Raw genomic sequence first — 216250 nt, 5'->3', positions numbered from 1 at the left:
AAGTATAGGTATATAACACCCCTGCTTCAAACACTTTTTTGGGGGGCAACTGGTATATCACACCAGTAGAAATTATTTGTTCCAATGTCGTTTGTCACTATCTGTAGCTGCGGTAACGCAGCTTAACCGCAAACAAATGCTGCACTACCCAAATGCACTATATAGAAAGTATATTATTGGTATATAACACCCCTGCTTTAATAATTGTTTTTGGGGGGCAACTGGTATATCGCACCAGTAGAAATTATTTGTTCCAATAGAGTTTGGCACTCTGTGTAGCTGCAGTATCACAGCAGAAACACACACAACTGCTGCACAATACAAATGCACTATAATATACTTTCTATGCTAGAAAGTATATTATAAGTATATTACATCCTTTATCAATAGCACACCTATACCAGTCCTTAAAAGGACTTTTGTAGCCCATTTAGCTAGCATTTGGTGTCCCTAACAGTCTGTCTTTGCTCCACACAGCAACCTGTCCCTACACTGGCAAAAGGCTGAATGTAAAATGGCGGCCAGATCAGGTTTATTTATAAGGTAGGGGGTATGTCCATGTGCTGAAACGTCTCAATTGGTTGTCCTGTACCACCTGATGGATGTGTCATGGGTCAAAGTTCTTCACAATGTAAAAGAATATGGCGTCGGCGGACATCGCCATATGTTCGCCCGTTCGGCGAATCGCGAACGAGCAAAGTTTGCCGTGAAACGACCACTGGGCGAACCACAAGGCCATCTCTAGTGCCCATATTCAAAAAAGGATCAAGGTCCTCCACAGGTAATTATAGACCAGTTAGTTTAACTTCTGTTGTGGGAAAAAAAAATGTAAGGACTCTTAAGGGACTATATGCAAGAGTATGTGACTATAAATAATATTATAAGTGATAACCAGCATGGGTTTACCAAGGACAGAAGTTGTCAGACTAACCTGATTTGTTTTTAATGAGGAGGTGAGCAGTAGCTTGGACATAGGGGCGTCTGTGGATGTAGTGTTTCTGGATTTTGCAAAGGCTTTTGATAGTGTCCCTCATAGACGCTTAATAGGTAAAGTAAGGTCTATAGGCTTGGAAAGTAAAGTTTGTAATTGGATTGAAAACTGGCTGAAGGACCGTGTCCAGAGAGTTGTGGTCAATGATTCCTATTCAGAATGGTCCCAGGTTATAAGTGGTGTACCCCAAGGTTCAGTGCTGGGCCCTTTATTATTTAATTTATTTATTAATGATATTGAGGACAGGATTAATAGCACCATTTCTATTTTTGCAGATGCCACTAAGCTATGTTGTACTGTACAGTCTATGGAAGATGTCCATAAACTAGCTTGAACACTCTGAGTGATTGGGCATCAACTTGGCAAATGAGGTTCAATGTGGATAAATGTAAAGTTATGCATCTTGATAGTAATAATCTCCGTGCTTCATATGTGCTAGGTGATGTATCACTGGGAGAGTCACTTATAGAGAAGGATTTGGGTTTCCTTGTGGATGGTAGATTAAATTACAGCATACAATGTCAATCAGCTGCTTCTAAGGCCACCAGGATATTGTCATGCATTAAACGAGACATGGACTCGCGTGGCAAGGATGTAATATTACCACTTTACAAAGTGTTGGTGCGGCCTCATCTGGAATATGCAGTTCAGTTCTGGGAACCAGTCCATAGAAAGGATGCTCTTCAGCTAGAAAAACTACAGAGGAGAGCGACTAAACTGATAAGGGGAATGGAGGGTCTTAGTTATGAAGAAAGATTAAAATAATTGAAATTATTTAGTCTTGAGAAGAGATGTCTAATGGGGGACATGATTAACCTATACAAATATATACATGGTCCATACAAAAAAAATATGGTGAAAAGCTGTTCCATGTAAAATGCGCTCAAAAGACAAGGGGGCACTGCCTCCGACTGGAGAAGAAAAAGTTCAGTCTCCGAAAGCGTCAAAGCTCCTTTACTGTAAGAACTGTGAATCTGTGGAATAGACTTCCTCAGGACGTGGTCACAGCAGGAACAGTGGACAGTTTAAAAAAAGGGTTTAGACGAATTCTTAAAAGTAAAAAACATTAATGTTTATAAAAACGTGTAGAAATCTGAGTCTCAATTCCTTTTGGGATTCGCATCCCCACCTATCCCTTGGTTGAACTTGATGGACGTATGTCTTTTTTCAACCGTATTAACTATGTAACTATGCATTGAATCAGGTTTTCCTAAAATGACAGCTGCACGTGTTACAAAGCAAAAGTGTAGAAGAGACATGCCTGGGAATGGAAGATCGCGCACAATGCTGTGCAGCCAGCCATCCCTTTGATATCACAGCCCTATAAAACCCTCATCCCACACGATCTCCGCCATTGTCCTGTAAGCTGAGCATAGGCAGAGACGTAGCAAGCGCTCATGCGCTAGGGACAGTGTTGCTGAAAATGATTAATAGAACAATTCAATACCAATAAGATGGAAGCCTTTATTATTCGAGTGCCAGCGTGACAATCAATACCATCCAGTCTGCACTCCTTAGGGGGGGCGAGGTCTTAATGATGATTATCCTCATCTTTTACTGGCTTTACTTCCCAGAAAAGTCAGCTAGATGCATAGAGAGAGGGGGAGCTGGTTGTTTCTGATGACATATTTGCATCGATATTAGATGATGTGGAAAAAGGAGGAAAACCAGATGGCAGAAGAAGGGCTCCCACCTGTAGGGCAGGAGAGCGCTGGGGTTGGATAAGTGTGAATGCCGGCATATTGTGCCCCCACCTAACCAGCCAAACCCCATACCAGCAACAGCCCCTATTTAAAGTTTCGCTAAAGGTGCCGTGCGGCCATTAACAATGAAGACTGACTACACAATGCGGTCTTCATTATTAAATGAAAGGCAGTTGCAAGCTAATTGGCCGTGCGGTTCTTCACCGCAGCATGGCCGCATCCCGCCCGCAGCATGGCCGCTCTGTGTGGCCATACCCAAAGGCAGAGTGGCCTGGGTATATTTGATTTATAGCGATTTGTGACAAATTAATTCGTAACAAATCAAATTTCTTGGGGAACTTCAGCAAAGCTGATGAATCAAATTTTTCAAAACTTCGCTCATCTTTACCTTAAAGGGTTTCTACCACCACATTTTGACCTAATTAGCTGTCAGACACTAGCGATCTGCTAGTGTCTGCTCTACCTAACCATGCTATTGTAATTCCTTTCTCTGCAGCGGTTACCCTAAAAAACGAACTTTTATTGCTATGCAAATGAGCCTCTAGGTGCTATGGGGGCGTCTTTTCAGCACCTAGAGGCTACGTCTACTCACCATGTCTACCGCCCAGCTCGTCCCTCCAGCCCGCCCATCTCCTCTAGATTGACAGCCTACATCGCGGCCGAATTCTCGCGCCTGCGCCGTGTGCGTCTGTATTCGGCGCAGGCGCAGTGACTGTCGGACCGCTCCCTGCGCCGACATCTCCACTGCGCCTGTGCCGATGACGTCAGTGCTCCCAGGAACAGACGACGCTCGGCCTCAAGCAGTGGAGATGCGCAGGTGCAGTGGAGATGCGCAGGCGCAGTGGAGATGCCGGCGCAGGGAGTGGTCTGACAGTCACTGTGCCGAATACAGACGCACACGGCGCAGGCGCGAGAATTCGGCCGCGATGGAGGCTGTCAATCTAGAGGAGAGGGGCGGGCTGGAGGGACGAGCTGGGCGGCAGACGTGAGTAGACGGAGCCTCTAGGTGCTGAAAAGACGCCCCCATAGCACCTAGAGGCTCATTTGCATAGCAATAAAAGTTTGTTTTTTAGGGTAACCACTGCAGAGAAAGGGATTACAATAGCATGGTTAGGTAGAGCAGACACTAGCAGATCGCTAGTGTCTGACATCTAATTAGGTCAAAATGTGGTGGTAGAAACCCTTTAAGCATAACATTCACTTGCATCAGGGAATATTACAGGGCTCCAGTTTATCTCATGGAGCAGGTAATACATTGAAAAGATCACCCTTATCATAGTCTGAGGTAATGTTCCTATACTCCAGTCATCAAGTACCCTGTACAGGTTATTGAAGATTCCATTAATGACTGCATCGGTGATTACTGTCCGTACATATCATGACTACATCAATGTCACTCCCTATGATTATTCCTGAGGCCTCATGAACACAGCAAAGTCATGTACACAGCCTCTACAGAGACACTTATGCCTGTGAGTCTGTATTCTGTAGCTGTATGCACTTTAAGGGTTTATTCACACATCCGTGGTGTGTTGCCGCCCCCCATATTGCGGATGCGCAACACACCCGGCCGGCTGCGGACAAGAATAGGACTTGTTCTATCTTTTGCGGAGCTGCGGACCGGAAGTTCGGGGCCGCGCTCCGCAAACGCGGAAGCGGAGAGCATATAGTGTGCTCTCTGCTTCACATCCGGGCCCATAGAGAATGAATGGGTCCGCACCCGTTCCGCAAAATTGCGGAACAGGTGCGGACCCTTTTGCGGACGTGTGAATGGGGCCTAACAATTGGCCAAAATTACACGATTAGGGTAGCGCATATTTACTCTTAGATTATGCTGACATATGTTCTGTGAATGTGCACTGAACTATGTATTTTCTTTTTTTATGCATTTCATTTACTTTAACAAAAAGCAACATACAATTACATAGAGAGGACTTTATATACATCATACATTGTGCCTTCGTTAAAAAAGAAATAAAGAAATAGAATGTTTTGCAACAGTTGTGTTCCAAAGGAATGAAGTGCATGGCGCAATGTGTCAGCAGGCTGAAACACCAGTGCTATGAAACATTGTCAAGTGAAAGCTGCATTCATACAAATGAATGAAAATTAATACTGCATTTGAATTTCTGAGGTATACTTTGTGCAACGTATACATTGACATCTATGAGGAGTAGAAAGTTATGTGACTAAAATTGCACAAAAGAGTAAGGCTACCTTCACACTCGCGTTTTGGGCAGATCCGTCCTAGATCGGCAAAAACGGATCCGTTACAATAATACAACCGCATGCATCCGTCATGAACGGATCCGTTTGTATTATCGGTAACATAGCCAAGACGGATCTGTCATGAACTCCATTGAAAGTCAATGGGAGACGGATCTGTTTTCTGTTGTGCCAGATTGTGTCAGTGAAAACGGATCCGTCCCCATTGACTTACATTATGTGCCAGGACGGTTTGGTTCAGTTTCGTCAAGCGGACAGCTGCAGGCAGCGTTTTGGTGCCTCCAGAGCGGAATGGTGACCGATCGGAGTTAAACTGATGCATTCTGAGCGTATCCTTTTTCATTCAGAATGCATTAGGGCAAAACTGATCCCTTTTGGAGAGCCCATGACGGATCTCACAAACGGAAAGCCAAAACGCGAGTGTGAAAGTAGCCTAAGTAATATTTGCTAGGTAGCTGCCCGATCTCTGCCAGACACCATTATAGTCAAAAGTGTCTGGTGGGCAGGCGGCACTATCTGTAAATGCTAGATCCAGAAAACATTGTGCCGGAACAGCCTGCCAAAGAGGCATTCTCAGGTGTGAAACTAGCCTAAAGTCTGACACTGAGCATCCAGCTTTACCCTTACCACATATCTTCTATTTCCCTTAAATCACATAAACATTAAAAAAATAGATATACTGTATATAAAAAATATGTAAAAAAAATGATATAAAAACAAATAGAAAAAAAAACTTTACACAAAGGAAAAAATAAATAATATGCAATTGTGTGATGCACCATGGATCAGTGGTCTGTAAATAGGGCCTCATGACAAGCACGTTTTTCCCCATGTTTAATCTTATTTATTGAAGGGTCAGACAGGCAAACCTGTGAACAAAGACTTAAAGGGAACCTGTCATCAACTTTGTACTGATGGGGGCATACAGTAATGACTGACATGCTGATTTCAGCGGTGTGTCACTCATGAGCTAAAAGTAAGTGGTTGCTGAGAACCAGCTTTATCATCACAGCCCGGACCTGGAATGGAGTCACAGATGCCTGAGAAGAGTCCTGGCTATTCATGATCTCCTGCTGTCCCCACCCACCTGCTGATGATTGGCAGCTTTCTCCATAAGAGACAATTGGCCATCCTCAGTAGGTGGGCAAGGAGAGCAGGAGCTCATGAATCACTGACCTTTTCCAGACAATAATTATGATGCTGATTCTTGGCAACCACTTACTTTTATCTCATGAGTGACACACCAATGAAATAGGCGTGTCTGTCACTACTAGTTACCTCATTGAGGACAGCATAAAGTTAATGACAGGTTCCCTGTAAGGTGATCATACATATTAGACTAAAGTTGGCCAATTCCAACCATAACAAACAGTCCTTGGGTAAAGATTAAGAATGAACAATTGTTTTAGCCGACTAATGACAATTTGAAAGGAAAGATGTCAACCACATTTGAATTTTTTCGTTTGACAGTTGGATCTTTTGTTCTTAAGAAAAAAATGTTCATCCCCAAACAATCTTTCCTTGAAAGAATGATCCCAGGAAGAGTTTTCATCCTTTGCCTGGTGTCATTGAACATGTATGGCCAGACTGAATGACTGTGATGGCCAATGGCTAAAATATATATGGCCGTGTTTGCAAAGCAATTCTTTACTAGGTAAACATTCATTCAATGGTTACTGAACCATTCACCTACTTCTATCTTCTGTGTCTGGCCACATGGGTGTAGCTATAGGGGGTACACTGGTAGCAGTGGCACCAAGAGCCTGTTGTCTGACAGCTGCTTAGCTCCGAGCACAACAATCTGGTATGTAACCACAATGCTAATATGGACTATGGAAACTAGAGCACCATCTAAGGTTAACGCCATCCCATAGCACCATGATCTTCAACAATCCCCTGCTATACCAGTTATAAAACATTGGCAAACAAGGGTAAGCACAATCCAAGTGTGACACCACCATACTTTAGAAGCCATGAAAAGAATGAGGATGTGGGTACTACTCCCCGTCCATAAATGGAGGGTATGATGGAGTGAATCAGCACTAGGAGGGGTTGTCCATTTTAATTTTGTCTTTGAAGCCAGATTTTTTTTTCTTTGTACAATCCCACTGTGAACTGTATTCAAGTTCCCCACTAATTATAGAAAAACATGCATTTTGAACTACCAAGTCACTACTGCTTTAGACATAAACTCAGATAAACCGCGGGGCGTCCTAGAAGTGCTGTAATGATTAGTTCTACAGAAAAAAAGAATTTGATGTCGCTGGTATGAATGACAGTTCTTAAGAAGATGATCTTCAGTGTCTCCTTCTCCCTGACTTGTCATTGTCCTACTTGGCTCTGTGCTGCTCTGCCAAGATAATCTTCTAATCTTTCTCATCAGACGCACAAGATAAGACTATTAAATGGTCCAATTGGGACCCCGCCTCATCCTTAAATATAAGTCTGTTTGAGATAGGAGCAGCACTGCAAATTCACACCTACAGCACCCCTCTATATGTACCCCATTTTATTGCCCTGTAAAGGAGTCCTTCAGTGTGTATGTGGAGGTTACTCAGGAACTAAAGGTCTATACAATGGAGCCTCGTACGGCGCTTATAACTGGATGTTCCTCCGGGATTGGGCTGGCCCTGGCGGTAAAACTGGCGCAAGATGAGCAGCAAAGATTTAAAGGTGAGTCCATTGAATTGTCAGATGTCATAATTGTACTTCTCATCATACATATCTCTGCAAAGGATTCTCTAAGTGAACAGCAGAACAAACAAAAAACCACGGAATAACATATGAACAACCTTTGTGCTGCTGTCCAATATAACATCAGTCATAGACACAATAAGACTATGTGCTATAGTTCATACATACTCCTATCTGGCCCCTGTTCATCCCAACTAGCCTGGTCCATGAATAAAATACCACATTCAGTGAAGACTGACACACAGCAGAGGAAAGAAAGCAGAGATAATGTATAACTCTGTATAGTAATGCAGGTTTCTATACAACTTATTTGTGTATTAAAATGCCAAGTAATAGATCCCACCTATCAACTGCTGGCCATGTAGAAGGGTGCAAAAATAAATGAGGGTAAATAATCTGGGTGGTTTTTGCCTTGCTATCATGTACACCCCAAAGAACTGCAACTATCATTGCCTACCTTAAACAGGCTTTATTGTTCTTGGCCAAATAATGCACATGCAATGCTGCAGTCAGTTTCATAGACAAAATATGCTCTTATACACATGAATATCTTTTATATACTCTTATATACATGAATATCACATCTAAAAGACAATGCGGCTTCATGCACCAGGTTATCTGTTGCGTTCGTATCCTAAATCACTCTTCGAGTTATAAAACATGACTGACCTATTAGCTGGATTAAATTATCAGAAACTGATAATATTTCCAAGCTCAAGGAAGTCATATTTACAACTGCAAAGCAACAGAGACATTTTATGGAGCTCTTGGTGGAATGCTGCTGACCCCTAGTGGTCATTTTAGAAAGTGTCTCAAACACTGCATCGCCAGATCACGAATACAGTACCATACAGTATCATACATAGTGCCTGTGTAGTATGCAGCTTGTACTATAGTCCAGGTCACCAATTTTTTTTTCTCTGAAAAACTCTTCTAAAAATTATGGACCACCAACATTTTTATAGACACGTATATCTACACATATATATAAGGTGGCACAGTGGTTAGCGCTGGGGTCCTAGGTTTGAATCTGACCAAGGACAACATCTGCATGGAGTTTGTATGTTCTCCCCGTGTTTGCGTGGCTTTCCTCCCACACTCCAAAGACATACTGATAGGGACATTAGATTGTGAGCTCCATTGGAGGCAGCTTGATGCTAATGTCTGTAAAGCGCTGCGAAATACAGTATAAAAAAATCAAGGATGGATGACATTTTTTCTACAGATACTGGCAAAAGGTTCCTTATTTTTGTAGGCTGTCCATACATTTACATATGCCTTAGAACATGGTTTATAAGAACGCAGCCTATCAAGTAACTAGGGTGTCCTTTTGCACATCAGTAATCCCCGATACAGATCCTACTGGGTTCACACTGGTTTCATGGGAGATAACTGAATGCAAGAATCTGTATACCACAGTAAAATCCCCTGTGCCCATTACTATGTAATCAGTTCCTGTCCTCATAGGCTAAGGCAGTGCTTCTCAAATAGTGGGGAGCGCCCCCCAGGCGGGGCGCCAGGCTCCGTAAAGGGGGGCTCGTTCAGGGCCGGCCTTTGGGGTGTGCGAATTTCTTCTGTATAATGCCGGCAGGCAGGCCGGGCGGCCGGCGCGTCCCTCAGTGATGTCACGTGCCTGCGCCGCCTGCTTTATGAATGAAGCAGGCGGCGCAGACAAGTGACGTCACTGAGGGACGCGCCGGCCGCCCTGCCCGCCTGCCGGCATTATACAGAAGAAATTTGGATATACGGTACTATTAGGAGTGAGGGGGGCATGTTTAATAACTTTAAACGGCGGCGGCGGGCACACGGAATCTGTGGATGGCACAGTTAAGGGGTGGGGGTCTGTGGATGGCACTGTTATGGGGTGGGGGGTCTGTGGATGGCACATATATAACAGTGCCAGCCACAGATCCCCCCCCATAAGTGTCCGTCATCCACAGATCCCACCATAAGTGTCCGTCATCCACAGATCCCCCCATAAGTGTCCGTCATCCACAGATCCCCCCATAAGTGTCCGTCATCCACAGAACCCCCCCATAAGTGTCCGTCATCCACAGATCCCCCCATAAGTGTCCGTCATCCACAGATCCCCCCATAAGTGTCCGTCATCCACAGATCCCCCCATAAGTGTGTGTCCGATCCACATTTCTTTCTTTTTTTATTCTCTTATACGTTAATAAGGATACAGTGTTATGCAGAGGTGTACTTATAACAATTTTATAGACAAATGATACTATTTACAGTCGTGCGGGGGGCGCGAAATGTTTTCTTCTTCCTAGGGGGGGGCATGACAGAAAATAATTGAGAAGCACTGGGCTAAGGGTACATGACTAAACATTCCCTTATCTCCTGTAAGGAAAGGGGGAAGGATGAGAAGGGGGAAACAAGCTCATGCCCTTCTATAATATATAATTCTATAAGACAATGTAATAGAGCAGCACGAAATGCCAGCAGAATGCTTGGATGTATAGGGGGAGGTATAAGCAGTAGAAAGAGTGAAGTGCTTATGCCGCTGTACAGAACACTGGTGAGACCTCACTTGGAGTATTGTGCGCAGTACTGGAGGCCATATCTCCAGAAGGATATAGATACTCTAGAGAGAGTTCAGAGAAGAGCTACTAAACTAGTACATGGATTGCAGGATAAAACTTACCAGGAAAGGTTAAAGGACCTTAATATGTATAGCTTGGAAGAAAGAAGAGACAGAGGGGATATGATAGAAACTTTTAAATACATAAAGGGAATCAACTCGGTAAAGGAAGAGAGCATATTTAAAAGAAGAAAAACTACCACAAGAGGACACAGTTTTAAATTAGAGGGGCAAAGGTTTAAAAGTAATATAAGGAAGTATTACTTTACTGAGAGAGTAGTGGATGCATGGAATAGCCTTCCTGCAGAAGTGGTAGCTGCAAATACAGTGAAGGGGTTTAAGCATGCATGGGATAGGCATAAGGCCATTCTTCATATAAGATAAGGGCCGGGGGCTATCCATAGTATTCAGTATATTGGGCAGACTAGATGGGCCAAATGGTTCTTATCTGCCGACACATTCTATGTTTCTATGTTTCTATAAGAGATATTTTTAGCAAAATCATTATGTCTATGGACCACTTATAGGGTTGTCTCATGAAGACAACTCTTTTGACAAACAAAATTGGCCTGGTGATCAGCTGAATGCCTTGGGTCCAGTTTCAGGAGATGTGGCCACAGATGAATGGACAACAGGGTCTGCGTAGCAACAGTCACTCTTTGTTAGTTGGTCTCTGTTGTGGGAAAAAGTTGGGCACTCCTCCTATGAGTATATAAAAAAGGGCTGTCTGAGTGAAACAACCCACTTACATATCTTTGATGGCTCATCTTCATTTTTACCACTGGGTTCCTTCTCATCTCCATACATATCTGGTGTCATGTGTGCAGAGTGCCTGTATGACGGAATAAAGATATTAACCAATACATGTTCATCATACTGAATAAATGTACTGATGCACCAACATGAAAACTACACAAGTTTATGAACTAAAATCCCAAAGGACACGTGGCCCACAGGCTCTTGAGGACCATTACACTGCAGAATTATGCACAGCTTTACTAAGCAACATGCCAGGTTCTCATTATGCATGTTAGGTGGTGTACCACAAAACTTAGCAGCTCAATGTGGCTTTTACACTACAGGATGGGCAACCATAGGAAGGCTTAACATCCCTAGCTCATGTAAAATGACCACATTGGTAAATCTGGTGGTAATTCTTCTCCAAGGTCTTCCCAAAAGCCACCAGTAGATTTGATCTGTATTGTACTTCTGAGAATCATATAGGAAACAGACGATTGTAGAGGTTTTCTGGGTTAACTATAGTTACTTCCATTTCACTTTGCACAATTATTATGAAGTGAAGAGAGATCTGGGAAATTGTGAACTATAAGGCGAAAATCCACCTTTATTTTATTTTAAACCAGAGGTTTAATGTGTCTCAATGAAGAGATATAGCCATGTCTAGAGATTTATTTTTCAGGCAATGTTCTACTGATGAGGGGCAAGAAGCCATGAACAGTACAGTCTATTTGTAATGACCTTTCGATAAAAAGCTGTGCAGTTCATTTTTTTAATGACCACTTTTTTCCTGATCATCAGCCTCCATTCTTTTCCTCTTCTTGTACCGTGTGATTGCACTGACAACCTCTATGCATGCCTATGAGATACAGTTTGAGAATTCCTATTTTACTACCACATGGTCAGAGCAAAAGATAAAAAATGTTTATGATTCTTTTTTTAACTCCCCAATATATATTTAGCAGAACAAATCCAAAGACGCTCTCCCCAAAGTGAAGATGTCGGGACTTGGTAAGTATGTTTTGGGTGGCATCTTTATTTTGCAGTGCGTTTCAAGGGCACATCGCCCTTTTCATCGGGAACATGTCTGATGAATAGGGCGATGTGCCCTTGAAACATGCTGCAAAATAAAGATACCACCCGAAACATACTCACCAAGTTCCAAGATCTTCACTTTGGGGAGAGCACCATTGGATGGGTCCTGTTTTTTCCTTCAATTTGTTCTGCTGCACACATGGCCACCAGTTTCACCACAGAGCTGAGGCTGCCCCCCCCCCAATTAACACCGCTTGCTGCTCAGTATGTAAAATACAGCCTACCCAGCCATTTGTTGTGTTTATCACAACAGTAATAGGTAAGCATAAAATCGGCTTTATCTATTACTATAATAATAATTGGTCTTGCACATGAGGTGCTGCCATATTTTTTGTATTGCAATATACACTCACCTAAAGAATTATTAGGAACACCATACTAATACGGTGTTGGACCACCTTTTGCCTTCAGAACTGCCTTAATTCTACGTGGCATTGATTCAACAAGGTGCTGATAGCATTCTTTAGAAATGTTGGCCCATTTTAATAGGATAGCATCTTGCAGTTGATGGAGATTTGAGGGATGCACATCCAGGGCACGAAGCTCCCGTTCCACCACATCCCAAAGATGCTCTATTGGGTTGAGATCTGGTGACTGTGGGGGCCATTTTAGTACAGTGAACTCATTGTCATGTTCAAGAAACCAATTTGAAATGATTCGAGCTTTGTGACATGGTGCATTATCCTGCTGGAAGTAGCCATCAGAGGATGGGTACATGGTGGTCATGAAGGGATGGACATGGTCAGAAACAATGCTCAGGTAGCCCGTGGCATTTAAATGATGCCCAATTGGGACTAAGGTGCCTAAAGTGTGCCCAGAAAACATCCCCCACACCATTACACCACCACCACCAGCCTGCACAGTGGTAACAAGGCATGATGGATACATGTTCTCATTCTGTTTACGCCAAATTCGGACTCTACCATTTGAATCTCTCAACAGAAATCAAGACTCATCAGACCAGGCAACATTTTTCCAGTCTTCAACAGTCCAATTTTGGTGAGCTCGTGCAAATTGTAGCCTCTTTTTCCTATTTGTAGTGGAGATGAGTGGTACCCGGTGGGGTCTTCTGAAGTTGTAGCCCATCCGCCTCAAGGTTAGGCGTGTTGTGGCTTCACAAATGCTTTGCTGCATACCTCGGTTGTAACGAGTGGTTATTTCAGTCAACGTTGCTCTTCTATCAGCTTGAATCAGTCGGCCCATTTATCTCTGACCTCTAACATCCACAAGGCATTTTTGCCCACAGGACTGCCGCATACTGGATGTTTTTCCCTTTTCACACCATTCTTTGTAAACCCTAGAAATGGTTGTGCGTGAAAATCCCAGTAACTGAGCAGATTGTGAAATACTCAGACCGGCCCGTCTGGCACCAACAACCATGCCACGCTCAAAATTGCTTAAATCACCTTTCTTTCCCATTTTGACATTCAGTTTGGAGTTCAGGAGATTGTCTTGACCAGGACAACACCTCTAAATGCATTGAAGCAACTGCCATGTGATTGGTTGACTAGATAATTGCATTAATGAGAAATAGAACAGGTGTTCCTAATAATTCTTTAGGTGAGTGTATATGTAGAGCAATGGAAGCTTCAGTTCTCAGATAAAGAGTAAGAGAACTAGAGAGAGAGCTTAGGAGCCTTCTGCATACTGTTCATACCCTGAACTTGATAGCACAGTTGGCAATAATATTATAAGCTCTCTCTAGTGGCGATTGCAGCCAGCCTGCTATTATCATTTAAAGGGATTGTCCCAGAATAACCACTCCACAGAATAGGTGATAAGTGTCTGATCGCCAGGGCACACATCAAACATGAGAATGGGGTCCAATGTCCCTTCTGTTTGAATGGTGATAGATGAGCATATACTCCCCAACTCCTAAGCCCATGTTCCCTCCCTCCTTGAATAATAGACAAAACACATACTAATTTTGTTGGACAGGGGTCGGTCACAGCTTTAATTTGAATAATACATTTCCAACAAGTAACATATGAATGATAAAACATGCCAATTAGTAGTCTGAAGTGGTATGCCAACCACCAGACTCCCAGTGGGTATGTCCACCTTTAGTTCCATATGTTATCTCCACCACTTTAACTGCCTGCCAGCTGTGACTCGATTTTAGCAGGAAGGAACTAAAATAAAGCAGACAAAGCATGTAACCATCAAAAAAACAACAACTGGAAACTAAAATAGGTAAGGCAGGCTTTCTGACAGGTCTCCGGTCAAACAGGCCTGCTCCTAAAGGCCTTCACTATAAATTGGCAGCCCCTGTGGGCCAGGCTGCCCCTTTAAAAGAGCCAACCAGAGGCAAAAGGGGGAGGCAGGTAAAAACATAAAGGAGTGGGAGGAGGAGACAGACTGAGCAAGAACAAGGAAGGGAAGGGTAAATTAACCCTTCATGCACCCCTATGTTCTGCCAGTCACTGGCACCTTCCTTATGCGGATCGGTGTCTTACTGACTACCAAGAACATACTCCCCCCAGCTCCTAAGCCCATGTTCCCTCCTCCATGAACAGACAAGACACAGTAATTTTGTTGGACGGGAGTTGATCACAGCTTTAATTTGAATAATACATTTCCAACAAGTAGCATATGAATGACATGCCAATTAGTGATCTCTCCATATGTCATCTCTAATACTTTAATCAATCATCACGGAGGAGGATGTTTACACCTAAACTACGCTCTGACCCCCCCCCCCCAGCAAAAACAGTACCGTGTTACCAAAATGTCAAAGTCGATGTCATTGAGGTGAACACCATCAGGCGCCGATTATCCCCCTCAAGTTGATGGTGTCTCACAACCACCCAAGCTCATGACCTAACAAAATGGTAGATTCTAGCACTGACAGATCGGTGAGCCTTCTCCACTGCATCCCCATGCCTCGCACCCTGCCAATTAACCCAAGGAACAATTTCGGACCACACCAAGACCATCTCAGGAAAGAAATCTGAAATACGTTCTAAATCTGCCTTGGTGAGGGTAATAAGCTCAGCCATTTTTAGAAAAAAAGATAATTTATCCCAGTATGAATGACTAAAATTAAGGGCGAACACACAGTTCTGCTGAGCTAAACCATTTTTGGAAGAACTTGGGTCCAACACGGTCCACGAATTCCTATCCACACCACATTGATGTTGTGGAACCCCAGACTACAACCTCCAGGTCTATAATTGGCCCTCTGGGCAGCCCAAAATACAAGAGGGAGAAGATCTAAAAAGGAAACTACTATTAGGTTAAAAGGTCAGGACGAACAAACTTGGAAAGCAAGAAGAACACCAGTGACTTATGCGCTGAACCTCAGCATTAGAAAGGCCAGCCCAAGCTGTCTCAGTAGCCACACCAATGTGAAAAGAGTGCGTCCCATACGCACCAGGATCGATGCCCAACCGAGAGAGACAATGGTGAAAAATGGACCAAAACTGAAATCGGGTCATAGGAAGACAATCTTTATGGGATAAAAAACCATCACCCTCAGGCGATTGAGACAAAAATACAGTAAACCAGTAAACAGGAAAAGACCCCCCCCCCCCCCTCTTAAAACCCAAAATAGGAACCCAAACGCCCCTACCAAAACAATTGGTCTTGGATCTGCGGATATGAATCTGGAATGTGATGGTGGAACCAGCTCATTAACCCGTAGTGCACCAAAAAAGGCTAGGCAAAAACCTGCCTTAAAGGGTTTCTGTCACCCCGCAAAACTCTTTTTTTTTTTTTTGGATAGTTAGATTCCTCATAGCGCGATATAGGAGAATATAATAGTCTTACTTACTTTCATGCGGCCGATTCTTTATAAAACGAACTTTTATAATATGTAAATGAGGGCTCTACCAGCAAGTAGGGCGTCTACTTGCTGGTAGCTGCTGCAGAAATCCGCCCCCTCGCCGTGTTGATTGACAGGGCCAGCCGTGATCTCCTCCGCCGGCCGGCCCTGTCAGTAATTCAAAAATCGCGCGCCTCTGGTCATTCGGCGCAGGCGCTCTGAGATGAGGAGGCTCGTATCCTCAGCACTCCCTCAGTGCGCCTGCGCCGATGACATCACCGAAAGAGAAGACGTCATCGGCGCAGGCGCACTGAGGGAGTGCTGAGGAGACGAGCCTCCTCATCTCAGAGCGCCTGCGCCGAATGACCAGAGGCGCGCGATTTTTGAATTACTGACAGGGCCGGCCGGAGGAGGAGATCACGGCTGGCCCTGTCAATCAACACGGCGAGGGGGCGGATTTCTGCAGCAGCTACCAGCTAGTAGACGCCCTACTTGCTGGTAGAGCCCTCATTTACATATTATAAAACTTCGTTTTATAAAGAATCGGCCGCATGAAAGTAAGTAAGACTATTATATTCTCCTATATCGCACTATGAGGAATCTAACTATCCAAAAAAAAAATAATGAGTTTTGCGGGGTGACAGAAACCCTGGGGTTGTCTCACTTCAGCAAATGTCATTTATCATGTAGAGAAAGCTAATACAAGGCACTTACTAATGTATTGTGATTATCCATATTGCTTCCTTTGCTAGCAGGAGTCATTTTTACATTACATTACACACTGCTCGTTTGCATGGTTACAACCACCCTGTAATTCCACAGTGGTGGTCGTGCTTGCACAATATTGGAAGAAGTGCCGACTTCTCTGGTGGCTGAGAAGGTGCGAGTGCGCATAGTCCATCACTTCATTCTATAGTATGCAAGCAAGACCACCACTGCTGGATTACAGGGTGGTCATAACCATGGAAATGAGCAGTGTATAATGTGATGGAAAAATTAACATAGCCAGCAAAGGAGGCAATATGGACAATCACAATACATTAGTAAGTGTGTATTAACTTTGTCTACTGTACATGATAAATGCCACTTGCTGAAATGAGACAACCCTTTAAGCAAGCTTGCCTCAAAAAGAGACACCCAAACCGAAATCCAAAATGTGGAGGAGACAAATCAAAAGGGAGTGATAAACATGGTGTCTGCACTTTGTCCAGGAGTATTCCTGTTTCCAACCCTATAAGGCCTGCTGGATAAGGCCGAATGCACCAGGCCGTGTTCCGTGGCCGAGAGCGGTCCGTGGTATGCCGGGCTAGATTCCTGTTCAGAGCAGGAGCGCACGGCGTCATTGGTTGCTATGATGCTGTGCGCCTCATGTCGCCGCTGCACTACAGTAATACACTATACGAGTGTATTACTGTAGTGCAGCGGCGGCATGAAGCGCATGGCGTCATAGCAACCAATGACGCCGTGCGCTCCTGCTCTGAACAGGAATCCAGCTCGGCATACCACGGACCGCTCTCGGCCACGGAACACGGCCTGGTGCATTCGGCCTTATCCAGCAGGCCTTATAGGGTTGGAAACGGGAATACTCCTGGACAGAGTGCAGACACCATGTTTCGGCGTAACAAAATGTTTATAAACATCAAACCACCCTGACAGCAGAAAAAAGAAACTAAGACTACTTTCACACCAGCAATTTTGATGGATCCGGCAAGGTTCAGCAAAAACTCTTCTGTTACTGATAATACAATCATATGCATCCGTTATGAACAGATCCGGTTGTATTATCTGTAACATAGCCAAGACGGATCCGTTTTCTATTGTGTCAGAGAAAATGGATCCGTCCCCATTGACTTGCATTGTGGGTCATGACATTGTGGGCAGCCCAGGATGGAAAGCAAACTGGAGCATGCTGCGGTTTGCTCTCCGGTATGAGAACGGAACGGAGTGCATTTTGGAGCATTCCGTTCTATTCAGTTAAGTTTTGTCACCATTGACAATGAATGGGCACAAAAAGGAAGTGTTTCTTTCCGGTATTGAGACCCTATGACGGATCTCAATACCGGAAAATATTAACTCTAGTATGAAAGTAGCCTAAGCCCTGTCAACTGGCGCTGTGCAACAACTGCAGACACCTTGAGAACTCAAAAAACTCAAATAAGAAAAAGTCACCTCGAGATGAGACTGATCAATCAATGCAACCAGATTATCTCCTGTCAAAGCACACCATTCTGCCCATGCCTGAGTTCATGTAGCTGGAATGACAGATGCTTGGATCAAGGGCATTAGACTGGCAACACCAGATCGCAGAGGTGGGCTTAGCATGGACGACTGTCCAGCAATGCCCCCAGCAACAACTCCCAAAACTCCTGCCAATGAAAGGGAGAGAGTGAGTCAGAAATAGTATTGTGCAAACATGGGATAGGGCGAGAACGGAACCAGATTTGAATTCAAGACAGCGCAATACCAAATGACACAACAGGGCCAATACTGGAAGGGTAGATGAAGACAAGCGATTGATGCAATGACCAACAGACGGGTTATCAGACCAAAAACACACCTGGCTATCTTGCAATGCACCACTCCACAGCTCAACAGCCACTTCAAAGGGGAACAATTCAAGTGAATTCAAATTCTGACACCGGCCCTGCAAACAGCATGATTCTGGCCAAGGAGCTAATCACTGCTGCAAATCCCGTCGATCCCACTGCATCAGTAAATGTGAAATCTCACGACTGTACCCGCTTGGTAACAGGTATAATCATTATTGCAGCTCAAGAATTTGCACCAAATTAAATCAGCTTTTAGAGAACTAATAAGGTGAATATGGCCTTCCAGGTGCCGATCTATTTTAGTTGACAAAGAGGCGGCATGAAAAGACCTGCCCCATAGACATGATGCAGCATTCAAAAACGAGGAGGCCAAGCAAGGATTGTGTCTGACTGAACATTACCTTACCGATACAACAAAAAATGTGAAGCAGGTTATGCGATTTACTTAACCTCCTCAGGACCGCCGTACGCAGGATTGCGTCTTTGCGGCGGTCCTGTTCTGGGTGGACGCGCCGGTGCGTCCTCTCGCGAGACGCGAGATTTCGTGCATTGCCGGCCCGCGCATGCGCATCGCGGGCCGGCAAAAGTTAAAGAAGTATTTCGTCACCAGCCTGCCAGCAACGATCATTGGCTGGCAGGCAGGCGATTTTCAAAAAATCAAATCAGAAGCCAGATAACAGATCATATTAGTAAATATGATCTGTTATATGGCTTCTCTGCTCCTCTGCTGGTCCTTTTCGTCGGTTGGATCCAGCAGAGGAGCAGACTTCACTGTGAGTACCCACCAACACTACACCTTAGCCCCAGATCACCCTCCATCACCCCCATCACCCGAATTAACCCCTTGATCGCCCCCTGTCAATCACTTAGTGAAAGACAAAAAGTGATCAGTGTAAACTAGTATTGGCTGTTAGGTTTTAGGGATAGTTTAGGCCCCTTGGTTAGGTAGTTAGCGTCAGTTAGCGCCCAGCCCACCGCACCGCAGTCACTTTTATTCGCTGATTAGCGTATCGCTAATCAGCATTTGTACTTTTATAGTATCTGTAAGTGATCAAAACTGATCACGGTCAGATCTATAATAGTATTAGTGTCACTTTAGTTCGCCCTCCACCCAAAACACAGTGTTTGCCCGATCAGGCCTGATCGGTCGCCCACACGTGCGTTCACCCACGCCCGCCCCACCGCAGTGACAAAAAAAATTTTGTTTTTTGATCACTGCACATTCACTTTACACGCACTGCGGCGATAAAAAAATCAGTTTTGATATTTTTTATCAACCGCAGCAGCCTCCGGTACTTCGCTAGCCTCCCCTTTGTAAGACAGGTTTGCTTTTTTTCTTGGGTAGTCTCAGGGAATACCCCTAAATTTAGTAGTCCAAATGGCAAACAGGGGGTATTCTTCTGAAGAGGCCTACAGGATTCTGACCCAGTCGGATGAGGAGTGGGAACCCTCATCTGACGAATCTAGCGGGTCAGAATATGAACCTGTGGAAAGCAGTGGCTCTCTGACCCAGGTTCGGTTGAGGAGGTGGAGGTCCCTGGCAGCACCAGGCGTACCCAGGCCCCGTGTCGCTAGACCACAGGTTACGCAGGATCCGTTTCAAGAGCAGCAGAGTGGGGCTGTCGCTGCCGGATCACGTGGTGAGGCATACACCAGCAGCGCAGCCCTTCCTGGACCTAGTACCAGCACTGCCGTACAACATGGTGACGTGGCGAGCACCAGAAGGGCAGTTGAAGCTGGTACGGTGGCACGTGCACTAGTTACCCCGTCGCAGCCACCGCGCAGACAGGCCCGTAGAGCCCCTAGAATCCCTGAGGTGCTGGCAAACCCTGATTGGCAGTCACCAACTTCAGCCGCACCATTAGTTCCCCCTTTCACCGCCCAGTCTGGAGTTCGGGTTGAGACGGCTCAAATCGGTTCGGCCCTGGGATTTTTTGAGCTGTTCTTGACTGCGGAACTCTTGGACTTAGTCGTGGCAGAAACAAATCGGTATGCCACACAATTTATATCCGCCAACCCGGGAAGCTCTTATGCCCAGTCTTTCCGGTGGAAACCAGTCCAAGTTTCCGAACTTAAAATTTTTTTGGGCCTTCTCCTCAACATGGGTCTAACTAAAAAGCATGAATTGCGGTCATATTGGTCCACGAACCCAATTCATCACATGCCTATGTTCTCTGCTGCTATGTCCAGGACACTATTTGAGACCATCCTACGTTTTCTGCATTTTAGCGACAACACCACCTCCCGTCCCAGAGGCCACCCAGCTTTTGACCGGCTCCACAAAATTCGGCCCCTCATAGACCATTTCAACCAGAAATTTGCAGATTTGTATACCCCCGAGCAAAACATCTGCGTAGACGAGTCCCTAATACATTTTACCGGGCGCCTTGGCTTCAAACAATACATCCCAAGCAAGCGTGCCCGGTATGGGGTCAAATTGTATAAGCTCTGTGAAAGGGCCACAGGCTATACCCACAAATTTCGGATCTATGAGGGAAAAGATCAGACCCTGGAGCCGGTCGGTTGCCCTGACTACCTGGGGAGCAGTGGGAAGACAGTCTGGGACTTGGTGTCACCCTTATTCGGCAAGGGGTACCATCTTTATGTGGACAATTTCTACACAAGTGTGGCCCTCTTTAGGCATTTGTTTCTAGAACGGATTTGCGCCTGTGGCACCGCGCGAACTAGTCGCGTGGGCTTCCCCCAACGGCTTGTAACCACCCGTCTTGCAAGGGGGGAGAGGGCTGCCTTGTGTAATGAAGAACTGCTCGCGGTGAAATGGAGAGACAAGCGTGACGTTTACATGCTCTCCTCCATTCACGCAGACACGACAATCCAAATTGAAAGGGCAACCCGTGTCATTGAAAAGCCCCTCTCAGTCCACGACTATAATGCGCTCATGGGAGGGGTGGACTTCAATGACCAGATGTTGGCTCCCTATTTAGTTTCCCGCAGAACCAGACGCTGGTATAAGAAGGTGTCTGTATATTTAATTCAATTGGCTGCATATAATAGTTTTCTTCTCTACAGTAAGGCTGGGAGAACAGGATCCTTCCTCAAATTCCAGGAAGAGATCATCGAGAACCTCCTTTACCCAGGAGGTTCCGTGGCCCCATCCACCAGTGTAGTTAGCCGTCTACACGAGCGACATTTCCCCAGTGTCGTTGCTGGTACCTCAACCCAACCGCCACCCCGAAAAAAATGTCGTGTCTGTAGCAGGAGTGGAATAAGGCGTGACACCCGCTATTTCTGTCCTGACTGTCCTGACCACCCTGCCCTATGCTTTGGTGAGTGTTTCCGGAAGTACCACACACAGGTACACCTAGCATAGGGATTGCATCTCACAGGACAGGCACACAGGGCTATTAGGGCCCTTTTACTCACAGCTGCTGCAAACCTCTCCTTTCACCTGGGATAAAGTGCATAACGTACTTCGCCACATCTTTGGGCGATTTGCGCTTTGCACATTGTCCCATGGGGAAGGAGAGGTTTGTTCTATAAAGGTAAAAAAAACGAAACAAAAAAAAAATTACCGGTAAGTAAAAAAGTTAAACGTTCAGTTAAAAAAGTTAAAAAAAAGTTTCTATGTTCTGTTCAACAGTTAATAAATTTATTGCGTTGCGGCCTGGTTTTTTCTTTTTTGTTTTGTTTTTTTTACCTTTCAGGTGGACCAACCGATCGACTAGCTGCAGCACTGATGTGCATTCTGACAGAAGCATTGCGCTGCTGTCAGATTACACGCAAGTCAGTGTATGCGGCGCTGCAAGACGAGATTTCTCCTCTGCAGTAAAAGATACGTTTGCCGAGGCATATGAGCCGAGGAGGTGGCGGTGTTCATATACTTTGGCAAACACTTTGTATATATATAAAATAAAAAAAATCCCGGCAATGATTTATTCATCCACATCGATTGATGTGAATGGAGAAATCGGGTTTGCCAGGGCATACGAGCTAAGTGGGTATGGATGTTGGGCGGAGCTCCTATGTCCTGGCAGACGCCTTTCCCCTCCTTTTTCTTTTTTGGCAGAGATTTTTTCATCCACATTGATCGATGCGAATGAAGAAATCTGTGCCGTTCATTTTTTTCTTTCAGCCCAGAGGCTGAACGGAAAAAAAAAATCTCATTACCCGTATGCTCAATATAAGGAGAATAGCAGAAACTCCTAATGCTGGGCATACATGTAATGATTGTGGAGACCCTCAAATGCCAGGGCAGTACAAACACCCCACAAATAACACCATTTTGGAAAGAAGACACCCCAAGGTATTCGCTGAGGGGCATATTGAGTCCATGAAAGATTTAAATTTTTGTCCCAAGTTAGCGGAAAGGGAGACTTTGTGAGAACAAAATCAAAAAAATCAATTTCGGCTAACTTGTGCCCAAAATTTTTTTTTTATATGAACTCGCCATGCCCCTCATTGAATACCTTGGGGTGTCTTCTTTCCAAAATGGGGTCACATGTGGGGTATTTATACTGCCCTGGCATTTTAGGGGCCCCAAAGCGTGAGAAGAAGTCTGGTATCCAAATGTCTAAAAATGCCCTCCTAAAAGGAATTTGGGCACCTTTGCCCACCTAGGCTGCAAAAAAGTGTCACACATCTGGTATCTCTGTATTCAGGAGAAGTTGAGGAATGTGTTTTGGGGTGTCTTTTTACATATACCCATGCTGGGTGAGATAAATATCTTGGTCAAATGCCAACTTTGTATAAAAAAATGGAAAAAGTTGTCTTTTGCCAAGATATTTCTCTCACCCAGCATGGGTATATGTAAAATGACACCACAAAACACATTCCCCACCTTCTCCTGAGTACGGAGATACCAGATGTGTGATACTTTTTTGCAGCCTAGGTGGGGAAAAAGGGGCCCACATTCCAAAGAGCACCTTTCGGATTTCACAGGTCATTTACCTACTTACCACACATTAGGGCCCCTGGAAAATGCCAGGGCAGTATAACTACCCCACAAGTGACCCCATTTTGGAAAGAAGACACCCCAAGGTATTCCGTGAGGGGCATGGCAAGTTCCTAGAATTTTTTATTTTTTGTCACAAGTTAGTGGAAAATGATGATTTTTTTTTTTTTTTTTCATACAAAGTCTCATATTCCACTAACTTGTGACAAAAAATAAAAACTTCCATGAACTCACTATGCCCATCAGCGAATACCTTGGGGTCTCTTCTTTCCAAAATGGGGTCACTTGTGGGGTAGTTATACTGCCCTGGCATTCTAGGGGCCCAAATGTGTGGTAAGGAGTTTGAAATCAAATTCTGTAAAAAATGACCTGTGAAATCCTAAAGGTGCTCTTTGGAATATGGGCCCCTTTGCCCACCTAGGCTGCAAAAAAGTGTCACACATCTGGTATCTCAGTACTCAGGAGAAGGTGGGGAATGTGTTTTGGGGTGTCATTTTACATATACCCATGCTGGGTGAGAGAAATATCTTGGCAAAAGACAACTTTTCCCATTTTTTTATACAAAGTTGGCATTTGACCAAGATATTTATCTCACCCAGCATGGGTATATGTAAAAAGACACCCCAAAACACATTCCTCAACTTCTCCTGAATACAGAGATACCAGATGTGTGACACTTTTTTGCAGCCTAGGTGGGCAAAGGGGCCCATATTCCAAAGAGCACCTTTCGGATTTCACAGGTCATTTTTTACAGAATTTGATTTCAAACTCCTTACCACACATTTGGGCCCCTAGAATGCCAGGGCAGTATAACTACCCCACAAGTGACCCCATTTTGGAAAGAAGAGACCCCAAGGTATTCGCTGATGGGCATAGTGAGTTCATGGAAGTTTTTATTTTTTGTCACAAGTTAGTGAAATATGAGACTTTGTAAGAAAAAAAAAAAAAATCATCATTTTCCGCTAACTTGTGACAAAAAATAAAAAGTTCTATGAACTCACTATGCCCATCAGCGAATACCTTAGGGTGTGTACTTTCCGAAATGGGGTCATTTGTGGGGTGTTTGTACTGTCTGGGCATTGTAGAACCTCAGGAAACATGACAGGTGCTCAGAAAGTCAGAGCTGCTTCAAAAAGCGGAAATTCACATTTTTGTACCATAGTTTGTAAACGCTATAACTTTTACCCAAACCATTTTTTTTTTACCCAAACATTTTTTTTTTATCAAAGACATGTAGAACAATAAATTTAGAGCAAAATTTCTATATGGATCTCGTTTTTTTTGCAAAATTTTACAACTGAAAGTGAAAAATGTCATTTTTTTTGCAAGCAATGAAATACCACCAAATGAAAGCTCTATTAGTGAGAAGAAAAGGAGGTAAAATTCATTTGGGTGGTAAGTTGCATGACCGAGCAATAAACGGTGAAAGTAGTGTAGGTCAGAAGTGTAAAAAGTGGCCTGGTCTTTAAGGGTGTTTAAGCACTGGGGGCTGAGGTGGTTAACTTATCTGCAGGAACTTGGATGACCATAGAAAAAAGCAAAACAGAATAAAAAGTCTCAAGTCACATATTCCTACTCTGAGAGCTGCAGGTTCCTAGTGAAGTGGGTCCCGTTGACACCAAGCTAAATATAAAAAATTGAACTGGGCTGCTCTCTCTTTCTTAGAACAGACAAAGAAGTCAGGTGGGACTTGTTGGTAGCCCTCAATCTTCATCAACTGTATTCAATCACTGCTTGATAGGTTCCTTGCTGTATATCCTTAAAAAAAACCTTGCTCCTACTTTCCTTGTGGTGTTTAGAAAAAGGGGGGAAAATATAGTGATGTACCGCCAACTTCAATAAAAATCAAGAGATTTACTATACTCACAAGGATAGTAAAATCACAAGCATATCATGTATTAAAAGTCCAGTTTCCTTTATTTGCGCAAACTAGGTTCATCAGGGGCGTGTCTTTCTTTTTTGCATAGACTTCTTTTTATATTGGCCTGGAAGGGTAACCCTTTCCGTTCTCATCAACATAAAAACATTCAATAAAAAAAAAAAAAAAATGCAAAATACCAATGCAATAGCACTCTGCAACCAGCACTCTGCCCTGCCTCTATGCTGGATGTTGAATGAGGCATGCATGCTGTACCTGCACTCCCTGGACTTTGTGTGGCTATCATGGCCCATAACAGGTAGGTACTAGTGTTAGGGACCACTCATAGAGGCAACCTTGACGTGGTGAGTGGCTTATTACGCTTTGGCCAAAATGTACACCAATGCCTCATTCAACATCCAGCATAGAGGCAGGGCAGAGTGCTGGTTGCAGAGTGCTATTGCATTTGTATTTTGCGTTTGTATATGTATTTCACCACAGCGATGTGCACCTGCATACAAGGTTGTGCTGACTGAATCCCCCACATTTTTTCTTTGAAAAATAAAAAAATGGAGTCATTTCAGGTGTATTCTTTTTCATCTATTTCCCTTTATATATTAAGTATTCCTTCCTTATTATTATTTAAAGCTATACTTGTACAGGAACAGACATACTTCCTACATAAATTATATTTAGAACTGCGCATGCTCCGGCGAACGGCTGGTTTTGTGCCGTTCTCCGGAGCATGCGCAGTAGTTAAAGTGATGTCGTGCAAACAATGGGCATCGCAGTGCGCATGCTCCGGCCCGGCGAGGCAGTGCACAGTCGCGGGATCTCGGCCGGACCTTAGGATGACGCACGGGAATAGGAGGGAGGACAATGGCAGAGGCTGGGGAACAATGAAAAAAGGCAGGGCAGCCTGGGCACCAACACAGGGAACGCCGCCCCTGGGCACTTGCGAGTGCTCATTTGTATATCAATCAAAGTTCGTTTTTCCAGCTTCTGCAAGTCTAAAGACAAAGGTACCATCACATTCATGCATAGGTGTGCTATAGGGAAATGTAAGCACTGTATATGGCCATATGGCCAAGATGTTTCCTTGCTGAAATCCCCCATGAGGCTAAATGATACAAGGTTTTAGATAAATTTCTATGTTTAGTCCATATATATAAAAAGCTCTGAACAACGTTCAGGGTGCTTTTGAACACAACCTAAGAGAGTAAACGCTTGCAACCAATTACTCATTGTCTTAGCAGCCTGTGGACTATGATCCATAGGTTTATCAGCATTTGGATGGTGCTTCTTATCCACCTTATGCTGATCCACAGACACCATTATCTTCATCCAGGTGAGAACCTAGGGGGCTAATATTTCTAAAGAAAGCCTTCTTATGAATACTCATCCTAGGCGTAAGCGCATCAGTGGTAGTAGACTGAGCCCCTGACTAGCATCTGATTCGAGCTGAACTAACAGGGACTTAAGGTCCAGGACTAAGGTTTTACCAACCCGCTCCAGTACCCCAAGCCCCAGCGACGTCAACTCACCAACACTAGAAGGAGGAATCACAGGAGGAATAGATGAAACCACTGAAACCGAGCTGGCCTGGCTGACCTCACAGGATAACTGTCCGGTCAATCGAGAAGGCTTCCTCCTCCTGCTGAAACAACTTCTAGAGGATTTCCCAGCACTGGCAGAACTGAAGGCCTATGACGAGATTCCCTGCGCCGTCTCTGCTGGACTGAACCTCTGGAAAGAGAATGGGAACAGGACTTCATGGGTGCAGGAACAAACTGAGCCTACGGAGGATCAGGGGGCATAGATCCACAGAATGGCTCTGGCACCTGGGAGTCATGCACATACCCAGGAAGGTAGGGGTAGGTGTAGGGGAAAACACATGTGGGGGATAGCTGTATCAGAGGTCTGAGCCCCCTCAGATGCAGAGGACCTGAATACCTGGTTGCCCATGATTGAAGGAAGCATCACAGGGAAAACAGCAAGCACAGCCGATGGAAGGGCGGGAAAGACGTGCGGCTGGCTTGAGGCAGCAAGGGATGGGGCCAGTGCAGTCTCCCATTTCTTGTTGTCATCTTATGCCATTGTATTTTTTATGTATTAAGCTGCAAATTCCCTACAACAGGCTGGTAGTTGCATTACATCCATTCACCCCTAGGTGGTGCTTACACCACATATACTGTATATATCTTAGGGTGTGTCAAGTCAGAGGTAGAAGGAAGTTAGCTGAGAAGTAAAGAGAGAGGTAGTGATGTGCGAGGAGCAGGAGAAGCAAAGTCCAATATGTAGCTGCCATTTTTGCCCCTTGGCCCTGGCCAAGCTGAGGCAGTGTGGAGAACATCCTTATAGCTACCTAGCCCAGACCAGAATAAACCGTGGATATAGAGAAAGTCTAGTGGAGATATAAGCAGCATTAGCTTATGGACTCCACAGCACCAGTGACCATGAAAAGCCTAAAAGCACCTGGACACAGCCGGACGACAAGGCGCAAGGTTGTCCATTACCACATACCTCTATGGACATTGTGGACCAGTGTTTTAGAAAGCAACCAGTGCAAACAATGGAGCAGAGGATTCATGCCTGCCGTTAGGGAGACCGTCCTGTGGGTTGCCAAACACAAGTAAGAGTAATTATTCTATCCAGTATCTGGCGGCTAGAGTGTGGACATAGTGAGGACAGTTAGAAAGGAACTCTCTCCTACCAGCCAAAGGAAAATCTCAATGCACCTATTGTCAAGCCTGTTACTAGGATTGCAGCTAATCCAGTAGTGTATGCATCATATGGGTTGTCACCCTTTGCCATGTACTACACTAACTACCTCAAGGCAATTGATTAAGTAAAAGTTCAGTTGTTTACAAGCATTGACTCCTCATCCTTTTTACCACCTTCCTTTGTACCTAACGGTGCTGGCGTCACGAACACCAGGGGCCCTGCCTCCACAGCACCTCAAAAAACCACACCACCAAGGGCACCTCAACCACCATCTGGTGGGAGTCCCTGGACAATAGAGTGTGCCCCGAAGGAACTAGTGCTGTCCTTCCCTACACTGCACGCCGGCCCAGGGAGCGCTACAGAACTGTGAGTAAACAACTACTACTATCCCCATCAGCCCACCGTAGCTCACATACGGCTCCTGCGGCCCAGCCGCTGCACCCACAGCTCCACAGCAGAAAGCAGTGAAGGAGCAGCCACAAAAAAGTAAGGAACAGCTCCATCCTGATGCCAACGTCCGCTGCTTCCAGCAGGAGGAGATGAGAAACTGGGGCTTAAATGGGTTAACCCATGACTACTGTAAAAAATGGAAATCAGACATCACATAGTACATGACAATCTTTTTCTAATAAAGCTAGAACCAACCTTGTACCTCACACGGGTCCAGAGATCTCCCCATTCATTTCTGTGCTAGATTTATATCAAGCTGACAGCTCAAGGGGAGTGTCTTTTCTACTGCAGCTCAGGGGGTGTGTCTCAGCTCTACCTATCACAGCTCAGGAGGCAGTTGAAAGATGAAACTGAGCATGTGCGGCCTTCTCAGTCAGCAGGTCAAAGAAATGAGAAAAAGAACATACAGCAGGTTGTGCTATACAGATACATTTTATTGAATAACTCAGGGGCTATATTAAATTGTTAATTACATGCAATTACAAAATAATAGAGATCCAGGTGCTGGTTTGAAAACTAGAATATATTTCGTGGGACAACCCCATTAAAAGAGCAGAGGGGTGTGTGCCCCATGCAGTGCGCCGACAGAGGCAGCTGGTGGGGAAACAAAACCCAAGTCAGAAGGTTCCCTGATCCCAGCCACCAGATGGGAAAGAAAACTTTCCCCCTCAGCATGAAAAGCTGAGCGAGCGCAGCACTGCAAGGAAGCTCTCCTCAGCCATACCCGTGGGAACAGGACCTCTGTTCTGGCAGGTTGCTGTTCAAAGAGGCCTCCTCCTACAGGCCTTTGCAGCCCTTGTTGGCCAGGCTGCCCCTTCATAAGAGCCAAACAAAGGCAACAAGAAGGAAAAAGGAGGAGGGACGGCAAATTAACCCTTCCTGAAGCCCCTTATTGTACCTTACGTGTGTCAGGAAAGGGAGAGGCGCTCATAGGGCACTATGAAATTAAAAGGGTATTTAGAAACAAAAGGTGCCAAGTATTGTGCTCACCTTTTAATGTTGTGCATCAAAAAGGCACAATACCCGTGATAGTGGTAGGTCGGTGCTGCCGGTACCTCTCAATCCTTGTAAGTGGAGTGGCCGGTTCTCCGGAGGAGTGATGCGAGATTCAGTGGGGGGATATGTACCAGAAACAGTACAAAAATAGGATACCTTCTTCGCGCAAGCATGACTTTAATGGATGTTTATAAAAACATTTTATTAAGTAATAAGCCACAACGCGTTTCGGAGTAAATATACCCCTTTCTCAAGTCTGTTGGGTCAGTGCTGATGCAGAGAGGGTAGCTTCTCACATGTGGATAATCCAAACTGTGGGATCCAAACAGCTGCAGGCAGCGTGGCCGTGCTGTAGAAGTTTGGATTAACCACACGTGAGAAGCTACCCTCTTCTGCATCAGCACAGACCCCACAGACTTGAGAAAGGTGTATATTTACTCCGAAACGCATTGTCGCTTAATACCTAATTAAAAAAAAGAGTTTTATAAACATCCATTGAAGTCGTGTTTGCGCCAAGAAGGTATCCTATTTTTGTACTGTTTCTGGTACATATCCCCCCACTGGAGCCCCTTATTGTGATTGGTGGGGGTCCCAGCAGTCAGTGATGGTCTGCAGCTGTGACATGCAGGTAATCGCAATGCCAAGCCCATCACTGCAGGACAGCAACATAGAGCACCAGAGAAATGGTGCGGGAGCAGAAGGGTATTTTCGGAGTCAGAAGTACTTATTATTTTACTGTATCCCCTTTCTTCTTCCAGGTTTTTAAATGTTCGGGTAACCCTTGAACCTAAAATGTAGGCTAAATGTATATTTCTAAATGGAACATATAATTATCATTATTGTTTGCTCTTTTATTGGGTGATTAGCGGCACCTTTAAACTGGGCAATTATTATGAAGAACGCTCCTTCCTGATAATTGTCCCGATCATTGGCCAGTGTAAAAGAATGTATAGGTAACCTTGTAAACATATAATATTATTATTACATTATTATTATTATTATTACATATATACTTGTACTGATCCCATTACAGCCTGTATTTCTTATATTAAAATTTTAAAAACATAACAAATAAATAAATACAGAAATCACACCAAAAGATAACACAAAACCCAAACCAAATATACAGACATAATGCTCCTCAGCACGGTACAGACAACACCGGTCCAGCCCAACACTCACTCCCCCATAGAACACCCACTATATACAGTATTTACAATTTAAATATCAATTTCAATATCAATGTGCTAACCTTCCTGATCCGGTTGCACCTACCTACACACAGAAAAATACAACAAAATACAGAAATCTTGCAAAACAAACTTCCAAAAATCCCACAAACCAACACACCAATACAACACACAATTATTATTTTTTGGGGCCCTGAGTTGGTCCCGCATCCCATGCCCCCAGCACATGATAACAGATGTCCATGAACCAGCCCAGGATTTTCTCATATATTCCAAAAGTCCCCAATGTCCCATGGAATCCTAGAACCCTCCCGCCATTTACCCACCACCCAACCTAACACTACACCCAACAACTCAAATTATAAAAGATATACATCACTATACAACATTCACATACCAATATATACAAATATACATATAGATATACCCTCACCTAAAGAATTATTAGGAACACCATACTAATACAGTGTTGGTCCCCCTTTTGCCTTCAGAACTGCCTTAATTCTACGTGGCATTGATTCAACAAGGTGCTGATAGCATTCTTTAGAAATGTTGGCCCATATTGATAGGATAGCATCTTGCAGTTGATGGAGATTTAAGGGATGCACATCCAGGGCACGAAGCTCCCGTTCCACCACATCCCAAAGATGCTCTGTTGGGTTGAGATCTGGTGACTGTGGGGGCCATTTTAGTACAGTGAACTCATTGTCATGTTCAAGAAACCTATTTGAAATGATTCGAGCTTTGTGACATGGTGCATTATCCTGCTGGAAGTAGCCATCAGAGGATGGATACATGTTCTCATTCTGTTTACGCCAAATTCGGACTCTACCATTTGAATGTCTCAACAGAAATCGAGACTCATCAGACCAGGCAACATTTTTCCAGTCTTCAACAGTCCAATTTTGGTGAGCTCGTGCAAATTGTAGCCTCTTTTTCCTATTTGTAGTGGAGATGAGTGGTACCCGGTGGGGTCTTCTGCTGTTGTAGCCCATCCGCCTCAAGGTTGTGCGTGTTGTGGCTTCACAAATGCTTTGCTGCATACCTCGGTTGTAACGAGTGGTTATTTCAGTCAACGTTGCTCTTCTATCAGCTTGAATCAGTCAGCCCATTCTCCTCTGACCTCTAGCATCCACAAGGCATTTTTGCCCACAGGACTGCCGCATACTGGATGTTTTTCCCTTTTCACACCATTCTTTGTAAACCCTAGATATGGTTGTCCGTGAAAATCCCAGTAACTGAGCAGATTGTGAAATACTCAGACCGGCCCGTCTGGCACCAACAACCATGCCACGCTCAAAATTGCTTAAATCACCTTTCTTTCCCATTCTGACATTCAGTTTGGAGTTCAGGAGATTGTCTTGACCAGGACCACCCCCCTAAATGCATTGAAGCAACTGCCATGTGATTGGTTGACTAGATAATTGCATTAATGAGAAATAGAACAGGTGTTCCTAATAATTCTTTAGGTGAGTGTATAAACTAAAATACATGGCAGACCACCCATACCACCCACAGTGAGGTTTTTCAGCCACACACAACCATTAAAGCCCAAGTTCGGCGCTTGCAAGCCCTATGTCCTCATACAGCCACCAAAACAAGGCAAAAAATCTAGAGTTTTAGCATCAGCCAACCACCAGGAAAGGGAGACAACAGGCTAGGGTACCCTAAAGGCAAAACCCCTCCAGAGGAGAGATGCTCTCCCCAACCCCAACCTCTCATACTCCAGAGAGCGCACCTTCACCAGGTCTCCAAGAATGTTCCTAACCACCTCATCCACAGGGAGGATTTTGCGCTGCGTCGAGACTAAACATAGTGCATGCCACGTGTAGTACCTGACCACTGAGCTGACTAGGAATAAAGTGCAGTGGTCCCTACCACCCAGGTGTCTGAATGCTCCATAGGCCCATTCTGCATAGGAAAGAGTGACCAGCCTAGGCCAGCCGATGGAGGTCCCCACCCTGGTGTAAACCTCTGTGTTAAAGGGACAATGAAGCAGGAAGTGGTCCATGCTCTCCAGCACACCACCGCACTCCTCTTGGGGACACCACCTGTCCTCAGAGCTCCTACACTTCAGATTGTCCCTCACACACAGTTTCCCATGGAAGCGTCGCCAAGTCAAGTAAAAAAAACTTCAAACAGATCCTAATGGAATTCAAAAGCCATAACCCAACCCCCAGATCTCAACTTGGGTAGTCCCTGAGGGCCAGAGGTTTCTGGAAATGGGCCAACAGAACCCTCTGGTCAAGGAGTTTCCTTGACTGAGACCTGATTTCCCACATCCCCAGACCCCACCTACGTAATACCTTCAGAACCAGGGCAGCATAAGCCGGGAGATGCCCATGTGGTGTGCGGAGATCTTTCACTTGCCCCCCTGTCTCCCATTCCTGGAAAAAAGGCCAAAACCATCCCCCGACAGGAGACTACCCAAGGAGGAGCCCTCTCTTTCCAGAGGCTTGCGAGATTAATCTTAATAAAGGTGTTCACCAGGAACACCACAGGGTTGACCATACCCAACCCTTCTAGTGTCCTCGTACGGTAAGTAACCTCCCTCCTGACAAGGTTCAGTCTATTTCCCCATAACATCTGGAAGAACAGACTGTAGACCCGAGTCCAGAAAGGTTCTGGCAAGACGCACACACTGCCCAGATATAACAGCAAAGGGATTAGGTAGGTTTTGATAATGTTCACCCTTTCCCTGGTCCACCCTCTGAGCGACAATCTTAAGCCTGATGTCCCAATTTTGATGGGAGTAATCCCCCTGGCCAAATTCAATGCCGAGGACTTTTGTAGAGTCCTGAGGCTCTAGAAGGGTGTCCGGGAGATCAAAACCAGGATCTCCACCTCCCAGCCAGAGACTTTCACACTTATCCCGGTTGATCTTGGACCCAGATGACTGAGTAGCGTTCTACCTCTGACAGCACCCACTCTGCCTCCCCTCGCATGCGCCACCACCCTCAGTGTGGTCTGCGGAGCTGCCTGGTCCATCCCGACACCCGCCAACAGCCCACGATCAACCCTTCTAAGGACAGCCCTGGCGAACCCCAGATCCCACATCAAAAGGGCGGCCAATCCAACCGTTCACAGCCTGTATTATACTCCAGAGCTCCAAATGTAATTCCGCAAACTTCAGAGCTGATTCCTTTCCTAAGCATCTACACAGGACTTGCTCTGTTTTTTTGCATTCTGGGAAGTGTTCTATTTACACCAGACATGGTATAGTAATATGATGTAGTAGAAAACACTTGCTTGCCCCTGCATTACAGAAGCTCCACTGTAGGGATATGTCTAATGACAAGCTTGCTGACAGTTTCCAATGACAAATAGCTCAATCGTAAACCTAACTGTAGAATATAATATGGGATGAAACTCTGGATCAGTATAAGATACGGTATGTATTTGTGACAGCAAGAGATCATAGGGGAGGTATCTGTCATCACATATTTTTTACGATCATATGGTTTGACATGTGCATTGTGCTTTATACTGACACTAGTATGCATTTTACTTTATGGTATTATACTAAAATAGATAAAAGTTATATTATACAATGACCTTAGTGTATATGTTCATTTTTACAGTTAATGTTGTATGCACATTATTGAAATAAGGTTTACCATTAAAGTGATCCTGTAAGGTGATTTCTGCTGCTCTATCTGATGGCAGGATATGATATAGGGAGAAGAGATTAACTTTTTGATATTTTTATGATTTGGAGCAGGAATTCTGGGTTAAAAGCTGAGTAAATAATGGCAGAAGAACAGTTCAAATTCCCCTGCCCACAAGCAGTGATTGATAGCTCTCCCTGTATCAAGCTGTGTATAAAGAAGACTTTCAATCACTCTGTGTGGGCAGGGTAATCAGGACTCTTGCTGTCTCTCCTATGAGTCCTGTCAGGATTTATTGTTTTTAAATCAGAAATCCTGCTCCAAATCACTTATATAGCGTAAAACCGCTAACCACTGATCCACCGTGCTGCCATAGCTTCTCTCTATCATATCTTGCTCATAGATAAGGCAGTATAATGCACCTTCCAGGTTCTCATAAAAATGAAAGTCATTTTGCAAATATTCTTAATTAAAAAAATACCATTTTGGAGGGAACGTATCATTGTTTTACACAAGTTTTGTAAGGCAAAAAAGTTGCAATTTTGGGCGTGTCTAGGTTTGCACTGAAATATTCCCCCTTTTCCAACACATAAATATAGGTGGGGCGTGTGCAGAAGTTGGCGTTGCACCGACAGGACCTCCACACTCAACACATTTAACAAAAAAACTGCTACACATTAAACGTGAAATCTACTCCAGCTGCTTGTTTTCATAGATTTCACGTTCTGGTGTATAGACCTTCCAATTATGTGCCACAATGATTAATATTGGCGCATTATACGCCAGTAGGTTTTGTTAATAAGGCTGGCATCAAAAGCGCCAATGTTAAGAAAATTCTCTCCTTTGTGTTTACAGTCCTTATACATATGTATTCATAGTTACAGAATACAAACCATATGTAGTCCAATCCTGCAGTCAGCTGTTACCTCCTTCTATGTCTATCCTTCTTACTAACCTTTTCGATGTAAGGTAAGCTATTTTTTACTGCAAAAGTAACTGCAGTGACTAACTAACTAATTGCTCTCTGACCAACTATTTTTCTATAGTCATCGCCACAATGCGTAACCTAGAAAAGAGGGAAGCTCTAGAAAAAGCAGCAGGAGATACTCTCAACAAAACACTGGAGATAAAAGAGTTGGATGTTCGGAGTGAACGTTCCATCCGAGATTGTGTGGACAGCATCCCTGAACGACGTATAGACATTCTCAGTGAGTGGTGCGTTGCTTGCTTAATAATTAGAGGGTGATATATAAGTACTATTGGTGCACTACATTTGGCATCATGTATCAAAATCATACCTCCCAATGGCCCCACTTCTGTGTGATTTTTTCATGAAACCAACCTCAAAACAGTGTAGGCTTATGTAAATGTGCTCAAAAGTGAAGGCAGACTTAAAGAGGACCTTTCACCACTCCTGACATGTCTGTTTTAATAGCTTCATGCATTCCCCATGTCATAACAATTCTGCAGCATCTAGTAGAACTTCTAGTAGAAATAATAGAGGAATGGCACAACATAGAGCTATAAAAATATATGCTGCAGAATTGTTAGTACGTGGGGAATGCATATAGCTATTAAAATAGGCATGTCAGGAGTGGTTAAAGGTCCTCTTTAAGCCAGTGTTGTAAGATCTTGTTCATCTGTCATTTTTGCTGCAGTTAATAATGCAGGAGTTGGACTTATCGGACCCATAGAATGCCAGTCTATGGAAGACATGCAAGGAGTTTTTGAGACTAACTTCTATGGGGTTGTAAGGATGATTAAAGAAGTTCTGCCTGATATGAAGAAAAGAAGGAGTGGGCACATTTTGGTGATGAGCAGTGTGATGGGTCTACAAGGTAAGCATATAAATAATAAATGATAGGATACAACTGATGTGTCATACTCAGATGCCGCAGAGCTGAATTTCTGAATTTCTCATTTATCTATTTCGGCTTTCACAATGGGGGCCTTTTTTTTAAATTCTGCACTGACTTAGCTGTGCTAGACTAGAGCTTACTTTTTTCAATGCCACCATATCTTTTATTACATATCACACATATCTTTTATTGATTAACCTTTATTCATTTTTTGGGAAGGTGGGAAAAACTATAAATCTGAAACAGTGTCTCATCTTTTTAATGATAAGTACTGTGTAGAATAAATAACTATATAACTGGTGGCAATACCAAATATGTCTAATTTGTTTCATATTTTACAAATTGACAGCTTGTTGATTTGTGGAACAAGTTATAGTTCTTTTTAGCATTCTTTGGGGATATATATACAAAATGATTTTTTTAGTTTTATTACTTTTATTAGTCAGAATAGGAAAAGCAGTAAAACAACTATTATTTTTACATTTTTTTCCTGCCATGCAATAAATGTTATATTATCTGTGTTATCTGATGGTGCCATGATCACTATTGTCTGTGGCAGGGATGGTCAACATGTGGCCCTTCAGATGTAGGCTGTCCAGGCATGCTGGGAGTTGTAGTTTTGCAACAGCTGGAGGGTCACAGGTTGGGCATCCCTGGTCTGTGGAATCAGAGGGGTTAAACAGCCAGAATCAAATAACTCATAACTGTCCTGGATCTGACAGGATAGTCCTGGATTTTAGTGGCTGTACCATGGTCACAGAATGGCTGAGGTATATCCAGCTCTCAACTGTCTCTGCGTCCTTAGGTCTGCTCAATGCTTCACCATTTAACTCGACTGCCGCCCCTTTCCAGCAGGCACAATGTGGTCACACATACATAGCGCTGATGGGCTGTGTAGGAGGAGTGGTGCAGACCAGCAATCATTCTGTGCTCATACAAAGGACAGCAGTAAAATGTATGTGTGACAGCATCGTGCCTCCCGGGGAGCGCAGTAGCTACTCTGATCATAAGGGAATGCTTAGGTGAGTATGTAGTGTGTTTTTTTAAAACAGTAAAGGGTAGGGGGCACTGCTGAGAGGCATAACTATTGTGAGGGGGCACAGTATGGGCATAATTACTTTGTGGGTGCCTCCATTACTTGCTTTACACATCCCAGCTCCAGGATGTGGGCAGGCAGTTAGCAGGGAAAGCAGTCCAGCAGAGAGAAGCTGCAAGCTAACAGGATGGGAGGCATGGTCAGTTCAGCCAGGTCAGTGGAGCCCATGACTGGAGAAGATGTGCCTTATTGCTGCAACTACACAGGATGCAAGTGGCAAGTTGTAATGTCATCCTGCCACTTGCTTTCCCTGACACGGTAATTGAGATTGTATACCACACTGCTGATACTTATGGGAACTCAAGCAAGAGGGGGCGGGGCAGGGGAATACAGTGGCAGCGCTTCCTTGCGCAGAGATAAGCTCTCATAAAGACTCCTTTACTGAATAGATCAGGGGCCCTCTGAGGGATTCACCAGCTCCCCGGTGGGCCAGTCCAAGCCTGTCCTCGGGATTTACTTGCCCACCAGAGGATTATTTGGGTCCATTTACTAATGCAATAATGGGGTCCAATCTCATCAGGACCCATGAGGTCCATTAGAAAACACTTTTAAAGAAGTTCCCTTAAAATGAATAAAAAAATCAACAAGTCCAGATGGCATACACCCCTATCCCAGGGGCATAGATAAGGGAAGGGGAGGGGGGGGGGATAGGGGTGCATGCCATCTGGACTTGTGTCTGTCCTCCTAACTAGTATTGTCCGGTTCATGAACGAATCGTTCATTTGAATCTATTCAGTTCACTGAACCGGAGGACTGGAGTCGATTCACCTGACTGAGCTGATCCGTGTGAATCCGCTCAGTCACATAGCGCACAGACAATAGCAGAGACGCCGTCGCTGGCAGCAGGGAGGGACTCGGGAGGAGCGTAATATCATCCTAGAGTGGAAGCTGCTTCTGCCAGCCCCTCCCCGCCCACCAACCAATCAGAGCTGAGGCAAGGCAAGCACTAGCAGCTCTGAGTTGTCTGAGTCACACAAGTACAGGGAGTCTAAGAATAGAAATGAATCAAATGAGTCACAGGTTAAAGAATCTAAAGATCCGACTTAGTTAGTGACTCATTCGATTCTTTGAGTTAAAAGAACCGTGAGTCAGAGTCACCAGAACAGTTTACACTGAGGCTGTCCTGTCAGACTGTTGTCACTGTGGGTAACAATGCACACCACAGTGACAGCTCCCGAGTCCTCCTGTCCGGCCTCCGCTTCCCTTGAATCCCTTCACTATCACTATAATCACTCTTCCTGACTCACTCAGTCAGAGAGCTCAGAAATAGAATGTACCAAGAGCCGACTGAGTCAGCAAGTGAATCGAATAGATAGCATCCGCGCATGCGCACCACCTAGACTCTTCGGTTCACTTGCGAGTCAGCTCAGCAGTCAGTAGACTCAGCAAGTGAACCGCCTCCGTGACTCCGTCTCCCGGCGGCCGGCCACGTAACGTCACTCACTCCGACGTCACGCGCCTGCTCCGCCTTCATTAATAAAGTGGGACCAGCATGCGCCTGCAGCATGACGTAGTGAGTGACGTCACGTTACGCTGCCGCCGGCCGCCTAGTTTTAGTGTTTGAAGAGCAGGAGCCAGCCTGGAGCCTATCTGGAGTCCTGACAGTCCCAGTCCCAGTAAGTTAGTAGTGATAGATTATTAGATAGTAGTAGTACATGTACTTTGCACAAGTAGCTCACTTAGTCACTTACATAAGGAACGGCGGGTCCGTCTTACAATAGGGACACTGTCAGGGACACTGTTATGGGGGGGGGGGGGGGGGGGGGAGATATCTGTGGATGTGGATGATGACTCTTATAATTTGAGAAAGCTGAACCCCCCCAGGAAAAAAAATTATCTACGGCCCTGCCCTATCCTAAGGGAACTATGTAATGGGATGGGCAGACCCTTATTTCTAATATTTAAGGATTCTATAATAACAGGATTGGCACATAGCAAATATGATGCCAATATTCAGAAGGGGCCAAAAACTAAGCCCGGAAACTATAGGCCAGTAATTTTAAAGGGGTTGTGCGAGCAATATATTGATGACCTATCCTTATCTGATGGGTGGGGGTCCGACACCCGGGACCCCTGCTAATCAGCTGTTTGAAGAGAAGGCAGCGCTCCATGTGAGCGCTGCTTTCCTCTTTATTACACTGTGCATCATCTCCCTTGCGGCGTAGTGTAACTACAAGTACTCACTCCAGTCATGCACAACCCCTTTAACCTTGGTCGTGGGTTAAATGTTTATAGGTCAGTGTTAGCATCAGGTATAAAGAACCGTGCAGTGGCCCAATATTGTACTATAGAGTGAAAGAGTGCACTACTTTTACACTGTTGTGAGTTATTCCACATACATTTCTACAGAACCTGTTCTGTTACACGCTGATACAAGTAGTTTCCCCATGACAGAGTGGACAGGGTGTCAGCAGTAAGTTTGTGTTGCCGTCACAGTTTATTTGGCCCTTCTTATGATCTGTCATAAGAACAAACCCCAAAAAATTGATCCTGTCTTTTGAGCATCCGCCTTCACATGGTCAGCATTTGCTCGGTAATCCATCAGTACTGCTAAGGCCAAAAACAAAACAAAACACAGGAGTGGATTCAAAAGATAGATGACATGTGATTGGAAAGTTTGCATGTCTTCGGTGTTTTGTACCTACTCCTGCTTTTGGCTTCCAAATCAGGAGCATATCCTGATGCAAAATATGGACCGTGTGATACAGGCCTTACGGATGCTCCAAAGACAGGATCCGTCATAGAATGGGGAGGGAGGCAATAACATGAGGAGTCAACACAGTGGCCCAGTTACATTATGGGGAGGGTGGCAACCGCATGAGGAGTCAACATAGTGGTCAGTCACATGGTGGTGAGGGTGGAAAATGCATGAGGAGTCAACACAGTGGCCCAGTCACAGAGTGGTGAGGTGGCAATTGCATGAAGAGTCAACACAATGGCCCAGTCACAGAGTGGTGAGGGTGGCAAATGCATGAGGAGTCAACACAATGGCCCAGTCACAGAATGGTGAGGGTGGCAAATGCATGAGGAGTCAACAGAGTGGCCCAGTCACAGAGTGGTAAGGGTGGCAACCATATGAGGAGTCAATATAGTGGTCAGTCACAGAGTGGTGAGGGTGGCAAAGGCATGAGGTTTCAACACAGTGGCCCAGTCACAGAGTGGTGAGGGTGGCAAATGCATGAGGAGTCAACATAGTGGGCCAGTCACAGAATGGTAAGGGTGGCAAACGCATGAGGAAACAACTTAGTGGTCAGTAAAAGAGTGGTGAGGGTGGCAAATGCATAAGGAGTCAACACAGTGGCCCAGTCACAGAGTGGTGAGGGTGGCAAAGCGGTTCCTGAAGTCTTCAACCCAACTGCAAGACATCCTGAAAATGGCTAGGAAACTGTGCATGCACTTCAGCCACTTTTGCACTGCAGTGCACGCCTTCCTTAAGCTGAAAAAGGCAGAATAGCGTTCCCCAACATCGCCTCATATGCAATGTTTCGACCCGTTAGAACACCACCTCCACATGTTGGACCGACTATATGAGCAGAGGAAGGCAGTAAACAGTTTTTTGATGATGCAGGTGGACAGGAGCACTCCGCTGTGTAACTTCGACATTAGTCAGTGGCAGCTCATGCTTGACACCTGCCATTTGCTCAGGCCCTTTGAGGAGGCCACTTTATTTGTCACTTGCCAGGACTACAGGATGAACAACTTCATTCCACTCCTTCACGTCCTGTAGCAGATACTGATAAATCTGGCTGGCCAGGGGACAGGCGCCTACATCTCACGGCCTCCAGAGCCCTGTGGAAACTAAAATGGAGGAGTTCAAGAGGGGTCTGGTTGTGTAATTATATAACAAGTTATAGTTATTAGAACTCTAGAGAAGGGTTGTTGATCTCATGAATTATTCTGATTGCCGGATCAGGAATATATTTTTCCCTAAAATGATCAAAACTGGCTTCTACCTCATGAGGATTTTTTGCATTCCTCTGGATTATCTTTACAGGATAACAGGCTGAACTGGATGGACATACAGTATGTCTTTATTCACAAACTAAGTTATATGAAGTTTTCTGCTTTAGGCAATCCTGTTCTGTTTGAATGGCACCTAAGCTAATCACAGTTTGTCTCTCAGCAAACAGCCTTAAAGGGGTTATCCGAGTTTTTTTTTGTTCTTTCTATGTTCCTAACTGGGCAAATGTAACAGCTTTCCAATTCACTCACTTTATCTCCAGTGGCTGGTTTCTCAGATTTCACTGAGGGTCACATGACCTGTGATGTCAGCTTCTCTCCCTGCTCTGATAAAGGTCGTTTACAAGCCTATAAACAAAACATCACTGTGCTGGCCACGCCCCCGTCACTGTGCTGGCCACGCCCCCTTCACTGCCTGCTGTGTGCTCTATCCATCCTAGGAATCTTAACCCCTTCAGCTGCACAGACTCAGGGCTGAAGTGTTTACTGTGTAGCTGCAGGCAGTGAGGAGACAAATCCTGGGACCAGGATCTGAAAGAGAAGTTCTGAAAAGCATTACAGGTAGGGGGAAGATCCTGTGTGTATTAGCAGTGTCATTATATAAGTGGAACTTGTAGTTCTACACTTACAAGTTGCTGTTTTCTCCCAGCACTCAGGGCAGCTCTTGTACCCACTCCCTTAGCAGTGTCATTATACAGCTGGGACTTGTAGTCCTACACATACAACATGCTGCAGAGTCTCCCAGCAGGCAGACATGTCACTCAGGGCAGCTCTTGTATTTACTCCCTTAGCAGAGCAGGGGGAGGGGCAGAGATTGTTTTTATTGCATGTAAACAAAGGGCCAGAAAAGAACCAGGGAAATGAGGAAACTTGCTTAGCTCAGTTATATATCAGATATTCAGTGCTATATATTTTTTTTTTCATAACTCGGATAACCCCTTTAATATACTGGGGAACAATGGTCATTGTTAAGCGTCTATTCTTATGACTCTTTGTTGTGCCATTCATCTATTGTTCCTACTAGAAGTTTATAAATTAAAGAGGTTCTCTGAGAAATTTTTTATTTTTTTTTGCAAGTGCCCTCAGCCTGCCTCCATAAACAGAAGACTCATACTTATCTACTCCTCGCCACTCCAGTCCTCCATGCTGCCTCCCGCATGTCCATGTTCTGGTCCCTGCGCAGTGTTTACATCAGCCGCAGCATGGGCATGGTAACATGCTTCTCTGCAGCCAATGTCTGGCTTCAGTGGTGAGATGGCCACAAGCAGCATGTCACCACTGAATATGAATAATAGAGAAATGGCACAACATACAGTTATGTGAAATGCAATGAGATTGCAAGTAGTTACTAAAACATACATATCAGGAGAGGTGACAGATCCTCTTTAATTTTTATGGCACATGAAATATAGGAAAGAAATCATTTTACTTAACAAAATCAGCATATTTTTTTTGCCCACAGGGATTGTATTTAATGACATCTATGCAGCCTCCAAGTTTGCAGTTGAAGGATTCTGTGAAAGCCTGATCTTCCAAACTCTGAAGTTTAACATTCAGTAAGTGGTACATGAATCCTCCTTTGATCAAGACCATTAAAACTCTGTGACTAGATTCTGTCAAGTTACTTGCAATAAACAGGATGAGGAATGAGGGTTTAAGTTATTCTTGTTGGACAAGTTTTTGGCTATTATTGCGTGACAGTCACGTTGAAATCATAAACCTACATATTATATTTCCGTAAAAAGGAGTATTATTCGTTACAAGGAGATTCCATCATCTTAGGCTACTCTAACACTTGCGTTCAGAGTGGATCCGTCTGGGGTCTGCCCAGACGGATCCGCTCATATAATGCAGACTTGGGATCCGTTCAGAACGGATCCGTCTGCATTATATTGTAGAAAAAATTCTAAGTGTGAAAGTAGCTTCAGACGGATCCGTCCAGACTTTACATTGAAAGTCAATGGGGGACGGATCCGTTTGAAAATTGAGCCATATAGTGTCAAATTCAAACGGATCCGTCCCCATTGACTTAGGCTACTTTCACACTAGCGTCGGGGCTCCGCTTGTGAGCTCCGTTTGAAGAGTCTCACAAGCGGCCCGGAACGCATCCGTCCAGCTACTAATGCATACTGAGTGGATGCGGATCCGCTCAGAATGCATCAGTCTGGCAGCGTTCAGCCTCCGCTTTGCTCAGCAGGCGGACACCTAGACGCTGCTTGCAGCGTTCGGGTGTCCGCCTGGCCGTGCGGAGGCAAACGGATCCGTCCAGACTTACAATGTAAGTCAATGGGGACGGATCCGTTTGAATTTGACACTATATGGCTCAATTTTCAAACGGATCCGTCCCCCATTGACTTTCAATGTAAAGTCTGGACGGATCCGTCTGAAGCTACTTTCACACTTAGAATTTTTTCTACAATATAATGCAGACGGATCCGTTCTGAACGGATGCAAACGTCTGCATTATAGGAGCGGATCCGTCTGTGCAGACACCAGACGGATCCTCTCTGAACGCAAATGTGAAAGTAGCCTTACATTGTAAGTCTGAACGGATCCCAAGTCTGCATTATATGAGCGGATCCGTCTGGGCAGACCCCAGACGGATCCGCTCTGAACGCAAGTGTGAAAGTAGCCTTACATTGTAAGTCTGGACGGATCCGTTTGCCTCCGCACGGCCAGGCGGACACCCGAACGCTGCAAGCAGCGTTCAGGTGTCCGCTTGCTGAGCGGAGGCTGAACGCTGCCAGACTGATGCATTCTGAGCGGATCCGCATCCACTCAGAATGCATTAGTAGCTGGACGGATGCGTTCGGGGCCGCTTGTGAGACTCTTCAAACGGAGCTCACAAGCGGAGCCCCGACGCTAGTGTGAAAGTAACCTTACTCTATCACATAAGTCTCTGTTCTCTCCAGTATTTTTGACAATTTTCAGACATATTTTTGGCAAAGCAAGAGTCATTCTTGCAGAAAGATTTAGGGAGAGATATTGTCAATACACTCAACACGATAATAAAAACGGTGTTGTGATTTTGTTTGCAATTATTAGAAAAGTGTTATATCTGCCAGTAAATATTTTACTATGGCACTATACCTTAAAGGACAAATAAGCTTAAAATACAAGTTGGCTTAAAGTAGTATTCCCAATTTACAATGCATATTACTAGAGTATAATGATTGGTGAGGCTTGTTGTAGTTCCCTGCACTGTGGAAGGCTGGCGGAGTCGCTGTGCAGATAGACACTGTAATGGAGCAAACGCCCTTAACTAACAATATGACTTTCATTTTGAGGATCATGGTGGCTGCCGCAGTCAGACTAACAGGATCAGTAAGTGATGGTGTCATGCACTAGGGAGTGGAGAAGAGGAAGTGCACCCACTAGCTGCCACCCACGCCTCTGTCCCTGCCTACCTACACTACCCGTCCTAGGCGACGGGGCGTAACTGGGCGACGGTCCCTAACCCAGACATCCCAACCTGCAAAAACTCATTTCAGGGAGGTGCACTTCTCATTTCAGGGAGGTGCACTTCTCATTTCAGGGAGGTGCACTTCTCATTTCAGGGAGGTTTTCTTTTTTTTTTTTCACGAACTTTTTGTTACATTTTCCAAACATATGCAGTATCTGCACACTTTGCTCTATGGTGTGAAGGACTGGGCTCATTACCCTGCCCCAAATTATCATATTTATGTATATGATTAAAGCATCCAGGGGGGGTGAATTTAACACTGGGGTAAATTATATAATTAAAATGGAGGGTTAAATGTGTAAATGTATTTAAAAAAAAATACATCTCTCTCAATAGTTATATAGCTACTGAATGAGACAGAAGGAGGGATGCCTTTAACATATTTATCTCCTTGAGAAGCCAATTTGACACTAAAGGGTTAATTCAACCTGTAATCTAAACTCTGTCCTGTCACTTCTCTTATCTCTCTGCTCTGCTATCTGACTGAGATAAACCTTTCCGGGAGATATTGTTTCACATGCGGGTGTCAGGGAGCTGTTATCTAATAGCGGGAGACTCCCTGAACCTCCGGGAGAGTTGAGATCCCTGCTAACCTCTATAAGTGCAGAGAGGCAGAGCGGACAGAGACAGAATATAGCCAGGCAGAGGCAGTAGGAGGGAACCCTGCAGATGGATCCGAAGTCACATAAAGTGTCAGGAGCAATACTGAAATGCCAGAGATCAACACTAACGTAGGCGAGCAGGGGTAACAAGGACGGTAAACAAACACGCCTATGGTCAAACCAGGATATCACGTCAGTACACAAGGAACAGCAAGGACGGGTCAGAGTACAAGCCGAGGGTCAAACCTGGAGGTCACGTCAGTACACAAGGGCAGGCGAGGTCGGGTCAGGAACAAAAGCCAAGGGTCAAAATCCAGAGTAGCAGAAGCACAGAGTAATAGCAGTTAGGCACAGGACCAAAATCGTAAATAGTGAAAGGCTAAGGTTATGTGGCGTGGCCAGCGTCACATGACCCGCTCAGACACAGAAGCCGAGTGGCCAGCTCGGTGCTCAGCCTGATACTGTTGCCAGGGAAACGGAGGACGCTGACAGCACAGACAGCAGGAGTGCAGTCGGGTCCGCTCCGCCCCCTGTTACCTGAGAGACGGGGACGCAACATGCGTCGCTGCTCAGGGAGAGAGGCAGGACACCGGCCGCGAAGCGCAGGAAGATTGCGTCGCCGGCGCCCTGTGACAGATGGTAAATCCTAGAGACCTGCTGTTTACTTGCTTATTCGTTTTGAGATTCCTGAGCTTTTTGCTCAAGTAGAAGCTTAGGAAGCTGGAATCATGTATGCAGTTCTACCTGCATTTCTAATAAATCATGGGTTTATGAAGACACAAGATGCTGATATTCATACCTTATACCAGACTGCTAAAACTAATTCAGACATCAGACTAGACCGTAAAACTTAACCAAACCCCAGATATACCCCAAAAATTATTTGGGGACTTACATATTGATGACTTATCCTCAGGACCGGTCATCAATATCAGATTGGTAGGGGTCTCACACACAGCATGATCAGCTGTTCAGGGCAGCCGTCGGAAACTGCCACCCGTCCCAGAAACTATACAGTGAATGGAGCCGGAAGCAGAAGGCTCCGTCCACTCTGCAGTGGTCTTTCTGGGATACTGCAGCTCAGTTCACATTCAAGTGAATTGATGCTGAGCTGCAGTATGCTGGTGGCAGAAATGACTTGTGGATGGAGCCTTCTGTTTCTGGCCCCAGCGGCTGCCTGAAACAGCTGGTCACTGGGGGTGCTGGGTGTCAGACCACCAAGATCTGATATTATGACCTATCCTGAGGACAAGTCATCCATATCTAAGTCCCAGAAAAACCCTTTGATATGATTGGATCTTTTTCACTTCCAGCCTTTGCTGCCATTGTCAGGACCCTGTGTGCACTGGGCCCTGGTGAACGTGCCTCTCTTGATGTAGAAATGCCATCATAGATGCATTGGAAGAGACACGGGTTTCTCCAGTACATCTAGAAAGACAGGTCTGTGGGATCCAAACAGCAGGAATATCCATGGTGGAATCAGGCCGCAGCCAACCACCTGAAAACGCTGACCTAGGGATTAGCTGTATTCTGAAAGCAGCAGGGGGTTCAATGTCTCTGCAGCATGACCAGTAAAGCAATACACACTTCTCACTAAAATTACTTGGTTATCCATGTAATCTGCAGACACGTTGAGTTCTCCAGAGCTGCTCTCCACTTTGGTTATGATTGAAGATTCTGAACCGGGGACCCTACCTACTACTTCAGAATAACATAATAAAAATCTATGCTATTATCTACAGTATAAGTAATTAACCTTTATGAATGATTTATGAAAGACTGCACAATATCTTCTTCACTGCAGGGTCATAACCGAGAAACATATCTCAGTCTAGATCATACAATAGATAGTCTGTCTGCTTTTAGTAACAGGAAGGATCTCTTTGTGTTGTGTCTGATTCCTACGGTTAAGAAATACTGACAATAACTACTATAACTAGTATAACATTTGCAAGAGATGATTAAGAACTTAAATTTGGTGCCATAATGTTCTCTCTTATCTGGATTTCAGCCTTACATTAATAGAACCTGGGCCTGTGGTGACAAAGTTTGAGCTGAAGGTCTATGAAGATGCTGTGCGGGGGGATTACTCCAATGCAGACCCTGAAACCTCAGACATGTTCACTAATTATTATTTAAAGAACTCTAAAACAATCTTCTCTAGTCTTGGGCAGACCCCTGAGGAAATTGCTGAGGTAAGGTCTAGGAAGAACAATGGGCATTTTTTATGTTTGTGGGACTTCAGAAATTTACCATGTGACAGAAGCTACAGTGCAAGGTCAAACAAAGGGTGGTCAGAGTAGGAGGCAGTATACAATTGTGCTCAAAATAATAGCAGTCAGACATCACTAACCTGATCAATCACTGTTTTTGGTAGAAATAATATTTCTACATGGCAAATAATTTACTAGCAGGTGTAGTAGAGAAATCCAACAGTCATGACATGCATGCTGCTGATTCTGTGTAATTGAATCACTAATTGAAAGGGACATGTTAAAAATAATAGCAGTGTGGAGTTCAATTAGTAAGGTCATTTATTCTTTGAAAAACAGGTGGCAATTATTGCTCTTATTTAAGGAAGGAAGGCAGAAAATGTTGTACATGCTGGTTACAGTGCATTTCTCTCAGGAATTCTGAGGAAAAAGGGTAGTTCCAGACATTGTTCAGAAGAACAGCTGTAACGGTCACGTCCACACACACACAGGGGGAAGGGTAGTGACCACTGCGCTCCACTCTCACCCTTGGCTCTGCCTACTTGCCTCATGAGTCCTGATGACAGGGGGCAACTGGACGGCAGTCCCTAACTTAGGATATGTGCAGGGAAGACAGACAAGACAAAATACGGAACATGAACGGACCGGGTCAGAACCAAGAGAACTACGCAGTACAACGGATTAAGCAAAGAATGGTCAGGAGAAGCCGGGGTCAAATACCAGGAGAGTAGCGAAGTACAAGAGGAGTCCTAAGAGAGTAGTCAGGTGGGAGCCGAGGTCACAATACCAGGATGGATGCGCAGTACAGGAGGAGCAGGCAGAGGATCATCAGGGAACAGGATCAGGTAAGTATTCAGTAGTCCAACAAATAGCCAGGAACCTAGAAATTAACAGGCAACCTGTGGCCAGCAGGCTGCCTGTATTTATAGTGGGGAGTGAGGGTCATGTGACGTGGCCAGCGTCACATGACTGACAGGCCAACCAGTCGAGCACCGAGTGATCAGCTCGGCGCTCAAGGCAGACTAGGAGCAGGGAGCCACCCAGCCAGCAAAGCCGCCCTGGGAATGATGTCAAGCACAAATTCTCATTCCCAAAGCTAAGCAACAGGTCTGCGGGAAATGGGGGACCGAGTGCACCTTCGGAACCCCGTGACAACAGTGTACCTTGATTAAAAAGTTGATTGGAGAGGGGAAAACATATAAAAAAGTGCAGAAAATGATAGATTGCTCAGCTAAAATGATTGCAAATGCTTTAAAATGGCAACCAATACCTGAAAGACGTGGAAGAAAGTGAAAAACTGCCATTCGAATGGATAGAAGAATAGCCAAAATGGCAAGGACTAACAACCAGCTCTAGAAAGATCAAAGAAGGTCTAAAGTTACCTGTAAGTACTGTTACAATTAATCTTCAAGAAGCCCCCGCAAAGTCCCAGTGTTGAAAAAAAGACATGTGGTGAAGAGGTTACAATTTGCCAAAGAGCACATTGACTGGCCTAAAGAGAAATGGCACATTTTTTGGACTGATGAAAGAAAGATTGTTCTTTTTGGGTCTAGTGTCCGGAGACAGTTTGTCAGACGACCCCCAAACACTGAATTCAAGCCACAGTACACTGTGAAGACAGTGAAGCATGGTGGCGCAAGCATCATGATATAGGGATGTTTCTCATACTACAGTGTTAGGCCTATTTATCGCATACCAGGGATCATGGATCAGTTTGAATACATTAGAATACTTGAAGAGGTCATGCTGCCTTATGCTAAAGAGGAAAGGCCCTTAAAATGGGTGTTCCAACAAGACAACGACCCCAAACACCAGTAAAGGTGCAACATCTTGGTTCCAGACCAACAAGATTGACGTTATGGAGTGGTCAGCCCAATCCCCGGAGACTTAATCCATTAGAAAACTTGTGGGGTGACACCAAAAATGCAGTTTCTGAGGCAAAACCAAGAAATAGAGAATAACTGTAGAATGTAGGCCAATCATCCTGGGCCGGAATACCTGTTCAAAGGTGCCAGAAGTTTTTCAGTTTATATAGTGAATGTTTGAGTTTGTAAAGAAGAATACAAACACTGCTATTTTTTTGAACAGTCTAATATTCACTTTTCTTATATTTTTTTTTTTTAGAGGAACAAGACAAATTTGATATATTTTTCTTCATGTTTTGATTTCGAATAGAATGTGTAGTGTTCCCAATGCATTTGTGTGTATGGAAATAAAAGCTATTAGAAGAATTTTGAGCTTTATTAATTTTTTTAAACACACTCCATTATTAGGGGAACAGATAGGGCAATCTGTCACAAAGACCGTGATCGCCGAACAGTGTGCTGTCTTCCTGGCGCTAGAGTTCGACACATCGCGGATCGGTTTGACAGATTACTGGGAGGGGCTGGAGAAGATCCAGCGGTCATGGTCCATATTGGAACCAATGACAAAGTTAGGGGTAGGTGGAGAGTCCTTAAAAATGATTTCAGGGATTTAGGTCAAAAGCTTAGGGCAAGGACCTCAAAGGTAGTATTTTCCGAAATACTACCTGTACCACGGGCCACACAAGAAAGGCAGCGGGAGATTAGGGAGATTAACAAGTGACTCAAGAACTGGTGTAGGAAGGAGGGGTTTGGGTTCCTGGAGAACTGGGCCGACTTCTCTATCGGCTACAGGCTCTATCGTAGGGACGGGCTACACCACAATGGGGAAGGGGCAGCTGTGTTGGGGAAGAAGATGGCTAGAAGGTTGGAGGAGTGTTTAAACTAGGGACTGGAGGGAGGGAAATTACATTATAGGAGGGGAAGATAGTGCAGATAGAGACCAGGGGCAAGGTAGTGGGACTGGAGGAGGAATGGAAGGAGGGACTAGAACAGTTCAGACGGAAAGGTGTAGGGTAAAAAATATACATAAACCTCTCAAATGTATGTATACTAATGCCAGAAGCCTGACAAATAAAACTGGGGAACTGGAATTGGTGATGTGTGAGGAGGACTATGACATAGTGGGAATAACTGAGACACCACTGAAGAAGGGGTCATTGTCATAAATCCCCGAAACGCGTCTGGTACTAATCCCCCCACTAAGAAAAAGGATATTGCCAGACTGAGGAGGCATGGACACCATCATCCGAAAAGCGAATTGCCAAAGTGAGAAATTATTATTACACGAAAGGCACCAGGACCACGTGTATCTAACAATCTCATTGGCGCCAAATTCAAGTTTGAACAAACAGCCCTTGAGACCGGAATTCTAAAGGAAAGCACGCCGAGTCGAGGGCTTACTGTCCAGAGAAAAAAAGACCTCCTGGTAAGATTGCGCATTTCCTACTTCAAATTAAGCGATCGCTTTCTAAACAAATACAGCGGGACGCCGCTGTGCGTATGAGAAGTTGAAACATTGTTTTCACAAACCACATAAGGCTGCATACGCTTGGAACTTCGGTTAATGTGTGTTAAAGGACTGGCCACAAGTCGATTATCTTATTCGGCAGAAAGCAACTATTTATATCCTTAAATATTTCGCATTGGAAAAACGCATTGAACTACTACCAGAGAATAATATTCCTATGACCACCCTATCTCAATTATTATCGAATATTTTAACTTATTGCTTTCCAATTATTCGTATATTGGGATCTATATTTATGTTGATTTTATTGTCTTAGGTTTTAATCCACTGTTGAATTTTTCACCACTACTATTAACCATTTACCCTCTGCTGATTTTTACATTATTGCTGACTATTTATACTGTGATACTTATTGCCAATTTTACTGTTAATCGTGTTGTGTTCAATAAAAGATCCCTTTACTTATAGAGAGTGCCCCACTTCTATTTCTTATTATATATTTATTTCTATCAGACTGGGTGCTGTCTGTTAGTGGGAGCACCTCTGCTGGATCTCCACCCCATTCTAGTGCGACATTACCTTATACTTATCAATAACTGAGACATGGCTGGATGATAGCTATGACTGGGCAGTTAATGTACAAGGTTACAGTCTGTTTAGAAAGAATCATCAAAACCGGAGAGGGGGAGGGGTCTGCCTTTATGTAAAGTCATGTCTAAAGCCCACACTCCGGGAATATATAAGTGAGGGACATGAACATGTGGAGTCACTGTGGGTAGAGATACATGGAGCTAAAAACAATAATAAATTACTAATAAGAGTTTACTATAAACCACCTAACCACAGAAAATCTACTACTAAATGAGATAGACGAGGCGGCAAATCATAATGAGGTGGTTATTATGGGGGACTTCAACTACCCAGATATAGACTGGGAAACTGAAACTTGTATATCTCATAAAGGAAACTTCTTGGCAATAACCAAGGACAATTACCTCTCCCAACTGGTTCAGGACCCGACTAGAGGGACGGCCATACTGGACTTAGTATTAACCAATAGGCCTGACAGAACAACAGACGTGCAGGTTGGGGGACCCCTGGGAAATAGTGACCATAAAGTAATAACCTTCCAATTATCATTCAAAAGAGCGTTTATACGGGGAGGAACAAAAATACCAAACTTCAAAAAAGCTAAATTTAGCCAACTAAGAGAGGCCATTGGCCTAACTAACTGGGATAATAAAAATACAGCCACAAAATGGGATATCTTTAAAGGGAATCTGTCACTAGCAATTTACCCAAATTTTTTTTTCATGAATCCATGTTTAACAGAGTACCTTTTTTCCATCTGTCTTATTCTTTTGATTGTCAGTCATTTCTTCAAAAAATCGATTCTTATGATATGTAAATGACGCTGTAAGGAGCCCAGAGGGGCGTTCTTCTTTCTCCACGGTGCCCAGGAACGCCCCAAATCCCGCGCAGCCGCAGTGCCGATAGTCATCTTATCATAGCGCAGGCAATCGCCGGCACTGCGCCTGCGCGGGATTTGGGATGCCGGCGAGAGGAGGATCGGGGTGTTTGCCGCAGAGCGCGGCGCTGAGGAGGGGGGGTGTTGAGCACTTAGCCGCGCCTCTGGGAGGGGATTTAGATGAACTTGGAGGCGTTATTAGATTTCAAATTTAGCCGGGCACGGCACTTCAGAGGGGCGTTCCTGGGCACCGTGGAGAAAGAAGAACGCCCCTCTGGGCTCCTTACAGCGTCATTTACATATCATAAGAATCGATTTTTTGAAGAAATGACAAGACTGACAATCAAAAGAACAAGACAGATGGAAAAAAGGTACTCTGTTAAACATGGATTCATGAAAAAAAAAAATTGGTAAATTGCTAGTGACAGATTCCCTTTAAAAGAATCCTAAAATCTCATTGTGAGAGGTACATACCGTTTGGGAATAAAAAGTTAAGGAACAAAAAGAAACCAATGTGGATAAACAGAACTGTAAAGAAAGCAATAAATGACAAAAAGAAAGCATATAAAACACTAAAACAGGAGGGTAGCACGGAAGCACTGAAAAACTATAAGGAAAAAAATAGACATGTAAAAAACAAATAAAAGCGGTCAAACTAGAGACCGAGCGATTAATTGCCAAAGAGAGTAAAACTAACCCTAAAATGTTCTTCAATTATATAAATGTTAAAAAGTATAAATCTGAAGGTGTCGGCCATTTAAAGAGTAATGAGGGGGGAGTCGCAGAGAGCGACGAGGAGAAAGCAAAGCTGTTAAATATTTTTTTCTCCAGTGTATTTACTGAGGAAAATAAACTGTCAGATGAAATGCTAAATGTAAAAATAAATTCCCCATTAAAAGTGTCCTGTCTGACCCAGGAAGAAGTACAACAGCGACTTAAAAAGATTAAAATAGACAAATCGCCAGGACCGGATGGCATACACCCCTGTATCCTAAGGGAATTAAGTAATGTCATAGCCAGACCCTTATTTCTGATATTTGCAGATTCTATACTGACAGGGAATGTCCCACAGGATTGGCGCATAGCAAATGTGGTGCCAATATTCAAAAAGGGTCCAAAAACAGAGCCTGGAAACTATAGGCCGGTAAGTTTAACATCTGTTGTGGGTAAACTGTTTGAAGGTTTTCTGAGAGATGCTATCTTAGAGCATCTCAACGGAAATAAGCAAATTACGCCATATCAGCATGGCTTCATGAGGGATCAGTCATGCCAAACTAATTTAATCAGTTTCTATGAGGAGGTAAGTTCTAGACTTGAGAGCGGCGAATCAATGGATGTCGTATATCTGGACTTCTCCAAAGCATTTGACACTGTACCACATAAAAGGTTAGTATATAAAATGAGAATGCTCGGACTGGGAGAAAACGTCTGTATGTGGGTAAGTAACTGGCTGAGGGATAGAAAACAGAGGGTGGTTATTAGTGGTACACACTCAGATTGGGTCACTGTCACTAGTGGAGTACCTCAGGGGACAGTATTGGGCCGTATTCTCTTCAATATATATTTATTAATGATCTTGTAGAAGGCTTGCATAGTAAAATATCAATTTTCGCAGATGACACTAAACTGTGTAAAGTAATTAACACTGAAGAGGACAGTATACTACTACAGAGCGATCTGGATAGACTGGAGGCTTGGGCAGATAAGTGGCAGATGAGGTTTAACACTGACAAATGTAAAGTTATGCACATGGGAAGGAATAATGCAAGTCACCCGTACATACTAAATGGTAAAACACTCGGTAACACTGACATGGATAAGAATCTAGGAATTTTAATAAACAGCAAACTAAGCTGCAAAAACCAGCGTCAGGCAGCTGCTGCGAAGGCCAATAAGATAATGGGTTGCATCAAGAGGGGCATAGATGCCCGTGATGAGAACATAGTCCTACCACTTTACAAATCATTAGTCAGACCACACATGGAGTACTGTGTACAGTTCTAGGCTCCTGTGAACAAGGCAGACATAGCAGAGCTGGAGAGGGTCCAGAGGAGGGTAACTAAAGTAATAACTGGAATGGGGCAACTTCAGTACCCTGAAAGATTATCAAAATTAGGGTTATTCATTTTAGAAAAAAGACAACTGAGGGGAGATCTAATTACTATGTATAAATATATCAGGGGTCAGTACAGAGATCTATCCCATCATCTATTTATCCCCAGGACTGTAACTGTGACGAGGGGACATCCTCTGCGTCTGGAGGAAAGAAGGTTTGTACACAAACATAGAAGAGGATTCTTTACGGTAAGAGCAGTGAGACTATGGAACTCTCTGCCTGAGGAGGTGGTGATGGTGAGTACAATAAAGGAATTCAAGAGGGTCCTGGATGTATTTCTGGAGTGTAATAATATCACAGGCTATAGCTACTAGAGATGGGTCGTTGATCCAGGGAGTTAGTCTGATTGCCTGATTGGAGTGGGGAAGAAATTTGGTATTCCCCTAAAGTGAGGAAAATTGGCTTCTACCTCACAGTTTTTTTTTTTTGCCTTCCTCTGGATCAACTTGCAGGATGACAGGCCGAACTGGATGGACAAATGTCTTTTTTTCGTCCTTATGTACTATGTTACGGCTATTATTTTGAGCACAACTGTATATATATATATATATATATATATATATATATATAATTATTTATAAGCTGTTGGAGCCTGTGCAAGTGGAAATGAATTGAAAACTATACTTGTGTGTCAGGCATGAAGGTGGAGAGACAAGAGGAGTATTATAAATAAGAGCGCTAGGGATTGGTGTTGAATTGAGGAATGCATTGCTACTGTGACTCATGGATTGCTGATAATGTCTGAATGGTTTGATTTCAGCATACTCTACGTGTCCTCACCATGGAGATGCCTCCTTTTCGACATCAGACTAACCAAGTTTATACTCCCCTGACTGCGCTGAAATATGCAGATCCCTCTGGAGAACTAGTGAACGATGTATTTTACAAGATAGTTTTCCAACATGACACGCTGATGCAGGCCAGCCTTCGTGCTATCAAACTCCTCCGCTGGAAAGCACAGAAGGTACAACAGGGAGCAAGAATTTTGGGATTTCTCTGAAATATTAATATTAGAAAGAAAATGGAAAATTACGAATGCTACATTCATAAACCAGTTAATACAGGAAGCTGTTTCTGACAAGTACTGAATTATCAAGTCTTAGAAAAATACAAGGTATGAAAGCAAGTGAGCAACATACTCTACAAGTACCTTTCAATTCCTCATAGTTGAACACAAGCTATTTGGTAGTGGAGGTGTTTTTTTTCTGTACGGTGTGTTAGGAAATTGTGTAGACCACCTGTGAGACAAGATATGCAATGGCTGACAGCCTTGTCCATTGGAGAACGGAGAGAAGAACTTACTGACGCATAGTCTGTGACGGTAACTGAGCCGTGAGTTTCACTTCCCACTTCCCAATACAAAAATACCTCCCGTGGGTCCCAAGAGAGATCATTCTACCAGTTCATCCACCTCTGAGATGCTGGAGACAAGTGGTGCCACAACATTTATCTAGTAGCAATCATTCCAATACTCCACAACTGGTACTTTCAACATTGCTACTGTTAACAGGGACTTTGTTAGACTCTGTGCACATCTGCTTTTGTATTTCTGCTTTTCTGTTCCTTAATAGGAACAGTATAATGGTAGTGCCAGATCTGCATTACACCATTTGGGCCCCACTGACTATACTGGTGTCCAATGGGTTTTTAACATTATGTCCAAAAAATAGTGCATGCTGCACTACTTTTTCCAGCATGTTTGATGGAATATGCAATTTAGACCCCTAACTGAGCTGCAGAGTGATCCGACAAGCAGTTCCGTCGCCGGCAAACCATATGCCAATTAATGGCATTAGTAAGACTGATCAGGATCCTGATCAGTCTTAAAAATGCCTGATTAATCAAAAAAATGCATTGAAATGCCGGATCCATCTTTCCGCAGTGATCCGGCATTTGTTTTTTTCAGCTTTTTTTTTTAGGTCTGCGCATTCCGGTATTTTGAATACTGGATCCGGCACTAATACATTCCTATGGAAAAAAATGCCGGATCCGGCATTCAGGCAAGTCCAGTTTTTTTCGCCTGAGATAAAACCGTGGCATGCTACGGTTTTTTCTTTTGCCTGATCAGTCAAAATGACTGAACGGAAGACATCCTGATGCATCCTGAACGGATTACTCTCCATTCAGAATGCATGGGGATAAAACTGATCAGTTCTTTTCCGGCATTGAGCCCTTTTGACGGAACTCAGTGCCGGAAAATAAAAACGCTAGTGTGAAAGTACCTTTAGCTTTTACATTCTTGAAATTAGTCACGCCATTGATGTGGAGCAATGACCTATATAGAGCCTAACTAATATTAAGAAATAAAGTCAAGCAAGTAAACATATCCATAAGTAGAATAGAACACTTCAGTTTTACTTGTGAGTGGTCTGCAGGAAGATAAGTAGCTGCTTCTACCAAAACTGAAAAGCCAGGAGTAGGCTTCTGAAGAGGGAAGTGGCTGCGAAGCAGCTCAATGCAGAGAACGCTTCATAGCGAAGCTCTGCCTCAAGGCAATTTGCAGGAGCAGTTTCTGGCAGAATGAAAGTTCATATTCACACTACTCCTGATAATAAAAGCTCCTAAAAAAGGTATGTTTGCCCTGCTCTCCCCAGCCTTTACCTAGCACTGTCAGCAATTGTAAATGGTCAAAACCGCTTACAGACTCCCATTAAAATTGAGTGGAGATAGATGGATAAGTCGCCTCCTAAAATTATTTAGTGGTTGACTGAGATTTGTAAAATTAACAGTTATGAGAAGCTGAGATAGTCTAGAGAGGGAAAACATGATAAATACTTAAAAATTTGGGATAAATGGAATACATTTCAAGGTTCTGATTATATCTATTATTTCTCATGATTCTTGATGCCTATTTTCCTCTAATGAGACTTCTGTTCTTACTCCCTACCCTACTTTCCTTTATTTGTCCTTGTTTAATATAGATAAAATTTTCTTTCTATTAATCTTTAATGTTTTGTATTCACCATACAATGTATACCATTCCGAGACTTTACAATTTACTGTGTGGTTTATTTGCTTTTTCTGTTAAACTGCAAAAATACAGTGAAATACTTAATTGGGTCTACAGAGGGAATGTTATACTATACAGTAAGGAAAGGGTAATATTTGGTCAAATCTCCAGCCCCAACTGAGATTTATATTTTTGGCAGTAGATAGACTTTAATAATTGATAATATTCAACCTAATATCTTACTCAGCAGAGAAGAGTCAAACAAATTATTGTCTTCAATCATGGTAATGTTCAGAACAACAGAAAATAACTAGATGGTTTACCAAATGGGTAACATTATATCAAAACACATATAAAATAGTAACACCCGACATTATAAAAAAGGAAGTATCAAAAAACAGTATCTCCAGTGCTTCTCACTCAACATTTGACAACTTTGTACAAGTATAATTTACAAGAAAAGACCTACAAAGTAAAACATATTTTAATTTAAGGCTTTAAAAGGAATCTGTCACAATGATCTTGGATTATTATCTGCAGTAATACATAAGAAGTACTGCAGATAAGGAGTCCAGATAATTTTCTCCCACAGACAGTTCAAAAATAGGTGTCTAGATTTGTGTCATTGCTATTACTGAAGCACTAAGGTAAGTCTCCACTCCTCTCTCTATAAGGTTATAGTTTAGCCAGAAACTGTATATTCAGAGAGCAGTCAGAGCCCCTAGTGTTCTGTAATTGGGGAACAGTGCTTAGAAGAGGAGACTCTGCCAGTATATTCAGTGATCAGGAGCAGACGCTGAGATGGAATACTCTGCCACAGAACCTGGATCACCAGCCTTTGGCCAGTGTACCAGCCTTCTGACAGAGATAGGGACAGCTAGCTCAGGCCTTTCCTCAACATCAAACCCTTCTTCTCACAGGGAGAAAACTAGAGAAGCCAGCCCTATGCCTCACCTGTATTGTTTTACATCTGACTTCCTCCAGTAAAAAAGCACAATGGTTTACTACAGACCCTGATTCTCTGGACTTATTTCCCATTGGGGTGCACCACACCTTACCATCCCTTCTGCCCTTCTGGAGAGCAGCAACACATGGTGAAATCTAAATGGTGTCCTGGGGACCCAGCGGAGCATTGGGGCTACCCAAAACCCGGCCACTGCATAGAAACAGAATCATAGCAAACAGATTCGACGTTTCGGCCTATTGGCCTTTATTAAACAGGCCTTTATCAAGGTTTAAATCTGCACTGAAATAAATTTATAGGACTGATATGCATGTGGATGAGTCCTCTACATTATGTTAGCACAGCACATACTCCCTATGTGCACTACTACTCATGTATTACTGCAGATAATAGTCCAGAATTGTGATAACAGATTCCCTTTAAGACTGCAATAGATTGAAATAGTCAAGATATCTGCATTGAGTACCAATAAAGCTTTTAAGGATGAACACAAACACACTGCAGCCTTTATCATCTTATACTCTTGCTGCCATTTGTCTGATGTTGTATACGTAACATGACTTGGCAACTGATTTATCCTCAACATAGAATCAGTTGGTAAGTCTGCTAATTCATACAAAGGCGGTGTTCACCACGTGCAATATGGGATGAGAACTCATATCGGTCCTGGCTTCTATGTCCACACATATTGCACTCAAAGGGGTCTCGAAATCCATGGCATCCCATGTGGATGGTAAACATGACATAATCCAGAAAAAAAACGCAACAATGGTCACAGCGATACACCCCAATCGGGAACCCATCTTTACTCAACAGCTGCAGAAGATCATGCTGAGATAACCCCGGATGTTTCAAGGGCTCAAAGACCCTAACATGCTCCTTGGGGGGTTGAAGTGCACTGTTTGTCCGAACTGCAGTAGTATTTAGGTTGGGTGGATAGGATGCTCTTTCTTCATGACTGCTGTCTGTATCAGTTGAGTCTTGAGCATTGGCACAAGGGGACCGGCCCTGTTCTGGAACTGGCTTCTTTTCTCTGAGCGGCTGCGAGGGAAGATGGCCATTGGAAATATCAACATGCGTGAGCTGTACTGGGTAAAGGCTGCTAATAACAGGTACCATTTCTGCAGTTGGAGTGGGTGGAGTGTGAATTACAGGACGTAAAACCCCTGGACCAAGGTAGGCCATTGGATTTCCTATATTCTGCTCCAGCATCCTTTGAGGAATCACATTATGATCTTTATCATACAAGAAGCTGTTGTAGGGAACTTCAAAACATTGTCTCTTCTCTCCTGGTGATTAAAAAACAGAGAACTAGACATTAGTATATAGTAAAAAACAAAAACTAGGAAATGGATGCCTCCGTGTCTGCTTATAATTTAGAACCACATAGTTTTCAATAAAAATACAGCTAAACTCCTAATCCCTTTATCTGTTTTGAAGAACAGACAATCTCATTTTCTCAGGTTTGCTCTTTGCTTTTATGAATAATCAGTTTTTACTGAAAATTTTATAATAAAAACAGAAGAATTCTACAAAATAGAAGTACAATTTTCAATTATTCCTCCCCACAGCTGCCAAAAAAAGGATTTCTGTGAAAATGGGAAACAAATAAAAGATTGTCCTTGCAGGTAGCTGCTTTTGAGATTTGCAATAGCTGTAGTTCTGCTAGGAGGCACAGTAGCTAAAGCTCCTCACTCCTTCTTCCCTGGCCGACAGCTTCCCTGCTTTTCCCTACTCTAAAAATTTCACAGTTCTGACAGATATAGACATCAGATGTCAGGTAGTTACTAGAGTAACTAAATTATAATGTAATCACAGAGTACCTTCACCAGCGTAAAACGTAACCTTTACTGATGATCATAAAAAAATCACCCAATTTGTGCCCTTAAAAAGCAATTAACAATGAGGCTGGGCAGGACAAGGAAAGGAAAAGTGACTAACCCTTATCAAGCTATAGGCCCTGCCTAGCAAAACCGAATGGGCGCCCCGATAGGGGAGATCCCGTGTCAGGAACCTCCTGATAGGCCTTATATGTCCCTGACAAGCGATAGATACCACCACCCGAGAAGAGACCTAATATGACTACAGTCCAATAGTAATGTCATAAGTCAATGCATGTATCAGAAAATAATAAAGTTACAACAAAAATAATCGCACATAATACATGTATGCTCCCAAATAAACCAGAGGCGTCCAGGTTTTGATCACCAGTGGAAAAAAAAGGAGCACATACCATACAGTTGCAAGAGAAAGTATGTGAACCCTTTGGAATGATATGGATTTCTGCACAAATTGGTCATAAAATGTGATCTGATCTTCATCTAAGTCACAACAATAGACAATCACAGTCTGCTTAAACTAATAACACACAAAGAATTAAATGTTACCATGTTTTTATTGAACACACCATGTAAACATTCACAGTGCAGGTGGAAAAAGTATGTGAACCCTTGGATTTAATAACTGGCTGAACCTCTTTTGGCAGCAATAACTTCAACCAAACGTTTAGTATAGTTGCAGATCAGACGTGCACAACGGTCAGGAGTAATTCTTGACCATTCCTCCTTACATAACTGTTTCAGTTCAGCAATATTCTTGGGATGTCTGGTGTGAATCGCTTTCTTGAGGTCATGCCACAGCATCTCAATCGGGTTGAGGTCCGGACTCTGACTGGGCCACTCCAGAAGGCGTATTTTCTTCTGTTTAAGCCATTCTGTTGTTGATTTACTTCTATGCTTTGGGTCGTTGTCCTGTTGCAACAGCCATCTTCTGTTGAGCTTCAGCTGGTGGACAGATGGCCTTAGGTTCTCCTGCAAAATGTCTTGATAAACTTGGGAATAAATTTTTCCTTCGATGATAGCAATCCGTCCAGGCCGTGACGCAGCAAAGCAGCCCCAACCATGATGCCCCCACCACACTTCACAGTTGGGATGAGGTTTTGATGTTGGTGTGCTGAGCCTCTTTTTCTCCACACATAGTGTTGTGTGTTTCTTCCAAACAACTCAACTTTGGTTTCATCTGTCCACAGAATATTTTGCCAGTAATGCTGTGGAACATCCAGGTGCTCTTGTGCAAACTGTAAACGTGCAGCAATGTTTTTTTTGGACAGCAGTGGCTTCCTCTGTGGTATCCTCCCATGAAATCCATTCTTGTTTAGTGTTTTACGTATCGTAGATTGGCTAACAGGGATGTTAGCATATGCCAGAGACTTTTGTAACTCTTTAGCTGACACTCTAGGATTCTTCTTCACCTCATTGAGCAGTCTGCACTGTGCTCTTGCAGTCATCTTTACAGGACGGCCACTCCTAGGGAGAGTAGCAGCAGTGCTGAACTTTCTCCATTTATAGACAATTTGTCTTACCGTGGACTGATGAACAGCAAGGCTTTTGGAGATACTTTTATAACCCTTTCCTGCTTTATGCAAGTCAACAATTCTTAATCGTAGGTCTTCTGAGAGCTCTTTTGTGCGAGGCATCATTCACATCAGGCAATGCTTCTTGTGAAAAGCAAACCCAGAACTGGAGTGTGTTTTTTATAGGGCAGGGCAGCTGTAACCAACACCTCCAATCTCATCTCATTGATTGAACTCCAGTTGCCTGACACCTCACTCCAATTAGCTCTTGGAGATGTCATTAGTCTAGGGGTTCACATACTTTTTCCACCTGCTCTGTGAATGTTTACATGCTGTGTTCAATAAAAACATGGTAACATTAAATTCTTTGTGTGTTATTAGTTTAGGCAGACTGTGATTGTCTATTGTTGTGACTTAGATGAAGATCAGATCACATTTTATGACCAATTTGTGCAGAAATCCATATCATTCCAAAGGGTTCACATACTTTTTCTTGCAACTGTATGTTCCAAGAATGCAAACTTTGTACCAACGCGTTTCTCTGAACCGTTCTCTGGGGTCAGTTCATCATATAACAAAAAAACTCCAAAAAACAAACGATACAGGAATGGAGGCAATAATATGTGTGCGAATCAGATTATATTCTTGTAGTAATACTCAAATGATAATGGTAAATCTCATGGCCATAAAGAAAGACAATTCCCACATATTTGGGACCAAATATAATGCATCTGCATCACATACCAAATGTCTACAGTGCTGCTACTACTGAAACCCTTTTAAAAATCTACCACACATCATTTAAAGACTGATAATCAAAGTATAGCTTCCAATAAAATCAAAATAACAGCAGGATAGGCCAATAAACATAACAATCGCTATGACAGAAAGGGGAGGATATGATTATACTTCCCTACGGCGGGTTCAGACCTGAGCGTACACTCTGTACGCGCGATTGTACGGGCGTTAACAATCGCGCAACGGACAGAAGCGAACGCCCATTGTCGCGCGTTCCCGGAAGTCTATGTACGGGAACGCGCGACACTACGCCCCAAAGAAGCTCCTGAACTTCTTGGGGCGTCGGGCGTTTTACAGCGCGATCGTACGCGCTGTAAAACGCCCAGGTGAGAACCATGCCAATAGGGAGGCATTGGTTTCTCCCTGTTGAGCGTTTTACAGCGCGTAGGAACGCGCTGTAAAACGCTCAGGTCTGAACCGGCTGTAAATCCCAGATGAGATGCCAAGCTTGGAGAGGGTACGATAAGGGATCAGTCTGGGTCAGCACAGGAGCATTGGTGGTGCAGTGGTGGCCATTTTGATGGAAAGTCTGGTCTCTGTCCATGTCAGCATGCAATCAGCATCGCTCTAAATACCCACGCGTATAAAAATAATTGTACAGATGAGCAGCTACTATACCCTTTTACTACAAGATTATTTGACTATTAAAGATAGTATTTTGCCATATATCATTGTCACTTCATATCAGCTTAGTGGACAGGGGATAAGGCGGTAAAATGAGAGGGAGGTTACTATCCCTCATATTATAAGAGGAATATTAGGTGCAAAATTAAAATGATAAATAGCACCCTACCTCACCCATAGATACAAATAATAACAACAATGGTACCAGGCAGGGGTGCCCACTCTCCCCCTTATTATACATTATGGTCATGGAATTTCTGGCTAGAGCTCTCACAGATAATGAGTCTATTAGAGGAGTCAAACTGGGGGAAATGGAGTCCAAAATAGCTATCTATGCAGATGATCTTCTCGTCAGCTTCCCAAATATTCTGAAGGAGTTCTCGACCTTTGGAGACCTTAGCAACTTTAAAGTAAACCTCCGCTAGTCTGAGATACTTAAAGGGGTTCTGCAGTTTGTTTAAACTGATGATCTATCCTCTGGATAGATCATCATCATCTGACCGGCGGGGGTCCGACACCTGGGACCCCCGCCGATCAGCTGTTTGAGAAGGCAGCGGCGCTCCAGCAGCGCCGTGGCCTTCTCACTGTTTACCGCTGGCCCAGTGATGTCACGACTAGTATCAACTGCCCTGGGCGGGGTTAAGCTCCATTCAAGTGAACGGAGCTTAGCCGCGCCCAGGCCAGTTGATACTAGTCGTGACGTCACTGGGCCAGCAGTAAACAGTAAGAAGGCCGCAGCGCTGCTGGAGCGCCGCTGCCTTCTCAAACATCTGATCAGTGGGGGTTCTGGGTATCGGACCCCCGCCTGTCAGATGCTGATGATCTAGCCAGAGGATAGATCATCAGTTTAAACAAACTGCAGAACACCTTTAATGTAACTATACCTCCTAGCACTGTACACATGCTACAGACATCGTTTCCCTTCCATTGGGCGCAGGGACATATCAATTATCTGGGCACGGCTATCCCCTCAAAATTAACTAATCTCTACTCCACCAATTTTTCCCCCCTTTTGGAGGAAATCAGGAAAGATCTACAGACTTGGAAGAAAACACCTTTATCTTGGTTTGGGAGGATCCACACACTAAAAATGAGTGTCCTGCCAAGGTTATTATATTTCTTTAGAACTATTCCTATCCCCTTACCATATAAATTCTTTAAGGCCTTTAGATCAATGTTCTTAGATTTTATATGGGCAGGATCCTCCCCGAGAAGGAACGCCCAGCAGAGAAGCTGATGTCTCCTCCCCATCGCTTCGATAGTAGTAATTAGCATACGGAGCAGGAGACTGTAACTGGGGCACAGCGGGCGAATGGAGCGGCGCCCAGGAATAATAGTAGGTGCAGGGAGATCCCTGGGCGCCGCTCTACATGTCCTGCTAACTTAACTAAGTTCGAACCCACGAAAGGTAGTCTTTAACTTTTAATACAGGAGGCGGGTGCCGGCTGCAGAATCACATTGCCGACACCCTGCCTCTGACAGGGAGCTGCGATCAGCGGCAGTTAACCCCTCAGGTGCCGCACCTAACTGCCGCTGATTTGCTGCCAGTACCCGCCTCCTGTATTAAAGCTTAATTATCATTAGTGGCGCAGTGCGCCCGCCCCTTCCCCCAAGTATTAGAATCATTGGTGGCGCAGCGCCCCCTCCCCCCCTCAACCCCCCCAGTATTAAAATCATTGGTGGCAGTGGCCACAGAGTCCCCTCACCTCCTCTCATTGGTAGTGCAGTGGCAGCTTCTGATCTGAGCCCCAGCAGTGTAATCCTGGGGCTCCGATCGGTTACCATGGCAGCCAGGATACTACTGAAGCCCTGGCTGCCATAGTCGGCTCCCTGCTACTGTGTGCACAGAGCACAGAGCAGCAGGGAGAGTGTAAAGTCCTATTCACCCTGATAGAGCTCTATCAGGGTGAATAGGACAAGGGATGACAAAATCCCAGGTTCTAGCCCCTAAGGGGGGAAATATTAAATAAAAAGTAAAAAAAAAAAAAAAAAGTATAAAAACCCCACCAAAATATTAAGTATAAATTACATATAAAATATATAAACAATAAATAAATAAACATATCACATATCGCCACGTCCGAAAAGTCTAAACTATTAAAATAGAAAAAAATCTATGCGGTAAACGCTGGAACAGAAAAAAAATAAATAAGGCTACTTTAACACTTGCGGCAGTGTGATCCAGCGGGCAGTTTCATCGTCGGAACTGCCCGCCGGATCCGCCAATCTGCATGTGACTGAAAGAATTTGTGAGACGCATCCGGATGCGGATCCGTCTCACAAATGCATTGCAAGAACGGATCCGTCTCTCCGCTTGTCATGTGGACAGACGGATTTTGAATGCCGGATCCGGCACTAATACATTCCTATGGGCATTCCAGCAAGTCTTCAGTTTTTTTCGCCAGAGATAAAACCGTAGCATGCTACGGTTTAATCTTTTGCCTGATCAGTGAAAATGACTGAACTGAAGACATCCTGATGCATCCTGAACGGATTACTCTCCATTCAGAATGCATGGGGATATGCCGGATCAGTTCTTTTCTGGTATAGAGCCCCTGTGACGGAACTCTATCACGGAAAAGAAAAATGCTAGTGTGAAAGTACCCTAAAAACTGCGCGAATCGCCATTTTTTTTAAATGCGGACTGCACGTGGCTTTTTTGGTTTATTTTTTTCGCGTGGTATCGCATGGTTTCGAGTATCGCAATACTTTTTTATGGTATCGAAATCGAATAAAAAATTTGGTATCGCAACAACTCTACTAGCCTTTCCCTTCACTGTCCCTGGCAGTAGAATACAAGCTTGATTGATTTCTGACTGTCCCTGATTGTTTATTCCACTCTCCCTGACTCCCTAAGATCGTTTTTCTGTCAGACATTGCAAAACTCAACCACCCTGGCATTCTGCTCTTTCTGCTAGGGCACCTCCCTGCCTGCTGCAGCACTGATTGGCTCATTCAGGCTGTCTGTCAGCCTGGACGCCAATCAGGGCAAGCTTTCCCTCTCCCACTTCCTCTCAGAGGCATGTGAGAACCCTTCTACCTCCCTAGTGTTTTTTCCCGCTGTCATGTGCACTAAAATATCGGTAAGTGCCATTTTACTGGATTCATCCGAAAGAAACCTGAAAATATTCGGGTTCGCCTGCCTTCCGAAAAATAGCAAAGTTTGGACCGAACTCGGTTCGGGCCAAACTGGTTCCCTCATCCTTCTCCAACAAGTCAAATATTTAATGGGTGACTATCAGAATGAGTTAAATGAGTTAAAATGTAATAATGCTGCACAGAGTTTATTTAAAAGGCTTCAAACCACACTGGGATCAAGTAAAGAAGGTTAATCGCAAAGTAAGGATGTGATATAAGTAAAAACAAATTACAAGAATTTATTTCAGGAAGCTTACTAATGCAACATTACACTTATGATTCACGGAATGCAAAAACCCCCTTCTCAGGTTAATTTGGTAAGTGCTCCTGACCCTACAACACGTTTTTATGTTACACAACTACATTCTCACTTATCAATACATGAGCATCCCCTGACAGACAAGCTGCTATGAATCAGTGTGTGAACAAGGAACTTATGAAAGATCGCTCAAGGTAAGAAAATGATGAGATTCTGGCTGTCAGACTGACCTGAATACACAATATGAGAAAGTGTCAAGCCAGTGATCCCCTGCACAATAGGCAGGGTTACAGGAATGACAGCAGAGGGCTGCCTGTCACAGTGCTATATACTGTATATAAAGCTGGCATCTATTCATTACACCTGAGGTATCACCTGTTTTCTGAGGGCAGCTGCATGCAGCCTATGTGCATGTTTGTGGGTAGAATGTCACAGCAGAATGAGCAAATCTGGTTCTTCTTTTAATAAGTATTAGGTTCTATGGATTTTTCAAATCTCACAATAGTACAATTCTCATGAGAAAATATCTTCAATCCTACTGTGCCAAAATAACTAAATTATTTGCAGTGTTCACATCTTCCTAATACACTTGTAAATACACTTGTTCCTGGGGAACGTATTATGAGCCAAAAGTGAATAAAAACTGTATAAAAATATATATTAAAAACATATTAATAAAAAGCCCAAAATGTCATGTAAAAATTATTTTGGTAGTCCAACAAATAAAAGTTACAACTGTTAAACCACCACGTGTCCAAAAAAAAGTGTGTACATTGATTTGAATGAGAAAACCAACAAAGAAAAGCCAATCTATAAAGCCATAAAAAATACATAAAGTCATAAAGTAGTAACAACTGGAAAATGTGTATCTGTAGAAAAGTGCATTGTAAAGAGGGTCAGCAGTAATTTTAGGTTTCAGTTTGTTATTACGCTACACTCAGGAATGACACTGGCAATCACCCCAACAATAAATTTATGAGATTGCCAATATCTGCATTAGGACAGTCCAGAATACCGCCCTTGTGTCTCAGTCATTATTGTCACACATGCTGTTTTTGATTATGATAGCAGAAGTCTTGCCGATATTACTCCCCCCAAGAAGGGAAATAAAAACACAAATAGCAGAATTATACTTGGTCCAGAAGCAATGAAGACTGGAGTGTACGATACACTTTAATGACTGTGACCATAAAATATTTATGACACAATAATCTTTAACCATTGGGCTCTGCTGAGTGGTGATAAAATGGCTAATTAACATGGTTTCCCTCCATCCCCCTTCTCATGGTCTTTTACACCTCCACAAGTATTGGTGTTTATTCATCGTAACACTAAAGGCAGACACAGCAGGCAAATATATCGGGAATGAACTACTGCCTGTTCATTAAAGGAGGGTAAAGCGTGTAGCAGCAATGCAGCAATCACCTCTGCTGTATGGGGATGAATGATCTCTAGAGTGATCACACCTACCCATACACATTCATTGTTTCTGGGAAGCAGATTCCAGTTTAGACAGCACAGTCTGCTGCCTAGAAATGATGATTCTGATGTCCACCGGATGAATGAGAGTTTGCTGGTTCATCAGTGGATCTGCAGCACATTTACACAGGGCAATTATTGGGAAGGAGCAATCATTGGTCCAGGTAAAGGAGCCTTTGTAGCAAGTCTCCTGTACTGAGAGTGTTCAATAATAAAAAGAAGGCTTTCTCTTCAGCAAATGCCCCCATAATAAACAAAGCATTACTGCACAGAAAAGGATATGCTACACAAATACAAACAGTTTTAGACACCGGATTCATCCGTAATGGGGCAATAATTCCCTGTACTTCCTCTACTGGCCTGTTCGCATATATACCAGCAAATCTAAAAATACAATTTGCCAAATGTGACCAAGATTCTATATATAAAATCCCCATACTTTAACAGGAATTTCCAATTTCACATCGCATAACTATTTGCAGCTTAAACACTTGAGAACAATGCCAGTTTGGGCCTTGAAGGCCAGAACATTTTATTTTTCTTCTTTGCATTTCAACGGTCATATCTTTTTACATTTTTTGCTCAATGTAGATTTCTTTTTTTCAGGCCCAGTTGTATTTTGTTGTATGTGCTATTTTTTGTTACATACAATGGTTCCTCAAAACCCTGCAATATTAGGATTGATATTGGTTCTTGGATCTATTTCTATTATGGGGAAACTAGGGATTGGTTTCAAAGTCCCAAAATAAGAACATTTAAAAAAAAAAAAAGCAGATAACATACAAATAAAACAAGTCCTTATATATAAAAAAAAAAGTCAGGATTAACTGCTGGATAATGCAGAATCACTTCATATATTGAGTTGAGGGGCTTCTTTGGGGGTTATATACAGTACACATAGCATAACAGAAAAATAAAAATGGAGCTGCCCTCATCCGGTGTCCAAAAGAGGAGCTCATACTGGTATAGGTAAAGAGCAGTACATCATACTACTGTAGAGAGGCGCTACTAGACAGACAATCAATGCATACACTTCAGTAATACAGGTGCTTTACCGGGGCAATGTCCATGATGATTGACTAGACCTTCCAGCCAATCACACATACTTCCAATTGGCAATGTCTGTGGCACTACATGTTGAATCTGACTTTAAGTTACAATAGCCCAGGGAAGACCACTGTATTGTTGAAAATATGTAATCAGAGGACATTGTAACTTGATGTGTAGTGTTTACTTTATGTAGATTTTTTTATTTTGGCAAAAATGCAGTTAAAAAAAAAAAACAATTCTGCCAGTTTTCAATTTGTTCATTTTATATACAGCATTTATGATCAACATACATTATGCTAAAATTTACTGTACATGTCACACTCATGATAATATCAAATGTGTATATATTCAATGTTTCTGTACTTACAGTTTACTGTAAAAAAAAAATGTGTGCTTGTAAAAAATTTTCTTTACTGATTATTTTTTAAACATTGATGAGGTCATTTTTCAAACTGGTGTAAAGTAGAACTGGCTTAGTTGCCCATAGCAACCAGAAAAATGGTGGAATCTGATTGGTTGCTATGGGCAACTAAGCCAGTTCTACTTTACACCAGTTTGATAAATAACCCTACAAGTTGTTTATTCTTTTTACTGTTTCAGGTCCATGACGGTTTTCTAATGATTTTTAATGTACCTGCATATATCTATTATTATATATGCCAGTAGGATGACCTGTATAGTAATAGTACACAGGCAGTTGTCAGACAGAAAATATAGTCAGACACTCCGGGGGGTTTTCAGTGGACCCTGTGTTCTCTGCCTATGCAATGTATGGCCCTTGATCACATCACAAAAACTCCTTGTGATGCAATCAGGTCCCTCCTAAGTCTTTCCCTATGAATGTTTCCCTAGCTACCGAGGTGTAATTCGAAGCTCCACTAAGCTCAGGAACTGATACCTAAATATCTGTGACTGTTAATATTGTTGCATCTTAAATGGATTATCTCATTATTAACGTAAAAAATGAAATTAAAATTAGTCATCATATAGAACATAACAAGCTCTTTCTAACAAAGCTAGAACTAGACCTGTACCTCACGTCAATCCAGAGATTTCCTCATTCAGTGCTCCAATTGCTCTGCTAGATTTATATCAAGCTGGCAGCTCAGGGGTGTGTCCTTTCTTCTGTGCTCTCCCTATCACAGCTCTGGAGGCAGTTGAAGGATGAAACTGAGCATGTGCGGCCTTCTCAGTAAGCAGGTGCCGCCATACAGATACAGTTTATTGAATGACTCAGTGGCTATACAAAAATTTCAATTATATTACCTTCTTGTCCTACCTCAGGGGTGGGGAACCTCCGGCCCGAGGGCCGTATGCGGCCCACGGTATCATTTCATGTGGCCCCCGGCCCCCTGCCAGAACATAATGTGAAAATGCTTATGACCCCTTCCATTATGGAAGCGGTCATTAGCATACGGGAGGCACAGGAAGGTGAGAACAGCACTGCACTGGCTGTCCTCACCTTCCCTGGTCTTCTTTCAGCCCCACACTGTGTCCTGACACATCCAGCGTCAGGACGCAGTGCACGTAGACGTGCACTATGACCTGACGCTGTGCGGTGTGAGGTGACAATATAGTGCGGCAGGAAGAAGAACAGGGAGGGTAAGTGAATCTGCCAAGAGGCAGCGCCGTACGGAGCTGGAGAGGTAAGTTTATTTGTTTATCTTAAATACAGTATCTGATCTGATGTCTGATTGGGGCTGATCTGAGGCTAAAGGAGGGTGGGGAGGGTCTGATGGGGGTCTGATCTGAGGCTTGGGAGGGTCTGATCTGAGGCTGGGGGTGTCTGATCTGAGGCTGGGGTTTGATAGGGGTCTGATCTGAGACTAGGGGGGCTGATGGGGGCTGATCTGAGGCTGGGGAGGGTCTGATGGGGGCTGATCTGAGGCTAGGGAGGGTATTATGAAGGTCTGATCTGAGGCTGGGGGGTCTTATAGGGGCTGATCTGACCCTAGGGGGTCTGATGGGGGCTGATCTGAGGCTGGGCGTCTGATCCGGGTCTGGTCTGAGGCTGGGGGTCTGATGGGAGTCTGATCTGAAGCTAGGAAGGGTCTGATTGGGGTCTAATCTGAGGCTTAGAGGTCTGATGGGAGTCTGATCTGAGGCTGATGTAGGCCTGGGGGGTCTGATAGGAGGCTGATTTCAGGCTGATGGAGGTGGGGGCAGATATTTTGCTGAGAAAGGGACAAAGGCAGGGACAGTTGCGAAGAAAGAGGCAGGGAGAGTGAAAGCTGGGTGAACCCCTCTCTGGACCCCCTGGGTTTAGCTTCCTGCCATTAATGTCAAATAAGTAACATTCTGAACTTAAAAATTAGACTGCTATGTGTGGTCAATATGGCGCCTGTATTGTATGTAATATACTGTATATATATAGTGCAGGCGCTATTTTGTGCTGCAAAAATACAGCCCTCTAGATTATTTTAATTGAAGTGCAATTTCTGTAACTTATCCCTAAGTCAATTATATGTTTGACCAAATACAGCAGTAAAAATTTTTTATTGAGAATTTTGTATGGCCCCCGAATGATGTTACAAATATCCAAATGGCCCTTGGCAGCAAAATGGTTCCCCACCGCTGTCCTACCTGAACAGCTCCTCTAATGAAAACCACCCCCAGTGATCGGATTCTATCACCATAAGTCTGACAATAGAATGCTAACCATTTCATCTGCAGTGGTCAAATGTAGTATTACATGGCATCCATTTAATTACATGGTTTAGAAACTACCGCCTATGAATAGAGTTGGTAAACTTTCATTCAGAACCTTTAATAGCTAGATTGAACAGAAACTAGGTACAAAGAGGCTTGCTTTCTCTGGAGGACCTGCCTCTTCCATGTACAGTCCATTGATTCTAGGGCACACAATGCAATGCTTTACGTCTCCTGTATTGGCGCTGCAGGAAAACTATACACTTGGAGCCAAGTAGTCAGGATATGATGACAATGTAGCAAGCCCACTCAGGGATAGTGATGCCCTAAAACTCCCAGACCCACTATCCCTGCCTACTTGCACAGTCACCCTACACGGGGACCCCACAACTGGTCGACAGTCACTATACTACATATGAGAGCGAGCAACACACAAACAGGGAACAAACAGACACAATAAGAGTAGTCGTACAGTACCAGGGTCAAAAGCCAGATGGTCAACAAAATGCCAAAAGCAAAAGAGAGAGCCAGACACACCAGAAGTCAAAAACCAGGAAAGCAATACAAGACTGAATCACCAGAAGCCAGAAAATGTAGTCACAATACCAGATCTAGAAATCCACAGCCAAAGTAAACGCAATACCACAAAGGAACAGCAGGAGGAGCCAGAGGAACAGAAATTCATCGGCATCTACTCACTGCAGATGCCATCCTTATATTATGCAGGGACACGCTCATGCCGGCGTCCCTGCATGCCAAGTAGTGCTGCCGCCTGTGCGCCTTGACGTGCTTACTCATTGGACTGGAGCTCTGATGTCAGAGAGGCCCAGGCTGCGTTCCTGTGTCCCCTGGCAACCGGACGCTGCTGCCATATGGAGGCAGCGGCAGCAGGGTTACCATGTAATTGTTTAAACTCCTATGGACACAGGGCGTACAGCTACACCCTGATGTCCAAATCCTTAAGGACACAGGGCGTACATGTACGCCCTGTGTATTTCCGATCACCGCCGCACGGCGGGCAGTGATCGGAACAGGGTGCTTGCTGAAATCATTCAGCAGGCACACTGTGACAATGCCGAGGGAGGGTCCTGTGACCCCCGTATCGGCGATCGCTGCAAACCGCAGGTCAATTCAGACCTGCGGTTTGCAGCGTTTCCGGGTCATTCGGGTCTCCGGTGACCCGGAATAGAAGGGTGATCGGTGGTGTAATATACACCACCAATCGCCCTCCATAGATCCTGTGAGGTGGCGGTGATGGATCGCCTGTAATTGGCTGGATGGACAGGTGGACGGAGCGCCACTCTCCTCGCCCGCAAACTTCTGTGTGAGCAAGGAGAGAGGAGCCACGTGTCGGTCCCTCTGCCTCCCACGCGATCCGCCGCCATCCGTGGCCCCTGAGCCACCATAAAGTGCCATCTTGCAAATAAAGATTTAGGGAGAGCTTAAGGTTAGGCAGGGAGAGTGAAAAAAAAGGTTTTTTTTGTGTGCAGCACCCGGATCTGAGGGTGTCTGGGGTCCACAGCACAGCAGGGGTGCTGCAGCTTGCTTTTTTTTTTTGTGGGTGCGCTGACTGTGGCCGGCACTCTTAGCTGTAAAAGAGCGTCCGGCCACTGTTTAGCGCATCGCTCAACCCACCGCAAGGTATACGTAAAAACACACCGTCCCCCCACAAACACTAAATAAAGTTTTACACACACACACACACTCCCCTTTAGCGTTAGAAGATGGCCCGCCGGATGTTCTCGGCCAAGGAGGCATATGCCCAGCTGCTCTCCGACTCCGAGAGCCCCAGTGAGGACGAGGATGACCCCACTTTCCTGTTGTCATCCTCGTTTTCCTCATCATCTAGTGATGATGATGAGCCCCCAAGGTGGCCCCCACTAATATGAGCAGCCCTGGGGCTCGTACTAGTTGCCCACCAGGCAAGTCCACCTGAGCCCCCTACTTGCCTGGTGTACCCCAGAGGATTTTGAGCCCGTGATTCCTGACTTTGTTGGCCAACCAAGAATCCAGATTCGCACAGTGGGCTTCACTGAATATGACTTTTTTAGTTTGTTTTTTTCGGTGACCACTTTGTAAATCTGATGGTGGAGCAAACAAACTTGTTCGCCCAACAGTTTATTGCTCAACACCCAGGCTCCTTTTTGGCTAGGTCCGGTGGCTGGACTCCAGTCAATGCAGCCGAGATGAGGACGATTTGGAGCCTTGTGTTGCACATGGGCCTAGTCAAAAAAACCTGTGTCAGGCAGTACTGGAGTGGGGACGTTCTCTACCAGACCCCACTTTACTGTATGGCCATGACACATAGCCGTTTTGAGGCCATTCGGAAATGCCTGCATTATGCAGATAATGCAGCATGTCCCCCCGGAGGTGTACAAAATCAGGCCGGTCATCGATCACTTCAGGGCCAAATTTTTGGAGGCCTATGTACCTGGAAGGGAGGTCGCTGTTGACGAGTCTCTCCTTGCTATCAAGGGGATACTCAGTTTCCGCCAGTACATTCCCAATAAGCGGGCAAGGTATGGCGTGAAGCTATACAAACTTTGTGAGAGTACACTTACAAGTTTCAGGGTACACTTACAAGTTTTGTGTGTATGAGGGGTGAGATTCCCTTATTGAACCCCCAGAGAGTACCCCCACTCTGGGTGTTAGCGGGAAACTTGTGTGGGACCTTATGCACGCACTGCTAGATAAGGGTTACCACCTGTACGTGGATAACTTTTATACTAGTATCCTCTTGTTCCAGTCCCTCGCTGCCAGATCCACGTCAGCTTGTGGGTCAACGAGGCCTCCCTACCCACCCCCTCCAGGTACCTATCCCCAGGGGTGAGACCCGTGCCCTTACCAGTGGAAACCTGTTGCTGGTCAGATATAAGGACAAGAGGGATGTCCTTATACTGTCCACAATTCACAGTAACGGCATTACCCCTGTCACTGTGCGAGGTACCGCGGCACCGGTCCTTAAAGGGCTTCTGTCACCCCACTAAAGTCATATATTTTTTTTGGATACTTAAATTCCTTATACTGCGATATATCAATATACACTCACCTAAATAATTATTAGGAACACCTGTTCTATTTCTCATTAATGCAATTATCTAGTCAACCAATCACATGGCAGTTGCTTCAATGCATTTAGGGGTGTGGTCCTGGTCAAGACAATCTCCAGAATTCCAAACTGAATGTCAGAATGGGAAAGAAAGGTGATCTAAGCAATTTTGAGCGTGGCATGGTTGTTGGTGCCAGACGGGCCGGTCTAAGTATTTCACAATCTGCTCAGTTACTGGGATTTTCACGCACAACCATTTCTAGGGTTTACAAAGAATGGTGTGAAAAGGGAAAAACATCTAGTATGCGGCAATCCTGTGGGCGAAAATGCCTTGTTGATGCTAGAGGTCAGAGGAGAATGGGCCGACTGATTCAAGCTGATAGAAGAGCAACGTTGACTGAAATTACAACCGAGGTATGCAGCAAAGCATTTGTGAAGCCACAACACGCACAACCTTGAGGCGGATGGGCTACAACAGCAGAAGACCCCACCGGGTACCACTCATCTCCACTACAAATAGGAAAAAGAGGCTACAATTTGCACGAGCTCACCAAAATTGGACTGTTGAAGACTGGAAAAATGTTGCCTGGTCTAATGAGTCTCGATTTCTGTTGAGACATTCAAATGGTAGAGTCCGAATTTGGCGTAAACAGAATGAGAACATGTATCCATCATGCCTTGTTACCACTGTGCAGGCTGGTGGTGGTGGTGTAATGGTGTTGGGGATGTTTTCTGGGCACACTTTAGGCCCCTTAGTGTTTCTGACCATGTCCATCCCTTCATGACCACCAGTACCCATCCTCTGATGGCTACTTCCAGCAGGATAATGCACCATGTCACAAAGCTCGAATCATTTCAAATTGGTTTCTTGAATATGACAATGAGTTCACTGTACTAAAATGGCCCCCACAGTCACTAGATCTCAACCCAATAGAGCATCTTTGGGATGTGGTGGAACGGGAGCTTCGTGCCCTGGATGTGCATCCCTCAAATCTCCATCAACTGCAAGATGCTATCCTATCAATATGGGCCAACATTTCTAAAGAATGCTATCAGCACCTTGTTGAATCAATGCCACGTAGAATTAAGGCAGTTCTGAAGGCAAAAGGGGGTCCAACATCGTATTAGTATGGTGTTCCTAATAATTCTTTAGGTGAGTGTATAATGCTCTTACTGATTTTCGTTCTGTAGTTTCTTAAAAAAACAGACTTTTATAATATGTAAATTACCACTCTACCAGCACGTAGGGCGGCTACTTGCTGGTAGCAGCCGCATCCTCCTTTCATAATGACGCCCCCTCCTCATGTTGATTGACAGGGCCAGCGAACGCGCTCGTCCTCTGACTGGCCCTGTCTGCGTTCAAAAATTCGCGCCTGCGCCGTACCGGTCTTCAGTCGGCGAAGGCGCACTGAGAGGAGGACGCTCGCTCGGCCGATCCATCCTCAATGTGCCTGCGCCGATGACGTCACATCTACACCCGGCGCAGGCGCACTGAGGAAGGAGCGGCCGAGCGAGCATCCTCCTATCAGTGCGCCTGCGCCGACTGAAGACCGGTACGGCGATGGCGCGAGATTTAAAACGCAGACAGGGCCAGCCAGAGGACGAGCGCGTTCGCTGGCCCTGTCAATCAACATGAGGAGGGGGCGTCATTATGAAAGGAGGATGCGGCTGCTACCAGCAAGTAGCCGCCCTACTTGCTGGTAGAGGGGTAATTTACATATTATAAAAGTCCGTTTTTTGAAGAAACTACAGAACGAAAATCAGTAAGAGCATTATATATTGATATATCGCAGTATAAGGAATTTAAGTAGAAAAAAATAATAAAATTACTTTAGTGGGGTGACAGAAGCCCTTTAAGCCCGATTGTATCGAGGACTACAGTCGGTATATGGGAGGAGTTGATCTCTCTGATTAAGTCCTCAAGCCATATATAACGCCATGCGCAAAACCCGGGCATGGTACAAAAAAGTTGCGGTCTAATTGGTACAGGTTGCCTTGTACAACTCTTTTTTGCTGTCCCGGAGCGCTGGCAACACAGGGAAATTCCTCCAGTTCTATGAGGCAGTCCGCAAGGCCCTGATCTTTTCTGACCGGGAAAGAGCAGGCCGGAGTACCTCGGGAACTGAAGGCGCCTGGATCGTCCCTGGCCAACACTTTCCAGGTGTGGTCCCCCATACTGGAAAGAAGGGACGGTCCCAAAAAAAAGTGTAGAGTGTGTAACAGGAGGGGGATACGGAAGGACACCACCACTCAGTGTGACACGTGCCCCGATTATCCGGGCCTCTGCATTAACGGTTGCTTCAGGGAGTATCACACTTCCATGGAGTACTAAATTTATAATCCCCTTCCCCCATTTTAATTTATTTGTCCACAGTCTTCCAAATTTTTGGGGGGGCATGTCACATTTAGGAAGCCCCCATGGTGCCAGAACAGCAAGAAACCCCCACATGGCACACATTTAGGAAACTAGACTCCTTGTTATGTACCTTGAGGGGTCTAATTTCCTAAATGGTGTGCCATGTGTTGTTTTTTTTTTTGCTGTTCTGGCACCATGGGGGCTTCCTAAATGTGACATGCCCCCCAAAAAACATTTCAGCTAAATTTTCTGTCCAAAATCCCAATGGCGCTCCTTCTCTTCTGAGCCGTATAGTTCACCCTCAGATCACTCTACATCCACATATGAGGTGTTTTTTTCTCCTTTTAACACTTGTAAAAATGAAATAAAAGGGGCTACAAGAACATGTTAGTGTAAAAAAAGGAGATTTTGAATTTTCTCCTCCACTTTGCAGCTATTCCTGTAAAACACTTAAAGGGTTAACAAACGTTCTGAATGTCATTTTGAATACTTTGAGGGGTGCAGTTTTCATAATGGGGTCATTTATGGGGGATTTCTAACATAAAGACCCTCAAATTCACTTCAAAACTGAACTGGTCCCAGAAAAAATTCAGATTTTGAAATTTTCATGAAAAATTGGGAAATTGCTGCTCAACTTTAAAGCCCTCTAACTTCTTCAAAAAGTAAGAAACATGTCAACCTTATGATGCCAACATAAAGTAGACATATTGAATATGCGAATCAATATATAATTTATTTGGCATGTCCATTTTTCTTACAAGCTGAGAGTTTCAAATTTAGAAAAATGCAAAATTTTCAAATTTTTCATGAAATTTTCAACTTTTTCACAAAGAAATGAGGTATGTATCAGAGAAAATTTACCACTAACATAAAAAACAATTTCTGAATCAGTATGATAGATAAAAGCATCCCAGAGTTATTAATGCATAAAGTGACACTGGTCAGATTTGCAAAAAATGGCCTGGTCCTTAAAGGGAGTCTGTCATCAAAGTCTCACCTTTTTAACCCTTCCCATAGCTTTCTAGCAGCCTTACAGTTAATAAAACCGGCAAAAAACAACTTAGTAGCATATGCAAATGAGGGCTCGCAAGTGCCCAGGGGCGGCGTTACCCTCGTAGGTGCCCAGCTAGCTCAGCCTTATTGTCGCTTCCCCCCGCCCATTCTTTCCCTCTGACCGCCCATCTACTTACTTCTTGTTTCGCCGAGATCTCGCCCTGCGCACTCAGTCCGTCGGCCGGCGCATGCGCACTGCGATGTCCATTCCTTGTACGGCATCACAGTAATTAATGCTCATGCGCCAGCTAACGGCGCGAAACCGGCGCATGCGCATTAATTACTGATCACTGAACTATGGCTTGTATTTGGTCCGATAAACTGTAAATAGTAATTTACAGAGAGCCACATCAAATATACTATGTGTATACGTAGTATACATAACAGTATAATGAAGGCCTATGGGTCCATTTGCACTTTCCTGACACATACAGTAACTGTACACTACAGACATTGTGTGAAAAGACCCTAAGACATGACATAAAATCAGACGTTCTGTGTGTGTCTCTGCTGTGTTCTCAAGATACATGTATACACGGCCTCCTCATCTTTACGCTGCTCTCACAATAAAAACATTACACTTGCACATAATCCAAACAGATTTTCCCACTGTGTAAATGTGAAACAGAAACAATTCATTTCTCAAACCTCACACCTAGAAACCTGTCAGTTCAAAAGAGGATTATGGCAGCCCCGTACAAACAGAATGAAAACAATCATTTTAGTTTTGAGGTGACATTCATTTTAATACTTTGCCATTTTCAAATATCATTGCCCTTCATCTTATTTATTTTATGACCTAGAGGTAAAATGTTTCTATGCACATAGTTTTCTACATAATTTCTGTATAATTGTATATTGGGTATTTTTGTATCTCTCTAAAATATGATATGCTTGAACTGAACATGAAAAACATGGAAGTCTATTTATGCAGTGGCGAATATGGATGAGCAAGAAAGGCAGTCTGGTGCGTTATGTTATTGTGTTACTGTCCAAAAATTATTTAAGCTAGTATTTTCTACATATAGCATATTTTATATATATATATATATATATATATATATATATTTTTATATATATATATATATATATATATATATATATATATATATATATCAGCACTCATTTCCCTGCAGGCAACTCTACAAAGAATCACTGGATTTCAGATAAGCTATAGCTATAAGGCTCTATTAACATCACTGCACTGTAAAAACTCCATAAAGAACATATCCATAGGCACCCAGCATATTCCAAAACAGTGTCTTGGGTCCTTTTATCATAAACTGGATCAGTATGTACTGTACAAAGCGTTGTCAACGTGGTAAATGTTACAATGGGAGTCAATGGCTGCCATATGCCACTATATGCCTAAACAATGTTATACGTCCTACTGAGGTACTGTATATGTCAAGGAGTAGTTGACAGTAGAAAAAAAAGTCATAGGCACAGAACCTAAAAGGAGTAATATATTTATCAAAACAGACCAATAAAACAACCCTAGTATACGACATGCAGCTTGTTCTGAACACAACTAAACAGTCCTAGAAAGAAAACATTATATTTGAGATTCCCTAATAAATAACATTCCATCCATCCTGGTGGTAACGGTGTTCGCACTAACAACACTGAATCATTTGGTGATTTCTTATTGTCACTCCCATAGAATAGGATGGCTGGTGGTATCAAAGAGCTTGTGTACCAGAGCAGTATGTTAAAGGGGGTCAGTCAATTGGAGATTTGCTGTTAAATCAGACACAAGCTCTTGTAGAACTTTCATTTAACAATCCATTGTTCTGGAGAAAATGAGCAGTTAAGGGTACTTTCACACTAGCGTCATTCTTTTCCGGTGTTGAGGGTCTCAATACCGGAAAAAAACGCTTCAGTTTCGTCCCAATGCATTCTTAATGGAAAGCAATCCGTTCAGTATGCATCAGGATGTCTCACATTCCGTTCCTTGTACGGTATTTGACCGGACAAAATACTGCAGCTTGCTGAAGTATTTTTTCCGGCCAAAATTCTGGAACACTACCGCACTTGCCGGATCCGGCATTAATTTCCATTGAAATGTATTAATGCCGGATCCGGTACCAAGTGTTCCGGAAATTTCCACATCACCAGACCCGGTTTTCCGGTCTGCGCATGCCTGTTCTTTCTAGCTTTGAAAAAGTTTAAATACCGTATCCGTTATTCTGGATGATACCGGAAAGACAGATCCGGTATTTCAATGAATAAGTCTAACGGATCTGGAAAAAAAAAGATATACGTTTGCATACGGATTTCCGGATCTGGCAGCCCAAGCCACTTTGTGCACCTTTGCTCCTCCTGTTTCCTCTGACAGCCATTCCCTCTCCTTCCTAAATAATAGGAAGATAGGACAGCTGAGATAACTATACAGGAAACTGACTTGGTCAATCAAGAAAGAGAAGGAAGGGCTGACAGAGGAAGCAGAAGGAGAAAATGTGCGCATGGTGGCAGGGGTGTAGCTAAAGGCTCATGGGCTCTGGTGCAAGAGTTCAGCTTGGGCCCCCCTTCCCTCAGTGCTTTGTGGCTAGGGTCAGGGAGGCACATTGCTTTCATGCTGCCTGAGACAAGAATTTAAACAGCCCATGCCAAGTTCTTGACCTAACCACTTCCCTCCAGACAGAGGTGTAACTTGACCAGCATGCACTTTCTATAATACCAGTGTCTTCTTATGTGGCACAAGGGTCTTTGGGCCCTCTCAGGCTCCTGGGCCCGGTAGAGACTGCTACCTCTGCACCCCCCATAGCTACGCCCCTGCACTGTGGCTTGGGACCACCCTTAACTACTTATTTGCATATACTGTAGATTAAAAGTGTTTTTTCTCCAGAATAAAGCAACAGGTCTATAAGTGAAAGGTATTATTACATTCAGCTGAGCTAGCTCTACAAAGTAGCGTGTCTGGTTTTACAGAACATCAGCATTGTACTGCTTTTAGTTGGACCCAGCTTTTACAAATTTGAGTATACACTTTGTGAAATGACACTTTACTAAATGACTAAACATGTGTATCCCTCAGGGTTAATTCACTGTAGACATTTTCAATGTCAAATATATTTAAATGTTGATGAGATTGTGGTTGATCTTTTTTTTAAGTACCTGAAATTTGCAGCTGTCCTGGTGAATCCTTCCCCTTTTTCAGGCTATACGTCAATACTTGTAAGTCTCCCCTTTCCCACTCAAAATAAACAGACATTAGTATGAACTGCATGAGTGAATGTTCTTATAATGACTGGAAAGAGGTTGTGAAACCAAGGAACCCATAAACACCGGGGAGATTCTGGAGAAAGCCCGAGGTAATGACACTCCATGTCTACATATGTAGATAATCAGAGTAAAGGGCGGGCATTGTCTAAACTTAGAAATTAGAACCTTGAGGATGGTGACCCATGAAGCAGTCACCCCAAATCTACACAGTCTGCAGATTTTGTTAACATTTTGCTAATCTCCAATGGTCACGTGGTTTGCCTAATCAGTTAACACTTGCTTAATTTGCAAACTGAGCTGACTTGGGGCTTTTTGCAAATCTTGTCCATGGCTCACTGTGCAGCAGCTGCAATGTGGGACAACCGCCTGAAGAAACCAACTTACTGAAGATGTCACCTACCAATAAATTTTTGTGGCATAGAGCTTTTCCTTTTTGCAACATTGCTGGCTAATCGGTCCAGTACCAGCGCCCGATTACTCCCCATTTCCGGTTTCATCTGCTTGGGTTCCTCAATAGCTATAACAGGAAAATGAACAAAATAATGAAATAGGCAAAGTGACATTTTACAAATACTGTATACAATTTACACAGCTGGTTGAGTAACTCTGTACAGCGTCTAAAGAAGGAGTACAAAGAATCTCTTAATGATCGTGGATATACGACACACATTCACGATCTGACGCAAGTGACCCTTAATGTATGTTGTCAGTAGTGATTGTAGGACTGGCTACCTAGTTGCTCTCTGCCAATGTTACCAGTTAACTAATGGTTACTAATATTTGATGAACATAAACGTATTTTGAGCCTGAAATTTTCTTGGCTAAGCAAATCCGCAAACTATAAAGAGTTGCTAAGGATACAGAGTGTAATGGACAAAGCTGGTGACAGTTCACAAGGTACACCATTGATATATCTTGCATGAAGGAACTGATACATAGCAAGCAATAAGAAGAATCTATTTTTACAAAGTCGGAGAAAGCCAGAGACCTAACAATTGCGGTCACAGGGGGTGCTCCCACCACAAGAGAAGAGAGCCAGATTCCCAGGCAGGCATTGGCTGCATTCCTCAGGATACAATAAGGCTACATGCACATGACCGTGCCATGACCGTGCCGTTTTTTACTAGCAATGCCACAAGGTCATGCACATATGGAAAATTTGAGGGGGGGGGGGGTCTAGTGTTAGCTCTTATGCACACGACCGTAGTTTGGGTCCGCATCCGAGCCGCAGTTTTGTTGGCTCGGATGCGGACCCATTCACTTTATTGGGGCCAAAAAAGATGCGGACAGAACTCAGTGTGCTGTCCGCATCCGTTGCACCGTTCCGTGGCCCCGCAAAAAAAAATATAGCATGTCCTATTCTTGTCAGTTTTGCGGACAAGAATAGGCATTTCTACAATAGGCCGCCCGTTCCGTTCCGCAAATTGCGGAAGGCACACAGACGGCTTCCGTTTTTTTGCAGATCCGCGATTTGTGGACCGCAAAAAACGGCACGGTCATGTGCATGTAGCCTTATTGTACAAAACACATAGCACACAAGCACTGTCTTATAATCCCCTCTGAGATGGGTGCACAGGTCATCTGCAAGCTGCCTTGTTTCTGACCACTTTTTGTGTCTTGTCAGTGTTTCCACTGAGCTGGTTTGAGGTTTTGTCTTCTGTCTCAATACAAGGCGAGAATACAGGTATCCACGCTGTATAATAGCAGGCATTGCTTCCTGTCCCTTCACATTTGTGGTCAGTGAAGGAAGGAGAGTGGAGAAAAGGGGGAGGAAAGCGCCTGTGCATATGACAAGGTTTGAGCATGCAAGATGGTTATCAAAGGCTGAGTCACGTTTTCTAGCAATATTACATAAAATGTTTTACATTTTTACTGTTTTCAAGACATGCTGTACCTGCAGAAATGTGCTATCTACCACTCGATCTCTGAATAACATTTGTTGTAATCTGATGAACTGTGAAAACTGTTCTGCTTTCATGGGAGGTGTCTTAAAGGGAACCAGTCACCTTAGAAATACGGTAGAGAGCAGGAGGAGCTGAACAGATTGATATATACTTTTGTGACTTTCTGACAGCTGTCAATCACTAAGTAGACTGCCCATTAGAGTAGACTGCCCCTTGGAATCTTAAACCCATGAAGATCATGGATTTAAATATACAAAAACTATTTATCAAACTGGTGTAAAGTAGAACTGGCTTAGTTGCCCATAGCAACCAATCAGATTCCACCTTTCATTTTTGACAGCTCCTTTGGAAAATGAAAGGTGGAATCTTGAGTGGTTCTACTTTACACCAGTTGGATAAATGACCCCATATATATCAATCTGCTCAGGTCCTATTGCTGGCAGACCATGCTCAGATGCACAAATTAGATAAAAGCTAACCTAATCCGCCAATAGCCATCTATAATGTATGGTCAAAATCAGTCAGAAACCGATTTTTCTGCAGTGAATTTTAATGTTTCTAACACAATATTCTCTGCTATCCCAAGGTAGTTTGCCTAGGCACAAAAAAAAAACGCTCCACCTGTGGTAACTCAAGATCAGAAAATGTGGAAGTAAAGGAGATTGGTTAAAACATGCCTCCCAGAAAACATATCCAACAGATATTATAGATGCAGCCTTCAATAAAGCTAAAACATTCACACAATCAGAATGTCTGGTAGGAACCAAAAAACAAAAGGACACGAAACGCAGTAACACTAATTTTTTAACCACCTATAATAACAAGCATACGGATATCCGGAGAGTCCTGTCCAGACACTGGTATATACTGAAAAAGGACCCCTTTCTGAATAAAGAATTAACTAAACAACCGTCTTTAGTTTTTAGAAGAGCAAGATCACTGAAAAATATGTTAGCCCCAAGTAAATTGAAAAATAGACGGGAACAAGTAGCCAGACCAGTCAGCTCCAAGACACCGGGGAGCTATAGGTGCAATAAATCGAGATGCCTTTGCTGCAGATCCCTAAACATCACCACATCTTTTTTGGGCCGAAATGATGAATCTTTTATAATTAAGGATGAATTGAATTGTGGATCATCAAACATCATTTATCTCATCACATGCCCATGTAACCTCCGCTATGTGGGGCACACTATACAAACCTTGCGCAATCGGCTCAATAAGCATAGATCTAATGTTAAGGCCTCATGCACACGACCATATTTTTTCACGGTCCGCAAAACGGGGTTCCGTAGGTCCGTGATCCGTGACCGTTTTTTCGTCCGTTGGTCTTCCTTGATTTTTGGAGGATTCACGGACATGAAAAAAAAGTCGTTTTGGTGTCCGCCTGGCTGTGCGGAGCCAAACAGATCCGTCCTGAATTACAATGCAAGTCAATGGGGACGGATCCGTTTGACGTTGACACAATATGGTGCAATTTCAAATGGATCCGTCCCCCATTGACTTTCAATGTAAAGTCAGGAGTTAATATACCATAGGATCTGAGTTTTCTCCAATCCGATGGTATATTTTAACTTGAAGCGTCCCCATCACCATGGGAACGCCTCTATGTTAGAATATACCATCGGATTTGAGTTACATCTGAAACTCAGATCCGACAGTATATTCTAACACAGAGGCGTTCCCATAGTGATGGGGACGCTTTTAGTTAGAATATACTACGAACTGTGTACATGACTGCCCCCTGCTGCCTGGCAGCCCCCGATCTTTTACAGGGGGCTGTGATCAGCACAATTAACCCTTCAGGTGCCGCACCTGAAGGGGTTAATTGTGCGTATCATAGCCCCCTGTAAGAGATCAGGGGCTGCCAGGCAGCAGGGGGCAGACCCCCCTCCCTCCCCAGTTTGAATATCATTGGCGGCCAGTGTGCGCCCCCCCCCGCCCCCCTCTATTGTAATATCATTGGTGGCCAGTGTGCGCCCCCCCTCCCTCTATTGTAATATCATTGGTGGCCAGTGTGCGGCTCCCCCGCCACCCCCCTCTGTTGTAATATCATTGGTGGCCAGTGTGCGACCTCCGTTGCCCCCCTCCCCCCCTCTATTGTAATTTCATTGGTGGCCAGTGTGCAGCCTCCGTCGGCCCCCCTCCCCCTCTCTATTGTAATTTCATTGGTGGCCAGTGTGCGGCCTCCGTCGGCCCCCCTCCCCCCCTCTATTGTAATTTCATTGGTGGCCAGTGTGCGGCCTCCCCTTCCCCCCCCTCCCTCCCTGCCCGATCATTGGTGGCAGCGAAGAGTTCCGATCGGAGTCCCAGTTTAATCGCTCTGGGGCTCCAATCGGTAACCATGGCAACCAGGACGCTACTGCAGGCCTGGTTGCCATGGTTACTTAGCAATATTACAATATTAGAAGCATCATACTTACCTGCTGCGCTGCCTGTGACCGGCTGGGAGCTCCTCCTACTGGTAAGTGACAGATCATTAAGCAATGCGCCGCATAGACCTGTCACTTACCGGTAGGAGGAGCTCCCGGCCGGACACAGACAGCACAGCAGGTAAGTATGATGCTTCTAATATTGCTAAGTAACCATGGTAACCAGGCCTGCAGTAGCGTCCTGGTTGCCATGGTTACCGTTCGGAGCCCCAGAGCGATTAAACTGGGACTCCGATCGGAACTCTCCGCTGCCACCAATGATGGGGGGGGGGGGGGGGGGAGAGGGGAGGCCGCACACTGGCCACCAATGATATTAATACAATAGAGGGGGGGGGGGGCGGGGGGGCGCACGCTGGCCACCAATGATATTACAATAGAGGGAGGGGGGGTGGCCGCACACTGGCCACCAATGATATTACAATAGAGGGGGGGGGGTGGCCGGGGGAGGCCGCACACTGGCCACTAATGATATTACAATAGAGGGAGGGGGGGTGGCCGGGGGAGGCCGCACACTGGCCACCAATGATATTACAATAGAGGGAGGGGGGGCGGGGGAGGCCGCACACTGGCCACCAATGATATTACAATAGGGGGAGGGTGCTGCCAGGCAGCAGGGGGCAGTCATGTACACAGTTCGTAGTATATTCTAACTAGAAGCGTCCCCATCACTATGGGAACGCCTCTGTGTTAGAATATACTGTCGGATATGAGTTTTCACGAAGTGAAAACTCATCTCTGAAAAAGCTTTTATGCAGACGGATCTTCGGACTATATATTTTACTCACGCTTTTATGCAGACGGATTACACTATATATTTTACCCACGTTTTATAGTCATAACGCACTATACCTACTTATTTATACCCTCCATTTTTTATAAGGATTACTACACTGCTCAAAAAAATAAAGGGAACACAAAAATAACACATCCTAGATCTGAATTAATTAAATATTCTTCTGAAATAATTTGTTCTTTACATAGTTGAATGTGCTGACAACAAAATCACACAAAAATGAAAAAATGGAAATCAAATTTTTCAACCCATGGAGGTCTGGATTTGGAGTCACCCTCATAATTAAAGTGGAAAAACACACTACAGGCTGATCCAACTTTGATGTAATGTCCTTAAAACAAGTCAAAATGAGGCTCAGTAGTGTGTGTGGCCTCCACGTGCCTGTATGACCTCCCTACAACGCCTGTGCATGCTCCTGATGAGGTGGTGGACGGTCTCCTGAGGGATCTCTTCCCAGACCTGGACTAAAGCATCTGCCAACTCCTGGACAGTCTGTGGTGCAAGACAGTTGGTGGATAGAGCGAGACATGATGTCTCAGATGTGCTCAATTGGATTCAGGTCTGGGGAACGGGTGGGCCAGTCCATAGCATCAATGCCTTCGTCTTGCAGGAATTGCTGACACACTCCAGCCACATGAGGTCTAGCATTGTCTTGCATTAGGAGGAACCCAGGGCCAACCGCACCAGCATATGGTCTCACAAGGGGTCTGAGGATCTCATCTCGGTACCTAATGGCAGTCAGGCTACCTCTGGCGAGCACATGGAGGGCTGTGCGGCCCTCCAAAGAAATGCCACCTCACACCATTACTGACCCAATGCCAAACCGGTCATGCTGGAGGATGTTGCAGGCAGCAGAACGTTCTCCACAGCGTCTCCAGACTCTGTCACGTCTGTCACATGTGCTCAGTGTGAACCTGCTTTCATCTGTGAAGAGCACAGGGCGCCAGTGGCGAATTTGCCAATCTTGGTGTTCTCTGGCAAATGCCAAACGTCCTGCACGGTGTTGGGCTGTAAGCACAACCCCCACCTGTGGATGTCGGGCCCTCATATCACCCTCATGGAGTCTGTTTCTGACCGTTTGCGCAGACACATGCACATTTGTGGCCTGCTGGAGGTCATTTTGCAGGACTCTGGCAGTGCTCCTCCTGTTCCTCCTTGCACAAAGGCGGAGGTAGCGGTCCTGCTGCTGGGTTGTTGCCCTCCTACGGCCTCCTCCACATCTCCTGATGTACTGGCCTGTCTCCTGGTAGCGCCTCCATGCTCTGGACACTACGCTGACAGACACAGCAAACCTTCTTGCCACAGCTCGCATTGATGTGCCATCCTGGATAAGCTGCACTACCTGAGCCACTTGTGTGGGTTGTAGACTCCGTCTCATGCTACCACTAGAGTGAAAGCACTGCCAGCATTCAAAAGTGACCAAAACATCAGCCAGGAAGCATAGGAACTGAGAAGTGATCTGTGGTCACCACCTGCAGAACCACTCCTTTATTGGGGGTGTCTTGCTAATTGCCTATAATTTCCAACTGTTGTCTATCCCATTTGCACAACAGCATGTGAAATTGATTGTCACTCAGTGTTGCTTCCTAAGTGGACAGTTTGATTTCACAGAAGTGTGATTGACTTGGAGTTACATTGTGTTGTTTAAGTGTTCCCTTTATTTTTTTGAGCAGTGTATATTATTCTTAACAGTTATATGCAAATATTACATTCTGCTTTCAAGTATTACATCTGACTTACCTGTACCCAAAACATTCTTTATTTTAACAAAGATCACTGTATTTCTTAAAGAAGTGTAACACAAGTATCGTTTGTATTTCACTTTATTTTATAGCACCATCATGGTTATTGCAGTATAAAATGAGTTTATTTGAGCTAGCTCTCTCTTGTTAGGAACGGACGTAACTCGCTCCTCCCAGCCAATCTCACACTCCCCCTCTCTGACGTGGCATCAGCTTCTGGTTGCCGAGAGACAGGGTGTGACGTACGCAGCCGCTGGACCACGTGACCGGCCGCTGGACCATGTGACCGGCCGTCCCCTGATACGGCCACACTTCCCTTGTTGCCGCCTCCAGCTGACGGAGGTCATGTGCTGCGCAACGGGTCACATGATCTCATCACATGACTCTCCAAGGTCCTGCGCCCACATAGACTTCCCGGAATTGTTAGCCTCATGTTTAACTTAGAATTAGAGATCGCACCACTGTGATGGTCGATCCTATGAGTAAGGACTCAGAGTGAACTGAATAAAAGTTCGTTTTTAAGTCTGTACACAATTTTTCCCCTGCCCTTTGCTGAGCTTTGAGAGCTCTCCCAGCACTGCCCACTGACCCGCCCCCTCCCGCCCTCTTTGTTTTTGGCGTTTTTTTACAATGTATTTAAATGTATGCAATTTTGCTTTTATGTATGCAAGTCAATTGTACCTGAAGAAGGGGTATATCCCCGAAACGCGTTGTGCCTCCATTTATTGGAGATACTACTTTTTACCCATTTAAGATGTTATTACCCTATGGTGCGCCATTTTTTGGTTCTACAGTGGAAGGAAGCCTGCTTTTATTATCCCAGAAAACATGACTTTTCAGCTACACAGTTTACACTCACCAGACTCGCTAACATTTTGCAAAAAAACACGACATCGCTCCTTGTGTTCCTCCAGAGAGCTGCGCTGCTTATAGCTACGTCCACAGAATTCACATTTGAAAGGTTTCTCCACTACAGTCAGAAAAGAAACTTGCTGTCATATCTTTATAACTCAGAAAAATGTTTATGCATGGGTATAAACCCACCTTGTGCTAACAACACATATTAAATTGACACTTGCACTTTCAACAAACTGCATAAATTAGTATTACAGATGAATATAAGAATTCAGTCTCCTTTTATCACCCTCTTCCCATTCTAAACTGTTCACTCACTCTGGACTCCCTGCTAAGGGCTCATGCACACTACCGTAGCTTGTTTTGCGGTCCGCAAATCACGGATACCAGCAGTGTGAGTTCCGCATTTTGCAGAATGGAACATCTGTCCCATAATAGAACAGTCCTATCCGTATCCGTAAATGGACAAGACTAGGACATGTTCTATTTTTTGCAGGTGCAACAGAATGGACATACAGATGCATACAGCACACTGAAGTGAATGGGTCCGCATTTGACCTGCAACAAATGCAGATCGGATGTGGACAAAAACAACGTTCGTGCGCATGACCCTTAAGGCCCCAAGCTGGGTAACAAATTGAATTGGTAAGAGGTCTTCACACGTGGCAGATTTGTTGCACAAATTTTACACTACTGAAAATCTGTTTCATTCAAGTGAATGAGGCTATTTTGTCGGGACGCACATGGATTTCTGCAAGTCCCATTCAGATGAATGGAACCGATTTTCAGTTGCGGAAAATTCCTGTAGCAAATCTGCCATGTGTGAAGGCACTATTACAGGTTCATATAATTTTTTACCCAGCTGAATGACAAATCTGTCTGTGGATAGGGGATAACTTGCCACAACCTGAATACCCTGCTAATTTTGCATAATCAAAGTGGTAAGCATGTTGTGTAAAACAAAAAGGTACAACCCCCCCAAAAAAAATCCACTTTAGTTTCAGGCTTTAATGAAACAAAACAGGAAAAATGTAAACGGGGGGAAGTGTGAATTCTTTGGCACATACTTTACTCCTAAGTACTTTATTCACATCAATACTGTTCAGTAGTTCTCTATAATGTCTGTTGGTGCTTCTGAGTGAGAGAGTTGGGAGAAGGATCCTCTGTTCTCCATGTGCAGTGTATAGGGGACATGAAAGCAGCTAGTCTCCACCCAATAGCTCAGGGAAAATTGACAATTAGAGATGGAGCCTGCAGAGGTGAATTATAGTGGCCACAAATAGTGATATTTCTCAAGTACATATGACATTTTATTCTGAAAAGTCACCTGTAAATGTAGGCAGAATTTAAATTACTGAGGGAAATGACAAGGACTGGTATGCTCACCCGAATGTGTGCGGAGATGTCCAGACAAGGCATCTCTCCTTTGGCAGGCATAGCTGCACAAGTGACACTTAAAAGGCTTCTCTCCAGTGTGTAGCTTGCCATGTCGGAGCAAGTTCCCCTTCTGGGTGAATGAAGCTCCACATTGATTGCACTGGAAAGGACGTTCCCCTGAAATAGGAAAACATAGGTTGTGAGAAAGAGGAGCAAGTCTAACCTGAAATAGCAGAGGCAATAAATTCTAACTGCAAGGCACTGACCATCAACATTATAAGGAACATCACCTTAAATTGGACCTTCACTTTGGAGGCCCCTGGGCTCATATACTAGGGAACTGCATCATGTGAAACTACTCATACTTTCATAGACAGAATTATGTCTGCTATTAGCATGTGTGAAGCTATAGTGGAAACCTGCTGAAATCAAACAAAACATATTTGATAACAGCTCATGTAATTATACTCAATGACATTGGGGAAATATACCTGTATGGCTTCTTTTGTGCACTAGTAAAACGTTGAGGCTGTTGCATGCTAGTCCACAAATGTCACAGTACAGCTTCCCCAGGTTGGGTCTGTTGAGATCATATGATGTGTCATGTCGATCCAGCTGGATGCTGTTGTAGGGTGCACACTCTGCTCCATATCCATAGGATAAATCAATACCTTCTGACTGCTTGGCTGCTCCTGCCTCTGCAGATTCATTTTTTATCTTTATTATATTCTCTGCTAATGCAAAGATATACATAGATCTCAGTAAATTTAACATATAGTTGAATTCAATCATCTATATCTACCATAATTTCATTTACAATCATATATCTTTATAACGTTTGGTGCTCTATTTTAATTATATAGAAACAGAATTAGAAGATTAGATGCTGGTGGTGGTGGGAGTTTAGGGACTCAACAAAACTGTGTTATTATGGAATTCAATGTATGAACGGTATGCAGAAGCTCTTAAGCTCCCTCTAGTGGTTACTGCAGGTAGCCATCATGTTATCTTCCAAAACTAATTCTGTAGTAACATAGTTTATAAGGCTGAAAAAGATATCTGTCCATCCAGTTCAGCCTGTTATCATGCAAGTTGATCCAGAAGAAGGCAAAAAGACTCCTGTGAGGTAGAAGGGTTTTTATTATTTTTTTCTGTTACGGCGCTCACCACATAGGAAATTTTTTTGATAGTTTAATAGTTTGGACTTTTCAGACGTGGCGATATGTAATATGTTTATTTATTTATTGCTATATGTAAAATTGGGAAAAGGGGTGATTTATAATTAATATTTTGGTGTTTTTTTTAAACTTTTTTTTAAAAAACTTTTTATTTAACCTGTTCCGGACATAGGGCGAGCAGGCACCTTGGCTAAATGCGAGGGGGGGGTCCTGTGACCTCCCCGTGTAGGCGATCGCAGCAAACCGCAGGTAAATTCAGACCTGCGGTTTGCTGCATTTCCGGGTTATTCGGGTCTCTGGGGACCCGATAACCCGGAACAGGATGGTGATCGGTGGTGTGATAATACACCACCAATCACCATTCTGCGATCCTGAGAGGTGATGGTGACATCACCTCTCAGGATCGCTCTCATTGGTCGGCTGCAGGGGCGGGAGGTTCAAATCATCGCAGCGCTCCTCTCTTCCTCCTTTTGTGTCCGAGAGCCTGAAGAGAGAGGAGCGCTGCGTCGTGTCTCAGAGCCAGCACCCCCCATCTGTGCAGAGATCAGGATCCAGCCAGCACCCCATCTGTTCCCCAGCACCACCAGATATTTAGGGAAAGGCTAGGGGCAAGTTAGATTAGGCAGGGATATTTAGGGAAAGTTAGTTGAAGAAAAAAAAAGTTACTGATTGCATCACCCTAAATCGGGTGTCTGGGGTCCACAGCACAGCTGTGTGACCCTAGACCCCCCAGGGGTGCTGCAGCTTGCCCCCTCTCCCCCCCACAACTTTTTGGGGGTGCAGTCAGTTTTTTGTGTGCGTACGCTGACTGTGGCCGGCACTCTAAGGCCTCATGCACACGACCGTTGTGCCGTTTTCCCTTTTTTTTTTCGCGGACACATTGACTTTCAATGGGTCCGTGGAAAAATCGGAAAATGCACCGTTTTGCAGCCGCATCCGTGATCCTTGTTTCCTGTCCGTCAAAAAAATAGGACCTGTCCTATTTTTTTGACGGACAAAAGTTCACGGACCCATTCAAGTCAATGGATCCGTGAAAGAACACGGATGCACACAAGATTGGCATCCGCGTCCGTGATCCGTGGCCCATAGGTTACTTTCAAGACGGATCCGAAGATCCGTCTGCATAAAAGCTTTTTCAGAGCTGAGTTTTCACTTTGTGAAAACTGAAATCCGACAGTATATTCTAACACAGAGGCGTTCCCATAGTGATGGGGACGCTTCTAGTTAGAATATACTACGAACTGTGTACATGACTGCCCCCTGCTGCCTGGCAGCACCCGATCTCTTACAGGGGGCTGTGATCCGCACAATTAACCCCTCAGGTGCAGGTTAATTGTGCATATCATAGCCCCCTGTAAGAGATCAGGGGCTGCCAGGCAGCAGGGGGCAGACCCCCCTCCCTCCCCAGTTTAAATTTCATTGGTGGCCAGTGCGGCCCCCCCGCCTCCATTGTATTATTTTCATTGGTGGCACAGTGTGCGCCCCCCCCCGGCCCCCCCTCTATTGTATTATTTTCATTGGTGGCACCGTGTGCGGCCCCCCCCCCCCGAAACCCCCTTCCCTCCCTCTATTGTATTATTTTCATTGGTGGCACCGTGTGCGGCCCCCCCTCCTCCCTCTATTGTATTATTTTCATTGGTGGCACAGTGTGCGGCCCCACCCCCCCGGCCCACCCTCCCTCCTTCTATTGTATTATTTTCATTGGTGGCACAGTGTGCAGCCTCCCCTCTCCCCCCCCCCCCCCCGATCATTGGTGGCAGCGGAGAGTTCCGATCGGAGTCCCAGTTTAATCGCTGGGGCTCCGATCGGTAACCATGGCAACCAGGACGCTACTGCAGTCCTGGTTGCCATGGTTACTTAGCAATATTAGAAGCATCATACTTACCTGCTGCGCTGTCTGTGACCGGCCGGGAGCTCCTCCTACTGGTAAGTGACAGATCATTAAGCAATGCGCTGCACAGACCTGTCACTTACCAGTAGGAGGAACTCCCGGCCGGTCACAGACAGCGCAGCAGGTAAGTATGATGCTTCTAATATTGCTAAGTAACCATGGCAACCAGGACTGCAGTAGCGTCCTGGTTGCCATGGTTAACGATCGGAGCCCCAGCGATTAAACTGGGACTCCGATCGGAACTCTCCACTGCCACCAATGATCGGGGGGGGGGGGGGAAGAGGGGAGGCCGCACTGTGCCACCAATGAAAATAATACAATAGAGGGAGGGGGGGCCGGGGCCGCACACTGGCCACCAATGAAAATAATACAATAGAGGGAGGGAGGAGGGGTCGGGGGGGGGGGGGGGGGGGCGCACACTGGCCACCAATGAAAATAATACAATAGAGGGAGGGAGGGGGGGCCGGACACTGTGCCACCAATGAAAATAATACAATAGAGGGAGGGAGGGAGGCCGCACACTGGCCAACAATGAAAATAATACAAAAGAGGGAGGGAGGGGGGGCCGGGGGGTTGCCCGCACACTGGTCACCAATGAAAATAATACAATAGAGGGAGGGAGGGGCCGCACACTGTGCCACCAATGAAAATAATACAATAGAGGGAGGGAGGGGGGGCCGAGGTTTTTTTTTTTCATGTCCGTGGCTCCTCCAAAAATCAAGGAAGACCCACGGACGAAAAAACGGTCACGGATCACGGACCAACGGAACCCCGTTTTGCGGACCGTGAAAAAATACTGTCCTGTGCATGAGGCCTTAGCATCCGGCCACTGTGCGCGAATCGTACACCCCACCGCTGATCAACTTCGGACGGTTGATCAGCGATTTAGATTTTTTTTTTTTTAAAAGTCACATTATTTTAGTTAGTCTCTTTTTTTTGTCTGTTAGGTTTAGGCCTCATGCACACGACCGTATTTTGTTTCCGTGTCCGATCCGTTTTTTTTGCGGATAGGATACGGACCCATTCATTTCAATGGGTCCGCAAAAAAACACCGTGTGCTGTCCGCATCAGTATGTTCGTTCCGTTGCTCTGCAAAAAAAAATAGTGCATGTCCTATTTTTTTCTAGTTTGCGGACAAGGATAGGCATTATTACAATGGATCCGCAAAAAAAATGGATCCGCCCAAAAAAACGGATGCCATATGGAACGTCATCCGTTTTTTTTTGCGGACCGCAAAACATATACGGTCGTGTGCATGTAGCCTTAGGGTGAGTTCGCGAACAACCGTGCCCCCATACACACGCACACCAAATAAAGTTTAACACGCACGCACACACACACGCAGACACACACTCCCCTATGGCCCGCCGGATGTTCTTGGCCGAGGAGGCATACGGCCAGCTTGCCTCCGAGTCTGAGAGTCCCAGTGAGGACGAGGATGACCCCACTTTCCTTTTGTCATCCGCGTCCTCCTCATCATCTAGCGATGATGATAAGCCCCCAAGGCGGCGGAGACACCGCCAGGCGGAGCAAGGTGACCGCCATGCTAGGAACCCTGTGACCCACCCTAGTACGAGCAGCTCTGGGGCTCGTACTAGTTTTCCGGCCCACCAGTTAAATCCACCGGAGCCCCCTGCTGGTGAACTTGTCTGGTATACCGCAGAGCGTTATGAGCCCGTGATTCCTGATTTTGTAGGCCAATCAGGAATCCAGATTTCCACAGTGGTCTTCACTGAATACGACTTTTTTAGTCTTTTTTTCAGTGACCACTTTGTAAATCTAATGGTGGAGCAAACAAACCTGTACGCCCAACAGTTTGTTGCTCAACACCCGGGCTCCTTTTTGGCTAGGTCCGGTGGCTGGACTCCGGTCAGTGCAGCCAAGATGAGGACATTTTGGGGCCTCGTGCTGCATATGGGCCTAGTCAAGAAACCTAGTGTCAGGCATTACTGGAGTGGCGACGTCCTCTACCAGGCCCCACTTTACAGTACGGCCATGACACGCTCCCAGTTGGAGGCCATCCGGAAATGCCTGCATTATTCAGATAATGCAGCATGGTCCCCCCCCAAGGTGATCCTGCCTATGACCGCCTGTACAAAAACAGGCCGGTCATCGATCACTTTGGGGCCAAATTTGTACAGGCCTATGTACCTGGAAGGGAGGTCGCGGTTGATGAATCTCTCATTGCGTTCAAGGGGAGACTCCATTTCCGCCAGTATGTTCCCTCTAAGCGGGCGAGGTATGGCGTGAAGCTGTACAAACTTTGTGAGAGTACCTCAGGGTACACTTACAAGTTTCGTGTGTACGAGGGGCGAGATTCCCGTATTCAATCCCAAGAATGTCCCCCCACTCTGGGTGTTAGCGGGAAACTTGTGTGGAACCTTATACACCCACTGCTAGATAAGGGTTACCACCTGTACGTGGATAACTTTTATACTAGTATCCTCTTGTTCCAGTCCCTCGCTGCCAAATCCACGTCCGCTTGTGGGACCGTGCAGAAAAATCAACGCGGCCTCCTTACCTACCCCCTCCAGGTACCTATCCCCAGGGGTGAGACCCATGCCCTTACCACTGGAAACCTGTTGCTGGTCAGATATGAGGACAAGAGGGATGTCCTTGTACTGTCCACAATTCATGGTAACGGCATCACCCCTGTCCCTGTGCGAGGTACCGCGGCAACGGTCCTCAAGCCCGATTGTATCGTCGACTACAATCGGTATATGGGAGGAGTTGATCTCTCTGATCAAGTCCTCAAGCCATATAATTCCATGCGCAAAACCCGGGCATGGTACAAAAAAGTTGCGGTCTACTTGGTACAGGTTACCTTGTACAACTCTTTTGTGCTGTCCCGGAGTGCTGGCAACACAGGGACATTCCTCCAGTTCTATGAGGCAGTCCTCAAGGACCTGATCTTTTCTGACCGGGAAAGAGCAGGCCGGAGTACCTCGGGAACTGGAGGCGCCCGGATCGTCCCTGGCCAACACTTTCCAGGTGTGGTCCCCCATACTGGAAAGAAGGGACGGACCCCAAAAAAGTGCAGAGTATGGCACAGGAGGGGGATACGGAAGGACACCACTACTCAGTGTGACACGTGCCCTGATCATCCGGGCCTCTGCATTATTGGATGCTTCAGGGAGTACCACACTTCCATGGAGTACTAAATTTACACTCACCTAAAGAATTATTAGGAACACCTGTTCTATTTCTCATTAATGCAATTATCTAGTCAACCAATCACATGGCAGTTGCTTCAATGCATTTAGGGGTGTGGTCCTGGTCAAGACAATCTCCTGAACTCCAAACTGAATGTCAGAATGGGAAAGAAAGGTGATTTAAGCAATTTTGAGCGTGGCATGGTTGTTGGTGCCAGACGGGCCGGTCTGAGTATTTCACAATCTGCTCAGTTACTGGGATTTTCACGCACAACCATTTCTAGGGTTTACAAAGAATGGTGTGAAAAGGGAAAAACATCCAGTATGCGGCAGTCCTGTGGGCAAAAATGCCTTGTTGATGCTAGAGGTCAGAGGAGAATGGGCCGAATGATTCATGCTGATAGAAGAGCAACGTTAACTGAAATAACCACTCGTTACAACCGAGGTATGCAGCAAAGCATTTGTGAAGCCACAACACGCACAACCTTGAGGCGGATGGGCTACAACAGCAGAAGACCCCACCGGGTACCACTCCTCTCCACTACAAATAGGAAAATGAGGCTACAATTTGCACAAGCTCACCAAAATTGGACTGTTGAAGACTGGAAAAATGTTGTCTGGTCTGATGAGTCTCGATTTCTGTTGAGACATTCAAATGGTAGAGTCCGAATTTGGCGTAAACAGAATGAGAACATGTATCCATCCTCTGATGGCTACTTCCAGCAGGATAATTCACCATGTCACAAAGCTCAAATCATTTCAAATTGATTTCTTGAACATGACAATGAGTTCACTGTACTAAAATGGCCCACAGTCACCAGATCTCAACCCAATAGAGCATCTTTGGGATGTGGTGGAACGGGAGCTTCGTGCCCTGGATGTGCATCCCTCAAATCTCCATCAACTGCAAGATGCTATCCTATCAATATGGGCCAACATTTCTAAAGAATGCTATCAGCACCTTGTTGAATCAATGCCACGTAGAATTAAGGCAGTTCTGAAGGCAAAAGGGGGTCCAACACCGTATTAGTATGGTGTTCCTAATAATTCTTTAGGTGAGTGTATATCCCAATTTAGCCACTGACAATCGGAAAAAAAAAAGTTCTCAGACTTGAGACACAAACTAAAAAATTTTTTTCCCAAAAATATTATTTTGTAAAACTAAAATAAAAAAAATAGACATATTAGGTATCGGCGCGTCTGTAATAATCTGCTCTATAAAAATACCCCCCCTAACCCCTCAGATGAACACGGTCAAAAAAATAAATAAAAACGGTGCAAAAAAAAGTTTTTTTTTGTCAACTTACATCACAAAAGTTGTAATAGCAAGCGATCAAAAAGTCATATGCCCCCCAAAATAGTGCCAATAAAACTGTCCTCTCATCCCGCAAAAAATGAGCCCCTACCTAAGATAATTGGCTAAAAACAAAAAAAAAAAGACTCTTAGACTATAGAGATACTAAAATATTTTTTTGGTTTGTTTATAAAAAGATAATATAGTGTAAAACATTAAAAAAAAGTAGACATATTAGGTATCGCCGCGTCCGAAAGAATCTGCTCTATAAAAATACCCCCCTAACCCCTCAGATAAACACGGTAAAAAAATAAAAACAATGCGAAAAAAGCAATTTTTTGGCAAATTTTTCATTTTAATCCGTTTTTTTCCAATAACAAAACTTAAAGGGCTTCTGTCACCCCACTAAACTGTTTGTTTGTTTTTTGGTTACTTTTAATCCCTATACTGCGATTTATGCATACATACTGTAATTAATCATTTTGGTTCAGCAGTACTTTTAAAAGTTCGTACTTTTAAAATATGCAAATTACCTTGCTACCAGCAAGTAGGGCGGCTACTTGCTGGTAGCAGCCGCATCCTCCTATCCTAAAGACGCCCCCTCCGCATGTTGATTGACAGGGCCAGCGGACGGGATCTCTCTCTGCTGGCCCTGTTTGCATTCAAAATCTGGCGCCTGCCCCGTACCTGTCTTCAGTCGGCGCAGGCGCACTGAGAGGCGGACGCTCGCTCGGCCGCTCCATCCTCAATGCGCCTGCGCCGATGACTTCACATCTACACCTGGTGCAGGCACATTGAGAAGGGGGGCGCTCGCTCGGCGCTCCTTCCTCAATGCGCCTGCGCCGGGTGTAGATGTGACGTCATCGGCGCAGGCGCATTGAGGATGGAGCGGCCGCCTCTCAGTGCGCCTGCGCCGACTGAAGACAGGTACGGGGCAGGCGCCAGATTTTGAATGCAAACAGGGCCAGCAGAGAGAGATCCCGTCCGCTGGCCCTGTCAATCAACATGCGGAGGGGGTGTCTTTAGGATAGGAGGATGCGGCGGCTACCAGCAAGTAGCCGTCCTACTTGCTGGTAGCAAGGTAATTTGCATATTTTAAAAGTAAGTTTTTAACATAATCTGCTGAACCAAAATGATTAATTACAGTATGTATGCATAAATCGCAGTATAGGGATTAAAAGTAACCAAAAAAAAAAACTGTTTAGTGGGGTGACAGAAGCCCTTTAATATTTATTACCCTCATACTGCAGTTTATAGAAACTCCCCATATGTGGTCGTAAACTGCTGTATGACCAAACGGCAGGGCGCAGAAGGAAAGGAACGCCGTATGGTTTCGGGAAGGCAGATTTTGATGGCCTTTTTTGTTTGGCACCATGTCCCATTTGAAGCCCCCCTGATGCACCCCTAGAGTAAAAACTCCATAAAAGCAACCCATCGAAGAAACTACACCCCTCAAGGTATTAAAAACAGATTTTACAAACGTTAACCCTTCTAGTGTTCCACAAGAGTTATTGGCAAATGGAGATGAAATTTCAGAATTTCTATTTCTGGTAACCTTGCCTCACAAAAATGTAATATAGATAAACCAAAAATCATATGTACCCTAAAAATAGTCCCAACAAAACTGCCACCTTATCCCGTAGTTTCCAAAATGGGGTCACTTTTATGGAGTTTCTACTCTAGGGGTGCATCAGGGGGGCTTCAAATGGGACATGGTGTAAATAAACCCGTCCAGCAAAATCTGCCTTCCAAAAACCATACGGCGCACCTTTCCCTCTACGCCCTACTGTGTGCCCGTACACTAGTTTTTTTGGCCACATATGGGGTGTTTCTGCAAACTACAGAATCGGGGCAATAAATATAGCATTTTGTTTGGCTGTTAACCCTTGCTTTGTTACTGGAAAAATGGATTAAAATGGAAAATCTGGCAAAAAATCTAAATTCTGAAATTTTATTTCTATTTGCCATTAACTCTTGTGGAACACCTAAAGTGTTATCGACGTTTGTAAAATCAGTTTTGAATACCTTGAGGGGTGTAGTTTCTAGAATGGGGTCATTTTTGGTGGTTTCTATTATGTAAGCCTCACAAAGTGACTTCAGACCTGAACTGGTCCCTAAAAATTGGGTTTTTGAAAATTTCAAGATTTGCTTCTAAACTTCTAACCGTTGTAACGTCCCCAAAAACTAAAATATTCCCAAAATGATCCAAACATGAAGTAGACATACTACGTTTTAAAGTTATCACCACTTAAAGTGACACTGGTCAGATTTGCAAAAAAAGTAGCGTCCTGGCTGCCATGGTAACTGATCGAAGCCCCAGGATTACACTGCTGGGGCTCCAATCAGAAGCTGCCACTGCACCACCACTGAGGAGGAGGGGAGGGGAACCTGTGGCCATTGCCACGAATGACTTTAATACTGGGGGGGGGGGGGGGTGCACTGCGCCACCAATGTTTTTAATTAACTTTTAATACAGATACAGGAGGTGGGTGCGGCAGAATCACATAGCCGGCACCTGACCTCTGATAGCGAGCTGGGATCACCGGCAGTTAACCCTTCAGGTGCCGCACCCACCTCCTGTATCTGAAAGAGGACCTTTTATGGGTCCGGACTTTATTAACTAAGTAGGAGGACATGTAGAGCGGTGCCCAGCTGTCCAATCGCAGCGCAGAGTGTCACAGCTAGGGAGAAGGTGTTTTTTTTTTTCTCCCTGGCTGTGACGCTCTGCGCAGTGATTGGACAGCGCTACAGCCAGGGAGAAGGAACACCCTGGGAGAAAAGCTGATGTCTCCTCCCTGGTGTTCCGATAGTAGTAATTAGCATACAGCGCGGGAGACGGTAACAGGGGCCAGAGCGGGCAAATGGAGCGGCGCCCAGGAATAATAGTAAGTGCAGGGAGATCCCTGGACGCGGCTCTACATGTCCTGCTACTTAGTTAATAAAGTCCGGACCCATGAAAGGTCCTCTGGTTAATTATCATTGGTAGCAGGAACGCTCTCCTTCCTTCCCGCTGTACGGCCGCCCGCTGTGTGTGATGTGCGCGTCGGGCGCGAATGCGACTGGCGTCTCCGCTCCTCTGTATTGCCCCGGCCCAGCAATCAATCTTCCAGGGCCCAGTCCTGGGCCGCGGCCCCGCAGTTGGGGACTGCTGTCCTAATGCATGGCATCCCATTCTTCTTGAAGGGTGGCCCTTAGGTCATTGAGGTTCTGGGGTACAGAGTTACGAGCCTCTACACGGCCACTCAGCTGATCCCATAGGTTTTCAATGGGACTCAGGTGTGGAGAATGTGCAGGCCACTCCATTTGAGGTACCCCATTCTCCAGCAGCCATTCCCTCATGAAGTGACCTCGATGAGCTGGCGCATTGTTGTCCATGAAGATTAAATTAGGCCTATGTGGTTCATACAGAGACACAATGGCTAGATTAATGATGTTATTCAAGTAGTATGGGCTTGTCACTGTACCATTCACAAAGTTTAGGGCAGTACTGTATTGACTTAGACACACCTGCCCAAACTGTAACACCACCGCCACCATAGGCTCGTCTGGTGACAACTGTAGGTGATGCATAGCGCTCTCCTTGACATCTCAAACATCGTTGGTGGCCATCATTTCTGCTCAGCGTGAATCAACTTTTATCAGGCACACTGGTCCCTCGTCCACCGTAGATGCTGCCTGGCACATGCAAGAAGATGACTCCTTTGGTCAGGTACTCTTGCAGGTCATCTAGCACACAGACCATGCTGATGTAATTGATTTCGAATGGTATGACGTGACACTTGGGTACTTCTCACCTCCCTTAAATATGCCTGGAGTTGTGCGGCATTCATCATCCGGTTCTGCAGGGCATTGTTCACAATGAAGCAGTCATCAGTGTGAGATATGGCCAAAGGACGTCCACTTCTATGCCTTTCTGTGACTCTTGCAGTCTCTTCATATCTCTGTTGCAACCTGCTGATGACATTCTGTGACACTCTAATATCAGTGGTCACTTCCGTCTGAGAACATCATGCTTGAAGCCTCTCAATGGGGAGGTACTTTTGATCAATTGTTAGGTGTCGTCTTGGACTTATGATGTCAAAATGTGAACAGCATGATGAGGAGTGACCCGTAAATCCCGCGCCTGCACCGTCCCATTTAATATTCGTCGCAGGCGCAGTGAGTGAAGGACGCGCTCCTGCTGCCAGCTTCCTCACTGCGTCTGCGCCGAAGGAAGCCGGCAGCAGGAGCGCGTCCTTCACTTCTAGATAACCTGGACCTGGGCGTGCCGAGTGGTGCTTAGACCGAGCATCTAGGTGCTGAAACAACGCCCTAATAGCACCTAGAGTCTCATTATCATATTTTAAAAGTCTTTATTTTAATAGAACGGTGGCAGGCAGGGAGTTATAAAGCATACTGTTATGTACTGCTGACATTAGCACATCGCTAATGTCAGTCAGCTACATAACGGTATTTCTCATAACAGAAACCCTTTAAGTTCACCTACAAAGGTAAGAGCGCATTTTAGGTTCATCATGAAATTTTACCCACAAGCCAAATATCCCTAAGTTTTTGTGAGTAGTGTATATCTGAGGCCTATACATTATATGTCTGATCCTGACATACAGCAACTAGTATGTTCATGCAGAACTATATAAAAGGGAGACTTGGAAACTGGGCTAATGCATCTGCTTTTTTCTATTCTTGATGTTTCAAAAACTGGAATACTGTGTTTGCTAGAGCTTTTCAGCTCCATCTGTTTTTCTTTTCTTTTTTTTCTTTTTATTATATCTCTTTTGTCTGGAATATCAGAGTATAAATCTCACAGATTTGACAATAACCCATGGTCCCTGAAAAGGGTGTTTTATTGGGCGTCTGTGAGCAAAACCGAATGCTTGGTAGAGAAGACGTAGATTTTCAATTACATTTCTTTATTTAGGGAGTGAACATGCCAAAAGTTGTACTATATAGCAGCTATATACAGTCAGGTCCATAAATATTGGGACATCGACACAATTCTAACATGTTTGCCTCTATACACCACCACAATGGATTTGAAATGAAACGAACAAGATGTGCTTTAACTGCAGACTGTCAGCTTTAATTTGAGGGTATTTACATCCAAATGAGGTGAACGGTGTAGGAATTACAACAGTTTGCATATGTGCCTCCCACTTGTTAAGGAACCAAAAGTAATAGGACAGAATCATAATCATAAATCAAACTTTCACTTTTTAATACTTGTTTGCAAATCCTTTGCAGTCAATTACAGCCTGAGGTCTGGAACGCATAGACATCCCCAGACGCTGGGTTTCATCCCTGGTGATGCTCTGCCAGGCCTCTAATGCAACTGTCTTCAGTTCCTGCTTGTTCTTGGGGCATTTTCCCTTCAGTTTTGTCTTCAGCAAGTGAAATGCATGCTCAATCGGATTCAGGTCAGGTGATCGACTTGACCATTGCATAACCTTCCACTTCTTTTCCTTAAAGAACTCTTTGGTTGCTTTTTCAGTATGCTTTGGGTCATTGCCCATCTGCACTGTGAAGTGCCGTCCAATGAGTTCTGAAGCATTTGACTGAATATGAGCAGATAATATTACCCGAAACACTTCAGAATTCATCCTGCTGCTTTTGTCAACAGTCACATCATCAATAAATACAAGAGAACCAGTTCCATTGGCAGCCATACATGCCCACGCCATGACACTACCACCACCATGCTTCACTGATGAGATGGTATGCTTAGGATCATGAGCAGTTCCTTTCCTTCTTTATATAACCAAAACTCAGCATCTAAATTGGTTGACTTGGATGCGATAAAGGCATACCTGAGAGGCCTTCTGATTACATGCCCATAATTGGCAAGATGTCCAAAAACATAGCCACCTTAAAGGGAACCTGTCACCTCCCAATACCATCCCAAGCCGCCAGCAGTACCTGCATGTAGCCAGCAGCGTGTTTCTGATGATGCCTTTCTTCCTGAAGGCAGATGCAGCAAAAGTACTGAAAACGTTGTTTTATCCCCTGCCGGCGCGCTTCTCCACACATGCTTGAAGTCAAGGAGACAGTGGCCTCTTTTCTTCAAGTCAAGGTAACCACGCCCCTTTCCCTGCCCCTTTGCTGTGATTGACAGCGCTTATGCACGAGAGTTCGGCTGCCTTTGCCAAACAGCCGGCTGTCAGTCACAGCGAAGGGGCAGGGAAGGGGGCGTGGTTACCGTGACTTGAAGCAAGGAGGCCGCTGCCTCTTTGACTTCAAGCATGTGTGGAGAAGCTCGCCGGCAGGGGATATAACGACGTTTTCTGTACTTTTGATTAAAGCTCCTGCAATCTAACAGGAGCAAGCCGGGTCCCCGCTGTCAGATACAGATGTCTGACAGCGGGGAGCCTGAGGAGAAGACAAGAGCGGTTTATTACCGCTTCTGCTTTGTCCAGTGCCGGCAGCAGAGCAGTACCTGAGAGCAGGGGGAGAGCTGCCGAGCCACTTTCTCTGTTAGTCCCGGCGGTCTGTCTGGGGTATGAGCAGAGCTGCAGGGTCTAAGGAGACCCTGATCAGCTCTGCCTGTGTGTAATGCCCCCACAGGGGGCTGTTTTTACCTGTAACTGGACTTCTGTGGGGACATATTATGTTCCCAAAATAAAGAAAAATGTTTAAAAAAAAGTAAAAAAAAAATATATAAATATATATATATATATATATATAAAAAAATGTAAACATTTTTTTTTAAATGCAGTCGCGAACAGAAACTGCCACCATATTCACCCCGTTCACTCAAACCTATACATGTTATATATCAGAATGATTGTCACAAAATAGGGAATCCATTGCAATAATACATTTTTAGTTTTAAGATTTAACAAATAAAAAGCTATAATTAAAAAATATACTTTTTAATAAGAATTAGTGGTTTTCCTCCAAATTAAACCAAAAAAAAGAAAAAAGAATCTCTAAAAAAAACTATTCTAATAAAAAGTCCTAAGTGTCAAGTAAAAATAAATGAATAAATAAATAAATCGCTAAAATTATTTTGGTAGTCAAACAAATAAAAGTTAGGGTCACTAAGCCACCACATGCACAAAAAGTTGCCTGGACGTTTAGGCCTTTATTAGGCCGGTCATGAAAGGGTTAATGAACACCTATTAACTAGAGATGAGCAAATTTTTCAAAAATTTGATTCGCCGGTTCACCTTATTTTTCGGGAAACATTCGGTTCGATCCGAATATATTCACGGCAAATTACGTAAAAAAACTGCTATTTCCTGGCTGCCGAGAGCCTTCATTGTGGTGTAGAACAATGTGCCTTGTAGTAACACGCATAGAAAGTCTGCTGTGGTAGTGAAATAATACTGTGAGTTCGTATGACATGCAGATGACAGGGTCGCTCTTAGAATCACTGCACACTTTACTTATTAGGGCAGTCACGAGACCAAAACTGACCAAATAACTCAAGTATGAACTCAGCCTTACAGGTCAGATAAGATAAGATAAGATGCCTTTATTGTCACTGTACAATACAATGTAATACAATGTACAATACAATGAAATGTTGTTTGGAGCAATGTACAATAACCCCGTTTTTTTTGGGTTATGTGAATGGAATATTTGCATGTCTTCTGTGTTTTGTACCCACTCCTGCTTTTGGCTACCAAATCATAAGCCAATTCTGATGGGACTATACAGGCCTTACAGCTGCTACAGGATCCGTTGTGCGGCTCATTTTTCCTTCCTTATGACAGATCATAAGAAAGGTCAAATAAATCACGATGTCAGCCAGGCCAAAAGGCAAAATAGTGGCCCAGTCATAAAGTATGGAGGGTGGGAACAGCATGAGAAGTCCACAGAGTGGACCTATGACATATTGATGAGGTGGAAGCAGAATCAGGATACCACAGAGTGGCAAGGTGAAATAGTGTGGATATGGCAGCAGCATCAGGAGACCACAGAGTGGCAAGGTGACATAGTGTGGATATGGCAGCAGCAGGAGGATATCACAGAGTGGCAAGGTGACATAGTGAGGATATGGCAGTAGCAGCATCAGGATACTACAGAGTGGCAAGGTGACATATTGTGGAGATGGTAGCAGCAGCAGGAGGATACCACAGAGTGGCAAGGTAACATAGTGTGGAGATGGCAGCAGCATCAGGATACCACAGAGTGGCAAGGTGACATAGTGGGAGGTGGCAGCAGCAGGAGGATACCACAGAGTGGCAAGGTGACATAGTGTGGAGATGGCAGTAGCAGCATCAGGATACCACAGAGTGGTAAGGTGACATAGTGTGGAGATGGCAGCAGCAGGAGGATACCACAGAGTGGTAAGGTGACATAGAGTGGAGATGACAGTAGCAGCAGCATCAAGATACCACAGAGTGGTAAGGTGACATAGTGTGAAGATGGAAGCAGCATCAGGATACCACAGAGTGGCAAGGTGACATAGTGTGGAGATGGCAGTAGCAGCAGCAGCATCAGGTTACTACAGAGTGGCAAGGTGACATAGTGTGGAGATGGCAGCAGCAGGATACCACAGAGTGGCAAGGTGACATAGTGTGGAGATAGCAGCAGCAGCTAAATCAGGAAACCACAAAGTAACCCGGTGACCCAGTGGGGCGGTGGGTGGCAATACCAGTACCCGCTGATGAAGGTGGCTAAAAGAAGGAGCACTTGGCATCAGGCAGGGGGCAGCAACAGAGTAATAGCTGAGGCAGGCAGTCAGAAGAAACCGATCTCTTTTATAAAATAGTTGGTGTGGCACCATGGATCATCTAGTCTGATGCATCAGGAATTGGTCGTTGGAATTCCTGGCTGATCCACACCTGATTAATCTTGACAAAGGACAGTCTCTCCACATTTTGGGTGGACAGGCGAGTTCTCCTTGGGGTTACTATGGCCCCCGCCACACTTAACTCCCTCTCTGATGCCACACTACTGGCCGGGCAGGACAACTTTTCCAGGGCAAACTCTGCTAGTTGCGGCGACACATCCAGTTTGGCTGCCCAGTAGTCCAGCGGATCTTCAATGTGGGTTGGTAGGGTGCTGTTCAACTATGCCACCACCTGCTGGTTCAGGTCCTGCTCCAGGTCTACCTGCTGCTGGTGAGTAGTTTCTTCACTATGCGGCTGAAGAAAGCTACTCATCAGCGACTGTAGACTCAGGCTGCTGCTGATGGAGCTGGTACTGCTCCTGCCACCTCACCCCTCCCCAGCAGCCATGGCAGTGGAACGTGAGCGCAGAGGGCCCCCCTGGTCAGACCTGCGAGAGGATGGACGATGGCGCAGATAGGCAGCGGCCAACTGACTACATAGGATGTCTCTGTAGTAGTTCAGTTTGTCCTCCCTCTCAGTGGGTGTAAAAAAGGCCCCCATTCTGGACCGGTAGCGAGGGTCCAGAAGTTATCCCTCTGTCGAATGGTGACAAAGCGACTGTCACTACGCAAGCAAGTGAGCATGGATCGGGCTATTTGCGCAAATGTGACTCGGAGGGAATCCCTGCCTCCATCTTTACTGCATACTCCCACGGTGTGTCTGGGTCCTCTATCTCATCTCCCTGGAGCTCCTCTGGCTGCTCCTGCTCCTCCTCTCCTGTCACCTGAGTAAATAAACCACCCATGTAGCCACATTGCCTGTGCTCCAATGTCCTCCTTCCCCTCCTCCTCCTCTTCCAATTCAGCCCCCACAGGGCTCATATGGCCATGAGATCTAGGCGTCACGTCTCCAGTCCCCTGACCAGCCATTGTTACCAGCATCTGTTCCAGGACATAAATCAGTGGAATGACGTTGTCCAGCCCGTAGTCCTGGCGACTGACAAATAACGTGCGTCCTCAAAGGGCCTGAGCAAACGACAGGTGTCACGCATGAGCTGCCACTGGCTGAAATCGAAGTTACACAGGAGAGTACTCCTATCCGCTTGCATCATCAAGAAAACGTTGATGGCCTATTTCTGTTCGTATAGTCGGTCCAACTTATGGAGGGTGCAATTCCAACGGGTGGAAACATCGCATATCAGCCTATGTTGTGGGATACCGTTCTGCCACTGCAGCTCAAAAAGGGTGTGCTTTGCGGTGTACGAGTGGCTGAAGTGCATGCAAAGTTTCCTGGCCATTTTTAGGATGTCTTGCAGATGAGTGGAAGACTTCAGAAACCGCTTGACAACCAGATTGAACACTGCGCATTTTGAGTTGTCGGGGGGACTCCGAGGTGCAGAACAGCGTGACACCGCCGTCCCCTGCACATGTGGTATGCTGGAGGGGCACTGTGACTTGTCCCTGCAGTGGAGGCTGAGGACATGGTGGAGGATGAGGAGGCAGAGGCGGACACTGTCGCAGGACCAACGGAATGAGAACGTGGAGGCGGAAGCGGCGTGACCTGGCCAAGTTGCTGGTGTGGCTGTGCAGGAACCACATTCATCCAGTGGGCCGTAAAGGACATGTATTGTCCCTGACCGTAGTTACAGATCCACACGTCGGCGCTGCCGTGCACTTTGGCAGACACCCACAGGCTCAAGGACTGGCCAACCTTCTGTTCTACATATTTGTGCAGGGCTGGTACTGCCTTTTTCACAAAGAAATGATGGTTTGGGACTCTCCACTTTGGCTCGGCAGAAGCTATCAATTCTCTGAAAGGTGCTGAGTCGAACACTTGGAAAGAGAGGGACTGCAGCACCAGCAACTTGGACAGGAGCACGTTCAGCTTCTGCGCCGTTGGATGCGTGCACGCATACTGCTGTCTCTTGGCAATCGCTTCGGTGATCGATTGCTGATGGAATGACTGATGAGGAGTAGGATCAGGAGCATCTGGACCAGCAGAAGATGGGTATGACAGACAGCTCGGCTGAAGTGGTGGAGCCTTGACTGGCTGAAACAGGGTGCATGCCACTGGGTGATGCAACAGTAGCTGCAGCAGGCTGGTCCACATCGGAGCCACGGTTCTCCCAGGCCACTGCATGGCGATGCTGCATATGTTGACGCAGGGCCGTAGTGCCAACATTGGCACCCTGGCCACACTTCATCTTCTGCCCACATATTCTACATATGGCCACGTTAACCTCCTCTGGCAGCTTAATAACAAACTGCCCCACTGCCGAGTAGGTGATTTTCCCTTCAACAGTTCGCACTGACTGACTGCTACTGCCGCTGCCTCCGTGAACCCCTGCACCACTAGTCCCGGGCAGGTAGGCTGCTGTGAAGCAGGTGGCCTACCACTGGCACGTTTGGCTCCCGACCTCCCACTGCTGCGACCCTGCTGACTCCCAGCCATGCTACTACCTTGCTGGCTCTGCTGCTGCCTCACGGGCAAGCTGCCACCCTCTTCTGATGATGATGATGATGAAGCCCCTCCTTCACCCGGATCCCAAGTGTAATCGGCTTCATCATCATCAAGTAGTGTCTGCACATCACTGATGTCCTCCTCAACGGTCTCTGGGTTAGGAGCCTGACCGCTCGCAACACCACCTCCCACGCCACTCTCCTCATCACTACTTGCCCGCCTAGTGGAGGAAGCGGCGGATGTCTCCTCCAGATCTTGGCTGGGCAGTAACTGAGCCCACAGCATACATAACTGAAATGCGCTAGTTATAAAAATGTTATGTAAACCGTCTTGGCATGTGTAATACACTATAGTAATTTATCGCTGCTATCTTAAATGAGGATTGGGGATTGGGAGGGGAGGGTGACAATTGTTTCATATGTTATTGTTTAATTAAATAACTTTCAATAAAAACATATTAAAAAATAGGTGAAATCCGCAGTGGAATCTCAACTGTGGAAACACAGCAGAATCCGCAGGAAAAATTCCATTGTAGTAATTTTGCCCTATGATGCTGTACCCTCATATCGTTTTCATCCTTAGAACAGTGAGTCATAACTAGGCCTTCCTTTATCTGTGGTGATAATATTTTGCTGCCCCAGCCTTGTATGTATATATTTTGCGCCCTGTTCCCCCTAACTAAACCTCTGGTCAAGGTGTTTTGCTACTGCCACTTCCATGTGTGTCTACAGTGATCAGCAGAGGTTACACACTAACTGGATTCCAATAGATCAGGTAATTGGCGACATACCATAGTGATATATCATCAACATATTAAGCTAGAAACACAAGATATTTTTTTTTAAATAAAACTTAAAATCGTGCGCACGTATTAATAGTAGTTATATCTAATTGATCTGTAAGAAGATGGTCTCATCTGAGGTACCCATTTATTAAACACAATCTGTAGGGGTAAGGCCATGCAGTCAGGTTTCCGGATTAAGTTTTGGAAGCCAAAACCAGGAGTGCACTCTAAAAACAGAAGTTGTAAGGGCTCTTTCACACGAGCGGATGCCGTGCGTGGAATCCGCTGCGTGAAAGAGAGCCAAGCCCCTCTCCGGACAGCAGAGACACGGAGCATTAACACGACTGATAATGCTCCGTGCCTCTCTGTGATCTTTTTACTACAAAATCACAGTGAGATTAAGTTGTCACCGTGATTTTGTAGTAAAAAAAGATCACAGAGAGGCACAGAGCATTATCAATCATGTTAATGCTCTGTCTCTCTGCTGTCCGGAGAGGGGCTTGGCTGTCTTTCACGCAGCGGATTCCACGCACAGCATCCGCTCGTGTGAAAGAGCCCTATCTGTCCTTTATAGTTACTCTCCTTTTATCATCCACTCCTGATTTTGGCTTCCAAAACTGCATCAAGAAAGCTGACTGCGTGGCTGTACCATCAATCAGTTTAGAGAGTAACAAAACTACTGCAAAAAGTTAAGAAACACTGGCAGTAGCATAAAGGAGCACTAACGTGTTCAATGCTAACACTCAGCATATAGACAGAAATGAAGCAATCTGAAACTTCTCTCACTACAGTCACTCATTGTAATTACCTTTCTGAGCACTTGCTGTTAAAAGTGTCTTCTGGTTTACATGCTTGGCATATGCAAAAATAACACCACCATCCCAAAATACACACTGGTTAACCATCTCTATTCACATGAAAGAAAGAACATGAATCTTTATGCTGAGAAAGATATACCTTTCATTTGCAAACCATAACACTCTGTAAATCCAACCAGGGTTCAACATTTAGCAGAAACCCACAAGCATTTAGCGCCTTAACCGTTTGCCGCTCCCTGGACACAATAGAAATACGAGCAGCCTGCTGAGAACTCATTGCTGCCACACCAAGGCAATTACCACATCCTGAGCATAGGCTGCAGTCTGTGAGTCAAACAGTACAACCCGCTGATAGCACTTCCACACAGGTCTGCTGCGGAAGGAGCTCTGGTTTATGGTGGAAGAAAAGCCAAAAATTACTTTAAATTATGCAAGTAGGTCTGATCGGTGAGGGTCAATCCAATCACGAGAACAGGGTTTTGCGTCTCCCTATATTAATGGAGGGGAGATCCAGCATGCACGTTTCTTCTCCATCAATCTCTGGGACTGCTGGAGATTGCAGAGCATTAGGCTCCATTCACACGTCCGCAAATGGGTCCGCATTCGTTCCTCAATTTTGCGGAACGGGTGCGGACCCATTCATTTTCTATGGGGACGGAATGGATGCGGACAGCACACAGTGTGCTGTCAGCATCCGCATTTGCGGAGCGCGGCCCCGATCTTCAGGTCCGCAGCTCCGCAAAAGATAGAACATGTGCTATTCTTGTCCGCAGCTTGCGGACAAGAATAGGCATTTCTATAGGGGTGCCGGGCGGGTGTGTTGCGGATCCACAATTTGCGGGTCTGCAACACACCACGGACGTGTGAATGGAGCCTTATACTTGACTTCTCTTAAAAGTCAACAAGTGTGTCACTGTTGCACTGGAAACCCTGCTTGCTATCTCGGTTAGCCCCACTCCCCCAGCTACGAGTGACATGGTCAGGCAGGGGAGATGTAATCTCCCCTTTGGGAACTGGCGCAGTATAGCCCTGATGCTTGCCAGGGCTGTGCAGTAAAGACAACTTATGAATCAGGGCTGTACTGGGAACGCATCAATTTCCGAAGCGTCGGCGCACGAGCAAGAAGACACGGCCAGGGGAGATTTAATTTCACTCAAAGCTAGGGCGGGACTGGCCAAGATAAGAAAAGAAGCTTTCAGTGCAACGGTGATGCCCTCCCTGCACCTACCAGCTATGATGCAAGGAACGCGAGCAACAATTGGGATGTGGGAAACAGCATTTGAATCAGGAGAGCTGCACACATCTCACACTGCATTTGGATTACTATGGAGGTATGTGGTGACAGATTCCCTTTAAGGAATCCCATACAGATAGAGATTGTACAGGGAATAAGAATAAAACTTGGCACAGTCTCTTTAGTATTCAAAAGAAATAATAACATCATCATATAATAACATTAAATGAAGTACATCCTTTAACCCCTTCCCAACATCCACTGTACATGTACAGTGGATGTAGGGTCTTTAAAGATGGCACCTGCTCAGGAGCTTTACACAGCAGACACTCGGTGGCAGAATCTGTGATTGTAGACAACACAGAACACAAACCTTTAACCCCTGATTTTTTCCATATGATTAACTGTGTAAAGTAAAAAAAGTCATACACACCCAAAAATAGTATCAATAAAAACAATGGATCTCCCCGCAAAAATGATCCCACACATAGCTTTGTTCATTTAAATACAAAAAAGTTATGGGGGTCAGAATACAAAAATGCGAAGTTTTAATTTGTATTAAAACACTATATAAAACTATAAAAATGTTGTATTGCTGTAATCGTACTTGTCCGCAGAATGAAGTTAACATGTCAGTTTTACCACACAAGGAATGCTGTAAAAACAAAATCCATAAAACTATGTCAGAATTGTGTTTTTTTCCAATTCCACCCCATTTAGATTTTTTTTCCAAGTTCCCTCTTGTCAGACTAGCTACTGAAAGCCTAGATACATTTGCTATATTCTGGCACAATTTACTCCACAATCTAGATGCAATGCACTCACGTTAGTAAAAGTGAGCCAACGTTATTACCAGAGAAGCAACAGTGTCCTAATTTCTAAAGTGCCACCCCCTCATTGAGTACACTTCGGCAGACTCTTTTCTGCTGTAAATGTAATCGGCCACGCTAGAAAATGTCAGCCAAAACTGCATACTTATGGCATTACCAGCCAAATTCGGCTGATCATTTGCCATTGTGCTCCAGGATCAGGGCATCAGATTTATTTTTTAAAACTGACTCCCTGATCGGACAGTTTACTCTGGCATGCTGTGGGTGGGATTGTTTGTACAAGAAATGCAGCCAATCATAGTCTCAAGTGTATGAGACACTTTACTAGTGGGATTTTATGTACAGTATATAGCAGTGGTGGCGAACCTGTGGCACAGGTGCCAGAGGGGGCACTCAAAGCCCTGGAAAAAGTCTAATGCCCCTTTCACACGAGCAAGTTTTCTGCGCGAGTGCAATGCGTGGCGTGAACGCATAGCACCTGCACTGAACCCTGACCCAATCCGGTACATAAGCGTTTTTTTTCACGCATCAGTTCTGCGTTGCGTGAAAAACGCAGCATGTTCTAGATTCAGCGTTTTTCACGCAACACTGGCCCCATAAAAGTGAATGGGGCTTCAGTGAAAAACGCATTGCATCCAGAAGCAAGTCCGGATGCAATGCGTTTATCAGTGATGGTTTCTAGGAGACGTTGTTTGTAAACCTTCAGTTTTTTTATCACGCATCAAAACGCATTGCACCCGTGTGGAAAAATCTGAACAACTGAATGCAATCGTGGGAAAAAAATGACTGAACTTGCTTGCAAAATGGTGCGAATTTCACTGAACGCACCCTGAACGCATCCGGACCTAATCCGCCACGCTCATGTGAAAGAGGCCTAAGGCATAACAGTATGCCTTAGGCTACATGCACACAACCGTTGTGTGTTTTGCGGTCCGCAAATCGCGGATCCGCAAAACACGGATGGCGTCCGTGTGCGTTTCGCAATTTGCGGAACAGCATGGACAGCCTTTAATATAACTGCCTATTCTTGTCCGCAAAGCGCGGACAAGAATAGGACAGGTTATATTTTTTTGGCGGACCACGGAACGGAGCAACGGATGCGGACAGCACACGGAGTGCTGTCCGCATCTTTTGCGGACCCATTGAAGTGAATGGGTCCGCATCTGAACCGCCAAAACTGCGGCTCGGATGCGGACCAAAACAACAGCCGCGTGCATGAGGCCCTAGACTTTTCCTGCCATTCAACAGCGCAGGGCGCACTATGAACAGCACAGGCAGCGCACTGAATGTAGGCAGGATATTATAGCTAAATGATAAAGTATATGGAAGATACTATATTGGACTGTAGTATTCAGGTTAAATTGCCATGTTGACACTTTGCAATAAATAAGTGGGTTATGGGTTGCAGTTTGGGCACTCGGTCTCTAAAAGGTTCGCCAGTCGCCACCACTGGTATATAGCCACTGCTGATTCAGCTACTGGGTTGAAACGATTGTTTTACTGCTGTTTTTTTAATGCACATGCACATATTCTAGGTTGTGCCATTTTCCATATATTCTTTTTGGCTAAACACATTTGGGTGTTACTTACAGTACAGACCAAAAGTTTGGACACACCTTCTCATTTAAAGAGTTTTCTTTATTTTCATGACTATGAAGGCATCAAAACTATGAATTAACACATGTGGAATTATATACATAACAAACAAGTGTGAAACAACTGAAAATATGTCATATTCTAGGTTCTTCAAAGTAGCCACCTTTTGCTTTGATTACTGCTTTGCACACTCTTGTCATTCTCTTGATGAGCTTCAAGAGGTAGTCCCCTGAAATGGTTTTTACTTCACAGGTGTGCCCTGTCAGGTTTAATAAGTGGGATTTCTTGCCTTATAAATGGGGTTGGGACCATCAGTTGCGTTGAGGAGAAGTCAGGTGGATACACAGCTGATAGTCCTACTGAATAGACTGTTAGAATTTGTATTATGGCAAGAAAAAAGCAGCTAAGTAAAGAAAAACGAGTGGCCATCATTACTTTAAGAAATGAAGGTCAGTCAGTCAGCCGAAAAATTGGGAAAACTTTGAAAGTAAGGGCTATTTGACCATGAAGGAGAGTGATGGGGTGCTGCGCCAGATGACCTGGCCTCCACAGTCAACAAGTGCCAACAAGTGCTAAGCATCTCTGGGAACTCCTTCAAGACTGTTGGAAGACCATTTCAGGGGACTACCTCTTGAAGCTCATCAAGAGAATGCCAAGAGTGTGCAAAGCAGTAATCAAAGCAAAAGGTGGCTACTTTGAAGAACCTAGAATATGACATATTTTCAGTTGTTTCACACTTGTTTGTTATGTATATAATTCCACATGTGTTAATTCATAGTTTTGATGCCTTCATAGTCATGAAAATAAAGAAAACTCTTTGAATGAGAAAGTGTGTCCAAACTTTTGGTCTGTACTGTATACACTGCATAATAGTAAATGCAACTAAACAGGAAGTGGAGGGCATACATTCGGTCTGGACCCAAGTGGAAGAGCCCATAGCCTGTGTAAGTACAGAGGAGACGGTCTTTCTTAGGGCTCATGCACACGACCGTTGTTGTTTTGCCGTCCGTTTTTCACTGATCCGTTGTTCTGTATCTGAGTTTTTTTTTCTCTGATTTAAGTCCTTTTCCGTTCCGTTATTCCACAAAACATATCCGTATGGTTTCCGTATGCGATCCATTTTTTTAAGGATCGGAAAGAGTACCTTATTAATCACCAAACACATGAGCAATATGGGCTGGGCACAGCATTTCTACAGTATGGATACGCAAAATACGGATGAAATACGGATGTCTTCCGTGTGCGTTCCGTATTTTTTGTAGACCCATTCACTTGAATGGGGCCTCGGACCGTGATTTGCGGACAATAGGACATGCACTACTTTTTTGCGGAACGGAAATACGGAAACAGAATGCACACGGAGTACCTTCCGTTGATTTTACGTACCCATTGAAGTGAATGATTCCGCATACAGTCCGCAATAAAAACGGAAGCGGAAAGAAAATACGTTCATGTGCATGAGCCCTTAGGCCCCTTGCAGATGAGCGTATCTGGATGCGTTGCGAATGCGTTCAGTGAAAAATGCACGATTTCACAAGCAAAGTCATTCAGTTTTGCTTGCAATCGCGTTCAGTTTTTATAGCGCGGGTGCAATGCTTTTTGCATGCGCGTGATAAAAAAATGAATGTATACAAACAACATCTCTTAGCAACCATCCGTGAAAAACGCATCGCATCTGCACTTGCTTGCGGATGCAATTTTCACGCAGCTACATTCACTTCTATGGGGCCAGCGTTGCGTGAAAATCACAGAATATAGAACATGCTGCGATTTTCACGCAACACACAAGTGATGAGTGAAAACCAACGCACATGTACACAGCCCCATTGAAATGAATGGGTCTGGATTCCGGGCGGGCGCAATGCATTCGCATCACGCATTGCACCCGTGCGGAATACTCGCTCGTGTGAAAGGGGCCTTACACAGGACAGAACAAAGGGCTGATTTACACCATTAGATTCGTAGTTATTATGTGTATATCTTGGTGACATGCACTGCACTAATACTGTGAACTAATACTAGGGGTATATATGCTTTTCTGTTTGCCATATCAGTTATTTCAACACTTTAGAGACAAGGAAATCTGTGCTGCTCTGATAATAACATGTTATTGGTAAGTGGAATAAATGAATTTTCTGCACATTTAAAATATAATTAGAAAGTGCGAATCCCCTTTAAAACTGTCCTAAATTTAGACAGGTTAAAAGTAGATGATACATGCAGAAACTGCGCCAAATTTATTACAAGGTGCATGACTTTTCATACATCACGTCTTGGCTGGTTTACTTTACATCAGTATTTTGCACAAAAATGGAGCATGGTGTTAATAAGTAGTTTAACAAATGTCTCAAGCCCCCAATGAAAGGTAAAGGGATATTTTCATATAAAACATTTATGGCATATTGAGCCTTTATGTCATGAGGTGGGGGTTAGACTTTTCGGATTCACCATTATTGATAGAACACACAAGCAGACAATGCTTGACTATAGGGACACAGGCATGAGTGTTTGTTTTCTGGGCTGAACAGAATAGCAATGTCTACAGCGTTTTGTAAACCCCTAAAAGGAATATACAATACTAACTTCAGCAACTGAAAACCCTCTTTTTAAAAAAAAAAATTCAGGGAGCAAACTATGTTAATCAGTCAGTGATCAGCACAGGTGAAGGAGCAGAAGTTCTCCTGTTTCCACAAAAGAGATGGGGGTGGGGGGAAATGTATTACCGTACCTCCCTGCGCCTGAAAAGTGACATTAAAAAGTCACAAACTAAAAAATTGTTGCATGTCTTAGATTTTATGCCGCTCTCGCCACTTTTCTAAGGGCTCATGCACACGACTGTATGTACTTTAGGCTCCGCAAAACACGAATCCACAAAAAATACGGATGATGTCCATGTGCATTCCGTATTTTGCGGAACAGAACAGCTGGCCCCTAATAGAACAGTGCTATCCTTGTCCGTTAAGCAGACAATAATACGACACGTTCTATTTTTTGGCGGAACGGACATGCGGACATACGGAAATGGAATGCACACGGAGCAACTTCCTTTTTTTGCGGGCCCATTGAAATGAATGGTTCCGCATACGGTCCGCAAAAAAATTGAATGGACATGGAAAGAAAATATGTTTAGGCACAGGGACTGCAGGAGGATACATAAATTAGGAGCATCCTAAAATTAGGCGCATCCTCCGGCGGTGCAGAAAGCGCCGGTCTTGATAAATCTCCCCCATAATGTCTATGTGCAAGAAAATTAAGTAGGTTGTGCCCTGAAAGGGTTAACTAATATGTCTGTTTTAAGAACAGTAAGACACCCTCACAATGAAACCATTATGCGGCATTTCTTTAATACCAACCTGCCAGATATTATAGTAAAAAAGATACCCGACATGAGATGAATAAATAAGAAACCGGTGGCTGTTCTCGCAGAACTGGCCAGTTTGACGTTTTTTCTTTTAGACAGAAGTTATATCTATGTGGTTTTGTGGTCACACAATATACTTTTTGTAAAGGTTCCTTTTTAGTAGTCAGAAGGCACTGCAAGCACAGGAGTGAGAAAACCCCTCTAATCTAGGACACCCAAGATGGAGAATGGTGTGGTGGCAGTCTGCAAAGAGTGGCTGGTAATGTATGAAAAATGAACAACATACCCGCAGCAGATGAGGATGAGGAGCTGAGTGGTTTGTGGCAGGAAGAGCAGATGCTGCAAGAACAGGACAAGCTAATCATTTATGCTAATAGAGTTAGGCTACTTTCACACTCGCGTTTGGTGCGGATCCGTCATGGATCTGCACAGACGGATCCGTTCAGATAATACAAACGTCTGCATCCGTTCAGAACGGATCAGTTTGTATTATCTTTAGCATAGCCAAAACGGATCCGTCTTGAACACCATTGAAAGTCAATGGGGAACGGATCCGTTTTCTATTGTGTCAGTAAAAACTGATCCGTCCCCATTGACTTCCATTGTGTGTCAGGACGGATCCGTTTGGCTCAGTTTCGTCAAAGCGGAATGGAGGCGGAACGGAGCCAAACTGATGCATTCTGATCGGATCCTTATCCATTCAGAATGCATTAGGCTAGGTCTACACGACGACATTCGTCGCACCAATGTCGCGCGACAATTTTTATAATGGCGGTCTATGGTGTCGCACTGCAACATGCAACATGCTGCGACAGTCGCAGAAAATCCATTCGAGATGGATTTTTCTGCGACTGTCGTGTCGCAGTATGTCGCATGTTGCAACAAAATGTTGCGCGACAAATGTTGCGCCCTATCTGTCGCGCGACAATAAATGTCGTCGTGTAGACCTAGCCTTAGGGGCAAAACTGATCCATTTTGGACCGCTTGTGAGAGCCCTGAACGGATCTCAATAACGGAAACCAAAACGCCAGTGTGAAAGTAGCCTCAGGGAAAGTATGCACTCCTGGTCAGTCTTCTGAAGTTACAATACTCAATGAAAGCTAGGAATTAAAACTTAACTTTTATCACCACATTAATATGAAATCACTTCATATACCTCTAAAGTGTAAAAAACATTGATCATGATGGACCAAAAGAACACAGATATATAGAAATGTATATTAATCACAAAAATGGTCCAAAGCACTTCACTAAGGGAAGTACACCAGTGCACTCCTCAGCATACTGACAAACCACTATAAGAATTGGAGTGCTAAAACACCAAAATCATTTAAAAATATAATTTTATTGAGTACAATGTAAAAAAGTAATCATCATGACATGATAATAATAAGACTTATTAGCAGGGGACAACAGCCGCACAACACCTCTGTAAAGAGGGATATATAGGCCGATCCGTGAACTGCATAAAATCAGAGCATATCCCCATCTATTTAAATAGAGCTGACAGCACTTACAAATTTACTGAGTGCTCATCTAGTGCCGCACAGATGAGCGGCCAAAACTCATGCCTAATATCCCACAATATATGGTACACATACCTAGTTAAAGTATAGCGGCTACAGAGGTGGTGGCGCTCCTCGACGTGCGTTTTGCGTGTAATCGCTTCCTCAGGAGTCAATGATTGATCATGATGGACCAAAAGAATACAGACATATATAAATGTATGCAGAGGGGAAGGTGGGTAATGTGCGCTAGGGGGGGAAAAAATCCCTAATATGTCCCTAACTAATGCATCAACCCACAGGAACACCCTGATGGTGAGTGGCCTGTGGTCCCGTGCCTGCCCTATCTCACCCTCGCAATGCCCTAAATATTCCCAACACAGACATATATAAATGTATGCAGAAGGGAGGGCGGGTAATGTGCGCTAGGGGGGGAAGGAAATCCCTAATATGTCCCTAACTAATGCATCAACCCACAGGAACACCCTGATGGTGAGTGGCCTGTGGTCCCGTGCCTGCCCTATCTCACCCTCGCAATGCCCTAAATATTCCCAACACAGACATATATAAATGTATGCAGAGGGGAGGGCGGGTAATGTGCGCTAGGGGGGGGGGGGGGGAAATCCCTAATATGTCCCTAACTAATGCCTCAACCCACAGGAACACAGGAGCTGAGATATATACCAGGCTTTCAGGCTACACCTTTTTATTTGTCCTGAGCTATGAATCAAATATATGTACCCAGCTTAATTGTGTACCGGGCTTAATTGATTGAGGCTTTCTTGACCATACCTCAGGTAATCTGGCATTGTATACATATATACCTGAGGGTTTCTCTATTTGTCTTGGGCCAGCTATCAATTTTATGTGTATAGTTTTGAGTATTGATGTCTGAAACTATCAATTGATTGTCTCACGGATGCGTATTAACTGCCTATGGATTAACATCTACACGGTCTACTGGGTTATTCCACAATTTTCTATCAGATTGGGAACTGTTACAATCAACGTTTCTTGAGTTTTAGGCCTGATCACGTGTATTGATTGATGTATGTGCAAATAGATGCTTCGGATATTTAAAGGGCTTCTGTCACCCCCAAAACACATATTTTTTTTTTTGTTAAAATCCTTATTTAACGACTATTCCCTATATGCGCAGGCGCACTGAGGGAGTGCTGAGGAGGCGAGCGTCCTCCTCTCAGAGCGCCTGCGCCGAATGAAGACAGGCGCGGGATTTGAAATGCTGACAGGGCCAGTCGGAGGAGGAGAGCGCTCCCTGGCCCTGTCAATCAACTGGAGGAGGGGGCGTTTTTTTGCGGCAGCTACCAGCAAGCATACGCCCTACTTGCTGGTAGTGAAGTGATTTGCATATTTTAAAAGATCGATTTTTAAGGAAAAGAAGCCACAGACAAAAGGTAAGAGCCCTATATAGGGAATAGTCGTTAAATAAGGATTTTAACAAGCCCCCCAAAAAAATATTTGTTTTGGGGGTGACAGAAGCCCTTTAATGTATTAACAACCAGATTTAACTGTATTGTTAGCTTTTATGGTTTGATTATCAGTTTGTTACTGTGTAGTTTTTTCTGGACCAATTTGTTTAGTACTTTTCACTTTTTGCCCCATTTTTTCCCCTGATGAACCAGTTACTGGGGAAACGCATCGGGAATATTTAGGGCATTGCGAGGGTGAGATAGGGTAGGCACGGGACCACAGGCCACCCACCATCAGGGTGTTCCTGTGGGTTGAGGCATTAGTTAGGGACATATTAGGGATTTTTCCCCCCTTAGCGCACATTACCCGCCTTCCCCTCTGCATACATTTATATATGTCTGTGTTATTTTGGTCCATCATGATCAATGTTTGTTACACTTTAGAGGCATATGAAGTGATTTAATATTAATGTGGTGATTAAAAGTTAAATTTTTATTCCTAGCTATCTGTGACTTTGATATATAGCAGGAATTTTCTACATGAGTATCTAATCAGTATTGAACATTCTAGTTTGGTTTACTATATTTAATGCTCTGTAATGCCGCTATTAGACATCCTGTACTGCCAACATATCTTTTACCTGGATAGTCTGCACTGAAATCTGTTTGAAGGGGCACCAGTTCATAACTTATGGAACTACATTACAGGCAGTTTTATAGGCATTATCTCATCTAGACAATACCTTCTCTATAAACAATCGCCCAAGCAATCTGGAAATCTAGTATTGCCATCAAAGGGCTACCATGTAAGGCTGGAAATGTTTCTGTCAGTTTTCCGTCAGAAGAACAGAAAAATAAAGAAAAAAATGGATCCTGTGCATCAGTTATGCACATCTGGCATCCGTTTGAGCCATTTCCATTTGATGTCCATTTCTTTTAGACGGGAAGAAAAAGTCTTGCATGCAGCACTTTTTTTCCACCTAAAAAATGGATCTCAGACGGAAATGGCTCAAACGGATGCCCAATATGCCTAACTGATGCACATGATCTATTTTTTTTACAGGATCCAATTTTTTTTCTTTATTTTTCTGTTCTTCTGGACTCCATCTTCTGCTTCCTGACATAAATCCACAGCATTTTCCTGCAGCTGCCACTATGGGGAGCTCAGTGCTGAGAGATATTTACAGCTTCCATTGCTTTAAATGGTAACTGTATAAATTGTTATGCACTGAGCTCCTATCGAGTTGGATATAGGCAGCCAGTTTTACAGCATACGGACACATATTTACTAATTTGAGTGCACCCAAACGGTATTGTAAATTATTGCAAAATATGGTGCAAATTGGAGTAATCTGGTGCAACTAGCTTTAGAAAAATCTACTGCTCCTAGCTTGCAAAAGGGGCATGGCCTAAGATGCAACATTTTGTACCAAAATTGTGCCACAATTCTGCTATAAAATTCTCTTGCAAAGGAAGTCAACTAATAGTTGGTATAAAGTTAAACAAAACAGTCTAGCTATGCAACAAATTAATTATCAACCATGAGCCACTGTGATAAATCTGCTACAGGTGTAGACAGTTTATCTAAGTCTATGTCATCTATAGGATTAGTAAATCTGCCCCACTATGTGAAGGGAAGCATTGGGGAGATTTATTAATGTACATCGTGTGTTAGGGTGTTTCATTTTTCCAAAGATTTTCATATGACTTACGCCCCGAGTCTCAGTGATGTAAAATATACAGTTGCAAGAAAAAGTATGTGAACCCTGCACAAATTGGTCATAAAATGTGATCTGATCTTCATCTAAGTCACAACAATAGACAATCACAGTCTGCTTAAACTAATAACACACAAAGAATTAAATGTTACCATGTTTTTATTGAACACACCATGTAAAGGGTTCACATACTTTTTCTTGCTACTGTAAATATGCCAAATTTCTAGAAGATTGGATAATATTTAGGGGTTGCACACATTGATCACTTTTATTACTACTCTCACTCCTGTACCTAGGAGGTTGGTCTAAAAACAACTTCAGTTTCAGGATTCCAGGGGCTCTGCATCAAGCAAGGTGAATGGCAAAGGCAATATATGCACTTAAAATTGTCCTCTTCACTAAACAGTTGAATATTCCTCAATGAGAATTGAAAGGAATGAAACGGGTTGCACATTTTGTCAGCCTCAAATATGTTTGCTTTTTGCACGAGGCAATTGTAAGTCGATAGGCTCCAAAGAATGAGTTGGATATGCTACAGCTTCTGAGCACTTACCCAGATGCAGATGTCAAAAAAGTGCTCTCATAGTTGCTAAGAGACACCTTTGGTATCTGTCAGAAACAAACGTAGGATTGGCTTTTTTGGACGAACGTATTACTCAGGCTGTTAAGGAAAATATGACAAAAAATTTAGAAACCAAACCTGCAAAGAAAAAGGAAATGAAACGATTAGAGGGTAAAAACCTAGTTTTTGAAGGAAAAGACCTGAGCCATTTCGTTACTAATAAAACAAAGACGTTCTTTGAATTGTTTGGGATCTACGACGTGACAGAATACTGCAGTGATTCTCTAAGAAGCCATGTGAACGCTCTTAAGGTGGTCAATGATACTGCAGAAAGAGGAATTGCTCTGATAAAAAGGTTTAACAAATCGGTCAGGGATGAACAACAAAAAGAATTCTTGTCGAGGGTAGTCGAGCATCACAGAAAAGTCGTCACCAATCTAACAAAAGAAGGGATTGCATCGTTCAAAGTTGATTAACATCACACATGTTTTGCCTATCATACTACCTATTAATCTTAGTGTCTAGTTTTAATATTATTTTAAGTTGGTGATTTCTAGTTTTCCCAATTAAAGTAATTAACATTTAAAAAAACTTTTTTTGCCTACTTTTAGATAACTGATCAAAGTGTGCAACCTCTAAATATTATCAAATCTTCTTGAAATTTGGCATATATATTTTTTACATCACTGCAATTCGGGGCCTAAGTAAAGTTTGCAAAAATTTTACATTTTTTTTTTTCCATTACAAAATGAAACACCCTAGTGTCGGTATTTCAATCTGCAAACCACGCATCCGCTAAATACAAATAACTTCTGTGTGTACGCTGCATTTTGCTCACTTCCAACAATAGAAGTGACTATTCTTGTTCACAGTGCAATCCAGAATAAGATACTGTATGTTCAATGATTTGTGCACCGGCCAGGCGATCCTCAAAAAATAGAGGTGTGCAATAAGTCAGTGCAATAAGTCAGTGTGCTAAAAAATGCAGACAGCAGATGAATGAAAAATACAAGGGAGGCACGGATAGATGTCAGGAACCAAGCGCCAAATGCAAAAAATCAAACAGGAGAAAAATCCAGCTTCCCAAGAAAAGTGATAATCTTTAATACATACGTGCCTTAAAAGCCGACATACAATACATACATGTCTACGCGTTTCAGATCACAAAAATGTGGACCCTTATGACCAATGAGTAAGGGTCCACATTTTTGTGATACGAAACGCGTAGACATGTATGTATTGTATGTCGGCTTTTAAGGCACGTATGTATTAAAGATTATCACTTTTCTTAGGAAGCTGGATTTTTCTTCTGTTTGATTTCTATGAATGAAAAATTTGGTCGTGTGCATGAAGCCTTAGAAGGAGCGCCATATTTAAAAAGTACCAGTTCCACTTTGCATTGCAAAGGCTGTAAGCCATGGGTAAAACACAGAGCACTAATTGGCATGTTGCGGATAGAAAACTCACTGTTCTACTCAGTATACACTGGAGGTTTTCTCCACTATGTGTGGATGAGATTTCTAAAATTAAATTCATTATACTAGTACTGTAGATATTCCACAAGCAATTCTGCTGCAAAGAATCTGCAGCATTTAAACCACATGTGGCTGTACCCTTAAAGGGGTTGTATCACTTCAGTAACTGGCATTTATTATGTAGAGAAAGTTAATACAAACCACTTACTAATGTATTGTAATTGTCCGTATTGCTTGCTTCGCTTGCTGGATTCATTTTGCCATCACATTATACACTGCTCGTTTCCATGGTTACGACCACCCTGCAATCCAGCAGCAGTGGCCATGCTTGCACACTATAGGAAAAAGCACCAGCCCACGTGTGCTCCCACGGTCTCAACTACCAAAGAGGCCGGAATTTTTTCCTATAGTGTGTGAGGACGGCCACCGCTGCTGGATTGCAGGGTGGTCATAACCATGGAAACGAGCAGCTTATAATGTGATTGAAAAATAAATCAAGCCAGCAAGGGAGGCAATATGGACAATCACAATACATTAGTAAGTGCCTTGTATTAACTTTCTGAACATAATAAATGCCACTTGCTTAAGTGAAACAACCCTTTAAGCCACTTTCCTCTTGTGAGACATGTGTAACAACCAAGCTTGCTGCCCTATGTGAGTTCAGTAAAGACCTTAGAACCTTAAATGATAAATGTCAGCTCCTATCAGGTGAACTCCAGCACAGGATGGTTCGAAACCAGAAAATAGAGAGGGAAGTTGAGTCTGAGCCAAAGGATAAAATTCTTTGATCATTATTGGAGCCTCATAAACATTCATAGTAATTCACGGCACACAGACAGGAACCACACTGACACATTGCAGGTGTCTCACGCACGCTTTTGCAGTAAAGTCCTTAGTTACATGTCACACCTGAGTCTGCCTGTTTCCATCTGGCATCCGTAGGGAGCCTCATACACCATTCTTGAGCACAAAAGATCCTTAGTAACGCTTGAAACTAACAAATTAGGAAGCCAGTATTTGATATGTTGAATAAATTATATCTATTGTCCTCTTTGTTTGTCTCTGTTTTATGCGCAGATACAGGGAAAATGTAGCATTGAATGGTGACAGTTTAAAAGAATGGATGATCATACTTCTTAATAGGGTGAAAGCAGCACGGACGCAGATGCAAAAATCATTGGGGGTTACAAAGACCAGCATTTTACTAGTTATAAATTAGGCACACCTCTGGAAGTCTGTGCACCTAGTGTAAAAAGCCCCTGACTGGACTAGTTTTTTTGTCAACAGTCATGTCTGTTTCCAGCCACTCCCAAGTATCAAATGAGGTACATAAAAGACTGTGTGTCAAAGTATTGTCGCATGGACATTTAAAAAGTCACAAAAAGGGGTCTTGCGGCTATTTTTACACTAAAAACTGGAAACAAATATTAGTAAAAGACTCTCAATATTTCTTATAAACAGGAACCTGCTGGCCAAAATCAATCAATGATTCTCAATGGGATGAGTGTTTACAGCATTTTCCCCTTCTTGTCTTCTGCCGTACATGTACGGCAGATGTTGGCACTTTAAAGATGGTGTTTGCTCCTGAGTGGAGTGGGTGCCACACAGCCGCTGGGTTTCTGCTGTTCCACCCGGGACTCATGTCTGCAATTGTCAATGACCCCGATTGTGGACGTTTAACCCCTCAGATGACGTGGTCAATTGTGTCGATGGCATATGAAGTAGCTGTCCCTGGGAGCACTCCACTCCTAGGGCCTGAACGGCTTTCTATTGCAGAGATTGGGGAAGCTGTTCGTTGGTGGTAAAAGGCTGGAGACTGCTGGAGGCTACCAGGCCTATCACAGGTAAATTCTTAGGGATGCCTGCAGGTGGCAGTGCTCCATAGGAATATACAGAATTTTCCATACATTACTGTATTAAATCACTATGGGAGAAGTAATCTAAAGATCTCATGTTCAGGTCCCCCAGGGGAATTTTAAAAAAGTAAAATAAAAAGTTTATTTTAAAGAAACTCCCAAACTATTAAAATATATTAGTGTGGGCATCCCAAAACGCCCAAACTTTTAAAATATAAATGTATTAAAACACAAGAAAAACTCTATAAATGTGGTATCATTGTAAACATACTGACCCAGAAAATGAAAGGCACTGGTCAGTTTTGCTACATAGGGAACACCATAAAAACGAAATCCATAAAAGTATGGCAGAATTGCTTTTTTTTTCAATTCAATCTCATTTGGATTTTTTTTCCAAGCAAGCAATGTTTAGTGCCATTAGAAAGTACAACTTGTCCCACAAAAAAAACAAGACCTCATACGGCTATGTGAATAGAAAAATAAAAAAAAGTTATGAATCCAGGAAGACATGGAGTGCAAAATGAAAACACAAAAATGGAAAATCACAGCATCATAAAGAGGTTAGTCGCTAGTTCCCATAAAGAAAAGATGATTGCTGCATGTAATTATTGTAGGAAATGATCAGAAACAGTGTGTTCCCAATAATTGCCGGCACAGTCGGTCCATGTAAAGATGTCTTAACACATACTAATACCTTAGCCACTTTGTCCCTGATGTCCCTATGCGCAATAGGGCAACTAAATGGTTCAGTCATCATATACGTAGAAATAAAACTGTCTCACTTGAGACATGTGAACTTGACAGTTGAACATCATGGTCTTGGTCCCCTCTTCCTAGGTCCCCGCATACTTGAAAAAATAGATGTTTTATAATATGGGAATGGGCCCTTAGGGGCAACATGGGAGGTGCTGTTGCACCAAGGTGCTTCCAGAGGCTCTGCTCACTGCCCTTCATGCCGTGACCCCACCAATGACTGACAGGGCCATGCAGTGGTGAAGACAAACTAATGCCTTGCCCTGAAGTCTTGAGGGAGCTCGTTCAGTGCACATGCTATATCAGGATCGAGGCGCTCCTAGGGGCTCATTTGCATCTGATGACAGAAGCCCTTTAAACATGCACAGAAACAATCTCCTTCCAAGACTGTTGCAGAATTGTACTACAGCATTTTCCATTCATTTCTATTAGGGTAGGACACAAGAAAGGGATAGCTAAGGGACTTACATACTGTATTGGTTACATCAGGCTGTCTGAGTTGTATCCCCACCCCCCACTTCAGACTGGGATTGTATAAATAAAGTCACTGTCTAGCCCAGGCATAACACAAATGCACAAGACTTTTAAAAACGTCATAATCAAAAAGTATAATGACTCCTTACCATTGTTGTCCTCCTGTTGGAGATCGGTCTGATCAATACCTTCTGACTGTGGTCCCTCCTCTTCCTTACAATGCTGATATTTGGCAGCACAAGAGTCAGGCTCTGGGACTCTTTTTGAAGAGCATACACTAAGATCTGAAATACAAACCAGTTCATTGTACAGTGTTTTAGAAAACTGTACTAAACTTAGCTTACTAGTTAAAATGACCATAAAGCGGTATTCTGGTTGAGTTCTTCCACTGGGGTCCCCAACGCTCACAAGAATTGGTACCCTCCATGGGAATACCCCCAAATGGACGGAGTGACAGGTCAGGCATGTAAATTGCCGCTTCATTCATCTCTATTGAACTTCCAGAGACAGCCAGAGTACAGTGCTCATATATTTCCAGAACTCCCATAGAGATAGGAGATGCTCCGTTTGTTTCAGGGCAATCCGAGGGGTTGGGGATACCCGTTCTTGTGATCACTGTTCCTAGCAGTAGGACTCCCACTGATCTAATAGTTATGCTCTAGCCCGTGAATATGGGATAACCTTTAACAACCGAAATAACCCTATAAGTAAGGGAAGGAAAGAATATTCTGTCCCACTTCTGATGAGACAGATTAGCATAGGTGCTGAAATGGAATTCCCATAGCCGCGAATAGCCTATAAAAGAAGAAAAAAACTCACATTATCTTGCCCAAGAGAGATAGTCGCTCCTCACTGAACACAGCAGGACCTGTGCTCCCAGCGTGATAAGATCATGCTGGGAGGGAAGGTTCTGCTGCATTCAATGAGGAGCCAGTGTTCTGCACATGCAAGTGAGTGAGGTATTTTTGTAACCCCTGAAAGACCTATTTCTGCCTAGTTCACCCGTTTTTAACAGCCATTAGACGGGTGTACTCCTGTCTGTCTAAACGGCCACGAAAACAGCCAAGAGACAGGACGTGTTCTATTTTTTTTATGGAGGCTATTCGCGGTCATGTGATTAGTTTCACTGACTTCAATTGGTTGTAAAACTGGCCCTATGAAAGACGTTACTTAAACGGCAACCACACGTCCATTTTTCCCGTTCGTGTGAATGTAACCTTAAAGGGGTTGTTTCACTTCAAAAAGTGCCATTTATCATGTACAGAAAGTTAATACAAGCCATTTACTAGTATATTGTTATTATCCATATGGCTTCCTTTGCTGGCTGGATTAATTTTTCCGTCACATTATACACTGCTTGTTTCCATAGTTACAGACCACCCTGCAATACATCAGTGGTGGTCGTGCTTGCACAATATAGGAAAAAGCACTAGCCTACGTGCACTCTCATGGTCCCGGCCATCAGAGGCTGACGCGTTTAAGAGAAAAGATGCTCCAGAAGATGTCAGAGCTGTTAAAATAAAAAAAGGAAAAAAAGAATGGAAACAGAAATGTAAAAGTAAACCTAAAAATGTGCATAAAGCTAATTTATGGTCCAAAAACATATTGTGAAGGCGCAACACGGCAAGTGATTTTACCTGCTGGTTGTGGCTGCTCCGGATAGCTCACAGAATCCATACTTGTATCCACATCTGAAAAGAAAGGGATTAATAAAACACTACTTTGCTTTCATAGAATAGTTGAAACAATTCACAGGTTCTAGGGTGTTGACATAAAAAAAGTTGCTGCTGCCAGTTGGTGCCACTTATGAGCTGTCCAATATCCGCAGGTGTTGCAGAAATGTTAATCCTGGCCACTTTTCTCTCCTTGGTACCAGATACTGGTCCAACATCATATGGGTCAATATATAAATAAAACTGAAAGCAGCTCTGGAAGTGGCTGCAAATCATTTTGTGAACAGAAGATAAAGAAGAATAATGCCTTATTCACACGTCAGTCTTTTCCATCAGAGGTTGTGAGCCAAAACCAGGACTGGAGCCTCCACAGACATAAGGTATAAGGTAAAGATCTGTACCTGTTTTGTATTTAGATGCGCACCTAGTTTTGGCTCACAATCACTGATGGAAATTACTGACCAAACACTGATGTGTGAATGAGGCATAAGATAGTGAGGTTTCCCTTGCAGCATTCATCTCCTATAGCACTGACCATGTGGCTCTCTAATGTGGGATCTATTCCTCTATGATCCTATTTCAGTCAACGTTCAATTGCTTATAATTTTTTTTCATTTACATTTTCCGGTTGTACAGTACGTGACCACACCTGCTGTTTTGCATAACTAAGCCAATGTAAAAGAAAATTGCATTCACATTAATGATTAAGTACAAGAGATCATAGAAACCTGCTAAGAGTTTCCCAATATTAGCGCCTCTCAATCAGTGTAAGGCCTCCTACACACGACTGTAGTTTTGCGTCATGTCGGATCCCCATGCAGACCCATTCATTTCTATGGGTACACAAAAAACGCTGACAGTACACGGATGTTATCCGTGTAGCCGTTCCGCAAATTATATAACATCTCCTATTTTTGTCAGTTGTGCTGACAAGAATGGATATGGTTGTGTGCATGAGGCGTAGGCTGTAGCTACATTAGATAACACTGTCATGCATCGCTCCAAACCAATACAAGTGTTTTCCTTTAAACAGCAAATCTATGATTTTACTGTTACCAACTGTGGCCGCCAGGCTTTTCGAAATGTAGTATTTTATGGTGGCCATATATGAACTTGTGATAAAAGGACAGCTTGAGTCCCCCAGAATGAGAAGCGCTGATTCTGGCTCCTAGAGTAGGGTCCCTAAGGGTGCTCTCAATGATATCCATATGCCCTTTAATATTTTTAAACAAGTCGAAATGTTGTTTGGCTGCGCTCACCTGAATAGACAGCACTCTGGAAGGCACGGACTGGAGATGGAAACAGTAAACTCCATGAAGACAGAAGAAATATCAGTGGTGAAGTCCAGCTTATCCAAAAGTGGTTTGCTTTATTGAATAACAAATGTACAAATAAAATCCATACTCTCCATGAAGCGTCTACGCTTTTCGGACCTCCATAGCTGGGTCCTTATTCATGACCCAGGGTTCCCTCGATGATATCCATATGCCCTAATATGTTCTTTAATATTTTTAGCACCAAAAACAGTACTGCTGGCCACCAGTGAATGGACATTTCCTCATGGGGACTGAGAATCTGATTTAAACCCAGTGGTCTAAAGCCTGTGACATCCTTTGACAGCTGTCAAAATTACAGAAACTATGGCAGACCCCACTATAAGTCAATGGGGTCTGTTGGCACCACACTGTGGTTTCGTTTATATATGGAAGCCATGATGCCAGTGTGAATTTTGCAGAACGGATGCAGACCCTTTAATTTCAATGACATTAAGTAAATAGTTTAAGGCACTATGGATTTTATTATCAAACTCTAAATGGTGTAAATTTATCTTTTTAGCACCTTGAGAGAAACAAGCCAAGTGAAATTTAATTGGCAAGCAATATACCGTATTTTCGCTTTATAAGACGCACCTGATGATAAGACGCTGATTAACTACTCCTTGATAGAAAATAGACGTACTACTAATATAAACTGTTAACTGCCTGAATAAGGTACGTTAAAAACATTTATTTAATGTATTATTAAAAATCGGTTCTCCACCAAATCTGACAATCAGGCTAGTGGTGTGAGCCAGAGCATAGAGAATCTGTATAAATGCTATCTCCTCAACTGACACCACCAAAAAGCGTCTCCCTATTAGGTTGTGGGAGCTAGGGGTGGGCGATATGGCCTAAAATCTATATTGCGATATAATATGAAGCATGTGCGATATGCGATATATATATTGCGATATATTATTTCCTTCTGTATGTATACAAAAAATACAAATTACAAAACTTTTCAAGTTGCCATCATCTGCCATCAGACATGTCCCCCAGAGCCAGTGCCATCAGCCCCAAGCCCCATGGCATTTGCCATCATCTGCCATCAGACATGTCCCCCAGAGCCAGTGCCATCAGCCCCAAGCCCCATGGCATTTGCCATCATCTGCCATCAGACATGTCCCCCAGAGCTAGTTCCATCAGCCCCAAGCCCCATGGCATTTGCCATCATCTGCCATCAGACATGTCCCCCAGAGCCAGTGCCATCAGCCCCATGGCATTTGCCATCATCTGCCATCAGACATGTCCCCCAGAGCCAGTGCCATCAGCCCCAAGCCCCATGGCATTTGCCATCTGCCATCAGACATGTCCCCCAGAGCCAGTGCCATCATCTGCCATCAGACATGTCCCCCAGAGGCAGTGCCATCAGATCAGCCCCATGGCCATCCTTTGCAAATAGACCCCCCCCCCGATCCTCCAGAGATCCTCCAGCCCCCCCTCCCCCAGAAGAATCGCTATACTTACCTTTCCTGCAGGGTGCTCGGCAGTCCGCAGGTGTCGCGTCTTCTTCCCAGCATGCATTGGGCGGGACTTGACATCACACACAGCGTCAGCCAGCGGGCTGACGCTGTGTGCACACCAGGCCCTGGCCACTCCAGTACAGCGCGGTGTGGACTGCAGAGTCGGGAGCCGGAGCCAAGGTGCGGTGAGAAGCTTCTTTAATTCACTACCGCTCCGTGGTCATATAGCAGTCCGGCGATATATGCGATATGGACAAAATCTGTATCGTTGCACAGATTCATATCATGCATATCGCATATATCGCCCACCCCTAGCGGAAGCTACATAAAGCCCATAGGATTAGTGATGTGATTAAGTCCTAAATCAGTAACTTTGTATGGTCTGTCCCTTATCATCTATTAACACCGCTAAACACACTGTAGCAAAGGACACGACCCCTGGTAATTTCTGAATGGATTGTCCCTCAACTAGAGCAGCGGCTCTGCATTGAAACTGAACATAAGTAGGTGCACTGTGTTGCTCGACGCGTTTCCCTGCCGATATTGATCGGTATTTCCTCAGGAGCAAAGAGTACCATACAAGGTATAGTTCAGATGTATTACTACAACACTCTAGTGGTGAATGTGTAGCGATAACACCAGCCTATCTGTACTGTTCTTAGGTAGGACTGACTCAGATGTATTACTACAGTGATGGCCAGTTCGCCGTGTTCGCCCGCGAATACATGCGGGCTGCCATCTTAACTCACAAGTCCGACGATGCACAGGTAAGTAAGCCCTTACCTGTGCCTGTGCCACGAGGCGGTCTGAAACAAATGCGGTCACAGCCCGATGAAGGCCCCCGGCGGCTGTTCTCGAAACTGCCTGCTCCCGGTGACCGCATTTGTTTTAGACCAGCTCGCGGCACAGGCACAGGTAAGGGCTTACACGGCGAACTGGCCATCACTGAATACTACAACACTCTAGTGGTGAGTGTGTAGCGATAACGCCAGCCTATCTGTACTGTTCTTAGGGCTGACTTAGTACATTCAGTAACACAAACGCTGCATGCCTCTGATGGCGTGCGTGCAGCACATTAGAGCCTCCGGCACTATGAGGGCCATAGCGCGGGAGCACTATTATGCAATATATGGTACACATTAATCATCCAAGAGCTATTAAAGTCATCATGCAGAAAGGACACGTCAATATTTAATTAGAAGCGTTCAGCCTGCACTTTAAAGGTATCTATCCAAGGACAGGGGGACCCCAGACCCATACCTATCCAAAATTAGTAGTTGAGAAGTATGGAGTATCCATACAATTGACAGAGGATGGACACACAAGTCAAGTAAATCCATATTATTCGATAAATCACGCAAATGAAATAGAGTCATTCAGACCCTTAGGTTTTATCGTATCCAGAGTAAATATCCATTGGGCCTCCTTTCTCAGGAGTAGAGTGTCAATATCGCCCCCTCTAGGTGGTAATCTCACATGCTCCACACCCTGGAACATCACACAGTTCATCATTGTGGGGTGGTTAGTCGCAACATGTTGTGCAATAGGGGTATCACCTCGATTGTTTATTTTTAGTAGGTGTTCCCCTATGCATCTTCTAAACTCACACTTGGTTTTTTCCACTTACTGTAAACCACACATACATGTTGCCAAGTACACCACTCCCACTGTTCTGCAGTTAATGAAGTACTTAATGTCAAAACTGCGTCCCGTGACAGAGCTTGTAAATTTCCCGCCTTTCTGGATGGCCTTACAGAACACAACTGCCACATTTGTATGTGCCATTTGGTTTTCTCGAGGCTAACCAGGTCTCACTGGTGGGGGAACTGAATGCACTATGGACCAATTTGTCCCTTAAGTTACCACCACGGCGATACGTGACCCGAGGGATGATAAGACGCACCTAGGTTTTTGAGGAGGAAAATAAGAATAAAAGATTTTTTTTAACCACAAGGTGTGCTTTTGAACTGATGGTGGTCTGTGGATGACACTATTATGGGGATCTGTGGATGACACTGTTATGGAGGGGATCTGTGGATGATGCACTGTTATGGGGGCATCTATGGATAATGCATTTTTATGGGGGATCTGTTGATGACACTTATGGGGGATTTGTGGATCACACACTGATATGGGGGGAGCTGTGGATAACACTGTTATGAGGGATCTGTGGATGATACTGTTATGGGGGATCTATGGATGACGCACTGTTATGGGGGCATCTGTGGATGATGCATTGTTACGGAGGATCTGTGGATGATGCATTGTTATGGAGGATTTTTGGATGACACTGTTATAGGGGATCTGTGGATGACACTGATATGGGGGGAGCTGTGGATGACACTGTTATGGGGGATCTGTGGATGACACTGTTATGGGGTATCTGTGGATGACACTGTTATGGGGGATCTGTGGATGATACACTGCTATGGGGATATCTGTGGATGACACTGTTATGCGGGGGATCTGTGGATGACACAGATATAGCATCTTATGCTAGTCCCCACTGTGTCTTCTCATGTCCCTGTGTGAATAGTGACCCCATTACACCAGGCTCCACTCACAGCAGTCTTTACATGTAAAGTCTGTTTATTTAATGCTAAAGCAGGGGCTCTGGTTTGTTAAACTAGCGTAATCGTCTTTAGTAGTATTGTAGTACTCACTATCAAAGCGGCGGGCAGGCCGGCAGTGTAACGTCACTTACTCATTCACGCTCTTGCTCTAGCTTCATTAATGAAGTGGGAAGATCATGACGCAGTGAATGAGTGAGTGACGTTACCCTGCTGGCCTGCCAGTCGCTTTGATAGCGAGTACTACTAAAGACGATTACGCTAGTTTAACAAACCAGAGCCACTGGTTGAGGATTACATAAATAGACTTTACATATGAAGACTGCTGTGAGCAGGGCCCGGTGTAATGGAGTACAGTCACTGCACCGGGCCCAGCCGCGAGTGCAACAGCAGTTGCCGACCTCCAGCCACTCCTCCCACCCTGGGTGATAGAGGTAAACTGTAACTGATACATCGCAGGCCGCGCTGTGCAGCATAGCGGCCGGCGATGTATCAGTGTCAGCAATGTACAAATTGCACCATTCGCTTTATAAGACGCACTGCCATTTCCCCCCACTTTTGGGGGAAATAAAGTGCATCTTATAAAGCGAAAAATACAGGAAGTTGCAAAAAAATAATAAAAAAATAGCACTTCTGAAACTTCAAAATCTCTCTTTTCAGATGTCTTTCATGACCAATGTTGATATTAAGATCTAAAAGTAAAAGCTAATGCAAATTGAATGTGACGTGATGGAATTATATCCCATCAAGTTGGACACTACAATGGGTTACCATTGAATATTTGTGTTCTCAAACCTCCCCTCTCTTTTCTTCCATGGGCAGTAACCCCGATCCCTCACGCGCTTACCTCCCGCCATACCATGGGCCCTACTCTACTGCTCTTTCGAAAAATCTCCAATCAGGCTCTGATTTTGCCAGCCCTTTCTCTGCTGTTCCCAATTTTAAGACATCCAGACTTCGCTGTCAGTTGCTCACCAGGCCCGTGTACATTTTGGGTCTGAGGAGAAAATGCTGTGTCCCCTATTTCAGGACATCAGGACAATGGTTCACTTACTTGGAATTGCTTAATCTCACTGACCATTGTAAGTTGGGGCCCTGGAGAGCCATGCAACTCTCCCATTTCCTTTCTACTATTCACGAGGCTCAAGTATATGACAGATCCCTCACCCTATTTGAAAAAGATTGCATTGGCACAGGTGTCCACCAACACTCCCTCCATGACTTCTGTAAGTTATTGATCTCTCCACTGTCGTATTTCCATCCTCCGTATATCGATCACTGGGCTTCTGATCTGGGAGTGGACATCCACTCTGACCAAAGGCCGAGATTGTTCCGACTTACTCATAAATCCTCTATTGCTAGTAAATTTCAGGAGGCAGGCTACAAACTGTTAACTGTTACTAGATGTACGAACTCACCTTCACAAAATGTTCTCTTCCCAGAAGGTTTACTCTGGCATAGCTTTTGGCATGGTAGTAAGCTCAGTTTTGGGAGGCCATCCATCTCACTAAAATCTTCCCATTCTCCATACCCAACACCCCAGTGTTTTTCCTGTTGCACCTGTCAGATTTAAAGATTCTTCTCCTCCGTACGTCGATCATACGGCATTTAGTGAAGGCCGCTCGGGAATGTATACCAGCTCTGTGGAAGTCTCCCTTCCCATCATTTTTTTGCTTTATTTATTAGTTGCCATCCCTTCCTCCCTCGTCTCCTTCCATTTTATGTTCGTATACACTTCCTTGTCTTTATTCGTCTGTCTGTTTTTCATGTACAGTACAGACCAAAAGTTTGGACACACCTTCTCATTCAAAGAGTTTTCTTTATTTTCAGGACTATGAAAATTGTAGATTCACACTGAAGGCATCAAAACTATGAATTAACACATGTGGAATTATATACATAACAAACAAGTGTGAAACAACTGAAAATATGTCATATTCTAGGTTCTTCATAGTAGCCACCTTTTGCTTTGATTACTGCTTTGCACACTCTTGGCATTCTCTTGATGAGCTTCAAGAGTTAGTCCCCTGAAATGGTTTTCATTTCACATGTGTGCCCTGTAAGGTTTAATAAGTGGGATTTCTTGCCTTATAAATGGGGTTGGGACCATCAGTTGTGTTGAGGAGAAGTCAGGTGGATACACAGCTGATAGTCCTACTGAATAGACTGTTAGAATTTGTATTATGGCAAGAAAAAAGCAGCTAAGTAAAGAAAACCGAGTGGCCATCTTTACTTTAAGAAATGAAGGTCAGTTAGTCAGCCGAAAAATTGGGAAAACTTTGAAAGTAAGGGCTATTTGACCATGAAGGAGAGTGATGGGGTGCTGCGCCAGATGACCTGGCCTCCACAGTCACCGGACCTGAACCCAATCGAGATGGTTTGGGGTGAGCTGGACCGCAGAGTGAAGGCAAAAGGGCCAACAAGTGCTAAGCATCTCTGGGAACTCCTTCAAGACTGTTGGAAGACCATTTCAGGGGACTACCTCTTGAAGCTCATCAAGAGAATGCCAAGAGTGTGCAAAGCAGTAATCAAAGCAAAAGGTGGCTACTTTGAAGAACCTAGAATATGACATATTTCCAGTTGTTTCACACTTGTTTGTTATGTATATAATTCCACATGTGTTAATTCATAGTTTTGATGCCTTCATAGTCATGAAAATAAAGAAAACTCTTTGAATGAGAAGGTGTGTCCAAACTTTTGGTCTGTACTGTATATTGGCAGCATTTTGCCTCAAATTATTACGTTCTCAATGGTTGCTCTTCATCTATGGCTTTCAGGGTACTTTATTTGTTTACTTAACATATTTTCCATTTATTCTTGCCTACTTTAACTACGTGATAAATAATGCACAATGTTTCTCTGATATCCTTATAGCGATTTCTCCATGATTCTGTATTCCATCTATTACTACCATCCAGTTACTGGATACCTGTATACACTATGCTTTCTCAACCCCTTCCCGACCAGCGCTGTAATAGTACGGCGCTGTGGGAACTGAGTTTCCGACCAGCGCTGTAGTACTACGGCAAGCTGATTGGGCGGGTGCAGTAGCTGCGCCCGCCCAATCAGCTGCAGATGACCGTCTGTTTCGTTAGCTGGACCCCTGCTGTATGCGCTGGCATCGGTGAAAACACAGATGCCGGTGCATTAACCCTCACTATGCCGCGGTCAGCTTACCGCGGGGTGTGTGGAGGGAGCTCCCTCCCCTTCCCCATCGGGTCCCCGCGCTGCTGTGACGGGGCTGCCTTCCATGTAAGCCTGTGAGATCCAGCCCCCTGGATCTCACAGGCAGGAAGGCTGTAAGCCAATGCATTACAATACAGAAGTATTGTAATGCATTGTACAGGGGATCAGCCCCAAAAGTTGTGGGGAAAAAAAAAGGAAAAAAATTTATATAAAGTTTTGCATAATAAAAAAATAATAATAATTAAAGTAAAAAAAAATAAATGCGTTCTTTTCCCATAATAAAAAAATTTTAAAAAAAGAAAAGTACACATATTAGGTATTGCCGTGTCTGTATCGACCGGCTCTATAAAAATATCACATGATCCACCCTGTCAGGTGAATGTAGTAAAAAAATAAAATAAAAGTGTAATACCAAGCGATCAAAAAGGCGTATTTAGCCCAAAATGGTACCAATCAAACCGTCATCTCATCCCGCAAAAAATAAGAGCCTACCTAAGACAATCTCACAAAAAATAAATAAATACGGCTCTCAGAAAGTGGCAACACAAAAACAAGATTTAATTCTGTTAAAAAATGCATTTACTGTGTAAAACTTAACAAAAATAAAAATAATATACATATTAGGTATTGTCACGTCTGTAACAACCTGCTCTATAAAAATATCACATGAGATGCTCCCTCAGGTGAATGCTATAAAAAAAAAAAAAAAAATTAAAACAGCCATTTTTTGTCACCTTGCCTCACAAAAAGTGTAATACCAAGCGATCAAAAAGTCTTATGTACCCCAAAATGATACCAATCAAACCGGCATCTTATCCCACAAAAAATAAGACCATACCTAAGACAATCGCCCTAAATATAAAAAAAATATGGCTCTCAGAAAATGGCAGCACAAAAACAAGATTTCATTCTGTTCAAAGATGCATTTACTGTGTAAAACGTAACAAAAATATAAATAATAGACATATTGGGTATTGCCACGTCCGTAACAATCTGCTCTATAAAAATATCACATTATATGCTCCCTCAGGTGAATACTGTAAAAAAAACTTTAAAAAAAAACTACGCCAAAACAGCCTTTTTTTCACCTTGCCTCACAAAAAGTGTAATACCAAGCGATCAAAAAGTCTTATGTACCCTAAAACGGTACCAATGAAAAGGTCACCTCATCCCACAAAAAATTAGCCCCCACATAAGACAATCACTCAAAATATAAAAACCAATGGCGCCCATAAACCAATCTATCAAAATCTGCGCTGCTAAAGCCATATGGCGCTCCTTCCGTTCCGAGTCCTGCCATGTGCCCCCACAGTAGTTTACCACTACATATGGGGTGTAGCCGTATTCAGAAGAAAATGGGTAACAATTTTTGGGTGCTTTTTCTCCTGTTACCCCTTGTGAAAATGAAAAATTTGGGGCTAAAGCAACATTTTATTGGAAGAAATTTTCCTTTTCACAGCCAAGTGTTTTCAAATTCTGTAAAACGCTTACGGGTTCAAAGTGCTCAGAACAACCCTTAATATATTCTTTGAAGGGTGTAGTTTCCAAAATGGGGTCACTGTAGGGGTACGTCAGGGTCTCTTCAAATACAAAATGGCCCTTGCTGTGTTGCAAGAAAAAAATGAATAACATGAAAAATCTGCATAAAATGAAATTTTGAAATTTCGCCTCCATTTTCCTTTAATTCTTGTGGAACACCTAAAGGGTTAACAAAGTTTGTAACGTCAGTTTTGAATAATTTGAGGGATGAAGTTTCTAAAATGGCGTAATTTATGGGTGGTTTCCATTATGTAAGCCCCTCAAAATCACTTTATAACTAAATTGGTGCTTAAAAAATGGTTTTGGAAATTTTGTTGAAAATTTGAAAAATGGATTCTAAACTTCTAAGCCTTCTAACGTCCTAAGAAAATAAAATGACATTTACAAAATGATGCCAGGATAAAGCAGACATATGGGAAATGATGACTGAAAACTGTTTTATGAGGCATTGCTATCTGTCTTAAAAGTAGAGAAAATCTAATTTAGAAAATTGTAAATTTTTCAAAATTTTTGGTAAATTTGGGATTTTATTTATAAATAAAAGAAAAATATATTGACTCAAATTTATTTATTTAGTCGTGAAGTACAATGTGTCACGAGAAAACAGTCTCAGAATGGCTTGGATAAGTAAAAGTGCTCCAAAGCTATTACCACATAAAGTGACACGTCGGATTTGCAAAAAATGGCATGGACAGGAAGATGAAAACTGGCCCGGGGTAGAAAGGGTTAAATAAAGATTTAATAATTTTTTTTAAGTTGGTCACTGTGGTTCCAGCTTCAACAAACCTCAGCACAATACTGTGACGTGTCTGAAAGTGGCACGTGACCCAGCAGTGACATGCTGCTTGTGACACATCACTGCTGAGGCCCACCATTGGCAGCAACAGTGCATGTGACACCGTTCATGAAGGAAGTTGACAGACAATGACAGAAATTCGGTAACAACAGTAGTGGGGAATAGTTAAGTACAGATTTCTTCACATGTCCCATTGGCTGAGGGAGGGGGTATGATTTAAAAAATAATCTTGGACAACCCCTCTCCTTTTAGTAGATGTCTAATAAAATATACCCAGAAATTTTTGAGGTTCTGAGCTGCTGAAAAGACAGCTGTAAGAGAATTCTTCCATTTACAGAATAACTCACACCTTGTTCCTTTTATCCTTATGTGGGAAATGTGTTTATATTTTTTCACAAGTACATGCATATGGAATATGGTCTGTAGCTAAGATGTGTTTATTATAGGAAATGTGCTGGTCACACCTCATACTGGCACTATCTGAGCTGTTACATTTAGCTGTTGGGTCGTAGACAACAGATAAAGACAATGAATAAACTTTTTTTATTACAGTTTTTTTTCAAGAGTCTGTAATTTTGTTCATTAATTAGTTCACCTTTAAGTGAATTTTTATCACTTTTTATGTAATCACCTTGCAGCACACTCAACTTTTTCACATTTAATAAGTATATATTTATACCAAATTTATATGGGTAAATTAAACACATGCTTTTAGTATTAAAGGGGTTGTGTCACATCTGGAAGTGGCATTTATTATATAGAGAAATTTAATACAAGCCATTTACTAATGTATTGTTATTATCCATATTGCTTCCTTTGTTGGGTGGATTCATTTTTCCATCACATTATACAGTACACTGCTCGTTTCCATGGTTATGACCACCCTGCAATCTATCAGTGGTGTCTGTCTGGCGGCCGGGACTGTGAAGGCTCACATAAACTGGTGCTTTTTTTCTATAGTGTGTAAGCACGGCCACCACTTATGGATTGCAGGGTGGTCGGAACCATAGAAATTAGGAGTGTATAATGTGATGCAAAAATGAATCCAGCCAGCAAAGGAAGCAATATGGACAATCACAATACATTAGTAAGTGCCTTGTATTAACTTTCTCTACATTATAAATGCCATTTGCTGAAGTGACAGAACCCCTTTAAGTGCATGTTCACTTGTGGTGGATACACAATGGATTTGCTGTTGCAGATATTAATGCGGCCTATCCACAGCATGATATAGTACCAGAAAAGTGTATGAGATTTTATTTATTCTTACCCCCACACTGCGGGAAAAAAAAAACTTCCACATAAAATTGCCTGCAGTGGAGATTTGAAATCTTTAGCGTTTTAATTTATGCTTTGGATCTCCACCGCAGATTTCACTCTTTGCAATGAGGATGAAATCCACACCAATTTCTGGCTGTGGATTTTCCACTGTATTTTGCGTCTCATGTGGATGTACCCTAATAGAGCCAAAGTCACAAACCTTCACCCAGTCACCTCCATTAGTACGTCTTGCAGTTGTTATGCAGCAATTATATTTTAGGTCAAGAGGAAATGAAGTGCCTTCACTCCACAATTCTGGCTTGAAAAAGTTCCAAAATGGGCATAAATGTGCATAAATTTTGAGACTTTTCGCATTTTTAAACCACTTACTCAACTTTTGAAATATGGGTGGAAACGTTGGTGTGGTTAGTTATGTTAATGAGTTTCTCTACAGATTTATTACTGTAATAAATGTCACAAAAAAGTCACAATCTCACTCCACTAGGAGGGTAGATGAGGAAAACTGGAGTAGATTTCTAGAAAAAACAGTGTTAGGTATAAGGCTGGGACATTTAATAAATGTTGCAAAAAGTATGCCAACATAGACACAAGCAAAACTGACTACAAATATTCCCCTCATGATAAATTACCTCCTAAGTATACTTTCCGCCACCACTGCCAAACAATAAAACCTCATCTGACTATGGTACAGTTCACTTTTGTCCATTTGATGTGAAACACAATGCCATATTCTTCTGTACTTTATCCCCACAGAAAACTGTCCACATGCCTTAACATCTCACAAGTGAGAAGTTGAAGTAGAATAACTCATGTCTATATAATGTCCTATATTTCATTTGTGTTGTGGTGGTGGCAGGTGCCATACAGCACTGCACCTAATACAGCAAGGAACAACTTAAAAGGAGGTCACGTAAAGTGGAAAGAAGTTATAAAATTTGACCAATGTGTACTAAGAACCTCATGTTTATTTTTAAAAAAATTGCATATCAATGTATAAAGGCCAGAGCTGCACACAAACTTTTTGTGGAGGGGTTTTCTGTTTTTTGCTGTCGGGCTACAGGTATCCTAGGGTGGAGAACACATTTGCCTGCATGTTTCATGCAGCTTGGTGTGCTCCTGTGGGCTATGGCTGTTGATTGCGGTTGAGAGGGGTCTGTGTGGGGCCCTAGCCTAAAAAGTGGATGTGTGGTCCAGGTTGACTGCATTCTTGTGGGTCTACTTTGTAGTCTGTTGAAAATTTTAACCCCTTCACGCCCGATGACATACATGTACGTCATAGGGCGTGTGTTTAAAGATGGTGCTGATTCTTCCCGCTGCGGGCACCATAGCTGCGGGTGTCCGTCTGCTTATTTTAGCAGACACCCGCGGCTCATGTCCACAACCGGCAGAAATGCAGATCGCGGACATTTAAGCCCTCAGATGCTGTGGTCAATCCTGACCACGGCATCTGATCGCGCTGAAAACCGAAAGCTTTTGCGATCGGAGGAGCCGGAGCGTGTGTGCAGCAGCGTGTGTGAGCCCTTGCCTGTAAGAGCCCTTGCCCTATGGAAACTATAAAAAAGTGTAAAACAAAAAACACCCATAGTATGATCAAAAAGTCATACACAACCCCAGAATGATATCAATGAAAAGTTCAGATCGCTCCATACACATAAAGTTATAGGAGTCAAAATATGGTGACAAAAAAATAAAACTGATTTTTTCCCCACTTTTAATTTTTTTTATCACTATCAAAACGCAAGAAAAACTACTATACATATAGGATTCGTACTGACCTTTAGAATAAAAGTAACCAGTTAGTTTTATACAGGGCTCCAGACTAAAAAAAATATCAAGGAGCCATTGGCTCCTAACCTGAAAAATTTAGGAGCCAAATTAAAATTTTTAGTCGCCAAATTTAAAATACATATAATTCCGGTATAATAAAAAAAAAAAAAACACACGTCTTACCTAGGGTTGTCACAATACCAAAATTTTTACTTGATTTCGATACCATAAAAAAGTATTGCGATACTCGATACCACGTGAAAAAAATAAAACACCAAAAAAGCCGCATGCATTCCACATTTTATCGAACGCCTGGACCATAATAGAACAGTCCGATCCTAATTTTTGTCAGAACAAGGTTACCAAAAAATGGCAAATTGAATTTTTTTTTTTCTGTTACGGCATTCACCGCATAGGAGATATTTTAAAATATTTTAATAGTTCGCACTTTTTCGGGCATGGCGATATGTAATTTTTTTTATTGTTTATATATTTTATATGTAAAATTGGGCAAGGGAGTGATTTAAACTTAATATTTTGGTGTTTGGTTTTTTTTTACTTTTTTTTTTTTTTACTTTTTACTTAATACCTATTTACCCCCCTTAGGGGCTAGTAGAGCCTGGGATCTTTCATCCCTTGTCCTATTCACCCTGATAGATCTCTATCAGGGTGAATAGGACCTCACACTCTCCTTGCTGCTTGCTCCTTGAGTGTGCTTTCTGCACACAGCAGCAGGGAGCCAGCCGACTATGGCAGCCAGGGCTTGAGTAGCGTCCTGGCTGCCATGGTAACCGATCAGAACCCCGCAATACACTGCTGGGGCTCCAATCGGAACTGCCACTGCCACCAATGATAATACTTGGGGGTTGGGGGCGCACTGCACCACCAATGATTATAATACTTTGGGAGGGGGGGGGGTTTGGGGGTGCACTGCGCCACCAATGATTCTGATTTATAATACTGGGGTTGGGCCGCTATTAACCGCTCAGGTGCCGGATTGCAGCGCGCAGACATAGAGGCTGGGTGCCGGGTATGGGGTATGGCCGGCACCCGCAGCCTGCGTTTGTATTAAGCATAAACGATATTCATTGGTAGCGCAGTGGCTATAGCCCCTCCCCTCCTCGTTATCAGCCCATTGGTGGCAGCGGCAGCAGCAGTACAGGGGGGAGGGACTGCCTCATTCTCCCCTGTGTTGTTAAGAACATGGCACGCGCTGAGAGCAGCGCATGCCATGTCAGTTTGTGAAAGCGGCAGAGCAGCGGCGGGTCTAGGCGCAAATGGCGACAAGATTGCAAAGTTTTGTCGCCATTTAGCAATTCTAGGTCACATTTGCGACCATTTTGGTCGCCATCTGGAGCCCTGTTTATCGTATATCGAAAATCGTAAATAAAAAACCTGTAAAACTGTGGTGGAATTGCTTTTTTTATTTCACCCCATTTGGATTTTTTTTCCGCTTCCCACTACATCATATGTAATATTAAATGGTGGCGTTGAAAAGTACAACTTGTCCTTCAAAAAACAAGCCCTCATATAACTATGTTATGGCTCTGGGAAGGCAGGGAGTGCAAAACGAAAACGCAAAAAAAACTTGAAAGAGTTAAAGAACTTGTTTAGCTAAAAAGGTTCTTTTCTTTCAAGAAATAGCACCACTTCAGATAATGAGCTGTGTCTTAAATTACAGCTTAGGCTAAGTACACACTGTGTCGGTGCACTTAACCTAAATCATGCGCAACCATTCACCAGATAGAAGCCAAAACAGTCATACTGCTTTATCAACTGTATAAGAAAGCAGAGCAGCTGATTTCATTTTTCTATATCGAAAGCCATTGCAAAAAACATAAACCACACAACATATGGTTTCTCGCAATGGGGCCTTCTGGGTAATGGATCCTACTGTACGGAATCCATCTTAGGCCTCTGAACTACACATACATTCTGAGTAAGTATGTTCTGCTCCTTTCTGTGGTTAGACCCTCCCTCACTGCTTTGCCACTTCCTGACCTGGGCTGTCACAGAAAGAAGTGGAGCTTGGGTGAAACAAGATCAATGGTGATGCCCTCATTCCACCCAAGGTCTAATTTGCATATTAGGAAAAAGTATCATAACATGTGAATGGAGTCTTGAATCAACAAACAAAAAACGGTGTTTTAACCACAGCTACGTGTCTATGCAAACAGTTTGATGGGGTGGTCGCTGGTGACACCTGTCAGCAGATTTGTACCTATGTACTGGCTGACCTGTTACATGTGCGCTTGGCAGCTAAAGGCATCTGTGTTGGTCCCATGTTAATATGTGCCCACATTGCTGAGAAAAATTATGTTTTGATATATGCAAATGAGCCTCTAGGAGCAATGGGGGTGTTGCCTTTTTACCTAGAGGCTCAGCTCTCTCCGCAACTGCAACGCCCTCTGCACTTTGAGTGGACCTGTCAATCAACGCGCAGAGGGTGCGGTAGTTGCAGGGACGGCTGAGCTTCTAGGTGTAACGGCAACGCACCCGTTTCTCCTACAGGCTCACTTGCATATATCAAAACTAAATTTTTGTCAAAATGCAAGTATGCAATACCAGTCACTGCTCTTTGACAAGAGTGGCAGCATTTTTGGATAAAATAATAATATCCTTTTTTAGATAATCTCACACCCTTTTTATTTTGAAAAAAAAAACTAATGGGAAACACCTTCTGAGGCTGAGTTCACACGTCAATTATATGGTCAGTTATTTCCATCAGTTCTTGTGAGCCAAAACCAGTAGAGAAGCCTACTCAGTGATAAGGTATAATGGAAAGATCTGCACATGTTCTATGTTTTTGACCCACACCTGGTTTTGGCTCCCAATAAGGGTCCACATCTTTTGCGGCCCCATTAAAATGAATGGGTCCACACCCGTTCCATAAAATTGCGGAATGCATGCAGACCCATTTATGCAGACATGTGAATGGACCCTAACTGATAGAAATAACTGACCAAATAACTGAACTGTGAACTCAGACTTATTGCTTGAAATCTTATCAATAACAATACTGCTACTTATTGAACTCACATTTTGAGATTTTACTGTCTGTATAGTCTGGAAAATACTATTTTAGATTTCATCAGCCTAGATCTACTAATGTATCTGTACCTAGAATCTGTCTAAAGAGTCACGCAAATTGGTGCAATTTTGGCGCAACTAGTGTAGCTCCAATTTTTTTAAACTCATCTGGAAAATGTGCTTGCGTATGATATGGGAAGAGCAGAAAAGCCGCTGCCAAACAGTTGCAGCGGTGACTTATCTCCCCAGAGATCAAAAGAATCAGGCAAGAATCAGAAGCTCCCCACATACATTAGTGTGTTGACCCATATTAGTAAATGTGCCCCAATAATTTTTGCTGTTATTCATCCTAATTGTTCTAGATAATCTCATGATTAATACAGTAATTTAAAGGGGTTTTCCAGGTGTTTTTTTTTTACTGATGTATATCCTCAGTATAGGTCATCAGTATCTGATTGTTGAAACCCAGGACCCCGCCGATCAGCTGTTTGACAGGTATATGCAGATCATGCAAATGTCCCACAGGATTTATGCTAATTATGACAATATTTGGATGCCACATAAAATTAATCACTATCCTTCAAGTTTGCTGTAAATATCGGTCACATGCCTTTTACGTAATATTCTTTTATGTAAGAAGATGTGGTTTAAGAAGCGGCTCCACCTGCTGATAATGTAGTTTCATAGAAATGACTCACAGGTAACTTTTACTCATCCTGACTGGTAATGTTTTCTATCGTTCTGATCAGTCTAAACCACAGTAACAACACAAACGTGTATTGATGTTTGTCAATGGAGTTTGGAAAATCGAATTTTGTAATAAGTGGATTTGCCAAGGGTCGGAGACATTTACTGAGGCATGTCTGTTTCTTCCTATCTGCATAATGAGGGGGCTAAGAGAAGGCGTCCTGGGAAAATGTCTCACAACTTGTATTACAGGAATCAGAGGAGTAAAAATAATATACTTACTAGTGGTCTGAGTCAGAGTAAAGTGCAAACTTTCAATATAACCTTTTCTCTTCTGTGCATATTACGCTCTAACAATATCTGAACAAATGTAAAGGTGTCAGCAATCATCCATCAAGTATCAGAGTGGGGGAAAAGTACACTGCAATAAATACTAGTGGTTTTTTGACTGAATGATACTGGAAATTACTAAAATAATATATTTTCAACTATGAGAATATAACATGGAATTACATAAAATATTCCTTAAAAGGGTTCTTTCAGTGAAGACATTACAGTGTATGGCTCATCATACTGTCCGTTCTGCTCAGTTTTTAGAGGCCACATACTTGACCCATTATAACCCAACCCTACTGGCACACTACTAGTTAAGTTCATAGTTTGTTTGTTTTTTATCAAATAGTTTTTATTAATTTTGAACAATTATATATATACCAGAAAAATACATCATGTAAAAATAAAGAAAAAGAAAAACTACCCTAGTCAAGTTCATTTTAACGACTAGTGGGGAACAGAACATTTCATTGACCAGAAATTGATACCTAACTGATAGAAAATGATATCTTAGTGATATGCCACCAGTTGAGACACCCCGTTTAAAGCTATGTTATTATCAGAAATAATTCCATCCTCCCAGCAGACCGAGGAAAACTTTTATCTACTGACAGAATTTACAGTAAATGTGTCACCAAAAATGTTATCTGCCAGTTAAAAACAGATAGTAACACATATCTTTTTTGTAATCAGTTTTTAATTTTCTGAATGCAGATTTTCTATTCTATATCCTGAACATGATTATGGGGGCGGCCACCTTGCTTGAGCGGTTTCTAAATGCATTTAGAAAGCAATGCCATCACAGCCGAAACAGCACAGAGGGCTGCAGGGGGACAATGGTGGCAACTAGACAACACTGAGGGCATCAGGGGCACAGAGTGGAGATCAGATACTGAAACCAGCATTTTCTACACGGCCATGCTCCGATTGGTTAGTCTGTGCAGAATAACCAATCAGCGCGATCGCCGGCAAGAGGCCACTCTGATTGGTCCATTGACAGCTTCTCCGGTGTCTCTGCTCTTGGTGAGAGCAGAGACTCCGGGGCTCTCATACTTTATCGTGTCACAGCACCGTTTAGCAATTTGCACGTAACAGTACGGCCAACTGCCTTTACATGCAATCTGGAATTACAGTTACATTCAAATTTGTGAAAGGGTTAAAGGGCATCTGCCAGCAGATTTGTACCTATGAAACTGGCTGACCTGTTGCTTGTGCGCTTGGCAGCTGAGGGCATCTGTGTTGGTCCCTTGTTTATATGTGCCCACGTTGCAGAGAAATATTAAGTTTTAATATATGCAAATGAGCCTCTAGGAGCAACAGTGGCGTTGCCCTTACACCTAGAGGCTCTGCTCTCTCTGCAACTGCAGCACCCACTGCACTTTGATTGACAGGGCCAGGCAGTGTAAACGTGATTACGCCATGCCCTGACTTCTTTCAGTCAATCAAAGTGGAGAAGACGCGGCAGTTGCAGAGACAGCAAAGTTTCAAAATATAACAGGACTGCCCCTGTTGCTTCTAGAGACTCATTTGCACATATTAAAACTTCATTTTTCTCAGCAATGCGGACACATATGAACATGGGACCAACACAGATGCCTTTAGCTGTCAAGTGCACGTGCAACAGGTCAGCCAGTTTCATAGGTACAAATCTGCAGCCCTTTAACATGCTGGAAACGCCTATAGAAGTCAATCACTGGCTTAGGTGGTGAGGGTGAGTATGGCTTCAAGTGTTATCCCATTCTGAAGCCTTTCACAATAATTGTAGAACCTGTTAAAGGAATTAAAGGGTTATTCTGACATTAAACTTTTCTATGCTATGCTTGTCACAATAGCACACCTTTCAAGTTTTAAAATCACATTTATTACAAATTTCCTACCGGGGCTGAGCTCTACAACCTGATCACATGGTGCGCTGCCTGCACTTCCTCGTTGCTCCAACTACACGTGCCGTTCATTGTGCATGTGATCCTGGAGCTTTAGTACCATCTACCGTGAAAGTGTCAATCAAGCACTGAGGACACGTTCATGGACTGCCTCTTGCTCTGCATCCACAGTGCGCTTGCGTCAGAGGGAATGTAAGCGCAACCGCACTGTACTAGTGTATACTGTCACACCCCCCTCCCCAAGCCACAGCCCACTCCACAACCCTTCTGTCTGTGCACTCCTCCATCCCCATTCATGTTCAGGATGGCCAAGCATCCCCCCCACAGCCCCAATCCACATCCCTTCTGTCCATGCACATCCCTGTCCCCATTCATGTTCAGGATGGCCAAGTGCACACCCCCCCAGCACATCCCTTCTGTCCATGCACATCCCCGTCCCCATTCATGTTCAGGATGACCAAGCGTCCCCCCCACAGCCCCACTCTACATCCCTTCTGTCCATGCATATTCCCGTCCCCATTCATGTTCAGGATGGCCAAGCGTTTCCCCCACAGCCCCTCTCCACATTCCTTCTGTCCGTGCACTCTGCTTCAAACCGTCGACATCGATGCTGGCCGATTAAACTCTTCCATGCCGCAGTCCGTTGGGATCTCTGTATGGAAGGGGGGGGAGCCCCCTCCCCCATCGGACCGCTGCGCTGCTATGGCAGCGTCCCAATGGTTACCATAGCAACTAGACGCCTTCACAGGCATCCAGCTTGCTATGGTATATCTAAGCCGTGTACAGAGGTAGGGAGCTCCCTCCCTCATCGGGCCAATGCGCTGCTGTGGCAGCATCCCGATGGTTACCATGGCAACCAGACGCCTGATTAGGCTGTGAGTGAAAATACACTGCAGTACACTATACAGTGCACTGCAGTGTATTGTAGAGGCATCAGACTCACTGGATCTTCAAGAACCAAGTGGGTCTGGGTCAAAATATTGTGAAAAAAAGAAACTGGTTAAAAAATTAAAGCTTTTTCCTATATCCAATTGGTTTAAAAAGATAAAATACACATGTTTGGTACTGCCACGTCTGTAACGACCTCATCTATAAAATTATCACGTTACTTATCCGCGCAGTGCAAAAAATTACCCCCTACCTAAGACAATCGCCCCTAAAAATTAACAAAGTTTGGCTCTCAGAAAATGTCAACACAAAAACAAGATTTTATGCTATTCAAAAATGCTTTCACTGTGTAAAACTTAACAAAAAAAAACTTTACAAAAAAAAAAATGATAGACATATTGGGTATCGCCATGTCTGTAACAACCTGCTCCATAAAAATATCACATGAGATGTACCCTCAGGTGAATGCTTTAAATAAAATTAAAAATATCGCAAAACAGCTATTTTTTGTCACTTTGCCTCATAAAAAGTGTAATACCAAGTGATCAAAAAGCCTTTTGTACCCCAAAATGGTGCCAATCAAACCGCCATCTCATCTCGCAAAAAATGAGCCCCTACCTAAGACAATTGCCCAAAAATTTTAAAAAAATATGGCTCTCAGAACATGGCAACACAAAAATAAGATTTTATGCTATTCAAAAATGCTTTCACTGTTTAAAATTTAACAAAAATAAAAATTACAGACATATTGGGTATCGCGGCGTCCGTAACAACCTGTTCTATATAAATATCACATGATATGCCCCCTCAGGTTAATCCTCAAAAAGTAAAAAAAATTAAAACTGTGCCAGAACAGTAATTTTTTGTGACCTCGCCTTACAAAATGCACCAAGTTTCTCTGCAGACTGCCTGATGTTGTCGTTGAGAATCCTCATGTATTGCTCTATTTTCATGGTGCCGTTTATTGTAATTAGGTTCACTGGTCCATTGGCTGAAAAACACCCCCAAAGCATTAGGTTCGCACCACCATGTTTGACAGTGGGGATGGTGTTCTTTGGGTTGAAGGCTTCTCCTTTTTTACGCCAAATGAAGGAAACATCATTGTGACCAAACAATTCAATTTTTGTTTCATCTGACCATAACACAAAAGACCAGAAGTCTTCTTCTTTGTCCAGATGAGCTTTTGCAAAGGCCAAGCGAGCTTTTGTGTGCCTTATCTGGAGAAGTGGCGTCCTCCTTGGTCTGCATCCGTGGAACCTAGCAGTGTGCAGTGTCCGTTGGATTGTCTGCCTTGAGACATTGCCACCAGCAGAGCCCAGATTCACCAAGATGGCCTTGGTGGTGATCCTTGGATTCTTTTTTTTACCTCTCTAACTATCCTCCTGGCCAGCACAGGTGTCACTTTTGGCTTCTGACCACGTCCTCTGAGATTTTCTACAGTGCGGAACATCTTGTATTTTTTAATAATACTTTGCACTGTAGCCACTGGAACTTGAAAACATTTAGAAATGGCCTTGTAGCCCTTTCCTGACTTGTGAGCAGCCACAATGCGCAGCCGCAGGTCCTCACTGAGCTCCTTTGTCTTAGCCATGACTGTCCACAAACCAACTGCAGAGAGCTGCTGTTTTTCACCTGTTGAGTTGATTAAAACAGCTGTTCCCAATTAATCAGGGTAATTAGGATGCTTTAGAACAGCTTGAACTATTTGGAATGGTATAGAACTTTTGATTTTCCCACAGACTGTGACAGTTTGTAAAGAATATGAATAATTTTGGACTGGACACTTTTTGCTCAAATGTAAATAAAAGCTAAGAAATGTTTTTTTCCCCACATTAATGCCTCTTGTACATCTTCTTATTATCTTTTGGGAGACACCTATGTAATTTCCCGTAAAAAAATTACTTGCTGGTTGAATAAAAGTAACTTTAAGTCAAAATTTGCCAGGGGTATGAATAATTACGGGCAGCACTGTACATGGTGCACTTCTTTTTTTAGCTGCAGAGCCACAATTCCTGTTCTCCTATTCTGCCTGCCATGATGGCTGCACCTCTTCTCACACTAGCTGATGCACACGGTGCATTGGGTAGCCCAAGACACTTCCTGTTGCCCTTCAATTGGCCAGCACTAGTGTTGAGCGAATCGAGATTCGGATCATAAATTTGGTCGATTAAAATGTAATTTGTTTCAGCCGAAGTCGCTCGATACTTCTGTGAATTAATTCGGTATTCATTTCTGCATTTTTAAAAACTTTAAAATTCGGAATCCGAAGGCAGGTTTGGTATCAAGGTACCAGCCGGTACCAAACACGACTTTGGATTCCTAATTTAATTATTTTTTTTAAATATGCAGAAATTAATACCAAATTAATTCACTGGAACGAATGAAACGAAGGCAATACATTTTAATGCTGTACGGAGACTCCAGACAGCATTAAAACGAAGTGTTTAAACAAATCAACTTCGGATCTATGATCCGAAGCTCGATTCGCTCAAGCCTAGACAGCACTGCTCATGGGAACAAAGCTGGCCAATCCAAGAGCAGGTCTGAACAAGTAATAAGGCTACTGATAAACAGTGTACATCATATAGTCTGAGAAGCTGTGCAGGCATCAAGAATGGCAGAAGAGGATCCTGAGAATTAGCAGACCTGCAACTAAAAAGATGACAAGGAGGTCACTATGTAAGTGCTCTGTTTGTTCCCTTGTTAATGTGAATCTGTTTTATTGACCCAGAAGGCCGCCTTAAAGGGGTTTTCCGAGTTATTTTTTTGTTCTTTCTATGTTCCTAACTAAGCAAATGTAACAGCTTTCCAATTAACTCACTTTACAGTTGCAAGAAAAAGTATGTGAACCCTTTGGGATGATATGGATTTCTGCACAAATTGGTCATAAAATGTGATCTGATCTTCATCTAAGTCACAACAATAGACAATCACAGTCTGCTTAAAATAATAACACACAAAGAATTAAATGTTACCATGTTTTTATTGAACACACCATGTAAACATTCACAGTGCAGGTGGAAAAAGTATGTGAACCCTTGAATTTAATAACTGGTTGAACCTCTTTTGGCAGCAATAACTTCAACCAAACGTTTCCTGTAGTTCCATATCAAACGTGCACAATGGTCAGGAGTAATTCTTGACCATTCCTCTTTACAGAACTGTTTCAGTTCAGCAATATTCTTGGGATGTCTGGTGTGAATCGCTTTCTTGAGGTCATGCCACAGCATCTCAATCGGGTTGAGGTCAGGACTGGGCCACTCCAGAAGGCGTATTTTCTTCTGTTTAAGCAATTCTGTTGTTGATTTACTTCTATGCTTTGGGTCGTTGTCCTGTTGCAACACCCATCTTCTGTTGAGCTTCAGGTGGTGGACAGATGGCCTTAAGTTCTCCTGCAAAATGTCTTGATAAACTTGGGAATTCATTTTTCCTTTGATGATAGAAATCCGTCCAGGCCCTGATGCAGCAAAGCAGCCCCAAATCATGATGCCCACACCACCATACTTCACAGTTGGGATGAGGTTTTGATGTTGGTCTGCTGTGCCTCTTTTTCTCCACACATAATGTTGTGTGTTTCTTCCAAACAACTCAACTTTGGTTTCATCTGTCCACAGAATATTTTGCCAGTACTGCTGTGGAACATCCAGGTGCTCTTGTGCAAATTGTAAACATGCAGCAATGATTTTTTTGGACAGCAGTGGCTTCCTCTGTGGTATCCTCCCATGAAATCTATTCTTGTTTAGTGTTTTACGTATTGTAGATTCGCTAACAGGGATGTTAGCATATGCCAGAGACTTTTGTAAGTCTTTAGCTGACACTCTAGGATTCTTCTTCACCTCATTGAGCATTCTGAGCTGTGCTCTTGTAGTCATCTTTACAGGACAACCACTCCTAGGGATAGTAGCAGCAGTGCTGAACTTTCTTCATTCATAGACAATTTGTCTTAACATGGACTGATGAACAGCAAGGCTTTTGGAGATACTTTTATAACCCTTTCCAGCTTTATGCAAGTCAACAATTCTTAATCGTAGGTCTCCTGAGAGCTCTTTTGTGTGAGGCATCATTCACATCAGGCAATGCTTCTTGTGAAAAGCAAACCCAGAACTGGTGTGTGTTTTTTATAGGGCAGGGCAGCTGTAACCAACACCTCCAATCTCATCTCATTGATTGGACTCCAGTTGGCTGACACCTCACTCCAATTAGCTCTTGGAGATGTCATTAGTTTAGGGGTTCACATACTTTTTCCACATGCACTGTGAATGTTTGCTTGGTCTGTTCAATAAAAACATGGTAACATTTAATTCTTTGTGTGTCACTAGTTTAAGCAGACTGTGATTGTCTATTGTTGTGACTTAGATGAAGATCAGATCACATTTTATGACCAATTTGTGCAGAAATCCATATAATTCCAAAGGGTTCACATACTTTTTCTTGCAACTGTATCTCCAGTGGCTGGTTTCTCAGATTTCACTGAGGGTCACATGACCTGTGATGTCAGCTTCTCTCCCTGCTCTGATAAAGGCCTGTAAACGAGACGTCACTGTGCTGGCCACGCCCCCCTTCACTGCCGTCTTCTCTGTCCTAGGATTCTTAACCCCTTCAGCTGCACATACTGGCTAGCTGCAGCAGTGACAATTCTGGGCACAGGATCTGACAGACTAGAGAGAGCATTGCACAAGAAGGTAGGGGGAAGATGTGTATTAGCAGTGTCATTATACAGCTGGGACTTGTAGTTCTACACTTACAACATGCTGCTGAGTCTACCAGCAGTAAGACATGTCACTCAGGGCAGCTCTTGTATCCCCTCCCTTAGCAGTGCAGGGGGAGGGGCAGAGATTGTTTTTATTGCATGTAAACAAAGGGCCAGAAAAGAACCAGGGAAATGAGGAAATAGACATATATTTTTTGCATAAAAATTTCTTAGCTTAGTTATATATTGCTGCCCATCAGATTTTCAGTGCTATATTATTTTTTTTCATAACTCGGACGACCCCTTTAATCTCTGCTCACTCTGAACTTAGGAGTCAAGTAGGCAGTCCTACTGATAGCTAATCTCTGTATGCATAAAAAAGGTTGTCTATCATTAGACGATGTATCAATCTGCTCAGATCCTCCTTTATATGTTTACAGATCAGACACCATCTTAAATGAGCTATAAATGTGCCATATAGTCTCCACTTGGAACAGAGTCTCAGTTACTATAAAAACCTATGAAATACATATGGAAACAGAGTTATAGTAAATCATTTTCATAAGGATCATTTGGAATAAATACATGCAGAGATCAGGCACAAGCACCTGAAAATGTACCCATTCTTGAATTACCACAATAAGCACACTTCAGTTACTCACACAAGAAGTTATTAGCAGATCCTTATACTATAATTTTACTTCTCATCTGAAAATGTCCCAAAACTGCTTTTGACTAAAGTGATAGATTATCACATTTGAAAAGTATTCTCAGAATAGTTTATTGGCCCACATATCTCAAAAAGCAAATATTTAGAAATCGAATAATTTTAAATTAGTGAAGCAAGCATTTACCAAGATATAGCCAAATTTGTATAGATTTAATGGGGAAAACTGAAGGTACACCTGAATTTTGGTTCAAATATGCTGTGGACTATATTTATTAAGAGTCACTATTTGCTCCTTGCTAGAGAAGTGGACAAGGCTTAGCAGAAAAGAGGCGTGTTTTGTTGGAAAGGGGCATGGCTTAAGTTGTGATACTGCGCAACCAAAATTGCACTCAATTTTTGGCACAAAATTATGGGGCAAAATAAGGCTACTTTCACACTTGCGTTCAGAGCGGATCCGTCTGGGGTCTGCCCAGACGGATCCGCTCATATAATGCAGACTTGGGATCCATTCAGAACGGATCCATCTGCATTATATTGTAGAAAAAATTCTAAGTTTGAAAGTAGCTTCAGACGGATCCGTCCAGACTTTACATTGAAAGTCAATGGGGGACAGATCTGTTTGAAAATTGAGCCATATAGTGTCAAATTCAAACGGATCCGTCCCCATTGACTTACATTGTAAGTCTGGACGGATCCGTTTGCCTCCGCACGGCCAGGCGGACACCCGAGCGCTGCAAGCAGCGTTCGGGTGTCCGCCTGCTGAGCGGAGCGGAGGCTGAACGCTGCCAGACTGATGCATTCTGAGCGGATCCGCATCCACTCAGAATGCATTGGGGCAGTACGGATGCGTTCGGGGCCGCTTGTGAGACTCTTCAAACGGAGCTCACAAGCGGAACCCCGACGCTAGTGTGACAGTAGCCTAAGCCAACCATTAGGTGATATAAACTTATGCTATACTCTAAAAATGCATCAAAGTAACCACCACCAGTATCAGCCACTGTGATATATCTGACAAATCCCCTCTGTCCAGTCTAAATGGCTAATATATAAGATTAGCTTTTTTTTGAGCGTCTATTCAGTTTGAAGCCATTTTATTTAAACAAATTTACAAAATGTCACACACCATTTGTTAAATTTGTTAAATGCAATACATGGTGATTTATCTGTCTAAATCCTAATATTATTTATTACAGAGGTTCCCGCAGCTTATACTCCACCAATGAACTGGTGTACATGGGCAATTTGTGTGACTTTCTGCAAAAAGTCGCAATGATAAATCTAGCTGCCACCCACAAAATATCTGACCAACCATTAGTAAATGTAAACTGCCCAGCATGGCGAAAACACACCAAAAAATGGTGCAAGGAGGTCATAAATTAATTGCAAATGTCCACTCCACTTTTCTGATGCAGTGCATTTCATACATCACACCCGAAGTTTACACTGTCTTATTTTATTATACCAGGTTCACATTTCCAGCACAAACCCCACTAGTCAATTCCAGCAGAGGAACAGACTAACGGAGTTTACTATATATATGGCATAGCTGGATCCTCATTGACTATAAAGGGACCCGACGAGGATTCGTCAGCTTTCTGACAAAATTGCCGACTTTCTGCTGGACAAATACTGCTATATCTGCGTAGCAAAAATGCTGTCCATGATTCTGTTTCTCTATTTTATTATAATTATAAGAACAGCGATGAGTCATTGATATGTGTTCCTGACACTACTTGATAGATGAAGTACTACACTTTACATATGTAGACATGGAAATGTGAGACCACAGAAAACAGTTTCACAGATGCTGCACTTACAGTAGGTCCCTATGTGAGAACCATGATAACACCTCCTGCTGACACCTCACAAACCAAAGAACAAAGATATTAACACAGCAGAAAAGTACCACTATTTGTTCCAGTTTAATCCATATGTCCTTTATACATTAGGGCTATCAAAATCAATTAGCACTGAGTGAAAAATTAAATACCGCTATACGATTTGCTTATTTAACATTACCGACATTAACCCCGTAAGGACAGAACAATTTTTCATTTCCATTTTTCACTCCCAGCCTTCCTAGAGCCATAACTTTTTTTTATTTTTACATTCACTTAGCTGTGTCACAGCTTGTTTTTTGTGGGAACAGTTGTACTTTCAAATGGCACAATATAATACTGCCTATGATGTAGTGGGAAAATGGAAAAAATCCAAAATTTTGGATTGGAAAAAAAAGTAATTCCACCACAGTTTTATGGATTTTGTTTTTACGGCATTCCCTATGTGGTAAAACTGACCTGTTACTTTTACTCTCCAGGTCAGTATGATTGCAGCAATACCACATTGTTTTTTTTTTTTTAAAAAAGGTCTTGAAAAAAAAAAAGATTTTGACTTGCCCCCCCCCATAATTTTTTTATATTTACATATACAGCAGTGTGAGGGCACATTTTACATGGGGTGATCTGTAGTTCACAATAATATTCATGATATTTTGGAATATCTATGCCTTTTTGATTGCTTGTTATTCAATTTTTTTGGGGAGGGAAGGTGAAGCAACAAAAAAACGTTGAATCGGCCATTGTGATTTTTTTTTCGTTACAGCATTGACCATATGGGTATTTTCAATAGTTTCTCCATTTTCATAGGGAAAGGAGGGGTGATTAGAATTTTTATATATACTGTAAATATTTTTTACATTATCCCCTTAGGGGACTTGAACATGCGATCGTTAGATCACTTGTCCCATTGACTGCAATGAATTACCATTGTAGCCTATGGGACTTTTATTATGTTCCTAGGGAGCCCTGCCACCGAGGGACCAAGAATACCACAGGGAACTAACTGCTCCTCCTATAGCCGCGCAGGGGAGCTGTTCAGGCCCCATAAGTGAAAAAGCCGCCTCAGATGCTGTGGTCACAATTGACACGATGTGAGCCCATTCATTCCTATGGCAGCACCACTAGATCTTTGGTTGCACAACACCCTTCACGGCCAAAATTGCAATATTGGAAAATTTATGTGCATTTATAAGTCTGGAAAACGCCATCTCAGCCAGTGATGTTTAGCGGTCTGAGAACATACCAATTAACTCTCATGCTAGTTATGGGTGGGACCTGCTTCTAGACACCACTGTATGCTACTTAAGTTGGGGGAAGAACTAGAATCAGTCAACAAAAGGAATAAAGTTCAACACTTTTCATGCAAATTAAAATTTCTACTTAAAGACTGCACTCTGTACTAAAAGGGAACCTGTCACCTTGAAAATGCAGTGCAATCTGCAGGTACCGTGTTATAGAGTAAGAGAAGATGAGAGGATTAATATATAGTTTTGTGGGAAAAGATTCAGTAAAACTTGTATTTCATTCATTAAAACCACTGCTCTTTGTGCGCTAAGGAGTCATGCTCACTGATCTCACTGAAAAATTATCTCTGTACGCTCAAGGCACATTTACACTATCCGAGGAGCAGCAAATTGTCAGGAAGGAAGGGTTCCTTCCCGACAGTCGGCTGCTTATTAAATGGAAGGGAAGCTGTACATTTACATGCAACAATCACCTCCACAGTATAAGGATGAGCAATCGCTACTGCTATAGCTTGTGCCCATACTTAATCATTGCTCCTGGGCAGCAGAGCGCTGTTCAGACAACACAATCTGCTGTTCGGGAAAGATGACTGAGGAGTCCGCACTTCAGATCATTTCACCCGATGAACAAGCGTTTCGCTCATTCATTGGGTGATCTGTGAGACCTTTAGATGGGCAGATCGGGAACAAGCATTCGTTGGAACATTCGTTCTTGATAATCGAATATTGGGTCGTGTAAATCCAGCTTTAGTCATGCAGTTAGCTGCCAATTGCTGAAAAGACCACCCACATAATTCCTAAGCACTGAAAGAATAAGGAATCAAATGAATACATTTTAAGTTATATTGAACCTTTCCCATAAAATTTCCATAAAACTATATATCGCTCCGCTCAGCTCCTCCTGCTCTGTAACCTACTGCCTGGAAATTGCACTGCAATTCATGGTTTTGAGTAGGTAAGTAAATGCAAAGGACAGTAAATGGAGTAGTGTAACACATGCACAGTAAAGGTTCATTCACAAAAGGGTACATTCACAGGACCGTATGTATTTTGCAGTCCACAAAACATGGATACGCAAAATACGAATGATGCCCAAGTGATATGTGTTGCATCCTTTTTTTGCGGATCCATTGACTTTAATGGGTCTGTGAACTGCATTTCAGCCAAGTATAGGACATGTTCTATCCTTTGCAGAATGGACATTCAGATGCAGAAAGCACACAAAACTAGAGCAAAAAAAGAGCATCATGAACCCTCAGAAAGGACAGCATAAACTGGTTAACAAATTGTGTCGGCTTAGGACTAGAGTTGAGCGAACCCGAACATTTACGTAAAAGTTCAGGTTCGGGTCCGGTGCTTTTTGAAAAGCCGCACAGCAGCCAATCAACAAGCATCATACTACTTGCCCCAAAAGGCCATCACAGCCATGCCTACTATTGGCATGGCTGTGATTGGCCAACTGCAAGATGTGACCCAGCCTCTATTTAAGCTGGAGTCACGTAGTGCCGCCCGTCACTCTGCTCGGATTAGTGTAGGGAGAAGCTGCAGCTGCTGTGAGGGAGAGATCAGGGAGAAATCTTATGAAGAACTGCTTTTTTACTCAGCGATCTACAGCAAATGTGTTTTGTGGGTGCAGTGCACAATTTTTTTAAGCCTGCCCTGAGCCAACTACTGCTGAAAACGAACTTTTTTTACTTCAGTTTGTCAATATCAATACATAATCGGCAGCCATTTTATGCAACGATAGTGCACCAGCACAGGATATCTGCAAGTCTGCAAGTCCAGAAATACAGCTTTTTGCTTACTGGGGTTAAAAAAAAACTTTTTTTCAAATAGTGCACATCTAGGATTAGACGTGCATAAGTAAGTGTCACATTTAGGCCAGAAATACAGCTTTTTGCTTACTGGGGTGAAAAAAAAATCTGTTTCCGTGCATGTGGCGAAACCAACCTCGCCACTGGGTTTTGGAGGGGCCTGGCTACCAGCCTCTTGCCCCAGGATTATGGCCCATACTAACTTTGAAGGAGAAGACAGACCGGCCGCACAGCTTAAATCTGTGGAACTGTTTGGGGCAGGAAAGCCATGCTTGCGGTCGGCCAAATGTGACTTCCATGGAATTCGGGAACCCCTGCTCGGATCTGGGTGATTTTTGGATATGTTGTTCACCCAGATCAGAGCTATCCATGGATGTATACATTATGGGGATATGTGGGGTTTTGAGGTGTGTGACAGAACCATCTGTCTTTGGAATTGTAGTGTATGTTATGTGAGGGTACCCAGATAGCTAATTTTATTTGTGTAGTCTGAGTGCCATTCACCTAATAATATGCACTCAGACTTGAGCTATCTGGGGATATGTTAAATGTCTGTGTTTACCGTAAGGGTTGTGACATTGTATGTTTAAATGGTGATTTCTGTCCTGTTGTCCCCACATGTGTATTGGCGATTTCCCTTTGTCCTGAGAGATAATTGAATTACTCCTCAGGTGTCTCCAGGGCAGAGAGGAGGAAACCATGATGCATTGTGGGGATGTATTGTGTCTGTGTATCCTGAATTGCTGCATATCTGTCCTGTGTCACAGTCTTCCATCTGGTCCCCTAGGGGAGTGTCCACCAGATGGGGACCTGCATAAATACGGGCGGGTAGCCCTCAATAAAGAGTTCCTGTTTTATCCTTCATCATGTTGAGGCTGATGTTTGGGTAACTGATCGACACTGGGGGATTGCTATACGCTGAAGATTTGCTATACTCCCCTGGCTATAACTACTAGCTCTTGTAAGAGCTGTTCCTGCACTCTGGATTTAGGAGAGGTTCACCTCCTACCCTCAAGGGCGGCTCATGCAGCTAGGAGTCAGGGTCAGATTAGGGAAGCTCTAGGAGGTGACCTGCTCCCGAATTCTGTGGTTCTGCCCAAGTAGCAACCTTTCCATCTTCTGGCATCGCACGGCTGAGGGTTTTCCCCATCCTCAGCCGTGACAATGTTGTTCCCAGCTGCCACTACTTCTACAGCAGAGCCATGCCCTCCCTGCACAATCAAATATCGAATAAAATCAAGTGTGCACTGCGCAATGCCATCTGTTGCAAGGTCCACCTAACCACAGATACGTGGACCAGTAAGCACGGCCAGGGACGCTATATCTCCCTAACTGCACACTGGGTAAATGTAGTGGCGGCTGGGCCCCAGGCGGAGAGCTGTTTGGCGCACGTCCTTCCGCCGCCAAGGATCGCAGGGCATCATTCTAAGCCTCCTGTTGCCTCCTCTTCCTACTCGGCTTCCTCCTCCTCTTCTACCACCTCCACATCCGGTCAGCGACAGACCTTCACCACCAACTTCAGCACAGCCAGGGGTAAACGTCAGCAGGCCGTTCTGAAACTGATGTGTTTGGGGGACAGGCCCCACACCGCGCAGGAGTTGTGGCGGGGTATAGAACAGACCGACGAGTGGTTGCTGCCAGTGAGCCTCAAGCCCGGCCTAGTGGTGTGCGATAATGGGCGAAATCTCGTTGCAGCTCTGGGACTAGCCGGTTTGACGCACATCCCTTGCCTGGCGCATGTGCTGAATTTGGTGGTGCAGAAATTCATTCACAACTAACCCGACATGTCAGAGCTGCTGCGTAAAGTGCAGACCGTATGTGCGCGCTTCCGGCGTTCTCATCCTGCCGCCGCTCGGCTGTCTGCTCTACATCGTAACTTCGGCCTTCCCGCTCACCACCTCATATGTGACGTTCCCACCAGGTGGAACTCCACCTTGCACATGCTGGAGAGACTGTACGAGCAGCAGTAGGCCATAGTGGAGTTTCAGCTGCAGTACGCATGGGTGAGTCGCACTGCGGAACAGCACCACTTCACCACCAATGACTGGGCCTCCATTCGAGACCTGTGTGCCCTGTTTCGAGTACTCCACCAACATGGCCAGTGGCGATGACGCCGTTATCAGCGTTACAATACCACTTCTATGTCTCCTTGAGAAAACACTTAGGGCGATAATGGAAGAGGATGTGGCCCAGGACGAGGAGGAGGAAGAGGGGTCATCTCTAACACTTTCAGGCCAGTCTTTTAGAAGTGGCTCAGAAAGAGGATATTTGCAACAGCAAAGGCCAGGTACAAATTTGGCCAGCCAGGGCCCACTACTGGAGGAGGAGGATGAGGATGGGGATGAAGCATGTTCACAGTGGGGTGGCATCCAACGCAGCTCGGGCCCATCACTGGTGTGTGGCTGGGGGGGATACGGAGGACTCAGACGATACGCCTCCCACAGAGGACAGCTTGTCCTTACCTCTGGGCAGCCTGGCACACATGAGCGACTACATGCTGCAGTGCCTGCGCAACGACAGCAGAGTTGCCCACATTTTAACGTGTGCTGACTACTGGGTGGCCACCCTGCTGGATCCCCGTTACAAAGACAATGTGCTGTCCTTAATTCCCTCACTGGAGCGTGATCGGAAGATGCGCGACTACAGGCGCACGCTGGTAGACGCGCTTCTGAGAGCATTCCCGACTGATGCCAGGGGACAAGTGGAAGCACAAGGCGAAGGCAGGGGAGGAGGAACAGGTCGCCAACGCAGCTGTGTCAGCACCAGCACCTCAGAAGGCAGGGATAGCATGGCCGACATGTGGAAAAGCTTTGTCACCTCGCCGCAACAACCGTCCCCAACTGCTGATATGGAGAGTGTTAGCATGAGGCAGAATTTGAACAACATGGTGGAACAGTACCTGTGCACACGCCTACACGTACTGACTGATGGTTCTGCCCCATTCAACTTCTGGGTCTCCAAATTGTCCACATGGCCAGAGCTTGCCCTGCATGCCTTGGAGGTGCTGGCCTGCCCTGCAGCCAGTGTACTCTCTGAACGTGTATTTAGCACGGCAAGAGGCATCATTACAAACAGACGCAGCCGCCTGTCCACAGCCAACGTGGACAAGCTCACGTTCATTAAAATGAACCAGGCTTGGATCCCTCAGGACTTGTCTGTACCTTGTGCAGAATAGACAGTTCTAACAGCCTCAACCATCCATCCTTGTACTCAAGTGCACTTAGTCTCTTTTCTTTTTTTTTTATATGTCCCAATATTTTGGGGGATACCCCTATGTAAAAATGCAAAATAACACACATCTGTGTTGGCTACCTATTCCTCCTTCGCCGCCGCTTCCACCTAGACCGCCACGTGAGCCTACACGGCCACATCCACCCATTCACCGCCTCCTCAACCTCTTCCTCCTACATCATTCCTAATTTTTATTTTTTTAAGGTCTTTTATGTTTTTTTATTCATTTCCCTATTCACATTTGTTTGCAGAGCATTTGCCATGCTCTTAAGCACATTTTGCTGCCTTTTTCAGCCCTCTAGCTCTTTCCATTACATTTTTACAGCCATTTTAGTGCTCAAATGGGGTTCGGGCTTGGGGTCAAGTTCGGGTCCCGAACGCGAATTTTTTTTTCAAGTTTGGCCGAACCTGAACATCCAGGTGTCCGCTCAACTCTACTTAGGACACATTGACACATTGCATACTGATTCAATAGAGTACCAGAGTGCATAAATCCTTGTGCCATAAATCTCAATGCTCCTGATAATGGAGGCTGCAGACTAGTGGTGATTTTTAGTGCTAGTTCTTTTTAGGCCCTATATTTATTATTATTATTGTTGTTTATGGTCCAATTGTGATCTCTTTTTTTATCTGATGTCTAATAAAAGTTGCATTTTATTTTCTACTTTTTCAGTGATACTCAGAGGTTACATAAATTTTCATTTAACCAATACAATTTTTGTGATTTCTGTTCTGATTAGTATGGCTGGCTTTTGTTACTCAGGCTTTAATCAGACCAGGGAAGTATTTTCAGAAAAATATATTTCTCAGTTGTCAGCTGTGTATATACACTCACCTAAAGAATTATTAGGAACACCATACTAATACGGTGTTGGACCCCCTTTTGCCTTCAGAACTCCCTTAATTCTACGTGGCATTGATTCAACAAGGTGCTGATAGCATTCTTTAGAAATGTTGGCCCATATTGATAGGATAGCATCTTGCAGTTGATGGAGATTTGAGGGATGCACATCCAGGGCACGAAGCTCCCGTTCCACCACATCCCAAAGATGCTCTATTGGGTTGAGATCTGGTGACTGTGGGGGCCATTTTAGTAGAGTGAAGTCATTGTCATGTTCAAGAAACAAATTTGAAATGATTCGAGCTTTGGGACATGGTGCATTATCCTGCTGGAAGTAGCCATCAGAGGATGGATACATGTTCTCATTCTGTTTACGCCAAATTCGGACTCTACCATTTGAATGTCTCAACAGAAATCGAGACTCATCAGACCAGGCAACATTTTTCCAGTCTTCAACAGTCCAATTTTGGTGAGCTCGTGCAAATTGTAGCCTCTTTTTCCTATTTGTAGTGGAGATGAGTGGTACCCGGTGGGGTCTTCTGCTGTTGTAGCCCATCCGCCTCAAGGTTGTGCGTGTTGTGGCTTCACAAATGCTTAGCTGCATACCTCGGTTGTAACGAGTGGTTATTTCAGTCAACGTTGCTCTTCTATCAGCTTGAATCAGTCGGCCCATTCTCCTCTGACCTTTAGCATCCACAAGGCATTTTTGCCCACAGGACTGCCGCATACTGGATGTTTTTTCCTTTTCACACCATTCTTTGTAAACCCTAGAAATGGTTGTGCGTGAAAATGCCAGTAACTGAGCAGATTGTGAAATACTCAGACCGGCCCGTCTGGCACCAACAACCATGCCACGCTCAAAATTGCTTAAATCACCTTTCTTTCCCATTCTGACATTCAGTTTGGAGTTCAGGAGATTGTCTTGACCAGGACTACACCCCTAAATGCATTGAAGCAACTGCCATGTGATTGGTTGACTAGATAATTGCATTATTGAGAAATAGAACAGGTGTTCCTAATAATTCTTTAGGTGAGTGTATATATATATATATATATATATATATCCTGTAAATCAGCTTTTAAAGAATTATATGCTGGTTACTTAAATGCCAGCTAAGTATGAACAGGAGCAGACTGAAAGCTCATTCCGTCTTATGAGAATTTTATTGGAGAAAGAGAAATAAATCTTTGACACTAAGAGACTTCAGGAACTTACTGATCTTTCCTTAAAGGGGTTCTCCGGGAATTAAGAAAATGAAAATATTTAAATATTACTTTATGAGAAATATATTCCCAAATACCTTTCATTAGTTATAATGGCTCGTTTTGTCTAGGGAGCAATCATTAGGAGAAATAAAATGGCCGCCGTCCTATTAGTACACACAAAACCTGTCCTAATCATACAGGATGAGAAGTTACTTCACAACACTGAGGTAAAAATGCGCCTCATCGTCCTCTCTGCTCTACTTGTCAGGAATTATGATCCTAAAAACAGGTGAATCTCTGGGGAAATGGAGATGATGAGGAGACATGACAGTATGGTGGGGTGTGGCTAATGAGCAGCAACACTTGTATGCAGTCTCTATTACCACAGCCACAGTCTGCCCTGTCCATCCTCTCTGTACTAAATTTCCCAGAGATTTGGCTAAAGTTCTTATCCGCTGTATTCAGGATCATAATCCGTAACCAATAGGGCAGAGAGGAGGATGAGGCAGCTCTTTACCTCAATGTTGTGAAGTAACTTTCCCTGCTGTGTAATTAGGACAGGTTTTGTGTGAACTAATAGGATGGCGGAAATTTTGTTCCCTCTGATGATTGCTCCCCAGACAAAATGAGCCATTATAAATAATGAAAGGTATTGGGGAATATATTCATAAAAAAGTAATATTTAAGTATTTTCATTTTCTTAATTCCCAGAGCTTAAATTAGAATCAGAGTTTACCAAAATAGAATCTCCTCTTCAGTCTCCTGTTGAGAAATTTCAGACTATAATTAAGGATAGAAAGTACAAACAGTTTGTGAGAGATCTTATTGAATTTATAGCACATTAGGGTTACAAGTTTGGCTCCAAACAAGCTGTATTTGTCACAGACACAGAAATTTCCTCCTGTGACATTGAATACTCTGAACCTAGACAGGCTTTATATGTCCTTTGGTCAGAATAGGGGTAGCACGAGGAATAGAGGTTGTGGCAAAAATAAAATGGCAAAATTGAGTTCAGACAGGTTGGGGCAGCAGGGCATGTGGTTATTAGGGGGAATACGTATCTGCATTTACCTCTTCCTCTTTGAACCTTGGTGATGTGGGGTCTGGATCCTCCAATCCTTTTTTAGAAAAGGGGGGCAGCCATATCACTTACATGTGAGAGCACGGATGGATCGAAGAACATAGCGGGTGATAATTTAAATTTCATAAATTTATCCCCAAGACCCTTATAGATCATCAGATCAATAGGATTATTGAAGAAAGGTTTATCATTTGTACCCACAACTAAGTCCAAAGCATTTACTTGGTTTAAAGATTTCAACGTGTTTATCCGCAAATTAAAATGGCAGAAGTTTTTTAAGCATACTGATCAACATACTTGTCTTGAACTTGACATCTCAGTATCCAATCTACCGGATATTAAGTTACTTGCAGAATTATTTGAGCAGGGATCCCGAGACCCAGGTGAGGGCACCTTTATGGAGCTACACCCAAAAAACACGAGATTGCCCCAAGCTATGAAGACTGATCATATATATTTTTAAAGATGGTTGTCTATTTATGTAGAGGTAATTCTTCTAATCTAGGTCTGAACTCAAAGCTTTACTTCAGGAATCAGCAACCTCTGGCACTCCAGCTGTTCTGAAACTACATCTCCCAGAATCCTCCTTTCACTTCAAGGGGAGTTACAAGAATAGCTGATTAAGTGTGCCTGCTGAGAGTTGTAGTTTCACAGCAGCTGTAGTGCCGAAGTTTGCTTCTCCCCTCTGGTAACAGGGATAATCTGGTTCTGATGGATCATGATACATATAGTCGGATGTGTTGTGACTTACTTTTGGACACTGAATGCTATTGAGTCCTGGCAAGTGATCCGCCTACCTGTTTTATGAATGAACTGAAATCTGTGCTGATGACGGATCTGGCGGATAAAGGTTTCAGCAAGGAGGGGTTTTTATGTTACCAAGCTCACCCCAGATTGCCATATTTTATGGGCTACCCAAAATACATGGAGGCTTATCTCCCCTAAAGGGTAGGCCATTTGAATCTGTGGAGGACTCGAAAATTCTAGGACCTATATTGACCAGGTACTAAGCAGATTTGTCACCGATATGCCGTCTTATACACACATGTTGGATTTTCTCAAAAGATAGAACTAATGGAATCGACTGTTCTCACTTGGCTAGCAATGATATTGAGTCACTTTATAGCTCCATTCCACACAGATAGGGTTTGGTTGTTGTCTCATATTTTCTAAGAATGAGGGGTATTCAATTTGAGAAACATAATGATTTTGTATTGAAGCTAATTCAATTTATACTCGCCCACAATTATTTTCTTTTTGATTCTCAATACTACCACCAGCTCTGGAGTACTGCAGTGGGGAGCCCTAGTGCCTTCCACGTATGCAAATGTCCTCCTTAGGCTGGTGGGAGGATATTGTGCCATTTCCTGCTGATCACGTCTGGTGGGTTGAGAAGATTGCCTTCTGGACATGTTATATCAATTATGTGTTTTTTGCAAGTGCACCAGTGATTAATTTTCTGAGTTAGTTACCCAGTTGAATGTGAATGATACTGGGTCATCCTTTACCTCAGAAATTCACACTGAGACAACAAAAATTTCTTGATGTGAGAATTAATAAAACAGGGCAAACTTTCCTCATGTACCTTTCATAAAACACACTGCCTCTAGAAGCCTCCCATGCTGGCAGAGTTTTCATCCCCGGTCTCTTCAGAGGGGTATTCCAATATCTGAGGGTCTGTAGGAATTGATCTTCCAAGATCAATTTTCACACAAGCCCGGAGGCTTTTTTCCAGATTTAAAGTTGGGGGCTATCCTGCCTCAGTTCTTCATGAGGCTTTTGAATATGCAGTACAACATGACAGACATCACTTTCGTGTCGCAAAACAAGATACTGGGTCTTACCAACTTATTAGGTTGATTTTGACATATGAGAATGAAAATAGGTAGGCATGTGACATCATTACCAAATGTTGGCCCATTTTAACAATGCACAGGGATCTTCTGGATGTAAACTTGGATCTCCCAAGAATCATCTACCATAAAGGAAAGAGTCTTGGGAATAGACTTGGCCATAGCCATTATATGCGACCAAGGTCACCTGGTACATGGCTGGACAGACGTCCCCTTGTCATGTATAGATGTGGTGGCTCCAAGACTTGCAGCTTTTTAGATACTACTAAAGTGGTAGCCTTGGCGGTGACATGTGACGTTTATATCATTAATGAGCTGTGATTTATTTATGTAAATGTCCCTGCGCACTTGATTATGTGGGAAAACACCTTCAGTGAATTCCAGAGGCAATTCTGTGAACATGTTAAACCATGTTTTAAACAAAAAAAGAAATCTCAATTTCAAAGCATGTACATTCTTGCCATAATGCTTCGTTTTTTGCAGATCAGGACAAATGGTTACCACAGAAGAAAACAAAGTGGATTTATCAGGTTGACTCCAAGATATCTTGGGGTCTGAACAATAAATTGACTTTTGAATGCTTCCTTTAGCCTCTAATTTACTTCAATTAACTTTAGCCAGCCTATCGGCATGTGAGGATGCCATTTAATTTACAGTTTACAGTGTACTTATCAAGTATTATATAAGCTGTTTTCAGTACACTATTGTAAGTGTCCCTAGCTCTTTCCTCCTTTTTCTTTAATTGACAGGGTTTTATCTGTTTATTTTCATATATATCTGCTTTTATTATCATTTATTTCTCTTATGCACCATGAGGATAATGTATTGATATTTGTGTGATGGTACCCTATTGCAATAGCAGGTCCTTGAGCATTATTTTCCCTCATGCTACATTGGCACCCCAAAGAAACCTGATGGGGAAATGCTTTGGGGCAGGATATAACGGTATTATTAGCTGTATTTTTTGTATAGCATAGGGTCAGTTAGGGTGTATTAGGGGTAGTTTCTGGTGTGGGGTACATCCACCATCGTATTGTTACTCTGTGTTTATGGGTAGTTAAGGTAAAAGAAGCAAAAGCATTTTTCTCCTGCCCTTATCTGCCTACCCCATACCCTACTTCATTCTTATTCTATGTCTGGTAGTGTTTTTGTTAGTGCTTGTTCTTTTTTGTTTGGACCCTATATTTATTATCGTTGTTGTTTATGGTCCTGTTCTGACCTCTTTTTTAATTGAGACATAATAAAAGTTAAAGGCCATTTACAACTTTGGGGGAAATTTTTTTATGATTGCATTTTGCTCATTTTGAGCTAAAAATACTTTTTTTCAATTGGTCTTTATTAAAAAATATTCAGCCGTTCTGTCACAAAGCACATCGTTTGTCTAGCTGTATGAAAGGTACTTTCACTTTCACTATGTGCCGGTCATCCAATAAACCTTATCTCTAAATTACTAACAGGTCATAAACACTTATTTAAGCAACATTATTATCAGTGAGATAAGATAAATGAGCTATAATGAGTGTTTATAAGGTCAGAGATCAGGAGCCGTCAGCTAAGCTGCCTGACGGAACAGAGTGAAAAAATCCTGCTATTAGAGAATCTCAGCCCATTATGGAGAAAAGGGCTCCAATTTTTTTTTTTTATTAAGACCAATTGAAAAAATAGTTTTAGCTCAAAATGAGTACAACACAATAACACAAAGCCTTTAAGTTATATTTTCAACATTTCAGTGATATGTGATACTGAGTGGTTATGTGGATTTTTGCTATCATTACAAATTCACTGATTTCCAGGATACAGACAGACAGAATTTTACTACTTAAAGAGTATTTTTCAGGAATTGAATTTGCGGAAAATAAAATAATCTGATAAATCCCACACCTGTCCAGTAAAGTCGCAACAATGGTCACTGCAGGTCTTTTTGTAGTTTTCTTCCAGTGCTAATGTGCTGTAGACCAACATTACAGCCAATCAGTGCCCTCTATGGTTATGCCTCTAAGTATGGCATGAGAGTGCTAAGGTCAGTGACTGGCTGCAGTGGTCAGGCAGATGTACACTACATCACCTCTGCAGGAAAATAAAAGAAGATATATAAGGACCACTTGAATGGCAGCTTTGCAGTATAAGGGAGATTTATCCAGTATTTTTTTTTATTATTATTTATTCATTGCATTTGCTGCATCTTGCAATTCCTATATAAGAGAATAAGGGGATTAGTATTTTTTTTGTCACAAAAGAGAGTTTTAAAGCTTATGAAAATGTGGTTTCAAAATGTGGTATGGAAGGGGCAGTACAGATAAAGTATACTTTAAGGACTCATGCACACGACAGTTGTTTTTCTCGGCATCTGTTCCTTTTTTTTGCGGATAGGATGGGGACCCATTCATTTCAATGGGTCAGCAAAAAAATGCTGATAGTTCATCCGTTTGTGTTCCGCGTCCGTTGTTCGTGTTTCCCTTCAGCAAAAACAATAGTGCATGTCCTACTTTTTTCACATTTGCGGACAAGGATAGGTATTTATTACAAGGGATCTGTGGAAAAAAATGGATCCTCCCAAAAAAACGGATGCTGCATCAGTTTTTTTGGGCGAACGCACAATTTGTCGTGTGCATGAGGCCTAAGAGTGAGCACTGCATGATTCCATGAAAAAAAACATAAGGAATGGACAAGGTAAACCCCCACTCAACGCAAATAACCACAAAAAACAATATTATGGAAAATAATACGTGGCACTAGCCAATCTTTATTTATGGCACAGTTTTGGAGTAAAACACTATGAAACATAAAACAGCCACTATGATAAAAGAGGAATTTTATCATCCCCCTATGCCATGGATCTGGCGTTAAAAGTAGAAAAACCCGGCTTTGCGACTTTTTAAACAGTAGCTTTATTAGTTGTAACTGGCATTTTTACACCGCTTTTGTCAGTTTCTAAAAAGGGTGCATGGTGAGGTTTTGGTGGGGCCATCGGCCCTGGCACTCTTTTCATTATTTATGCCAGAAACTAGTGTTTATAGCAAGCTACCTCTGGGACCCGCAACTACACGGAGAACGGGACGGGGAAGGTGGTGGCCAGAGGACCCGGGCCACGACCAAGCGCTCTCCCCATAGTATTGAATGGGAGCGCACCACGCTTGCGCAGCAACCGCTCCCAATCATTACTATGGAGCCGACGGAAATAGTCAGCACTCGGTTATTTTTGGCGGCCCCATATGCGCAGTGTGCCCTTCATAAATTTCGAGGCTCTGTTCTCAGTGTACATGCGGGTCCCTGTAGCTATCAGACAATGGGGGCATATCCTAGCTATATGCCCCCATTGTCTGAGATGGGAAAATCCCTTTAAGTGTCCATATCCCTGTCAGATCCCATTATAGTCAATGACTATGCCAGATACAGTAACTCCAGTAGTCTGTTCTCTGCCGGAACAGGCTACTGGAGTTTGTAAACGGATAGGTGAATGTAGCCTTATCTTCTGTTACTTGAAAATGGTCAATGTACACTAAATTACAGATCCACTACCAATGGGAGAAATTTAAGCTAGTATTACCATTTATTACAGGTTACAATCTGATATGAACAATCTTTTACTTACTTTTGACTTCTACTGCAGGTTATATAAGAGATCAAATTATGCTTAAGGTTACGTTAAGTGTGTTTATTCCACAGGAAAGAGAAAGACTGAGTAGATGAGAAAATGGAAGTATATAATTAGACTTTGTCTTATATTGGTTAACCACCTCTAAAGCTCACCCTGAAGCATGGAGCATATAACAGCACTACTTTTATATATTAGAATGTTACAGTACATCATAATTCAGGTGACTCCAGTCAGTAGTAGGGTTGTTGCGGGTATCGAAATATTGATACCCAATTTATACTTTTATTCCGGTATCGATAAGATACCAGGATTTGACATTTATCGATACTAGGCTGCCCTACTGCTAGCCTAGCCTCCTGTATTAAAGGTTAATTATCATTAGTGGCGCAGTGCGCCCCCCGTATTAAAAACATTTGTGGCGCAGTGGGTCCCCCCCCTCAACCCCCCAGTATTAAAGTCATTGGTGGCAGTGGCCACAGGGTCCCCTCCCCTTCTCATTGGTGGCAGTGGCAGCTTCTGATCGGAGCCCCAGCAGTGAAATCCTGGGGCTCTAATCGGTTACCATGGCAGCCAGGACGCTACTGAAGCCCTGGCTGCCATGGTAAGCTCCCTGCTGCTGTGTGTACTATGCACAGGGCAGCAGGGACAGTGTGAAGTCCTATTCACCCTAATAGAGATCTATTAGGGTGAATAGGACAGGGGATGAAAAGATCCCAGGTTCTAGCCCTTAAGGGGGTTAATAGTTATTAAATAAAAAGTTTAAAAAAAAAAAAGTAAAGAAAAAACAAAAAAAACTAAATATTAAAGGGAACCTGTCACCTGCAACACGCATATTAAACCGACCACAGTACCCCCCAGTGTGTTGCTAATCATGTTTTTCTTTCCTCTTTGTGTTTCTTCATACTCGTTAAAAACGCTGTTTTAACGTCGGTTGGCGCTGTCTCCGAGTCAGGCTTGAAGTCAAGGGGGCAGCGGCCTCCTTGCTTCAAGTAAAGCTAAGCCCGCCTCTTACCCCTCCTCTACAATTAGATGGACATGCTGCCGTGATCACGCTCTTCTAGTGCATGCGCGGTACGCTGCCTGTTACAGCGTGACGGCCGGGCGCGCGTGCGATCAAACTGTCCGGCGCATCCGCAGTCAGCAAATTGCAGGCGGGTGAGTGAGGATTGCGCTGTAACAGGCAGCGTACCGCGCATGCGCTAGAAGAGCGCGATCCCGGCTTCACGGCAGCATGTCCATCTAATTGTAGAGAGGAAGGTTAAGGGGCGGGCTTAGCTTTACTTGAAGCAAGGAGGCCGCTGCCCCCTTGACTTCAAGCCTGACTCGGAGACAGCGCCAACCGACATTAAAACAGCGTTTTTAACGAGTATGAAGAAACACAAAGAGGAAAGAAAAACATGATTAGCAACACACTGGGGGAAACTGTAAGGTACTGTGGTCGGTTTAATATGCGTTTTGCAGGTGACAGGTTCCCTTTAAGTATAAATCACCCCCTTTTCCAATTTTACATATAAAATATATAAACAATAAATAAATAAACATCACATATTGCCACATCCAAAAAGTCCAAACTATTAAAATAATAAAAAGTTCTCCTATGCGGTGAATGCCAGAACAGAAAAAAATAAAAATAAAAACTGTGCGATTCGCCATTTTTTTAAAATGCGAAATGCATGTGGCTTTTTTAGTGTTTTATTTTTTTTGTGTGGTATTGAATGATATCGAGTATCGCAATGCTTTTTTTTGCATCAAAATCGAATCAAAATGTTGGTATTGCAACAACCCTAGTCAGTAGAACAATGTGCACGGGAGATGATGTATTACTGTCTATGTCTATAGGTGCATTTATTATAGTCATTCCGAACCCTTTAGATCACAGGTCACAAGCAAATGCATACCGTAGGTCTTTACTTGAATACTTGTGATACTTCCAATAGTCATGAATAATATTTCACATTTTCTACAAATTTACACTCTTACTATATCAGTACTTTATCTGACTAATTTTTGTTCTTTGTGAACTGTGGAAATTATCAGCATGCTAGTAATGTGCTTCACTTCTCCCAAGACTTTTGTAACTAAAAACCTCTTCTTTGCAATGGTATTTTAAAGGGAACCTGGCACCACAAAAATGCAAAATAATCGACAGGCCGCATGTTTTAGAGCACAGGTGGGGAAACCTTTTTGCTGCCGAGGGCCATTTGGATATTTGTAACATCGTTCGGGGGCCATACAAAATTATTAACTTAAAAATTTGACTGCTATATTTGGTCAAACATATAAGTGACTTAGGGTAAGTTACAGAAATTGCGCTTCAATTAAAAAAATCTAACAAAATGGCGCGTGCACTATATATTACAAATAGTACAGGCGCCATTTTGACCACACATAGCAGTCTCATTTTTAAGTTGAGAAAGTTATATATTTAGTTCTTTATTTGGCATTAATGGCCGCCAAGCTAAACCCAGAGGGGTCCAGAGAGGGGTTCACCCAGCTTTCACTCTGCCAATTTCTTTGCAACTGTCCCTGCCTTTGCCCCTTTATCAGCCTCAAATCAGCCTCCTATCAGCCTGAGATCAGACCCTCATCAGACCTTCCCCAGCCTTAGATTAGACCCCCATCAGACACCCAGCCTCAGATCACACCCCCATCAGACCTCCCAACCTCAGATCAGACCCCCATCAGACCCCACCTAGCCTCAGATCAGCCCCCATCAGACCCCCCAGCCTCAGATCAGACCCCCAGCCTCAGATCAGACCCCCAATAGGCCCCCCAGCCTCAGATTAGACCCCTATCAGACCCCCAGCCTCATATCAGACCCCCCCAGCCTCAGATCAGCCCCGATCAGACCCCCAGCCTCAGATCAGCCCCCATCAGACCCCCCAGCCTCAGATCAGCCCCCATCAGACCCCCCAGCCTCAGATCAGCCCCCATCAGACCCCCCAGCCTCAGATCAGACCCCCATCAGACCCCCCAGCCTCAGATCAGACCCCCAACAGACCCCCCAGCCTCAGATCAGACCCCCAACAGACCCCCCAGCCTCAGATCAGACCCTCCCTACCCTCCATTAGCCTCAGATCAGACCCAATCAGACCTCAGATCAGACATTTAAAAAAAATAAAAAAAATAAACTTACCTCTCCAGCTCTGGATGGCACTGCCACTTACCCTCCCTGGTCTTCTTCCCGCCGCGCTGTACTGTGACCTGACATCGCAGAGTGTTAGGTCATAGTGCAAGTCTAGAGGACCAGAGAAGGTGAGTACAGCCAGTGCAGCGCTGTTCTCATCTTCCTGTGGATCCAGCATGCTAATGACCGCTTCCAAAATGGAAGCGGTCATTAGCATTTTTACAAAATGTTCTGGCAGGGGGCCCACATAAAATGGTCCCGTATGCGGCTCGCGGGCCGGAAGTTCCCCATCCCTGTCTTATCGGAAATGATTCAGTAAAATTTGTATTTTATTCATTTAAATTCTTGCTTATTTCGGGTTTGGAGGCAAGGAGGTGATCCTATCAGTGATTGACAGCCGTCCCTCTATGACTGTGTATACAGAGATAGCTGTCAGAGATAGCTGTCAATCAATCACTGACAGGACCACCTCTTTGATTTCAAAGCGCAGAATGAGCAGGAATTTTAATTACTGCTGATCGCAGACATTAGCCCCGGGTGTCTGATGTGAAACAGCAGGCACCTGGTTGCTATGCTGCTCACTCTGCTCCAGAGTGGGCAACATCCTTAAAGACCCGACATGTTATGTACCATTACGTTACATTTCGTAAATGGGGTTAAAGTACAGTTGTGTTTTCTTGGTTGGACTATGCTATTAAAGGGTATGTCCACATGGACGTAAAATACAGCAGAAAAGTAATCTGCGCATATTGTCTTGGAATGACATCAATTACATGCAGTGGAATCCGCAGTGAAGATCCACAGCACAAATTGACATGCTACAGATTTCAAATCTGCACTGAGGTAAATTTGAGCTGCAGATTTTTTACGTGGCATGTGGATGCGATTTCTCAGTAATGCCGATCACGGACATTTAACCCAATCTGAGAGGCCAGAAATCCCAAAAAGTGCACGCTTGCCAAAGCAGGAACGTCTCCCATGGGCAGAGATCAGGGAAGATGGAACACTGCAGTAATAAAGCAGAGCCTTTACTAGGCTTCTAGTCTTATTACTTTTATATTACAGTTCAGGCCAGTAGGTGGTAGCACTGAATTGTAATATAGCCATCTTTGTATATGATAATGGATAAAATTCCATTACTTTATACAAATTGCAATAAAATGACTGCATGTTGGGGTACACTGGGAGGGGGAGCAAAAAAAGTAAATAAAAAATAAATAAATTCAAATCTCTCAAAAAAATATAAACAATCAAAAAAATAAACATTATTTTTGGCATCACAATGTCCTAAAACACCCATACTACTAAAAAATAAATAAAAATCCCAAGCCAATGGTATCAGAAAAAGAAAATCAATATAGCCGATTTCCTATTTTTTCATTCACCTCCCCCCAAAAAATTCTATAAAAAGTGATCCAAAAAACTGATCGTCCCGCAAAAAATGAGCCATAATATAGTTCCATAGATGTAACTATAAAAAAAAGTTATGCAGGTCAGAATATGGGGATGAAAAGAAAAAAACATTTTTTAATTTTTTTTTTTTTTTTCAGTATTAAAGCACAAGAAAAACTATATAAATGTGGTACCATCTTAATCATACTGACCCGGAGAATGAAAAGCACAAGTCAGTTTTACTGTGCATTGAAAGCCATAAAAACAAAACCTATAAAACTGTGGCAGAATTGCATTTTTTTCAATTCCACCACATTTGGAACGTTTTCCAGCATGCAGGGTGGATAAAAATCAATGATTTAAAAAAAAAATAATAATAATCTGATTTTTTTAAATTTAAATCTGATTTTTTTTATATAAAATGCTTTTTGAGGAAAATATATTACCATCCAAAGGTTATTCCATCAAGAAATAAAGATTCATTTTTTAATTATGTAGAATAAGGCTGTATATGTTAATTTTTTTCGGTAAATAAATTCCATTAATCCATTCACAATGTTATGCTCTTCCAAAGGTTTTTGTAAGATTATTGGGCAGTTTCTCTGCCTACAAGATATTATCACAGATGCTTGGTTTACTTTTGCAGTTCTCAAAACTGAATTTGACTCAGCAGAGATCACATGCCTCTTCTTCACAGCAAAAATGTTATAACATGAACAGAGTTGAGACCTTAATCCTAACTTCTACAAACCTATGAATACAGAATCAACCTAATCCAACTAATATGAAAAGTTGTTATTCTAAAAATCTTTATCTACTTGCATATTATAAGTTATACCAGCAAGAATTAGTCTTTATGTAGAAAACTATGATTTAAATCAAGCCTTACTGACTAGTGATTTAATCAGTTTGATTTAAATCAAATCCACACTGCCAGCATGCAATATTAAATTATGCCATTAGAAAGTATAACGTGTCCTGCAAAAAAACAGCCTTCATATTGCTATGTGAACAGAAAAATAAAAAAGCTTTGGCTCCAAGAAAGCAGTGAGTAAAAGACGAAAAAAAAAAAAAAGGGAAAATCGGCTCTGTCAGCAACAGGCTAAAAGTTGTATAGTATAAAAAAAAAGGGTTGAAAATAACATAAAGGAATATAGCATGAAGATATGGTGGGGTTCCAGCATGAATGATATAGTTCAAGAAAAATGGCACAATCTTGTCAAGAAATATGGAATACAGACAGTGTGCAAAGTAGCTGCATTAATTGCTACAAATGTTGATGCTGCATAGTCCACAGTAGATAGACACAAAGTTGATCTCCACCAGATGCCCAAAGGAACTCACCATGAGCTAAGGAGACAAGACAAGGAGTCTCCAAAAGGTTGGGTTCATGCACAGACTATTTTTTTGTGAAATTCCATTTGCAGTATCCACACAGGCTCGGACTGGCCCACAGGGGTACAGTGGAATCCCCCGGTGGGCCCCTGAGCAAGGTGGGCCCCTAGTCTCCCACGCCCTGCACAAGTGGCACATAACACATTAGATTTAGTACACTACATACATATATTCAATGTACAGCACCTCAACCAGCTTATGTTCATATAAAAAACTTGTTAGATTATTTATTATATTTGAATGTATCCGTACGGTGGGCCCCCAAAATAAATTTTAATGGTGGTCCCTAGGTACCCCAGTCCGACACATCCACATGTGACAAAGTGTGGTACAATGGAAGTTAACGGGGCTTTATCATTCAACAGATTGTAGACAAGCCTCATATTTGTCCCAGCCTGCAAGGAACTCAGAACAGGAACAGTGGGGGATCAATGAGGTGAGAATAATATCAAGTCAGGAGAAGATCATAAAAGGAGAAAAAGTATAAAGGACAAATATACATTTTCTTTTCAGGAAAACCTGATCAGGAATCACGAACGTATGGCCGTAACATAAGACTACCTTTAAGCTGGGGCTCCACCTACTGCATCATGGTGGATTCCTAATTAAAATCAACAAAATATATGCAACGCTGCATTTTTGGCTAGTTCCAGAGCCTATAGATTACATTGTTTTTGAACAATGGTAAATCTTAAAGCCCCACAGAGAGGTAATGTGCCTTTATACTACCAAACTTTTAAATGTTAGTGCAGTAATTTTCACTATTTCTAATCAGTCTTTCTCATGGGGCAAATTACAATATGAGTACCAGGGCCCTGTTCTTATATACTTATTTTTTTTTTTATATACAACGGATATCCTTGTTATCTGAATACCAGTTGCTGACAACTGTACAACTTAAAAAATGTCCAAAGAGAAGAAGGCGCTCAAAGGGTGAATAAGTTTAAATATGTGGTCTCTCAAAGAGTGTGTTATGATCACCTGTTTGCATTGTGCGGATTGGGCACAACACCATTAGAGGCTTAGGAAATGGAAGCAGAGGTAAGTTCAGCCGATGTTCCGATGTTATCGTTGTTCTCCATGTACAATAGCCAGTTGATTGGAGGAGTGGGAAAACCACAAGAAAGGAACAGGTGCTTAGGTCTCACTGTAAGGTGATAGCTAATAGGCGCAAACTCCCGACCAGTGTAGTGAAATTTTTTAAAAACCTTTATAAAATATTGCTTTTTCACATGGGTAATGCATTTCGTAGTACTCGGGACCTCTTTTTCATAGGTTAGCTATCACCTTAGGGGACGTTCACTTGGCGGCTTTTTAAGCAGAATTTTGGTGCGGACAGCCACGTTTAAAATTTTCCCCAAAACCCCCCGAAAGCTGTATCTTCTCTGCCATACATCTCAATGGGAGGCAGCGCTGAGGATCACAGAGCGTGAACTCAAAGCCGCAGTGAGAAAGGACATGTCCCTTCTCGCCGTAGCTGCAGCTTTAAGCCTATTGAAATAGGAGGCAGTGAAGACATGGCTGTCAGGGGGTTTTCGGAGAAATTTCAGTGCGAATGTCCCTTTAGAGTCGAACCTACGCAGTCCACTTATTTCTTTCTTGTGGTTTTCCAACTATACAACTTGTGATTATGCACAGTCGAGTCACATTATTATGACCAATTCCTACTTTCAACGTCAGCAGCGTGAAGCTCATGAAGAAAGTCATGTGTTGTGAGCAGGCTCGGTGGGTACATAAGGCATGCGATAGGCAGTCTGCACATACAGTGCTGTCCATAATTATTCATACCCCTGGCAAATTTTGACTTAAAGTTACTTTTATTCAGCCTGCAAGTAATTTTTTGACGGGAAATGACATAGGTGTCTCCCAAAAGATAATAAGACGATGTACAAGAGGCATTATTGTGGAAAACAAAACATTTATCAGCTTTTATTTACATTTGAGCAAAAAGTGTCCAGTCCAAAATCATTCATACCCTTCTCAATAATCAATAGAAACGCCTTTATCAGGGACGGCGCTTCCATTAAGGCAAGGGGGGCAATTGCCCCCGGGCCCCCGAGTCCTTAGGGGCCCCCCCGCACCGGCCCGCAACTAACTAGATTTTCGTGGGGGCAGCGTCGGACAGTCACACAGAGATGAGCGCTTCCATTGTGGACGCGCTCATCTCTATAGTCATCTGTATCGCCGTCCTCAGGACAGCGATACAGATGGCTGTGCAGAGGCAGTGGAGGTCGAGGTGTGTCCCTTCCCCTTCCTCTGATAGGCTGCAGGCCTAGTGCATCGCTGACATTGTTGATGGGGGGGGGGCTCAGGCTACTGGCACATGTTGATGGGGGGGGCTCAGGCTACTGGCACATGATCGGGGGGGGGGGGGGGGCTATGGCTACTGGTACATGATAGGGGGGCCTATGGCTACTGGCACATGATGGGGGGGCCTCTGGCTACTGGCACATGATGGGGGGCCTCTGGCTACTGGCACATGATGGGGGGGCCTCTGGCTACTGGCACATGATTCGGGGGCCTCTGGCTACTGGCACATGATGGGGGGGCCTCTAGCTACTGGCACATGATGGGGGGGCCTCTGGCTACTGGCACATGATGGGGGGGCCTTATTGTTTTTTTGCCCCAGGGCCCCATTTCACCTAGAACCAACCCTGGCCTTTATTGGCTATTACAGCAATCAAACACTTCCTATAATTGCAGACCAGCTTTTTGCATGTCTCCACAGGTATTTTTGCCCATTCATCTTTAGCAATCAGCTCCAAATCTTTCAGGTTGGAGGGTCTTCTTGCCATCACCCTGATCTTTAGCTCCCTCCACAGATTCTCAATTGGATTGAAGTCTGGACTCTGGCTGGGCCACTCCAAAACGCTAATGTTGTTGTCTGCTAACCATTTCTTCACCACTTTTGCTGTGTGTTTTGGGTCATTGTCATGCTGAAATGTCCACTGGTGCCCAAGGCCAAGTTTCTCTGCAGACTGCCTGATGTTGTCGTTGAGAATCCTAATGTATTGCTCTTTTTTCATGGTGCCGTTTACTGTGATTAGGTTCCCTGGTCCATTGGCTGAAAAACACCCCCAAAGCATTAGGTTCCCACCACCATGTTTGACAGTGGGGATGGTGTTCTTTGGGTTGAAGGCTTCTCCTTTTTTACGCCAAATGAAGGAAACATCATTGTGACCAAACAATTAAATTTTTGTTTCATCTGACCATAACACAGAAGACCGGAAGTCTTCTTCTTTGTCCAGATGAGCTTTTGCAAAGGCCAAGCGAGCTTTTGTGTGCCTTATTTGGAGAAGTGGTGTCCTCCTTGGTCTGCATCCGTGGAACCCAGCAGTGTGCAGTGTCCGTTGGATTGTCTGCCTTGAGACATTGCCACCAGTAGAGCCCAGATTCACCAGGATGGCCTTGGTGGTGATCCTTGGATTCTTTTTCACCTCTCTAACTATCCTCCTGGCCAGCACAGGTGTCACTTTTGGCTTCCGACCACGTCCTCTGAGATTTTCCACCGTGCGGAACATCTTGTATTTTTTTTATAATATTTTGCACTGTAGCCACTGGAACTTGAAAACATTTAGAAATGGCTTTGTAGCCCTTTCCGGACTTGTGAGCAGCCACAATGCGCAGCCGCAGGTCCTCACTGTGCTCCTTTGTCTTAGCCATGACTGTCCACAAACCAACTGCAGAAAGCTGCTGTTTTTCACCTGTTGAGTTGATTAAAACAGCTGTTCCCAATTAATCAGGGTAATTAGGATGCTTTAGAACAGCTTGGACTATATGGAATGGTAGAGAACTTTTGATTTTCCCACAGACTGTGACAGTTTGTGAAGGGTATGAATAATTTTGGACGGGACACTTTTTTCTCAAATGTAAATAAAAGCTGAGAAATGTTTTTTTTCCCCACAATAATGCCTCTTGTACATCGTCTTATTATCTTTTGGGAGACACCTATGTCATTTCCCGTCAAAAAATTACTTGCTGGTTGAATAAAAGTAACTTTACATCAAAATTTGCCTGGGTATATGGTAATATAATTATGGGCAGCACTGTAAGGGGAGGGGGCTACCAGACCTGCTTCCAAAACAACAGGTCAACAAACTGCATATGGGGCACTGAAGGAGACGGATGGTTTCTGCACCTCTTCTAAAGAAGTTGCATCGGCAGAAAAATCTTACATTTTCACTGCAGTGCTGGAATTGGACCACCTTTGATTGGCAAAGGGTTGCCGTTTCCGATGAGTCATGTTTTCTGCATCATCAAATACATCGACGTTGGCATGTCAGGTGAGAAACTTCAAAAAACAAACACCCTGCAACCTCTGCTGGTGGTGACAGCGTTATCGCCTGGGGAATGTTTTCTTGGCATTGTCCAGGCCCACTCATTCATCTGGAAGGCACTCTCAACCGATTTGGGATCACTCCATTCTTGCAGATCATGTAGACCTATACATGCTGATTGTTCTTCCTGGGGCTAATGGGATCTTTCATTAAAGCGAACCTGTCACCATGATTTTGCGCATCGAGCTGGGGACATGGGCTGCTAGATGGCGACTAGCACATCTGCAGTACCCAGTCCCCATAGCTCTCTGCGCTTTTATTGTGTTAAAAAAACGTTTTGATTGATATGCAAATTACCTGATATGAGTCCTGTAGCCGGAGATGAGTCCAGCGGAAAGGAGCCCAGCACCGCCCCGCGTCCTCCGAATCTCCTCCTTGCCGGCTAGCGCATGCGCAGTGTCGGCATCATGTTCATTCCCTGTGCTGGCATCAGCACAGGGAACGAACTAGGCATGCGCTAGCTCGCGCATCGCGAGATTTCGGCGCTCCAGCTCTGTGACGTCAGCTGGCAAGGAGGAGATTCGGAGGACGCGGAGCGGTGCTGGGCTCCTTTCCGCTTGACTCATCTCCGGCTACAGGACTCATATCAGGTAATTTGCATATCAATCAAAACGGTTTTTTAACACAATAAAAGCGCAGAGAGCTATGGGACCTGGGTACTGCAGATGTGCTAGCGGCCATCTAGCAGCCCATGTCCCCAGCTCTATACGCAAAATCATGGTGACAGGTTCCCTTTAAGACAATGTGACATGTCACACAGCTTAAAATGTCCAACATTGGTTGTAAGAGCAGGATCAAGACTTCCAAGTACCAACCTAGCCCTCTTATTCCTCAGACTTAAACCCAATTTAGCATCTATGGCACCACCTTGATGGCTCAGTTCGCTCTATGGATCCTCGCACACGCACTCTCCAGCACCTGTGGGATGCACTGCAGTCAGAAGATACCTGTGACAACCTACTGGGACCTTATTGAGTCACTCCCAGCCCGCCTAGCTGCTCTCTGTGCATGGCGGTTGCTCTGGATATTAGCTGGTCGTCATAATAATGTGACCTGACTATGTATGTCTCTCAAGCACATTTCATTGTTCACATGATGATGATGTGCATTCATGGTTAGATACAGGCATGCCTTCCAGTTGCCATAATGTAACATTAAAGAGGACCTTTCACCAATTTTTACTTTATAAGAGCGATACCTCACACTGTAGCCCATGTTCCCTAGACGTCATATCGCTAATTTTTTTCATGATATGCTCCTCTGTTGCGCCGCTGTGCCCCTCGTTCTGTTTAGGCGCCCTGTATGCTAATTAATAGCATCGGAACAGGGAGGAGGAGACATCAGCTTTTCTCAATGGGTGTCTCTTCTATCTGGCTGCGGCACTGTCCAATCACAGCGGAGCACGTCACAGCCATTGAGAAAAAACAGCTCACCTTCTCCCTGGCTGTGACACCCTCCGCTGTGATTGGACAGCGCCACAGCAAGATAGAAGAGACGCACACGGAGAAAACCTGATGTCTCCTCCATCCTGTTCCGATGCTATTAATTAGCATACAGGGTGCCTAAACAGAACGAGGGGCACAGCGGCGCAACGGAGGAGCATATCATGAAAAAAATTAGCAATATGACATCTAGGGAACATGGGCTACAGTGTGAGGAATCGCTTTTATAAAGTAAAAACTGGTGAAAGGTCCTCTTTAAGAATATTTGTTGCACATGCTGCCAATTTTACTGCCAATAAAGTGGAATATAAAGGGTAATAACAAAATAAGCCCCAACATACTTGGGGGTGTAGATCTGGAGCCCAAGATAAGTTGTGGCCCATTTTCAGCAGATGTATAGTGCACAAAGTATACAACCTCATTCATGTGTAGTGGAAAAAATCCTGCTGCTGATTTTCAAACTCACAGCATATGAATTATCCTGCTGACTTCACTATTTGCAATTGCAAAGGAAGAAATCTACAGCAGATCCTTAGCAAAATCTACATGTAACTTGAAACAGAACATCTTTGAACATACACCTAGATGCTTTTCTCATGGCTGATGGTTTTCTTATTTGGAGGTATGGGTTTCTCTCACATTGTCTGATACTTGCTATGAGGTCCATGCCAGGCCAGATCAGGCACAAGCTGCAATATGTGCACACGAGAAAATGACAAAACTGACATATAGTTGTAACTTTCATTTATTTTGAAGTTAGAGCATATTTTTAATACCCCCTTTTACATTTCAGCATACTGTTCTTGCCCCAAATACATGTCTATAACCTGAGGTGCCTGTATATGGCTGGTGATACATATTAAAATATTATCACAAATCAGACCAATGTCAAATACTTAAACATTTTGGCGTTTGTCGGAGCTAACCACACTGGGCTAGGACGGGATCAACCTTTACAGGAAAAACTGTTCTCCCTCTTTACATGCTACAGTTGTTGGCATACTCTTGGAAATCACAATCGGTAAAACGTTTTATGCCACATCTACAAAATACACAAATAAGTGAAAATAGTATGGCTGAGTTTACACTTGAGTTATTTGGTCAGTTATTTCCATGAGTTAGGCCTCATGCAGATGGCCGTTGCTCGGCCGTGCACACGGCTGGGGCCCGTGATATACAGGCTCCGGCCGTGTGCACACTGCATAACTGATTTAGACCCACCGAAAAAAAATAGAACAGATCATGGACCAATTCAAATTGAATGGGTCTGAATCCATCTGCAGCAGCCGCACAGATTCTGCCAGTGCATTGGGGACCGCAAATTGCGGTCCCCAATGCACGGAATGGATGAGCTACTGGCATGTGCACGAGGCCTTATTGTGAGCCAATACCATGTGTGGGTCAAAAACAAAGAACAGGTGAATATCTTTCCATTATACCTTATCTTTGAGTAGGCTACTCTACTGGTTTTGGCTCACAATAACTGATGGAAATAACTGAGCATATAACTAAGGACTCATTCAGACGGCCGTATGCTATCCGCAAAAATGCGGATCCGTTTTTTTGCGGATTAGATACTGACCCATTCACTTCTATGGGGCCCTTTTCTATTCCACGGTTCCGCAAAACAAATGAAACATGTCCTATACTTGTCCGTGAAAATCGGGAGATGGCCCCATTGAAGTCTATGGGTCCGCAAAAATACTGAATGCTATCCGTTTTTTTGTGGATCCGCAAAAAACCGGATAGCATTCAGTATTTTTGCGGACAGCATACGGCCGTCTGAATGAGCCCTAAGTGTGAACTGGCACACAGTGCAGTTGAGACATGCAGTTAGGATGCAGTTTTTTATTGTAGCAAGCTGAAATAAATTAAATCATTCCCACTATGCAGAACACCAGGGTTTAATGAGGCTGATAAACTGGCTAAATTGAAAACTGTATGCTGAATACATGTCAGGACTGCACTGTGTGCCAGCACCCTCACTGCAGTACATTCCTGGCACCACATTTATTAACCACTTCCCATCTGGGCCATTTGCCCCCTTCCTGACCAGGCCTAATTTTGCAAATCTGACATATCTCACTTTATGTGGTAATAACTTTGGAACGCCTTTACTTATCCAAGTCATTCAGAGAATGTTTTCTCGTGACACATTGTACTTCATGATAGTCATAAATTTGAGTCAATATATTTTACCTTTTATTTATGAAAAAATCCCAAATTTACCAATAATTTAGAAAAATTTGCAATTTTCTAAATTTTTATTTCTCTGCTTTTAAAACAGAAAGTGATACCTCATAAAATATTTATTACTTAACATTCCCCATATGTCTACTTTATGTTGGCATCATTTTGGAAATGTTATTTTATTTTTTTAGGACGTTAGAAGGCTTAGAAGTTTAGAAGCAATTCTTCAAATTTTTAAGAAAATTGCCAAAACCCACTTTTAAAGGATCAGTTCAGGTCTCAAGTCACTTTGTGGGGCCTACATAGTGGATACCCCCATAAATGACCCCCTTGTAGAAACTACCCCCCTCAAGTTACTTAAAACCGATTTTACTAACTTTGTTAACCCTTTAGGCGTTCCACAAGAATTAAAGGAAAATGGAGATCAAATTTTGAAATTTCACTTTTTTGGCAGATTTTCCATTTTAATCAAATTTTTTCTTTAACGCATCGATGGTTAACAGCCAAAAAAACCTCAATATTTATTACCCAGATTCTGCGGTTTACAGAGCGGATGCACCCTTACAGTAGAAACTCCCAAGAAGTGACCCCATTTTGGAAAATATGGGATAAGGTTCCAGTTTTATTGGTACTATTTTTGGATACATATGATTTTTTGATCATTCATAACACTTTATGGGGCAAGGTGACCAAAAAATTTGTTCTTTTAGCACAGTTTTTATTTATTTATTTTTACAGCGTTCATCTGAGGGGTTTGGTCAAGTGACTTTTTTATAGAGCAGATTGTTACGGACGTGGCGATACCTAATATGTATACTTTTTCTTATTTATTTAAGTTTTACACAATAATAGCATTTTTGAAAAAAAATTATTATGTTTTAATGTGTCCATGTTCTGAGAGCTATAGTTTTTTTATTTTTTGAGAGATTTTCTTATGTAGGGGCTCATTTTTTACGGGATGAGGTTACGGTTTTACTGGTACCATTTTGTGGGACATACGCCTTTTTGATCACTTGCTGTTGCACTTTTTGTGATGCAAGGTGACAAAAATGGCTTTTTTGACACCGTTGTTTTTTTACGGTGTTCACCTGAGGGGTTAGGTCATGTGATATTTTTATAGAGCTGGTTGTTACGGACGCGGCAATACTTAATATGTATACTTTTTTTTTTATTTCACTTTAACACAATAATAGCATTTTTGAAACCAAAAAAATGATGTTTTAGTGTCTCAATGTTCTGAAAGCTATATTTTTTTAATTTTTTGAGAGATTTTCTTATGTAGGGGCTCATTTTTTGAGGGATGACGGTTTTATTGGTACCATTTTGTGGGACATACGCCTTTTTTTTTTTTTTACAGTATTATTTTTTTATGGTGTTCATCGGACTGGGTCGATCATGTCATATATTTATAGAGCCGACCGTCACGGACGCGGCAATACCAAATATGTCTATTTTATTTTATATGTGAAACCTTTTTTATTATTTTATTTTTTAACACTTTATTTTTTAATTTTTTATTTTACACTTTTCATCCCCCATAAGGTCATACAAGACCTCTGGGGGTCATTTACTTCACTTTTTTTTTTTACTATTGATTTCTCCTGTAACTGGGGCTGACATAGTAGCCCCAGTTACAGGAGAAATGCACCCCCCAGAGAGGCTGTACAGCGCTGTACAGCCTCAGAGCAGGGCTGATCGAGGTCTCTGAAAGACCTCACACAGCTCCTGCACTCTCCGGTCCCGGCAGTCACATGACCGCCGAGCCGGAACAGGTTCCTGCACTATATACGCAGCGATCGGTGAGCGCTGTGTATACATCGATCTAGAAGGCAGGGACACCTGGGCACTGTCCCTGCCTTCTCTAAGGGTTGCCCTGCTGTCACTGACAGCGGGCAACCCGATCAGCAGCTGCACGATTAGCGTGCAGCTGCAGTTTCTGAATGGACGTTCAGGAACGTCCATTCAGAAATGTAGAACCACCTGCCGGACGTTTTTAGTCTATGGGCGGACGGGAGGTGGTTAAATGTGTTAGATACTTTTTTCTCTTTGTCTTACAAGGGGCATCACCTGGCCAAAAAGGGGTAGTGCTCTATCAGAAAGGGGTCATGGGTTAAGATGCAACAGTGTACAACACTGTATCCCAAAATTCTGGTGCAAAGTAAGACAAATAATAGGTGGTACAAACTTAGAGTAGATGGTCTAAAAGTGTGCCGCACTTCTAATCCAGAATCAATCATAGTAATAAATCTGGCACATCTCTCTAGTCTAGGGTTACACTATCTAGTGTTGAATCTATTTTTATTGAATAGAAAAAGAACACAACAATCATACATAGCAACCAAGACATTGTATGAAAAGTATATCTCCAATTCCATTTCCAAGACCATGTAAAACATAAAATAAAGTGCACAGATGGATTCAGAGACCACCATATTTCTCTGGGACGCAACCATGAAGACCAGAGAAAACAAATGCCATCAAATAAATGCTAAAGGAGAGGTTCAGCAATATTAGATACATACAGTACGATATGAAGAACCTTGACTACTGAAAGGGAAGGCAAAAGGAACTTAGGACACAATCCTGAGATACTCAGTGATGGCGTTTTGAACAAAGGGCTACTAATATGTAACTCTTAAGTGAAACAGATTAAATCGTTAACCTAGGAGAGACAGGGGGACAGACAAGAACAAAACACGACGAAACAAAAGACAGGGGAGGGAGGGGGGGTGGAAAGTAGGGGGGGCGGGGGGGAAGGGGAAAGGACAAGACATCATATCACGTATCCCAGGTACAGTCACCTGAGACCAACCAGGTTTGAAAACGAGAGGAGCTCCTAAATTGATTCCAAGGTTCCCAGGTTAGTGCAAATGTTTGGACTTGGTTACAGGCCTCAGCTTCCATTTCTTCCATCCTGAATAAGGCATCCAGGGCACGTATCCACGTAATTCTCTGCAAACTGTCTGAGGATCTCCACTGGCGTGGTATGATCTGTCTCATAGAAAGGACAAATGTTTTAAGTACTCCCTTTTTGACATGTTTGATCCTACCCGGGAATATAGAGAGCAGGGCAATCAAAGGGGAGGGAGATATAGTAGACCGGTAAAGTGCATTATACAGAGAAAAAACATCTTGCCACAAAGGGGCGACCCCAGGGCAGTCCCACCAGATATGTAGCATGGAACCAACCTCTGAATGGCACCGCCAACAGGTGTTGGGGACCGATGGATAAAAATGATGCAACTTAACCGGCGTCCTATACCAACGAGTAAGGATCTTATAGTTCAACTCCTGTAAACGACAGGACCTGGATGATTTATGCGTAAATAAGAGGGAACGATTCCATTGCTCAGAGGACAGGGAGAACGTCAGTTCACTCTCCCAACCAGAGGCAAACCCAACACCTCTCATCTGTTCAACGAGTGATAGGTCCCCATCTCCACCGGCACCCAGCAAGCCATATATCAAAGAAATACCATGATCTGGGCCTGTGTTGGCAACACAGAGCTTTTCAAAATTTGTCAGAGGGGCAGACAGCTGCGATCCGGGAGCCAGAGAGCCCAAGAAGCTACGAAGTTGAAAGTAGTGGAACCAGCGGCTCGGGGAGTTTTGGAATATGTGTGATAGATCCACGAGAGGTAGGAGCCCTGAGCTGTTAAAGATGTCCCTAATTAGGATCCGGGGCGGGGGAATTGTGCGGAAGAAGGGGAGATTCTTGATCTGTGAGGGGAGGCCAGGATGAGCCACAATATGCGTCAAAGGACCCGGTGCGGAGATTAACTTGATTTTGGAGGCAAATCTACTCCATAGTTTGATCAGGATCTGAAGTAGGGGAGAACAAAGAGTATGTAGAAGGCTATTTAGTGTTGCTATAGGGAGCCAAAATATCCCAGGTACCATATGGGGCTCGAGGGTGTGTTCTATGTCTACCCAAAGTTTCAGAGATCGTTTGTGTATAAGGTCTAGAACACAATTAGAAATGGAAGCTCTAAAATATGCCTGGAAGTCAGGAAGGCCAGCTCCCCCCACACTCTTCGCTCTGGATAAAACTCTGTAACTCACCCTGGCCTTAGTGCCATTCCAGATAAACCTAGAAGCTAATGACCGCAATTGGGCAAAAAAACTATTTGGTATAATACACGGGGCAGTCTGGAACAGGTAGAGGAATTTGGGTAAGATATCCATCTTTAGGGCATTTATTCTACCAAACCAAGAAATCTGCAGGGGGGACCACTTCTGGAGAGAAGCCTCTACCTTCCTAAATAAGGGTTTGTAGTTCATTTGAAAGAGGAGATTGGGGTTTGCTGGGAGGTTAATGCCTAAGTGGCGAATCGAGTCCGAGGCTACTTTAAACGAGAAGCTTTCTTTAACATGAGAAATTTCCCTGCGTGGTAACGAAATATTCAAGATTTCAGATTTCTGGATATTAACTTTGAAGTTACTAAGCCTCCCAAATCTCTCAAATTCCCGCAGGACCGAAGGAAGGCCTATTCTGGGGTCCGAGAGATAGAGAAGCAAATCATCGGCAAAAAGGGAAAGTTTATGCTCCTTAGTTCCAACTCTCACCCCCTTTATATCTTGATTATTGCGCAGCGCATTAGCTAAGGATTCCATGGTCAGAATATATAGGAAGGGGGATAAGGGGCAACCCTGGCGTGTACCATTCTTGATAGCAAAAGGTGTGGATAAAAGGCCATTAGCCCTTACCTGAGCTGAGGGAGAAGAGTAGAGAGCCATAATACGTTTAATCATTTTAGAACCGAGTCCTAAATGCTCCAGGGTTAAGGTTAAGAAGCCCCAATTGACCCTGTCAAAGGCCTTCTCTGCATCCACTGAAAGTAAACACAGAGGAGACCTAGTATTCCTAGCTCTAGCTATGATGCCCAAGGTCTTCAAGGTACTATCTCGAGCTTCCCTGCCCGGGACAAAGCCCACCTGTTCCTGATGGATATACTTCGGGATGAGGGGGTGTAATCGTAAGGCTAGTAATTTAGCGTACACCTTTAGGTCCACGTTTAAAAGAGAAATAGGCCTATAATTGGAGCAATAAGAGGGATCTTTATCAGGTTTAGGTATAACCGTTATATGGGCCTGTAAAGTTTGGGGAGGGAAGGGGGTTCCCACTGCTATGGAATTAAAAGATTCGAGTAATAAGGGGGATAGCTCATCTATAAGAAGCTTATAAAAGCGTGGGGTAAGGCCATCTGGGCCTGGGCTTTTCCCATTTTTGAGATCTCTTATAACTCCCGCAATTTCTGGGGATGAAAAGTCATCTTCCAGCGCCAAAGAATCTACGCTAGGAATCTTTTCAGGGCCGAATTGGTCTAGATAATCTTTAGTATCCTGTGTAAAGGAAGCAGACGCTGAGTCCCTCCCTGTGTTCAAGTCATAAAGAGAGCTATAATAGGTGCGGAATTCTGATGAGATTTCGGATGGAGCATAAACAATTCCCTTGTCGGATGTGTTAAGTGAGGATATCTGGGTCTGGGGTAACCTAGGATGTAGAGCTCTGGCAAGCCACTTCCCACTTTTATCGCCATATTCAAAAAATCCAAATTTTACCTTATCACGCAAACATAGTGATCTTTGGTCTAGAATTTGAATTACTTGTTGGCGGAGCAGCGAGATATCAGCTTTCAACTGATCAGAGGGGGTCAATTTATTTGAGGTCTCTTTCCCGTCGAGTTGTGAAAGTAGGGAGGAGAGTTTAGCGGACTTCTCCTTTTTGAGTCTAGCGCCATGAGATATGAAAATCCCCCTGAGCACACACTTAAGGGCTTCCCATTTAATCGGCGGGGGAGAGGGGTCTGTTTGGTGGTTAACTGTAAACTCAGAGATGGCCTTCCTAATGTCTGACATGCACACCAGGTCGTTAAGAAGATTGTCATTCAATCTCCACGTGAAGGGACGGGAAGGCGTCTGCTGAAATCTCAGTAGGCCATACACTGGAGTGTGGTCAGACCAAAGGAAGCCATCCATTGAGCTAAGTGGATCCTCCTCAAGCAAAGATTGTGAAATAAATAAATGGTCTAGTCTGGCATAGCTATTGTGGGCTAAAGAATGAAAACTGAAATCTCTGACTCCCGGATGCAGCACCCTCCAGAGATCTACAAGGCGGAGAGAGGACAGGATTTCCCTAAAGGAACGCTGGGATGTCGGAGAGATAGCTGACCTACCAGACGAAGAATCCAGATCCGGGTCCATCACCATATTCAGATCACCGCCCAGGATGATAGAGGATCCATCTGCAAAGCGAGCCAGTTTCCTGAGAATCTTGGAGCCATATGGAATCTGCCCCTGGTTGGGAAAATAGACATTAGCAACCGTGTATACACGTGGACCATCAGACAGCTTGAGGAATACATAGCGCCCCCTACTATCAATATCTGTAGCCAAAATCGTAGGCCGAAAAGATTTATGGAATGCAATAGATACACCTCCTGCTTTTTTGACGGGGTTGGGACTATGGAACCAAGTCGTGTAATACCCACGGTCACACCTGGGAACCGAGGCAAGCTTAAAGTGGGTCTCCTGGAACATAATAAGCATGACCCGCTTCCGGTGAAAGCGATATAGAATCTGGCTACGTTTTTCTGGTTTATTTAGGCCCCTGGCATTATACGTACAAAAAGAGAGAGGGGACATCTTACCGACCTCTGAGAGGAAACTGGATTAAGTGGGGGAGGGAACACGAGGATCCAAACAAAAGGAAAGAGACAAGGACTAACAAGCAACACGCAGATAAAACAACAAAGAAAAAGAAAAGAAAAAAAACAAAACAAAAGAAAAACCTCCTATAAGAGAGAGCCAAAAACTATGGCTCCGAGGTAGACTAGTAAGTGACTATAGTCACGTTCGACACCAGGTGTCGATACCCCTAACGAGGGGAGGAGAGGTCAAGGGCAAGGCAGCAGCCCCACTGACCCCCGGCATATAAAAAGGAATATCAAAGATATATAACATATAGCATAAAACATTAGAACATGAATACTATACACTGAACCAGCGCATTGGGATAATATGTGAAGTCCCACGAAAGCCAATTAGGCTCAAACAGGTGGTCTGGAATGGCGTCTGGGATGCCTCTGCGGTTTCGGGATCGCCTCTTGCCATTCTTCACGATCACTAACGGGCGGCACCATGAGGGGTCTGGGCCAGTCAGGCAGCTCCACCGCGGGGAGATCTAGTGTAGCCAGAAATCTGGGGAGGTCTTCAAGAGATTTGAACGTAGCAGACTTCCCGTTTCTCTTGGCCGAGAGCTGGAAGGGATACCCCCATCTATACAGGATCTCATTGTCCCTGAGTGTGGATAGAAGCGGTTTCAAGGCCTTCCTAAGTTGTAAGGTGCGGCGTGCTAGGTCCGGGAGGATCTGGATGGTATTCGGGCCCGATTCAGGGCCAGCCGCAGCTCGAGCAGCTTTGAGGATGGACTCCTTCTCCTTGTAAAAGTGAATACGGCAAATAATGTCCCTGGGACGTTTCAGGTCCGTTGATTTTGGGCCCAGCGCCCGATGGATCCGATCTATCTCAATGATCCTGTCCGGATTAATTTCCAAAAGTGAGGCAAAATGGCGTTGCGCCCAGGATGGCAGATCTTCTACAGATTCAGGGACCCCCCTTATTCGGAGGTTGTTTCTCCTATTGCGGTTTTCAATATCGTCCATGTGGGTTAGAATGTCCTGCATTTGAGCAGCGTGCTCATTAATGACTGCACGGTGACAATCCAGAGTATTAAAGATCTGCTCCTGTTTGTTCTCCACCTCCTCTACCCTCTGCCCCACATGCCTGATATCCTGATGCAAGGCCGCAATATCTTGCTTGTGGGAAGCTTCCATCCTGCTGAGCAAAGCATCTACCTCAGCAGTAGTGGGAAGGGATTTTAAATGGAGCTTCCAGTCCCAGTCATCCTCATGGGAGAGGGCAGTGGGCGATCTACTGGAGGCAGCCGACAAGGCAGGGGAGCTGTGGTGGGAGAGCTGTGGGCCTGAATAGGCCTCTGAACCCCTGGAGGCTGGCGATGAAGGGACGGACCCCAAGGTAGGACTCACCGCTGCTGCCACTGCTGCATATGAAACCGGAGGTCCTCCGGTGCTATGTTCCCCCTGGTTCCTGGAGGTGAGGGCCGCAGTTTTCCCTCTAGTCAGAGGAGTAGAGGCGCTCGTTTCCCGCGCCTGCTCCGCCATCTTGGAGGTTGTGGCGCCGGATCTCAGGCTTTCAGGCTGGCTGGACGGGCACAGGAACTTTGTGATGTCCCCCGATTCTCGTGATGCGGGTGCCGGGGTGTTAGCTGTGCCCCTCTTGCGACCCATGAAAAATCTGTGGGCTTCTGGATGCTATATGGGGCTGTAAATGCCGGCGGTGCTCAGGAGCTCAGGCAGTGTGCTGCTCACTCCGCCATTGGCAAGCTCCGCCCCCCGGGTTACACTATCTAGACAGGATTCCTGTTTCAGAAATCAAACATTGTTTGAGGACATTTTCCTGGCTTATTTCACGCTTTAGGCAGGTTTTTTTTGTGACGTTAATCAACACTTTTTTTTCCAAAACACAGCAAGCACTAGGTAGGGCATTTTATTCAGGCATTTATCCATAGGTTGACAGTTTTTACAATGGATAGCATCCAGACTGAACACGGACCCTTTCATTTCACTGGGTATAAGCACATGAGCATTGTGTTTCACTGACCATATATCCATTCAGGAAAATGTCCAGCAGTTTCTATCTTCATCTGTTTTCCATATAGAAAACCCTACAGAACACGGATGGCATATGTGTGCGGTCCGTTTTTCACTGATTGTTGCTAGGAGATGTTGTGTGTTATTCTTCAGTGTAAAAACACATAAAAGAAATACTGACATCTGCTCAGAAAAAAACTGCAAGAACTTAAAGGGGTTGTTCATCTTCTGGGGCTCTTTTGGCAGACCACTCTTCCCCTCGTGGCCAGACCTGCAGAGGGAAGTATACGTACCTGCTCCCTGCCGCTGGGTCCCGGCTCTTTCACTTCTACACAGCCACTGCAGCACTCGGGTCCCGGTTTGTCACCGCTGTCCGGTTTGACACCACTGCAGCCAATGACTGGGCACAGTGGTGACCTGTTTGATGTCAAATGGTCACTGAGCAAAACTGAGAGAAAAACATCAGTTTTTCACTGACAGAACCTGGACGAGTTCAGTACTGCCTGTGTGAAAGAGGCCTTGGGACATCATTAGCCCCTTAGTGACGTAAAAGACCAAATCAGACTCCAAGTGAATGCAGATATTAAGGAAAAATTTGATTTGCCATGCTGGATTTTTTTCCAAATGTTCTCAGGTGATGCTGTAAAGTCATTCGTATCAATGTGAACCCCATTATAAGGAAGGTACCATATTAAGGCTGCTTTTCACTGTCAGTGATTCTGAGCCAAAACCAGAAGTGGAAGCTACACAGAGATAAGGTATGATGGAAAGATTTGCACCTGTTGTGTGGTTTTGACCCATGCCTGGTTTTGGGTCACAATCACTGATAGAAATCATTGACTGTCTCAATAAAGTCCAAGGCAGAGATAATCCAGCGATTTGTCTTTCTGTTGCTGTTTTCTTGTAACGTATGGCATTTGTGTCCAAGATGACAACCTTCACAGACTGACCGTGAAGGACAATTCAGAATACAACCATCTGAAATCTGTAGTATATCCCAAGTCTGTAGGCTTGGCAAATCGAACAAGCAGAGATGGCACATTTATATGGTCTCATGGTGGTAATTATTAATGTTTGTGATTTTTTAGCACATTTTGATAAGTCACAGTGGTGGTGGGTATTTATAAAGCGCAGCACTCCAAAATTCTGGCATCAAAAAGTCTCAAAGAACTGGGTCTTTGTGATTTTTGGGCTTATTTGATTTAACCCAGAATTTTTTTTCAACTGGAACTTTACAAAAAGAAAAAAAGACCAAAAATAGTCTCAATCTTACTCCACTAAAGAGATGGGGTAGAAAGTCTTCAACTTAAAGGTGCTCAAAGTCTATCAAACATTGGGAGATATTTGTTAAACTTGGAGCAAACTTACAAAGAGGAAGGTTCATATAAAACTCATGTAAACTCATATATTCATATCAAAATTGATATGAACATACAGTTTTTATCACTGGAACAAATCAACAGACTGAAAAAGCAGGTAAAGTAGTTTATATTCTTCTGCTTCACTGGCAGACAAATGCTCTGTCCAGGGATATATTTATAAGGTGACCACTGCAATCTGCAAGGCTTGAAGAAAAATGATCAGTTTTTAAATATATTAATTTCAGGTTCATTTTCTTCCTAACCCAAGAGCCGAGTATTTATTTGGTAGACATGGCCTCCTCACCTGTCATCCTGCTGGTGCTCCTCGGCTCCCCTCCCAGTGCTCTGCTCCACGTGTTTCTGCTCTCTCTGCCGCGCAGTCTCCAAGTACCAGGCAGGCGGGAGAGTCCAAGTAGCATGAAGTTTCCGGGGGGCAGATGCGCCGCGTCGACGTCACACAATGGGCGGGGCCGGATTTGGGGATGCGGCGGCTGAGTAGTCTCTGATCTTTCACTGTATAACCTGTCACAGAACAGCAGACGCTACTGAGCCGCTGATACGGAGAATGAGTCATCAGACATCTGTAGAAAGCATGGGAACTACTGAACTGGAGGAATATAAAGCTGCCGAGACACTGGAGAAAAATCCTTTAATACAAATGTAATATATATTGCAATCTAGACTTGTATACACTATGGATGGTGGCAACATGCAGTTGATTTGGTCCATATGTACCAGTTTTGTGGATATGAGTTATACTTTCATTGTAGGGATTACTAATGGAAAGTTTTTGAGATTGTGAGATCAATAGTTGTTTGTACCATAGACAAAACAGGCCTCTTGCACAAGAACGTGTGCGCCCCATGGCCGCAATGTACGAACACCCACCGCGGGGCAGCGGATCGCCGGAACCCATTCACTTTAATGTGTCCGCGATCCGGCCATTCCGCAAAAAGATAGGACATGTTCTATCTTTTTGCGGAACAGAAGTGCGGGACGAAACACACAGTGCTTCCGTAGGGTTCCGTTCCGTGCTTCCGTTCCACACCCTTCCGCATCTCCGGATTTGCGGACCCATTGGAATGAATGGGTCCGCATCCGTGATGCGGAATGCACACGGAACGGTCCGCAAATGCGGTCTGCAATACGGCCACGGAGCGCACACGTTCATGTGCAATAGGCCTTATGCTAAGGGAATATTCAAACATGCAAGTTTTGTTCAGTTTATTTTTTATAGATTCAGTGGGAAAAAAAAAAAAGAGAAGTAATATCTGTCTGTTATACTTTCTCTCCTTTTATGACCTACACCTGGTTTTGGAGTAAAAATAAATATATAAAAAAGAAATACTGAATAAAACCTGTTTATGTGAATATACCCTAACGCTGGTAAAATAGTTTGATTCAAGACCTCGGAAAAAAATAGCAAAAGGGAGAAAATGCCATAACATAAGAAACGTTACATCCGCCGCTGCTCCGGAAGCCCCCGCCAGCCTTTGCTGATTTTCCTGCAGTGGTGACGTGGCGAACGCCCAATCACTGGCCTCAGTGGTCTCATGCTATACATAATCACATAGGTGTATGACACAGCCCCGCTGCAGGAAGCTCACAGCGGGGGCCATTAGAGCGGCCGTGCTGCAGCTGAGAGGAGTATAACTGTGGTCGTCTTTACATCAGTGTTTGTATTTACATTGTTCTGCTCTAGATGGTCTTCTTGGTGCCTGGTCTCATAAGATTTACCTAGTGCAGGGATGTCAAACTCAAGATGGCCAGCCATATCAGGGCATGCTTTAGTTCGGCAACAGCTGGAAGCAGGGGTGGACTGAGAACTTGGAGTGGCCCTGGAAAAACTCTTAAAAGTAGCCCCATATTGAAGGTGGGTACAATCTAAAAGAAGGTGGGGCAATACAAGTAGGCAGGGACAACAGACATAGGCAGGGCTAGCAATACCATAGAGCAGCACAAAATACCGCTCCTGCAGAATCAAATACCACAGTGCAGCACAAAATACTGCCACCCCCGCTGCAGTATTCAACTGTATCACCATCCTGAGGACTTGAATTTGGGAGGGCACCTGCAGCCGCCTGTCAGGTGCATTATGCATAAGTATCTGATGATCCTAGCATTAATTAATGCTGAGAACATCAGATCATTATGCACCTGGCTGGTGGCGGGAGGAGAGGCCCACTAGGAAATTTCCCTGTAGGGGCTATGGCCAGTCCACCTCTGGCTGGAGGGCCACAAGTCTGACCTACCGAGACAATAGGGGAGGGAGGGAGGGCTAGAAAAATAAAAATGATATTGATGGAATTGGGAGGATGGCCGCATTAAGAGGAGGTATGTGGTAAAACAAAAAAAGGTTATCTGTAAGGCTATGTTCACATCATGGTTGAAGCATGTAGTGCCATTTTTCTAGAAACAGGCCATCATGACAGGAAACCAGACAGAACCCATTGCAGTCTCTTGGGCATGATTGGCATCAGTCATGTAACAATCTCATTGTTCTGGTCCTTAGAATTGACCATCATAGATGTGAACAGTGTCTAAGTGATTTATTTTTCTTAGCGAAAAATCTCTAAAAGGCTTTTTAGTGACATTTTGTAAGCCCTCTATGAGTTAAACATCTGCTCTAGTACATACGTGTGAATAAAGAAAGAAGTAGAAGAGTTGAATAGGGCGTAAAATGGTTCCGTACCGCAACCATAGCTAAATGGGTCGTCTGAGATCAACAAAAATGGCAGGGAGGGGTGAGATTGCATAAAATAATAAAAGAACCGTGACTTACCTGTCGATTTCCGCTTTGCTGCACTACAATTAACAGTCCATCTGGGCCCGGGCACCTGAGCAGTGGCAATGGAGCGGCATGGTTTTATTCTTTTATGCAATCTCACCCCTTCCTGCCATTTTTGTTGATCTCAGACGACCCCTTTAGCTATGGTTGCGGTACGGAAACATTTTACGCCCTATTCAACTCTCCTTTTTATGCAATGTATAAAGTGCTGCGTATCACATTCGGGATAAGGGGTAGTAATACACACAGGGCTGGTCTACTGGTTTGTGTACGTTTTATCTGTACTACGAGTAAAACATTTCCTTTCTCTAATTGGGATCTGGTCATATTTTTTGATGCTAAGACCCCACTCCTACTATTTCCTGACACATCAGAACATAGGATTTTGTGCCTTTGGGTTCCCCAGAGGAAATGGTTCGGAGGGCTCACCCGCCATCTATGCACGCCCACTTTTATTTGCATTGTAAACTGGTACGATTATATGTATACACACATATCCATAAGGTCTATTAGGTCATGTGTGAATTGTAGACCAAATTGGTAAGTGACTGGCTCCAAAGCCAGCTCCAAATGGGGCTTCTTCTGCTAAACCTTTGGGCGGCCACAGGAGGGTCCATTTATGGGAAATTCTCACCCACACTCTGGCCCCAACTCACACGTGGCAGATTTCTATTGGAAGAAATTGGCACCAAATCTACAACTAAATCTGCAACGCACTGCAAACTCTATCGAATGTAATGGGAGAAAGCTGCGACTAGAAATCTGCATGTAGAAAATCTGGGGTGTAGATGAGGAGGGTAAAATCCCATACACTTCTACTGGACTGTGCTTTGCTGTGGATGGTTCCTGCGAGCGCTGCAGCCAATCTTACATGGACAAAGTTGACCAGTGTGCTTAGGGACTTTCTAGTTTGGCCAGCCCCCTACCACATAATAAGACCCCCCACAATGGGCTGAGTGCAGGTGTCCTGCAGCCACAGAGGAGTCCAGGGCTAGTCCCATCTCATACAGATGATTAGTGGGGTTCTGACCTCTGAGACCCCCATCCATCTTGAGAATGAAGGGGCTTTAGGGTAGGTGAACCTGCAGAGTGGATATGGGAAGGATGCAATGAAGTAGATGCAGCACTAATACCACACTGCACCTCTTCATTCTCAGGATCAGTAGGGGAGGGGGTCCCAAAAGTTAGACCCCCTACCACTGACAAAGTGATATCATAGGGAAGTGAGGTGTCACGACAATGAGAATAACCTTTTTAATTTGGTGACTGTGTAAATTGTAGACTTCATTTATTTGTGGAATATTTCTTTCGATCTGTTTTAACTACATCAAATGGTCATTACTGGTCACTGAGGCTCAAAATATACAGCGCAGGTCGTGTATCCGTTTACTCCGATATAAAGCTGACGTAAATGGCCCCGCACTAAGAGGTCCCTGCGTCGCAAAAGGCGGGAAGCACGCTGATAGGCTGCGCGGCTCTGTCACGTGGAGGGTGATACAGGCTCAGCTGGAGAACGACCGTTAGGCTCCCAGTCTCCGGCCGGACAGGGCTGGGAGGGCGAGTGATGGCGTCCCCGCGTCCTCCCCTGGCTATACTAAGCCACCTTGTTCTTCTGTTTGTAGGTGAGAAGTCAGACATGTCCATCATCTTACTGCCGATATTGTGTATCTATCAGATTATCTATCTCTAACAATCTCTCTCTCTCTCTCTCTCTCTCTCTCTCTCTCTCTCTCTCTCACATATCTCTATCTATCTATCTATCTATCTATCTATCTATCTATCTATCTATCTATCTATCTATCTCTCACATCTCTCTCTCTCTCACACATCTCTCTCTCTATCTGTATGTGAGCTGTCAGCAGGTAGAAGTTACAGCTATAGCTGTGGATAAAGAAGTCACTTCAGATCTTTCTCACTTAGGCTCTGTTCACATTGTGTCCATAGCCTACATTCAGCTTATGCGCCAGTAAAGCTCCTGCCACATACAGCAAATGTCCTTAGGCCGTTATGCACACAAAACAATGTCCTCAAGGCATCTGTGGGGCTGGAAACTGTAGAAAAGCATGAAGAGGATCCCACAAAAATGTGTACAATGCAATATATATATTTTGTTAGTTGCAGCCTATGTCTGTGCAGTGGCATACGTCAGAGCCTTTCACTGGATGCATACGTTGGGAAGGCTCCCTGCTGTACATTGTACTTTTGAGGGCATTTCGAAACATGATATGAACAGAGCCTTATGGGGTTTTATATTGAAGGGCTATACACAGAATAGGTCATTGACATTGACTGGGATCTGACACCCGGCATCACTACCGATCAACTGTATTGCAGTAGCTCCGTTGTCGGTACTGCACAGCGCCATCCAGTGTGTAGTGGATACAGCTGGGTACTGCAGAAAAGTGAAGTGTATGGGAACAGCGCTGCTGTACTGCACAATGGAGGGATCTACAAGGAAACAGCTGATCAGCGGGGTGTCAGACCCCACCAATTTGATATTGATGACCTATCCCGAGGATAATCTACCTAAATCCTGGACAACCACTTTAAAGGGAACCTGTCAGCGGCAAAAGTCATCCCACACCGCCAGCAGTACCTTCAAGTAGCCGGCAGTGAGTTTCTAATGATGATTTTCTTACTGCATTCTGATGGGGCAGCCGCGCTATTTTTCAGTCAGGCTTGAAGTCAAGGTGACCGCGCCGCCTTCCCTGCCCCTTCTCCTGTGACTGACAGCGCTTATGCCGGACTGGAAAATAGCGCGGACGGAGGAAAATAGAGGCAGCATGCAGAATCCGCGCTGTATCTCGAAATGAATAGAAAGCATTAAAAAAACAGCTCTGTATGTGTCTGCGCACTTTCTGTGTGCATAAGCTGAAAGTGCAGTTTTGTATTGAAGCAAACAGCCACTGGTTAAAAAAAAATGCGGTAAAAACAGGATGGATTATGAAAGTCCGCCTGCAAAATTCAGAGTGGAATCCACACATTTTCCATTTCAGCGCATTTTTTGTGTGTTTTTTGACACTTTTATTTTTCAACCAATGGTTGTTTACTTCAATATAAAACTGCATTGTGGTCACTGGTCACGTACGTGGACACGCACAGAGTGTTTTTTTTATGCTTCCCATTCGTTTCCGTGGGAGATTCATCTCAGATTCTGTCCCAAGACAGGGCATGCTGCTTCTTTTTTCCACGCAGAAAAAAAAAGCAAGTGCTGCTTCTCATTGAAATGAATGGAAGGCTGTTTTGAGACATTTTTTGGGGGCTGATTTTGAGGCGGAAATGCGCCAAAATCAGAGCCCAAGAACTCAGTGTGAACTGGCCCCTACGGTTTGTGTGTGTAAAATCCACTGTGGATTACTGTACCGAGAAAGTGGATTCGATTTTATAATCCCCTCCACATGCTGCTGGTTTTAAAATCTGAGACATGTTAGTCTCTGTAGTGGAGCGTCACCATGGATCTGGCTCCTTTTCACGTAGCGGGGTGTAGCGGAATCCTCATCAAAATCTGCATTGCTGGGTCCCCTAACGATGATGAAAAGCGGGGTCCCAAGTGTCCTGTTTGAATAGAGCAGTGGTCACGAATGCGCACTAGCGCTCCACTCTCTGTGGGACTGATGGCTGAGCGCTGTACTTCTCGGTCAGTCCCATAGACAGGGAATGTGTGATCACTGCTCCCAGAGAAATCAGTAATTCCTCTTTAGTTTGTAGGTTCCCATGGTGCACGTGGTTCTGTAAAGTATATCTGTAAATGCTGTTAACAGCAAGATGGCTACCTCTATAATCCAGTAACATATAAAAAATCTACAATCAGTGACTAAAAACATACTGAGGGACATTTACTAAAGTGCTTACGCCACAGATTACGGCGCACGCTATGATTGTGCAATAATAGGCAACTTTTCACTTGTCTCATCACTTTTTAAAAGGTCTAGAAAAGTGGTTGGGGTCTAGTGGGAGGAGGTGGGGCGTCCTGCGGCCTGCCAGATTTACTATCATTTATGCCAGAAACTGGGGTAAATAATAGTTCAAACCTACGCCAGTACATAGCTGGTATAGATATGAAAGTCTAGAGCATCAACTGCCTGGAAATGTGCCAAATGTGTTAATAGCCTGTACCTCTTAATAAATGTGGTGCATTCTGCGCTGACAGTCTTAGTATATCTTCTCCACTGTATTTGTGGCAGCATGAGATCACCTACCGCTATGTGTGTGAATATACCTAGACCAGTGATGGCGAACCATTAGAGGCAGAGTGCCCAAACTGCAACCCAAAACCCACTTATTTATCGCAAAGTCCCAACACAGCAATTTACCCTGAATACCACAGTACAATATAGTGTATCTTCCATGTACTTTATCATTTCGCTATAATAGCCTGCCTACATTCAGTGCGCTCTCTGTGCTGTTCATAGTGCGCCCTGCGCTGATAAATGGCAGGAAAAGTCTAAGGAATAGACTTACACCATAGACTTTTTGAAGGATGTGGGTGCCCACAGAGAGGGCCATAGGTTCGCCACCACTGCCCTAGGCTCAGTTCACACGTTGCAGTCGCTATTGGCTCTTAGCTGTGTGCTGTGGACATGATACAATAACAACTACTACTCCCTGCAGACGTATGGCCAAGCCACGCCCACCTGCGGCAACCAATGGTCGCACCATTTTGCAGTAAAGTCATGTAGCCACGTGCAGCCAGACCCACCTTGGGGTCGTACTGATATTGTACTTCTTGACCTCATCAGTATGTTGTTTCAACTCTTTCGTATCCAAAGTGGCCATCCCACAGGGAACACCAGTTATTACAGTTTGTATCATGATTTATCTGAAGAAAACATCATTTTGTATAAATAGCGGCAGAAATGGGATGTGACCACCATGTGTGAATACATCCTTATGAGGACTAAATGTTGACTTCATGTGATTCCCTATTTTTAATTACAGAAAGAGTATCTTATTGCATTCCACTGGCGCCATAGCTTCCATTTGAAGCCCCATTGGAGGTTCACAATGTTGTTTTAATGCTGTGGCGACCGCGTGTTGCCCTTTATCTACATACGTTTTACAGTAATTGTTTTCTGTTTTCCTTTTCTTTATATAGTTCAAGTAATAACTGCGCAAATTGATAAACCTCCCTTGGCTGCAAAGCATTTTATTTATGGTGACTTAAACCACAAAGGTAATTTCTATTAACTTTTGTCTTTTTGTAGTAGAAAAGATGATAACAATGTGCTGTGTCACTGGAAACTAATGGATGTGCAGCAGAAGTAACCTGAAATAGCTGTGAAGTGACACAAAACATGAGACCTGTGTGGCTCTCACTGTGTTATTAGATACCTTGATATAAATCAATCTGCCATTGGAGATATGCAATACTCACCACGTTCTTCTAATGCTCTTGGTCTGATCTCAATATGTAATCTCAAAGTGGAGAAATTAGCCTTTGAGTGCAACAAGGGCATTGCCTTTGCACCCAGAGGCTCTGCACACGTGCTTTGATGTCCACGCCCCCCACCGCTTTGACTGACAGGACCAGGCACTGAACACATAACTCTCCAATCCTGTACTGGGTACTTCTTCACTGCCTAGCCCTGTCAGTTAAAGCGATGGAGGCATGGACATCAAGGCAAGTCAGTGGAGCTCATGGGTCCAACAAGGTGCAGCAGCAACGTCCTGATTGCACCCAGAGGCTGATGACAGATTTCCTTTACCCCCTTATGGACCTCCGCTGTACATGGACAAGTGGAGCCATAGCTGTCGGGTTTCTGCTGTTTCAGACAGCAGACACTCAGAGCTACTGCCTGTGATCGTCGATAACCCTGATCATAGAAATGTAACCCTTTTAGATGCTTTGGTCAATAGTGACCATGGCATCTGAGTCGGCTTTCCCTGGAAGCGCTGGGCTCCCAGTGCCCGAACAGCCTATCTGTGCTGTGCTCATGGGAGGTGTTCATTCCTTGTAGTAGCCTCGGTCCCGTAGAAGGTCCCAAGGCTACCACAGGCAGGGCTCCATAGGAAGACAATGTAACTCCCAAAGTTTGCAGTGGTAAATCATTGCAGTCTATCAGAGAAGCGATCTAATGACTGGATGTTCAAGTCCCCTAGGGAAATTGAAGGGCTTCTATACCTTTTTCTTACTGATGATCTATCCTTTGGATAGGTCATCAGCATCTGTGGCGGGGGTCTGACACCCTTGACCCCCGCTGATCAGCTGTTTGCGAAGGCAGCGGTGCACGCAGCTTCCTGCAGGCCAGTGGTTACGACTCTTTTACTGACCTAGACACAGCTCAGCCCCATTCACATACTTATCCCATATGACGAATGTGGGGGGGGGGAAATCTAAATGGCCGATCTGAAATTTTTCCTGCTCTTTACCTCCCAAAAATATCTACTAAAAAGTGATCATAAAGTCATACACACTCCAAAATGGTATCAATAATAAACTACAGATTGCCCTCCAAAAAAGAGCCCTCACACAGCTCTATAGTTGTAACTACAACAAAGTTATGAGGCTCCGAATATGGCAATGCAAAAAACAAAAACAAAACATTTTTTCAAGGTTTTAATCTTTTTTTCACTGTTAAACAAGAAAAACAGTAAAAATTTATACCGTAAATGTGGTATTGCTGTAATCGTACTGGAATATGGTCCTTTTTTTTACATAGGGAATGTTGTAAAAACAAAGCCCTTAACCTGTACGCCCTGTGTATTTCCGATCACCGCTGCGCGGCGGGCGGTGATTGGAACTGGGTGCCTGGTAAAATGAATCAGCAGGCACCCTGGGACAATGCCGAGGGGGGTCCTGTGACCCCCCCGTATTGGCGATCGCTGCGGATTAACCCCTTCTATGCCGCTGACCGCGGCATAGAAGTGGTTTGTGTTTGAGTGAGCCCATCGAGTCCCCGCGCTGCTGTGGCGGGGACTCGATGTCTCAGAAGGCAGCCCGATGCCTTGCACGGCATCGGGACCTGCCTTCTACGGGAGCCGAGGAGATCCAGCCTCAGGCTGGGTCTTCTAGGCAACCTGTTAGTGTATGACTCAGTGTCATACACTTACAGGCAATACATTGCAATACAGATGTATTGTAATGCATTGTAGAGGGAATCAGACCACCAAAAGTGAACATCGGAAATAAAGTAAAGTAAAAAAAAGTGTTTTTAATAAAATTAATAAAGTAATAAAATTAATAAAGTAAAAAAAGAAAAAAAAAGCGCCCCTTTCCCCTTATTTTATAATAAAAAATAGAAAAAAAACAAAAAACACACATATTGGGTATTGCCGCGTCCGTAATGACCGGCTCTATAAATATATCACATAATCCACCCTGTCCTATAAATAGCATAAAAATAAAAAAAGGTGTAAAAAAAAAAGCCATTTTTGTCACCTTACATCACAAAAAGTGCAACACCAAGTGATCAAAAAGGCGTATGCCCCCCAAAATAGTACCAATCTAACCGTCACCTCATCCCACAAAAAATTAGCCCCTACCTAAGACAATTGAAATCACAGAAATATAGTGGCAAATATGGGGGAACTGCTCAAACCCCAAACACTGTAGCGTGTTTCTCATTGGGGGAGCAGTCCCATCGCATGTGGACCGCAGCAAATGACCATCCCCAGCAAAAAATGCGTACAATGGAGGATGCCGGTGCGGTCCACATGCACCACAAAGGCATCCTACACAAAACGGAGCATTGTGCGGATGAAAATATAATTATATAAATCACAGAAAAAAATGCACCAAACGGATATGCCACTGACTATACTAGCTAGTCATACAAGCAGATATTAAAAGCTGAGACTTTTGCCAATATATTCCTGTCAGGAACACATCGGAGCCCATCATGCACCACGTCACGGTCTCTCAGCATGGCAAGGGTCCTACCACTACGCTAACTATGGTGTGAACACGGTCTGAAGGTGATGAAATCCAGCTCACAGCCAAGCTTCCACACAACCGCATAGCAGGACAACTAATGCAATGTGAATAAAGCAAGACTGTAAGCCACACCCATATCAGTCCGTGTGATGAAGGTTACCAGGTGCAAAAGAATGTTTAAATGCCAGGTAAAGGCACATTCAATACATATAAAAAAAAATCACAGAAATATAGTGGCAAATATGGGGGAACTGCTCAAACCCCAAACACTGTAGCGTGTTTCTCATTGGGGGAGCAGTCCCACCGCATGTGGACCGCAGCAAACGACCATCCCCAGCAAAAAATGTGTACAATGGAGGATGCCGGCGCAGTCCACATGCACCACAAAGGCATCCTACACAAAACGGAACATTGTGCGGATGAAAATATAATTATATAAATCACAGAAAAAAATGCACCAAACGGATATGCAACTGACTATACTAGCTAGTCATACAAGCAGATATTAAAAGCTGAGACTTTTGCCAATATATTCCTGTCAGGAACACATCGGAGCCCATCATGCACCACGTCACGGTCTCTCAGCATGGCAAGGGTCCTACCACTACTCTAACTATGGTGTGAACACGGTCTGAAGGTGATGAAATCCAGCTCACAGCCAAGCTTCAGTCAGTGGCATATCCGTTTGGTGCATTTTTTTCTGTGATTTATATAATTATATTTTCATCCGCACAATGCTCCGTTTTGTGTAGGATGCCTTTGTGGTGCATGTGGACCGCGCCGGCATCCTCCATTGTACGCATTTTTTTGCTGGGGATGGTCGTTTGCTGCGGTCCACATGCGGTGGGACTACTCCCCCAATGAGAAACACGCTACAGTGTTTGGGGTTTGAGCAGTTTCCCCATATTTGCCACTATATTTCTGTGATTTTGTTTTATATGTATTGAATGTGCCTTTACCTGGCATTTAAACATTCTTTTGCACCTGGTAACCTCCATCACACGGACTGATATGGGTGTGGCTTACAGTCTTGCTTTATTCACATTGCATTAGTTGTCCTGCTATGCGGTTGTGTGGAAGCTTGGCTGTGAGCTGGATTTCATCACCTTCAGACCGTGTTCACACCATAGTTAGCGTACTGGTAGGGCCCTTGCCATGCTGAGAGACCATGACGTGGTGCATGATGGGCTCCGATGTGTTCCTGACAGGAATATATTGGCAAAAGTCTCAGCTTTTAATATCTGCTTGTATGACTAGCTAGTATAGTCAGAGGCATATCCGTTTGGTGCATTTTTTTCTGTGATTTCTACCTAAGACAATTGCCCAAAAAATAAAAAAAACTATGGCTCAGAATATGGAGACACTAAAACATCATTTTTTTTGTTTCAAAAATGCTGGTATTGTGTAAAACTTAAGTAAATAAAAAAAAGTATACATATTTGGTATCGCCGCGTCCGTAAGAACCTGCTCTATAAAAATATCACATAACCTAACCCCTCAGATGAATACCGTAAAAAAATTAAATAAAAACGGTGTAAAAAAAGCCATTTTTTGTCACCTTACATCACAAAAAGTGTAATAGCAAGCGATCAAAAAGTCGTACGCACCACAAAATAGTACCAATCAAACTGTCATCTCATCCCGGAAAAAAAATTAGCCCCTAAACAAGACAGTCGCCCAAAAAATTAATAAAACTACGGCTTTCAGAATGTGGAGACACTAAAAAATCTTTTTTTTTTTTTTTTTTTAAATGCTTTGGTATGTAAAACTGAAACAAACAACCCAAAAAAGTAGTCATATTTGGTATTGTCGTGTCCGTGACAACCTGCTCTATAAAAATACCACATAATCTAACCTGTCAGATGAATGTTGTAAATAACAAAAAATAACAACTGTGCCAAAACAGCTATTTCTTGTTACCTTGCCTCACAAAAAGTGTAATATAGAGCAACCACAAATCATATGTACCCTAAAATAGTACCAACAAAACTGCCACCCTATCCTGTAGTTTCCAAAATGGGGTCACTTTTTTGGAGTTTCTACTCTAGGAATGCATCAGGGGGGCTTCAAATGGGACATGGTGTCAAAAAAAGTCCAGCAAAATCTGCCTTCTAAAAACCGTATTGCATTCCTTTCCTTCTGTGCCCTGCCGTGTGCCTGTACAGCAGTTTACGACCACATATGGGGTGTTTCTGTAAACTACAGAATCAGGGCCATAAATATTGAGTTTTGTTTGACTGTTAAACCTTGCTTTGGAAGAAATGGATTCAAATGGAAAATCTGCCAAAAATTTGAAATTTTGAAATGTTATCTCTATTTTCCATTAATTCTTGTGTAACACCTAAAGGGTTAACAAAGTTTATAAAATCTGTTTTGAATACCTTGAGGGGTGTAGTTTGTAAAATAGGGTAATTTTTGGGTGGTTTCTATTATGTAAGCCCCACAAAGTGACTTCAGACCTGAACTGGTCCTGAAAATCTGGGTTTTAGAAATTTTCAGAAAAGTTTCAAGATAAACTTCTAAGCCTTCTAACGTCCCCAAAAAATTAAATATCATTCACAAAATGATCCAAACATGAAGTAGACATATGGGGAATGTAAAGTAATAACTATTTTTGGAGGTATTACTATGTATTATAAAAGTAGAGAAATAGAAATTTGGAAATTTGCAAATTTTTTAAAATTTTTGCCAAATTTCAAATTGTTTTATAAAAACTAAATATTTTTTTTTTTACTCAATTTTACCACTGTCATGAAGTACAATATGTGACGAGAAAACAGTCTCAGAATGGCCTGGATAAGTAAAAGCGTTTTAAAGTTATCACCACATAAAGTGACACCAAATGTCAGATTAGCAAAAAATTGCCTGGTCTCTAAGGTGAAAAATGACCTGGTCCTTAAGGTGTTAAAATTGTGGCAGAATTGCATTTTTTTCTAATTCTACCCATTTGTATTTTTTTTCAGGCTCCCACCACATTGTATGCAATATTAACCCTTTCAGGACCAAGCCATTTTTCACCTTAAGGACCAGGCTATTTTTTGCAAATCTGACCAGTGTCAGTTTATGTGTGAATAACTTTAAAACGCTTTTACTTATCCAGGCCGTTCTGAGATTGTTTTTTCGTCACATATTGTACTTCATGACACTGGTAAAATGGAGTCAAAAAATTTCATATTTTTTTATAAAAAAATACTAAATTTACCAAAAATTTGGAAAAATTTGAAAATTTCCAAGTTTCAATTTCTCTACTTCTATAATACATAGTAATACCTCCAAAAATAGTTATTACTTTACATTCCCCATATGTCTACTTCATGTTTGGATAATTTTGGGAATGATATTTAATTTTTTGGGGACGTTACAAGGCTTAGAAGTTTAGAAGCATTTTTCTGAGAATTTCCAAAACCCATTTTTTAAGGACCAGTTCAGGTCTGAAGTCACTTTGTGAGGCTTACATAATTGAAACCACCGAAAAAAGACCCCATTTTGGAAACTACACCCCTCAAGGTATTCAAAACTGATTTTACAAACTTTGTTAACCATTTATGTGTTCCACAAGAGTTATTTGCAAATGGAGATGAAATTTCTGAATTTCAATTTTTTTGCAAATTTACAATTTTAATCCATTTTTTCCAATAACAAAGCAAGGGTTAACAGCCAAACAAAACTCATTATTTATGGCTCTGATTCTGTAGTTTACAGAAACACCCCATATGTGGTCGTAAACCGCTGTTCGGGCACACGGCAGGGCGCAGAAGGAAAGGAATGCCATACGGTTTTTGGAAGGCAGATTTTGCAGGACTGTTTTTTGACACCATGTCCCATTTGAAGCCCCCCTGATGCACCTCTAGAGTAGAAACTCCATAAAAGTGACCCCATCTAAGAAACTACACCCCTCAAGGTATTCAAAACTGATTTTACAAACGTTGTTAACCCTTTAGGTGTTCCACAAGAATTAATGGAAAATAGAGATTCAATTTCAAAATTTCACTTTTTTGGCAGATTTTCCATTTTTTTTTTTTCCAGTAACAAAGCAAGGGTTAACAGCCAAACAAAACTCATTATTTATGGCCCTGATTCTGTAGTTTACAGAAACACCTCATATGTGGTCGTAAACTGCTGTACAGGCACACGGCAGGGCGCAGAAGGAAAGGAACACCATATGGTTTCTGGAAGGCAGATTTTGCTGGATTGTTTTTAGACACCATGTCCCATTTAAAGCCCCCTGATGCACCCCTAGGTTAGAAACTCCAAAAAAGTGGCCCCATTTTGGAAACTACGGGATAAGGTGGCAGTTTTGTTGGTACTATTTTAGGGTACATATGATTTTTGGTTGCTCTATATTACACTTTTTGTGAGGCAAAGTAACAAAAAATAGAAATTCTGAAATTTCATCTCCATTTGCCATTAACTCTTGTGGAACACTTAAAGGGTTAACAAAGTTTGTAAAATCAGTTTTGAATACCTTGAGGGGTGTAGTTTCCAAAATGGGGTCATTTTTTGGAGTTTATACTCTAGGGGTGCATCGGGGGGCTTCAAATGGGACATGGTGTCAAAAAACCAGTCCAGCAAAAACTGCCTTCCAAAAACCATATGGTGTTCCTTTCCTTCTGCTCCCTGCCGTGTGCCCGTACAGCAGTTTACGACCACATATGGGGCATTTCTATAAACTAAAGAATCAGGGCAATAAATATTGAGTTTTGTTTGGCTGTTAACCCTTGCTTTGTTATTGGAAAAAAAGAATGAAAATGGAAAATTTGCCAAAAAATAGCTGTTTTGGCACTGTTTTTATTTTTTATTATTTACAACGTTCATCTGACAGGTTAGATCATGTGCTATTTTTATAGAGCAGGTTCTTACGGACGTGACGATACCTAATATGTATACTTTTTTATTTATTTAGGTTTTACACAATATCATTTTTGACACAAAAAAAAAAACATGTTTTAGTGTCTCCATAGTCTGAGAGCCATAGTTTTTTGAGTTTTTTGGCGATTGTCTCAGGTTGGGTATCATTTTTGCGGGATGAGATGACGGTTAGATTGGTACTATTTTGGGGTGCATATGACTTTTTGATCGCTTGCTATTACACTTTTTGTGATGTAAGGTAACAAAAAAATAGCTTTTTTGACCTTTTTTTTTTTTTTTTTTTACAGTGTTCACCTGAGGGGTTAGGTCATGTGATATTTTTATAGATCAGGTTCTTACGGACATGGCAATACCTAATATGTCTACCTTTTTATAATTTATCAGGGTTTTACACAATAATATCATTTTTGAAACAAAAAAAATCATGTTTTAGTGTCTCCATAGTCTGAGACCCATAGTTTTTTTATTTTTTGGGCCATTGTCTCATGTAAGGGCTCATTTTTTGCGGGATGAGGTGACGGTTTGATTGGTACTTTTTTGGCGTACATGCAAATTTTTTGATCACTTTTATTACCTTTTTTGGGAAGTAAGGTGGGCAAAATTTCAATTTCCTCATAGTTTTTATTTTTTTATTTTTATGGCGTTCACCGTGCGGGGAAAGTAACATGACCGTTTTATAGATCAGGTCGTTACGGACGCGGCGATACCTAATATGTGTAGTGTATTTTTTATTTTTTATTTTATTCAGTGATAAATGTGTTTTTTTGAAACTTAACTTTTTTCACTTTTTTTTTCACCCAGACCCACTTGGTTCTTGAAGATCCAGTGGGTCTGATGTCTGTATAATACAGTACAGTACAATATATATTGTACTGTACTGTATTTTACACTTGTCTGAACAGATCTATGCCTTTTAGCACAGATCTGTTCAGCACCATGGACAGCAGGACGCCTGAGAGGCGTCTTGTTGCCATGGGAACCTTCCCCGTCTGCTCAGTACTGGTCAGAACTGCGCAGACGGGGAAGTGTAAGCACAGGGCTGAGGGGGGCTCTCTGGGGGCTCTCTCCCATCGGGGGGCTGCAAAGGCACTGCAGCCCCCCGATGGGAGAGGGAGGGAGCTCCCTGCGCTGTTAACCTTTTCCATACAGCGGTCCGTACGGGCCGCTGTATGGAAAGGGTTAAACGGCTGACATCGCATCGCAGATGTCAGCCGTTTATACCAGGGTGCCAGCAATGTGCTGGCACCCTGGTATACCCACTAGACGCCAACGATCATTCAAGGGGAGGCGGGCGGGGGATCGCGATCCCGCCTGCCGCACCGCCCGCCTCCCGCACCTTACCGCACCTCCCGCGACACCCCCCCTGCACCACCCGCCCACATATCATCATGCAGGGGTGCAGGGGGGGTGAAAAATCTTTATTTTGGACATACTAAAGTTTCTGATCCCCGCTGTCAGGGACCGCGGGGATCAGAAACTGCAGAAAGCGCTACAAACCGCAGGTCTGAATTGACCTGCGGTTTGCAGCGATCGCCGATAGGGGGGGGTCACAGGACCCCCCTCGGCATTGACCTAAGGTGCCCGGCTGTGTGTGACAGCCGGGATCTCAGCGCTGTCACCATGTCTGCAGACATGGTGACAGTTAAATGCCATGACGTGTATACTCATCATGGCGCGCTAAGTAGCAGTGCTCCATGACGAGTATACTCGTCATAGGTCGGGAATATTTTCACACTTTCTCCTTCTCTGATCGCTTCCCTGACAGGAATTGGGGCGATCAGAGAAGGAGAAGCACATCCCTAACCCCCCCTTACCTGCCCCGATGCGCTGCGATTGGTCCATTACTGCAGAGGGACCAATCACAGCGATCGCGGGCGGGTCAGAGCTCCTATACAGTTCCTGCCGGCTTCTCTGGTTGCCTAGCAACCCCAGCACGCCGGCTTCACTGAACCTTCAGCGCTTCGCTCCCTGCGCTGACACAGAAAGCCGATCACGTACATGCACGTGGGGATGCGGTGAGGCACCACATTCCCCCACGTACATGTACGTGATGTTGCGTGAAGGGGTTAAATAGCGCCAATAAAGAGTGCAACTTGTCCCACAAAAAACAGGCCCCATACGCCTATGTTAACAGAAAAATAAAAAAGTTATGCCTCCAGGAAGGCAGAGAGTAAAAAATGGAAAAGCAGGGTCCTGAAGGGGTTTAGTGGTAAGGAACGTTATATGTAGTGAGAAAGGGCGCTAAAATATAACAATATTGTAATAATCTACAGATCTCCGATCAGGATATGTTCACACGTAGCAGATATGCGTTCAGCACATCTGCAGTGTTGTCAGTACCAGTAAATTGGATGAAATTTTAAGAAATCTGTGCAGAGCTGTGAAAAAAGCTGTAGCGTATATTGACCTGCTGTGCAGATTTTGAATCAGCAACATGTCAGTTTATGCTCTGAATATTCACAAAGGATTTCACCCTTTGCAATGCATCGGGGAAATCCAAGGCAAATCTGCGCCAAAATCCACAGAGGAAGTTCTGCTGCATGTGGCTGTACCGGTAAAGTAATGACATTGTAATGATACATTTGCATGGCATGGGGTGGATTGGCTCAGATCAAGATGTGTCATCATAGAATTCAGGTTGTCTGTCCTTTTTATATGTAACTTGCAGCAATTTAATGTCCTATAGTATGATGTTACATTACACAAATACATCTAAAATAGTTAGTTGCTAAATAAAATGCTAATTAAAAAAAGAGTTTAAAAACATTAAACATAACAATAAACAATTCAATAATTCAGGATCAACCTTATTCATTTTTATACTAGACTAGCAGAAGGACCCGGCTTCGCATGGGTATATTTCATCTATTTTATTTAATGTTTGTGTGTGTTGTTAAAAGATATTGACAGTATTCCCCATAACAGTAACCTCTACAGCACCCTACCCCCTTAACAGTGAACTCCACAGTCCCCCACCCCTTAACTTTGACCTCCTCAGAGGCCCGACCACTTAACAGTGACCTCCACAGTACCCTGCTGCCTTAAAGGGAACCTGTCACCTCAAAATTGCATCTGCACCCGGCCGCAATTCCCCAAGTCTCGCGAATGCGCATTGCGACTCTGAAACCCGGCTAACAGCGGCAGCAGGAGATGGGATAGTGCTTTACTACAGAGCGCACTATGCATGCAAGAGACTTGGGGAATCGGGGCCGCACTGCAGGCTGTTACTCTCAGGCAAGAGGGGACAGTTAGGGGGCGTGGTTACCTTGACTTCAAGCTGGCTGGCATTATAGCGCTGATGGAGAATAAAACTGCGTTTTTTGAACTTACGTAGCATCGGACAACAGGATGAAATATATGATTATTAACAGGCTGCGGGCTACTATGAGGTACTGCTGGCGGGTGTAGATGCATTTTTGAGGTGACAGGTTCCCTTTAACAGTGACCTCACAGTACCCTGCTGCCTTAAAAGTGACCTCCACAGCAGTTGCCCCTTTAATAGTGGCCCCTGCCCCCTTAACAGTGACCTCCACAGTGTCTGCCCCTTTAACAGTGACCTCTACAGCGGCCTGCCCCCTTAACAGTAACATCCACAGTAAACGGCTCTTTAACAGTGACCTCCACAGCGCCCTGCCCCTTTAATGCTAGGACTATACGACGACATGTGTCGCGCGACATTTTGTTTCAACAATTTTTATAATGATAGGCTATGGTCTCGCACTGCAACATGTGACATGCTGCGACTGCGACATGACATAAACAAATAAATCACAGAAGAAACAAAGATAAAAACATCCTGCACGGTATGATATAGAAATGTGCGGATGTCCCTTGCCATATTATTGAAGAAAATCACAGAAATAAGGTAATAATGCACTTAATAAAGTAGATGCAAGCATTATATATGGACAAAGTCCTCACTCTGATATGATAAAATCTGAGACACTTAGCCAATATATTTTGATCAAAACACATCTGTGCCCGCCTACCAAGCGCCAAGGTGGTCTCAGGTCAGGTGGGTCCTACGCTAAACCTACCTAAGCCATTGGGCTTCTATGTTCAGGAGCGCAGACGCCGCACATATGGTGTGCTGCTCCTAGTCACCTCCATGTGCATCAAGCAGCCAATGGGAGGAGGAGCAGGCACACCTATATGTACCACCTAATCAAGGCGATCTATGAGATAGGAAAGGCAAAAGTGCAGAGGAATGCTACTGCCAAGTTAAATTAGGAGCGCACACTTAAAGGTGCCACTCCCTCAAGCATACACTACATAAACAAAAAAAATAATCACAGAAGAAACAAAGATAAAAACATCCTGCACGGTATGATATATAAATGTGCGGATGTCCCTGGCCATATGACTGCGACATGACAGTTGCAAAAGATCTATCCAAGATGGATTTTTCTGTGACTGTCGTGTCGCAGCATGTCACATGTCACGGCGCAATTCCATACTATCATGATAAAAATTGTCGCGCAACATTGGTGTGACATCAATGTCACACGACACATGTAGCAGTGTAGCCCTAGCCTTAAGCTGACCTACAGCAGTGAAATAAAATGGCTGGGTTGTTATGGAAACTGTCACCGCCAGCTCTGTGAGAAGGTCTGTTAGACGTTCTTCGCTACCTCTTCCATGAAGTTCTTTGTTTTGGTTTCACTTTGTCATCTCCTTTCCTTCTCCCAGCTGTCATCTATTTGCATTGATTGTCTCCCTTTATATTCCCTCCCATACTGCCTCACTTTGCGGTTTATACTTCTTCCTGGATGAGTTGTTCACTGCTGGATGCTCCTTCGCCTGATTCCTCAGATAAGTGTTTTTCCTTTATTTGTGTTTACTTGCTGGCTTGATTGTAGGTGACCCTGACTCCGTCCGTATTAAGTGCAGGGAGCCAGTGGTCGTGTCCCCTCACTATTATAGGGTTTTCAG

At 43.7% G+C, this 216250-nt stretch overlaps 2 protein-coding genes across 5 annotated transcripts; one reads left to right on the top strand and one right to left on the bottom strand.

Moving 5' to 3' along the window:
- The first annotated feature begins 7496 nt into the window (after positions 1–7496).
- Positions 7497–55197, top strand: LOC121003897 (retinol dehydrogenase 8-like). The gene is made up of 6 exons (XM_040435837.1): positions 7497–7593; positions 35134–35295; positions 35746–35925; positions 42465–42558; positions 47079–47262; positions 54958–55197. Exons 1-6 carry the CDS (start codon positions 7497–7499, stop codon positions 55195–55197), a joined length of 957 nt encoding a protein of 318 aa, XP_040291771.1.
- A 2610-nt stretch (positions 55198–57807) lies between these two features.
- On the bottom strand, positions 57808–196158 carry IKZF3 (IKAROS family zinc finger 3). 4 transcript variants are annotated; one of them, XM_040436907.1, is made up of 9 exons: positions 196093–196153; positions 129029–129082; positions 128826–128901; positions 127541–127675; positions 90738–90980; positions 90256–90423; positions 88874–88984; positions 81544–81660; positions 57808–59400 (listed from the first exon to the last, which is right to left on the bottom strand). In XM_040436907.1, the coding sequence occupies exons 3-9, from the start codon at positions 128851–128853 to the stop codon at positions 58718–58720; spliced, it is 1485 nt and encodes a 494-aa protein (XP_040292841.1). In that variant the 5' UTR covers positions 128854–128901; positions 129029–129082; positions 196093–196153; the 3' UTR covers positions 57808–58717. The 4 variants fall into 4 exon arrangements, with proteins under 4 accessions (XP_040292841.1, XP_040292843.1, XP_040292839.1 ...); XM_040436909.1 differs by lacking the exon at positions 128826–128901 and having other exon boundaries at positions 57809–59400; positions 90738–90944; positions 196093–196158; XM_040436905.1 differs by lacking the exon at positions 128826–128901 and having other exon boundaries at positions 57810–59400; positions 196093–196158.
- Positions 196159–216250: the final 20092 nt, after the last annotated feature.

Source organism: Bufo bufo, chromosome 6 (assembly GCF_905171765.1).
Source record: "Bufo bufo chromosome 6, aBufBuf1.1, whole genome shotgun sequence".
NCBI classification, from domain to species: Eukaryota; Metazoa; Chordata; class Amphibia; order Anura; family Bufonidae; genus Bufo; species Bufo bufo.
The sequence above is the reverse complement of the archived record's forward strand: the minus strand, read 5'-3'. Positions and strand labels throughout refer to the sequence as shown.

Coding starts and splice junctions, on each gene's coding strand:
- IKZF3 (XM_040436905.1), bottom strand. Junction 90,981..127,540: donor CCAACAGGAGGACAACAATG/GTAAGGAGTCAT, acceptor TCTTTGCATTAG/CAGAGAATATAATAAAGATA. Junction 59,401..81,543: donor TATGCCACAAAAATTTATTG/GTAGGTGACATC, acceptor TTTAATCACCAG/GAGAGAAGAGACAATGTTTT.
- LOC121003897 (XM_040435837.1), top strand. CDS start 7,497: ATGGAGCCTCGTACGGCGCTTATAACTGGATGTTCCTCCGGGATTGGG. Junction 7,594..35,133: donor TGAGCAGCAAAGATTTAAAG/GTGAGTCCATTG, acceptor ATTTTTCTATAG/TCATCGCCACAATGCGTAAC. Junction 47,263..54,957: donor CCCCTGAGGAAATTGCTGAG/GTAAGGTCTAGG, acceptor GTTTGATTTCAG/CATACTCTACGTGTCCTCAC.